General features: G+C 42.3%; 2 protein-coding genes, 1 non-coding gene and 4 pseudogenes across 6 annotated transcripts in view; 4 read left to right on the forward strand and 3 right to left on the reverse strand.

Annotated features, from left to right (window-relative positions):
- On the reverse strand, positions 48,449-49,000 carry Gm18739 (predicted gene, 18739; annotated as a pseudogene).
- Gm19486 (predicted gene, 19486) lies at positions 51,290-51,649 on the reverse strand (annotated as a pseudogene).
- Megf10 (multiple EGF-like-domains 10) lies at positions 64,809-229,186 on the forward strand. Its single transcript, NM_001001979.2, has 25 exons — positions 64,809-65,449; positions 112,188-112,320; positions 121,220-121,321; positions 122,826-122,926; positions 144,041-144,133; positions 172,263-172,509; positions 174,382-174,502; positions 178,253-178,389; positions 184,553-184,765; positions 191,382-191,556; positions 192,830-192,950; positions 193,713-193,876; positions 196,160-196,262; positions 207,400-207,546; positions 208,708-208,842; positions 209,315-209,443; positions 213,343-213,471; positions 215,513-215,641; positions 217,527-217,655; positions 219,502-219,738; positions 221,002-221,129; positions 222,116-222,239; positions 223,490-223,534; positions 224,288-224,494; positions 225,563-229,186. Exons 2-25 carry the CDS (start codon positions 112,205-112,207, stop codon positions 225,772-225,774), a joined length of 3,444 nt encoding a protein of 1,147 aa, NP_001001979.1. The 5' UTR covers positions 64,809-65,449; positions 112,188-112,204; the 3' UTR covers positions 225,775-229,186.
- Positions 80,706-81,510, forward strand: Gm18322 (predicted gene, 18322; annotated as a pseudogene).
- On the forward strand, positions 267,222-269,912 carry Gm18929 (predicted gene, 18929; annotated as a pseudogene).
- Positions 282,708-282,848, reverse strand: LOC115488949. Its single transcript, XR_003952676.1, has one exon. It is a non-coding gene; the product is annotated as a small nucleolar RNA SNORA48 (small nucleolar RNA).
- A 3,603-nt stretch (positions 282,849-286,451) lies between these two features.
- Positions 286,452-288,358, forward strand: part of Prrc1 (proline-rich coiled-coil 1) — a 38,224-nt gene continuing 36,317 nt past the window's right edge. Inside the window, exons 1-2 of one of the 4 annotated variants that reach the window (XM_006526289.2) lie at positions 286,609-286,669; positions 287,315-287,359. The gene's annotated coding sequence lies outside the window, so the exon portion shown is untranslated. Of the gene's footprint in view, positions 286,670-287,314; positions 287,360-288,358 lie in introns of all 4 variants that reach the window. The other 3 variants (XM_030250618.1, NM_028447.3, XM_006526288.3) reach the window with 3 other exon arrangements.

Consider the following 288,358-nt stretch of genomic DNA (forward strand, 5'->3'; position numbering starts at 1 on the left):
CCAGTAACCAAGGGTTATGTCCTTCTATTAAGAGCCCTGTCTATATTCACCGGTCGTTGGGAGAAGTGAGTGACTGTAACTCAGAATCCAGGCTGGTGAGATTGTTTAGAGGATAAAGGTGTTTGCCATGCAAATCCTGACAGTGTGAATTCAAATCCAAACCCCGTGGCAGAAGGAGAAATCCATCTCTTCAGAATTGTCACATGACTTCCATAATGGATCACATGGTGACAAACACACACTCACACATACACACACACACACACACACACACACACACACACACACACACACACACACACGAGAGCATGTGCACTGATAAGTTAAAGAAAGAAAGAAAGAAAGAAAGAAAGAAAGAGAGAGAGAGAGAGAGAGGGAGGGAGGGAGGGAGGGAGGGAGAGAGGAAGGAAGAAAGAAAGAAAGGAAGGAAGGAAGGAAGGAAGGAAGGAAGAAAGAAAGAAAGAAAGAAAGAAAGAAAGAAAGAAAGAAAGAAAGAAAGAAAGAAGCCATCCTTCAACTTTTGAGTTGCTTCTGTTCATTTGAAGTTCTTGGGATATTAAAAAATGAAAATTTGCCCTTCCAAAATGTATTCTAAACAAAGTGACATACTTGATGACATCAGGCAAATGAGTCTTTTTTGTTTGTTTGTTTGTTCCTTCCTTCCTTCCTTCCTTTCTTTTTTTTTTTTTTTTTTTTGAGACAGGGTTTCTCTGTACAGCCCTGACTGTCCTGGAACTCACTTTGTAGACCAGGTTGGCCTCAAACTCAGAAATCCACCTGTCTCTGCCTCCCAAGTGCTGGGATTAAAGGCGTGCGCTACCACCGCCCAGCCAAATGAGTATTTCTAATGTAAGGAGGGCTCAGAGAGAGGACTACTAAATCCTACTGAGAAGGGAAGCAGAGTAGACATCGTGGGTGGATGAGAGAGGGCACTGGGTGTGGGTGGGAATGGGAACAGGAGGGATCAGGTAGGGGGAGGATGGAAGGAGAGAGTTCCGGGAGAGACAACTAGAATGGGGGGGGGGGGTTCATCACATGGATGAGTTAGAAACCTAGGGTAATGGGAACTCTCAGGAATCAAGGAGGGTGACCCTAGAAGACTCCTAGCAATGGGTGATACAGAGACTGAACTGGCCATTTCCTGTAACCAGGTGAGACTTCCAGCGGAAGGACTGGGACACCAACCCAGCCACAAAACCTTTGATCTACAATTTGTCCTGCCTACAAGATGTGCTGGGGTAAAGGTGGTGCAGTAAATGTGGGAGTGGCCAACCAATGACTGGTCCAGCTTTGAGACCCATGATGCCAGAGAGGGAGCTCACACCTGACACTGCCTGTAGGGCCAGGACCCAGAAGCTGGACAGACCAAAGTCCCACAATAGAACCAAACACATATGGAAAAAAGGTCAATGAAATGATTCCTAACGGTATTCTGCTATACTCACAGATCTAGGCAGTTGTCATCAGACTTCACCCAACAACTGATGGAAACAGATGCAGAGGCCCACAGCCAAACATTAGGTGGAACTTTGAGAATCCTGAGAAAGAAGGAAAGGAAGTATTGTAGGAGTCAGAGGGATCAAGACACCACAAGAAAACCCACAGAATCAACTAACCTGAGCCCGTAGGTGCTCACAGAGATTGACTGGCCAACTAGGGATCCTGCATGGGACTGACTTAGGCCCTCCTCCGCATATATGTTAGAGTTGTCTAGTATGATCTTCTTTTTAAAGTCCTTCCTTCCTTCCTTCCTTCCTTCCTTCCTTCCTTCCTTCCTTCCTTCCTCCCTCCCTCCCTCCCTCCCTCCCTCCCTCCCTCCCTCCCTTCCTCTTTTCTTTCTTTCTTTCTTTCTTTCTTTCTTTCTTTCTTTCTTTCTTTCTTTCTTTCTTTCTTTCTTTCTTCCTTTCTTTCTTTCTTTCTTTCTTTCTTTCTTTCTTTCTTTCTTTCGTGAAATTTTAAGGTGTTTCTTTCTTTTGTTTTATTAGATATTTTCTTTATTTACGTTTCAAATGTTATCCCCTTTGCTGGTTTTCCCTCCAAAAACACCCTATCCCCTTCCCCCTTCCCCTGCCCACCAACCTACCCACTTCCTGGCCCTGGCATTGCCCTACACTGGGGCATAGAGCATTCATAGAACCAAGGGCCTTTCCTCCAATTGATGACCTACAAGGCCATCCTCTGCTACATATGCAGCTGGAGCCATGGGTACCTCCATGTGTACTCTTTTGTTGGTGATTTAGTCCCTGGGAGCTCTGGAGGTACTGGTTGATTCATATTGTTGTTCCTTCTATGGGGCTGCAAACTCCATCAGTTCCTTGGGTCCTTTCTCTAATTCCTCCATTGGGGAACCTGTGCTCAGTTCAATGGTTGGCTGAGAGCATGCACCTCTGTATTTGTCAGGCACTGGTAGAGCCCCTCAGGAGACAGCTATATCAGACTCCTGTCAGCAAGCACTTGTTGGCATCCATAATAGTGTCTGGGTTTGGTGACTATATATGGGATGGATCCCCAGGTGGGGCAGTCTCTGGATGGCCTTTCCTTCAGTCTCTGCTTCACACTTTGTCTCTGTAACTCCTTCCAGGGGTATTTTGTTCCCCCTTCTAAGAAGGACCAAAGTATCCACACTTTGGTCTTCCTTCTTCTTGAGCTTCATGTGGTCTGTGAATTGTATCTTGGGTATTCCAAGCTTCTGGGATAATATCCACTTATCAGTGAACACATATCATGTGTGTTCTTTTGTGATTGGGTTACCTCACTCAGGATGATATCCTCCAGCTCCATCCATTTGCCTAAGAATTTCATAAATTCATTGTTTTTAATAGCGGAGTAGTACGCCATTGTGTAAATGTACCACATTTTTTTGTATCTATTCCTCTGTTGAGGGACATCTGGGTTCTTTCCAGCTTCTGGCTATTATAAATAAGGCTGCTATGAACATAGTGGAGCATGTGTCCTTATTACATGTTGGAGCATCTTCTGGGTATATGCCCAGGAGTGGTACTGCTGGATCCTCAGGTAGTACTATGTCCAATTTTCTGAGTAACCACCAAACTGATTTCCAGAATGGTTGTACCAGCTTGCAATTCGACCAGCAATGGAGGCATGTTCCTCTTTCTCCACATCCTCACCAGCATCTGCTGTCACCTGAGTTTTTGATTTTAGCCATTCTGTCTGGTGTGAAGTGCAATCTCGGGGTTCTTTTGATTTGCATTTCCCAGATGACTAAGGATGTTGAACATTTCTTTAGGTGCTTCTCGGCCATTTGGCATTCCTCAGTTGAGAATTCTTTTTTAGGTCTTTACCCCATTTTTTAAATGGGGTAACTTGTTTCTCTGGAGTCTAACTTCTTGAGTTCTTTGTATATATTGAATATTAGCCCTCTATTAGATGTAGGGTTGGTAAAGATCTTTTCCCAATCTGTTGGTTGCTGTTTTGTCTTATTGACAGGATATTAGCCCTCTATTGGATATAGGATTGGTAAAGATCTTTTCCCAATCTGTTGGTTGCTGTTTTGTCTTATTGACAGTGTCCTTTGCCTTACAGAAGCTTTGCAATTTTATGAGTTCCCATTTGTCGATTCTTGATATAGAGTAGAAGCTATTGGTGTTCTGTTCAAGAACTTTTCCCCTGTGCCCATGCCCTCGAGGGGCTTTTCCCCTCACTTTATTTTCTATTAGTTTTATTGTCTCTGGTTTTATGTGGAGGTCCTTGATCCACCTGGACTTGAGTTTTGTACAAGGAGATAAAAATGGATCAATTTGCATTCTTCCACATGCTAACCACTAGTTGAGCCAGCACCATTTGTTGAAAATTGTATCTTTTTACCCTGGATGGTTTTAGCTCCTTTGTCAAAGATCAAGTGACCATAGGTGTGTGGGTTCATTTCTGGGTCTTCTATTCCATTGATCTGCCAGTCGCTGTACCAGGACCATGCAGGTTTTTGTTGTTGTTTTGTTTTGTTTTTTAAATCACAATTGCTCTGTAGCACAGCTTGAGGTCAGGCACCATGATTCTACCAGAAGTTCTTTTATTGTTGAGAATAGTTTTCACTCTCCTAGGTTTTTTGTTATTCCAGATGAATTTGCAAATTGTTCTTTCTAACTCTATGAATAATTGAGTTGGAATTTTGATGGGAATTGCATTGAATCTGTATATTGCTTTTGGCAAGATGGCCATTTTTACTATATTAATCCTGACAATCCATAAGCATGGGAGATCTTTCCATCTTCTGAGATCTTTTTTGATTTCTTTCTTCAGAGACTTGAAGTTCCTATCATACAGATTTTTCACTTTCTTAGTTAGAGTCATACCAAGGTATTTTATATTATTTGTGACTATTGTGAAGGATGTTGTTTCCCTAATTTCTTTCTCAGCCTGTTTATCCTTTGTGTAGAGAAAGGCAACTGATTTGTTTGAGTAAATTTTATACCCAGCCACTTGGCTGAAGTTGTTTATCAGGTTTAGGAGTTCTCTGGTGGAATTTTTGGGGTCACTTAAGTACACTGTCATATCATCTGCAAAGAGTGGTATTTTGACTTCTTTCTTTCCAATTTGTATCCCTTTGACCTCCTTTTGTTGTCTAATTGCTTTGGCTAGGACTTCAGGCACTATATTGTATAGGTAGGGAGAGAGTGGGCAGCCTTGTCTAGTCCCTGATTTTAATGGGATTGCTTCAAGTTTCTCTCTATTTAGCTGTTGGCTTCTGGTTTGCTGTATATTGCTTTTGCTATATTTAGGTATGGGCCTTGAATTCCTGATCTTTCCAAGACTTTTTTCATGAAGGGGTGTTGGATTTTGTCAAATGCTTCTCAGCATCTAATGAAATGATCTTATGATTTTTTTTCTTTGAACTTGATTATATAGTTGATTACATTGATGGATTTCCGTATATTGAACCATCCCTGCATTCCTGGGATGAAGCCTACTTGATCATGATGGATGATAGTTTTGATGTGTTCTTGGAATCCGTTTGTGAGAATTTCATTGAATAATTTTGCATCGATATTCATAAGGGAAATTAGTCTTAATTTCTCTTTCTTTGTTGGGTCTTTGTGTGGTTTAGGTATTGGAATAATTGTGGCTTCACAGAATGAGTTGGGTAGAGTACCTCTGCTTCTATTTTGTGGAACAGTTTGAGTAGTATTGGAATTAGGTTTTCCTTGAAGGTCTGATAGAACTCTGCACAAAACCCATCTGATCTTGGGTTTTTTTTTTTTGTTTGTTTGTTTGTTTTTTGGTTGGGAGACTATTAATGACTGTTTCTATTTCTTTAGGGGATATGGGACTGTCTAGATCATTTATCTGATCCTGATTAAACTTTGGTACCTGGAATTTGTCTAGAAAATTGCCAATTTCATCCAGATTTTCCAGTTTTGTTGAGTATGGGCTTTTGTAGTAGGGTCTGATGATTTTTTAGATTTCCTCGGTTTCTGTTGTTATGTTTCCCTTTTCATTTCTGATTTTTTTTTTAATTTGGATACTATCTCTGTGCTCTCTGGTTAGTCTGGCTAAGGGTTTATCTATCTTGTTGATTTTCTCAAAGAACTAGCTCCTGGTTTTGTTGATTCTTTTTATAGTTCTTTTTGCTTCTACTTGGTTGATTTCAGCCCTGAGTTTGATTATTTCCTGCCATCGACTCCTCTTGGGTGATTTGCTTTTTGTTCTAGAGCTTTCAGGTGTGCTGTCAAGCTGCTAGTGTAAGTTCTCTCCGGTTTCTTTTTGGAGGTACTTAGAGCTATGAGTTTTTCTCTTAGCACTGCTTTCATCGTGTCCCATAAGTTTGGGTATGTTGTATCTTCATTATTATTAAATTTTAAAAAGTTTTTATTTATTTTTCTTTATTTCTTCCTTGACCAAGCTATCATTGAGTAGAGCGTTTTTCAGCTTCCATGTGTATCTGGGCTTTCTGTTGTTTTTCTTGCTATTGAAGACCAGCCTTAATCCAGAATGATCTGATAGGAGGCATGGGATTATTTCAATCTTATATCTGTTGAGGTCTGATTTGTGACTGATTATATAGTCAGTTTTTGAGAAGGTACCTGAGAAGAAGGTATATTCTTTTGGTTAGGGGTAAAATATTCTATAGCTACCTTTTAATTCCATTTGTTCCAAAACTTCGGTGAGTTTCACTGTGTCTCTGTTTAGTTTGTGCTTCCCTGATCTGTCCATTGATGAGAGTGGGGTGTTAAAGTACCCCACAATTATTGTGTGCAGTGCAATATGTGCTTTTAGCTTTAGTAAAGTTTCTTTTATGAATGTGGGTGCCCTTGCATTTGGAGCATAGATGTTCAGAATTGAGAATTATTCTTGGTAGACTTTTCTTTTGATGAGTATGAAGTGTCCTTCCTTATCTCTTATTGATGACTTTTGCTTGAAAGTCGATTTTATCCAATATTAGGATGGTTACTCCAGCTTGTTTCTTGGGACCATTTGCTTGGAAAATTGTTTTCCAGCCCTTTACTCTGAGGTAGTGTTTGTCTTTGACACTTAGGTGCAGTTCCTGTATGCAGGAAAATGCAAGGTCCTGTTTACCTATACAGTCTGTTAGTCTATATCTTTTTATTGGGGAATTGAGTCCATTGATGTTAAGAGATATTAAGGAATAGTGATTGTTGCTCTCTGTTACTATTGATGTTATTTTTATGTTTGTGTGGTTATCTTCTTTTGGGTTTGTTGAAAGAAGGCTACTTTCTTGCTTTTTCTAGGGTGCAGCTTCCCTCCTTGTGTTGGTGTTTTTCATCTATTATCCTTTGTAGGACTGGATTTGTGGAAAGATATAGTGTAAATTTGGTTTTGTCATGGAATATCTTGGTTTCTCCATCTATGGTAATTGAGAGTTTTGCTGGGTGTAGTAGTCTGGGTTGGCATTTGTGTTCTCTTAGGGTCTGCATGAGATCTAGCCAGGATCTTCTGGCTTTCATAGTCTCTGGTGAGAAATTTAGTGTAATTCCGATAAATCTGCCTTTATATGTTGTTTGACCTTTTTCCCTTACTGCTTTTAATATTCTTTCTTTGTTTAGTGTATTTGGTGTTTTGATTATTATGTGACAGGAGGAATTTCTTTTCTGGTCCAGTCTATTTGGAGTTTTGTAAGCTTCTTGTATGTTCATGGGCATCTCTTTCTTTAGGTTAGGAAAGTTTTCTTCTATAATTTTGTTGAAGATATTTACTTGCCCTTTAAGTTGAAAATCTTCACTCTCTTCTATACCTATTATCCTTAGGTTTGGTCTTCTCATTGTATCCTGGATTTCCTGGATGTTTTGGGTTAGGAGCTTTTTGCATTCTGCATTTTCTTTGACTGTCGTGTCAATGTGTTCTATGGTATCTTCTGCACCTGAGATTCTCTCTTCTATGTCTTGTATTCTCTTGGTGATGCTTGCATCTCTGACCCCTTGTCTCTTCCTAGGTTTTCTAACTCCAGTGTTGGCTCCCTTTGTGATTTCTTTATTGTTTTTTATTTCCATTTTTAGATTCTGGATGGTTTTGTTCAGTTCCTTCACCTGTTTGGTTGTATTTTCCTGTAATTCTTTAAGAGATTGTTGTATTTCCTCTTTAAGGTCTTCTACCTCTTTATCTGTGTTCTCTTGTCTCTCTCTCTCTCTCTCTCTCTCTCTCTCTCTCTCTCTCTCTCTCTCTCTCTCTCTCCCCCTTCCTTCCTTCCTTCTTTCCTTTCTTTCTTTCTTTCTTTCTTTCTTTCTTTCTTTCTTTCTTTCTTTCTTTCTTTCTCTTTCTTTCTCCTCCTCCTCCTCCTCCTCCTCCTCCTCCTCCTCCTCCTCCTCTTCTTCTTCTTCTTCTTCTTCTTCTTCTTCTTCTTTTTCGTTTTGATTTTATCGAGACGGGTTTCTCTATATAGCCCTGGCTGTCCTGGAACTCATAAATCTGCCTGCCTCTGTCTCCCAAGTGCTGGCTCTTGTATTTCTTTAAGGGAGTTATTTATGTCCTTTTGAAATTCCTCTATCATCATCATTAGGTGTGATTTGAAATCAGAGTTTTCCTTTTCTGGTGTGTTGAGGTAACCAGGGTTTGCTACAGTGGGAGAATTGGGCTCTGGTGATGCCAAGTAGTCTTGGTTTCTGTTACTTATGTTCTTGTGCTTGCCTTTTGCCATCTGGTTATCTCTGGAGTTAACTGGTCTTGCTGCCTCTGACTTTGGCTTGTCCCTCCTGCAAGCCTGTTTGTCAGTATTCCTGGAAGACCAGTTCTCTACGGGAGGAATTTGGATATGAAGAGCTGTGATATAGCATCAGCTCTGGGGTGCAGAGACTAGAAGGAGTCCATCCCCAGCTGCCCCTTGGTTCCTGTGTCCTGATGGCTCTGTGAGGGTCCCTCTTGGGCCAGGAATGTGAAGATAAGCGGTGGTCTTTCCTGTGCTTACAGGTGGGTAGGCAGTCCTGGAAGACCAGCTCTCTTCCTGGTGGTATTTCTGTATGTAGCTCTGTGGCACAGAATCAGCTCAGGATGCAGACAGAGACCATAAGACTCCTATCCAAGCTACCCCACGGTTCCTGTGTCTTGAGGGTTCTGGGCAGGTTCCTCTGAGCTGCAGTGGTGGTCCTACCTGCAATCAGAGACCTGTCTGCACTCCCCGGAGGCTTGCTCCCTCCTGGAGCTATTTGGATATGAAGTCCTGTGCTAGAGGATCTGCTACAGTCAGAGTTGGAAGATGGAAGTCCTCATAGTAGTTTCTTTAGTGGACAAGAAAAGTTGAGTTATGATTGTGCTTCTATCTGTGCATTTCGAAAAAAACAAAACAAAACAAAACCAAAACAACAACAATAACAACAACAACAACAACAACAAAAAAACAACAAAACTTAACTGTGCTTAACAATGCTGTATAAGCATTATATATAAGCATGGTCTACCAAAAATGTCGAGAATCATGTGAGTGGAGAATTATAGTAATCTTTATTTGATTTAGATAAAAATGTATTTGATCAAGCTTGCTTGTGATTTTCTTGAAGCAGGGGGTAGGATTGTATAACATTTTTGAACTTGATTGAATTTAGCATATCCAATGGGTGCTGATTAGTGAATCAGTGTATCTAATGGGGTCACTCAGCTTGGTCCTTGTCTAATGAAGTATGCTAGTCAAATTTTTAGATGCCACTCAGTTGATAGTGATAGCTAATGGGCTAAAGAACACGTGAGAGGATTGGTGTCTCAGAGCATCTCAGTGATCTGAAGCAAAGAACAGAACCTGATGGCAGGAAGGTTCATGGTGGATAAATGGTGGCTATCTGTGCTGTCAAACAGGCCAGGCAGGTGCTGTAACTGCAGGGATTTAATTACCATTGTTTTCTTTCATTCATTCGTTTAACATCTAGTCTTCAAACTCTCCCTTTGTTCAGCGATGGAGCCTTACAGAAGAGTAAGAAATAATTTCTTTCTTTATGGAAATAATTACAATGTTACAATAAAGGATGACACCAGCAATGGTAGAATAAATTAGTGTCCACAGCAATGAGTCATGTTCACAATTAGGGAAGCTTACCTCGGGAAGCTGACAGAGAGGTTGAAATGTGAAGGGTGGATATGAGTGAGCTTACAATGCAATGGGGAGAGGAAAGCGTTTTTCAGGAAGAGGGAGCAGGCGTAAAGCTCTTCAGGTAACACGGAAGATATGGGAGTAGGTTTGTTAAAATTGTGGTGTAGAGGGCGTGGGGTCAATAATGAGGCTAAAATTGGAGAGGGAGGAGTTGGGTGGTTGTTGCAACATTTCACAATTCACTTGGAACTTGGATATTGTTTTTGTGGGATGGCAAGCCCATATTTGAATGTGGATGCTGGTGGAAGATCCAAAGGGGACAGCTGAGTAGAAAGGAAGCCGTTTTCCGTTTGGAGGAACATACGTTTGGAAAGGAACTAGGTGTGTTCAGTTTTGCATTTGTCAGATTTGAGGCCATCAGAACTTGACTCTGTGACTGATGTCTGGTAGCCAATCAGGTATAAGAATTTAGAATCCAAAAGAGAAGTTTGAAATGAGGATATAGATTTGGGAAGAAGCTGTGAGAGCCAATGCAGGAGCAAACTTGGCTTTTATCCGTGGTCATGAAAGTTAAGCGATGCTTGTTCTAGATTCAGATGCAGGGACTAAAAGCTCTAGCTTTAGCCAGCTTTAACCAGTTCTGGCCTCACACCATTCCTGCCATATGAGCTTAGCTGAAGGCTCTGACTTACGTTTGAGTTTCAAATTCTTCATATTTAAGTTGTGGGTATAATAATATTGTTTTTAATTAAAAAGTTTTATGTGTATGTGTGTCCGTGTCCATTAAGGCTAGAATAAGTTTTTGAATTCCCTGGACCAGGAGTTACAGGTGGCTGTGAACTGCCCAACACAGGTAGGTACTGTGAACTGAACTTGGGTCCTCTGAAAGAGCCACAGGTGCTTTTAGCCACTTAGCATCTCTCCAGCTCCACAGCACTTGTGTAAGATCAAAATAAGATGATGGGTGTAAGAGCTCAAGAAGTACTAAGCACTGCTATTTGGGTTGTGTTTTACTTGTGTTTGTATGGTCTCTCTTTAATAGAGACAGAGACACCGTTTTACTCTGAGGAGGGACGGAAGCTTCATCACACAGCTGAAGCTCTCGGGATCAGTCAGCTTAATATACAAGAGGTTCAGGTAGAACTTTCAAAGGCACAAAGGACTTCCAGAAGAACGAGGGGTTAGAATCACCGTGTGGGAGAAATAGGATGAAATGGCAGCAGCTGCAAAAAGACTGACCTCAGCCCAATATTCTGGAAAGCATCTAAGAAGCAGGGCTCTCTAAGGATAGAAAAGTTTGGCTCCCCTGACCCCTTCTTCAGTAAGTAGCAATTCCATCTCTAAATCAGAGTCCCCATGATGGTGATAGAGTCTTTCTTGTTACTGGAGGATGGAAACAGATGTTGTCTTACAAACAAACTGTCAGAGTCCAGCTGATCTGAACACACTGTATATTTAGGGCCCAGGGTCTTCAGCAGAGCCCATGGATGGGAGTCTATGAACACTACCCTATAACATTTATGTTCATACTAATCCTCTAATAATAAAAGGGATTCTTCTCTTCTCTAGCTTGAGTCAAACATGTTTTAGAGAAAAGCACCTTTTACGTGTAGTGTATTCTACAACTACCTGGCATCTGTGTCTCAAAGGCATGGAGCCCAGGGTCAGGAGTGAAGGGAACACACTTTCAGGGTGCTGTTGTAAGGTCTTCTTTTCCATTGGCCTCTCTGGTCCCCCGAGAAGCATCATTCTCCCCTGCCCCCAACCTCACCAGCTGAGAGGTCCTCTGTCCCCAGCCTTCCCTGCATTGTACAGCTTCAGGAAAGACTTGGTGCTCAGTAATAAATTAAAGGAGAGCAAGATTTTCAAATTCTTCCCAGCCTGGGTTTATTTCCTGGTAGTAAAATGGAAGGAGCGCACCACTGAGATTTACGGGCACCCTTCCCTTCAGAGCTTTTCTAGCTGCATCTCTGGGCTGCGCCTGACATTTATGATGCAGGGTATTAATATCTTGGAAGAGGAGCTGTTGTGCTAATTACTCAGACCTGCTCTGACAGCAAACTGGTGAGCAGCACTCATATGTCAGATCCCATCCCTGCATTAAGCCCTTCAGCTAAAATAGGTGGGAATTACAAGGCGCGATGCGCTTTAGCTGTAGAGATTTCACAGGGTGTCTATGGGATGTATTAGTAAATCAAACTGGATGAGGCTGTCTGAGAAGCAAGTAGTACCTGCCTGGTAAACAGAACACCCGGGAAAGTCTTTGAATCAAGATGTGCCAGGGACTTGTGCACAAAAAGAGAAAACAGAAATCTAAGAACTAGCTTTTCTGAATCTAGAAAGGAAAGCATTTGCATCCCTTTCCAGTTCTTCAGGTGTCAGATGTGCCTTGTTTCCAGTAGCTATTTGTAATATTAATCATTTTAACAGTATCAAACAGACTGGGTTTTTACACTTGATAAATTTTTGATGTTGGACCTTTGAAAAATGCAGTGGTGTAATTTTTTCCCCCTCGAGTTTCTCCCTAGAAGCCAGTGTTAATTTGCAGATGCCAACACATGACTAACGATTTTATCTCAAAAGATTAATACACATTAAATGAACCCGGAATGGAGGACTCATGGCTAGATAGCCTTCCTGTATGAGAGATGCTGGGCTTTGCGAGTCTGATAGACAGGCTCACTGTGGTCTCTTCACAGGGATGGGGTTGGCTGTTAATTGGTCAGCTAGTCAGCCTGTTGAAGCTGTTTGCTCCTTCTTTGCCAAAGGATACTGACTTTGTTCAAAGAGGATTGTGCTCAGCCCCAGTTGATACACTGTGAGTGGCTGTCAGTAATGATAAAATAAATTTCCTTGCCTGTGACTGGTTTAGAGGGAGAAATGTGTCTTAACTCTGGCCCATACAGTGTAGGGAGGAAACTGGAAGGCTGAAGAGAGAACAGTGGGTCTGAAAAAGAAGTACCAGGAGATCACCATCTGGCAATTACTCCTTTTGCTTTCCACCAATTTCCTTCCTCATGTTGGAAAGGGCACCTGAAACCAGCAAACATATTAGCAGCTGAGGGGAGACCATGGCCAGGGCTCACATGGCAGAGCAACAAGGTGGAAAGAGCCTGGGCTCTCAATGACATCATCAAGCCACTGTACCCTAAGTTGAAGTTTTTTTTTTTTTTAAGGTTGGAGTGTGACATCACCAACACCATTGGTTTCTCAATCACAGTATTTGTTGAAGAATTTCCTCAAAGCTATTATTATGTGGTAAGAAAATGTTATGGTATAAATTTTTCAAAAGATAAATACAAAGTGAAAAATTCCCTCAGAAGCAATTTCTAAGTTTTAAATGTCATGCCATTATGGGTAGGACGTGAAATCTTGTGATGACACACTTGGGATGTAGCTTACACCTTTGCCCAGCATAGTTCATGGAAATAGTCATCCAATATGTCCCTTTCTGACTGGATTCTCCACTTGGTGTCTTCAAGTTTGGTGTCAACTACTCCATTCATGTTTGCAGATAGATACTATTTCACATTCATTTTCACTATGTGTATTCTACATGCTTCAATACTCTTAGAAAGCTATATATTTAAAACTATGTATATTTTCATGTCTGTCTGTCTGTGTATGTGAGTACAGTGCCCTTGGGGGCCAGAAGTCGTCATTGGTCACCCTGGAACTAGAGTTACAGGTGGTGAGAGCTGCCTGACACAGATACTGGGAACTGAACTTGGATTCTCTGAAGGGCAGGGCAGAGTTAACCACGGAGTCATCTTTCCAGCCCCCAAATATTAAAAGCAGATGTGTTTTGGGGAGGTGGCCCTTGAGCCATGGTGCTGGTGTGGAGGTCAGAGAAAAACTTGTGAGACTTGCTTCTCTCCTTTCACCTTGTGGGCACTGGGAACTGAACTCAGGCCACCAGACAGCAAACACTCTTACCAGGTGAGCCAGATCCCCCCTTGAAACACACACTGTTCCTGAGACAAGTTTTTACTACGTAGCCCACATTAGGCTTGAACTCAAGAATCTCCCGAGTTAGCCTCCCAAAGACTGCCTGTGTGTCATCTTACCCAGCTATAAACTATTGTATGTTTTTTCCCAAACCCTTTCAACACTTACATTAGATGGATGTAAGACTAGAAAGATTCCCTTTGAACTTTTGTTTCACATTTTTTTTTTGCTCATTTTGGTAGATTTTCTTGATTATTTTTCATTCTTTCTGTTCATCTCAGACCAAAGTGGGTTTTGTTTGCTTGTTTGCAACTATCCTTTCTATTTCTAGCAGTTCTTCCTCATTCCTTTAAAAAAAATAATAAACCTGTTTTTGTTTTACTTTGTTTCTGTGTCATTTGGTTCATATTTAATGAGCACCCATTTCGATGCCCTAGGCTGATGAAAGATGTCTCCAAATGTCCTTCCAAGGAGATACAGGGCGTCTCCTCACGTAGACACATCCACTGTGTTCTGAGTTAGGGAAATCTAGACTCTTAGTGAGTGCTGATGAGTCCGCAAGGTGTGTGTCAGAACTTTTCCAGGCTCTGAGTCAGCCAGATTAACCTGGTGTCTTTGGGGTGGAGTCAGTCTTTCTGTTTAATACTCTGCTCTCAGAAACAGCCTGTTGCATGCTGCACAGCAGGGTGGATGCCAAACTCAGTGAACTTTCCTGGCATGGGTTATACTTCTTTAAGAAGTTCGTGTTTTCTTAATTTACAGACAAGATTTTCCCTGCTAAGGCATTTAGATAGATGATTTTTTAAAAAAATAAACATACACAGTCGTAGTCTAACCTCCATAATCAAGACAGAACAGTTTCATCAACCCCAAAGCTTCCTTGACATCTTTCTACTATCTCCCAGCTTGGCTGTGGATTTCCTTGGAGTATTATCTGGGTGCCCAGCCCATTGCTATAGCCCTGCACATCCCTAGAGCCTCTCACAAGCTTCCTAGGGACTGAGAAGGATGCTTTGAACACTGTGAGAGGGTGGGCCTAAAGGGCTTTAGGGTGATGGGTGTGCAGTAGAAAGGCAGCTTGTTTGGCAGGTCAAATTCCATGGTCTCTGGTCTCTGATTATGTTGACACAAGGGGATAGGAATGCGGTGGGAGGGGCCTACCTGGACCAGGTACTTTATAAGGTATAAGCTGGTTAATTACACCGAGCACTGATCATCATCCCATCGTTCCTGACATGTTTTCTGTCTTCTATAAATGTAGGGTCTCCTGGTACTCTCCTGAGTTAGAGAAATGGTTCCACCTACACAGTAGGCTTTATAAGAACGAGCCCTAGTTGAGCCACTAATCCATCCAATCTTCTTTATCATTGCCAAGAAATTTATCAAAAAGTACTTCTTGTTGATGGCTTTCTTCCTAGCCACAATAGTACTGTGTCTTTATTCCTGCCTTCTTTTTTTTTTTTAATATTTTTTAATTAGGTATTTTCTTCATTTACATTTCAAATGCTATCCCAAAAGTCCCCCATACCCTCCCTCCCACTCCCCTACCCACTCACTCCTACTTCTTGGCCCTGGCATTCCCCTGTACTGGGGCATATAAAGTTTGCAAGAGCAAGGGGCCTCTCTTTCCAGTGATGGCCGACTAGGCCATCTTTTGATACATATGCAGCTAGAGTCAAGAGCTCCGGGGTACTGGTGAGTTCATAATGTTGTTCCACCTATAGGGTTGCAGATCCCTTTAGCTCCTTGGGTACTTTCTCTAGCTCCTCCTTTGGGGGCCCTGTAATCCATCCAATAGCTGACTGTGAGCATCCACTTCTGTGTTTGCCAATGCCTTATTTCTGTATTGCTAATGCCACGGGACTGTGAGAGAGTTGAGGTGAACACATACACTGGGGTGCTGGCTGGAGCATCAGACTTAACATCCAGTTTGTAGAATATGGTCACATTATGTGTTATTTTCACAAGTGAAACATTTCTTCAGGAATCCATGTGTGTGATACCCGTGAACAAGCCCCACGACTCACCCTTCTTATGCCATGTACTTTGATCTCTACACTTGAGTTTCTTGGCTGTTTTAAACTTTAGAGTAAAATAAAGTTCTTATTAAAAGAGAAATCGGACTCCCATGAGGAGCTTCGGGAAGTGCCTCAAAGACATTCAGAGATGGTTTGGGGACATTCAGTGTTGTTTTAGGTACTCTGTAAAAGGGCTGTCCCACAGCTTTGGTTAGCAGTTTGTCATTACATGTGATGCACGTGGAAGAAGCTAAGATTTTAATTTTTGCCAAGGTGAAACCTGGAACAAGATACCTTGATGTGGTTAATAGATAAATTCAAAAGGAGTCAAACATTATAATAACATCTACTAAGCTGGTGAGCTGAGTCACCAACCTGGCCCGACACACCCATGTGTACGCACCTTGCTGCCCTGCTAGTTGCATGTTTGGCTCCTTGGTTCCTACCCACTGGTGGACAGCAGGACGCACTCCAATTTACCATTAAAACACGTGCTTGGGCGTGCCATCTTCCCCGAGAGCTTTCCAAATGATTCCCTGTCTGACATCTGAAGGGGACGGGGCAGACCTAGTATCCTATAGACTAGATCCATAGAGGATGGTCTCAGATTCTTCTCTTTGGATGAGGACTTCCACAAGTTAAATATTTGCATGGGGATTGATATTTAAGTCTTTTTTTCCAAATCTAATGTGCGCGGGCACACACACACACACACATGTCCAGTGAGTATTTCAAAGGTGTCAAACTGTATGCACCTATTATTAGAAGTCCTACTCTGTGCAGCAGCAGAGTAGGGCATCTACAAACAAGGTACTTAGGAGATTTCCTGCAGTCTAATAAAAAAGTAATTCAAGGGAACTCCAATAGCAGCACAGGGACTCTGTCCATAGGGACGGAGGGACAATAGGTATCCCAAGTCCTTCATGAAAGACTGAACCTGGCTGACCTGTGGTGGGTGAGTGTCAACGCTCTCACAGTCCCACCACCCTTAACTTTTTTATTGGCCTTTGGTGGAATCTCTCTCTGCTCCTCCCTCCTATAGCACCTGGGCATGCGCAGAACCAAACAGGTTTATTAAGTAGCTGAGGTGGTAAGTAACTTGACCTCTATCTTGCCGATGGCTGGTTTTATACAGAACTCGTCTTTGGATTATCTTTCCTCTCATACTGGAGTCTAACTCAGGTCTGTCCTTAATGTCTGTGATCAAAAGAGGCTGTCAAACCCTTTTACTAATTCAGCTTTCTTCACTCTTTACAGGCGTGAAAACCCTAACACACCCCCTCTTTACATAAAGAGACAAGCCAGCGGGTTTTTTTTTTTTTTTTCTTTTCATTTTGGAAAGCTCGAAATTATCTGCAATCACAAGATGAGGTCATTGCAGCTTCCCTTACCCTGGCTCAAGTTCCACACCTGACCCTGCCCACCCAAACCAGCTGTTCCTGTTTCTTCTATGACTCATTATCTCATGATGGCACCTTGGACACCCGTGCACTGGCCTCTGTAGTGGGCATACCGCTGGGGACTTGTGAGTGACTCCTCCCTGCCCTTGGTGATGCTTGGCAACCCTCCAGCAGCCACCCTCTCAGGAATTAGGTTCTGCTGGTATGGCCGGCCCTGCGATTGCATGCTAAGCCACCTCATGCAGCCAGGACCGTGAAGTCTCAGATGGAACAGTGGGCAGAGAGTCCAGGAAACTGCTAGTAGGATCTCCAGGGAGGTGCCCAGTGAGTTTGTGAGTAAGACGAAAGGGTGGAACTGACACCAGCTTACAGGTGGAGAATTGTAGAACTGAGGAGAGAGGGGGGGGGGATACCCCCCCTTGCCCCCAGTCAAGGGAAGTTGAGGCTTCTGGAGGCTGCCGTATTAAGGCAGCCACATGCGAGCCAGGAAGAAGTAAGCAATGTAAAAAGGCTGTCGGTGAACTGCAAGGTACTCTCGCCCAAAGTCACTTCCATAGGCTACTGAGACTGTAGCCTATTTGTTTGTTTTCATTTCTCCCACTGTGGCTCCTCCCTTCAGCCCATACCTCCAAGGAATGTGGGCAGCTAAGTGCAAGGAGGGTAGAGAGACCTGCACTGCCCTCTAGCTGCCAAAGCAGAAACTGCGACAAAAACCCAGTGACCTCTTGGGGAGAGCAGATAAACCACTTGGAAAGTTCTGTTATTTGAGGGGGTTCAAACGAAGGTCAGCGATAAATGAAAAGGGACCATTCCCTATCTCGGTTATCTCAACACGTGCTGTAGACAGCAGATGAGTCTACACCATTCCTTGTTTTTCTCATCCCCAAAGTGTCCTGCAGCATGACCAGAAAGAAGCAGCGAAAGGTGAGGAGATCCTCTGCCCCCCCACCCCCCAGCAACCTAACGCTCTCGTTCCCACTTTCCTCTAAAGCCCAGTTCTCTGTCTTAGCATCCTCCTGTTCCCAGCCTCACTCACGGGGCAGGGGCAGCCGCATGGAGCCGGAAGGCGAGGCAAGGTGAATAACTCCAAGCTGAGCTCCAATGTTGAAAGCTGAATACTGACAGCTTTCTTCCTGTCCCTAGGCTCGAAGCCGGCTGCGTTTCCCTCCCAGGGATGCTTCACACCCAGGTGGGAAGGTGTATGAGGAGGTCCAGTGAGTGTGTGTGTGTATGTGTGTGTGTGTGTGTGTGTGTGTGTGTGTGTGTGTGTGTGTGTGTGTGAACAACCACCATGACAACACGAAGGGAAATTCTTCACAGACTCCTGTTTAGTTGGTTCTGACGGAGGGGAAAAGCCATTAAGTCAAGAACAGGAAGCTTACAAAGTGCTGGAGGCCGCCTGCGGAGGAGGCTCAGTGGATAAAGCAGTCGCCATAGAAGTGTGAGGACACTAGTTCAGATTTCCAGAACCCACATAAAGTCAGACTGGATAGCATGTTTACCATTCTAGCATTCCTACACCGAGATGGGAGGTGAGGCAGGAGACCCTGAGGTTCCTGGAACGACTGGACTGCCTTGCCTTTGAATGAAAAATAAATAAATAAATAAATAAATAAATAAATAAATAAAGACAAAGAACATGATTGCTCCTAGGTATGGTGAAGGAGAAAGTTTATTGTAGGTTTGTGGGAGAGCATAGCTAGAGGAGGGACACCTGGGAGAGCCCAGCGTGGATGGACATGACCAGACTGAGCTGCGCCTTGTGAGGAGAACGGAGAGGGAAGGGAGAGAGAGATAGAGGGGAACCAGGTGCAGCAGCCAGGGAGTCCGAAAGAGAGTAGACAAAAGGAACGGGTAACCAAAATGGCTGGACTATACTGGGCTGGAGAGTTCAGGATAAGGAGCTGGGGGTAGGGGGTGCTAGCCACCTTGAAGCTGTCTGGGATGCAGATTTTGAGGTAATACCTGGAGCTGGCTAGCTGCCGAAGCAGTCTGCGGTAGATTTGGAATCTGCTGGGACTGACTAATGGGGAAAGAAGGTAAAGGAAAGGAGTTTAAGGGTAAAATTTTTATCGTGAGTGTACATTAGAAACTTGCAGGCCTATGGACGTTTGGGAAGGGGAGGTCCCAAGACCAGGGAGAGGGGGGGGGGGCGGGGAGGGGGAGGGGAGAGGGGGAGGGGGAGATCCCATCCTCAGGAAGAATCAGTAGGTAGGGAAACTTAGACTGTTGACTGACAGGAGTTCTTATCCTGAAGCTTACAAATTTTTAAAAAAATTTTATAAAGACATAGAAGTTTTACATATTAGCATTACCACTGTTTGTATTCTGTACTAAAATTGTAGAAAAAGTGGTAGGCTCATGACTTTGAATCACAATAACAGCTTTGGGACACAAAAGTGATTCTGGGTTAAAAGCATCAACTTCTCAGAGGGCTGGGTACATACATCAGACAGAGATGCTTTTCGTGCAGTGAGAAGTAAATTTTAAAGTCTATACTTAGAAGACACCCAAAGCAAAGGTAAAAATTTGAGCTTGTGACTATAACAGTCACCAGACATTAACCTAATAGCATTGAACAAGAGACCCTGTCTCAAACAAGGCAGAAGATGACAACCAACACCTGAAGCTGTCTTCTGCTCTCCACACGCACTTGCCATGGCGCTCGTGTGCCCCATTGTCACATGAAAGACGGATGTGCAGACACACACGGAGGTCTTTTAAAACCAAGAAAAATTACAAGGTGGAATGAATAACAGCAGAGAGGAAACAACATCGAACTGGTCAGGAAAGGAAGACTGTGGGGCACTGAGTGAACACTGTTATAGTCTAGGCTCTGCACAGAGTTCCATCCGTCTCCCAACAACCCAACAAGGCATGTCCCTTTTGATTTCTTCCTGCAGATGGAACAGTAGCCAAAGTCATAAGGCTTGTGGAGTGGAGATTTAAATCCTAGCCTCTGCCATTACAAAGTGTGTGTTTTCCCTCCTCAGGGAAAGCAAGAAAACCATCCATTTCCATACCCTGAAGAGAGCCATGCTATTTCACGGCTAAAGAAATGTGTGCAACTCCCATTCGTTTCCTTCCAGTGCCCTTACTTCTCACTAGACAACAAACCTTGTGCTAGGTAGGTTTGGGTTGCTTACCTGTTTCCATAAACATAACACCACCCATGCACGTCCCCAAGTCAGCAACTGGTGCCATGTTAGTGACTCACTCTGCTGGTTACTTTACATCCACTTGACACAGACTAGAGATACCCAGGAAGGAGGAACCTAGGGATCGCCTCCATCAGATTAGACCTGTGCACAAGTCTGGGGGAAGGGTGGTTTACTCATTAGCAATTGATACAGGATGGTCCAGCACATATTCAGTAGTGCCATCCTTAGACAGGAGGTCCTGGATTATATATGTAAACAGGTTGAGTAAGCCACGGGAACAAGGCAGTACACAACACTCCTTCATGGCTACTGCTTTAAGCTCCAGCATTGAGTTCCTGCTTCGGTTTCCCTTCTGGATGAACTACAACCTGTAAGCTAAACAAACCTTTATTCTGAAAGTTGCTTTTGGTCAGTGTTTCATCACAGCCAAGGAAACCAAGGAAGACATATTCACATAGTACAAGTCTGAGATCTGTAAGTTCAGTTTCAAAGAGTTGAGCCCTTCCCCTTCTCTGGTTTGAACTTATGCAGTGGTCTTCTCAGTAGTATTCCTAATTGCACGCTACACACAGCTACTTCATTAAATAAAACAGTCTCATGGGGCTACTTAGCACACATCAAATAGATCCCATGTTTTCAGACTAAAGTCTGAACTTGTGAGTAGGAACCCCAGATCCTCCATGAATGAATCTACTTCTAATGAGCCCACTGGGATCCTGATTTCTTGCTGGCCCCTGCGCTTGGCACGCAGGCCTCCTGTTTGTACTCGTGGATGTACTGAGGGTGAGATGCCTGAGGTGTTACTGTGTGGAATTTACCTCACACCTCCCATTCTGCTTCTGTCTGTAAGATGACTACCATGTTGCTGCACCATGTTGTTGTAGTTGTTCTTCTTCTCTTCCTTACCCTCCTCTTCTTCTTCCTCCTCCTCCTCCCCTTTTTCTCCTCCTCCTCCCTCTTCCTTTCTTCCTCCTCTTCTTCTTTACTGTTTTTTTCAAAACAGGCTTTCTTTTCTGCTTAACAGCCTTGGCTGTCTTGGAACTCACTCTGTAGACCAGGCTGGTCTCGAACTCACAGAGATCTACCTGTCCCTGCTTCTGGAGTGCTGGGATTTATCTTATAGTTCTTAGTAATATAAAATATAAATGCTTGGTGGTGACTCTACAGTCTTGTTCATTACTGTTCCCCAGGGCATAGGTCAATGTAACACTTGCCTATAGCAAGTGTTAGAACTTATTGTTAAATAAATACATGACTCATTTATCTCACAATTCTTGATTCAGTAGCCCACTGTGGCATATATGTGTGTCATTCTTGAGAGATTGAAAATAGAAGGGTTGACCACCAAGGCTTAGAGAGTCAGCATAATGAGGAATTAGGAAGAAGAGAGAGTCAGAACACAGACTGAGAAACATGGGGAGGGGATCAAGGATCATTTCTGGGTCCTGAGCCAAGATCTCCAGGGAATGTTTCTTGATTTATCTACAAACATTTGTGATGGGGTCTTATTACTACACATGGCAGGAAGTTTCAAATCATCAGAAAAGCATAAAAGGCAAAGGAGAAGTGCCCAGGGAGGGGAGAGGAAGCTTTGGGCAAGGGTCATCAGCTCAGCACGTTTCATAGATTTTAAAGAAGTCACAATAACATCCTCACCCTTGACTTTGCTTAGAAAGTAACGGCGATCTTATCGGTTTTCAAGGTGGAAATTATTAAACCAAAATTCCAAGTTTTTCTTGCTATTTGATCTTGCTTGTAGGTATACTATTTCCATCCAAATATATATATATAGTAGATTTTATATTTTTGGTTGTCATCCTGTCCTTTAATGGCTGAGCCATCTCTCCAGCCTCACAGTAGATTTTAAAACAGCCAACCCCTCCCTCCCTGGACACATTGTCTTCTCCATTTTGCTAAAGTTTTATGTAAATAGTTGAATGGAAATTTAAAATCCTAGTGGTTAGCACAGAAAAAATTTCACTAAAAATATACTATATGCAAACATGTGAGCCTTGCACATCATACATGGACTCTGAGCACCTGGAGGTTAGGTTCCGTGTTCTGTGTATTTTATGCTCTAGGATCCAGGATGTGGCAACTTAAAATGTTTCAAACATCATAAAATGTTTGGTGGATAAATGTGCAAATCTATGTTGCTAGGGTAGGGACTTTGGGAATAGTCACTGTCTTGCGGTGTATCAGTAGATATTCAGTGAAGAATTAAAGGCCTAAATAGTGGGGGCGCAGATTAGAGGTGGAAACACTAAGTACTTGAGGGTACGTGGTCTGTGAAACATGTGCCTGTGTTGGCTGGTTCTTTGTCTACTTGACAGGAACTAGAGTCATCTGAGAAGAGAGAACCACAATTGACAAAATTTCCTCATCAAGTTGGCCTGTAGGCAACTCTATGGGCGTTGTCTTCATCAGTAATATGGTGGGATATGGAAGAGCCCAGGACTGCAAGGGATTCCACCCCTGGCCTGCAGTCATAGGCTGTATAAAACAGCAAGCTGAGTATGCGAATAAGCAGGGCCACGGTTCCTGCCTCCGCTCCAGCTTGAGTTCCTTCCCTGGATTCTCTCCGTGACGGACATAGACACCAAATAAAGCCCTTTCTCTCCAGGTTGTCTTTGCTTGAGGTACTCATCAGAGCAACAAAAAGCAAATTAAGACAGTGCCATTTGGAAATGTAGGGAAGGGTTATCAGAAGGAGTGGGGAGGTTTTCTTCATAAATCATTTGTGAACGGAGAAGATGAACAGACATTATTGAATTCATTTTGCCAAAGGACTGAAGTTTTGTGGAGGAGATGGAGGCAAGAAAGCACAGTGAGCATGACTCGTGCTCGTCAAGGGAGCTGCTGGTGAGGCCCGGAATCTCAGGAGGGTTGCAAGACGTTGCTGTTGCTCTGTGTCTTCGCGGTAGCTTACTGAAAGCAAGTTCAATCTGGAATATCTCAGAGAGTTTTCTACTGCCTCTAACCTGTGCTCACAGGAATGCTCTTTACCGTCCAAGTTGTTGAGTGACGGTGGCTTTGCTTCTCAGCTCTTTTGGGGCCCACACACTCTTTCTTCACATTTAGAGTCCTTTGCTGAGGACATAGTTCATTCAGGCCCCTAGGGGCTGTGTCTTCTATCCCAGAAGAGGAAACAGGCCGCTGGTGTCTGTGGAAACAAGTCCTTTCCAATTAGGCGTCACTGGTAGGAATTCACCAGGCCTCCATCTGAAGTGATAGACATGTAGAAAAAGTGAACTAAAAAGTCAGATTCATTTTTCTTACATACACTTGACATCACAAGGTCTAGGGATGATGCTGGGATCTTTTTGATATCCTAGGACCCTCTTACACCCACACTTAAGTCATTTTTATGCTCCTGGACCTCACGACACATTGCTTCACCTCCACCATGAAGTTTCTAGAGAGGCTGACAAGTAAGGGCAGAGGACACAGTCTGCTTTTATGAGCTGTGCCAGAAGTTTCCTCCATTGACATCTGCTTGAACTGCATCAGCAAGAACTGTGTGGCTTGGTCATTCCCAGGGGCACCGGGGGCTGGGGAAAATGTACTTCCACCTGGCCACATGTCTACTATGGGAGAAGTTGAGGTTCTGTCAGCAAAGAAGAGGAAGTGGATATTGAATCGGCAAGTGGTACTGACAGCCACATTCTGTCCTAGTTTGCTCCATTATCTAAGATAATGTGTCAGAGAGCCCAAATCAAATTGGGATAGCAAGAAGGTCTAAAAACCTGTCTCCACACATTTACCAAGATGTGCTTGTGATTTTTCTCTTGGTGTTTATTGGTACATGTGTCACAGTTTTATTCCACTGGAATAGATCTGATTCAGGTTTTCCTGTATTCTTGGATGGCAAACATGTCACTATCATACAGCTGCCTCCAACAAGCAATTCTTTTTTGGAAAAAAAAAACCAATTTTATTTGAGAAAATATTTTACTATCTTTATAGTCCAGGTTGGCCTTAAACTCATAGAGATTTGACTGCCTCTGCCTCTAAAGTTTTAGAAATTAAGGCGTGCTTCTGCATACCCACTAACAGCACACACTTTGTTGAGACAGGGTTTCTCTGTGAATCTCTGGCTGTCCTGGAACTCTCCTTGTAAACCAGGCTAGCCTTAAACTCAGAGATTCACCCACCTCTGCCTCCTGTGTGCTGGGGTTCGAGGCGTGTGCCATCATACCCGAGTTATAGCCATTTTTCATTACAACATTTTCCTAGTCTTTTATCTCCTGTAGATCTCAAGGAACAAACTCAGGTCATCAGACTTCCTGCAAGCACCTTTACCCATGGAGCCGTCTTGGTGGCACACCTCCCATTGCCTTCTTGATGAAGACAGCATTGGATCTGTGTCAAGTAGTTCAACAATCACTTACTTCTAACTCTCAGATCCTTATGTCTGGATCATTCTCCACCTGGCCTGTGTATAGACTCTGGAGATGGGAACTCTGATCCTCTTGTGTGCCAGGGAAGCACTTCAATGGCTAGGCTATCTCTCCAGTGCCCTAGGATCTTATTTCACTCACTCAGTCAGTCGGTCCCTCCATCGTCCTCTGTCTGTCCCTCCATCATCGTCATCGTCGTCATCATCATCATCACAGCACTGAGAGCCTGTCAAGTGCCAGGCACTGCATACTCCTACTCAGGTTCATTCCAACCATTAGTTCCGTGATTACCATGTAACAGGTAGGAAGCACACACAGAGAAGTTAACTGACTCACCCAGACTTACAACAAGAAGCAAGACCGTGATGAATTTCCTGGCTCCTCAAGCCATGCCCTTACCCCCAGGATGCACTTCCTGGCACAATTCTAATTCCCAAGTGTACCCAGTTTCCCCTTAACTTTGTGCAGGCTATGTATCCCCCTTCAGTTTTGGATTTATGACCTGTAGCCCCTCTCTTGAATGAAGCCAGTGAAGCTGTGTCTATACAAATGACCTATGTAAATGTCTCTTGGCATGACAATGGCCGGTGAGGAAATAGAAATTACATTCCGCTGTCCTTGTCTGGTTCTCTCAGTAATGGATTATGTCTACAGGATATGAATTCCATCAGCTGAGAAAGCACAAGAATCATCATTAATAATCATATAACTGACATCATACAGCTACTGGTGTGACACACGCAGAAGGACACAGCATCACCTATGTGATGGTACTGCCAAAAAAAAAAAAAAAAAAAAAAAGGCTTCACCTGAATCTAATCACGAGGAAACAATCAGACAAACATACATTAAAGGACGTTCTACAAAGTAAGTGCCTGGACTCTTCAAAGGCATCATTGTCACCAAAGACAAAGAGGCCGGTGAACCCTCCAAGATCGATGGAGACTAAAGAGACAGCACAAGAGAATGCAATGCATCATTTTTGCTTTGATCCTGAATGAGGTGGAAAATAGCTATAAAGGACATTTTAGGGACAAATGGGAGATTCTGGATGTGGACCGTTGGTTGATGTTAAATGTTGATAACAAATTATATGGAAGAATGTCTTTTCACTTTGGAGATAGATAATGAAATAAATAATACATACATTTGATATATACATTCTAAATAATACAAAGTTAATCAAATAGTAACAATGAATAAATCTAGATAAATGGTATATGAGTAATTGTTATATTATCTCACAAGTTTTCTTAAGGCCTGGGGTGCTCATATTTGTAAAAATGCAAATTAAAGACTGTTGGGATGCCGACTAGCAGGTTATCTGTGTTTAGGGTAATGCTTCTATATTGGCTTTTATGGTAGCAGGAGCTTTGGGATTTCCCACCGGGATTTGTAATTCTCTGTGACTGAATTAACACTTCCATTCTCACTAGGTTGGTTGCTGCCTGATGGCTACATTTTGCTCACTAGTATGTTTACAGTGGTTCTTTGAGATTGACATATATTTCACATATTTCACTACTAATTCACCAATAGTTTTCATTAAGAATGTTTAGAATTTTTGCTCTTCATTGTACCTCTCTTTATTAGGACAAGAGATTGTCCTTTGGAGTTTAATCTCCATCATTAAATTGATGCAATCCATTCCCACAATGTAGAACCACTATTGCCATATTGCTCCTTGAAAAACCAATGAAGTCATCCGGCTTCCGTTTGCCTTCATTATTGATATGATGTCCTGTCAGCCCCATCAAGGAAATATTGTTTTCCAAAATTAAAATTGTGAATCAACTCACAGGAGGATGTTGTCAAATAAACAAAGAATCATCACTTATATTACACTGCCAATTTTTTGATAAACTTAATTCCTTTAAATGCATTTAGCTTTAATGAAGAGTAATACAATTTAATAAGGACATGAAATGGAATCGTTCATCTTCCTGATCCCGGACATTGGGTAGATGTCTTCTGCTTACTGCATTGCTTTAAGGTGCAGAAATTTATTTTATGTTCCTCAGTTTTGTTCTCTCTCTCTCTCTCTCTCTCTCTCTCTCTCTCTCTCTCTCTCTCTGTGTGTGTGTGTGTGTGTGTTTAGGTGCCAGGAGGAGTAACCTACATCTACATGCTTAATTAAATCACTCATCAGACCAGAGTCTTTCTGGTGGAAAGTTTCTGACTTTGTTTCCAGTTCCTGAGGCAATGGTGTGTGTATAACCCAATAAAAGTGGCAATTATTAATATATTAGCCATGGTTATTTCAATGGCTTAATGGCATAAAGTCAAAGTCAAAATGAATGAAGCAAAAAAGAGGAGTTTCCACGAACAAACAATGAGGGAAGTCCAAGGTGCTTATGGGTCAGAGGTTCAGGTGAGTGGGACTGTGTCCTCTCTTGGCCTGAGCTTTATTCCTAGGTAAGTTTTCTCATTTGAGGTAACAAGGAAATGTTCATTGAGCCATACACTAAGTCATTAACAGATTCAGGGTAATCTTTGGACACTTTCAAATGGGCAAGGGGTTCCAGCTGACCCTGAACTTGAATTTAGAATGTGGCCATGTTTCATTTTGGTGATCCACTTGGCTTGGTTTTATAGGTGTGTGTGTGTGTGTGTGTGTGTGTGTGTGTGTGTGTGTGTGTGTGTGTTCACTCATGTATGTGCCTGTGTATATTTCTATAACTGAACATTCAGACCAGAATTGATGCCAGTTTGCCTTCCTCCATCTCTTCTCTGATTTGTATTTTTGTTTTGTTTTGTTTTTGCTTGTTTCAGAGTCTCATTGAAGCTAAAGATTTCATTTCAATGAGGGTGGCTGCCCTATAAGTCCCAGGGACCTGCCTGTATCTTCCTTCCAACCCTGACATATAGATACTCATTGCCTCCCTTGCTTCCTCGATGGGAGCACTGGGATCCTAACTCAAGCAAACTCAAAGTCATGCTCACACAGCAAGCTCTTTACCCGTGGAGCCAATTTAGCCCCTTAGCTTTTTAAAAATAAGAAACTTCTTTCTTATTTTTAAATCTTTAAAAAAGATTTATTTATTTTATGTGTTTGAGTACACTATTGCTCTCTTCAGACACACCAGAAGAGGGCATTGGATCCCATTACAGATGGTTGTGAGCCACCATGTGGTTGCTGGGAATGGAACTCAGGACCTCTGGAAGAGCAGTCAGTGCTCTTAAGCGCTGAGCCACCTCTCTAGCCCCGACTTTTAAAAATTTTAATGGAGAACATTATAATTAATTTTACAGAGGTAAATTACATGACCCTAAAATGTTTCTTACATGGTAAGTGAATGTGATGATACAATGAAATAGGGTAATGTGGCTTGGCTATGATTTCAATCTGATAAAGTAGTGAAATCGGCAAGTCATTCGGAAAGCCAGTGGCATCACCAAAGAATGGTTCTCATTTCCAGCAGCGAGGAAGTCCTATTATTCAACATGAGCTTCCAAAGGCACCTGTGCACTTTGTGAATAACTCAGCAGCATTGAGAACAGTCTTCACACACACACACACACACACACACACACACACACACACACACACACACAGAGTCTTTATATATATATCCATCCATCCGTCCGTCCGTCTGTCCGTCCATCCATCCATCCATCCATCCATCCATCCATCCATCTATCCATCCTCTTCTTTGCATTTGGGGAGTTGAAGAAACACTTAACATAAGATTGCAGGGATGTATGCATTCTAACCAGTTAAGTTGTCTGCAAAAGTTAACTATAAATTTTATCTATGGGGAAAAATACCCTCAATTACTTTTGTTTTTGTAAGCCCAGAGCCTGAATAAAACCACTGCTAGCAGAATGCTCATTAAAGTGGATTTAAATTTCAAATGAAAAGTTATTGACCTCCAAAAAGGTAAACATAGCTAAACATCAAGAACCATTTGAAGTTATTAAATTACTGACTTACCTACTGTTACTTCTTTAATATTTTGTTTGTTAACTAAACTATAAAGTGTAATGCTGAAAATGTAACAGCAAGATACTTGCCAGCAGCAACTTTCCACAGACATTTAAAATTTAATGGTCTGCTGAAAAACGGTGATGGATTTTGGTCTCCTTTGCCCCAAAGTCCTGGCTCTCATAAAAAATGTAGCCTACTTCGTGTCTCTGGGAAAGAAGGATTAGGATGGGAGATCAGATGATAAATTGTTTGCCATCAGTATCTGGCCAGAAGAACTTAGCTTAGCCCTATCACATTTCCATGTTTATTTATGCACTGCACCATTTGGGTATTATAATAAAATTTTTATCTGTCCCTGGAGGCAAAATTGAGTTATATATTAAATGGCTATTTTCTTTGTTTTCTGCTTAGGTATGCATGCAATGTGGTGGTATAGTCTATACTCCACACTTGCTTCATTCCTGCAGGGAGAACATTTTTGCAGCTGACAGAGTAAAGACATCCCAAGCTTCCAGACTAAGAGAGAACATATTGGCAAGATAAAATACAGATGTTTGCTGTGTTTCCTCTACTTCGTGGTTGTTCTCAGCGGAGGTTAACCTTCATGAGTGTGTCTCTCGGACCCTGTTTGGACAGTTGGACATAGGATTTCACAGTAAATTTGAAATTGTAAAAGATAGTTTCAAGGAAAGTATTTCAAAATATTCTTATTGAGGAAAAGCAAAGTAAAAATTCATGCCTCTCCTTAAACTCCCTTTTCATAAGTCCACTGAAATAAAAACTAATTTCCCTACACTTCTGTAGGGAGAAACTGGAAGTATATAATTTCCTTCCAAACACTTTTATTCTTAAGTTAGAAACAGATACGAGATTTTTCTTAACACAGTCTAGGACAAATGGATCCTCTGTGCAACATAAAATATGGTGTTCTAAATGTGTTTATATTTTCCTTTTTCCTATTCATGGAAAAAAATCAGAAAACAAAGAAAACTGAAATATAAAAATGGCCAGCAAATATCAGAACAACATCACAAGGCCATGAGTGAATCCTCAGCAGAAAACCTGCCCCTTATCAGTAAGTGCATATCAAGTGACTTCTTTTGTGATTGGGTTACCTCACTCAGTATGATATGCTCCAGATGCATTCCTTTACCTAAGAATTTCATGAATTCATTGTTTTTAATTGCTGAGTAGTACTCCATTGTGCAAATGTTTCTGTATCCATTCCTCTGTTGAGGGACATCTGGGTTCTTTCCAGCTTCTGGCTGTTATAAATAAGGCTGCTATGAACATAGTGGAGCATGTGTCCTTATGACCAGCTGGAACTGGGTATATGCCCAGGAGAAGAATTGTTGGATCTTCTGGTAGTACTATGTCCAATTTTCTGAGGAACCACTAGACTGATTTCTAGAGTAGTTGTACAAGCTTGCAATCCTATCAACAAAGGAAGAGTGTCCCTCTTTCTCCACATCCTTGACAGCATCTGCTGTCACCTGAATTTTTATCTTAGCCATCCTGACTGGTGTGAGGTGGAATCTCAGGGTTGTTTTTATTTGCATTTCCATGATGTTTAAGGATGTTGAACATTTTTTCAGGTGCTTCTCAGCCCTTCAGTTTTCCTCAGTTGAGAATTCTTTGTTTAGCTCTGTACCCCACTTTTTAATAGGGTTATTTGATTTTCTGGAGTCCATCTTCTTGAGTTCTTAATGTATATTGGATATTAGTCCCCTATCTGATTTAGAATTGGTAAAGATCCTTTCCCAATCTGTTGGTGGTCTTTTTGTCTTATTGACAGTGTCTTTTGCCTTACAGAAGCTTTGCAATTTTATGAGGTCTCATTTGTCAATTCTCATGTGTTTTTTCCCACTTTTTAAAAAAATTTATTACGTATTTTTCTCAATTACATTTCCAATGCTATCCCAAAAGTCCCCCATACCCTCCCCCCCGACTTCCCTACCCACCCATTCCCATTTTTTTGGCCCTGGCATTCCCCTGTACTGGGGCATATAAAGTTTGTGTGTCCAATGGGCCTCTCTTTCCAGTGATGGCCGACTAGGCCATCTTTTGATACATATGTAGCTAGAGTCAAGAGCCCAGAAACTTAGAATATCCAAGATACAATTTGCAAAATACAAGAAAATCAAGAAGAATGAAGATCAAAGCATGGATACTTCATTCCTTCTTAGAACGAAGAACAAAATACTCATGGAAGGAGTTACAGAGACAACGTTTGGAGCTGAGACGAAATGATGGACCATTCCCCACCTGGGGATTCATCCCATAATCAGCCACCAAACAAAAACACTATTGCACATGCCAGCAAGATTTTGCTGAAAGGACCCTGTTATACCTGTCTCTGGTGAGGCTATTCCAGTGCCTGGCAAATACAGAAGTGGATGCTCACAGTCATCTATTGGATGGAACACAGGGCCCCCAATGGAGGAGCTAGAAAAAGTACCCAAGGAATTGAAGGGGTCTGCAACCCTACAGGTGGAACAACAATATGAACTAACCAGTACCCCAAGAGCTTGTGTCTCTATCTGCATATGTAGCAGAAGATGGCCTAGTCAGTCATCATTGGGAAGAGAGGCTCCTTGGTCTTGCAAACTTTATATGCCCCAGTACAGGGGAATGCCAAGGCCAAGAAGTGGGAGTGGGTGGGTAGAGCAGCAGGGTAGGGGGAGGGTATAAGGGAGTTTTGGGATAGCATTTGAAATGTAAATGAGGAAAATATCTAATAAAAATTGAAACAAAAAAAAAAAAAAGAAAGAAAGAAAACCTGCCCCATGCACAAAGCAAAATGGCAGAAGGAAGCACTGTGAGTCGATTCTTGTATTTTGACTATCCTGTTGGAGAAACAGATTCTTCCTAATAGAAGAAATTCTTGATAAATTTAGGGGTTCAAATGAAGTGGATCAAATGTGTGCATTCAGCTTAAACAATGCCTATTAAATAGACATTGTCATGGAATTAGAACGTAGTGAGGGGAAGCTAATTTTCTTGGTTGGATTCAAAGGGATCTAAAGGTAATTTTGAAAGTGTGGACTTCTATAAAAAGTAAAGATCTAGAAGCACACACACACACACACACACACACACACACACACACACACACACACACACGGAGGGGAGTGAGAGGGAGAGAGACACAAAGAAGAAATCTTGGAAGTAAAGAAAAGAATAAACATGAAATCATTCTCCAGAATGCTGAGCCTAAGTTCTAAGGGCTGGACATTTAGAAGCCAAGTAAGGTGGAAAGGTCAGCAGCCATGACACCACCCTAGGCGTCCAGAAAGAGAAAACAACAGACATGGCTGAAAACCCGTGATATAAGAAGTAAAGGATCAACTGAAGCATTCACTCTGTACAACATGTTCAAGAGAGCAGGGGAAAGCCCACGGGGCCTCAACCCTACACAAAGAACTTCAGAAAACTGAGGGATGATGCTGAGAGTGGGAGAGATCAACGCCCAGCCCTGCAAACATACATACAAGAAACATCATACAGAGCGAGCAGTCATGTGTGTGTGTGTGTCTGCCTGCATATCTGCCTGCCTGTCTGTCTGTGTGTATATTAACATATATCTATATTCGTGGCCTCATTATTCATTAACTCCTGTATTTATATTTCTATATGTCTATTGGTGTCATCTTTGTTCAGCTCATATTTAGGCAGTCCTGTTGGTGAGACATTTGGGTGTAGCTTCTAGCTTTACTAGGAGACACACTCTCACAGCACACTCCTTGATCTTCTAGCTCTTACAATCTCTCCTCCCCCCTCCCCCCCTCCTCCTCCTCCTTCTTCGTATCCTGAGCCTTAGATGATTCATAGATGAATTCATTAGGATTGGACTCCACAACTCTGCATTTTGATTGGTTGTGATTTTCTGTAGTGATATCCATGTGTTGCAATGGGAAATTTTCTTGGTGACATGTGAAGAATACACACACACACATATATATGAAATGAATTTTGTAATTATATTATAATCTCAAAACCAAAAAAGGTAAAGAGGAGGAAAAAAGAAAAGAAGTAATATTTAACTAAATTCACATAAAGAGATCAAAAGGAAAGACGTGGAAAATATTTACCACAAAAATATAAAGCCTACCTATGCAAGACACCAAAGCATACATAATCATTTAAATATTTGAAAGCTAAATAGAAAATTTCTGTATTAAAAAGACATCAGACATCACAATAAAATCAGTATACAATCTATAGGCTAGAAAAATATTAGTTTATATTCACAAAGGGTTAATATCACTGTGAGTTAGTAGGAACACAATAAAAAACAGAAAAAGTAGGTTAAGTAATAAAGAACAATTTATAAAAAGGTAAATGTTCAATAAACCCTAGAAAATTATCTGTATCATTGGTAGTCTTAGAAATATACATTAATGTGATCATATTTTAATTAACTTTCACTCATCCAATTAGGAAAATTTTCAAAGCTCAATAGTAGGGTATATTAAGATGCTGTGGGGAGGGGGATAAAGAGTAAAGTTTCGTAATGATTCTCCAAGTTATGGGTTTAAATGTGCGTGCAATGCAAACACAGGTGCATGCAATTTCTACATAGAAATACATGAACACATTTGAGGAATATCAGAGACAGGCACTGAAGTGTTTATTCTGTCTAACTCTGGGTACTTGTCAGAATACAGTAAGAGAGGGAGTTGCTAACATTTTTAGCTTTTACTCTTATGTTATCATTTTAACTTTTTATAATAAAACCCACCCTTGCACATTGTGTATAATAAAGCTCAATTATGCGGAACAGAATATCTGCCTCAAGAGAATCAAAGCCGGACCAGGGGGCAGGTGGTTTCTTTAAAAAGTACTTCTGACTGAAGGGATTTGCAACCCCATAGGAAGAACAACAATATCAATCAACCAGATGCCCCCTAACTCCCAGGGACTAAGTCACCAACGGAGGAGTACATATGGCTCCAGCTGCTTATGTAGCAAAGGATGGCCTTGTCAGGCATCAATGGAAGGAGAGGTCCTTGGTCCTATGAAGGATCGATAGATGCCTCAGTATAGGGAATTGAGAGCAGGGAGGTGGGAGTGGGTGGGTTGGTGGAAGAACACCCTCATAGAAGCACGGGGAGGGGCACGGGGTAGGGAGTTCCTGGGAGGGGGAGACACCAGGAAAGGAGATAACATTTGAAAAATAAATAAATAAAATATCAAAAAAAGAAAGAAAGAAAGAAAAAAGACAAAAAGTACTCCTGAACATCATAGCTGCCTCCTTGGAATGTAAAAGTGTTTTAAAGCCAAGACACAGGCAAATAAACTCTCATTTATTCAGCATGTCTATAGCAATCCCCAAACCAAAACCAGATGAGGGTAACATACAATAAGTCTACAATTCATACCCAGAAGGACAAATGTAAATATTAATACTTTAGTATTAGGAATATAGTTAATAACAAAGTAACACTTATGGCCCCAAAGCAAACACTCTTTTTAAAGTCTATTTTTTATTAGATATTTTCTTTATATACATTTCAAATGCTATCCTGAAAGTTTCCTATACCCTCCCTCCGCCCTGCTCCCCTACCCACCCACTCCCACTTCTTGGCCCTGGAGTTCCCCTGTAGTGGGGCATATAAAGTTTGCAATACCAAAGGGCCTCTCTTTCCAGTGATGGCCGACTAGACCATCTTCTGCTACATATGCAGCTAGAGATATGAGGTCTGGGGTACTGGTTAGTTCATATTGTTGTTCCACCTATAGGGTTGCAGACCCCTTCAGCTCCTTGGGAAAGCAAACACTTTTGACTAACACTGTGACAACGAGTATGCTTTACACAGTCATCTAGAGATGACATCACACACAGAGCCATTCATTTGATGTGCTATTAGTGAGCCAGTGACTATTCTTAATTGTTCTATAAAATGAAGCACTAACAGGAGTGTAAGGAATGTTTAGGTGGGAGAAGTGTTAGCTGATGGGAGAAATACATGGTCAAGTTTCTCTCTGACATTAATAAAAAACAATTGCATGCTTGGGAAAACTAGAGGTATTTTATGCTATTTAGGGACAATACAACAAATTATTTCCATTATTAACATATATTCTGTAAGTACTAATCAATACAATAGGATGAGTTTAAAAGCGAGCAGTAGTATTGGAAAAGAAAGTTCCAATGCACAGTTATAACTCCTTGTATATTTATTTCATTGTCTATGGATGATTGGCTAAAAATTAGAAGATGGCTATTTACAAACACGGGGTTTTCCTAGAGACTAGCAATCTTTGGGTGTGTTACATGGTGGAAATAGATGTCATCCTAACAGCACAAAATACAACACGACTCAACAACAGCAGGTGCATCACAATTACCAAACCCTGTTTGAGGACAGAAAAGTCTCAACCATGTTTCTAAAAGAAATAACCAGTATAAAGGTGCCACTTCTCCATCAATTTTTTTTGTAAACCCAACATACTCTAAATGAAAGCAGAAAGTAATGAGCTTTAGTAGTGATTTTTATCTAAATCTTTTCTTTCAAAAACCATTTTCGTGGGTATAGTGGTGCTTTTGAACAATCAGTGCCCTGAAGACTGAGGCAGGCAGACTGAGCTCAGACCTAGCCTAGCCAAAAACAACTAGTTTTAGGTCAGCCTACATTGCCTAGCAAGACCCTAGTTCTGGCAATAATTGTAAGCTATTATGGGATACAGTTTGTCATTCTGATGGCTCGGCATTCATTGAAACGTTGTTCCTTTCTTGTCATTAGCACCAACGTTGCCAGCTCTAAGTGTGCAGGTTCTGCTGGCCTATGAGCGTCACCTCCAGTTTTGCCCTTTCAGGCTTGTAATTCTCACAGCCAGTCAATGGTTTCTAACAGTGAGCAATTTTATTGATACTAACATTAGTATTTGTAAGCACGTGGACTGCTGGTTACATAAGTTTTTTTATTCTGGGTTTTTGTTTGTTTGTTTTTGAATATTACCTGATTTCTTAATGTGGAAGATAGAATTTGATTTGCTTTTCTTCTGAAACCAGTCTCCTTCCTTGCGTTCAAGTGCACACCTTCTGATGCCCAGACACCTGCTTCTCTTTACCAGGCTAATAATTTTTAGTTCCAGGAATATTCAGTTAAGTTATACTTAGAAGCTTAGGAAAATATTATCCACAGGTGAATGTCACAGGTTCTGTAATTTTCTTTCACACATAATGTACTTCTTTAGGAGTTGATGACTGCTCTTTTTCTTAATGTTCATATTAATTGGATATAGAGTGATCTATCTCTATCTATCTATCTATCTATCTATCTATCTATCTATCTATCTATCTATCTACAGTAATCAAATCAGTGCAACACTATAACTCTCATTTTATACATTTTTTTCTTTGTGGTGAAAGCTATTTTTGAATTTATGTTGTGTGCCACAATATGACTTGCTGGGTTCTAGGAATCTGTATGTGGCTGAAGGGGGATTACAAAAGACAGATACAAGTTAATGTTATAAGTTCACCCTAGGATAGAGTAGACTAGGATGCAGGTAGCTAACCATAGTTGGCATCTCTTTACAGAAACAGAGTGTGTGTGTTTATACAATCATCCAGGACAAGGAGGTTGCAGGATATTTGATCACACCGTGAACCCCAAGATTGTGTTATTTACTGGAAAAACCTGTTCCTAGTTGTGGTGTGGCTCAACAGCTTAGCACATATACACACAAACATACACACAAACACACACACACACACACACACACACACACACACACACACACACACACTCACTCACCTTTAATCCAAGCACTTTCTGTTTATCATAAATGGGATTAAATAAAGTCAACCACAGGTCAAGGGACAAAGCCAGCAACCAGTTGACAGGAAGTGAACACAGGAAAAAAAGCATAGAGAACAAGAGAAATTCAGGGGGATGGCTTGAGAGACACACAGGAAGTAGAAAGAAGGGACATTTGGTTTGAGAGTTTTCTTAGACTGTGAAGAGAGCTTTCTTTTGGGACTTCAGCTGTTGAGGAAGATCCGCTGGGTGTTTTCTCTGCCTCCCTGAGCTAGTAGGCTTTCACCCCATCATCTGGCTTCCAAGTCTTCACTGGTAAAATCGAATGATTGAGATTTTGTTTAAAAACAACACAAGGAAGCTTTTATTGGTACTTTTTACATTTTGCAGTACTTGTTTTAGCTAAAGGCCAACCTGTTCTCATCATCTGAACTCAAACTCACCCAGGAAAGACCTTGCCATTCCCATGGTGCAGTTGGCATGGCCGTGTTCATGTTGACAATACGCAATCACTCAGGACTTCGGCCATTCTCCATACTGTCCACTGTAGTCTCTCCACCAGGCATTAAACAATGGCACTGCTCCATCTGCTTGTTACGGTACCTGCCAATACCTTCTTATGTTTAGAGTTTCTTTGTTGTTGATAATGGAGTAAAGAAGAAGGAGAAGGCAAGATCTTGGTATTTCAAGTAGTTGAGGGAAAACCCAAAATTTCAGCCTGGATTCATGCTTCCATGGGACCTGCTGCTCTTTAGACTTGCCTCCTCCCTGAGCTTTGATGCCTGATTTTTCTGGTCATGCTGAGGTCATAGCTTCTCCCATTTGTCAGTTCCATGGCTTCCTCTTTCATGATTTATATTCTGAGATGGCATGGAGAAGTGCTTTATCTAGAAAGTTCCAAGACTGTGGTATAGAACTGGCCTATGGAAGAGTGCTGCTCCCAGTGCCCACCAGGCGACAGACACAGCTGGGCCATTTCTGCATCTTCCACTTCAAACTCATCATCTGTACCCCGTGGGGAACCTTCGCCCCTATCAGGTCCTGAAGCTCTAACATTGTCTAAACCTGCACATCAGAAGCTCTGCTTGCCACTGTAGTTTATGTTTAACCTGTCTGGCCCTTTTCTTTAAATACATCTTTGCAAGTCTTATTTCTAAATGTTAAGACACACCCCACTTATGAAAGTCAGCTTTTCTTTTTATACAAATTGGAATAGCTAGGGCTCAATCAGGAGATGCCCAACTTTCACTGCACTGGTGGGTAAAGCTAATCTCTTATGACAAACTTAGTTTATAATTCTAACAGAATTATAAAACAGGGCTTCCTTCTTATTCTTGTTTTTTTTTTAAAGTTTCACTACATAGCCCAGGCTAGCCTTAAACCTTATAACTCTCCTCCTGATATATTCTAGGTGCTAGAGTTGTTGGTCTGTTAATACTATAGATGGCCAGCAGGCTTTGATTTTATTTATTCTCAATAATCACTTCAGCAAATGTAATGAAAAGCTCTTTTCTTTTATTAAAATTTAGACATGTTCCTGAATCCTCTGGTGGATTAAGTTTGATCATCAGCTTCTTTTCCCACCCTTGAGGAGTCCATGTTAGGCGAAAGTTCTGTTATTTTAGGGGGGAATTCCTCATACTTTGTATCTGACCTGCCTGCATTTAGCTTTGTCTTCCTCTAGCAATAATCCTGTCAAATCAGTAATTTTGCATCCACAGATGTACTTGCTCCCTGCTTATAAATCCCTACAAGTCCTTATTCGAGTTGGGATGGAGTGAATTCTCTCCCATCACTCCAAGATCCTGGTACAGTAGTTTCCATGGCAACTGTCCTGCCTTCTTCTTTGGTGAAAATCAGCCTCACCATCTATAATAAGTCATGGTGAGTTTTCCTTAGTAATACTAACCTACAACACATTGTCTAATGGTAAAGTTGTAGGTTATAAACATTTTATAAAAGTTTTAAAAATAAAACCTCAAATATTCTTTAAAAAATTGTCCATGGGATTAAAACCAAAGCAGAAATTCAGCTTTTTGGTGACAGGATACAAAATGGTTATAATTTTAACTTCCCTTCTTTTCTTCCTTCTCCTTGTTCCCTTCCTTTCCCTTCCCCCTCTTCTTCTCCTTCCTCTTCTCCTCCCCCTTCCTACTCTTTCTCCTCCTCCCCTTTCCTCCTCTTCCTTATTCATCAAAAGCAGGACCTCACTATGTAGCCCAGGATGCTCTGAGTGTCAGTATGTAGCTCAGGCTAACATCAAACTCTTATGCTCTTGTCTCAAGCCCCTGGAGTGCTGGATTACAGGTGCTTACAATGATATCTAGGGCCTAGCTCTAGGTGCAGCTCTCTCTCTCTCTGCATTTTGTTTCTCTTCATCCCTATCCTTCCTTCCTTCCTTCCTTCCTTCCTTCCTTCCTTCCTTCCTTCCTTCCTTCCTTCCTTCCCTCCTTCCCTCCTTCCCTCCTTCCTTCCACATGGCCATATTCATGCTAGGCAAGTGTACAACCACTGAGCTATCACTAAGTGTAAATTTCTTGGTAGACAGTCAATACATAATTGTGAAGCATTTACAGGTTTAAAAAGTGGTATAAGCTAGCATAGGAAGCAAACGGATTCTAGTTTTCCAAATTTATTAAAAACTGATCTGGTTCTACTACTCCAATAACATTTTCTAGCAACTGTTTAGAAAAAAAAATGTTATCTTTAACGAAGGGATAAAATACAAAGATGATATTGTTTTCTGCATGACAATCTTTTAAAATTTCTGTAGTGGAAGTTTGATGATGGGAGGTAGACTGGAGCCTCCATCACTATGATAGACATCTTTACTTTTTTATTGCATTCTGGAATTTTGCTTTCACAGAAAATTATCCTTTTACTAAGATGAAATTGTGGGAAACCTTTCTTGTCCTTCAAACTGAGATATTTGTGCTAACATCAGTGAGCCTGTCCTTTGGGTAATCTAAAGGAACATGAAGAAATGGGATTTGTTTTAAGATGTTGTCATACATAAATGAGAAAGATAAAAGGCAAGGAAGGAGGGATTGTCTGCTGATAGTACTTGTATCAAGCACCATGGCACTTAAAGTCTACATTAATTAGAGAAGATGATTGTAAGTCCTTTAATGCTCCAATTTGGAGATGAATAACAGCCATCAGCAGTTATTAAAATATATTCTCTGTATCGGGTTTGAAACAGTGACTTGGAAGACATGCAAGGAAAAATAATGGGATTAGAGAATAGAATTTATGGGCACCTACATTTCTCTAACTTATTTCTGTAGTGTGTTGTTCCCAAACTCATGCTGACATTTTACTGCCATTTCAATGGAGTCAGGAGGTGGAGGAGTTTCCCTCATGGAAGGAAGTGCTGTCCTCAGAAATGAACTGACATCATTGAATGAGGGGGGTCACTCCCTTCCCAATCTCTCTTGTCTTCTCTTCATTTGTCTGCCATGTTTTGCTTTCTACCACATAGGACATAAGGAACAAAAGATGCCCAACTCTTGATACTTAACTTCCCAGCCTCAATCTGCAACTGAGAAATCTCTGCTTCTTATAAATTATGCATTGGTATCTGAGAGGGCATCTCAAAATGGACTGAGGTACCACAGTGTGTACACAACTCTATTTTGATCACATAACCTTAGAGGTGAGGGTTACCAGAGAGTGGCAGAGAGGTGACTTCCACAGTAATCATGGCTATACCTCAAGATCCATCACAGTACAACTTACATTAGTAAGGTCATTTGATTTTGAGGTGTGAACAATTCCAGAGGAGAACACGAGGCAGGGGAATTTACAGCAGGTTGGCTGTGACCTTCCAAGAAAGAGTTAGTCAACACAGGATGGTTGGGGCTGCTTCAGATGAGCAAGATAAGCACAGATTCTCAACATTCATTGACCAAAGGAGTTCTGCTTCATTGGGGGCATAACTTTATTGTTCCAGTTTTCTCAATCTGTAACGTCACTCTTTCTACTGCTGACAATCTCTATTTTAGGGCTCCTTTCTGTGTGGTGGAGGGAAATCGGCAGAATACATTCATCATCTTTTATAACTCCAAGGGATGGAGGTAGTTACACTAAAGTGTCAGTTAGGGAGTATGGCCCCAGGATATCATCGGCCCTGTATGCATTTGCTGTGTTGTTACTGTCATCTGGCTTTTGGTCACTATCTTCTGCTGTGGAGTCAGCCATGATGCCAACACTCCCACAAATGGTGCTGTGGAAAACTGTTGGCCTTCTCACAGCTTGCTCTTCTTTTCATTTCAACCTTCATGCATAGGGCTCATAATGTGCAGCTTTTGGTCATGTGCTATATCTTCTCTTCCTTCCTTCCTTCCTTCCTTCCTTCCTTCCTTCCTTCCTTCCTTCCTTCCTTCCTTTCTTTCTTTCTTTCTTTCTTTCTTTCTTTCTTTCCTTCCTTCCTTCCTTCCTTCCTTCCTTCCTTCCTTCCTTCCTTCCTTCCTTCCTTCCTTCTTTCTCTTCTTCTTCTTCTTCTTCTTCTTCTTCTTCTTCTTCTTCTTCTTCTTCTTCTTCTTCTTCTTCTTCTTCTTCTTCATCTTCTTCTTCCTCTTCCCTTTGCAAGAGCCTCAGACTGCCATGTCTTCTTATCAGGGCTTTGAGGTCCCTCTAGGTCTACCAGTATTCCTCAGTGAAATTTCTAAGCCATTAAGGGTAACCTGGGGTGATCTCTTGATCTACTGTGGGGATGTGGGGAATTGTAGAGCTACCTCAAGCACTCTGTAATTACAGAAACTTCCAAACCAAGATGGTCCAAGGCATCAGCTGAGAAAATCGCTTCCAATTTCCTTAAGTTAAGGTATTAACTTGTATAAGAAGATGAAAGGGGAGATGGGCTCTAAGCTATGTTGATCCAATGGGTTTTAATATTGTAGTTACATACTGAAGCTTTCTGGCCTCTCTGCCCTGATTCTGTACTATCATCTCTATTGGTTCGGTTGTATGACAGCTGCCAGCAGAGATCATAGATTTCCTTATTTAATGAGTTGCTCATGACTTTTATTTAATTATGAATTATACACGGAAGTAACGGAAAAAGGTCTCCTTTCATTGGTGTAGCTGGACTGCATTTCAATTCTAAATAACCTTTTATTAAAGGGAATGAGATCACCCTACCTTAGATAGACCAGACTGAGAGGCAGAGCTAAAGGTAGAATAATTGCTTCCTATGGTACTTGGCTGTATGGAGAGAGAGAGTTATCTGAACAAATGCAAGATGCTCAGGCAAAGAATGAGGAAGAGGAGAATGTTCTCTAGGCAACACCCTTCAGAATCTGCTTGAGAAAGCAAGGCACTCAGGGACTGGCAATCTGAGGGAGAATTAGCCCAGAGAATTAAGGCAGAATGCCACTGGAAAAGATGGGATAATGAAAAGGAAGAGCCAGGTGATATTAGTCCACTGTCAGTACCATATCTGTCCAGTCTGAACTACTCCAAGCCTCTCTGCCCCAGCACAGTGCAGTTCCTTTAGGGGCACATTGCTGTCACAACAACTGACTAAGCATGTGGCTCTGCCTCTCTCCTTTCCCTTGGTAAGTTGATGCAGAATCCATCCATGTAAACTGTAATTCAATGCTTCTGGTATATTCACAGGTTGTTATTCATTCTAAAACATTTTCATTACAACTAAGAGGAACCTCTCTGCTTTAATAGCATCCAGAATTTCCATTCCCCACCCTTTAGTCCTCAGCCCCCACTGACTGACATTTTACTTCTATACCTACTTAATAGAAACAGTCTTGAGTCTTTGGGGGAGGTAGTAGTAGCTGATTCAAGGCTCCTCCACATGCTAAGACATTATTTTTGAACTACATCTGATTCCTTTGTTCTATTTTGAGTTAAGGTCTCCCTAAATTATCCTTGCTAATTCACTTGAAATTCACTTGTAACCTGGAAAATCCTCAGATTTGTAATGCTCCCAATCTCAGCTTTTGAAATACCTATGGGTACATTCTTGTGCCACCAGGGCTGGCTTGGATTAATTCAGATGTTTTCAACATTGCAGTTTGTTCATGTTGTAGTATGTGTCAGTACATCAGTTACTTTTATTGCCAAATAATATTCCCTTGCATTGTTATACCATATTTGATTACCCATTCATCAAGCAGTAGTCATTTTGTTTTTCTACTTTTCTGCTACTGTTAATGCTTCTATGACTATGCATAAGCTAGTCTTTGCCAGGTTAACATTACTAGAATCATCTGTGAAGAGACACCCTCAAAGAAGAAATTGCCACTGTCAGACTGGCCTATGGTTATGTCTACAGGCATTTTGCTGATTAATGATGGATGTGGGCAGGCCCAGTCCACTGTGGGCGGTGCCATTCTGAGTCAGTTGGGCCTGAGCTGTGGAAGAAAGGTAACTGAGCAAGCCAAAGGATTCAAGCCAGTAAGCAGCTCTCCTCCACGACCTCCATTCAGTTTCTAACTTCAGGTTCCTGCCTTGACTTTCTGCCTTGACTTTCTACAGTGATGCACTGTGGTGATTGATTAACCATAAGCTGAAATAAACCATTTGCTTTCCTTTTGGTCATAGCGGTTGTTTTGTTTTGTTTTGTTTTGTTTTGTTTTTAATAGCAACAGAAAGCAAATGAGAAGAGCCTATTAACACATTGGTTCTTGTGCTAATGTCTGTGATATCTGAGGGTACCAGTCTCTTCCCATTCTCACTCTAATATTTCTTGATATTTTTAAAAAATTATTTGTGTTATTGTAGCTTTCTTAGAGAGTGTGAAGTGTTCTTCCTGTGTGACTTTGATTTGTATTTACCTGATGGTAACTATGGTGAATAGTTTTTCTTGTATTTATTGACTCTCCGTATATCTTTACAAAATATTTCTAAGATGTTTTGATTACCTCTTAATGGTTCAGCTTATTTTTAAAACATCATTTATTATGATAGTTCTGTGTAGAGTCTAAATACAGGTATTTTATTAGATATGTGATGTAAAAATATGTCTTTCTCCGATGATGTGGTCTTTTACTCTTTTTCTCTAAACACAGATTCTGACTATTGTACCCAGGCTGGCTATGAACTTATGACTCTCCTGCTGCAGCTAGCAAGTTCTGGGACTATAGGAGTGCCACATCCAGTTATCTTTCGTGTTTTGATGGTGCCCTTTGATGGTGCCTAACCGTTTTAAAATTTGTTAAAGAACTTTTTTTTTTTCTTTCAAATTTCTTTTTCTGCTTAAGGTTTGGAGTCCTGTCTATGAATCTGTTGACAAACCCAAGAACATGAAGCTTTACTGGTAAGTTTTCTTCAAAGAACTTTACAGTCTTTGTAGGTGTAATGAGGACTCAGATCCATCTGTGTGTGGTGTGAAGTAGGGGTACAACCTTCTCTCTTCTGTAGGTAGATGTGCTGTTATTCCTAGGTTCCTCTTTAATCTTGAAAGAGTTCTAAACTGAACTGCGTCAAATAAAGAGACTTGGAGTAGAGGTTCAATCTTTCAGCCTCTGTGATATATTAGAGAGCTTTAAAGAGTAGAAACCAGTACACAGAATTGGTGGACAACTAACATAAATACCAGAGTGCCACGGGAATTGGCCTGCCAATGATCACACAGAAAGCAGTCTAGAGAGAAGTTTCCACTTATTCAAAGATCTGAAACCCATCAAAGATCATTTTCTCACTTCCACATTTATTTGAACGAGCAAGGAGGGGCCCAACTTACTATTTCATTTCTCTCACCTCCAGCCCTCCCATCTCAGTCTAGAGACCTCTAAAATTGACTCTGAGGGATTGTGTCATATCTTTCCAGATGTCTCTGATTGACACACCTCTGTTCTCTAGCACTCTTAAAAATCAGATCTTTAAGTGAGAATACTTGGACTAGAAAGTAGAGCCTTGGTAATGATGAAGGAAGGTTTGCATCAATCAATGTTTGAAGTTTTATCCTGCTGTACAGCGGTAAGGGTAAGAGCTAAGATGAGCGGAGAGGGACATAAACTCTTCCAGTAGTTGCTGGCAGTAACAGAAAGAGCCATGCTAAGACACAATGACAACAGCAACAGCAAGAAATTCATATTGGTGACCTGAGTGTGTAGCCCAGGGCTGTAGTGTGTGCTTAGCATGTGCAAGACCCTGGGTTGAAACCCCAGCCCCCTTCCCAACTCAAGTTCCTGCTGCTTGAAGAAGTAAGAAAGCAATGGCCTCTGTCTCAGGATGCACTGCGTTGCTTTTATCAATTTTGGAGCAATTGGAAACGTTAGGATGAACTTTTAAAAGAATGAAAGGAAATCTTACAGACCCAGGAGATCACTGTAGACAGGCAGAAAGCCGCTCTTCGCCTGACATTGGCAAGGTGGTTTCTTGAATGTGAAACCGTGCGTCAGAGTCAAGATGAAACTTTGGAAGAGGAAAATGGATAATTATAGATAAGGAGCTGAAATTAATAGATGGGCAGGACATTTATGCCTTTGCTGGAAATTTCTAGTAGGACCGAGCAGGTATTAGGGGTAATTTGGCAATGATTTTACAACAGTATTTTATAATGAACTGCACCATACTAATATGGACTGAACTGTTTAAACATCTTAGAGGCTTTAATTTATTCAGCTTAAAAGCTTAGTTGAAGGGAAAAAATGAGGGAAAGAAAGCTGTGAGATTGCTTTTCTTGAATTCTAAATGTAGCTTAAACATACGTCTAATCCTTTCTACTCAGGATACATTTTTGGAAATACACTTTGAGTTGTATAACCTGACCACCTTTATTAATACAGGGATTTAGATGGGCAGAAACATGCTTACTTTATTTTACTGTGTCGATTTTTAGCCCAAGTAATCCTGTAAATGATTAGCTAATTATATTCAGTCTTCATATTAAGCTACTTAGCTTAAATCCAGCGTGATCCTAAAATGTGAGTGAATCTTCAGTGCCAGGAAAAAGAGAGTCTAGTCTCTGTCTGCACTGGCAAAGGTCAAAAAAATGAGACCATGTGACCAGAGGTTACACATTAAGGTTCGTACACACTGAAGACAGAAATGAAAAATAAGAGCAGTCTAGGAGAAGAGCAACGTGAATTCCCAGCATCATTTGGAACCCACATGAGCCAAAGTCAAATACTACTGCTCCCCAGACTCCTTCCTTTATAACACAAGGTGGGAGAATCCTATTAGCCTGGCACCCTCTCTTCTATCTTAAAATGTATGGCTACAGGACTAGAGAGATGGCTCAGAGGTTAAGAGCAATGGTTGCTCTTCCAGAGGTCCTGAGTTCAATTTCCAGCAACAGCATAGTGGCTCACAACCATCTGTGATAGGATCCAATGCCCTCTTCTGGTGTATCTGAAGACAGTGACAGTGTACTCATATACATGAAATAAATAAATAAATAAATAAATAAATAAATAAATAAATATTTAAAAATGTATGTTCCAGTGATCTCACATTACATATGGGTATAAACAGAACTTGTTAATGAGCATCAGAGGTAAAAATCGTGTAAAAACTCAAAGTTGTGGGTTCAGTACAGCTCACAAGGGGAATTCAAAACATGTGAATGGTATCTCCAACATAGAGAACACACTTGTCTCAGTTTGTCCTCATGACACGCATCTCCAAGGATAGACAGGGAGAGTTATTTTAGAGTGCATTGGGATCCAGGGCTTCTGATTCTCAATTCAATGCTCTTCTGTTTACTCTATTTTGCAAGTGCTTTTCGGGTACTAAGACCACTGGAACATAACTCAGATTAGCTTAGGAAAACGGAGAACTTTGTCTCATAGAACTGGAAAGCATAAGCCAGGCCTGGTGGCTCATGCCTGTTATCCTATCACCTGGGGAGTCTGAGGCAGGACTATTTATTGCCTGGGGGTTGGCATCAGCTTGGGCTTGAGTGAGTTTCAGGTCAGCCTTGACTGCAGTGTGAGATTCTGTCACAAAACAGACAAGCAAAAGCCCCCCCCCCCCAAACAAAGTTAAACCACTAGGCCACAAAGGGAAAAACTGGCAGGTTTACCCATGATTGTAACAGTTAGCAATACTGGCTGCAGGCATGGCTGGATCAGGCTTGGGACCACAGGGATGCCAATTTTAATCTTCCCAGTTTCGGTTCTATTGGAAACAAGAATCCTCCTTCTACAAAGGACTGAAAACGCCAATATTGAATCTCACTGTACTAGATTGAACCACGGGGTAGTTGAACCACAGGCTCTGAGGCAGTTCCCTTTTTAAAAAAAAAAGTTAAATTCTAACCCCCCCCCCCAGACCACCTGCAGAATCACCGCCACCATTTATGAGATACTTCTTGTGTGCACCATGATTGGTGCTGATCATGGGTATCCCTGAGCAGACAAAGATCTTTCCTTCTCGGCAGCTGAATAGGTCTTAATCATGCAATGAGGTCAAATATACAGCTTCATTTGCATTTATATGGTAATGTCCTTTTCTAGCACATTTTCTTAAGAGCATATTTGGATTGTAAAAGAACTAACATTTATCAAGCATTTATTCACACGCAGAATAGCAGAAGACAGGTCCTTTGTTTCTATTAACATTTTTATTAAAAAAGTGTTAGCATTCAAAGCAATGGGTTTCATTTGGGTATTTTCATACATACTTTACTCATATCTGTCTCCTTCCCTCCTTCTCTCCCTGTCCCTGTCATCTTTTGTTGCTCACTCCCATAGCTTCATTCCTACCCTCTTGTCACACGTATTTCATTTCCCTCTCCTTTTTATCCTCCTTGGTCATGATCCATTCTTCCTCCTTTTTCAGTTCCTATTTTAATTTCATGGCCTTCTGCCTCCATATAACACACATGCATGTGTGAATGTGCACACACACACACACACACACACACACACACACACACACACGTCCAGTTTTTACACATGAAATAGACCCACAATATTTTTGTTTCTGAATATGGTTTATTTCCCTTAACATAGTGATTCCCTGTTTCATCTACTGAGGATGAAGTGGCTTTATTTTTCTTTATGGCTGAATAAAATTCCATTGTATATATGTGCCACTGTGATGAGTTCAACAATAACCATTGATGTGCAAGTGTTTCTGGGTAGAACCTACTAGAATCATTTGAGCGACAGCTGAGCCATGGGATAAATCTCCCTTCACTTCTTTGGGAAGCCTCTTTTGTGGCTGCGTTATGTTCATCACTGCACCCATGGTGTATATGGGCTCTTCTCTCCCCACATCCTTGTCAGCATGTCATTTAGTCTATGGGATGATATGGACTTCCAGGTTAGTTTTAATTTGCATTTCCCCGGTGCCCAAGGATGTTGAACACATTTTCAAGTATTTATTGACCATTTGTGTTTCCTTGGGAAATGTCATTAGCCCGTTTATAGATCAGATAACTTGGTCTTTTGGTATAGTCATCTCCACAGTCTAGATACTGGTCCCTTGTATGATGTATGTAGTTGGCAAGAGTTTTCACCCAATCTGTAAACTCGATGATTGCTTCTTTTGCTGCAAGGAACATTTTAATTTCATGTAATCTCACTGCCCAGTTCTCAAGGCTATTTCTTATGCTGTTGGCATCAGTATTAGGACGTCCTTGCCTATGTCCACATCTTGAAGTGTTTTTGCTCTAGCAGTTTTAACGTTTCAGGCCTTGATTATGCAAGTATTCAATCCATTTTGTGTGGGATAAGACATGGGGATCAAGTTTTATTTTTCTACAGCTACATATACAGTTTTCCCATTCCCATTTGTTGAAGAGGGTGACTTTTTCCCCCCAATGTATAATTTTGACAATTATGTGGCTGAAACTTTGTCAGTTTTTTTCTAGGTCTTTTCTTCTTTTCCTTTGATCAATGTGTCTCTTTTTGTGACAGTACCGCACATGGCACCTGAAGTATCACCATGGCTTTGTATTGTAGTTTAAGGTCAGGTATTGTGTTGTTTCCAGCATTATTTTTTCCGTAAGATTGCTTTGTGTATTTGGTGTCTCTCATGTTTCCATGTGAGCTTCAGAATATTTTTTTTCTAGCTCTGTCAAGAACGCCATTGGAGTCTTGATGGAGATTACATTTGAATCTATAGATAACTTTCCATACTATAGTCATTTTCACACTATTCTTCTAGTCTGTAAGCATGGATGGTTTTTCCATTGTTTAATTTTCTTTTTTTGCTCCTTTTCTTGGTGGTTTATTTTATTTTATTTTATTTTTTGATCCATGACCTATCTGGAAATGTTTAACTCATTGGATATTAAAGCACAATGGTGGTATTCTATGCTTGCCTGTCAGTTGGTACAGTTTACAGTTTAAAGCATACTCACTTCTAGGGCATCATGTTCACAAAGATCCACATTCCATAGTTGGTAACCAATGAAAGCTCTGAACCATACTGTCAGGCTTGTACAATCATGGTGCATCTGGTAAGGATCACCAGGGCACCAGTTGCAGCTCTTCCAGAAAGACATCATCATTTTATCTGGGAGTTTACTCTGGGTCTTGTTGCAGGATACAAATTCCCTCAAGAGCTTCTTTCTTACAGTTGACTTTTTCCATATTTTTTTCTTCTAGCCAGCATTTCTCCTTAGCCAAAAGCCAGGATGAAATCAAAGGAAGCATTTCACGACCACTCTTACTGTCTTTCTCTTGCCTTCCGTGTGTTTCAGGATGTTAGAGTTCTGACTGGTGGCTCCAGGACACTGGGAACCAATACTCTATTAAGGACTGACTGGTGCACTATGCCCATGTGCCAGGTGTTTGACAGGTGTGACAAGTCTTAGAGCAGAGGAAGCAACTGATGTCTGAATATGTCTAAACTGAATGGTACACAGTGAAAAATTAAGACAGGCATTTTTGGCATGGTTCCTATAGGTTGGAGATGATAAGACATTCAGGGGACACAGTATTTCTGAAGCAGCTCTCACTGTACCCATAAAGACAGAGTTTTCATGTGCCACCTAGCAACCTGGTGGTTTAGTATTAATTGTAGAGGTCTTTCTTTTTTTTTGGTTAGGTTTATTAGTCATTTCATTACTCTCTGTGAAGCTATTAGGATTAGGATATTTTCTTAAAATTTTGTGGCATGCTTGCTGTTGTATATAGGAAAGATACTGATTTTTTATATGTTACATTTTGTGTTCTGATATTTTGCTGAAAATGTTTTTCAAATATAAAGGTTTCCTGGCAAAGTCTTCAGAGACTTTGAAATATGGGACCATGCTCTCTCCAAATAGGGATAATGTGACTCTTTCCTTTGCTATTTTATATTCCCCTTTACATTATATGAATGATTCAATTAACACTGCTGCATGCAGCTACTTAAGATTAAAAATTAAAGTAATTAAAACTAAATTAAATTCAGTTCCTCAGTTGCACAAGCCACACTTCAAATACTAATGGACCATGTGCTAAGAAAGGTATAAAACCCTTCCGTCCTTACAGAACACCCCTTGGATTTCTCTGGATGCCCGCCCCAAGTAATTTACTTTCCAAAAGAATTATTCAGAAATCTTAGACCACACAAAATAACAGAACGAAGCAACAACCAATCCAGAATGTAACATTTTCTAAAACATTGGTTCTCTACCTTCCTATAATGCTGCAATCGTTTAATACATTTCCTCATGTTGTGGTCAACCTCAACCATACAATTATTTTGTTGTTACTTCACAACTGTCATTTTGCTACTGTTATTAACTGTAATGTAAGCATCTGATAAACAGGATATCTGATATGATCCCAAAGGGGGTCTTGACCCACAGGTTGAGAACCATGGGCTATGCTGCACTTAGAAAAGCCAATGTCATGGACGAAAAAGGTGGCAGTGTCTGTTCTAAATATTTATGTCTACATGTGTTGGCTTTTATGTCAACCCAACACAAGTTAGAGTTATCTGAAAGGAAAGAACCTCAACTGGGAAATTGTCTCTATAAGATCTTATAAGATCTAGCTACTGGCTTTTTTTTTTTTTTTTTTTTTTTTGGCTTTTTTTAAAATTAGGTATTTTCCTCATTTACATTTTCAATGCTATCCCAAAGGTCCCCCATACCCACCCCCCCAATCCCCTACCCACCCACTCCCCCTTTTTGGCCCTGGCGTTCCCCTGTACTGGGGCATATAAAATTTGCAAGTCCAATGGGCCTCTCTTTGCAGTGATGGCCGACTAGGCCATCTTTTGATACATATGCAGCTAAAGACAAGAGCTCCCGGGTACTGGTTAGTTCATATTGTTGTTCCACATATAGGGTTGCAGTTCCCTATAGCTCCTTGGGTAATTTCTCTAGCTCCTCCATTAGGGGCCGTGTGACCCATCCAATAGCTGACTGTGAGCATCCACTTCTGTATTTGCTAGGCCCCGGCATAGTCTCATAAGAGACAGCTATAACTGGGTCCTTTCAGCGAAATCTTGCTAGTGTATGCAATGGTGTCAGCATTTGGAAGCTGATTATGGGATGGATCCCTGCATATGGCAGTCACTAGATGGTCCATCCTTTCGTCACAGCTCCAAATTTTGTCTCTGTAACTCCTTCTATGGGTGTTTTGTTCCCATTTCTAAGAAAGGGTAAAGTGTCCACACTTTGGTCTTTGTTCTTCTTGAATTTCATGCGTTTACAAAGAATTCTCACCTGAGGAATACCGAATGGCAGAGAAACACCTGAAAAAATGTTCAACATCCTTAATCATCAGGGAAATGCAAATCAAAACAACACTGAGATTCCACTTCACTCCAGTCAGAATGGCTAAGATCAAAAATTCAGGTGACAGCAGATGCTGTCAAGGATGTGGAGAAAGGGGAACACTCCTCCATTGTTGGTGGGATTGCAAGCTTGTACAACCACTCTGGAAATCAGTCTGGCGGTTCCTCAGAAAATTGGACATAGTACTACCGGAGGATCCCGCAATACCTCTCCTGGGCATATATCCAGAAGATGTCCCAACCGGTAAGAAGAACACATGCTCCACTATGTTCATAGCAGCCTTATTTATAATAGCCAGAAGCTGGAAAGAACCCAGATGCCCCTCAACAGAGGAATGGATACAGAAAATGTGGTACATTTACACAATGGAATACTACTCAGCTATTAAAAAAATGAATTTATGAAATTCCTCGGCAAATGGATGGACCTGGAGGGTATCATCCTGAGTGAAGTAACCCAATCACAAAGGAATTCGCACAATATGTACTCACTGATAAGTGGATAATAGCCCAGAAACTTAGGATACCCAAGACATAAGATACAATTGTATTTCTAAATGAAATCATAGGCATACAGTTGTAGTCATTGAGTAAACTAAGTCAAATGCTATACATTAAAGAGAAACGTCAATGAGGCAAATGTATGAATGAAGACACTTCTGAACTCCCCTATTTCATCGAGCGTAAAAAACCACCAATCTTTTAGTCCTTTTCTTGTACATTATTCTGTACCCACATTCTCTGCATCTGATTGAATCCCTGGACTTTATCTCATTTTCGGTGTGACACTCTCCACAAATATATATCATTGGCTGCTGCTTTGGTGGTTGAACATCTTTCTGAGCGTCCATTGTTAGTGCCTCCACAGCTGGAAGAAGCGTTCCTTCTCTTTGCAGAGACAAAGTTTGGAGCTAAGACAAAAGGATGGACCATCCAGAGACTGCCCCACCCGGGAGTCCATCCCATAATCAGCCACCAAACGCAGACACTATTGCATACGCCAGCAAGATTTTGCTGAAAGGAACCTGACATAGCTGTCTCCTGTGAGGCTTTGCCAGTGCCTGGCAAATACAGAAGTGGATGCTCACAGTCATCTATAGGATGGAACACAGGGCCCCCAATGTAGGCGCTAGAGAAAGTACCCAAGAGCTGAAGGGGTCTGCAACCCTACAGGTGGAACAACAATATGAACTTACCAGTACCCCCAGAGCTTGTGTCTCTATCTGCATATGTAGCAGAAGATGGCCTAGTTGGCCATCATTGGGAAGAGAGGCCCCTTGGTCTAGCAAACTTTATATGCCTCAGTACAGGGGAAAGCCAGGGCCAAGAAGTGGGAATGGGTGGGTAGGGAAGCAGGGCGGGGGGAGAGTATAGGGGACTTCTGGGATAGCATTTGAAATGTAAATGAAGAAAATATCTAATAAAAAAAGATCTAGCTATTGGGCATTTTATTAATTAGTGATTGTTGGGGGAGGGCTCAGGCCTTTGTGGGTGGTGTCATCCCTTGGCTGGTAGTCCTGGCTTCTATAAACAAGCAAGCTGAACAAGCCATGAGGAGCAAGCCAGTAAGCAGCACTCCTCCATGGCCTCTGCATCAGCTCCTGCTTCAGACTCTTGCCCTGCTTGAGTTCCTACTTTCACTGCTTTTGATGGTGAACTATTATATAAAATGTGAGCGAAATAGACTCCTTTTCTTCCCCAATTGCTTTTAATCTTGGTGTTTCATCCCAGCAATAGTAAGCCCAATTAAGACACAAAGAGAACTAACACCAAGTGTAATGCTTGACCCCAATCAAAGTAAATGCACCCGTGCTTGCTGGCTAGTGTTTGTTAACTCATTCCAACCTAGAACTGTCAGAGAAAAGAGCCTCAGTTGAAGAATTGTCTGGAACAGACCGGTCTGTGGACATGTCTATTGGGGTTTGTCTTGCTTGTTCATTTTGGGTAGGAAGACTCACCCTAAATGAGGGTGGCACCTTTATAAGTTTACACGTGTTGGCTAGTTTTATGTCAACCTGACACAAGTTATACAGCAGACAGCTAGCCGATTGCTACAACAAGAAGCAGGCAGCGTGAATGCACCCCTTTCTCTGGGTTCTTGATTGTGAATGTAGTACAACCAACGTTCCCAAGGACCTGCCTCTGTGGTTTCTCTGCAATGATGGGCCATAACCAGGAACCTGTTATTAACCCCTGAAATTAACCCTTTCCCTGCTATACTGCTTTTCTTCAGGATACTTTATCACAGCAACAGACACGAAACTAGACCAGATACCTAAATTTGTCTCAGAGAGGAAATCTGCAAATGCACAAGATAACCATATGGTGCCACGGAGTCACCAGTTTACTTAGCTGTGACAAAGATATAGTGGTGGCATTGTAGGAGAATCTTCCAATTTCTGGAGATCGACACTGAAGCATTTAGGAGTGATATGTTTATGATGTTTCGGATTCAATTTGGAAGTATAGAGTAGGAGGTCTAGAGAGAAGTAAAGTGATCGTAGTCCAAGGTAAATGATGGGTAGGTCTAAGTGCTAGCTAGGTCCTGTTGTTTCTAAGTCTAGTGTTGGAACTATTCATCTGAAAGGATATTTTGAAGAACTCGTGTTTTTAAAACATGAGTTTGACTCCACTATCACACTTAGAAAATATTTTCTCAAATAAAGATTTAAAAAAAAAAGTCACCGAGCTTACCTTCAAGTATTTTTGAAAACGATACATTATTGTTTTTTTTTAATTAGGTATTTTCCTTGTTTACATTTCCAATGCTATCCCAAAAGTCCCCCATACCCACCCCCCCAATCCCCTACCCACCCACTCCCACTTTTTGGCCCTGGCGTTCCCCTGTACTGGGGCATATAAAGTTTGCAAGTCCAAAGGGCCTCTCTTTCCAGTGATGGCTGACTAGGCCATCTTTTGATACATATGCAGCTAGAGACAAGAGCTCCGGGGTACTGGTTAGTTCATATTGTTGTTCCACATATAGGGTTGCAGTTCCCTTTAGCTCCTTGGGTACTTTCTCTAGCTCCTCCATTGGGGGCCGTGTGATCCATCCAATAGCTGACTGTGAGCATCCACTTCTGTGTTTGGTAGGCCCCGGCACAGTCTCACAAGAGACAGCTATATCTGGGTCCTTACAGCAAAATCTTGCTAGTGTATGCAATGGTGTCAGCGTTTGGAAGCTGATTATGGGATGGATCCCTGGATATGGCAATCACTAGATGGTCCATCCTTTCGTCACAGCTCCAAATTTTGTCTCTGTAACTCCTTCCGTGGGTGTTTTGTTCCCATTTCTAGGAAGGGGCAAAGTGTCCACACTTTGGTCTTCGTTCTTCTTGAGTTTCATGCGTTTAGCAAATTGTATCTTATATCTTGTGTATCCTAAGTTTCTGGGCTAATATCCACTTATCAGTGTGTGTGTGTTGATGTGCAAGGATGTGCATGTGAATTCAGATGCCCTCGGAGGCCAGATAAAGGCACCAGATCCCTTGGAGCTCTGTGAGCAAGCAGTACAGCGTGAATGCTGAGAGCCAAACTCTGGTCCTCGGCAAGGATTGCAAGTGCTCTTGACCGCTGGCCCATCGCCCATGCCCTTTCTCTTGACCGCTGGCCCATCATCGTCCATGCCCTCTTCCTGTATTTTGAATGGGTTATTGCTTTCACTACGTAAGTCTTCCTTCTGTTTGAACTTTGTTTCGATGTTAATGCATGAGATCATGATCAGTTATATTTTCTTTCTAATTTAACTAACTCTATTTTGAGGCACAGCATCCGGTGTCCTGGGCTGGCAGGGGACTCATGGCCCTCCTGACACAGCCTCCAGTGCTGAGATTGCAGGGTGTACAACCACACCTAGCTTACTCGTCTCTTAAGTGGTTAGGCAGTAGTGGATATTTTCAGTTTGATCCTTTGAATTCACTCACTGTTTCTCTTCTCTTCTCTTCTCTTCTCTTCTCTTCTCTTCTCTTCTCTTCTCTTCTCTTCTCTTCTCTTCTCTTCTCTTCTCTTCTCTTCTCTTCTCCCCTCCCCTCCCCTCCCCTCCCTTCCCCTCCCTTTCTTTTCTTTTCTTTTCTTTTCTTTTCTTTTCTTTTCTTTTCTTTTCTTTTCTTTTCTTTTCTTTTCTTTTCTTTTCTTTCCAGAAATCAGCCCCTGGTTTTCATTGGGAGGCTCAAACCAGGCCTTTTCTGGTTATACTCATGCTGGGGAGATAGGGTATTTGTTTTGTTTCTTTGTAATATGAAAGCAGATAATTAAAAGCTTGATATTCTTTCACGTGTCCCTGGCTAAGAAACACCCGGGTCAGAAGCTATCGCCCTGCAGTCTTGTTAGACAGGTCGGAACTGAGGGTGAGACTCTGCAGAGGCTTGGGCAGGCATCACTATGTGGATCATCAGACGCTACTTAAAGGATGGACATGGGTTGGGAGAACTCAACTCTGGTCATCATATATGTGACCATGACATGGGAGCTAAAGCTATATGTCTAGAATTCTCTTGTAACAGGAATTGAAGCTCCTATGTAAGAACATGTTTCAGTCACAGTTCAAACAAGAACCAGAACCAGGACCAGAGCCAGAACCAAAACCAAACAGAAGCTTTCGTAAAAAGGGGCTGAAGGAAGGTGAGTCACGCCTATCCCTGACTTTTCAGCATGCCGTTTCCAAAAGCTTGAGAGTGTCTGTGACCCAGAGTGGGGACCATGTAGACACTTGACTCCTCTCAGGGAACTTGGTGGCCCCAGGATGGATGGGAAGGTGGAAGACATAGGCCATTGCAGAGACACATCTAAGAGGCTCAGGCTATACCTTCTACTGCTGCCAGAGAAAGCTAGCTGTCCCCTTGACCCTTTCAAAAGCCATGCGAATTTATCTGACGGATATAACCTAACATTCAACCAGGATGTGGTTGGCTAGGGAACCAGAGGGGGAAAACACTTCACAGGCTTTCAGCTTCTGCAATATGGAGAGCAAGAAGAATTTATGAAGCAAGCTCAGCAGACGAATCCAAAGAAAAAGTGTTCAACTGTTTATTTTCAATGTTTTTGTTTGTTTTGTTTTCAGTGTGAGGATCAAATCCAAGACCTTGTATACATTGGTCAAGTGTCACTGTATCGCATCCCTGCCTTCCTGTATAATTTTAAGGACATAACTGTTATCTTGAAGTCTAAAGTGTGGACCATATATTCTGTAGGCAGAGAGAGATATTTGTAAGACTTTGGGTGATGAGAAACAGTTGAGGCTCTGAGCCTTGTCAAAGGATCTGTTCCAGCCACTAGTTGGTAGGGATTAATGGCCTCTGACATCATCTGACCCAGCAGAGCTTCTCTGTTGAAGGGCAGCCAGCCTCAGGGCTGCCCAAGGCTGTAGAGCAGGGCTGGCCAACCAGAGCAGCCTTGCCAAGGCTCCAATCCCCTTGTTTGCCCCAGCATACACATAACAAAACTAATCATTATCTTAGTCTATTACGAAGAAGGCTGCAAAACACTGCCTTTTTTTTTTTTTTTTTTTGGCAAAGTAGCCTTTTGTCATTTTAAATATGAATAGCATTCCAGAGCATGAAGGGTCCAAAGTGAATTAATGCATGGTAAGTGCCAAGAAAGACTTTTCCTGGCAGTCCATCCTCACCTGTGTGGACACATGGTGCCCATAGAAAGCATTCACACTTGTGTGGACACATGGTGCCAACAGAAGGCAGGAACTCACAGGATATAATATTCATATCCCAGAGGATACTGTTAGGTAAATAGCAAAGAGGGTTCGTGTAAATTTCCTTGGATTTTGGGAAAAGTTAGAGCACTGATTAATTAATTCTTTATTTGCAGTTCCACTTCCCTTTCTTTGTGTTTCTAGTAGGAGTGAACTAATGGTTATAGCAGGAGAGATGCTCTTACTTCTGCTGAGAGCCGCATTTGGACAACTTGGTGGTTTGTGCATTAAGTGAATTAAATAAATTCATTCTCTCAAGCCACTGGTGTAAAAGTAGTTTCTTCCTTAGAAAATTTAATTTCCAAATGGAAAATCAAAACATTCTACTGAGCTATAAAACCTTTGCTTAAAATATGTTCATTGTATCTGAGAATTCTCACACATTTCCGAATCTCCGTGGTGCCTGAGATGTATCAGTAAACAAAGGGGACACAGTTCCTCAGTCTTCAGAAACTTAGGTTCTAGCCAGGACCAGACAGAGACCAAACAATGCACATAATGAATAGGTAAATTTTGTAGGATGCCTGAAGATGAAAATGGATACAGAAAGGAAAGAAAGAGAAAAAGAAACAAAAGGAAAGGAAAGGAAGAAAGAAAAAAGTATAGAGTGTAGAAGAGAGTGAGGATGTGCCAGGAAAGGCAGGATTGGCTGTAAATAGGAAGGAGCACTGAGAAAATGGGCATTGTGGTGTGGAACTTAAACGACTCCCCTTAGACAAATGATGAGGATTTGTTCTTTAATGCCACCTTCTTCAGAGATAGGATCTTTGGGAGGTGATTCCATGGGGAGGGCTCTGCTTTTGTGATGGATCAACCCATGGATAACCTGATAGGTTTGTGAGAATGGCTTTGTCAAGAAAGCAAGCTGTCTCTCTCTGCTTCTCCTCTGCCATGGAGCTAAGAACTCTGTTCTATGGGTATCCCTGTCCCCATGTTCTGCATTATCACAGGCCCAGACACAGTAGAACCAACTGACCATAGTCCCAAACCCCAGAAAGCAAAGGCCAAAACAAACCTTGTATTGATCTATTTCAGGTTTCTGTGGAAAACAGTAACAGAAATCCAACACAATAATTAAGATGCGGAGGAAACCAGGCAGCAGGCTTCATGTTCCAGTCAGAGAACAGCAAGGGCTCAAAGGAGGGAATGAACTAGGTGTATATGAACCAAAGCCAAAAATTTACAGAGTTTAAGGCAGAAAGCGAGAAGAGGGCAGGAGGGGACATCAGATACGTCTTGGCAGTGAGTGGACATGACATTACTCTTCAGGGCCAAACCAAGACACCCAATTCTCCTCTACAAAGGATGCTGACCAAAGATGGCTTCTCACTGAAATGCCTCCCTTTATCTGACTACATCTTTCCCCAGGAGCACTCCACATCCAATGAACATCCCATGGGGATGTTTGAAATTGGGTACCTAATGATTCCATTTCTGGCCCACACAGAAGGATCCAGTATTTCTGCGTCAGACGTACCCATACCCTGTCAGCACCATAGATGCAGTAATTCATCGGAAGCCAAACACCACACGTGATTCCAGGGTATACCTACCTCTCGATGAAGGGCCAGTTATACATGTGAAAGTTCAACTTTTGTTCCTGCCTTTCTCTTGTCAGAGAGCCTAAGCTGAATCCAAGTTTATGCACTTCCACCTTTTAAGTGCTCGGATTACAAGCATGTGGCACCAAGCCAGGCTCCTAGTTGTGGTTTCATAATAGCACTTCTCCCCCGGTCTTCATCAAGCTGCATGCTCATCATGTGTGACTCTGGGTTTCCCTCGAAGCCCAAGGTGTTCCTCTGTGATCTATTTGTTATCTCAGCTGCATCATTTATTTGTACTTGAAAAAAAAATAAGAATGCTCACCATATAAACAGGGCCACTGCATACACTGCTCGGTGTGCACTGAGCATGCGATCCCAGCAGAGAGGGACATGAAGCCATACTCCAGGGATGCACTGTCCTTCGAACCTAGGCAGTGGCCCGTAGCCACTGGCAAAAAAAGAAGTCTTGGGGATTGAGTGGACATGATAGTGACTACTGTCTTTGCCAATAGAGACATGTATTTTCCTTGTTTTGCACAGAGTACTGTGTAGCTGAGAGCAACTCTCTTTATGAATCCTGAGAGGAAGACCCTCCTTCTATAAAAGAAGCAACACAGGACAGACACTTGCTTTGCCCTATGGCTTTGGGTATATGACAAGCTGAGCCAGCCAGGCACATCTATCCCAGGCTTTGAATTCAGATCTTGGGCAGTGGAGATTTCCTCTTGATAGTTCAGTGAAGGTTGTGACTGCCTTAGGGTCAGTGTCCAGGACTGGAAATACTGGGAAAAAGAACTCTGGCACCTGCCATTGGGTAAGGGGTTAGGGTTTCCCCAGACTAGATCCAGGGATGGATTTCCTCTCTGCTGCAAACTCTTAGTGTGTTTCTGACCACCTTCCTAACCCGACCGCCAGCCTGGCTGGTATTACTCTACATGCCCTGGAGCCTTTAAATAAATTCCCTTTCATTTATGTCTCTCAAAGTCACTTGTATTTGTTAGGTAGCCAGTTTCACGGACAGTCAGAAGTCAGTGGAATGGCAACATCATGTGTTTTATTCCTTACCATTGCTTGCAGGCATGATTTGTTAGGGAATTATTAATTTTTTTCATCTTTTTATACCATTTTGGGAAGCCCTCTAAACACTTTCTGGGTTGGAAAAGTTAGGACCAGCGAGATAGCTCAGCGGGTAAAATTCACATAGAGGAAAAGGAGAACCGGCTGCCAAGTCTTTTGACTTCCACATGTGTAATGTGGCAAATGTGGCATGGGTGTGTGAGGAACACACACACACACACACACACACACACACACACAGACACAAAAATAATTAAACTATCAAATGAAGGAACTAGGTAAACATGGTTGAAAGACCCAAGCTCCAGACTAGTTGAGCTTGCACCTTGTCTCTTGTCCATTTTCATGTGTCTCTTCCTCTCAGCTGGCCCAAGTTTGACCAGTGGCTGTGCTGTGTATCTCTTAGATTCTCCCGACTTTCTCATCTTGCTTCTGTTGAAGTCCACCTTCCTAGTTTCTTTCAGTGTGCTGTAGCCTGGAGGAAGGACCAAGGGAGGACTGGAATCGGCTGCTTGATCTATACTGGGTGGTGAGTCCCAGGCCCTTCTGCGCCACTATCTTTGCAGGTCTCTTGCTCCTATTTTACCAGGTACTTCTCATAGATAGAGACGATTTCTTTCACTTGGATATCTCCAACGGTGTATTCTTGCCTCTAAGGAAACACAGACGCTTGTCTTATCAAACAGTAGAACTGGAAACATCACCCTGTCTCTTTCCAACAGCTTTCCTCCTGTTCAGATGTGTGGATGGAGGACCTGTTACTCTCTACATGAGCAGCTGTCCCTGGCTGGAGATGCCACATCTTGCTTGCACTCCCCCATTTCTGCCCTGGCTTCTCTCCCCTCCTCCATCATTACCTGTCATAGGAAAAGAAGAAATAGTCACCCTCTTTCTCATACTGGGAAAGAAAAAGTCTTCAAGTGAGTGACAACTTCTACATAGCTGACAACTTTTAGGACTCCTTAGTTTTTTTTTTTTTTCTTGTAGGAGTGCTTGCAGGCACCAAGAGGGCTGGTTTTCCCATGTCTTTTATTAAGCTCTGAAAGGGTTGTGTTTTGAGCTACTCTTTAGTAAAAGGACCACTCGCTGTCCTTGGCTCTGAGATGATAGCTGGAATTCCCAAAGAACGAGAAAGTCCAGTTCCCCAGCCTTCTCTCTCTATGTTGACAGCAAGTGCCCCTGCTGATTCACAGCTCAGCAGTCACAGGTCAGGGCTTTGTTCAGCGTAATTTACAGATGGCTCAATGTTCATTTCCTCTTCTCAAGGGTACTCTTATTTTCTTTGGGAGCCTTTCCTCTCCCTTCTTGCCTGTGCCCTTGAAGGAATCCAATACAGGCATCTGCTGCACTATAGAAGTTTGAAGGACTGAGTTGTTATTGTTTGCCCAGGACATTCAGGATATAACGTGAAACTTAAGTTCAGCCAGATAAATTGTCTCTCGTGTGACTTTGATCTTGAAAGCTTGAAGTGAGGACAGAGGAAAGAAATGGTTCAAGTTCATTAATGTCAGCAGGCGCAGACGGCTCAGACCATTTCTGTTCGGAGACCATGGCTTTGATGGTTCTTTTTAGTCCTCTAGAGGAAACCTTGCTTATTTTCAAACGTTGTCACACAGCTGCCTTCTCTTCTGGAATCCTTCAGTCATCTCCCTTGGTTTTGTTTTCGTTCAGTCAGACAGAGCTGGCCTCTGTTACTGAGAAACAAGAACCCTGACTGTCAAAGGAAGAATTCATATTGCAGACTAAGGGAGACGGCAGGACAGGAATTGTTTGTTTGCTTTCTTTCCCTGCTACACATGTCACCATTGCAGACACCAGCAACCATCTTCTCTATGCCTTTCGAGAGAGTGAGCGCATTACGCAGAATACATAGGTTTATTTGGTTGAAATTGTAATAGATTTGTTATGTCAAACAGTGTGAACAAGAACATCAGTGTGAAGAAGGCCCCTTCTCCATCCCTCTGCCATTGTTATAGTCTTGGTTTACAGGAGACAAAACCCATTTCTTCTTAACTATCTCCAATTATGTTGCTGCTATACAAGAAGTCCACCTTTGCAAGAATATCCCAGACAGGCAGGCTGTCTATGCAGAGATACCTAAAACATGGCGTCACACACAGATACACAGACAGCAGCCAGTTCAGATACACTCAATACTCACCAAAGGAAGAGAGTTTTGAAATAAACTGGAACTTTGCTACTTAATACGCAGTTCTCAGAACAGAGGCATCTATCTAGGAGTTTGATAAATGCAGGCCCCTCCGCAGATACGGAATTGGAATCACATATTCCACAAAGTTGCTAGTTGATTAACAAGCATATTAAAATTCAAGAATCGTTGGCGGAGAGAAATATCACAGAACATTATGATAGAGTAAGTATTGTTTCATGAAATTGGTTCTAATTATATACATGTGGAGTTGCAAATTTGGTTATGATGATAAATGCACTTCTTGCCACGGATCACATTATTATTTGTTAAAGCACTGAGTTAGAAGAAATAGCTACATTTAGGTGGGATCCTATCATCCTTCTTTGTAAAAATACCAGGATTCACTCACCACTGTGGAGATGTGCTACCATGACGGGGACAGAAAGCTCCCTAATAGAACCAGGCCCCATTACACAGATGCGATTTTTCTCATGCGCTGTCTTATCCTTTCTGTTTCTTTCCAATGCCTTTAAAAAGAGATGTCTTAAGAACAAACAAAATGACAAGCTCCATCTTTAGGATGAGAATGGGCAGAACAGCTAGAGCAAGAAGAAAGAGGCTAACAGGAAGTGCTTAAGGGAACACTCATGGGCCAAGCACGCCATGTTACCAGTTCTCCCCATCGATTAAAGATACGACCATCCCTAACACTGCCAGAGTCTGGGTTTGGGGAGAAGAGTCTATCTGTGTTTACCCTGGAGCTTCTAAATTTCCTGAGTAAAGAGTTGAAGAAGACTTAGGCTCTAAAACGTGGATTTTAAATGCTCCTGGGGAAGGATGTTTAAAGGTAGCATATGGGTGAACCTTGGAGAGCCATGGTGGGGATCAGGAGACAAGTAGGTTTGAAAGCCAGGCCTGGGGTCCACCATGTTTCTGCCAGGCATTTGTGATCAGGGCCACGTCAGTTGCTCCCTGAGCCTTTATTTTTCTATCGGTAAAACAGAAATAATAATAAGAGGCACACACCTCTTCCCATGGTTAGGATCCTATCAGGCAAAGCCACGCTAATCTCATGCTGTGTTTCTAAATATAAACTCTCCAATTTCTCTTTCCTATTTTTAATATTTTTAATTGATTTTTTGAAATTATAATATAATTATATAATTTTCTGCTTTCCTTTTTCTCCCTCTAACAACTTCCATGTCTTCCCTTGTTCCTTCTCCAATTCATGACCTCTATCTCTTTAGCTGATATATATGTACACACACACACACACACACAATTGTATATATACATATATATGCAAAAATATGTAAACCCAACCTTCCCTGTGTGTTTAATGTTACTTGTGTGTATATAATTTCAGGGCTGATCAGTTTGTACTGGATAAGCAATTTGGGGCTTATCCCTGGGAAAGACTATTTTTCTTGGCCTTAGCTGCCTGTAGTCTGAAGCAAGAAGATCACCAAGAGTCTGAGGTCAGCCTGGGGCTACACAGTGTCAGGCCAGCCTGAGCTATAGTGTGAGGCTACTAAGAAAGAGGGAAATCAAAGATAAAAGAGGGAAAACTATATGAGCAAGAGGGAAAAAAAATCAGAGACACTAAGGGCTAGTCCTTCTAAAAGAGTTTTTTTTTTTTTTTAAATAAACTTCTAACAACAGTAGGTACAAGGAATAACAACAGAACATTATGTAGTATTATGCTGAATATGGGTAGTAATCTTGAACAAAATTTTAGCAAATATTAAACAACAACAAAAACAAAATAATCAGTTCTGGAGAGATGGCTCAGCAGTTAAGAGCACTGACTGTTCTTCCTGAGTTCAATTCCCAGCAACCACATGGTGGTTCACAATCATCTGTCATGGGATCTGCTGCCCTCTTCTGGTGTGTCTGAAGACAGCTACAGGGTACTCATACTTATATAAGTAAATACATAAATAAATCTTTAATTTACATTGACCAGACAGGCTTTAATGAAAGTGATAGTGGAACTAAAGAGTGAACAGTTAACACTGTCAACTAGTTGAAAAAGAGAAAAATTGTGTAATAATTCTAATTGACTCAGGAAAGTATTTGTCAAAACGCAGAAATCATTCATGGCAAACAAAGGAAGAGCTGTTAGTGAATTATGAACAGAAGGGAACTTCCTCACCTTCCAGCAGGTATTCATGAAGGTTAAAGGTTAAAACTCTGTACTTAGCAGGAAGAGACTGTTTAACCTGTGGCCATTTGAATGAGAATGACGCCTACAGACTCCCAGAGTTTGGATGTTTGTTTCCCTCAAACCCCCCCCCCCCCCCCCCGCCAGTTGGTGGAACTATTTGGGAAGAATTAGGGGGTGTGGCTTTGGTGGAGAAGGTGGGTGTCACTGGGATGGACTTTTGGAGGTTTCAAAAGCTGTCTGGAGCCCGAGGCCCTCTCCCTCCCCCTCCCTCTCCTCCTCCCTCTCTCTGTGGATCAGATATAAGCTTTCACCTACTTCTCCATCATCACAGCATCATGCCTGCCTGCTGCCATCTTCCTACCATGATGGTCATTGGCTCAATCTCTAAAACTAAGGAAGCCCTAGGTTTTATGCTTTCTGTTATAAGTTGCTTTCGCCATGGTGTTGTTTGTTTGTCTTTGTTTTTAAACAGCAGTTGAAAAGCAACGAAACATGTCCTAAGGTATGTGCAGGTCCTGACTATGACTGCTTTTATTCAGTGGTGCCCTGGGTGTCCTATCCAGTATAGTAAGTAAGGAATAAAAGGACAAAACCTTCCCACACGAACTGTATGTAGTGCTTGTGACAAAGGCGGTATCCCCAAGATAAGTAAGGGTAATACCTACTTAACTAGCTAACCATCTAGCTGGATGGACAGACAGACAAAGCAACCAGTCAGCTCACAATAAATTGTCCTCTCTAGTGATTCTAGGGAAGAGCAAAGATAATGAGGGGCAGGTGTGGTTCAAACATGTTCACTTTGCTTCCAGAAATAGTGTTCCTTCGATTCACTATTTATTTACTTACTGTAATTTGGAGGAGTCCAGATTATCTGCCAAGATAATTTGTTATAAGAGTTGGAAACGTGGGGGGGATTTTCTAGAAAGAGGAGAAGCCAGGAAGGAGAGGATTGTCTGGATAATCGGTGTTGAAACTGTTACTCTTGCCTGCTTCCGTGTTTGTTTGGAAGTGAGCAGAATTAAGAAACTACTGTCTGAGAACTAGAAAGTTTTTTATCTTCCCAGGTCGTTAAGACTCAATGTTCAGTCTGGAGGGGCAAAGTAGGTGGAGGAGCTGGCGTGCTCGTTTATCCCCGGGTCTCCCGGGCGTCCTGGGCGGTCGGCAGAGGGAGCTATTCCCCAAGAAATCACTTCGGACGGCCTGGCAGCGACCCGCGGGGAGTTCGGCGACGGGGGAGCTGTCCCCCGTGCCCGCCCCACAAGGCTGGCGGGTCACCCTCCAATCGCCTCCCTCCATCCTTCCCACTTTCCCAGTCACTTAGCTGCCGCTCGGTTCGTGGAGGCCTGGCCTGATCCCCATCCTTTCTCCGTCCCGTCCCACTTTTGCGCTCCCTCACTCCAGGGACGCGCTGTCCTGTCCGCCTGGCTGACGCTGGCCCTGTCCCCCAAATCCTTGTAGAGGGCCTAGACTCTTCTCCTGGGGTACTTTGAGGAGGGGTTAGCACTGGCACTGTGGGGCACAGCACTACTCTATCACTCTCTCAAGCCCCCTGGTGACTCCAAGTTTGCCAACTTCTTGACCCAGTCACTGACGGGGGTCCCAGGAGTCCGGGCCCGGAAGGAGCTTGCAGGTTTGGAGGGATCGCGAGTCAGCAACATCACTTCCCCTCCCCAAACCTCCCCCCCCCCGCCCCCCCACCGGCCACTGTCCTGGAGGCAGCAGCTGCAGCAGCGGCAACTGCTCGCATCCCAGCCGGGCTCGGGTTACCGCCTTCTTCTTCTAGCATCTCCAGCCAGACAGGGAAAAGCTTGTTCAAGTTTGCAGCAGGACTCGGTCCCTGTGCGTGCGAACCTGGGGCTCCGGGACGGGCCTGCTCCCCGGCGTCCCCACCTCCAGTGTTTAAACAAGACCCGCAAACATTGCTTTCTCCCAGGACTCTGCTTGGAAACCAGCAGCCGCTGTTGGGAACAGATTTTGAACAGATTTTGCTGGAGTGGGTGAAGACCAGGGGAAAACAGGTTGCGCTGCCAATCACAGCATTTCAGGACCCGGTAAGAGTTAAACTCAACTCTGGAAGCCCTTGGCTTTGGTGACTTCTAGGGGGGCACTTTGGGGCCAGAGGGAATGTTTCCCCTTAACTGGGATTCCTTGGTCCCACGGAAGTGGTACAAGGATGTGTTGTCCTGGTGGTCTATCTGCTTCCGAAGGGATTTGTTGTCATTGTTTGTGTTTGGTTTTGTTATCTGGAGCTGTGCAGGGAATGCCAGGGAAGATGTCAGTTATGGATGTTTTTGTTTATTTTCTCCCTCCGTGTAACTTTGCCTGCGTTTGTTCAACGTTGATTGGGACATTGGTGGGTGCAGAGATATTTTTTTTGGGGGGGGGGATATCATTATATAGCTTCGCCGGGCCTTCCTCCGAGGTCTGTCTAGTACTCCTCTCGGGTCTAGACTAGTTTCCTAAACTTTTCTTTCTTTAGTTCTTGATACTCAGTTTGTGTTTGCCAGCAGGGGATGCCTCTCTTCCTGCCTTTAGGGGTGCGGGTGGGGGGGCGGTTACAGGCAGGTTCACAAACCATAGGGTCCTTGTCAGAATGCCTCATTCCCTGTGTAATGCTGAAAGGGGCCAATCTTAAAGCTGCATTTACTTGTTTAAGGAAAGTGTACGCTTGTTGGCCTTTTTCTTTTAAACCTCTTCATGCCAGGACTTTTTAAACATCTGATTTGGGAAAACATTTTGTCTCTCTATTTTTTTTTTCTGGAAGTACTTTCCTGAATGGCCCTACTGAATAAAAGAAATATGGGGAACCATGCTCGCAGCTTCTTTCACACATAACCTCACACGAACCCCTACGTTTTTAAAGGAACAATGAAAGCCTGGGATTTTATTGGCCTGAATGAGGCATTATTTCTGCTCTTGGCCAATAATAGCCATGCTGTGCCAAGGCGGAGAATGCCATTCTTGATCCTTTACACCAGGTCTTACTTTGTATACAGTATTCTCAAATGAAAAACCTTCGGTCCTGATGGCTAAATAGATCAGGCCACATGACATTACCCAGAAATCCCACCAGTCTGACTGGCATGTTCTAAGGAGTCAGTGCGCAAGCACAGAGCTTTTGTTTTGTTTACAAGGCCAAGGAATTCCTTTGGTAAACTCCCAGGGTCTGGTGTTCTGGGTTCAGCACTCCACTCTGATACTTTGTAGTTGTGTGGTTTGGTGTGGCTTCACACCTGGATGTATGTCTATAAAATCAGGATGAAATAATCATGCTTATTCTGGAGCCAAAGGAGTTAATGTTTGGGAAGCCCTAACAAGCCCCAAACAGAGGAGTGGTTACTTGTTGTTGTTGTTGTTGTTGTTGTTGTTGTTGTTGTTGTTATCTTTTGCTGAGAAGGGCTCTGAAGTCTGAGTTCACCTTCAGGCTTTCCTACCGCCTAGGACAGGAATGTTTCTCTTTGCAGTGTTTTCTCTGGGGTACTTTCAGTGGTAAGGAAGGTGCGTGTGGCAGAGCTGGGATCTGAGAAGGGCTCAAGATTGGATGCCAATAGCTGTGGGGACTGACAACCTCTGCCCTTCTTAGAAACCTTTTGCATTCGCATGGTTTCTTTATCATACATTTATGAAGGGTCTCTTACATGGCAGTGGGCTTTGTACTAATTTCTTTGGTTTTATTTGCAAGATGAGTATGCGCCGTTGCTTTATGACCGTCTCTGTCTCGCCTCATTTCAGTGGTGCCAGCACTTTCTTCATGTGGCCGGAGCTCTCTATCCCAAATACTTTAGCTACAAAGCTCAGCACCTGATTAAAGATACACAAACCCAGAACACTGAGGATTTCAGTAGAGTATTGAGTGTGATCTCAGACAGGCTTCTCTCTTTTGACATCATTTTGATGATGTGTGAGTGTGTGTGTGTGTGTGTGTGTGTGTGTGTGTGTGTGTGGTAAGGGCATGGGGTAGGGAAGAGCTTTGGGGTGCCTCCTGGTTCTAAAGCCTTTCCATTAATGGCCTTAGTTCACCAGTGACCGTGTTTGGTCCCTTTTCCCGTTTTTAAACACTTGTTTGGGGTGCATTATGGAACTTCTATCTTTGCAGGCCAACTAATGATGGATAAAAATGGAAATACTCTAAGCCTGCTTATCAGCCACTTTCAGGCTTTGGGGTACATAGAAGCAAGGAGGAAAATTTAAAAAAAAATGGTTTTTTTCCATGAGAAATTACCAACACTTGATCATTTTTTAACCTAGACAAATAACAGTTTCCTATGGTTCATCCATGCCCCCTCCTTGATTCAGAGGTAGAAAGTCTTGGGTGAAGTCGAGTTCAATCACAAAGTTCCACAGTGGTCCTGATGCCAAATGAGTCACCTGGTCATTTCACAGTAGTGGGTATGTCTTCAGCACTTTTCCTTCAGTCTGATGAGACATTTCTAAAATACAAATCTGATCATGGGATCTCCTTGCTTAAGCCTTTGGCAGATCACTAGGAAACCATCAACATCTCCCAGGGGCTTGTTGAAAATAGTCTCCAAGTCAGTGTTGGAGGGATACTGGGTCCTATAAGTCCGGTCAGGAATCAGCCTCGGTACTGCCCAGCATGGGGCCACCTTTGCATCATTTCCTCATAGTTCTCTGCGTCCTTGCTTCCCAGCCTTCTAGTCCCAGTAGATCTCATTATGTCCCCGAATCCACAGCACCCTTTCCTTTCCATAGCCTAGCTGTAGATGGCTCGTTCTGTTGGAAATGCCTGTGGCCGGCCTTCTCTTCTTCTGTGTAAGCAGATGCCTGCTATCCATTTATCTTTGAAGATATAGCTCAAATTGGAATGTTCCCTCTGAACTTTCTATTTCTCTCATAGGCAGTGGGTGTCATGTGAGTTGCCATTCTCCTCTGTGGACAGCTGGTTGGTCACATTGTTATCTGAATGTCCCCAGCAGGTTGACAAGCTCATCATTCCTTATTGAAAGACATCACTCAAAACAGCTGGAATAGAAAAGCCATATAATACATGCTCCCCAAAATGTGGGAAAAGAGTGAGTGAATGGAAAGTATCTATTACGAGTGTCTCTATTAAGAGTGGTGGAGAAGTCAGTATAGAAGTTACTACTTACCTAGACATGACCTGTGAAGTTGATAGAGGCAGGAAAGAAGACACTCTAGGCTATCCTCAGGGCCTTACAAAACACCACATAGCACTGAATTCATGCTACATGTTCAACATCACAAGAGGTGTTACACGTGACACAGAGAGGCAATTATACTGTTGCATGCTTCTGCTTGTGAATAACAGTGTCTTGGTGCTGAAGTGGAGATGCCACTATCAATAACAGTAGCCAACATTGCCTTATGTTTTTTAGTGCATTAGGCACTTAGGCACATGTGTGGTAACGGGCTCAGGACCGTCTTTCTTACTTTCCTACAATGGCCGCATTCCTGAAAGCGGGTCTCAACATGGGGCGGAGTTGTGTGATATGAGGACGGTGGCCGCAGAAGGCCAAAGCATCTCTACTTGTACTTCCACTGTGTTGTCTAGACACAGCATCCAGTGTGCTCCCCTTTCTCCATTTCCTTTCTTAAACATCCTTTGCTTTGGTTATTTCCTCCTTGAGTCACCAAACGTTAGCCAAGGTCAACTATCATCTGATTGTGCTGAGAGGTTTGCCATTCTTAGCATCCTTAATAACTTCCGCCTTTGTCCCACATTAAATTTAATGAGATAAAATAGTTATAATCTCCAGTAGTTTTAATTTTTTTCTGTCTCTACTCGTTTTTTTTTTCTTTTCTGAGAAAGAATTATGCAAATGGAGCAAGTGCCACTGCAGCAAAGCTGAGCTATTGGCTCATGACAATTCCACATAAAACAGACATGGGGGCGGTCCATTCACCGGTAGGAGATGGCAGCACCCAGGAGTGAGCCATGGGAACCTGAGGCTGCCGGGCTATGAATAGCCCCCAGAATGTGCTGCAGTACCGCCCAGTTTGCAAGGACGTGGACCCGGGATTTACTTTGAGAACTTATTTTAAGAGTTGATGCAAGACTTATCGAATCCTGTTGATTCATCTTTTATAATTCTTTCCCCCAAATGACTTTTTTTCTTGTCTCGGGACACACCTCATGTTTTGCCTGTGCATCTGAATTGCCTCAATTACACAGTCGTTTGCTCTCGTAATCTGAAATCCAAATTTTCTGTTCATCTCTTATCCGTATTGAACCCTGAAGATGAGCATACTTTTTTTGTGAAGGGCTAATTTAGGCAGCTTAAAGGATGGCTCATGCTATGAATGAAGTGTAGTATTCATACCACTGGTGTTTTATATCATTGAACTTCATCTGCACAACTGCCAGCGGCCATGAGTCTGTCCTTTGATGATAAATGCCATGCCCTGAGCCAGTCTGGAAGTGTGGCTATAACACTACATCCTGTAGTTAACACTATTAATGCCTATTGATTTCTCTCCTATTTCATTTTTTAATGATTTATTCTCCCAGATAAAGAAACTATGTAAAGCATTCTAACCACCTCAATTTCCTACTCAGAGAGCAATAAATCATACGCCCTCCTCCCCCAACCCCTGGCTCCACTTGTAAGACAAGGGAAATAGAATTTCTGTGTGGAACGCCTTGTCTTGCTAGGTGCATGTACGGGATATTAGCATCTGTTAAAACCATCAGATCTGTGGACCAGGGAGGCCTCATTGTGGGGGTGACCAAGTACCGTGTTATTAATATCATGCTCAACCCAGATGAACTGTGCAAACATGGCTAGTTCTAAAATGCAGCTGCCGATGGTACCTTATACAACGGGTCTTTAACAAATCTTCTAAATACTCGGTTTTATTCTGTTGTTTTGTTATCTTGAGACAGACAGAGTCTCATGTAGCTCAGGCTAACCTCAAACACATTATGTAGCTAAAGACAACTTTGAACTTTTGATTCTCCTGTCTGCACCTTCCAAGAGTTGGGATTCCAGGCATGGTCCACCACGACTGGTTCATACTGTGCTGGTAATAAAACTCAAAACCTTTTGCACTCTATCAATCAGAATACTTTCTCATCCTTCAGTTAGTCTTGGAGCTGGGTATCGTGGCACACACCTTAAACCTCACCACTCGAGAAACAGAGAAAAGCAGATCTCTGAGTTTGAGTCCATCCTGGTTTATATAGTGAATTCCAAGGCAGCCAGGGCTACATAGTGAGATCTTGTCTCAGACAAACAGTTGCTTTAGAGGTCCTGGAAACTGAACTCATGGTATTGGGCATGCTAAGCACACACCCTTCCACTACGCTCTATACCTTCAGCCTTAAACAACTTCCTGGTAGAAATTAAAAACAAACAAACAAAATTCATCAATTCTAGTCATTTTCTTCATGGAATAAAATAGAACTACAATATCTTGGTTTCAAATTTAGGAAATGAATCCATCAGCCAAAATGGAAAAAAAAATTAAGTACTCTTCCCCACTGACAATCTTGAGAAGTGTATTTTAAAAAATGTTTTGTTTTGTTTTTTTGTTTTGTTTTGTCCTGAGACTTGGTTTAAGTATGTAGCTCAGACTAGACAAAATCCGAATGGTCTTCCTGCCTCAGTCTACCTAGCACTGGGGTTCCAGGTCATTACCACTCTATTTGGATTTTTTTTTTAAAGATTTATTTATTTATTATATATGAGTACAGTGTAGCTGTCTTCAGACACACCATAAGAGGGCGTCAGATCTCATTGCAGATGGTTGTGAGCCACCATGTGATTGCTGGGATTTGAACTCGGGACCTTTGGAAGAACAGTCAGTGCTCTTAACCGCTGAGCCATCTCTCCAACCCCCCTTATTTGAATTTTTTTAAGAAACACTTTATTTTGGATGAGGAATTGATGACAACACATGACTTTGGCTTTTACAATTAATTGGTTTAAGTTTTTATTCTTTCCTCTATCTATTCATTAGTTATATAATGTGTAAGAGTAAACATTACAATTGCCAAGAAAGAGTTAATATCTTTCAAAAAATCTAGATTAAATATATACATATTCACACATATATACTATATATATGCTATATGTATATATACATGATACTGTCTCTCTCTCCCTCCCTCTCTCTCTCTCTCTCTCTCTCTATATATATATATATATATATATATATACACACACACACACACACACGCACACTAACTACACTATATACTCTGTATATATGTGTATATATACACTCTATCTATCTATCTATCTATCTATCTATCTATCTATCTATCTATCTATCCATCCATCCATCCATCTATCCATCCATCCAGGTGGGTCCTGGGTGTAGTCAGGGTTTAATTGGCAGATCTGAGAGTGGCTTCGGGTTCTTGCCAGGAAGATGGCTGGGTTTACTGATGGGGAGCAGTCTGCTAAGTGAGGATTTGTGTGGGCAGGACGCCTCAGGCAGGGCGACCCCAGCAGGCACACGGCAGTAGGAGCACTGAGGAACCATTTTAAAGGAGTTGAGAATAGTTTTTATGACAGCTATTTATGGAGTCACAGAACTGGTTTCTGTCTGTCCCTCACATCACTATCTGAGTTTTAAAGGAACCCTTCTTCATATGTTACTGCTATTATTTGGTTATAGAGACCAGATGTGGGCACCCTATTGAGATTCAAATAAAATTTGTCTTAGAGGTCCTTCCCCACTCATAAGAAGGCATGACTGGAAAACTTAAGCCTTTTCACCGCAGAGGGTGATCACAGGAAGGGATGGTCAGGGCTGGAGCTTTCTGGAGTCATCAGGGGTGGAGTTTAGATTTTCTCTTGACCTGTTTCAAGATTGTTTTACCACATGATGGTGTCAGCTGTCTCAGCCTGAAGCTACTTACCTAGCATAAATGTCACTCTATGTAGGGAAAGGCTTTAAGTTAATTGACTTTTAAAGTTTGGGATTGTGGGGGAAGTTCATACTTTAATATTTAAAACAAAATATTACATATAATCTTTGTACATTTTTGAAAGGTTGGTGAGATACATTTCCATTAAGCAGATACACAAACCCACACACAAACTAGAAAAAATATCTTTAAATTTGTGTGTGTGTGTGTCTGTGTGTGTGTCTGTGTGTATATGTGTAACTAGAGAGCAAGCCCAATATACGTGTTATGCTAAATGGTCACGGTCACTTCTGCCTCTGAGCTACATCCCAGCCTGACATGCTTGTTTCCTTGCACTGTTGTTGGTGGCAGTGACAGTGGTTTCCTTTGGTTCCTTCTGCCATAGGAAGCTGTCCTGGTCTGTTGCTTTCTGATGTTCTCAGTCTCTGTGGGATGTTGATGCTCTCAGTCTCTGTGGGATGTTCTAGCACCCTCCCTTCTTCTCTTCCTGCCCTGCCCCTTCCACTAACACCCCTGTTGTCTTCTGGAGAGCCATTTCTGTTTTTAAGCACCTCTGTTCTTTTCCCATATCCTTTAGTGCCCTCGTCTTTGCACCCTTTGCTTTCTAGACTAAGGATTATAATCCCAGCATAGCACTCAGTGTAAGGCCCAGTCAGTATCCTTCTTGCCTCTACTTCATCCCTTAAACAGATGTGCAAAGGCCATCAGTGAGGTTGGAAACACTTGTGCTGGACTTGGGAATGTGCATTCTCAGCAAGGCAGGCTGATGCAGATGGTCTAGGGTTGCACTAGAATTCTTGTTTGGGGTTACAGTGCCCCATTCAAATAGCACATTTCATTTCTTTCTTTTGATTTTTAATTTTAGTGGTGGCCGGAGTAGGCATGGAAAATAGCTGGTCTGTGAGAAGCTGTGCCTTTCCTCCTGACTTGGAGGAACAATAGCTGTAATACAACACTGCTCATGTGACAAACAGAGAAAGGCACCCATTGTTTGGGGGTTGGCTGATGTTCCACTTGGCTCTCGCTGGCTGTTCCATTGAGCTTGGTAGCCCCAAGGAAGCAGACACACTTAAATCAAACAGACAAAGAAAGGAGGTCAGGGCCTTTCCCATTAAACTACTTGCAGAAATGTGTAGGAGGAAGGCTTTGGGCATGCAATGTAATTCTGGGGAAGACTCATTCATGTACTGTTTGAAGCTGCAGACATACCTCAGGGAAAACATGAAGATATTGGAATTCCACTGTGTCTTTGACCAATAATAATAATAATAATAACTACTATTATTACTATTTTACCATTGTCTCATTGACTTATCTGACAATAGAATTTTGTTATTTATTTTATAAGCCTAAAATATCTCCATCTATGATAGGTAAAGACAGATTTCTTAGCTTCTTTCTCCAGGTTCATCAGGACAGATATCAAGCCTATGGGTTGGTAGAAAGCTTGCCTTGCACAAACAAAGACCTGGGCTCAGTCCTTGTTAGCATAGGGCATAGGGACACATGTCTGCAATCTCAGCACTCAGGAGGTAGAGTCAGGAGAATCGGGACTTCAAGGGCATCTTTAGTTCCATGGTGAGTTCTAGGCCAGCCTGAGGTTGTTCATCAACTACCACCACCCAAACCTAAGCGTCAGTATGGCTTGATATCTCAGAGGAAGATTTCTTGAGTAATGATCATTAGTTATATCTCCAAGGGTTAATCATTGACATCCAAATCTGGGTTTGAACAGAGATCTTGCATTTGAGAGTTACTTTTTGAGTTCAAAATATAATTAAATCCACCAGAAAGTTACCAACATATTTGGGAAGTTATGATGCTATGTAGATAACCATCCCTCACTCCCAACTCCCAGATAGGATCCCTGGTCTTGATGGAGTTACAAACTTCTAACTATGAGACCAACAACTGGACACATTCTTTGAATCAGAGGAAGTTTCCAAGGTCACATCTTCTGCAAAGGTCACCAGCTTTCCAACAGAATTGTTCTTTTAGCCTGATGACTCCCTTTACGAAAAGTATGTCATTCATTCAGGCTTTGCCTCTGGGTTTCTTTCAAAAGGACACTCTGTTCCTAGTTCCTGGGCATATTTGTGGGTAGCTATTCTTCGTGAGTCTTTCTTAATTTTTCTTTTCAATCAGACAAAGAATACTGACCTGAGGGAAGCAGAGGAGGAAAGCCTTGCTGGGTGTAATGGCTTCCAGAGAACACACTTGAATCAAGTGTTCAGGCAGCTGGTGCCCTGGGCCAGTAGGAATCCTTTCTCCTCTGAGATAAGAGGTTTCGTGGCTGGCAGCATCTGCCTTGAGTACAGTGATACTCTGGAGAGGGCAATACATGGCTTACTTCAGGCCACTTAGGGCTCCTAATTAAGTCTGTTTTTGGACATTGATCATAGATTATCCTTGCAAATCCATTAAAGAAGAAGAGACAAGTGGATTGTGGAGAGGCAAGTATCTTCATTTTCATTAACTTTCCACTCTCATCTCTCCCATAGTTTATCTTTTACTAAATGGGGCTTTGGTGTTGCTAATGATATGTATGCCTTTAAAGCAGGAAACAATGAAGGGGGAGAGCTTCACAGAGCAAAATGATCATGCTAAAAATCTAGCTTTATTAGTTAATCAATCTTCAATTCATTGTCATTGAATGGCTTGCTCATTGGCTCTGTTTGTATGAATGAGATAGAGTCTCTCTCCTTGGGACTCAGGGTGGAGGCCTACTATACTATACTTGAAGTCACATAAAGGTGACGTGTTGGCTGAAAACAATGGAGGAGTTGCATGTTGTCTCTTTGTTGTTGTTCCTTAACCCAGGTCTTTTGTTTTAGTTTTTCATTATCTTAGTGATTCCTTTTGATGCTGTCCATGCCCCAAGTGGCATGTTTAATTCTTATGCTCTCTCAGGCACAGGATGCTTGTGGGACTTAGTTTTCTATCAGAATCTATGTGCTATCCACAGAGGGCTTTGGGTTTAATCAGATGCTACTTACATGGATGTATTCAGCTTGCCAGAAGTCCTTGAGCAGTTACATGTTGATGTGTTTACCCCTGCTTTGGTGTACTTTGCTATATGAGGTGAAAAGTTAAAATACTAAAGCCCCATGTTCACTATGGAATTAATTCCTAGCTAATGATAGGAAGAGGTAAACTCTAGGGGTTCCATTGCCCCATTATGTGGATCTTGCTATGCCGGAAGGATAGAACTTTAATGTGTAGGAGTTAACCCTCTGGCTTCCCCCCTCCTCCAAAGCAGGAAAAGTCAAGGTTCAAATCAATGGGCTTAGCCAGATATTATGTTTGGCTAGGCAGCAAATCCAGTACTGAGAGGTCAACATGTTAGCAGAATACCATTTTTTAGAATCTATACTCAAGATAGCCTAAACAGTAGGCTGTCCTATCTTTACCTTCTAACTCATAGTAATCTGCCATAAAAAATCAAGAAAAGACCATGTGGATCATGGGTAATTTTTTTGACTCATTAGATGACTGTTGTCCTAAATTCTGATATTGGAATATGCGCGCGCGCACACACACACACACACACACACACACACACACACACACACACACACAGAGGCATGCACACACACGTGCACACACACTCACGTGCACACATACCTTACTGTTTTCCACAACAGGACACAGTGATAGGTGTGTTTCTAACTCTTGTCTTTCACCTGTCTCACCTGACTTAGCCAAACTTCTTAGTGTTAGGGGTTGGGATGGGGTGGTGCAGAGTGGCACAGCCGTTAGCACTTCTTATGGCAGTATGTCCTCCTGTTTTCTGTCATCTATCAGTGTAGAGCCATCTTGATCGTACCAGCATGAGTCATTGCCTTTATGGGACACCCAACTCTGTATTTTTAATATGAGATAATAGATTCAACTGGAAAAAGAATATGAGTGATATATTTTCTAAAGGAGAGTTTGGGCCTTTGACTTGAACATGGGTATCCCATCTGTGAGAGATCTGAGTTTTGATTTTGTAGTCTACATTTTGGACATTGATGTTAAAGGTTAAATATTGATTTATGTAAACATGTAATTACAGTTGTGGGATAAAAAGACAACATTTTGATGGTCTTGATCTGCTCCTGGCCTTTACTGTATGAAACGTGACAACCTAGTCCAAGACTCAGTCTCTATTCCTAAAATGTTGTCACTTTGAGCAAACCACAAGCCCTTGAGGTCTGTCGATGATCTGTGGTGTGATCATAGTGTGTAACTCAGTTGCGTGCACTGTAGCGGCAAGCATCCAGTAAGCATCCAGGACCTACTCTCATCGTGATTCAAAGCAGGTCCATTGAAAGCAAGGAAGAATAATGAACCCATCCAGGAATTAGACCTCCTTAATGCGTCAAATGAGGGATGCATTCAAGCGCTTAAATCAGATTCTGCTAATTAGCACAGAGTTTAAAGTGTCTCAATATAAATGCAAACTATAAGGGGTTTTAAAATATTCTGAAGTATAAAAATGATAAAATTTACTAATGAGCATATATGTTTAAGTATAGTATTTTGCTAAAAGAAACATTATCTTGGCTGTAGGACTAGGCAAAGCTGCTAGTACAGTTCCTAGTACACAGCTTAATCTTCTAAGGTAATGGTGAATATAAGGCAGGCACTCTGAGAAAACCTTGTGAGTACATATTCATGGAAGCATTAGTTAAAATAGTCCAAATTATTTTGGTGAATAGAAACAACTCACATGTCCATCAGATGAGGATGAGAGACCATGTAAATATGCACTGGAATTTTATCCAGTCACAGAAAGGAATGAAGCATGCCATATGTTCCAACAGGGATGACTATGCCACGTGAGAGTAGATATGTACACAAGTCTACAAGGTACTTTATTCCATTTACATGAAGAATCTAGACCAAAAAACCTCCAATACTCTCAGAATATAGATTGGTGGTTTGTAGGGCTTAGCAAAGGAATGGTAGAGGAGACTGATAAATATTTGGTGTCTTGTTGGATTGAGGGAACACTCTGGAAGTGGATAGCCACAATGAAGGTGTTTATATAACACGGTTAAAATGATGAATTTTAGATTATCTTAATTTTTCCCACCTTTTAAAATATCCAGATGTTTTATGTTGGGGTAAGATGCACCTATCTGCATGGACTGAACAATCCATGCTCATTTGTGTCTGCTATGAGGTAAGGCTTTCCTGTTTGCTGGAAGGATGATAAAGATAAAAGACACTGCAGTGTTCTTAGGAAGATGAGAGAGGATGAGAGAATGGGTGACAAACTGCAACTAAACCTCCCTAATTTGGGTGACTAGACAGGGCTTTGTGGAAGAGATGGAACTTTGAAAGATAGGTGACTGCTATGCCATAAAAATGTAAGAAGAGAAAATTCCAGCTTGTAGAAATGTATGTGTGTGTGTGTGTGTGTGTGTGTGTGTGTGTGTGTGTCGGGAGTGGGAGGTACAAGGACAGGCAAGGGCAGCAGGCAGAGGCCAACACAGTGGCATGTTTATGATCAAATATTGATGAATAAGGATGGAAGTGTACATTGGAGACAAGGATGGATATCTTAGAAACTATTGCTAATGTTTAACTTTCTGGGCCAGGGAGGTGTGTGTACCTAGGTAGATGGCATGCCTCACATAGGAAAGGGTTGCTTTTGAAGGTAACATGTCAACTGTGCTACAAGAACCCCATGGTGGAAATTAATAGTTAAAATCAGAGCCTTGGGGATTAATGGCAAGTGATTACATGAAACCTATGCTACCAAGAAGAAAGCAGTAGATTGCAAAGGTTTATTGTTGATAACAGGAGTATAAAACAGAATAGGAGGTGACTTTAAGAAGACTAGTGCAGTGATTTCACCAAGTGATTTCACAAATGCATTCATAAATAATTTAATTAAATGATTTTTTTAAATGAAGGATTTGTATGTGCACATGTGTGTGTGTGTGTGTGTGTGTGTGTGTGTGTGTGTTATGTGTTGCTGCATATGTGTGAAAGCCATTGGGCAACATCAGTGTTGTTTCTTGGGGCCAGCCACCTTTTATTGAGACAGTGTCTTTCAGTTGGCTCCTCTAGCTGGCTAGGAGCCTTAAGGTATTTGTCTGTCTCAGTCTTCCCAGTGCTATGATTCCAAGCTGCCAAGAGAAAAATAAATAAATAAATAAATAAATAAATAAATAAATAAATAAATAAATAAATATCCTTATACTCACAGATAAGCACAAGGGAATCTGGAGATGTTAAACACACAGAGTTGTCTATTCAAAGAAAGAGATGTATAACCTGTTTTTCACCTGCAAGGCGGGGAATGGAAATGGCTAATAAGTGTAGGTAGCCCCTGTACTAATTATAGTGCCAGGCCATACATGGCTATCCCAAGCTCCTGCAAGCAGGGCCAGAGGTGGTTAGTAGTCCAGGAGATCCCTGTGCTATCTGTATGGCCAGGGCCCACAACCAGGATTAGATGTGACTGATATCCCCAGTGACAGTGAACTTTCTGTATAGCTTAGACCATACCAGGTCCTCCCTTACGCTCTTAAGATAACGCATGTAGCATATCTACAGAGACCATCTTCATGGAAGAAGTGGCATGCACTTCTTGAAGAGAGTTTCGATGTATTTATGCCTCATTGTGCACATGGAATTGTGTTACACCAAGAACTTTAGTTTTTCAAATTGTACTGTACTTAAATATGCCAAAAATAAACTGCCTATGCAAGACGTTAATACTGTCTTGTCTTAAAATTTGAATCAACACTAGCTACCGAGGCATGTTGAACCAGATTTCCTTCTTACCTCACATGGATTAACACTCTGCTGTCCACGGTCTCTGCAGAGACCTCCTGCACCAAGCCTGTGCCACCATGCCTGGCCTTTTCAGTTCATGGGGTTTGGGGATCAAACCTCTACTTACAACATAAGCACTTTACTGATTAAGTTGTCTCCCCAGTGAGGTATATTTTATCAAGCACCTATTTATTGTCTTGGATGCAACTGTCTATGCTAGGGATAAGGAAATATCAAAGGTAAGTAAGTTCCTACACTAGAGGATTTTCATTCTAACATACATTGTGAGCACTAATTGTTACATCTAGTGGGCAAGTGTAGTTGGAAGCTTCAGGCGTGGGTTGCTATAATGTAGTTTGGCACATGACTCAGAACCAAGCTTCCTGGATGTGGCCCATTCCTTCATTTATTGGGTGTTTATATTTAAGTGAGTTACCCGATGTCTCAGTTCTTTTGTCACTTGGGTGGGGGATAACGATGTTATTTCCCTCACAGAGCTGTTGTGGGCATTGGCTGAGACTATAAGTAGGGGGAGCTGGGCACCGCCGTTCAGCAAATGCTTAGTAACTTTGGTTTGTGTCCTTGTCAGTATCTGGTCTCTATCCAGGGATTTGTCTGGGTCACTTCTGTTTTTCATTCGGCCTATTCCACAATCCTTATGTAAGGATCTCAGGCCTCAGCACTCTTTCATATGCCATACTGTGTTGGGTATGAACTTGCTGAGTTAATCAGCATGCAAACTCAGCTTTTTTGCAGTCCAGGCAAACAGCAGAGTCTTTATTCACGGCCTGCCGTCTAGATCTTGGCTTGGGAAGAACCGTTCAGATAATGACCCTCTTCATTCTGCATGAAGACATTGTGTGACACATCCTGGCTGAGAGGTGTGATCTTCAGTGCTCAGAGTCTGCTTATAGCAAGCATAGTCTGTGCTGCAGGCCTTACCCATATATTCTCTCTCCTGAGAAATCCATAGCTTGAATTTAATGTCTTTGTGTCCCCTTATCACAAGTATCACAGGCCACTGCACTCTCTGTACCTCCTTCCTTTTCTGTGAATAGGGATGAGCAGACAGACATGTCAGAATCTAGAAGGAAGCTTGGAGCTTATGAGAAGAGCTTATAAACTCTGAAGGCCATTCTTTCTTTGGCATTAATTGATTTTAGATTGTACATTCCTAGGACACAGATAATACATTGTACCTTTTTTCTATCCCCAAATGGTTAAGTATGGTGCTATGAACTGAATTATACCATGCCTCACTGCCAATTTTATGTTAAATCCCTAACTTCCATGGGACTGTGCTCAGAGAAAAGACCTGTTACAAGTTGATAATAGTTAGAGGCACGCTAGTGGATCCCCAATTTAATAGGGCTTGTATGCCAACAAGAAAATGAAGAGGGGGCTGAAGAGATGGTTCTAAAGTGCTTGCCACACATACTGGAGGACGTGAGGTCACATGCAAAGCCAACCATCAGGGCATGGCACTTATAACAACTGTACCAAGAAAGGCAGGGACAACTAAATTCCCAAGGCTCATTGGCCAGCCAGTCTAGCCTACTTGTGACTTCCAGGAGGATGAGACATGCTGTCTCAAAAGACAAAAGGGTAGTGTCTGAGGTTGACCTTTGACTTCCACACACATGTGTGCATGTATTCACCCCCCACATATGTACACAGGTACACAGAGACTGCTAGGGAGGGATTAAGGAGGGGAAGGACAAGAACATGCATAACTTTGACAGGTGCTACCAAGGACACTAATTACACTCTAGTTCCTAGGGAGATAACTTGAAAGTGGGTGTGGTTGGAGTGGAATCCTCAAGCTACCTGACCCTGGTATTACATTTTCAACAGTTTAGATGAGCTTTTAAAGGATGAAGGGATGATATTGAATGAATTGATCAGAGCTATGACTACTGGAATGACCCTCTTGACCTCAGTGATGACTGGTCCTTGGGATGTCAGCCCAGTGTCATTGCCCAAGTTAGACAAGGATCCTCAACCTACCCTGCTTACCTGAGGATTGAAAAACTGAAAGTATTCTCTGCCAGGGATCTCCTAGGACCAGGTGAAGAGATCTGTATTTCTCAGATGATGAAGATATGGCAGGTTTCAGATATGAACAAAAGTAGGAGAGGCGTGGCATTGGATATTTGTAGCCTTGAGATACGTAATCCTTGAATTACAGTCACAGAATGCTGGCAGGCTCATAAGACTGAATTTGAGGGTATTGATGGTTCTAACTACTTATCAGCAGGATGACCTTACGTTGTCTGCTGATATTCTGAGGTTGGACAATCTATTCCAGAAACTGGGACAGAATAGAAAAATTGAGAAAGAAGGTATGACTCAGGCTAGCAACGACCAAGTCTTCCCTTGGGAGATCCATAGGATGTTTAAAGATGGTGCGGACCATCAGAGGATGACCCAGTTTCAGGCTTGCTGCACCTACTGAAGTTGACAAAGGATATGGAGGAAGATGTCCTTCAGGCAGGCTGAAGATGGTGCTTTACCTGGCTTGGGAGACAGCAAAAGCATCTGGTCATGAGCATACTGGTAGAACTCACACTCTAATGACTGGCATCAACCAACCCCACACTATGTTGCCAAGTAAGTCAGTGCAGTTTCCAGATAAACTCCTTGTCATGTCTGTGTCTATTGAATGTCTCCCAAATGTGTCACCAACAGTGGGATATGCCACTCTGCACTGATAATTATTTAAATCTATCCCCATGGAGTGTTTGAGACTGCGTAGCCCTGGCTGGCCCAGAATTTGCTAGGTAGACCAGGATAACTTCAAACTCAGAGGTGCACCTGTCTGTGTCTCCCGAGTGTTGGGATTAAAGGCATGCACCACCATATTTAGCACCCCAACCCCATCATAAATTGGTTGCTGTTATTATTTTAAATGAACAAAATTGTACAAAAGTTTTTGTGCTTCATGCACACAGGCTTTCAAAAGAACAGGTGCATGTGCTGCCCAGAGCTCACTGAGGTGTCAGCCAGTTTGGTTTAGATGCAGGTGTAACAGTCACGTGCAAACATATTGTTATAACTTTCTTGGTGTGCATTATCTGCATTGATGGTGAAGACCCTGATTATTTTTATGGAAATTGACTAGTGATTCTATGCAATCCAAACAAAAGGCTGAATTGAACACTGAGGTTGATAACGTGTGCAACAATCGTCTTTGCATTTCTGAAGTATCTGGTTCTGAGTACTAGTTGTATAGTAGGTCTATAATTATCAGTGTATTAAGCATGAACATGTAAAATAACTAAGTGCTAATGAATGAAAACCAGAGGACAATGTAGCCATCTATAAGTAGCTACATCTACAAGGATGAGGACTCTTGCTTGAGACCAAGCTGTCACCTTGACCTTCAGCTTCCAGCCCCTTCAATCCCAAGAGACAGTGTCTTCTGTTTAAGATCCCAAGTTCTGTGGTATTTTCTTGTAGCAGCCCCAGCAAAGCAGCACAAGCAAAAAAAAATGTTAAAACATTTTTTTGTGGGCCTGAATAATTTTAAGAGTATTTGGGATTATGAGGGCATATGAATCAGTTGAAAACCTATAGTCTTAGTACTTATTTGAGCGGTTAATGTTGACCTGTCTCCTATCACACTGGTGAGGGAAAAGGTGGCGCTGATTTTAAAACTGCTCCAGTTCTATCTTGCCTCCACTAATAAGAACCATTGTCTAAGAGTTAGCAGATGAGAAAAGAGTCTGGAAGGTCAAAAAATTGGCTTCATAGTCATTCTTTCATGAGATGGGGCCTGTGGTGAGACAGTGAGCAGGGACAAGCAGACCAAGAGGCAGCATTTGAGGTGGCAGGGGGCAGAGGAAGCTTCTCCAGGTAGGAAGAAGGTATCATTCTCCTGGAAGATTGACACCTATGTTGGGGCTTAGTCATGGATGCAGGCACAGAGAGTCCCTTGGCCTAGATGAGGCAGATGGCCACCTTTTATTTCAGGGAAGACTAACCTGGAAGAGAGGCACTTTTCTCCTGCCATTAAAAAACAAAGTCAAAACAAAAGGCTTGTAATGCAGGCCTCTGCCAAGGCTTGGGCTGGGGAAAAAGTCTGCCTTTCTTTCCTGGCTGTATAATGCTTTGTAGCGTTGTCTGTGCTGTCCATGAGGGATGCTCAAAGGGCCCCTCTGCAGCCTAGTACTGCTGTGCAGTTAAATTTTTATGATAGTGTCATCCCATAGGCTAACCTTCTAAATCCCATTGTCTCCTCCCAGTGCATTGACTTTGGTTGAGGCTGTGATATAAAGTCCAAAGATCTGAAAATGATCATCCATCTTAGCCTTTAGAATATCAAGTAAGTGTTTGTCTAAAGGACATAGCTGTGACTTCTCTGGATTCTTCAGAGATGACAGGCTGAGGTGGTGACTCTCTCCAGCCAAGGAAGATTTCTAGTGGCTTGACCTAAGGAATGGCCTGCCAAGCTGGAGAATTTAGAAGAAAAATTTCTGTTTGTTTGTTTATTGGCCAGATTGTACTGTTTGTGCAAATGAGGTCTCACAATGAAGGCAAACATGGCATGTGCGTTCATTCATTGGCACTAAAAGAGACTTTGGTGTTTCTATGGTGTCTTAGGATTTTACTGCTGTGAATAGACACCATGGCCAAGGCAACTCTTATAAAGGACAACATTAAATTGGGGTTGGCTTACAAGGTCAGAGGTTCAGTCCATTATCATCTAGGCAGGAAGCATGGCAGCATACATGCAGGCATGGCATTGGAGGAGCTGAGGGTTCTACATCTTGTTCCAATGGTAAACAGGAGAAGACTGGCTTCCAGGAAGCTAGGAGGAAGTTTTCCAAGCCCACCCCTACAGTGACACACTTCTTCCAACAGGGTCATACCTCTTATTAGTGCCATTGTCTATGGGCCAAGCATATTCAAACCACCACAACCAATTCTTGCCAGTAGGATTTTTTTTTAAGAACAAAGTGTTAGCAGGTAAAGAAAAGGTTGATGGTGAGTTCTTAGGACTAGCTCTTTAAACAAAAGCAGCTTCACAAAGTCTGTGCAGACACTGGAAACATCCGTGTCTCAACTAGAGGGAAACTCTGGGCAAGTGCTGGAGAAGTTTGCATTCATCCATGATGTGTTCCCTCAAATGGGATGAGGTGGCTGGACTTAACTGTCAGGCACCAGCCATTGTGCCCAAGATGAAATGGCCAGACACAGAGCTACAGCACACATACATTTGGACCCAACAGTTGTTGGCAGCTAAGCTGCTATGGGGAGTGAGGATGCTTGTTACTGGATAGTATGATTCTTATATTCATGGTTGAATGCCAACAGAGAACTAAGAGGAACAAGTCCAGGTTAAGTTAGGCATGTATGAGGGAGTTGCCTTTAGTACATTTTTGCTTCAGTGACCCAGTGCAAGTTTTATCTTAAATAGACTTTAGGCAAATTGTGGGTGTCAAGATTCACTCAGTTTGTGATTGCCAGTGGGACATACTGCACGGCTGCCACTTTAGGATTGCATCAGTTGGAGGTAATGTTTTGGTATTTTAATCTTTGGAAAGCAGTGACTTCCAGCTGCAGTCTCGAAGCTGAGGTCCCTGATCCACTCACATGCGTTTCCTGCTTTACTTGGGTGTGGCCTTGAACAAAACTACAAAATACTTCTTGAGTAAAGGAAGCTCATGTTTTCGTCTACTGCTCTACTGGTTGATCGGAGTGGCAGAATTCTTTGTGTACTGTATGAGGAGCACAGAGAGTTGGCGTTGAGTTCTAGCTCTGCTTGGTATAAAGCACCCGACATTCCTCTGCAATGTTCCTATGATAAGAAGGTAGAGAAGATGCTCTCTGACCTCACGAACTTGCTAGGGAGACCCAGGCGCTGTCTGGATTACAGAGTGCAGCTAGTGGGCTGTGGGAGTTGAGCAGTGAAGGCTCCATCCTGATGGCTGCCTGGAGTGGAGCTTAACCTTACCTAAATAGGACCTTGGTCTGGTGATGAATCTTGACCCTAAACAGAGGAGCCTCAAGCATGTGCCTTGGCAAGCCGCTCTTCCTACCCCTTCCGTGCCCAGAAGCAGCTGAAATGAGTTACAGATGTCTACTTTATGGGGGCTCTTTTTTATGTTGCTTCCTGGTTAACCTGTAGACCATGCTTGTCTGCAGAACCTTTTCCCGTTAAAGTATGTGCTTTCCTGAACCTCAAGAATGAACTAACTGCAGATCAAATGCAAACCTCCTGCCCAAACTACGTCCCCATTTCTTCCACCACACCATGGTGGCTCTAGAGGAAGATATGGAAGTAAGAATCATGCTCTTTCTTCAGTGAACTAGTATACCATTTTCTTTAATGAAAAGAAGTGATCGGCTTTAAAATATTTTTAAGCTTGATCTCTGCTTCTGGTCCCCAAGAGACCTTGAAATGCAAACACCAGCTGATGGCACAGAGCCCCAGTTCCAGGAAGCCATCTGCAATCCTCAGGCTGGTCTCACTAGGTATTAGGGTTCGGGACCTCCCTAATCCGTGCCACTTGCCTTGACCTGAGCAGACCTTGTAGAAAGACAGAGTCTTGCTGTCTCTTCACAAAGCAGTTGCTCCAAATCCCCACTACAGCTGTGCCCTGCTTTGTTGGAAAGTGCAGGGTGACTTAATTTTTAAGCTCCTTTCTCTCTATAGGTATTATAAATAACAACTGGTCTGCAGGAGCGCTGGCCAGAACACTTGCGATCAGCCTTTTAGACACAAACAGCAGTGTTTTGTGTAACCCCGACATCATTGGCAGTTATGGGTGAGGAAGATCTGAGACCTTAAAGCTTTATTGAGCAGATAAATCCAAACTGAGGAGTTAAGAACCTCAAATTCTGTAGAACTGAGAAAAGTACAGAGCGTAGAGGGTGGTGGAGGCCTAGGTTCAACAGTGACGTCAGCAGGGGAACTTAGGCAGGCAGTGGTTTGGGTCTGGAATTCCAGGGCAGCACTCTTGCTCCAAACCTTTGGTGTACATTTGGTTTATCCTCACTTAACGTTAAGGAAAGCTTAAAGTGCTTTCTTTGGGATTCCCCACAAGAGTTCAGGAGAGACTCCTGCAGATTAGAATTCTCTAACAGCCAGGAAGAGATCTTGTGTGTGGAGAGAGGGCTGGGACCCAGTTCACTATGGGGGGCGGGGGCTGCTTTTGCTTTCCTTCTTTGCACTCTCTGGTTGTAGCATCTTGATTACCAGTCCAAGTGTGATCCATGGAGGGATGCAGAGACAGTCTGTCTTAACACAGCTGCCCAGCAAAGAGAAGCAAACAGAAAGCCTCTTTGGGAAGACATCTGTTGCTCCCTTGGACAGGCCTTGATTGTAGGCTTTTTTCCCCCTACTGGAGTAAGATACACACGTGTCATTAAAATGTGCCAGTTTTATTTATTTTCTTAGCATTCTGTTTATGTATCCTCTCTCCCTCTTCTGTTTAAAGTTTGTTTTTAAGAAATTTGAGCATGTTTGGTCATCCTCCCCCCATCCCCCCTTCGCCCGTGTTAAATGTTGGGCTCTGTAGCATTTTAAGAATGCTCACATCGGTATGGAACTGTCAATCCAGCCTATGTCCAGAAGGCTTCCCTGTTTTCCAACGGAAGCTCTGTACCCCTTTAAACATCAGCTCTCCCTTTCCTTCCCACTGACCCCTGAAAAACCACCACTCTACTCTTTGCCTTGATGAATCTGACTTTGGGAGGTGCTCATCCAGACTGGATCATTTGGTGACTGTTGCTTCATATGAACATCTTAAGGTTTACCCACATTTCAGTCTGTGGGACTCTTTTGAAGGCCAACTGTATTCTGTGGGTCAGTCTGTACTGAGCTCTGTTCATCCACTCTCAGATATCTGTGCTGTTTCATCCTCTGAGAGAAATGTGAATGAATCAGCGGGGTGGAAAATTTGTTCAAATCTGATTTCAATTCTTTTGAAGTCGATGCCCAGAGGTGAAGCTATTGCGCAGTAATTCCAAGGTGTTTTGCCATTGTTGTTGTTTGTTTGCTTGCTTTATGAGGCAAGCAGCTTCCCACGGTGGTTGCTCCACGTGACACCTCCACCAGCAATGTGCAAGGGCTCATTTCTCCATCGTCACCAGCATTTATTATTTTCTGATCTTTTGTTTCTTCATTGCAGGGCATGGAGAATTATAGTTATCCCTACGGGATTGAAGGCGCTCTCAGTTGAATCCAACCTGCCAGTGATTTCATGCATATGCATTCTTATAATATATTCTTAAGAAATAAGATAAACACCTTTTTTCTGTAATTGTTGAGGCAGGGTGTTATTGTTGAGCCTGTGATCCTTCTTTGTCGTGTTGGGGATACAGGTCTCTGCCAACACACTCAGACATTGCTTTCTTCTTGAGATGTGTTTTTCTTGGTGGAAGCTCAGGTTGTGCTCAAATATACCTGGGTTCAAGAGATCCTCTCACCGCAGTCTCTGTAGCAGCTAAGATGATGGCACAGGCTGTTACCATGCCTGGTTCAAACATGATAAATATTCATTGATATTCAAAAATAATTCCTTTCTATTTGGCACACACTGGATGTATTTTTCAGCTTTATTGAGATGCAATTGACAAATAGAATTAGATAAATTTGTGGTGTTCAAGATGACTCTCTCTCTTACACACACACACACACACACACACACACACACACACACACACACACACACACACACATGCCCATTATCCTTTTCTTCCTTCTGAGAATGCTTAGAGATGCTCTTTAGCAAGTGTCAAGTTGATTGTACAGTATCTGTCACCTAACATCTTCAGAACTTATTTGTGAGCAAAAGTCCACATTCTGGCCATCAGCTCTCCAGCCCTGACTCAGACCCCGACCCCAGGCAGCCACCCTATGAACCATAACAACCACACTGACTTGAACTTCACTTTATAGAGAACAGGGAGCTATAAAGAGTAGAACTATGTAGTCTTAATGTTGCTGCATTAAAAAATCCTATATGTAATAAGTAAATAAAACACAACACATAAGCAAAATATTATACAATAATCTGCCTTTATATAACATGTCTCAATACAGTAATAATAAAGTCTGGTACTAAAATGCCAATGGAGTTAAAAATTTTTTTTAAAAGTAACTTGTTAGGTCTTAAATTAGGTGGCTCTACTTGATGAGGCTTGGGAGTTCTTTTTATAGTCTGAATACTGTCTCTGCTTCATGTTATATCTACCATGGTTTGGTGTCTCTTCATGTTTCTGATAGTATTTTTAATGCACAAATAAAAATGACAAACTCATATTTATGTTTTTCTTTTATTGTCTGTGTTTTTAGCATCATGTCTGAGAAATCACTGCCAATGTGCTTCCATACTCTAGAGTATAGATAGCCCTTTGCTCTAAATACCACAGACATTGCTTTTGAAAATGCCTTTGAAGGGATTTTGTCTTGAAATCTACCTCCCTCTCTTTTCAAAAAATTATTTGAAGAGAATCATTTATATGATTTAAGAATTAATAGTTTTCATTTCACTATGCTTTACCACCCTTTTCTCTCTGGGGGATAATGAAGGCATAGAAAGTAGAGAGAGAGAGAGAGAGAGAGAGAGAGAGAGAGACAGAGAGAGAGAGACAGAGACAGAGACAGAGAGACAGAGACAGAGAGAGACAGAGAGACAGAGAGACAGAGAGACAGAGACAGAGACAGAGAGAGAAGACAGAGACAGACAGAGAGACAGAAACATACTTATTTGAAAAGCAGCCTCAATCATGTATAATGCGAGGAGAGATAGGATAGGATTCCAGAAGTCCAAGGCATATGGAGGTCCTTCAGCAGTCAGGACAAGCAGGAGGTATAACACCAGGACTTTCAGTTTTCGCCCCCAAGTAGAAAGCGTTCATACATATCAGAATCTTCTCAAAGTGTATAGGCAATCACCTTTAGACATGCAATTTCTTTCTAGATAACCAACCCCACACGTTGCTTTTACTGTAAGCTTTGCGAAGCTCCTCAAGAAGAGCCTTTGCTCTTGCCAGCTTCTTACCCTTTCTGAGCATGTCCTGAATTGTCTTCTGGGTGAGGAGTGACTGTCAACAGCAGCTACTCACTTAAAACACTAGAGATAGTGCTTGTGGTTAAGTTAAACGGTTCGGGGTATACAAGCTCACACAGTCTCCCCTGGAGAGCCAGAATCTAAAAGAATTCACTTACGTAGCACGCACACTTTTGTCTTTCCTTGGAACTCGTTTCATACCAAGAGCTTCTGAATGTCTATTGGCCTTAGATGTGAAGGGCTGAGTTAAGGGAAGATTTGTGTCTTTCTCTACCCAGCACATGCCAGACTGGAAGTGGCTTGCTGTAGCTTTTAGACTGTAGTCTTGTTTGAAAAGTACATCCCTACAACGATAACTGTCCCTGTACTGATGCCTGAGTATGAAGTTCATCTAGGGCTACGGAGAGACATGAATATCTAGATTTCTACATTATTAACAAGCTGAATGATAGCATGTTGTAACTGGCGACCCTTTGCAAAGGAAGTGCAGTTTACTTAGTAAATCTCCCACTTGTCTACATAACAGGCTTGGAGGAATCGTTGACTAGAGTCAAGCATAATGAATGATGGCATTAAGTTTGTGTAGTATGCAGCAAACATTAATTTTCCAAAATCTTTATTTGATTGTTGTTCTTCAGAAACAGTCCTCTTTGTTTGTAGATTCCAAGGCATCTAAATAACCCAGGTTTCATGACATTTTAATGAACATTTTGAAGTCTTCATTTCCTTGGGAACTAAAAATGCTTTAATGTTTTAAAATTTTCGATTTATTTATTTATTATGTGTATATGCATATGTATGTATGTGTGGGGTGAATGTGTGCTGGAACGTGTGCTGAGATCAGAGCTCAGCTTGTGGGGTCTGTTCTCTGCTTCCACCATGTTGGTCCCTGAAACTGAAGACAGGTTATTAGGCTAGGTGGTGAGCACCTTTATCCATTGAGCCATCTAGCTGGCCCTAGGGAATGCTTTTAACGTGTGGCGTTCCCCCTAACATTTATCTTAATGCCCGCAAGGAGGCATCTCACAAATGCACAGTTCAGTCACTCTCACCCTGCCTCTTCTCCTACCTTGTATCTCTTGATTGTGGGCCCCAGAGACCTGTGAGTGAGACTGAGAGAAGGGGAGACACCAGAATAAGAACCCAGGCCAGCTTCCATCTTCGCTGGCACCAGGACAAGACTGCCTTCATTCTGCACACAGGGGCTTGTGGGGACCAGACATGCTGGTGTGCATGTGGATCCTGCTGTAACAGAGTCTGATGGTATTCAGACAGGGAGCAAGAAGCTGCTTTCATGGGGACGTTTTTGGCACTGTGTCTGACACACGCTCCAGTCAATCACAGTAAAGTACTTAATAACAGATGTGGTAATTAAGCCTGAAGAACGCAGTCCTATTTTTCCATTTTATTTCAGAGAATAACAAAGTGCCTCATTAAACCTCTAGCTGTATTCCTTTTTGAACTGGGCACACTGGTATCATCAAAAAAAAATGAGGCCTGTGCAAGACCTTCTTTCTGAAGTCCTCATCAGTCAAGGATGCTGTGGGGGGAGGTTGGAGACCTTGGTCTAGGATGATTTTGCTCTTTCTGGATTCGCCTTATACTTCAAAGCCAAACCCTGTTGTAGATTTCAGACACGGCTGGATTCCTATAAGTCTTGGATATAAGTGGACAATTTCAGTTTTTATGTGCCTTACTCTAGTCGTTTAAATTACACTGCTTATAGCGAGACATTAACATTAGCATTCAGTCTTAGAGAAAGGTTTCAGATAACCTGAAACCACCACAAATTACCATATTTTAATATGATGAATTATCTCTGAAAAATTAATTACATTTGGAAAGGTCTGACTTTGATTGTGGAGGTATGGAAAGGCAAGTGTCTTCATTAAGCTTGTTTTGCTGTCTTTTAAAATGATAAACATGAGTCTCGTCTGTCTAATCATTAAGGGAAATTAATTTAAGAATGTAATTACTTGGGACAGGTAGAAAGAGTGTGTGTCCTTAATAGTAAGAGTATTTGCCTGGGAACATTTGCATGAGCTCTTTCTGGCCATTTCTGATGTCTTTCTATACAGCTTGCTTGCGTAGGGTAGATTTGGGAGCCATTTGTGTATTGTGAAGATGATGTCTTATTTACTCATAGCCCAGCATAGTCATGCATCCAATTCTGTAAAATTATTGTCTCATTATCCTGTTTCTAAATGCAAATTTTCCATTTTTAGGATATCTCCAGGATAATTTCTGGCTAGCTACATTGTGTATTTTATTTCTAATCTGGTTTGAGGAATAAATGCTCAGAATAGAACTAAGATTTACTTTTAATTTTCATGTGAATAAAGCATACCTTTAACCCTTTGATCCAATTAATAGATAGGGATCTTGAGTGTTTTTGTATTTTCATACACTCATGTGCTTGTGCATATAAGAAGTTATGACTGTATTTAATGGCTCTTCTGGCTTGCTCATTCATCCGAAACCTAATTTTTGTAATTACCATTTTACTAACTTTATTTTTGAGACAACATTGATTTCCTTCATGTCAAACATACTTCTTGTTAGACATGAAATCAGTCATGGATACAGTAAGATCTTTCCAATTGAGTCTAGTTTCAAGAAATCATCCTTCTATACAGAAATTAAACCAAACAGTGAAATCTCATAGGTACTATAGGGGAAATGGCAGGGTCAGGCAAAAGCACTGCCCTCACTTTTTAATCAGGTGGTTGAGAAAGCTTTCCTTTAAATCCTATTCAGAATGACGTCTTTATGCTCCTCTGTCTGTGTCTAGCAAGATCTGCACTGGTTCAGGCCATGCTTTAGTTCAACTTCTGTTGCTAAGGAAAGTATTTCTGTAAGTTCCTAGACATGTCTTTAAGATCAAATAGACACAGAGCAAGACCATGTAACTATATGCTCCTCTAACACCTCCTGGCAGAGCTGGTTCCTTCCCAAAGCTATCTTGGCTCCTGGCATACTGTCCTCTCAATCATGGGTCCCATTCAGGCCTCTCAGATTTCCTTGTCCCTGAGCACATATAAACTGTCAAGTGAAGAATGGGCTTCCCTGACATATGTGTTCTGCACAATATGGAAGTGATGCTTCATGACTGTTTTCTTGAGCACGCTATGTTCTTATCCATGATGTGCCAAGTAGAAATGCAGGAGAAGTAGAATGGGAGATGGCAAAACTGTAGACTTTGTTTTCAAGAATGTTGCCATCTTGATGTGGGGAATGGAATTGATTAGGTCAAAGATGACCAGCATAGGCTGGAGAGAGAGAGAGAGATCAGTTAGTAAAGTGCTCTTCTTGCAAGCATGGGGACTTGAGTTGCATCCTCCAAACCCATGTAAAAACTGCCAAACACGAATGATAAGAATGCATAATCCTAGCATGGAGGAGGAGCAGGTGGATTGTTGAGTCCAGTGAGAGTCCTTGACTCAAAATGTAGGGGATGGGACCTGAGGTACAATACCAGAAATTGTCCTTTCATATATACATCCTCGAGCATGCATAGGCACATGCACTTGCACAAGAGAAAATGCACACACATACACATATACACAAACATGGACAAACTGACTAGCAGTCTCAAATAATGTTTAAGTATCAGATAAAGGATGGATGAATTGTCTCCACTAGAGATTTCTTTTGTATATTAACTAATTTTAAACAATTCATTGACAATTTTGTACATGTATGTAATGAATTTTAGTCCTTTCACCCACTCTTTCCCCTGTATTATGATCCATCCTTTCCCTGTTGAAACCCTGTTATCCCAAATGTCTCCTTGCTTTCACTGTGTGTTTATGTGTGTTTACAGCATGACATGAGTGGGAGGTTCTTTACTGCAGCATGGATAACTTATTGGTGCTTATACCACCAAATTAAATGATGCCCCTTTCCTCAGTCACCATTAGCTGTCAATATTCCCTTAGGGAAGGATGGGTCCTCATGGGTCTCTCTCCATCACTTTAAATGACATGTTGATAGGATCAGTCTTGAGTAGATCTTGTACAGATAACCATTGCCGCAAGGACCCCATGAGTGTCTTACCTGTGTCATGTCCTGATGGCACCATTTCAGAGTAGTGCTGCCCATCATCAGGTTCTGACAATCTGTCTTCCCTCTATTGTGTGATGTCCACTGAGCCCTGAATTGTGGAGTGTGGTGTGTGATATAGATGATGTGCTTAGGGCATTATCCCTGCCTCCCATCCATTGCACAAAGAAGCCTCTCAGATGAAGGCTAAGAGCTACACAAATCGATGGATATAAAGATGAAAATTTAAAGGCAGTTTTGAATGTCTATATAGCAAAATAATTGCAATACATTTTCTCTGTTATGATCTCCCTAGCAGGGACTCTTGGCTGAGTTTATAGTAATAAGCACAAATTCATCCAATGGAATGGGCTTAAATTCTGTAGGAAGCAGTTGGTTACTCCCAAAACATTGATGCCACAACTGTATCGGTGGACATATGTCCTCAGGCTCATCCCTATTGTGGCTCACAAGATTCACAGTTGGGTCAAACTGGTGAGGATTTTTCTTTTCCCCCAGTACTTGCAAAGCACCTCTGGTTCCATGAATGCTATCCAACAGGGAAGAAACTGCCAGGTCAGTATTTGCTTCTGATTTCTCCATTCTTATGACCAAAGCATGTGGTGTCATTATTAAAGTATAGTCATTAAGTTCTGGTGGGCAACTAAGAACAGATCAATAGTCTATATTGTTTGGGGGACCTTCTCCAAGAACAACATATTGCTAAGCTAAAGACAGATCCCAGGCTGGGGGAAAGTTAGCAGATGAGCACGTCAGGGTTTCAATGTCTCACTTGTTTAGTACATTGCGAACTGTGTATACTGGTACATGCTTGAGAATTACATGGCACACTTTCAAGGGTGAAATCCCAGAAAACTGCCTATGTTCTAGAGATTTACCAACACCGCTTTTTCCTTTTAAAAAAAATTGAGAAAGTAAAACATAACTAAACTAAACTAAGAAACTAAAACAAAAATTTATGTCTTCTAGGAGAAGGATTACCCCCGCACCCCATGTAGTAGGGTGCGTCTATGCAAACTCTTTCTCTTCTGTATATTTGGTGAGCTTTTAAAATACTAGGTTTTGTAGGGATTGTTAGTTATACCTCCCCTAACCTCTTCTCCACTAGAGATTTCTATGTAGTTTCTTGTAAAAAAAAATCAAGGAATATTTTGACTTCTGCATTATTAACTAAATATGAAAAGAGACAATACATTATCATAGCAAGAACACAAAGTTGGCAGCAGCTTATCTGATGGTTTGAGTTTGAAACAATTAGGGAGCTGTACACACTGACCAGGAGAATCTCAGACTAGACTCCAGACTAGATCACAGGGAAGGAAGACAATATTCCAAGGAAGCCTTCCATCCTCCAGAGGTTTTCTGTGAGGTAGTGTAGTTTTTAATTTATGCTTTTATCTTCCCCTTTTGAATTAAATGATTATAGAGTTTAGAGTCTTATATGAATGGCAGTCATATAGTTTATCAGTATGCTTCTTCCTAATGTGGAAAGGAACGCACAGTGTGGGGGTTGCAGTTTTGGTGACTTCCAGTTTCTAACATGTGTGAAAGAGTGAGTCTCTGCTATGGTGGATTTTACAGTTAAGTAAATTAGGAGAGAATTAATGATGTAGGCAAAGAGAGAAGCAATAGTCGAAGGGGACAAGGGCAGAGGAGATTAAGGAAAATGTCAATGGGTGCAGAGCCAGTAGCCCGTGGAGCTCTGAGCTCAGAGCTACAGCTCACAACCCATTGCTTCCTTCACTCAGATAGATCTCTAGCTACCAGAACCTAACTGAAAGCCAAAGTGCTCTTTTTCTTTCCCTTGAAAATTGTATTCACTTTGTCATTAACCTAACTGGTTTTGCATCATTAATGTTAAATTTATATGTTTGTCTTATTTGGATAATGTACAAGTGTTTATATTTTCTTGGGGACCCATCAAAATATTTCTTTATTCTAGACACCATTTGACTTTCATCAAAGACCAAAGCTTAATGACTTCACAAAATTAAGACTTCATAGGATAATGAATAAAAGCACTTGCTGCTAAGCTTGATGGCTTGAGTTCAATTCCCGGGACTTACAAGGTGGCAGGAAAGACCCAACTCCCACAAGTTGTCCTCTGGCCGCCACATCTGTGCTTTGGCACAACTAAAATTTTTTTTTTGAGGAGGTCACATCTGTCTGTTTTTGTTGTTGTTGTTGAACGCATGCATACAATACATAAATAAATGTAATTTTAAAAGTTAAGACTTCAAATATAAATTCCATAAGGTTTTATGTTTTATTCTTAGTAATGTAAAAAATTACATGTATCTATTATCCATCCATACATATGTGTATATAGCACCATAAAACATACGTATAATTTTTCCCTTTTTTGCCTATATTTTATGTCACTTTGTAACAAATCTTTCCTTTTTATAAAATGGTTCTGAACCTCTTGATAGATGCAGGAAGCAGACAGAGCCACCCTCCAGCTGCTATAGACTAACAGCCTGCTAATTCTTTAGGGTCCCATAAAGGTCTTTTCAGACATTGCTGTCTGGATGAAGTTACTCAAGTGGGGATCTACACCAGCTCAGTCAAGTAGGCACCAGGAATTATGATTCTCAACAATGAGGGTGAAATTGTTTTTAAAACGTTCCTTGTATAAGGTTTTACTTTTCTTTCTTGAGTTAAACCAGTGGTTCTCAATGTGTGGGTTTTAGACCTTTGTGGGTCAAACAACCCTCTCATAGGGGCCACCTAAGACCATCTGCATATCAGGTATCTACATTATGATTCAGAGCAGTAGCAAAATTTCAGTTATGAAGTAGCAACAAAAAATTATTGTTGGAGGGTCACTACAACATTGTATATTATATATTAAAGGGTCTGAGCTTTAGGAAGGTTGAGAACCACCAAGTTTCTTATAAGAAGGAAGTAAACTTACTCAATGTGGTGAGGTCACACTTTCAGCACCAGTAGTTTTCAATATATGCAGTTTCGTGGACATTTACACACAGAGGTAGCCATCATTGATCATCTCTCATTTGTTACTTCCTGAGTGCCTCTATTTCTCCCACCACAAGCCTGTAGATTTTTCCTTTTGTGATTCTAAATGAATACTCTTGATTACTTCATTTCTCCCATAAGATTCATGTCCATGATCGTTATCACAACGGCAGCCACATTTGAGAAGGAACATCTATTGAGAATAAAGGGATGCCAAAGCAAAGAGGAGTTTGGACTCTTCAATGAATTTAAAGAGTGGTTAGCCATGAAGTAAGTTCTTAGAAGTGCCTACATATTCTCTTCAAAGTCTAGCTTGTCTCTAAACAAAAATTTCTTAGGAAAAAATTGTCCTTAAAATATATGTATAATCACCAGTATTATAATAATTTTCTTTCAATTATAGGCTTTTCTGTTGAGGCTGTTAATTTAACTATCAAGTAGGGGGTAATCTTGACCTTTCGCTTTTTGCTTTTTCATATTGAGAGTATTTATGATTCAGAACAACTCACTTGTATATTCTAAGTGGTATTTTTGTACTGTTCATTCATTCATTCATTCTTTCATTCTTTCATTCTTTCATTCTTTCATTCTTTCATTCTTTCATTCCACTGCTCAGTGTTTAGGAAATATGGTGGATATGTGCCAAGAAAATGCAGAGATTGGTGGTGTGTTGCTCAAATATCAAGAGTTTGCAAGCTGGTGGGGTGATGAGCACACAGTATGGAGTAAGAGCTGTGGGAGCAGGGCAGCTGAGGATGCTGATGAGAGATGCTTCATCCTGAATGACTGAAAATTAAGCTGACCCAATAGTTAGGGATACTCCAAGCAGAAGGAACCCTTATGTGAAGACAGAGGTTGAGGCTCTCTACTATGTAGGGAACCCCAAGTGCCTGCAAACTGCTTGTCTTAGTCAGGGTTTCTATTCCTGCACACAATATCATGACCAAGAAGCAAGTTGGGGAGGAAAGGGTTTATTCAGCTTACACGGCCACATTGCTGTTCATCACCAAGGAAGTCAGCACAGGAACTCACACAGGGCAGGAACTTGGAGGCAAGAGCTGATGCAAAGCCCATGGAGGGATGTTACTTACTGGTTTGCTTCCCCTGGCTTGCTCAGCTTGCTTTCTTATAGAACCCAGGTGTACCAGCCCAGGGATGCCACCACCCACAATGGGCACTCCCACTCTTGGTTGATAATTGAGAAAATGCCTTACAGCCGGATCTCATAGAGGCATTTCCTCAAGTGAGGCTACTTTCTCTATGATAACTACAGCTAGTGTCAAGTTGATACACAAAGCCAGCCAGTACACTGCTCAAGGGATAGATATGGCAACGTGAACACCAAAAGACAGTTTGTAGTTAGTCTTTTTTTTCCCCCCTTTTTGGTTCTTCAAAACAGGGTTTCTCTGTGTAGCCTTGGCTTTCCTGGAGCTCACTCTGTAGACCAGGCTGACCTTCAACTCAGAGATCTGCTTGCCTCTGCCCCCCAAATTCTGGGACTAAAAGCGTGCATGTAGGGAACGCATTCATGTGGGGAATGTGGTGCTCTGTTTCTGACGATCTGGTGGCAGGATGCAGGATGGTATGCATCACACTGAAAAACTCGTCAAAGTTGGTGTTTCTAGACTCTGTTGCAAATATGCTATGAGGAAAGGCTCAGCAAGAGCAACTAGGACCCCAGAGAGTTGCATGTCCCTTCCACCACACAGCTAGAAGGCACTTTGTGTGAACCAGGAAACAGGCCTTCACTAGACACTGAATCTGTTGGCACTTTGATATAGATTCCCCAGCTTCAAGAAATCACAAGTAACCAACCAGCCTGCCTCCCTTCCCTCCCTTCTCCTCCCTTCTCTTCTCTTCCCCTCCCCTTTCCCTCCCTCCTCTCCCTTCCTTCCCCCTTCCCTTCCATTTCCTATCCTTCTCCTTCCTTCCCTCCCTTCTCCTTCCTTCCTTTCCTCCCATCCCATCCCCTCCCCTCCCTTCCCCTCCCCTCTCTTCCCTTCCCCTGCTTTCCCTTCCCTTAGCATCCCTCTCCTTCACCTCCCCTCTGCTCCCGCTCTCCTCCTTTCCCTTCCCTTCCCTTCCCTTCCCTTCCCTTCCCTTCCCTTCCCTTCCCTTCCCTTCCCTTCCCTTCCCTTCCCTTCCCTTCCCTTCCCTTGCCTTCTTCTTCCACCCAGTTATCAAGACTACTTTGGGAACTGAAAAGGCTTCAGTGCTCTGAAGAACTGGGAGACATCAGCTCCTCTTCCACAAGTTCCTTCTGGTATTATAAATAGCTCTCCTGCCAGGCCCATGTCTTGTCTGCTACTTTGATCATAAATTGCGTAGAAATAATCCTTTTTGATGGTATCAACTCAGAAATAAAAAGGAACATTCATAAGTTGTCTCATTAAAGATTATTTTAGTCTTAACATTTTTATAAACACCCTTGGGCCTATTATTTCTATATTTGTACTCTTTTAAGGGTAGCATTAGCCATACATAACAAATTAGTCATATCTTCATGATCTCTTTGTGTAGCAATTTGTATTACTAGTTAGGACAAATTGACAGGAACTTGAATTTTGGCTCAGGTTCAGCACAAGGAAGAAATAATTAGAAAACAGGTTTATGGCCTGTTTTTACACTGAACTTCCCTGGACCATGGAGTTACTGCCTAAAAAATCAGACTAGTGGACCAATTCTCTCACTGTGTTCATTCAAAGGTCCATGAATCTTGAGTGGAGAGATGGCTCAGTGGTTAAGAGCACTTGCTGTTCTTTCAGAGGACCCTAGTCTGGTTCCCAGCACCCACATGGGAGCTCACAGTCTTTTATATCTCTAGTTCTCTGGGCACCAGACATATATATAGTACCCATACATGCATACTCATACACATAAAGTAAAAACAAATAATAACAAATACTTTTTAAAACGACGAGAGAAAGATTCAACTTTCACAAATCTGACTACCATCCAAGCTGTGTAGCAGGCTGATGTTTCTGAAAAGTGACTAAAGAAGAAGCTCAGGGCTTGCCAGAGATGAGCTGGATGTTGAACCAGGCTAGAACGTGGTCCATTCCTCTACCCTCCCACCTCTGCCAACCCAGCTTCCATAGCATTCCACAAATACACAGCGGGACAAATTGGGAGTCACAGGGCAACCAGAGTTGAGAATTACAGACAGTGTAAATGAAGGAAGTGCCATGGAAAATGGCTCTTAATTTTCCTGTCAGGATGATATTGTTCCCTGGCTATTACTCAGGGTCAGACAGGGTCGCCTCTTGAATACAGGGTCTGTCTGGACACCACAGGAAGTGGTGTTGATGATTCAGCTTGTGGCACTCTATCTCCTAAGACAAAGCTCTATTTTCAGAGTCATCAAGCTGGGGGTTTGGGCTGTGGCTTTTTATATTTGCATGTATATGTATATGGGGAGGAAGCCAGGGAGAGGAGTCAGCCCAGCATTTTCTCCTCAATCCTGACCAGACACAGCTTTGGATAATGACCTTCTTCCACCCACACTACCCTTCCTCAGACGTCTATCTACGTTTTGCCTAAAATCTTCAAAGTTTTTGAACATGTGGGTTTAAAGCCACCTTGGTTAAATTACCCAGACTCTTTCTGTAATGCCCTTAGCAAGAGATACCTGTGGTCACTCTGCATCCTGGTCTGGGTTAGTGGCTCAGCACTATGTCCTTGGGGAATAATGGTCACTGAGTCACCAATGTCACCGGTTACTTTTGGCATCTGTACAGCATAAATGTGGGGATAATTTGTGTACTTTCTAATTCTCTATCTTAGAGCAGTAAGTGGCTTAGTCATTCGGGGAGGCTGACATTTAACAGATTTGATGGAGCAGTTGATGCTGTGGTACACAGAGGCTGTTAGTTTAGAATGATTGTTTTTCTTAATGGGTGAGTGACAAAACTAAAAGTTGGTAGACCCAGGCTCTGGGTTCCAGGGCACTATACCCACAAATCAGCACTGTGATTTTGACTGATTGTGTTCTCTTGGGGCCTCAGTTATTTCACCCAGATATTAATGGGGTCCCATTCACATAAATGTTTTCTTTTGTTTCCTGTAACTTTTAGGAACATGTCAAAAATAAATAAATCCTTGCTGATTCCAGTGTCCTGAGTGAAGCAATTTCCTGGTGTTTTCTTCTGGTAGTTTCATAGTTTTTGTCTCATGCCGTCTTTCCCCAGGCCTTCCGTCTTGTTGTTTCTTCATCCTTGTTGTTTCTGTTAACTGGTGAGGAGTGGGAGTCTGTTCTCTCTGCTGCACATGACTATACCGTTCTCCCCAACACCTTTACTCACAAAGCATCTTTCCTCCAGTACAGGTCTTAGCACTTTCATTGTAGGAACAGGTGTGTTGTAGGTGTAGGTGATGGGTTACTTCTATGCTCTCTGCTGTATTCGATTGGTCTATGTATACATGAAGAAACCTCCAACCTTTCCCTTTTCAGTATGTTATTAAATATGAACTTGCTGTACCTGGCCTTTGTTATTTTGAAGTTGTGATGGTTTGTATATTCTTGGACCAAGGAGTGACACCATTTGGAGGTGTGGCCTTGCTGGAATAGGTGTGACCTGGTTGGAGTAGGTATGTCACTGTGGGTGTGGGCATAAGATCCTTACCCTAGTTGCCTGGAAGTCAGTCTTCCATTAGCAGCCTTTGGATGAAGATGTAGAACTCTCAGTTCTGCCTGTACCATGCCTGCCTGGATGCTGCCATGCTCCCACCTTGATGGTAATGGACTGAACCTCTGAACCTGTAAGCCAGCCCCAATTAAATGTTGTTTTTATAAGACTTGCCTTGGTCATGGTGTCTGTTCACAGCAGTAAAACCCTAACTAAGACAGAAGTGTACATGTATTAAGTTAGATGCCTAATGTGCTCAGAGATTTTATTATAAAGAGATGCCAGACTTCATTAAATGTTTCTTCTTATCTTTTAAGATGGCCACACAGTTTTAATCCACTCAGGTGATGTGTGTTTCTGTGTTGATGTGCATCTTGCTTGGAAGGCATCATTAAGCAGCCTTACATCTTTGACACAGTTCCATCTTTGCAGGATGCACATCTCTAGGAATCCTGCATCTCTTCTGTCAGGAAACTTGTCGACATGTGACCATTCACTGTCATCTCTAGTGATCCTCTGATTTCTCTGGTGTCGAGTTGTAATTACTCTGTTTAAAAACCATCCTTCCTATTTAAATTGTCTTTTTCTTGGTCTCGCTAAAAGTCTGTGAGTTTTGGATCTTGATAAAAAAAACCATATCTTTGTTTTATTTTTGTTATTAAAACTAATATCAAGTTATTAATATTAAGTTAATATTAATAATACTAAGATATTAAAACTAATATCTTATTTAGCTTCAGCTCTGATTTTTTAATTTTTTTCTTCTTCTACAATTTCCCACTTTTCCTAGTTTCTTAAGGTACAATGGTGACTTGTGCATCTGACATCTTCTTATGTTTTTGTTTTCCTTTTTTTGGGACAGGGTCTCACTATGTAGCTCCAGCTGTCCTGGAACTCACTCTGTAGATCAGGCTGGCCTTGAAGTCACAGGAACCCACCTGTACCTCCCTAGCACTGAGATTAAAAGTGTGTGCTACCATGACCAACTACATTTTTGATGTCTTTATAACTTTCTTCTTAGTTTTTCTGTGTCTCATATATTTTAGTACATTGTATTTCTGTTTGCATTTATTTCTTAAAATTCTAATTTTCATATTAATTTCTTCCTTGATCCATTTGATTCTTCAAGAATGGGCTGAATACTTAAAGAGTTGTTGTTTACTTTTAGTTCTTTTATTGTTGTCAGTGAAGATACTATGAATCGATTTCTTCCTTTTAGTGCTTTCATACTGGACAGGAAAGCACTTTATCCTTGAGCTGTATCCCAAGTCAATGATTTCAGCTTTTAAGAACTTGGAGACTTGTTTTGTGGTCTAGCCTTTGGTCTATCTAGAGAATGTTCCATGTGCTGCTAGGAACAGTGTGTGTTGTACAGTGCTGGGTGGCTGCTTTCAGATACAGGAAACAATGTATATTGTGCAGTGCTGGGTGGATGCTGTACAGATATGGGAAAAGTCCACTTGGTCTAGCATACAATGTAACTCCACAATTACTTCTTTTGTCTGGATGATCTGTTCATTGCTTAAAATGGGGTATTAAAAAATCTCCCACTATTCAGAATTTTATATATTGCTCAACCAAGGAATGTTAATGCTAATAATAACAATAATTACTTCAAATTGAGGAAAATGCAAGCATTATTTTGATCTTAAGACATCAGAATCCATTATTCAGTGTTTTATAAATAATCTGTAGTAGAAAAAAAAAACATGATGAGCTGTCCAAGTTATTATAAGTTGGGTCAGTTTTTGTATCGATACAAATTAAATGGTTAAGGTCCAATGGCTGCTAATTTGGAACAGTGCTGTGTGCGTAAAAAACAGCAGATGTGCCTCAAAACACAGTCATTGGTGAGGTCATCCTTGTAGGCACAAAATAGCAGATCGTAATTAGAAGATGATGGATAGACTTTGGCCAGGAGTTAGAACATAGGGGGAAATTTTCAGAACTATCACAGGTAGTTTCTTCTGTTTACTACTGCTATTTAAGTTGGTGGCAATATGGTGGGCATTGTTGTGGAGTATTTTGGACACAAGGCAATGCATTGTTAGTATAGAAATACTAAATATTGGTTACTTTTACTGCATAACATTACCTCAAACTCAGTGACTTAAAATAACAAACATCTATGACCTCCTAGCTTCTAAGGGCCAGGACTCTCGGGGTAGCTGAGCTGGCAGTTCTGGTTCAGGGTCCCGTGATGTTGTAGTCAGTAAGTTGGCAGAGGCAGTAGTCATGGGAGGGCCCAATGGGGGTTCCACATCCTGAGTGAAGACTCAAGCTGCTCTTTGTAGGAGGCCCCCATTCTGTTGTGGGGTATCCACCATAGAAAACTGCTTAGACATGAGTTCAAGCCAATCAAAAGTCTTGATTAGCTGGTCAGTGAATACAAGGGGTGTTTGGGATCCCAGTGTAGCCATAGGCTATTCTCAGGATGAGTTTTTAAGCACACAAAAAACATGTTTTAGGTTGACATACTTCAGTTAGCAAGAACAGTTAACCAAAAGCAGAACTACAGAAAGCATAAAATAAGGTTAGCATATTGAGAGACTTTTCCAGAGCTTTGATGGACTAGGTCTTTGTTTTCATTTTGGCAGGTGGTGCTGTGTACATGCTGAAGTTTTATGGCCCAAGTGGCATTTCCATTATGAAGTCAGTTGTGCTAAGGTCTTGGGGCCTACTAAGGTCTTGGCACCTGTTTCACATTCTTTATCATGTCACTGTTTCTCCAGGCTACTTGAGTATGCTAAAGATGAGACCACTGGTTTCTCAAGGAACTGAAATCCAGGAAGCAAGGTGAAAGTATAGTGCCTTTATGGCCTACATTTAAAAGTTTTATTCTTTTTTTTTTTTTTAAACAATGGGCTGAGCTGGGTGTGGTGGCACATGCCTTTAATCCCAGCACTCAGGAGGCAGAGGCAGAGGCAGGTGGATTTCTGAGTTCGAGGCCAGCCTGGTCTACAAAGTGAGTTCCAGGACAGCCAGGGCTACACAGAGAAACCCTGTCTCGAAAAAAGAAAAAAGAAAAAACAAAGAAAACAAACAAACAAACAAACAAACAACAATGGACTATTGATTCTCTCTCTCTCTCTCTCTCTCTCTCTCTCTCCCTCCCTCCCTCCCTCCCTCCCTCCCTCCCTCCCTCTCTCTCTCTCTCTCTCTCTCTCTGCGAGTGTGTGTATGTATGTGTGTTGGGGCAAATGTTATTCAAGATAGGTACCACTTACGATATCATAGAGACAAACTATAACAACAGGGTATGATTACAATTAGCAAATCACAGTTGAAAGAAAAAGAGTCAACTTTATGTAGGAACAGGAGAGATTATTCTTTCTTTAGTGTGTGAAAATAACTTTTCGGTGACTCTAGTTGAGAAGAGTGGGTAGGAAGATCACTGAGGTATGTTAGATCATGAGAAGTATGAGAAAATAAGTTTGATTTTGTTTTCTAGATTCTGGAATGAGAAATAGTATCTGAGAATTCCTTTTCTAATATAGAAGAGATTTATTTGTTAGCACAAGGTAGACTGAATGATCCTAAAAAATATGGCCAGGATTTGGAATGGTTAAAAGCTCACTCAAACTATCTCTCTGTGATATGGACTATAACTTCATTATTTCTGCTGGCCAGGCTGATGCTTCACTTCCTTCTCGCCTTCTGTCCTGGAGGCTTATCCCAGGAAGACCGTTTCACCTCACATCGACTTGTAGGAACCTCCGTGCATTCCCTGAGTCTGGAGGATTTGCTCCTGTGGTCAGGTTTGCCCACAGTCTCTATTCATTTCCCAAATGCTTCATCCTTTGACTAATGCTCCTGCTCAAAGACTTTGAGTTAGATCCAAACAGAGTGATGGCAACAGGTAATCTTGAAGCTCCAGACTGTTCACCACCCAGAGTTCTACAGATCCCTTATAAAACCCGTGTTTTCTACCCTATGGATGGACTCGCAACTTTCTCTTTGCCCTGTGACCCATCCTGAACTTTTCATTTATCAAAAGGCTTCATTTGTCAGAGGTGACACTGAGGGCAGGTCATGGATGCTTCGGCAGACTCTGCTCTGCCTTAATTGTCTGACTTCCATGGGAGAATTTTAATCTCAGAGCTCCCCGTAGTAATGTTATAGATCCTCCTCAGAGTCAGCAAGACTGTGTGAGGATTCCTAGTTTCTTTTATTTCCAAAGCCCACGTTCAATTTTACCTCTTTCATGGCTTACATCAATTTCTATTCCTTTTAAAGTCCTGGGAAGCTACTTGTAAATTGATTTGTTTGACAAGTAGCCATATATTTTATATCACTTTCCTCTTTGACGAATCTGAGGTTCTAAGGGTCAACTTGCTTACAGGTCACAAGAAAGGATAAGAAGGAGAGTTTTTATACTTCCCTGCATATGGATATGAAATGAATGTTATGAATTTCCCCCATGCATCGTGAGTGAGGGATTCCTAGGAACACTGAAGCAGGCTTCCTAATGTTGATAGTTGGTGGGACTGCCACCAGGACCTTCTCCAAACTGTTCCTTAATTGTGGGTTTGGCTGGTTAAATAGATGGTGATGTAGCCCTCGGTTCCCATAACAGCCTATTTCTGTCCTAACCACAGCCTGCATCAGGCTGTGTTGTTCAGTTTGTGTCATTTTCTGTGTGGGTTGTTAGCTGCATGCCTGATGTCTTCAGTGCCTTGTCCTCTTAAAGTTCCTAAGGAATATTGAAATCATGATTAAATACTTCCTTTGTACTATATGTAAGGGCTTGAGGGGACATGTTACTGAATTTTGTTTATAATGTAGGATTTGCTAAATAATGGTTTCTTTTGACTAATATTGGTAGTTATAAACATTTAGCTACCCTTCTCACAAACATTTTAGGTATACTGTGTCACTATCACAGAACTCATTAATCTTATGTAGAATATCTGTGTTATGTTACTGGCTTTGATTTTAGCAAGCTAACACAAGTAACCCTCCACCCCCACCCCCCACCCCCCCACACACAAAGAAGAAACAAAAAAAATAGACATAGCAAATATAAAACTTAAGAGCGCTCGTGCTTGGGCAACAGAATATGCTATTAGCCTAATTAGCTTTGTTTAGACCTTAAGTGTTCCTGACGACCCCTGTCTTAAAGCCTTATCCTAAATGTAACATGTTTATGGGATGAAACTTCGTTATTGGGGGTGTGTTCTGAAGAGGGATGTTGGATCCTGACCCTCACTCACTTATACATGCCACTCTGAAGTGAGTAGCCTCCTCCATGTGTCCCAGCCATGACATAAGTCACTGGAGGCCCAGGGGTACAAAGTTAATAGAAGCCTCTAAAACCATGAATCTAGATCATCATCTCCTTCAGTTGTGTTGATTAACCTTGGAGGGTGAAAACAGAGCCCACGATAGTGAGTCATGGTATAAGTTCCTTTATACCTGCTCAGTTGTAGTTCCACGGAGGTCCTCCTGTGCGCTTGTTCTCAGAACAACCAGCAGACATTACTGGCTTGGTATCAACACAGCGATCCTGGTCTGTGGATACTCTGTCCACAGACTCACAGGCCACAAGAGGCACAGCACATCTCCATCTGAGCCACATGAGAGCTCACCGCAGATAATTTGTAAAGAAAACAATAGAAAGGCCAAGGAAAATGGGTGGCTCTTACCATCCAGAAGAGGAAAGAAACTGATGGTGGGGAAATGTGCATACTCAATTGAGAAATTACTTTATGGACAGATAAGAAGCTGGGTGTGCGAGCACCTGAGTTATTTCTATGTGCAAGCTCAATGCTTCTAGGGTGGGAATAGATTTTAGAGCCAGAAAGGCTTATCTAGAATCATTTATTCCTCTGTTGTTACAAAAATAAATTAGTAAGTCAACGCCCCGATACTTATTTCTCCTTAGCACACTGATAAAGGAACACAGCCTATTATTAGAACCTACACTTATTCATTGTACAGATCTCATTCACCCTGATTGTTTACAAGGGGCTTCTGTGTTTGAACAAGCGAAGCGTCAAGGCAGCAAGAGTTAACTCTGCAGTCTGGTTCCTCATCCTGACAGCAGTATCTTAGCAATGCTAATCAGCTGTACTGATTTTCTGTTTTGATTTTTCCAGAATAATTAAGTGAATGATCTGGGATGCAATCAAGTTTGACACCAGGGGGTTCATGCAAATGACTTATTTTTTTCTTCTTCTTCTTCTTCTTCTTCTACATTTAAAAATTTGTTAAATGGAATCCTAAGGAAAGTTATTTGAATGCGGAGGATAAGTGGTGGGGGTAACTTAACCGATGGTGGGAGCTTTAAATATATTCAAAATATCCATTTTAGTGAAGAAACTCAGCACTTTGTTGCCCCTTTCAATGAAGATGATGCTTTCTTAAAAATATACTTTTTTAATTTTGAAAGAAAAAAATATTGGAAAATTTTAGTATAAGACAGGAAGGAAAAAGGTTTTCACACCGATCCCAGATCCATAGAAGAAAATGAATAAAATGCAGAAATGTATTTTAAACAAAATATTTTTGTATCTTAAATAAAATAACAATGTTCTGTTAACATCTTATTCATGTTGAGGATCAGCGCCTTCTGTAAACAAGTTCAAACAAAAGGATAAGCCATGTTTCTGACTACAGTGAAATCTCCTGCTTCAGTAGTAATCTATAGTGAATTAGTACATTACTTATGGAGCTGTCTTCTCTCCTCACTGCATATAAAACACTTGAATGATCTCCAACAGTCTTAACCAGCTACATGCATTTGTGTGATTCCCGAATTGGGATCCAGGAATTGTTTTGTCTTTAGACACTTAACATCTAGGATATAGACTAGCCTAGAAATCAGTCGATGTTCTAATTCTAATTAGGAAAATGCTTTGGAACGAGGATGCCATGTTTTGACAAACATACAGGCACAATACACACCTTTTAAAAATCATATTTCAATTATATATATTTTTGTTCTAATAAACTCACATGTAGTGTCTTTTGTGATAACATTTTTAAAGATTTGTTTTGTTGTTAATCATTTTAGATAATAAATGTGATTTTTCTTTTTGTTGTTGTTGGTTTGTTTTGTCTTTTTTTTTTTGTTTGTTTTTTCTTATTTGTATTTTTTTGAGACAGTTTCTCTGTGTAGCTCTGGCGGTCTTAGAACTCAATTTGTAGCTCAGGCTGGCCTTGAACTCAGAGATCTGCTTTCCCTCTGCCTCCTGAGTGCTGGGACTAAAGTCATGAGTCACCACACTGTGCCAGCATATAAGCCTTTTAATGCACTTATATTTCCTTTGCACAAATGTGCCCTACCACCTGCCCTTTGATAGCTCTGGATGCTAAATGTTAAAAGCAAGGAGAAACCTAGGCAGTGGCTTGATTGGCAAAGTGCTTAATGTCCACAAAGATCCAGGTTAGCAATCCCAGCACCAACGTAAAAACCTGAGATGGTGCTTGCTTATAACCCCAGCTTTCGGGAGGAAGAGGTAGGTGGATCTCTAAGGTTCATGGGCCAGCGGGCCAGCCTAGTCAAATCCTAGTAAGAGACCCAGTCTATAAAAGCAAGGCAGAAGTCTAAGGAAGGACAATTGAAGTTGACCTGTAGCTACACACACACACACACACACGGACACACACGGACACACACACGGACACACATGCATGCACATATGCACACACCAGTGTACCCCTAGTGCACGAGCACGTAAACAACAACAAACTCAAACAAAGTAGACCAAAGCAAGAAGGACATGACCACAATCTCCTTTGCTGGCCAGCCTCTCCCAGAGAGATTATTTGCCTCAGGCGCAAAGGAGAGAATCTGGACCATTTGTGACACAAGTTTCATGTTAAAAGGGAGAACACACAGAGTCTCTCTTTTTCTTGGCAGTTCAGTTAGCATGAAGCAATTTCTAACTTTACAGACTAAACATTCCTAATTGGTAAATGGATGGTTTGATTTGAAATGGTGGCTCAGGAAACAAACTTCCCAATCTGGGGTAACTGTTTCTGAGTCGTTGGCAAATTACCGTTAACCAGCCTTCATTTTGTCTTTGAGGGAAACAGGAAAGCGAGTGTGCGTATTTCACACTTCATTGAAGGGAAAATAACCTGACAAAGAGAAGCTAGAGGGTGCAGAGAGTCTCTGCTGGTTTGTTACAACCAACTAGACTCAAGGTTTTCTTTTTCTGGTAGGCGAGGGAATCTCTAACCACACAGTACATTCCTTCAGCTGTAAAATGGGGACAAACAAAGCCCCTGCTTCCTAGGCAAGTTACTGTGAAGATGAAGTCATTGGCATACAGGCCCAGTGTCGTGTGTAGTGTATTGTGGCTGAGAGGAAATGGTCGCTGTATTGTTTGTCACGAGCCATTTTACCATCCTGTTCTCCACAGCAGAGCCACAGCTTCTATTATGATAGTCAGCTGCAGAGCCCACAGCTTCATAATGGGAAACTGTGAGAAATGTCATTAATTTGCATCAATTCATAAGTCACAGCTTAGCTACTTAATTGTGCTTAATATTGGAATTATTTAATGACTGACTATCCTTTTAAAAGACTTCACAGCCTACCCTGTGTTTTAATTATCCTGTGAATTCATGATGCTTTCCTTCATCCTTAAATACTTCCCCTAGATTTCTCTTTTGTGAGGTCATAGATAGATAACTTGTTACAAAGTATTTAAAACATTTGTCCTTGTAGCCAGTCTTAATCTTGAAGAATTTAATATTTCTTCATTTGATCTGTATGGAACCTGAAGGTTCTATCATCTTAGTTTTTAGGTTTCTTTTTCTGTTATTGTTTATTATTGTTGGTATCTATTATCTATCTATCTATCTATCTATCTATCTATCTATCTATCTATCTATCTATCTATCGATTTTAAAGTACCTTTATCAGCCCCGAAGACTCAAGTCTGTAATTTCAACTACTTGAGAGGCTAAGGCAGGTAGGTTGCAAGTTCAAGGCCTTCATGGGCTTCAGAGTTAGGTCAAGACTGTCTAGGCAAATTAGCAAGAGCCTGTCACAAAAATTTCAAAAGTAAAAGCCATGTTGGGAGTGTAGCTTAGGGACAGAGCCCTTACCTATCATGTGTGAGACCCCAGCGACAACCCCCAGAATCAATAAAACAAACTAAAGATACACAACAACAACATTATGTGATTTTTTTCAAACCACAAGCTTTTTGTGGTATGAAACATTAGTATCATTTCTTCAGATTCCAGTTCTCACCCAGTAAAGGCTGGTTTGCTGAGACAATTTGATCCATTGTTGCTAGTTTTCCACAGGCAAGACAGTGCGTATTTTAGTTGTAATCTGTAAATAGGCCAGATAGTTATAGTTCCACATCCATTCCTATGGTGTATTGATGACAGTGTGCTATTGAAGTAGCAAGTGACGGAGTGTGTGTGTTTTCCTATTGTATATCATTACACCTCTGAAAAATGCTTGCCTGGTGTAGTCTCTGCACATAGTAGGCATTGATAAATGCTCAGTGGTGGCTTTGCTTGAATACCTAATAGGAGCCTCAATATTATGATATCCAAGTCAAATCCCTAGTCTTTTGCTTCAACTATTGCTGCATTCAGTGGCTAGGCCATATTGATCCTGTCAGAAATCAGGTGCTCCACCAGTCTGTTCTTCAGTGACTCAGTGCTGTCAGACACCAGACACATCATCACCCACTGCAGCCAGGGGTGATATTCCCAGGACATATTCCCACTGTCCCTAGGAGTTGGTCCCTTCTGACATCACAGCCTTCTCTTGTTCTCTCTGTCTTCTGGTCTCTCTGTCTATCTGTCTCTATCTCTGTCCCCATTCAGAGATACCTTTTCACCAACCCCTGTCCCCTGACAAACCTCTTATGTGAGATCTGTTGCTTGGTGTGATCTCTTAGGGATACACCTTGGCCCCAGCCTGCCAAGGTTCTCCTGCCACTAAATCCTAACGCTATCTGCTAAAACATTTTCAGAGTCCCTGGTCACCAATGCTGCTGTCTAGTTCACCCCCTGGTGGTCTATTTGCCCTTTTGACAGATGTGGACAGTGTCACTTTTTTCTACACACTTAAGTAGTGTATAGTGGTCGCTCTGAGGTATGGTGGAGGGGCAAGTTTCTACTGTAGATATGAGGGAGGGTATAGCCAGATGCATATGGAAGAGTTTAGAGCAGGGAGGGAAGATAATAGACTAAACATGGCCAGCAGATTGGACTACACAGTGAGAGGAGAGAAAGGTGGGTGAGAGGTAGAGAGGAAGAGAAGTGTGTGCAAAGGAGACCAAGAGAGAAGGGCAAGAGAGAAAGCCAAGAGAGTGCTCCAAGAGAGCACATGGCCAAGATGGCGGGGTTAAATGGCAATGAGAAGCTGGGGAAGGGAAACCCATGGGCTGGAGAAGTTTGGGGTAGGGTGTGGGATGAGAAGAGCCAGGATACCAGTGTGGACTCTGTGACAGGTATTCACAATGCTGTGGGACCTGGAGGTCATGGCAGTTTAGTAGGTTATCACAGCTGACCCCTTTGTCCTGACTTTCCTGTGGACATGAGTAGCTCATTGTACTTGGTCAAAACCCCATGCTTCACTGAAGCTTACAAAAGGACTGTGATATGTGCACAGACACTCCAGCTCTTGCCTATCTCCTACAAGAGTTCGTTGAGCTCTCTGAATACACCCAGAGCTCTTTCACCTCTGGACCCCTTGCTTGGAACTTCAGTCTTCTCTTTCTGCCTCCTGCTAGCTTCACTGGTTTTTCCATACTTTCTAACATGCTGCTACCATAGTCTTGTGCTTCAGTTTCTCCAAACATCTTTAGACTTTCCCCAGGCATCTGTCATTTTGAAACTACTATAAGTGAGTTGATTTGGGTTTTATTCAAAAGATGGAAAAACTGAAGCATTCTGTGAAGAAACGTGTGTCATGTCACTAAAGCGTCTCAATGGGCAGGAAAGGGTACTACTTGTGCATTTTTGGATATCTGTATTTCTGTCGTGCCTAGGGTTGAGTGGCACTCCATGCACGTGGAATAAATTGCTTGATGAATCTCAGCCTGAGCCTGAGGTGCCGTTCTCTGTACTCAAAGGAGCTTCTGTTTCGTTACGTGTTCTTGGGGACAAATGAGGCCAGATTCCTCTGTGGGCCCTCTTCTCCCAGAAGGAAATATGCCTTGCAGGAGAATCTCTCTTGCCCTGGCAGGTTTCTTTAATGTCATCTGGCACGGATCTGAAGGACCTTTGTCACAGTGGCAGTTAGTGATCAGCCGCACATTCTAGACACTTACAAAATGGCAGAACCCCTGCATAGCACGAGGAATCTCTCTCTCTCTCTCTCTCTCTCTCCTGGCATAAGAAAGCTGGTGACCCAGCTGTCTCAGTTGGTGGTGTTTGTGTGTGTGCACGTGCGTGTGCGTTTGAGTCCTAGCAGCAACTGGCGAGTCCTCTTGGTCCACTGGAAACAATTCTGCCTGGTGATTTTAATGCTACTTCGCTGTTTTCCTTCCTGCAGATTGTTCTTCACAGAAAATGGCGATTTCTTCAAGTTCGTGCCTGGGCCTCATCTGCTCACTGCTCTGTCACTGGGTGGGGACAGCATCCTCCCTGAACCTGGAAGACCCCAACGTATGCAGCCACTGGGAAAGGTAACTGTCCCCAAAGCGGCCAGCACAGTCTTTTCCAATGCCACCACAGAGGAGACATTTTGAAATAATTTTCCCGTGAAAAATCAGCTTAATAAATTGAGTTGTGTTACAGACCGTGGAATACATATTTTTCCGGAGAAACTTCTGGTTTCTAACATGGGTACAATTGTAAGAAAGTGGGATAGTAACTCAACTAGAGTTTGGGTGGAAGGCTCTAAGTGTTTTCTCTAATGCAGTGATTTGAGGCGCTGGACCTGTGCTTGGGAATGCTGGGAAAGCAGTGAGAAGCAGCGTGGTACATACTGTACTAAAACATTGAACTACATGGGATTGAAGCAGTTATGTTGTGGGTAGCTTGGGAAGGGAGGCCTGAGCCAGGCCTGGTGTGTCTCAGCTCTGCAGTCCCAGCTACTCAGGGCTGAGGCAGAGGGGTCATGAACTCAAGCAAGGTCTTCCACCCCTACAGAACCAGTTTGAAGTCAGACTTGGAAACTTAACAAGACCTTGTCTCACAAAGAGTGGGGCTCATGTGGACCAGGGCAGCCGTTCAAGGAGCACTTGCCTTAGGTTGAATCCAAAAAGCATTAAAACAAAAATTAGGTGTGATTTTTGGATGAACACAGAAGCCACGAGTAGGCGGTATCCCCTGAGGTGCTCTGGAAGATGTGAGTGGATAGTAGTGTGTGTGTGTGTGTGTGTGTGTGTGTGTCTGTCTGTCTGTCTGTCTGATGTCTGTCTGTCTGTCTCTCTGTGTGTGTGTCTGCTGTCTGTCTGTCTCTCTCTGTGTGTGTCTGTCTGTCTGTCTGCTGTCTGTCTCTCTTTCTCTCGCTCTCTCTCTTTCTCTTTCTCTCTGTGTGTGTGTCTTCTGTCTGTCTGTCTGTCTGTCTGTCTGTCTGTGTCTTCTGTCTGTCTGTCTGTCTCTCTCTCTCTCTCTCTCTCTCTCTCTCTCTCTCTCTCTCTGTGTGTGTGTATGCTGATGGTGGGAGCTGGGGAAGCTTCTCCAGATTGAAGACAGCTTGAAGTCAGTGTCTTGCAGATTACCCAGAATTGGACTCAGAACAGTCACTGGGACATTGAAGAAGGTAAACATAGGGTAGATTATGTGAAGGCAGATGATGGAGTATCCATAAGTCAGCAATTCACAGTAGGAAATATGCAAAACACACAAAAAAGCATCCTTAGGGATCCTCTCGTTCCCTCTGAAGCAGAAAGGCAGCCCTAACCTGCCCTGTGTTGGCTCAGTATCAGCAGACTGCACTGCTCTGAGCTGCTGCCCCTGGGCCCGAAGAAGCGTCTTTATCCCCAAATAGTAGTTCATGCAAAGGTTTAACTGAGAGAATGGTGTTTGGTACTCAGACTGCAGTGTGCATTTGGACTGGCTGTTAGCACAGTTGATCCAGTTCTTGGTGGTAATGTTGGGCCACCTTCAGCACCATGATTAACAAATAGCAGAGTGCACACTCTGGTAGTTTACAGTCCTCTGATAGAGATATGAAGTGGGGACTGGCATGGTAAGATGCTAGGAACGTACAGGTGTCTTCCTCCTATATTACACGGAACCAGGTGATGCCATCTCTGTAGGCAGCAGAGAACCAGGTTAACAAAAACATGATTACTCTATCAATTAAAGAAGTTACATATCATAAAACTTAATGCTGTAGAAAAATAGGTAATAGAAAGTTGTATGAATTTATGATAGCATCAGAGTCATATAGAAAAGTCACTTACTAATTTCCTTTTATGGTCTTTATGGCACCTTCCCTAAGTCATTTCAGTATGGAGGTGTGCAGTACATATTTGCTAAAATAATTCAGATAAGTCTGGAATGCAGGAACGTGAGTACGTGTGCATGAATGAACACTGTATCAACAAAAGTGTCCAACTGGCGATTAAACTTCTTAGTGGTTAGTGGCTTTAGGTAGGAGGTGAGATGATGGGAGGTACCCATCACTGGATCTTGAAAATGTATTGGCTGTGATGTGAAGCTGGTCCACCAGAACTTAGAGCTTGCAATGGGCACCATTGCCGATGTGGACAAACAGTAGGAGGGAACTCCTGGGTTAGTGTAGTTTGATGGAGTTGGGCTTAAGGAATCAGGCAGAAGCATGTGACTAGGAGGGCTGGGAATTTAGCACTGGGATGTTCGGCATGATGAGATAGGTTGCTAAGTGGATGGCCAAAAGGAATGTGGGCTGGTCCAGCCATCACCCATTTGATTTGATTCTACACCCACACTTGAGCAAAGCTGCCAATATACCATTGCCTTGTCTTGCTCACCAGGGATAATCCCCACTGTCTGGGACCTTGCATGTGCCATGGATTCATTAGATGATTACTAAAGCATTACCCACCTTCTGATAGTGAATAAGACAGCCCAATATGTCTATGGGCATGCACAAGAGAGATAGGCCATGGTAATCACTACCATGTAGAGTCTGGTGTAGAAATAATCACCAAGAGGGAAAGACAATGGGAGACATATAGGGGTTTTCCTATATGCTACTAGAAAGAAGGGTTGGCAGCTATGACATTGTTGATAAATATTTTCTTTTAAGCCAGTGATTCCTAGAAAGGGTAGTTTTAAAAAATGTTTGGATAAGAATAAAAAGTTGTAGCAAGATGAATAAAAATGATCACATGAAGGGCTTTTGAGATGGCATAGTGGGTAAAAACACTTGCTGCCAAGCCTGAAGACCCAGATTCAGTCCCTAGAATCCACATGGCAAAGGGAAAAACTGATTTATTCTCTCTCTCTCTCGTTCTCTCTGTCTGTCTGTCTGTCTCTCTGTCTCTCTCTGTCTCTCTCTGTCTCTGTCTCTCTCTGTATACATATATGTAAAAATTGTGAAAGTACATATATTTTCAAAGAATGAAATGAGACTATTTCCAAGGACCTGGTTTTGGCAGCAGGGTTTGAATGGGCTTATGTAGCCTCTTTATCACAGTGAAACCCACTTATACCCTGAGGTTTAGAGCCAGGAAATGGAGCCTAGCTTCCCAGTGTGACTTTGTGGGAGATGCTCTCTTAGGCTCTGTCAGCCCTACAGTGTCAAAATCAGCATTTTATCAAGCCCCTCTGCTCTGTGTGTATGCCTTCCCCTTGGAGCTCTGTCAGGTCTGCTAGCTGATCTCCGAACAGTGACTTTGGAACTCTGTCAGGCCAGCTAGCTGATCTCCGAACAGTGACTTTCAGATAGTGCTGTTCCTTGTTTTATGGCAGAAACTGTGATTCTAGGAGAATGAAAGGAGGGGAGATTAAATCCTGAAAACCCGCACAAAGGGAAGCCTCTGAGTGGAGGGATCCAACGTGGCGTCCTTTTGGAAAGCAAGCAACTCCGAAATGCTCAGCCACCTCCCATTTCCCTGCTTCCCAAGTCCCAGCTTTTTCATCTAGATTCTTACCAAGATGGCTTGAAAGAGGAGAAATGGCTTCCCTCCCAAACCCTCAATTAGTAAGACAGAAGTGGCAGTAATTGAATCAGCAGTCCTGAAGTGAGCTGAGAGAAGAAAACGATGATTATTACCATATCTGATTAAAGTAACAAGATAATTCAGGCAGATAAAATGTAATTAACCACTTTGGAATGTGTCCAAGTGATGATGGCTTGCCCCCCTCCGGTTCCGTGACCTTAAATTAATCTTGCGGGGGTTTCTCTCCTGTATTACTTAATAGGTTAAAATCATGATGCTGTGCTTCTGTGTGTTCGAGGGGATTCAACAAACAAGCCACAGATAGCAGAGTGATCCAGTTCCTTTAGCTGAGAGCCTTTCTGCTCGCTGCTCACGTCTTGATTTTGAGGCTTGATGGCCTCTGGGAGGTGACAGTGTGAGAGGGGATGATTTGTCAAGGCCTCATGTCACTTGCTAGTGCTGAATCCTGACTGGCTCATGAGCATCAGAAGTCTGTGCTACTTGTGGTGGGAGGTAGGTTAGACGGACGTATGCTATACCCTAGACAACGCAGACTCAGCCTTCTTCACATTTAGGCCTCTCAGGAGCAAGTCCTGGTTAGTGTGAACTGCTAGGCAAGGAACTAACACAGTTCCAACAGTAGTCAGACCCTTACCAAGGGACAGTGATGAAGTAGGTTTGGGGAAGGTGGCCCATTTTGTGCACGGCGAAGTGACAGCCCAATCATCCAATGACAGATACGAATCGAGTCAGGTATAGTCGCTGACATAGACTATTTGTGACCATGGGAAGTCGCTTACAATGTGTGCCCAGGTTTCAAAAGTGCATATACTGTGTGATTATAAGAAAATCCACCTCTCCCCAACTAAAGCCCCAAATCATGGAGGCAGTAATGTGCTGGCCCGTGGGTGTGAAGTTGTTACAGAATTTTCTCACTCTTAGTTTAAAGGTTAGTTTTTCAAATCTCCTAATATGAAAGAGGACCGCTGAGTCTGGACTCAGTCAGAGAAGATGCACCTAACCCTCAAGAGACTTGAGGCCCCAGGGAGTGGGAGGCCTGGTGGGGTGGGGGTGGGGGTGGGGACATTCCCTTGGAGCTGGGGGGTGGAGGGGTTGGCTAGGTAGGGGGTGGAGGGGTTGGCTAGGTATGGGATGTGGAACAGTCAGAGGGTGGGACCGAGAACAGAATAAAGTCTGGACTATAAAAAAAGATTGAAGAATAATAAAAAAAAATCTGTAAAGCAAAAATGCTTCTAGCTTGTAAGTCCCATTGGCCCAAGGACAGACAAGGATGCTGAGAGCTGTCGTTTGTGTAAAATAACAAGCCATGTGTTTTCGTGTTTGTCAACAATGTTGATTGTTCCAACAGCACAGGAGGCGCTTGATAACACGGGAGGTGAGTAGGCAGGAAGTATGTCAGGATATCTGCTTGTCCCCTATTGGATGAAGGTGGGAAGGACATAGCCTTGTGGGGTTTGCCTTTATAAGCAGCAGACTAATGTAATTTGTGGCCGTTCTCTGGAATCCTGGCTATGGACCCGGCCAGTGTCCATTGTTCTGGCCAGTATTTAATAAATCTTGCTTCAAATTTAGCTCAAAAGAAAAAAAAACCCTGAAAGAAAAAGGAGATAGGAAGACAGCCCAGTCAGTAAAGGACTTTCTGCACAAGTCCAAGCCAGACCCAAGCTGGATCCCAGCACACATGTAAAAATCTCAGCATGGTGGTCATGCTTGTGTGGACACACAAACACAGCTCTCACCTTGGCGAGAGTAGGAGTTTATTATGGAGCCAAATCTGAGTGACCATGGGCCAGGGACCCACCTGATTTAGGCTCCCAAGTTTTCTTGTCCCAAGGTGGAAACAGTTTCAGAAAGCTCTTACTGTAACAGAATAGTCACAAATCAGGGCATTGAAAAGGTACATATGGTAGAAATATCAGAGAGGCAGGCTGTAGCTGGGTGGAGGGGCCTCAGCTATAGACCTTAGGTGCTATGGAAAGTACTCTTAGCCCTTCCTCTGGGGGAAGAGGGTTTTGGTAAGTTACTAAATCCCAAAGATTTTTACGGGTTTACCAAGATCTTAGGTCTGACAGAGATGGACAATGAATGGTGTGTGGGGCTAGTGATAGCCCAAGAGAAATTGCAATTAGGTTCTGGAACTATAGCCTTTTAACCTCTCTACAGTTGCCAAGGTTTTAATCAGTCATGAGTAAGTCAATCAATGATACAATTTAATCAACCCATGCAGACAACTTCCTTCTGGGAACGCTTGTTTACACTTATAAGCTCAGCACTGGGGAGGCAGAGGCGGAGGCAGGAGGATTCCTGGGCTCTTTAGTCGCCAGCCTAGCCTATTCAGAGATCTCTGAGCCAATGAGAGACCGTATCTTAAAAGACAAGGTCTGTGGATCCTGATAAGTGAGTCCTTGGGTTAACACTTATTCACACACACACACACACACACACATACACACACACACACACACACACACACACACACACACACACTGGAACACAAACACACATATACCCACAAGTGCACAGATGATCACCTTTGCTCTCCAGTGTGTGCAGAACTGAATGCCATAGCATGCCCTTCACAATTGTCTGGAAACCTCGTGTCACATCTAATTCTAGCAAACTAATTTAGTTCAACAAAATCCCTACTGTAGATCCTGTTAGAGCAAAGGTTTGTTTTGTTTCTTTTCATTTCTTCTTCTTCTTCTTTTTCTTTTTTTTCCATTCCAAAGCACATGAGGCAAGTGGTTCCGGCTTCATTTTTCCTGTAGGTGATGCAGGTCCATAGCTATGGCAGAGTTCTGTGCCCAGAGGGATGGAAGAGAGACATAATAACGTGGCCTTAAGATTGAATTATTTATGAGTAGCTGACTAGGAGGGCAGACAGACTGGCAAGGGAGTCTCAGCATTTATACCGTGTGAACCTCACAATGCTGCTGGGGACTGAAGAAAATACTAGTAGCTTAATGTGACATGTTATCCCGAGAGCACTGATGTTCTAGCAGAGGTCTCTCTTTGACTCTGCAAAATGAGTCACCTCACGCCAACAGGGGCTTTGTAGCTGAACCTATGTCTTTGGAGAGTAGCAGGACCTCGCTGATGATTTAGAATAGTGTACAGTGGAGATTCTGGGAGGGTATCACCATGTTAGCTCTGATTATCTGTCTAAGATGTGATAATCAGGACCCAGGGCCATTGGGGTTACCTGAGGCATGTCACCTGTTTCTCGAATTACAATCCTGCCTTCTTCTAACTCACTGATCTTCTCGGAGGGCTTAATATTTCTTGGGGATCCTTAAATATCCCTAGGTACTACACTTCAGCCTGGCAAATATGTGTAAATATGTGTGTGTGTGTGTGTGTGTGTGTGTGTGTGTGTGCGCGCACGCGCGCGCAAATAGTAGGATTATCTCATATACCTCCCATTGACAAATAAGTATAAAACAATCACCAAGACCAGTTTGAGATCTACTGTTTGTGAGGTTACCAAGCCCAACCTGTCAACCAGGTCTCCCTTTGCCTCAGCTGAATTCTTCCTGGTAGAACTTCACGGACACCAAATGAGGGATGGGGTTGTCATCCCACAGTCACATCTCTGACCCATAATTGCTCCGAATTACACAGATAGAAATGGAGTGGAGCCTGAGGAAAAGAAGGTCCAACCACAGGCCCAAAGTGGGATCCAGCTCAAAGGAAGGTCCCAACACCTGATACTATTACTGAAGCTATGAAGCGCTCACAAAAAGAGATCTATTGTGACTGCCCTCCAAAAGACCCAACAAGCATCAGAAAGAGTCAGATGCAGATAGTTGCAACCAATGAACAGAAGCTGCTGACCCCTGTTGTTGAATTAGGGAAGGCTGAAAGGAGCTGAGGAGAAGGGCTATCCTGTAGGAGGACCAACAGTTAAATTAATCTGGACCCCCAAGATCTCTCAAACATTGGACCACCAAACAGAATACACCAGCTGATATGAGGCCCCCAACACACATATAGTAGAGGATTTCCTGGTCTGTGTTCATTCAGAGATGATGCACTTAACCCTCAAGAGGCTGGAGGCCTCAGGAAATTTAGAGATGGGGGGGAGGTCGAGAGTGGGGGCATCCATGTGGAGATGGGGTGAGGAGGAGGTATGGGATGTGGAGCAGTTGGAGGGTGGATGGGGTGGGTAGGGAATGGAATATAGAGTGTAAAAAATAAATTAAAATGAAATAAAATAAAATCAAATAAAAAGAAGTTAGAAGCTGGGTGTGGTGGCACATGCCTTTAATCCCAGCACTTGGGAGGCAGAGTCAGGTGGATTTCTGAGTTTAAGGCCAGCCTCGTCTACAGAGTGAGTTCCAGGACAGCCAGGGCTACACAGAAAAACCCTGTCTCAAAAAACAAAAACAAAAACAAACAAACAAAGAAGTTAGAACTTCTTGTCCATTCTCATGTTGATAATTCTTGTTAATGAACTACTGTATTCCCTGTAGGTGAGCCAATGCTGCAGGTCCATTCTGGTTTTGTATAGATTTTAAGAGAAACTTAAAGCAAATGGGGCAAAACTTTTGAAAAAGAAAACCTTCCCCATTATGTTGGAGACATATTATATACTGGGGTGTGCAAAGGGCTTTCAAATGGAGAAGTATAGAGCCAAGATTCAGGTATTCTTCCTGTCTCCCTTCCCCAGGCTGCAGGTACCCATGTGTTTACTCTACCAGGAAGGCATTAGTGGAATGTAATGGAGAACAGAACATTTACTAGGTAGCAAGCTGCTGGAATGATTGTTTCAGGCTGATTAGCTCAGCCTATCTCTGTATTTATAGTTGAACCTAGAGAACTCTCCGTAGCCTTTACTTCTGTGTAGTGTAGTCTCTCCTGCTGCCTGGAAAGTTGGGCTGGCGCATGAAAGCCAAATGTTCTAATTGTTCTGATTTTTTTCAAAATAACCACTGTCGTATAGTCTGTTCTGAATGCATGGCCTGTCTCTCTGTGGATTAACCTTGTTCGTCTGCTGACTTACGGTGAGAACTTCTTATGAAAGGTCTTTGTTGTGCGTGGAATCTTGGGATGAGAGCAGTGAATTAAGTACAGAGAGACAGCGATGCATTTTGATGTTTGGGAATATTATCGTAGTGTGAACAGGAGAAGGATTTCTGCTGAAATGTGTAGTGCGGACCCTTGCCTTTTACATTGCTTTTAATATCCGTCTTTGGGCTGTGTTAGTTCAATCAAAAACCTAGGAAAACTCAAGTCTTCTCTATTAAAAGCCAGCATGTATGGGAGCTGGACATGTAGGTTCAAGGCATGATTTCAATCCCTAGGATTGCTGAAAGAAAGAAAAAAAAATCTGTGTGAGGTTGCAAATGAAGATAATTTAGCCTCTGGTTTTTGTTTGTTTGTTGTTGGTTTTATATGTGGGGATCACTAGTGTAAGAAATGATGTGGAGGACCGACTGCCGATTCCTGGTTTCCCGTTTCTTTTCAGCTACTCGGTGACTGTGCAGGAGTCGTATCCACATCCCTTCGATCAGATCTACTACACAAGCTGCACCGACATCCTGAACTGGTTTAAATGCACACGGCACAGGTAATGGAAGCTTGGAAGGAGGGGGGTTGTGACCCTGACTGTGTGGAAATGGAGTGTGATACAGTCAGAGATACCAGCTACTTGAGAAAGAACATCCATGTACCCAGTGAGCAGTTGTTGAGGGCTTTGATCCCAAGGCCAGGGGACAATGAACGGTTGACATAATCTATGACCTTTGTGACTTATGGTCTAACTACAGGTGACACGTTGACTGTCTTCCCTGTGCTTAGAAAAACCTTATCCAGCTCTGTTTTAGAAAATGAATGGAAGAGACACTTTTTAAATTTTATCTTTTATTATTATGTTTTTCCCATGCCCCAGTTTCTTTTAGGGTGTGCACGTACCTAGCTTCACATTATTTCTCTCTCTTAAAAAAAGAAACAAACAAAAAGAGGGGAAATTCACTAAAAATCATGGAGTCCAATGAGCATGTCAAAACCCAGCAGGGAGGCTCAAGCCAGACACAATCCCAGCAAAGAGGAGGGGGAAGTGGGCAGAAAGTCCCATCCCCTAAACAAGAAGCTGTTTGAAAAGAATTATCTGCAGAGAGAGGGAAAACAAGTTTTCTTAAATGGAGTGGTGCTGTGGATATCGAGCCCACTCCAGGGCAGGCCCCAGGCTCAGGAGTAGCTTGCCAGCAAAATTTGGAGACATTTTCCCCTATCACCATCACCAGATCCCTAGAAACTCATGCCTCACTCTCTGATTCTAGTTGGATGTCTGACTCAGTTTATGTTGAAATTGAAATAAGATAGGTTATCTATGATCCATGAGAACACAGAGCCAAAAATATTAGTGCACGCAATGAAAGAGACCTCTAATACCTAGATTCTCTTAGTTAAATATTTATAGTATCATGAACTATGGAGTGAGTGTGATACCTGCCATTTTATGACCCAGTTATCTTTTTAGTATGTTTCTTTATTAAACAAACTTTACAAGCTCTATCTTCTCACACTAGATGGGAAAGTTCCTTGAAAAGAAAAGTCTTTACACTGTTTTGCTTGCTGCTGTTCCTCGGTTCCTAAAATAGCGCCTGCAATATGCTAAATGCTTAAGAAATACGTGCATGTGTTGAATCAATAAACGAATGGCACTTCAGTTAAATCAGGTGACAGAATTAGTCTTCTGGTTTATGGTAGGATGACACTATGCTGAATGTTAAAAGAGCATCTATGAGTTCCTCTTTTGAAACATAAGTGAATGATGCATATGAAATTAGTCAACACTTTTCACATTGTCTCAAGGGAGTTAATGTAAAAAATTCACAACATTTTTTTGCGGTCTTGAAATAAAGTTCAGATGGTCTGAATTGAGGAATTCTCTCTAGCAACTGAATAATAAGCTATAATAATTTTGCTCAACCCTATACTCTGTGTTTCTTCTTCTTTTGAAACAGTTGCTTTTCTTACCTTGATAGTTTTTTTTTTTAATTAAAGTAGAAATCATTCCTTGTTAGCTTGTCAATCAGAGCTAATGTCACCATTCTTTTTCCTTCAAACAGAATCAGCTACCGGACAGCCTACCGCCACGGGGAGAAAACCATGTATAGACGCAAATCCCAGTGTTGCCCAGGATTTTATGAAAGCCGAGACATGTGTGTCCGTAAGTAAGGTGTCCACCCTTTAAGCTGTTTGTGTGTGTGCTGGTCTATCTCTGAGGTGGGGACCTTGAAGATGGGGTGGTTGGAACATTCCCCTTTGTTCCTGACTGCTTGTGCCCTGCAGAAAGCATTAACTTTGTCTGCAAGTCCTATCAATCTCCAGATGAATATTGCTTGAGAAAACAGCTGTACAGTAGATGCTGCAAGGCTGGGTGTGGCCATGTCAACGGTCATATTCAGCGGGAAATTGGTTAAGAGTCCCTGAGTTGAGGTCACAGGAGAGAATAGAAACCTTGCTTTCCTGCTACAGCTACCTTCGGGGGGGGGGGGCAGCTTGCTTTTTTTTCCCCTCGGTCATGGAAAGATGAAGGGGTGGACCCGGGGCACAGAGGAGTACAAATACATTTTTATTGGCAGTTTCCTCACCTGCAGCATATCCTCCACTGGATTCTGAGGCATCTCGAGAGAAGCCTGGAGTTTATAACGTACTTCAGAACACTCTAGATCTCATGGGATGCTGTTGCAGTAGAGGTTTCTGCTATTTTGCATAAGACACTTAGATGAGAGATCATCAAAAACAATTGGGTTCAAGCATTGTGGTTCAATGCACAATGCAAGCCCCACTTCTGTGCCGAAGCACTGATGTTGGGGGTAGCACGGAGACAGCGCTCTGATGCCCGGTCTGTCTGGGTTGACAGAACTAGCTCCACCAACCACTCAACTGAGTAGCCTCAGATTCATCGCTTGTACCTCTGTGAGGTTCCTCGTTGGCTCGGAGGATGGGGGTGCGGGGCTAAATCTGTGCCTGCCAATCTCCATGAACATCAACAGCTCCTCAACTCTGGTTCAGAATTAACACTTTATTTGCTGACAGATGCTCACAGAAGACAAAACCGCAGCATAGAATTAACGAGAAGGAAACATAAATGCATAGCACGTGGCTCTTGCAGCCAGTAGATGTTCTCTGAGAGCATATCATACTGTAGCTATTTCTAAACTAAACTCATGTGACTACATACACGATCTCTAAGTTTCTTCTACTGTGAACTGTTCCACCAGCATCCTTGTGGTTAAATAAATCTTCACTTCCTAGATCAATTAAGACTACATTTCTGGAAGTCGAATCGCTAGGCCAGGGGTGTGCATATCTGGAGGGTGTTGGTTTCTAGCTTATAGGCACACTACAAGTGAGAGAACGTCTGTTAGCTTATACCCCGTGACTAGTTTCCTTCCTAATTTGCATGTCCTTGATTAATGAGGGTGGTGGATAAGAAAAATTACATGTTTTGTAATCAAACAGAATCATCAGGAACGGATCTCGGTGGCTTCAGGTGATGAGAAGCTGTCGGGAGAAAGACCAAGAATACAGTGCCGGGGTGGAGTTCTTACTGGCTGGGATGGCCATCTTCCAGGGATGTGGGGGACATGGTTTTGATGCCCCTAGCTAGGGTTTAGCCTAACAAACACAATTGTCAACCCACACCGAGAGAGTATGTCTGTGCCAGATCATAGGACTCACAAAGAAAGCTACAATGCTATCAGTGTGCACAGAGTTTGGGATTGATTGCTCAGGCCTCGCTGTTGGCCGTACCCCCCTGCCCCACCAGGATGCCGGAGTGCAGGAAATGAGCTCCCATAGGCCAGCTCGTGTGGGAAGAGTGGACCCAAGCAAGGCCAGTTAGAGCACTGCTCAGAGTTTCATGGCCACAGCTGCAAATCTACTCGTTCATCTTGCCTGGAAGGATGTTGGCAGAATATCAACCTTTTTCTTCTACGAGACTTGTATAATGTGTTCCCCAGGCTGTGTGAATGACAGTTTTAGTGAATGACAGCTTTAGCAATCACTTTTAAAACTCTTTCTCTAGGCTTTCTTAGCTCACCTGCTATCCCTGTGGGCAGAAAACATTTTTTTTTAAAGATAGGTTAGTACATTTATTCAGCTCACAATATACTCTCACTTGCTTGTGAGCTATTTGGTTTCTGTTGTTGTTGTTGCTGTTTTTGTTTGTTTTGTCTTGTTTTATTTTTTAAGGACAGTTTGCATTTGTCAGCCGTGATGGCTTATTTCATTGCTAAATCCCCATACCCCCAAAGACCTTACTTCTCTCTTGATTGCGATGGAGGATGCCTTTCAGTAATGGTATACACTCTATACTGCTGGGTTAGCTCGGTACCGCTGTGGAGACAGGAGGGAGAAAGAGCTTAGCACTCTGCTTTCATGATCCCTTCCCAACAGCTGTTGCTGCCAACCAGGTAGCATGGCCATCACTTTTAATTATTTCCAGCTATAGAAAGGAGCAGAAACAGGGTTTAGTCCTTAATTCAGGCCAAGCAGCCTTAACTAAGTTAATGAAAGCTTACAGGGAAGGCAGAATAGGAATTTTTCTTCTGCGTTTGCAATCAAATTTCTTTCAGGTAACTGAAAAATCTCCTCCAGGAGAAATAATCTCAGGTTTACCCAGCTAGTCTGGAACTTACCATAAGGCCTCGGATGACCTTGAACTTCTGATCCATCTGACTCTGCTTCCTGAGTGCTCGGAGCACAGGCCTGGGTTACTTTGCCGAGTTGATGTGGTTTATACAGTGTTGGGAATCAAAGCCAGGGCTTCAGGGAGGCTAGATCAGCACTCTGTCAACTGAGCTACATCCAGGGTCCTCAAAGGACATTTTACATTCTACTTTTCCATGTAAAGGAATTCATTGGTTTTTGTTTGCTTGCTTGTTTATCCCAAATATTTTCTCCTCTCCTTTATAGGAAAAAAAAATCAGGTTCAGTAAAGAGGGTTCAGTACATAGATGGTTAAAGTTAACATGCACCGATTGTCTGTGGTATAAAATCCAAAGGCTGGGCTCTGTGATTACATGCTTACATGCTTATCTGAGAGAGCTATGCTCCTGTCCCGCGGGGAGTTTGCCCTAAGTAGTTTTTAATGTCTTCAGAATGACAACAGATTAGTAGTTATCTCGACCGAGTATTTATTCTGTGCCAGGCATATATGGTGTCGTTGTATTAATTCCCCCAGATCTCACTATGAGACAGATATGATCATATGCATTCTGTAGATGAGGAAACCTGTCAGGTGGTGGTTGGCGGTGAGAAATGGTGCTGGATGTATTCTGAATGTGGAATGAGGTACTTCATCCACACCAAGGAAAGCGGCAGGGCAGCTGAGAAGTGGGGGAGTGTGACCTAACTCTCAGACTGGATTTCTCAGGAGTGGCTTAGTAGCATTATGGTTACATGACCTCAGAGATATCAAAGAAGCTGACAGACAACTTTGCCTTTGGAAAACAAAGTTGCTTAATTCCATTCACAAATTAGATTCTGGCTTTATGTTCATCTCTTTTTAAAGTGACTAAAATGGACATTTTTTTTTTCCCCTTTTGAAGTTGGACTTTGAGAAGGTTGTGCAAACAAAGAGCTTTATGGATATTGTTTAGATAGATAACAAATGTGGTGATCCTGTCTGTATCCGATGGGTGGCAGCTTGTGGACACGTAGATATATGTGGGGTAGGATGGGTTTGCAGAAAGCTAGTGAGGGAGCCTTGGCTGGTGCTCTTCCTGTCTCAATATTTTGGCGGTTCGGAGAATAAGATTGGGAGTTCAGAAGACACAGAAACTTTTTAACTTCATATTCATAATGTGGAGGAGTCTGGAGTGCAGCCTTTGTGAGGATTCTCACAAAGGTCTCTCAAGAGTGGCTTTCCTACCATGTTTACCACCAATGGAGGCAGCAGAGGATGCTAAAATACACTTTTTGTTCTGCCCCCGAGGGAAGGGATCCCTGGAAAACAATGCTCTGTTTTCTTTGTGTTTGGCGTACAGTGAGAAGACCTTCTTTTCTTGAGATGGGGAGTGAATGGGTGGATCCTCTGGGAAGGGCGTGAAATGCAGACCCTAAGTCAGTAGGTCTGGGCTCGGCACAGATTTATGTGTTTCTTCGGAGGGTTTGAGGCTGTGCAGAGCCACTGGCCCGTAGAACACACTGAACCGCTAGGCTTCTGCTAGAAGACAGACAGACGAACGTTATTGGGCAAGAAGAGCCAAAACAGAGGAGGGAATGGTGTGAGTGAAGCCTCCTCTGAAAGTCTGGTTGGGAAAAGGAAGAGCTAGAAAAATTTTTACGGAGAAGGTGTTACAGGACATGAAGATATTTGTGACACTGAGAATTTACTCAGTTCATAAATCATGATAGACTCTAAAGTTCATCGCTGGGTTGGAATTACTGTCTGAGCTGATGTCTTTAGATATTTTTTTTGATATGGAAACATCTTCATCTTAGTGAAAAAATGCCCAGGGAACAAAAATAATTCTAATGTATGTGTATATGTAGAAATGTATGTGTCTGTCTTTGTGTATGTATGTATTTGCATGTGTGTTATATATGTATGTAGATACATGGTTTGTAAAATCATGTAACTGATCTCTTATTAAAAAAATGCTATCGATTAAAATATCAGGTTCTTGTACCTAACCTCAATCATATGCCAATACATGTTTATAACACATACCAGCATTTGGGTTGGCTATGTTCTGTGTTTTCTTTTTTAACTTTAGGTTGGTTAATACTCTGGTTTCATCCATTGGTCTTAATGAATACATGGGCATTATAATTATGAACCTGAGGTTCATTCCTGTCACTGCCCATGTCAGGATTGTCTTCTCCTTAAAGCTATATACTTATTTTTCACTGTTTGCTGAAGTTCTTAAACTCCAGAGAGCACAGTCCACATGCTACCTTGATGGAGACTGCCCATCACCTTCACTAGGATCTATGTCAGGTACATTCTACTCTAGACACATCACTTCCTACTAAGTTTCAAATTGTACACATAGGTTATCTCAGTAATTTGAATTTTATAATTCTTTTTAAGAGAGATTTTTTTGTCTAATAACCACGATAAATGACTTAATTATAGATTCTTCTCATTTATCTCTTGTCTTCTGTGCCTACCATTGTCTTATAAGTGCCAAAATATCAGTTCCATTTTGAAAAGTCATGGATATTTTGGAAGGGAAATCTTAAATTTTAAGTAGTTATGTTAGAAACTGAAGAAGCAGCAAACAACTGTTGATATTCTTCAGGTTTTGTCTGTGTTACAAGTTAGTAATGCGGTACAGACTGGAGAGAGGACAGACGATATGGCCCCCTCTTCTTAACTGGGCTACTTTGTTGTCTAGAAATAAAGACTTAAAACTACTTCAGAAGCGATGATAATTTGTTGTATCTTTGCAATTTTTAATAAAATATTTTTCACAGTGAAACAATGTTGTCTTCATGAAACACTAGAGAAAAAGGAAAACCAGTCACTCATCATGTTCCCATTTTTGGTGTAGAACACTATATTTTGCCAGCTCTTTAAATCTAAAACAAATTTATAGATCTATAATATGTAAACACTTTTTTGCACATGGTTTTATTCAATTATATTATAGTATGGATATATTTCCCAAAAGTTAAATCAAATCTAGTAATTTTGTCATTAATTTACACAACTCATAAGTTAGTTGTTTTATGACTGAGTTACTGTATTGATATGTACTAAGGTCAGTTTCGAAAATAATAAGCATCATTTTATAAATCTTTCTGCAGACATGAGTAGTTCATAAGACAAATTATGTTGAGTAGAATTTCTGGGACAAAGACCATGCAGGTCTATTTCATGTATTTGTAATGAAATACCTGAGTTAGGCTGCATTATAAAGAAAAGAGTTTTACTTAGCTCACAGTTCTGTAGGACCAAGAGTATGCCATTGTTTCTGTCCTGGGGAGGAGTCTCTTGGCTTTGCCACATGGTGAGGGGAGAATGAGTGTGGACCGGACGGGTGGTCAGAGATACTGAGCTTTTATAGCAATCAGGTTGGTTTAATTAAGAAATACACGCAGGAGAACGAATCAGGTTCCACAGGAAACTTTGGCCATCCCAAGGACCCCATATTAAGCCCTTTAGCTTGAAGCTCATTATTCAGAACTGACATCTTAAGGACCCAGCTTCCAGCAGGAAAACTCTTTGGGGAAAATACACATCCAAAGCATAGCAAAGGGTATGCCTATTGCATCATCCAGGATTCGATTTGGCTATGAGGTGCCTGATGGAGGCCAAACCAATAGAGGAACTTCCATCTACCATCTCTAAGGGGTGGTCTTTATTTTTATGTACTACAATTGAGCCTCACGTATCAATCTAGTTTCCGAAGAGCTGACGGAAGAGGCATGAGAAGAAAATCACATGGCAGTGCATCTGCCTCCCGAGTCAAGCTGGAAGTGGTCGTATTCCATTTCCTGTTACATACTCACGGCAAGACTTGAGTAGTGTGAGTTTATCAACCTGCGAGGGCCATCTGTGGGAAGAGGATAGTGGGTTTTGAAAGACAAAGACAAGAATGATTTTACTCACATATTAAACACTAATGTGTTTTGATATAAAATGCCATATTGTTGTCTGGATTACAGCAGTTTATATGCCTCCTCCCCCGAATAATACAAGATGGTGTCCATCTTTCCATAACACCAGCACTAAGTTTCTTTTTTTTTTTTAAATTATGTTGGGTTAAAAAAAAATAGAACCTTATTTTACTTTTGCATTTCCAAATTATAAGTGATGCTGATCTCTTTAAAAATTATTTTTATGGTCTGTTTGTTTTCTGACTTAGAGGACTAGAGCAGAATGGGAAATAAAGAGAGGTGTTGTCTTTCACAGAATCCCAGGAAGAGTGGTTAGATCAATGGGGATGTCCAAAAGGCAAGAAGAGGACTAGGATGGTTGGGGGCTGGTAAAAATGACAGCCTGAGGCAACGAACTGACTAACACATGTCCAGAGCTGCAGCCTTCTGGTTCCTTTGAGCTCATCATCTCAATGGACGCTCGTTGTCTGTATACCTCAACCTTGCATAGGGCCATCTCCCAACATCCTTGACTGTTTGATGCTCCCCTAGCCATGGGTAATCAGGGTAGCCATGACAAGAGTCTCCTTCCCATGCTCTTTACCTTGAGCACTGAGGAGCTGGAGGAGCTATAAAGAGTGAGGCAAGGGGAGCTCTTGGTCCAACAGAAACACAAATGTGTTACTCACACCAAGGATTCCAGTGTTGTGGTCCCCAGAGAACTCTAGCTCTTTCAGGAACATTTTGGAATAAAGAAACCTTTGAAGCTATACTAAGGCCCTAATCATTATCTACATTATAATTCTAGGAAGATAGGCTTGTTGCTACTCACAACTGATCTGGAATCACTTCTTTGGAATTTGACCTTTAGTAAACTGGAGATTGTCTATGGGTTTGGTTACACAGGGACTCGGAGAAACTCACAAGTTGGACATTGACAGTGGCAGGAAACTGGTAAATTCAGACATAACATCGCTCATATGTTGTCCTTGGCTTCATTTTTGGCTGATGACAGAATGAAGATCGTTGTAAGCCCAAACGACCTGCTGCAGAATCATGAATAGACAAAGAAGATGGCCAGGCTCCCTTTCCAGTTCGCTTCCCACTCTCTGTGGTCCAGATGCCTTGCATTCCCCTGCTGGGTGCCACTGCAGAGGAAGAGACCCTTTTGAAGACTGTTTCTTTTGGGGGAAACTTAAAGGATGTTACCGCATCCTCCTTAGATGGAAGTCCAATGTTAAGTTGAGTTAAAGCTGTAATACGGAGGCTCTCAGGCTTGCAAGGAGTTCTGAAGGGAAATGTCTGCGATCTGGCTTGTCTCTCCTCCCCCCCACCCCCCTTAGCTCGCGAGCCAGCTCTTGGAGCATCAGTTCCCATGGCTGTGCTTGCTTGTCTCTGGCACTTGTTAAGAGAACCTGGGAACGGTAAATAAAAAGCCTGAACTCCCACACACTGATCTCTATATGATTTCCTGTTCTTCGCAGAGAGGAGTGTGACAATTGATTACCAGAGCAGTGAATAAATATTCACAGTTGATTTTAACTTGGCCAACTTTATGTAAAACTAAACTGGCTGTAGGCAAACGGGGAGCTGGAACTGTTGTTGGTGTTTGTATGAGAAAATAACTCTGAAGATGAACTCTGCTCTGGTTTGAATACTGTGCTTTCGAAAAAGAAAGCATAGAAAAAAATCAAAATATGTATTTTAGAGTGTTTAAGAACTTTCTAGATGTATATATTTAGGATGAACCAGTTTTCTTTATAGAGCTAAATTTTATATTTAGAAACAGCTAAGGAAAAGAAATAGTTCGTACTTTTAATGGAAAAATAAAACCAAGTTTTATATGAAATAAAATAGGCGATGGGCTTTAAACTGAAACACTGGGGTGAGGGGTACAAACACCTGCACCTCACTTGCTCAGGAGTTGTTTCCTTCTGAGAGACAGATGTACTTTGGAGAGCCATAAGTGGCTATTTGTCATGTGACACATAATTCTCTCCCTCTACCCCAGCCTCTTCCTTTGTCCTGGGATATTAAGTTATATTAGACTGGAATCTATAAAAATGTTCCCCTCTGGAGAATAGGTGCCTCTCTTGGAAGCAGCTGTCGGGAACATGGTATTTGGAGAGGGTCTGGGATGAGAGGAAGCACTGGTTGTCAATTGATGCACCAGAGTTACAGCGGGTGGCCCATGTGCTCTGTAGTTTCAGTCTCTGAAATTATCTGGCCTAAGAGATTGTTGATCTATGGCGAGGTGTCATGGAGATATCAGTTGTTCCAGTTAAACATGCTACCTACATCACCTGTTACAAGATCTGGTTTGCCACTTAACTGATGGTCCTATTATCTATTTACCAGACTAGCTCTTGTCTCCAGGACAAACTACCTGCTTCTGAGAAAGCCGTAATATTTACCAATGAATGCAGGATAATATAGTCTACTCTTTTGTCAAGTGGATGGAAACAATATGCCTATCATCCACACTCTGCCACACTGTCACCCTAAGGAGGGCTGCTCCCAGGAACACCTCAACAACAACAAAACAAAAATCCCACTTTCTATGTAAAGTGCAGAGAGAGAGAGAGAGAGAGAGAGAGAGAGAGAGAGAGAGAGAGAGAGAGTGTTTCAGTATGGTGACCAACTGGGTAAGGCTTGGGAAAAGAGCTGGCTGAGAGGCTAGATCACCTCTCAGCTGTTTGGTGACAGTGAATGACACATTTCATCTTTTATCCAGGTTTTGTGTGATTTGGTCTTTTGTTGTTGTTGTTGTTGTTGTTGTTGTTGTTGTTGTTGTTTCGAACCCAGGGTTATTGGACTGAGAGTTGCTGGTGAGAGTTGCTTTGAGGACTCAGCATTTGGCAGTGTTGTGTAGAGAGAGAAGAGCTCCCCTGCTCTGTAGACAAGAACTGAAGGCCTCTTTTTGAAGTTGAAGGCAGCCAGAGCCTTCGACTCTGAGAGTGTCTGGGTCTCACAGGCTCATTTAATTCGTAGTTTCGATCTTGTCCATCATTTCAAAAAAAAATTCTGCTGTCTTCGGACTCTTAAACACACACTTTTGAGGAGACATGAACATGAGGCAATCAGTTTAGGCTGACCCGAGACGACAACGAGATGGTATGTCCCTCAGTGTAACTACCCATCCTGCTCCTCCCACCACATGCAGTAGATTTTTTTCATGTTTCCATAGGGACCCTGTTCTCCGTTGCCATGGAGTCCTACTTGTTTCAGAGGCACCTACCAGAAAATGCGGGAGAAGCCTTTTGTCCATACACTGCACCAGCAGAAATTCCAATTTTCCCACACGCCCACTGGAACCCACTCTTGGATTTTCTAGTTGGGGGACACTGCTCTGCTAGGAGTGAAGACAAGATCTGATCTAATAAATAATGTAAGGGGCCTTTGTGGCTTTCCTGGTTGTCAGTACTTCCCTGGTACTTTGATTGTTGTTATAAATAGAAACTACGAATTTAATCTTAAAGAATTCCACTGTGAATTCAAGATAGACTCAACACCATTCTGATGGAAATCTTGCCTGCTGCTCTCTCTACCAAAGCAGCTTGACTTTAGTGTCCCAAAGAGGCTAATGGAAACAATGGAAACTTACCTCACCTTCAGGGAATGAGTTTCTGAAATTGCAGTCTTTATAGGACAGGTAGAATGTTCACAGGCCTGATAATTTATGCAGCCTCATTGCCGGGACAAATAACCATGATTGTAAAAGTTTGAAACTAAGAGACAATTTTGATTGGACCCCTGCTCAAATCTTTTTAGGAAAAAGTCATTTAAAATGATATAAAAACCATGTTTGATCTAAGCAAACAACCACAGAACATTGACATGGCCAGGTGACAGACTTGCGACCCCCTCCCCTCTCTCCCCTCCCCCAGTCTGGCATTGTGACTGTGAGCATTTATTACAGATAATTCGGTGGTAAACCTAAGGCATTTATCTGAGCCACACACACACTGCACAGACTTTTTTTTCTTCAGTTGTAGCATTACGACTATCTGAAGTTCTAGACTTGTCTGTTTTCAAGCTACACAAATCTACCAAATCTTCGAGAGAACTCAGAGAAATTAAGAAAATCTTTGCTCAGTAAGGGAAATTTCTCTGCCAGGTCCCAGAGGGACCCTGATATGAGTCTACCTGACTAGCTGGGGTAGAGCAGTGGCAAAGATCCTTGTGGACAGTGGAGTGGGGACAGTGGAGTGGGGACACAGGACCTGTGTGGATGCTTATGCTTCAAGACAGCAGTTGAGTTCGTCTGGTATACTTACATGGAACTGTGGGCATAAAGAAAGGGACACTATCAGTGATGGAGCTGTTCCAGAAGGACACTGGCCTCCAGAAATTGACTCATAGGTGATGCTTTCTGTATAGCTACATGTTCCTCAGGTGAACGATAGGCTGTTTCCCCAGTAGAGCTCATTGCAGATAATTTAGGAAATGCCACTGGTTCAATACCCATTTTCTCCCCCATTTCATGTCACTTTTATTAAATGTGTCCTTTGACGATTTTATATATGCATATAGGTCATTCTGAACACTGCTGCCCCACCTCACCTGACCTGCCTTTGAGCTCTTTCAGCCCCTCCCTCTCCCTCAAGTCCCATTCCTACATTCATCTCTTTTAGTTTTGTGACCTGTTCTGTTTGATAAGAGCCTTTTGTGATGTGCTTTAGTTCGAGCCACTGGATCCTAGTGGGTTCATCAGAGGGTACATACAGTTAAGGACAGTGATACTCCTTCTAGAACCCTCCAGGGACCAGTAGTTCAGTAAGAGGTGGTAGGTTTTTATGAACCCCTCCCCCATCCATAATTGACTGTTGACAGGGTGTTTGGGGCCATGTCACGTTAGCCAAGACAACCATAGTAAAATCTCCTGTAGTGTCTAAAACCTCTTTGGTCATAGTGTTTTTGTTTTTGTTTTTAAAAAATCACATTTATACTACCAGACATGAGTTCCTTCTTGTGAAGTGGGCTGACAAATCTATTCAAAGGGCAATCTGTTACCCCTACAACAGTCATACCATGGTTGTACCAGTGGGTACATTTTCCCTGATAGATACCCTTTCTTAAGGACGACTTTAGCCAATTAGATCCTCTGGAATGCTTGTGGTAAAAGGTATGCTTCAACCTTATTTAGCATGGTCCTCCCTCCTCCATCAAACAGCTCAAAAAAGGGGAAGCTATAGCCGAGTCTACAGCTATCGCAGACATAGCGATACTCCTACAGCGCTGGCTTTACCGACGGGAACAGTGTTGCCTGGATCTTTCTTCCAACTTTTGAATTATTATGAATAGAAGTATGTCATGGACAACCACTGCTTACCAAGAAGATGTCAACATGTATGCATATGAAATGTAACAAATCTGAATCAACGTATAAATGACCTCTTTGGTGGGGCTGTATCTAAAATTAAGAGGGAAATAGCAGTTCAGCTTAAAATGTGACCATCAAAGAATGTGAGATCCCCTTGTTATTTGTTTTTTTTTTGTTTGTTTGTTTTTTTTTTCAATTCTTTGGCCTTTCCTGATGTCCTATAAAGATGGCTGACGAGTCCATGGCCAGATGACCTGAATACAATGAAGGTTTATGCTTTCTCCTTTTGTATTTGTTTTTATATCCAGTGGTGTGTGTGTGGGGGGGGGGGGTGTTGCTACAACGTGCACGTGCTACGTGGAGTCCCATGGGGGGTTCAGAGGAGCCTTTGGGGACTGATTCTTTCCTTCCTGCGTGGATTCTGGGGACAAACTTAGATCCTCAGGCTTGTATGGCAAGCAGTTTTCCTGGCTGGTTCCTATTTTATTTTATTTTTTTTTTTATGTTGAGTCTTGATGTATTACCTAGTCTGGTCTTGAACGCATGCTCTCAATGAACCTCCTGCCTCAGCCCCTTGGATTGCTGGGACTGTAAGGATATAACTCTGTACTTAGCTTGTGGTATATAATTGTATCTGGTTACGTTTATACTATGTCTTTGATTTGGGGATTAGTAACTCTGGCCTTTCTTTCCTATGTGACAAAGGATACTGAAGACCACTGCACTTCCCCCAGTTCCCCAGGTCATGCCTAATGTGTAGTATTTCTCTAATATCTATCTGTCTGGTCCTCAAAGGCATTTTAGTTGGTGTTCTATGTAATTGGTTTGTTTCTCTTCTCTTCTCTTCTCTTCTCTTCTCTTCTCTTCTCTTCTCTTCTCTTCTCTTCTCTTCTCTTCTCTTCTCTTCTCTTCTTCTCTTTTCTTTTCTTTTCTCTCCTTTTTTCTTTTCTCTTGTTTCTTTCTTTGTTCCTTCCCTCCTCCTCCTCCTCCTCCTTCCTTCTCTCTCTCTCTCTTTCTTCTTTCTTGTGGGTCATTCTAGTAGCCAAGTTCCTATAGCTTGCTTGATTTCTCCTCTTTAAGTAGATTAAATCACTTAATTTACATGTTTTCCTCAAGATGCCCACACTATGAAGCAAAGGTTCCAGATAAGGAAAGCAATTACAGTTAGTATTGGTCCTTGACTCTTGTGCATGTGGACTTGATTTTTTTTTTTTTTGTCCCAAGTGGGTATGTAGAAGGAGAGTGGGGACCTGGGACTTTGAGACATGGGTCTCAGAGTCAAATAAGGAAGTGTCTACAGATCACCACTCAGCGGGAAGAGGGCAAGGATGGAGAGTGGGAGAAGTGTCAGCCCAGCCATGTCTCACTGCCTTCTTAGCTTTCCCCAGTACTCAATTCAATTATGAATATCTGATTCAGAGGCAGAGGCTGGGAGCGCATTGTAGTCAGGTGAACTAGGGCAAATGCCGCATGGTGGAAAACAGGTCTGAATTGCCCCCCATGTGCCCATTGTGAAGGGTCAGGCCAAGAGAAATGCCTTTCTAAGAACAAGAGAGGCTGGTGTGCACATCCGGTGGCAGCAGCACATTTCTCATTGTTGTAGATGAGACAGAGCTGGCAGGGCTAATCCACCTGGGGTGAGCACAACTTCCTTCTGGTCCCTTCTCTAATTGTGAGGAACTTTTAAATCCTGCTTAGAGTGAGTCAGTGTGGGGTTGTGTCATCAGACATGCCGGAGGCCAAGTTGTTAGGAATTCCAACATAGCAAACTAGAGTTTATTCTGGCGTCTGTTGCCTTTCAGAAACAGTGGCTCATTAGGCTCATATTACTGGAGTCTTTTATTATCAGCCTAAATGGACCAATGTGAGAGTTGTGGCCAAAATCCATAATGCCTGTGTAAGTTCAGAGTTAAATGAAAACTCCACTTTCAAGCAATGAATAGGATTATGTGCTCTGCAGATGGCCCTTTTAATCCTTATACGGGCTTCATGGCAACTGTCTGCTTCACACAAGGTTTTGGCTTGGTTTTCCCACTCTACTATATTTGCTTCATTGAGGAAAAGCTTAGGAGAGCATCACATTGTGACACTTCTCCAGATACATTTCTTGGGAGGGTTCAAAACCAGTGCCTTCATAAGCATTGGCAGAGCCCATGAACCCTTACTGAAATTTCAGGGCGGGAAGGTAGCTCACTGTCAGAGCGCTTGCCAGCTTCTACCCCTGGCATCACAGAAGAAGAAAAATTAAAAAGACTCTCACAAAGTACGTAAAAATTTTAAAGACAGTCCAGATGTTTTATTCTATTCCAACCCCTTGGTAAATAAAGTTCATGGATCCCCATTGGAAAGTTCTCTTCAAGTTGTACTTTAAAAAAAAAAAGCTAGGTTTACATAAAATGAATCGCACATGTTTAAGTACACAAATCGGTAAGTATTGACATAATTGGTACAAAGCCATGAAACCCTCACCCCACTCATAGTAGTGAGCCTAGTCATGAACTCCCTCCGTTTGGTCTTCTTTCCTCTCCTCCTCTGGCAAGCATCACTCTGCCTCTGAGCCTCTAGGTTAGGCTGTGTTTGTAGAGCACTGTGTTCCTTCTAATATCTCACTTCTTCCATCAAGCATACCGAATTTGTGATTCATCCATCGTGTTAGGAACATCATTAACTCAAGTCTATTTATTGATGAATAATATATATATATATATATATATATATATATATATATATATGTGTGTGTGTGTGTGTGTGTGTGTGTGTGTGTGTGTGTGTGTGTGTGTATGCATATATATATTCAACAATTTATTTGCCCTCTCACATATTTATGAATGTGTAGATATGTTCCATCTTACTATTATATTTAAAACAATGCTTGAAAAACCTGTGCACAGGTGTTTGTGTGGCTTTCCCTTCCCTTAGGCAGCAGCTGGAATGAAATCAAAGAATTGTTTGACACTTGGACATAGGTGTTCAAAACTGCTTTGTTTGTGACAGCTCAAAACTGGCAACACCCCAAATGTCCATCAACATTTTGAGAAGTTCTGTCTTATTTTGATGAACACTTTATCATTACTATATGACCTTCATTGCCTCTGAAATGGTCTTTTCTCTAAAATTATCGTTGATATTTGTATAGTTATAGCAGACCTTTTTTTTTAAATCACTGCTAGTATCTTCATTGGTGTCAACTTAACACAAGATAGAGTTAACTGGGAAGAAAAAAATCTAAATCAAGAAAATGTCTCCATGAGATTGCTGATAGGCAAATAAATCTGTAGGGCGTTTTCTTGATTCATGGTTGATGTGGCAAAGCCAAGCCCACAATGAATGTTGCTGTCAGAGGGCAAGTGGTCCCCAGAATTGTTTAAGAAAGTAGGCTGAGCAAGCCATGGAGAGCAAATCAATAGGGGGTGTACCCAATGGCATCGGCCTCAATGCCTGCTTCTAGGTTCCTGCTTTGACTTCTCTCAAAGATGGAGTGTGGCCTGAGAGTAGTAAGCTTAAATAAACCCTTCCCCTCCCCCCCCCCGCCCAAAGCTTCTCTTGGGCGTGGTGGTTTCTATCACAAAAATAGAAACACAACTAAGACAGCATGTTTTTTTTAATGTTTAGTACATTGTTATTATATTTAACATACAATTTTTATAAACATAATATTATATTATTTCTTGCTTTTTTAAAGTCTTAATCTGTGTGAGATGTTTAGAGCATGTCACACAATGGAATTAATTACTCTTGTTATTAGATTTGTTTTCTGTGTTCCATCCCTCCTCTGTTCCCAGCTCTGTTTTGCTTTGTTTTCTGTTGAATACTATCCACCAGTATATCCTTTCTCTTGGTTTATAGCTATAACGGGTTTTCTGTTTTGCTTGTTTTAGGGCTGACAGAACCCATGCTATTTAACCATTCTTAATTCTAAGTTATAGTTATACTTCAGAGAGAGGGCAGGGCATGTGCCCTCATACCGTTTGATTATAGGCTTGTGTGATCCATTTACTTCAAAGTCTAGTAGAAACTGTGCTCTTGTATATCTTTCTATCAGAAATGGGCCTTCTATCCATCCTGTTAACATAGGTGCTTTGTAACACACACCTGGAAGATCTTCCAAAGAGCCAACTCACTAGTTTGGAATCTGGTTGATAAGAAAACACAGATACAGAGTAGACACTCAAGCATCTAGGGTTTGGAAGTGTCCTGCAGATGGCTGACAGCATTCATTCATCTAGGGAAATAATTCAGAGTGAAGAGCTCTAAGGTCCACTTGCTCTTTTTCCTCTCTGGTTGTCAACTACGTTCTGAAAATCCAGCTGTTAGTCACTCAGGCTGTCAGGAAGGAGGGGGAGCTCGAGTGACCACTGAGTCTGTTTGGCTTTTTGTCTCCATGGATACCACATCATTCTGGAAAGAAAACCAAGAAATGTTGTTGATGGTTGGTTATTCTAGTGACCCTGTCATGACAGAGATTCTGTTAATAAAACAGAATAATTAGCAATGTCTATCAAAGACACTGCTAGCAATAACTCTGTATTTGTCCTTAAGACACAGGAAGACAGTATAAGAATGGACAGGAAGGAATTCTGTGTATTAAAGTTTTTCCATAACGTTTATTGCATCCAGAATTCAAGGCACGTAGTGTGCACTTATCTTCTCCATGTTGGCTATCCATCTAGGGCCACTATGCTTAAAGCCTCCTGGTGGCTATGGAGTAGTGTTTCCAAACTCAAGAAATAAGTTATGTGGCTGTGGGGTGGGATACTAGGAAGACGAACTGCAAGGCAACTACTTCAGAACACTTTTGCATGTAGCTGTTCTAAAGGTGTCTACTTTAGTCTGTAACTCTTCTAAAGGTGTCCACTTTAGCATGTAACTCTTCTAAAAGTGTTCATTTTTGCATATAACTGTTCTAAAGGTGTCCATTTTAGCATGTAACTGCTCTAAAGGTATCATCTTTTGCATGTAACTGTTATAAAAGTGCCCACTTTTGCATGTAACTGCTCTCAAGTTGTCCACTCTTACACCTAACTGCTCTAAAAGCAACTACTTCATTAGGTTAGATGCCCTCTCTGTCATGAGATCCTCCCAGTTGGAATTAAGTTAACATCTTCCCCTAACTCACACAGTAGTTTCCATGAGAGCCTTTGGAGAGAGAGTTCACATACTATATAATTTACAGTTCAGTTATGACACTGAGTCTAGTTTTCATATTTTCAGAGCTGTGTGCCATCACAGGACCAAATTTTAAATATTTTCTTCATCTCAAAAAACCTGTATTGTCCCACATTTACCTACCCCACTAATATATTTTTCCTATGGAGTGCCCTATTTGGACATTTCATAGAAATAGAATCATTCAATATCTTCTCACATTCTTCTGCTGCTCCATGCTGTACAACCCAAGAGTTCCTACTTTGCTAACCCCAGTCTGTTTTCAGGATTCTAAACGTTACATGGTGATCCGCTCTTCCGTATCTCCTTATAGAAAGGAAAGGGAAACAGTTCCTAGGCAGTTATTTTCAAGAGACTCTTAGACCAAAGAAGCAGAGTTGATTGTATCATTGCCTCTAGGACAAGGGATGCACCTCCCGTACAGACATATTTGGGCTATGTAGGCATCTCTAATCTGCTCACTCTTCCTTTTGCTCTCTCTCCATCCCTAAGAGTCAATCCAAAGGAAACTATATAGCAGAAGAGAAAACACTTGGTGGTGGCTAACGGGCCTCAGCATTTACAAGTGAAAGGAATGAGGCCCATGGCATTAGTGATGGGATTTAAATGGATTTAGGAACTGAGGTTGAAACAGGAGCCTAATTAGAAGATTCCAGGGTCACGATGTCAGTCCTCACCTGTCCACCAGCAGACAGGCTGTCCACAGCTCTCACTTCAAACACTTGGCCTGTTTGTCTCATCTGTATGACGGAAGGTCTTGGCTGTACAGCCTGATGCACTCCCAGATGGGTGCAGACTGTGGGTTAGAGGTTCAGCTTATCTCTGGCCTCAGAGAAACCTACTAAAAACATAGAGCATGTATTTAATGGTTTCCTTTTAAAGGGATGAGAAAAAAACACACACTCTCTCTGTGTGTCTCTCTGTGTCTCTCTATGTCTCTCTGTCTCTGTCTCTCTCTCTGTCTCTGTCTCTCTCTCTCTCTCTCTCTCTCTCTCTCTCTCTGTGTGTGTGTGTGTGTGTGTGTGTGTGTGTGTGTGTGTGTGTGTGTGTGTACTTTGTGTTTTTGAGACCTGGAGCTCGCTGATTCAGCCAGCCAGGCCTAGGGATTTGCCTTTCTTTATCTCCCCATTGCCAGAATTACAACTGGGTGCTACTACACCTCCTCTCCTTCCTCCTCTTCTTCCTCCTCTTCTTCTTCCTCCTGCTCCTCTTCCTTCCCCGCTTCCTCCTCCTCCCCTGCTCCCCTTCCTCCTCTTCTTCCTCCTATTCCCTTCCTCTTCCTCCTCCCCCTCTTCCCCTGTCTTCATCTTCATCTTCTAACTTGGATTCTGTAGACTGATCCCAGGTCTTCATGCTTACACACACTTTACTAACTGAGACGTTCCACCAGCTCCATGCTATCTTGGGTTTTAACTCCTCTTTAAAAGTAAGAAAAAAGGACATGGGACAAGTAATAACAATAATGAAAGTCTCCCTATTCTTGTGGGTGAGACCTTATGATGATTCTGCCTACGCTTGGAACCCAAGTTGTTAAACACTTGCTAAGCTGAACGCCTTTCCCTTTCTTCTTGGCTAGCGCCCTTTGGAAGGAGATATATGGCTAATCCACATCTTTGACCTCCTTGGTTTCCCATGTAGGGTTAGTCCTGTTTGCCCAGCCCCTGAGTGGGTGGCATGTCGGTGAAAACTGGGGACAGGTTAAGATCTTAAGTCAGTTGAGCAGAGTGAGTTGCTGTCACTGTGTCAAAAGCTGTCATACTTCGTGTCTCTGTAGGTTTCATCATCCTAGGTCACAGAACATTTTGTAGCAGTCCCAGCTTCCCTTTGCCCCTGACCATCTGTGGACACCTGTGCTGGGATATTCCTGGATCTGGAGAGTCAGAGGTGGTGGGAAAGAACACAGGGCAGAAATGGACTTTGCATGACAGTCAGATGCTGTGTGAGGCTTATACATGGAACAGAGCCCTCCACTCTTCCCATCACCTGGACCCTTCTTATAGGAGGCAATACTCAACAATGACTCCATTAGTCTGAGTTTTAATTAGGTTTCTCCCACACATAAACACTCCTAATTAGTTTTCAGATGAACTTGTTGTTTTGCTATGTTTTGTTTTGTCAAAAAACGGACCCATGTTTTGTTTCAGACTTTGCTGAAATGTTAGCTCAAGAAATTTCTTAAAATAATCCAGATTTTAAATTTTCCATCACATCTTTCTCCCTTTATAGCAAAGGAGTTCTGTTTCACTTTAAAGGTATTTAACATCCACTTTCCAAAATGTCTCAAGACATAAGAACATAATTGCAAATAGCTTTAGTACCTTGAGTGAGGATAAATTTAAGTAGTCAGGTGATTCAAGCCTAAATGCCATCAGCCCATGAGGCAAGTAAGACCAAGCCTTCTCATGGAGGCATAATTATGATGGATACCAGCACTCAGAATGTGGAAGTCCTTTGTCACAGTGATACCCTTTGCCACAGTGTGTGCAGTATAGAGCTTGCTCTGTACTGTCACCCCCACCTTCCAGTGCATTTTAACTGGATCTTGTGTGTTTGCAGACAGCAAGTTGTTGGCTTCAAGAGTGTCCATATCTAAATTTAAACAGATAACAGGAGAGAGCTGTACAGCCTTACAAAGGAATGTCACCTACAAGATCACATATGTGCGTAGAGACCGAAGGATGCTGACCCTTGGGTCAGCATGCTCTGACTTAGCTTGACAGTATACAGGACACACTGGGGAGCTGGTATCTTCATAAGCTATGGGCAGCTTCTGCTTTTAATTACAACTAAAGGTGTAAATTCTAAATCAAATATTCCAAGATTACCAAGCGCTTCTGTGGAATTCCTGTGTCAGGAAACTGTACTATAGCTCAAAATCCCATGCTCAGCAGGCCTGATATCCCAATGACTAAGGCACTAATGTGTTAAAACTTATTCTGGCGGCAATAAGTCCTTCTGTGGTCTTCTGTCTGCAGGCTTTTATCTTCTTTTGAACTTTCCAAGGTCTCTCTCTGCCCTGCTGTCCCAGATACTGCACCAAACAAAAGGTCTAACTCTCTTTGTTTGTTTTTGTTTGTTTGTTTGTTTTGTTTTGAACTCTGGCGTTTGATTCATCCCAAATAGCTCTTCCCATGAGTCTTCATGTCTGAGGCCAAAACTTTCCAAGTGACCATCAAGTGAATCTCATATATTCATAGTAGTCATCTATTACACATTCATAATTATTCATATATTTAAATATATACTACATGCATATTATACCAATAATTATAAATAAAGTACATAAAAGAATAGTTAATGACACGTTTCTCATTGTATTGTGTGGAAAAGCAATTTTAAAATTACCATGGTTCTAATTTTTATGAAGAAAAATACATAGTACAAAAAAAAAATAAATACTAAGACTAACCATAAAAAAATGCTCCCAGTGTGCCCAACTGGAGATGAGACTTACTTATGTACTGATAGTTTTTGAGGTTAGTCAGTAAATGTATTTCACTTTTATAGCAAGCACAGATTAATCAAATGTATCCATACTCAGGGTACCATACATTGTCCTTAAGTAAAATGTTGTAAGTGTTAGCTCTTTCAATTAGCTCTCACAATTACTTATATATCTAGGTATTTTAGAAACTATGTAACGTGTGTGTGAGAGAGAGAGGGAGAGAGAGAGAGAGAGAGAGAGAGAGAGAGAGAGAGAGAGAGAGAGAGAGAGAGAGAGAGAGAGATGCACAATGTGTTTTCTGCTCTGCTGTGTCATGTCATTGTGTGAATACAGTCACAAAGGACGGTGACCGTTGTTTCCGGTGAGCATATCATATACAGGAAATGGCTTCTTGACCCATGCTGCCACTGTTAGAGTCCCCATATCTTGCTTCACGGTCTGTTTCTCTACATACCCTCTTGCCAGCATGAGGAGGATATATTTGGGACCCACCGAAACAGTTTTTAAAGTACGGATTAGACAATTTTCCTTGACACAGCTTCCCTAATCTAGTGTGAAGTAGAATTAAACAGTTGAAATGGAGGAATTTCCTTGGAAATATCACAATAAAAGGGGGAATTGTTTGCTTATACGGTAGACTCTAAAGGAACTGAGGGAGGGACTGAAGAAAATCGGGAAGCATGCGTGTTGTTTTTAAGTGATATGTGAGCCTAGGATGTGTAACAGCTGTGTTGTTGTTGTTTTTCTTGTGCCAGCGTCCTTGGTTTGATTGATTTTTTTTTCCTCTTTGACAGCTCACTGTGCTGATAAATGTGTCCATGGTCGCTGCATTGCTCCAAACACCTGTCAGTGTGAGCCTGGCTGGGGTGGGACCAACTGTAGCAGTGGTAAGTTCCCACCTGCCATTGCCTGTCTCCTCATGTTGTTGCCTGGGCCCATTTTCTGTGAGTGACTCTGAGCCAACAAACATTTCTGACTTCATCCCAAGCAGGGGGTGGTGTGGGTTGCAGATCTAACTCATTCATACGGTTTCTCCTGAATCTGTGCATGGGTCACAGAGAGCATCGCTGTTAAGTGAGTAGAAAGAAACATTCCTAGGAAGGAGGAGTGGGAAACCTGTAGCTCACACCTCTGACAGGATCTAAGTAGGCACTGTGGGTTAGTTTCCTCCCTGAAGGAAGGCCATTGTGGGAACACAGATAGCTATGGTAGTCTAACTTCTGTTTGTAACTTGATTTAGGGAAGCTACTTTCTTGGTGATTGAAATGAGCCCCGCCATGTTGAATTTAATTCAGAAATAAAACGATGTGATGCTAACATGCCCATTAGCCTCTGAATTTTGAGATGAGTCCATGCTCAGATGGCTTTCGGAAGATAAATCTGCAATTTAAAAAAAATCATGAACATTTTGAGGCTTCTTTCATGAAACCACAGCATATCATACCACTGTCTTCGTTATGTCAGAGTTACAATTAAAATAATGATATCTAGATTCTAAGAAGCCTGCCTTCAAGGACTCCATCTTCAGGATCATAAAGTTGGGTGATGGAATGTCATAGAATACAGTTACTTTCATAAATTGTGCTGCAAAAATTTCAGTGTTCTGATAACTTGTTGCAGCGTGCATAGTTGCGCCTTTTTCTTTGAGAGGAAATGGAAATCTGATACTATATTGCAATGAATAAATCATTAGACTCATACAAGAGAAATAATTGTTTTCCAAAATTGAGCCTGTATCTCTGACAGCCAAAGGGTCTTCATTGCCACCAACTACATTTTTGAGGCTAGTCTGAAAGAATTCTAACTTTCCCAGATAAGCAGGCTTCTGAGACTTTCACTCACTTTCTTTGGAATTGGGAAGATTCTTTTTTATTTTGCTAAGAAGGCTTTTAGACTTGGCTGACCCCGAAGCCACATCTCTAGGGCAAGCCTTTGTGTTGCCTGTGTATAACCGTCAGTGTGAAGAGCCTCTTTGTTGTAACTTTGATAGGGACTGTGGCGTGTGTGTGTGTGTGTGTGTGTGTGTGTGTGTGTGTGTGTGTGTGTATGTGTGTGTGTGTGTGTGTGTGTGTGTGTGTATGTGTGTGTGTGTGTGTGTATGTGTGTGTGTGTGTGTGTGTGTGTGTGTGTGTGTGTATGTGTGTGTGGATGTGTGGATGTATGTGAGTGTATGTGTGAGAGAGTGTGTGAAGGGCATATGTGAATATTTGTGAGTCTGCTCCTGTTAGGCACCGCTATCCCGGAGGTAACTGTTTCAGAGTTTTGTTTCACTTCTGTTAGAAAGCAGGGAGCAGGCTGAGCATTCTGTGCGCAGGCTATTGAGGCAGAATGTTTGGGATGTGGGATTTGGCTTTTGTCCATTTTCCTGGCTGACTGACCTCAAATATGACACTGCTTTCATTAACTTTTCCAACTTTAAAACCACTTGCACCTAGACATTTTGAAAAAAAAATATTATTGTAAAGTGGGAAACAGGAAAATGGATGGTAGTCTTTATTAAAAAATAGGGTTTTTTGTTCATTTCAGGACAAGAGGCTGTGGAATGATTTCAGGGGTATTCATGCTTTGTCTCCTAGAAATTGCAGACTACCTCAAGTTAAGGGCTCAGACTAAAGGGCATTTGTTCATAAACCAAAAACCTACAAGGATATGAGACTCTTTAGAGCTGATTTGGGCCCTTGAGAAAGTAAACCATTGCTGTCTATGTTAGAGCTTTCTGACTTCAGTGAATACTTCAAAATTCTGAGAATATACACTCTAACAACAATACAAGATGATAATTAAGCAACTTTCACTTTGTTCTCTATGATTCATGTTTGGGTTTTTGTAACAATTAAAAATACAAATAAGGGCTTCCTTGCCAGCAGAGTCTTGCCCAACACCCGCAAGAGCCACACGGGACTCCCCACGGGATCCTAAGACCTCTGGCGAGTGGAACACAGCGCCTGCCCCAATCCAATCGCGCGGAACTTGAGACTGCGGTACATAGGGAAGCAGGCTACCCGGGCCGGATCTGGGGCACAAGTCCCTTCCGATCGACTCGAGCCCCGGGCTACCTTGCCAGCTGAGTCGCAAGGGCCCACACAGGATTCCACACGTGATCCTAAGACCTCTAATGAGTGGAACAAAACTTCTGCCAGGAGTCTGGTTCAAACACCAGATATCTGGGTACCTGCCTTGCAAGAAGAGAGCTTGCCTGCAGAGAATACTCTGCCCACTGAAACTAAGGAGAGTGCTACCCTCCAGGTCTGCTCATAGAGGCTAACAGAGTCACCTGAAGAACAAGCTCTTAACAGTGACAACTAAAACAGCTAGCTTCAGAGATTACCAGATGGCGAAAGGCAAACGTAAGAATCCTACTAACAGAAATCAAGACCACTCACCATCATCAGAACGCAGCACTCCCACCCCACCTAGTCCTGGGCACCCCAACACAACCGAAAATCTAGACCCAGATTTAAAAACATTTTTCATGATGATGATAGAGGACATCAAGAAGGACTTTCATAAGTCACTTAAAGAATTACAGGAGAGCACTGCTAAAGAGTTACAGACCCTTAAAGAAAAGCAGGAAAACACAGCCAAACAGGTGATGGAAATGAACAAAACCATACTAGAACTAAAAGGGGAAGTAGACACAATAAAGAAAACCCAAAGCGAGGCAACGCTGGAGATAGAAACCCTAGGAAAGAGATCTGGAACCATAGATGCGAGCATCAGCAACAGAATACAAGAAATGGAAGAGAGAATCTCAGGTGCAGAAGATTCCATAGAGAACATCGACACAACAGTCAAAGAAAATACAAAAGGCAAAAGGATCCTAACTCAAAACATCCAGGTAATCCAGGACACAATGAGAAGACCAAACCTACGGATAATAGGAATTGATGAGAATGAAGATTTTCAACTTAAAGGGCCAGCTAATATCTTCAACAAAATAATAGAAGAAAACTTCCCAAACATAAAAAAAGAGATGCCCATGATCATACAAGAAGCCTACAGAACTCCAAATAGACTGGACCAGAAAAGAAATTCCTCCCGACACATAATAATCAGAACAACAAATGCACTAAATAAAGATAGAATATTAAAAGCAGTAAGGGAGAAAGGTCAAGTAACATATAAAGGAAGGCCTATCAGAATCACACCAGACTTTTCACCAGAGACTATGAAAGCCAGAAGAGCCTGGACAGATGTTATACAGACACTAAGAGAACACAAATGCCAGCCCAGGCTACTATACCCGGCCAAACTCTCAATTACCATAGATGGAGAAACCAAAGTATTCCACGACAAAACCAAATTCACACAATATCTTTCCATGAATCCAGCCCTTCAAAGGATAATAACAGAAAAGAAGCAATACAAGGACGGAAATCACGCCCTAGAACAACCAAGAAAGTAATCCCTCAACAAACCAAAAAGAAGACAGCCACAAGAACAGAATGCCAACTCTAACAACAAAAATAAAAGGGAGCAACAATTACTTTTCCTTAATATCTCTTAATATCAATGGTCTCAATTCCCCAATAAAAAGACATAGACTAACAGACTGGCTACACAAACAGGACCCAACATTCTGCTGCTTACAGGAAACCCATCTCAGGGAAAAAGACAGACACTACCTCAGAGTGAAAGGCTGGAATACAATTTTCCAAGCAAATGGACTGAAGAAACAAGCTGGAGTAGCCATTTTAATATCGGATAAAATCGACTTCCAACCCAAAGTTATCAAAAAAGACAAGGAGGGAAACTTCATACTCATCAAAGGTAAAATCCTCCAAGAGGAACTCTCAATTCTGAATATCTACGCACCAAATGCAAGGGCAGCCACATTCATTAGAGACACTTTAGTAAAGCTCAAAGCATACATTGCACCTCACACAATAATAGTGGGAGACTTTAACACACCACTTTCTTCAAAGGACAGATCGTGGAAACAGAAACTAAACAGGGACACAGTGAAACTAACAGAAGTTATGAAACAAATGGACCTGACAGATATCTACAGAACATTTTATCCTAAAACAAAAGGATATACCTTCTTCTCAGCACCTCACGGGACCTTCTCCAAAATTGACCATATAATTGGTCACAAAACAGGCCTCAATAGATACAAAAATATTGAAATTGTCCCATGTATCCTATCAGACCACCATGGCCTAAGACTGATCTTCAATAACAACATAAATAATGGAAAGCCAACATTCACGTGGAAACTGAATAACACTCTTCTCAATGATACCTTGGTCAAGGAAGGAGTAAAGAAAGAAATTAAAGACTTTTTAGAGTTTAATGAAAATGAAGCCACAACGTACCCAAACCTATGGGACACAATGAAAGCATTTCTAAGAGGGAAACTCATAGCTCTGAGTGCCTCCAAGAAGAAACGGGAGACAGCACATACTAGCAGCTTGACAACACATCTAAAAGCCCTAGAAAAAAAGGAAGCAAATTCACCCAAGAGGAGTAGACGGCAGGAAATAATCAAACTCAGGGGTGAAATCAACCAAGTGGAAACAAGAAGAACTATTCAAAGAATTAACCAAACGAGGAGTTGGTTCTTTGAGAAAATCAACAAGATAGATAAACCCTTAGCTAGACTCACTAAAGGGCACAGGGACAAAATCCTAATTAACAAAATCAGAAATGAAAAGGGAGACATAACAACAGATCCTGAAGAAATCCAAAACACCATCAGATCCTTCTACAAAAGGCTATACTCAACAAAACTGGAAAACCTGGACGAAATGGACAAATTTCTGGACAGATACCAGGTACCAAAGTTGAATCAGGATCAAGTTGACCATCTAAACAGTCCCATATCACCTAAAGAAATAGAAGTAGTTATTAATAGTCTCCCAACCAAAAAAAGCCCAGGACCAGATGGGTTTAGTGCAGAGTTCTATCAGACCTTCAAAGAAGATCTAATTCCAATTCTGCACAAACTATTTCACAAAATAGAAGTAGAAGGTACTCTACCCAACTCATTTTATGAAGCCACTATTACTCTGATACCTAAACCACAGAAAGATCCAACAAAGATAGAGAACTTCAGACCAATTTCTCTTATGAATATCGATGCAAAAATCCTCAATAAAATTCTCGCTAACCGAATCCAAGAACACATTAAAGCAATCATCCATCCTGACCAAGTAGGTTTTATTCCAGGGATGCAGGGATGGTTTAATATACGAAAATCCATCAATGTAATCCATTATATAAACAAACTCAAAGACAAAAACCACATGATCATCTCGTTAGATGCAGAAAAAGCATTTGACAAGATCCAACACCCATTCATGATAAAAGTTTTGGAAAGATCAGGAATTCAAGGCCCATACCTAAACATGATAAAAGCAATCTACAGCAAACCAGTAGCCAACATCAAAGTAAATGGAGAGAAGCTGGAAGCAATCCCACTAAAATCAGGGACTAGACAAGGCTGCCCACTTTCTCCCTACCTTTTCAACATAGTACTTGAAGTATTAGCCAGAGCAATTCGACAACAAAAGGAGATCAAGGGGATACAAATTGGAAAAGAGGAAGTCAAAATATCACTTTTTGCAGATGATATGATAGTATATATAAGTGACCCTAAAAATTCTACCAGAGAACTCCTAAACCTGATAAACAGCTTCGGTGAAGTAGCTGGATATAAAATAAACTCAAACAAGTCAATGGCCTTTCTCTATACAAAGAATAAACAGGCTGAGAAAGAAATTAGGGAAACAACACCCTTCTCAATAGTCACAAATAATATAAAATATCTTGGCGTGACTCTAACTAAGGAAGTGAAAGATCTGTATGATAAAAACTTCAAATCTCTGAAGAAAGAAATTAAGGAAGATCTCAGAAGATGGAAAGATCTCCCATGCTCATGGATTGGCAGGATCAACATTGTAAAAATGGCTATCTTGCCAAAAGCAATCTACAGATTCAATGCAATCCCCATCAAAATTCCAACTCAATTCTTCAACGAATTGGAAGGAGCAATTTGCAAATTTGTCTGGAATAACAAAAAACCTAGGATAGCAAAAAGTCTTCTCAAGGATAAAAGTACCTCTGGTGGAATCACCATGCCAGACCTAAAGCTTTACTACAGAGCAATTGTGATAAAAACTGCATGGTACTGGTATAGAGACAGACAAGTAGACCAATGGAATAGAATTGAAGACCCAGAAATGAACCCACACACCTATGGTCACTTGATCTTCGACAAGGGAGCTAAAACCATCCAGTGGAAGAAAGACAGCATTTTCAACAATTGGTGCTGGCACAACTGGTTGTTATCATGTAGAAGAATGCGAATCGATCCATACTTATCTCCTTGTACTAAGGTCAAATCTAAGTGGATCAAGGAACTTCACATAAAACCAGAGACACTGAAACTTATAGAGGAGAAAGTGGGGAAAAGCCTTGAAGATATGGGCACAGGGGAAAAATTCCTGAACAGAACAGCAATGGCTTGTGCTGTAAGATCGAGAATTGACAAATGGGACCTAATGAAACTCCAAAGTTTCTGCAAGGCAAAAGACACCGTCAATAAGACAAAAAGACCACCAACAGATTGGGAAAGGATCTTTACCTATCCTAAATCAGATAGGGGACTAATATCCAACATATATAAAGAACTCAAGAAGGTGGACTTCAGAAAATCAAATAACCCCATTAAAAAATGGGGCTCAGAACTGAACAAAGAATTCTCACCAGAGGAATACCGAATGGCAGAGAAGCACTTGAAAAAATGTTCAACATCCTTAATCATCAGGGAAATGCAAATCAAAACAACCCTGAGATTCCACCTCACACCAGTCAGAATGGCTAAGATCAAAAATTCAGGTGACAGCAGATGCTGGCGTGGATGTGGAGAAAGAGGAACACTCCTCCATTGTTGGTGGGAGTGCAGGCTTGTACAACCACTCTGGAAATCAGTCTGGCGGTTCCTCACAAAACTGGACATAGTACTACCGGAGGATCTAGCAATACCTCTCCTGGGCATATATCCAGAAGATGCCCCAACAGGTAAGAAGGACACATGCTCCACTATGTTCATAGCAGCCTTATTTATAATAGCCAGAAGCTGGAAAGAACCTAGATGCCCCTCAACAGAGGAATGGATACAGAAAATGTGGTACATCTATACAATGGAGTACTACTCAGCTATTAAAAAGAATGAATTTATGAAATTCCTAGCCAAATGGATGGACCTGGAGGGCATCATCCTGAGTGAGGTAACACATTCACAAAGAAACTCACACAATATGTATTCACTGATAAGTGGATATTAGCCCCAAACCTAGGATACCCAAGATATAAGATATAATTTGCTAAACACATGAAACTCAAGAAGAATGAAGACTGAAGTGTGGACACTATGCCCCTCCTTAGATTTGGGAACAAAACACCCATGGAAGGAGTTACAGAGACAAAGTTTGGAGCTGAGATGAAAGGATGGACCATGTAGAGACTGCCATATCCAGGGATCTACCCCATAATCAGCATCCAAACGCTGACACCATTGCATACACTAGCAAGATTTTATTGAAAGGACCCAGATGTAGCTGTCTCTTGTGAGACTATGCCGGGGCCTAGCAAACACAGAAGTGGATGCTCACAGTCAGCTAATGGATGGATCATAGGGCTCCCAATGGAGGAGCTAGAGAAAGTACCCAAGGAGCTAAAGGGATCTGCAACCCTATAGGTGGAACAACATTATGAACTAACCAGTACCCCGGAGCTCTTGACTCTAGCTGCATATATATCAAAAGATGGCCTAGTCGGCCATCACTGGAAAGAGAGGCCCATTGGACTTGCAAACTTTATATGCCCCAGTACAGGGGAACACCAGGGCCAAAAAGGGGGAGTGGGTGGGCAGGGGAGTGGGGGTGAGTGGATATGGGGGACTTTTGGTATAGCATGGAAATGTAAATGAGTTAAATACCTAATAAAAAATGGAAAAAAAATACAAATAAGCACAAACAGATACCTGAAGTCTTTAAGCAGATACCTGCAAGAATAACATTCCTGATACGTTTGAAATCCACATCATAAGGAGGCTCCGAGCCTGGCAGGGGGCAGGAGTCTGGTTCTCATCTCACAACTGCCTGAAAGGACAGCTCCAGAGGATCTGACACCCTCGTGTGGCCTCTGTGTACACCTGCACTCAAGTGCACAAACCCTGACATTTGTGCATGTCTGTACTCATAATTAAAAGTTAACCTTTAAAATAAGTTCATAAAAAATGCAGGATAAAATGCTGTTAAACCTGAACTGCGTACAAGGCCAAATCTCCAACCTGAGTTTCATCTTAGGATATTTGTCTAGTCCTGAACACAGATAGATCTGGAAGCAGAATGTGTGTGTGTGTGTGTGTCCCAGAGTTCAAAAAACTTTCCAGAGTTTTCTGTTCCCCTTGACTCTGGCTATTGCTGTGTTTGAGTGCAATGCTGTGTTGGGTCCATACACCGTGATTTCTTGGATGAGTGAGCTGACTTTTTGTACCAGTTAAGGTGCAATCAGAGGGCAGAGACCATCGTAGATATTTTTGGTGGGCCATTGCTTCTGGAACAGTTTGAGATTTAAAGGAAAGTTGCAAAGATGTTCCATAGACTTCTCACTGTGCCATCTCAGAATCCTCTATCGCTAACCTCTTAAATACCGGACAGGTTCGGCAGGAATGAGAAACTAACATTAGCACATTGATATTCAGGGAATCCCATATGTCTCTTTGCCGGTCTCGGCATTTCCCACGTGTCTTAATCAAAATAACAAAGACAGCAGCGTGTGACAGTTCCCTTTCTGTTCTGGATGTCCTTGGGCCACAATGCAAATTGTAGTCATGTTTCCCCATCCTCTTCTATCTGCAGAGTTCTTGGTTTTTCCTTGTTCGCCCAGAGGAGGAGGACAGCAGAATCCCAAAGAGTAGCTGGTCCTCAGTCTATGTGTTTTGTCACTATCCTCCTCTCACGCCATCAGGAATTCACAGCACACCACTCAGGATGCCGTCAGTCACGTGGGTTCTTGGTTTTTCCAAAAAGGCATTATTTTTTGTCCCCTGCATTGCCTTGGAATCAGGTCCCTAATCCTAGCCTCCCCCTCAGGTTAAGGGCAACACTAAGATCCATGAGGGAGCACTTACATCGTTACTTTATTTCGCTACTGATAGTGTAGCCAGGTTTACCTCTTAGATGTGGCCCATCCATATTGATCTCTGAGCATCTCCTTACTTTTCTGGTACGATAAATTACTCCAGATGTATCTCGTGTTCTTCCTTTCTTAGGCCTTGATCTGGATGCTGGGAATGCTCCTTACACTTGGGGCCTAGAGTAAGCTGAAAAGGGAATATTGAATCAAAAATGTAAAGAGAATTAATGAATATAACAGGTGACAGGGATGATGAGAGATGACCATAGGCAAGCTGATCTGTAAAGAATATAGAAAAAGCACATTAGATAATAGCTACTACCCCTCAGACTGAGAAAAAAAAGTCCAAGGAAGTCCTTGGTCCGTGTGCTCTAGACCTTGTAGGATCGGCTCAGCCACACCACACAAAGCATCAGACGGAAAATGATGTGGTACTGTTCTGAGAGAACTCTCTAGAAATCTGCCCTACAGGTCACTCAAGAAACTTGTGCTTTGAGCAGTGTCTTTCCACCCTTACAAAAGAGAGGAAGTTGTCTGCCACTGGCTGTTGTTAGTCAATGTTCTGCAGGCTCTGGAGGCCAGGGAAGCTGTAAGCGCCACAAGAGCTTACTGCTGCTGAAGCCCCGTGGACTCCAAAGGAGCTGCAGGTGCCAGAGCAGCCCCAGAGTTGGGTCAGCTGAGCTAACACCCTGGGACAAGAGCCAAAAACCCTCTTCCTCTCTACAGTGTCTCGCCAGTGCCCTCTACTGAAAATGCTTAACTAACGTTCAGCCAGAGGACAAAGGAAAAGTGGTTAAAGGACTCACACATGCACTGTGTGTGTGTGTGTGTGTGTGTGTGTGTGTGTGTGTGTGTGTGTGTGTAGGCGTCAAGGCATACATTTTAAATGGGGACGCGATACATTGGTGACCCCTTGGCTTACACAGATACCGTATTTCTTCTTCTTCTTCTTCTTCTTCTTCTTCTTCTTCTTCTTCTTCTTCTTCTTCTTCTTCTCCTTCTCCTTCTCCTTCTCCTTCTCCTTCTCCTTCTCCTTCTCCTTCTCCTTCTCCTTCTCCTTCTCCTTCTCCTTCTCCTTCTCCTTCTCCTTCTCCTTCTCCTTCTCCTTCTTCTTCTTCTTCTTCTTCTTCTTCTTCTTCTTCTTCTTCTCACTTGAATTCCTCTGCAGCAATGAAATTATTCTGTCTTCCCTCCTAATTGGATGGAGCCCCATTTCACAAATGAGACTATTCCCCCCACCCCCCCCCCGCTGTCTTCTCCAACTAAGGAGAGGGTTGCATTCACTGTTACTTATTCTATGCCTTTCCAAAGTTAGTTACAGCTCTGCTGGGTGTCCCCTAAATACTACAGTTTGGCCCCTAAATACCAGCACTTTGTGCCTAAAATAAAATAATAATTGATATGACTCTGACATATTGCTTCTTTTAAAACTTGATTCAAATGGTCTTTTTGAAAAATCCCACACGTATTTCTCATTTCTTGGCATCCGAATGTGCATCCCTGTCTCGACGACTGAATGACACGAATCCACTTTACCTGCCTCCGCCTTCCTGCTCCTTTTCCTTTCCCCATCAATCTATCTGTCTAAGCTTCAGTCCTCTGTTCCTCTGCTCCTCCCACTGGGTGATAACTTCTGGAGGGGAGGATTCAGGTACAACTAATACGTTACTCTCCACTGTACTTGGCGTGTGGCTGAAATTATGTGACTGGATGAATTGTATGATTCTGAGAAGGTCACATTCATGGGTTCATTTTTGAGGACTCACTCTGAATGGTTACAGCGTGCAGAACATTGTGCTGGACGCCGAGGAATAGAGGAAAAAGATGAATGGCTACTAATCTCCCAGACATAGCTTCAGAGCAACGTAAGACACCAGACCAAAGAAAGCTGAATGGGGTTGGTATGGTAGAGAGGACTCTGAAAGGACAGAGGCAAGAAGGGCTCCTTGCTGTGCCAGGAACAGAACAGATTGGCATAGGACATGAAAAGATGACTGAGTATAGACTATTCTTCCAGAAAGTTCTCTGAGAAGCCATTAGACGTGAGGCTAAGAAGAGGCTTTGTTGCCCTTCTCAGAGGCTCTGAGGCTGGGGACTCAGTTGAGAAAGGAGATCAGGTAATTGAGGGAAGATGATTCTAGGTGGCACAGGACCCCAGCTCTGATGGGACATTAGTGATGTGCATACACTGTGTTCCCAGGAGAACAGGGAAGGAGGACCCGGAGCAGTACACATAGGTCCATGGGTATTCAGGGTGGACCTGAAGAGATTTATTTTTTATGGTCTTGCTCTCCTGTTTTGTCTGCCCTTTAAAACAGACCGGAGAGGTGATACACTGATAGAAGACGTGATAGTGTGGAGAAAAGTATCATCACACTGGTGATGATGATGATGATGATGGTGGTGGTGGTGACCTAACTCATCTTTGTCTTGCATTTGGTGCTCACCAAACATCATTGTGAAGGCACAGGGATGAACTCACTTAGTGCTATTCTATGCCATGGTTAAAAGTACAGGTCCTGGTGTGTGTGTGTGTGTGTTTGTGTTTACGCACGCACTGTATGCATGTGTAGAAAAATGGACTTGCCTGAGTTTGTGTATCTGCTCATGGTGGACGAAGGTTTGGATCTCATTCGGAGCCAGTACTTTTAAACCACGGTAGCGTGCTGTCTTTTGAAGCTGAAGACGTTAGTAAAAGGCAACAGATTAGTAAGACTTAGAGGAGGAAGAGCAGGAGGCGGGATGGAGCCTCCAGAGAAACATTATGGAGGAAAAAAAAACCTCTGTGCAAGATATTAGTTAGGGTTGATGAACTTTGTTTTTGAGACAGGGTCTCACTGCGTAGCCATGTTTGACAGGACACTTGTGTAAAGCAGGTTGGCCCTGAATTCACTGAGTTACTCCTGCCTCTGCCACCAAAGTGCGGGGATTCATGGTGTTTGCCATCACTCCTGGGCTGAACTGATGACATTTTATTAATGGCACCAGTGTGAGCTTTCCACATGTGTAATATTGAGAATGATAGCCCTCACTGTATCTGTGATCCTTTTAAAGCAGATGATTCTGTGTATGGTTTACTTTAGTGACTTTTAAAAAGATTTACTGTGTGTGTGTGTGTGTGTGTGTGTGTGTGTACGTGTACATACACCTGTGACTACATGTGCCAGCAGAGTCAGAAGAGGGCACTGGCTCCTCTGTACCCAGAGTTACAGGTAGCTGTGAACCACCTGTCACCCTGTCACCCGGGTGCTGAGAACTGAGCTTAGGACCTTGCCAGTGATCTTGATGTGAATCACCCAGCTCTCTCTGTGTGCTTCTGCGGTTCCTGAAGTCTTTCTTTATGTTGTAAATGCTGTGCCTTTCCTATGAGAGGTAGCCACACATTTGTTTCCTGAACCTATGAAATCTTCCTCATGATTTTATTTCTCCATTGTTCACGAGGTACAACTGAAAATCCCAAATAAGCCAATAGCCTGCGAATAGATACAAAAGCTTATCCCTCAAGCTCCTTATATTTTAGATTAAAACTGAACAAAGACAACATTGGAAATTAATTTTGGTTCAGAAAAACCCATAAGGGGTTTTATTTAGTCACTAATGGCATTTCTGGTGTTTGTAAATAGTGAAAATATTGCCTCAGAGGCAAGGCTGACTTCAGCATTTCCAGGTGCAGTGCAAGGAACAGTAAGGACCTTTTGAATTAGGCAGGCGTGCTGTGCAGCAGGGAGCAGTAAGAAGCTGCCTGCAGGGTATTCGAACGGAGGCATTTGTCTGAAAGATATTACAAGCCAGACGTTGTAAGGCACACAAAGCTGACATGCTCTCTAGCAAAGTCTGTGGTATAGATCCATTACCCAGACACAATAGCGGGATCGATGCTGTCTGAGGAGAGGAGGTCCTGTGAGCCCAGTCCCCACAGCCAGCAGTTAACGTGCCCGTCAGCCCTGTCAGAATCACTTTGGCAATCAGTTTGATGGAGCAGCCAAAGCATGAGATCACTAGGTGGGGGCCAATGTGTGTGTGTGTGTGGGATGCTAATGAGAAGTGAGAAGAGAAGAATGGTCCGCCAGATACACCTGAAGGCAGCTTGAGGATGGACCATCTGAGTCACACACAGAAACTGCTAATTCTGTCTTTTTAAAGGAGCCTCTACCTGGACTGAGAATCCCTACCCGAACTCTCCCAGTCCTGGGTCTTATCCTTCCTCTGTGTTCTGGGTGTGACTTCCTTAATGTCTAAACTAAGAATAAGATTACCTAGCTACTCCATAACCAGGTGAGTATTAATCAATGAAAATATGCGTAGCCTTCAGCACTGTGTCCCGCATCGTCATAATGGCAAGTCAGGGATGCGTGCAATACATTCATGGCAGACACCACTTTTACACACACTGAGTCTGAGGACCATCAACAGACAGAAGAGTCCTTTCAGACAGCTCATCGTGTTCTGTAGGTCATGGCCCTTCCTTAGCAAGACTCTCTTCTCCATATGGCTTGCCAGCGCGTTCCCAATACAAAATCCCTAGCGTGGCATTTATTTATTTATTATTTATTTATCTATTTAGTTTATTGCCTTGTTTGTTTTGCACTATTTCCAACCTCTGGGAAAGGTCATCTATACAAGATGCACACACATCTGGTTTGTCCTATTTGGGATAGAGTAAGACCACTACAGATGCTTGCATTTCTTGTGCTAACAGAGTTCATAGGCAGTGGCTGGAAGACAAGGCTGGGCTGTCATGCTGTTTAATTCAGCTCCACGTAATATATTCATTTGTTTGCAAACTTTGTGCAATATCCATTTACCAGCAAATCGGCCGGCTTAGCACTCCAATCGAACGTTTGCTCTCTATTTCTGCCGCCGCTCATCCCCATCCGAGGCGCCATACCCTCCTCACGGGTGACTGCAGTGGTATGTTTGCTGACTTCCTCATTTCCCCCTCGGGCTTATTAAGAATCAATTCTCTGTCTTGAGAGCACAGTGACCTTATAAAAATGTGCTTCTGAGCAGGCTCCTACCATCCCCACACTCTGCGCTTCGCAGAGTAATTCAGACAAGCTCCGGGATCCACCGAGCCTGCATGATCTGTCCTATTCCGCAGCTTCTCATCCATAGAAGCCTTCCAAGGTCTCCCAGTTTCCTCCCAATTCCAGAGCACACTGGTTTACTCTCTGCTTTTGCGTTTGCTATTGCCTCTGTCTGGGAAACTCATCGGAGCCTCTCATGGCTGACCTCCATATTCAAAGAGCGTCTCTTATTATTGTCCCGTTCTCTTTTCATTTTTTTAAGATTTATTTATTTTATGTATATGCGTGCTCTATATGCATGCACACTTCCATGCCAGAATAAGGCATTAAATACCATTACCAAAAGTTGTGAGCCACCATGTGGATGCTGAGATCTGTACTCAGGACCTTTGGAAGAGCAGCCAGCGCTCTTAACCTCTGAGCCATCTCTTAACCTTGAAAAATGGTACTCCCTGACAACATCTGCTATGTTTATTTGTTTGTAGCTCTTTGGTCTGTGTTTCCCTCTAGTATGTAAGCCCGATAAAATGTACACACACACACACACACACACACACACACACACGTGCACACAAACGCACGCACGCACGCACGCGCGCGCTTAGAAAAACAAAAGTACAAGTTTTTGTCCGTTCTGGGCATGCTGTAATGTTCATTAAGTTTTTGTGGATGGTGTGGTGGGGGGATGAAGACATAAATGAGCTGGGGGCAATAATGGATATAAACCTGAGGGATTAGAGGTAGCACTCTGTGTCTCTCACGGTGCTTTCAACTTAGTAGAAGAACCCAAGGCTGTGAACAGACAAGGCATCTTCAGGAGTCAAGAGAGAAATGGCCAAAGGCCTGCCAGAGATAAAGCATGGCCTGGAGTTGTTCATTCTGCTGCCATGGAGAATGTAGGCTCCAGTGGTTTCGGGATTCACTGTGGTTGTATGCAGCAAAGACTGTCTCATCCTCAGAGACTTATAGCAAAGGATCTCTCTTATATACTGATAGCTGAAATAACACTGCACAAGGTATATCAGATGTGTGGACCAGGGAGTGCTTTCTTCTCCAGAGAGAGATAATTACACTGTGATTTGCTGTAAGCACCAGGAATTCCTGGTGTGGAGAGGTGACTTCAGAGTGACGTCACTCTGACTTTTGATGTCACTCTGGCCTTTGACTGAGAAAACTGGTTCAGTCAGCCTCAGTGTGAAGTCAGAATGTCTACTAGTTTGCTCTCTGAAACTTTCACATATTCTTCCTCACGGGGAAGATTCTATAAGGCGATAGAATTTAGCTGCTAATGTGTGCCCGAATGGAGCATAAATAGCAAGAAATTAGGCAAAGGAATTCAGACTACAAATTATTCCAAAGCACATAGCAATGAATAGGATTTCATTAACCTTTTTAGACTCTCCTTTTTTCAAATAAATAGCAGGGAATAACTCAGTCCCGTATTTCTTTCTTTCTTTTTAATATTCAGATAGGGAGCAGAGGTATTAGTGCACCAATCTTTGTAATTTCCTTCCTTTAAATATATAAGAAGCACTTTCTGACCACAGCAATATAACCACATTACTCAAAGCCTGCTCAGCTTTGAGAGAAGTCATGGAATAGGCGAGATAGCCCTTAGCTTTGCTTGCTGTCTCCTCCTATTGTCTAGGTATCTGCGGATTCAGGTAGATCCACATGTAGTCACACATGTATTCTAAGTTGACTGAAATAAGGGGTTATAGATTATTTTACAACACAGTTGATGTCCTGACCAAAGCCAATGTCTTGTTTGTGATTGTGTCAAATACTTCTTGTTTAAATATTCAAAAAGAAAACAAACCCTTGAACCACCAACCAAAGATCATGCAGGGCCTGGACTAGATTCCCTACACATTTGTAGCAGATGTGCAGTTTGGTTTTCATGTGGGTCCCCTAGCAAATGGAGCAGGGGCTGTCTCTGACTCTGTTGCCTGCCATCTCCTTCCTGCTGAATCCCCTCCCCCTAGCCAGACTGCCTGATTGGGCCTCAGTGGGAGAGGATGCACCTAGTTCTGCTGCGACTCAATGTCCAAGGGCCAAGTGGTATGAGGTGGAGGTGGGGCTTCACCTTCTCTGAGCAGAAGGGAAGTAATGGAGGAAAGGGCTTGTGAGGGTGGGACTGGGAGGAGAGGAGGAAGGGGGCTTCCAGTAGGATGTAAAAGGAGTAAATACATTATTAAAGAGAACACAATCACTTCTTTCTTTATGATAGAAAAAAAAGATCTTTTGATTTGTGGAAAACCTTGTTTGCTTTCAGAGTCTGAACATTTGTGACTTTGCATGGAACAAAATAGGGACATTTGACATGTGTGAAACTAATGAAGGTAGGTGATAAGAAAATGAAAATATTTATCTTACTTGAGAGGCTATTCCAGTAGGTTATGTCATAGACGTTATAGGAAAATAGCTCCTGGCTGATGAGCAAATAGTTTTAGCTTAAGATCCTGGAAAAACTTGATGGTCTCCCTATCCATTACTGCCATATTAAGCTAATGAAGGCAACGTCAAAGAAAGCTACATTTTAATGGACTCATAATCTCTCCTGTAGTCAGAAAACCTTTGCTTGAGAAAACCATATTAAAACGTTTAAGTCATTCAGCCAGTATGGGGAGTCTTGGCTTATTTCCCTACTGTAGGGTTTTAGACAAACCATATAAGGCCCCTATGGCTTAGCCTCTAATGTCTATTTTCACAATGGCGGGTCTGCAAACTTAATCCTTCAATCTCACCTCAAGCCTCGCCTCTTCTGGGTAGTCCTCTCTGCCCTTCCTTTTTCTCTTTTGACCAGGGATGCCATGAAAGGAAGTGGAAGGGAAGCAGATCTTCTCTTCAGTGTCCTGTGCTCCTGAGGTGGTCTAGCCTGCTCTACTACATAATGAATTTTAGCTATAGGCTTCTGTCTTAGAAGTAGCCTGTGATCAATAACTAGAACTTGGTAGTCACAGAACAATGGCTAACAACATCTTAATAAGGAGTACGTGAACATAAATAAATAAATAAATAAATAAATAGCCTGAGTTTATAGCACTTGCTATCCTGTAATGGCGCCTATGGTTTTTATTCTCTTGACTCTCGACTTCAGGGAATCCATGTAATCCCCTCTCCCAGTTTTTACACACACACACACACACACACACACACACACACACACACACACCACCCTTTATATTCTTGAGGTTTTCCTGCCATGTGGATATCATCATCAAGATGTTTGCACACCGGCATACTAACATTTGTATTTATGTGCATTAAATTATAAACATCTCATGGCCTTTCCTTCTGGCTTGTGAAGTGAGACAATCGTACAATGAAGGTGTAAAAATTGCAGCCTAACCTTTAGCAAACATCTTTAAGAGCCATGAAGATTCTTTCTCAGCCAGTGAGGAAGATTAATCTGAGAGGCACGGTCCACGCTGATGGCTGGCATTCTGTCAGTGCTTGGAGAGTGAGGGTTTTTTGACGTGTGAAGGGCACAGGGTTTGATACTTTCAGGGGACCCGGAAAATACATTTTCATTGTTCTTTTTCATGGATGGAGACGCTTTACAAAGTTGTTTTATTTTTAAAGCCACTTGCTGTTTTGAATGACGATCTCTTCTTCTCCGTTAACAAAGGGAATGACACAGCTAGCGCAGTTGTGTTAGCCTGAAGCACACAGGACAGAATCACAGGGAGATGAAAGCCCAGATGCAGGAGGCTTAAGAAGAAAGGGTGCGTGTTTCAGCAAGAGCCATGTTGAGTTTTTTTCTGTCCTCGGAGGCAGGGGGAAATTATTGTGCCTTGAAAGTGACTCATTTGTACTTTGCCCCTGCATTAGATGGGGATAGAGGTGAGTTTCCTTCCGTGTTAACTTCTCTTTTGACAACACATTTTCTCACCTTTAAAGGACCCTCAGCCAGTCCTCATGCAAATCCCATTTAAGTCGCGGCACCGATCTCTGCTTTAATAGGCACTTGACATTTCTGAGTTAAGGGTCCTCAGAGCCTCCTTGCTTCAAGCAGCGAGCCTGGTGTGTCTGGTTATGAAGCACAGACTGGCATCTTTCAGCATGGTGAGTGGAAGCACTGAGTGTCAGTATGTGGTAGTCACATCTGCCTGCTCCCTCCTCCACACCATAAGTGCGTGGTAGAAAAATGTCTCCTGGGCTGGTAACCCCTGCAATCCCACAATTTGATTTAGATCCCAGAGGTATTAAGATCATATTTAAAAAATAATTCTAAACCAGTGCTGAAGAGATATGCCAGTTGGTAAAGTGTTCACCTTGCCATGATGAAGAATTGGAGTTGGTGTCCAGGATCCACATGAAGGGAGACAAGTATGAAGGTGTGTGTCTGTAATCCCAGTCCTGGGGGGTTGGAGAGAGCTAGACCCCAGAATTCACTGAGTAGCCAGCTAGCGCACTCAATACATTCCAGGCCAATAAGAAACCTTGTCAGTGATGATGATGATGATGATAATAACAACAACAACAACAGCATGGCACCTGAGAGACAACACCTATAGTTATTCTCTGGCCTCTACACTCATGTACACATGCACACATAGAAATTCAGATTGGTGCAGTTCATTTAGGGTTGTCAGATGTAGCACAAACGCACAGAAATGAACGCTTCTGTCAGAGTATAATTCCCAACCAACGTCCCAAGAAAAGGCCTTTTTAGTTCACAAAGTCATTCAAAGCCTCTTCTGCACTCTTAGATAAATGAGGTAAGCCACGTTGGTGGGATTGTCTAATACCCACTGATTTGATGAGATTGTCTAGATTTTATTTATTTGGCCTATTTCTTTAAGTTGGGATGGAGATTAATATGGAATTTTTCTGTGTCTTATATTTATGACACCCATGTACAATCCTACACTGGTAGACACCCAATAACCAACTAAGAAGTGTCTAAACCTGGGGGCGTTATTTTTCACTTTTCCTTCCTTGTCTGTTTCATACATGTATTTAATGAGTCGAGGTCACTCCGCCCCCATCGGTTCCTCTCATCCTCATCTCTTTAACACTGAAACCCGTCTCCTCCTCCTCCTCCTCCTCCTCCTCCTCCTTCTTCTTTTTGTTTTTTTTTGGTTTTGTTTTGTTTTGTTTTTTGTTTTTCGAGACAGGGTTTCTCTGTATAGCCCTGGCTGTCCTGGAACTCACTTTGTAGACCAGGCTGGCCTCGAACTCAGAAATCCTCCTGCCTCTGCCTCCCGGGTGCTGGGATTAAAGGTGTGCACCACTACACCTGGCTGAAACCCGTCTTCTTAACAGTCCTCCACCTTACACGTCTTCTTTCCGTGTGAGCCACTTTGCTTAACTAGAATTGCCTGTAGGGGTATGTAGGAGGAGCCATTGAAGAATGAGGAATTTATCAATGGCTGACTGCACCATTGAAGAAAATGTACCCTCGCCCAATCACTAGTGTCCAAGTACACGATGTATCTATGGTATGTGTACAAGCTAGGTGTTGTGTAGGTAACCACAGCTATAGTGCATTCCCCATGGATGCAACAAGTATGCCATATCCTGAAAAACATCTTTTTGTTGCATATTTTCCTTCCTTTGGCTTTTACATTCTTTTTTTAATTAATTAATTAATTTAAATCCTAAATGCTGTTCCCCCTCCTGGCCTTCCCTCAAAAAGTTCTTCCCTCCATTCCCCTCCCCCCACTCACCTCTGAGAGGGTGCCACCCAAATCACCCAGGGGCATCACATCTCTACTCTCTTGTGATGGTTTGTATATGCTTGGCCCAGGGAGTGGCACTATTAGGAGTGTGGCCCTGTTGGTGTAGGTGTGGCCTTGTTGGAGTAGGTGTGTCACTATGGGTGTGGGCTTTAAGACCCTCATCCTATCTGCCTGGAAGTGAGTATTGTGCTACAACCTTCAGATGAAGATGTAGAACTCTCTGCTCCTCCTGTACCATGCCTGCCTGGATGCTGCCATGTTCCTGCCTTGATGATACTGGACTGAACCTCTGAACCTGTAAGACAGCCCCAGTTAAATGTTGTCCTTGTAAGAGTTTTCTTGGTCATGGTGTCTGTGCACAGCAATGAAAACCATAATTAAGAATTCCCTCTTGTGAGCCTTTGTGGAGATAAAAAGATGTTTCACTTAGAGACAGGTATCCCATCAGTCTTGAGCCTCTGCATTAACTTTTACCCACTTCAGTAAGACAGAATTAACCTATGGATATAAACATGAGTGTTTGGATGGCAGTCTGACATCACGACCACTGAGCAAAACAATAGTCGTAGATCTCCCACCTATGACCTTTGACACCCCCACCCCCACCCCAGCCATGAGCTCTTGGCTAAGTTTTACAGAACCAGGCCTGAGTTTCCTTCTTTGGAGCGGTAAACCCAGTTTTTAACTAGCAGTTGTAAATAATACATGAGACAGTTCTTTCTTTTCCTTATAGGCCTGTACATATTTCAGGCTTGCTTTTAGAGTTACTAGATAATTTATATTTAAAATTTACATTATGAGAATCAAGTTGGTCATTCCGGTGTGCATGATTTCTGCCAAACAATCAAACAAGTATGGAAGGTATGGTATTCTAGCTTTACAGACAACTGGAGATGCTGTTCTAGCATTCCTTGAGTCAGGTTTTCCAATTTGTGGAACCAAATAGTTGCTGCTAAAATCTGTGCCGTGTCACATATAACAGAAAGTAACTTTTGTGTTATTAACACGTTCTCCCATTCGCATTCTGTAAAAAGAAAATTAGATACAACAAAATCGGAAGACTTGCCCAAGGTCCCGTAGCTATCAGTAGAGGTGGACCAGCTAGGGCCTCAGGCATACTAATATAAAATGTTATAGCCTCTCTGCGTGGCAGATAATGATTGAAGACTTCTGTAATAAGATGAACTTCATAGTAAGCATCACCTAAAGACAGAATGACTTCATCCTGCCCTCCCTCATCCCAGCACAAGAAATTCTGGGATCAGACAATGCTTTAATGTTCTTATTCCTTCTGCAGAGAGAGAGAGAGAGAGAAAGAGCCTCTCAATTTGGCATTTCCATTTGCTCCTAGTTGTCTTCTTTCATTGTCGTTTAGCAACATGGAGATAAGAGATTCAGTATAGCACTTCTATCTGCTCAAAGACAACTACTAATGCCTTTCCCCCTTTTTTAATACACGAGAGATTCTGCACATGGGGGGAGGGCTAGTTCTTATAAAACCCAAACTGATGAAGCTGCTACTCTAAATCCCAAGATCTGTTATTCTAGGCAAAGCCAAGTATTATGTCTCAAGTAAACAGCTGTGAGGTCTTTGCTTTGAGACCTTATTGTGAATACTTACAGAAGCTTTGAATCTGCAGCGGGGCCGGTTTCACAAAAGGTGCCCTGTGCTTGGGTGGCGTGAGGGAGGACTGCAGCTTAGAAGCATTGGCTTGGAGTTTTGAACCCTTGCTTGCAAGTCAGTGTTGAATGATTCTGGGCGGATTTCAGTTTGAGTCCATGTTACACAGCAAAACATTGCAGTAATTCTAGCTGTCTAATTGCGTTATCACAAGGTTTTAATAAAATGCCTCCGTAAAGCCCCTCTAACGCCTAATACCTGTTAAAACTCCTTTCATATCTTTTCTTCCAATGATTGATTTCTTTTCTCCCCCAAACAGTGGCCTCTTGTATTTCCATGGCACACATGTTTGTTACTCACTTACAATGAGCTGTGATGTGGAGAAGACACCATCTTTTGCCTGCCTGGGACCTTGTATGTATGCAGTACTCATACATACAAGCAGGCGAACAGTTACAGACATGAAATAAAAATAAATAAACCTTCAATGCAGAAGCATTTTTCTTTTCTTTCTTCACTTTACATCCTGATCACCCACCCCCATCTTTCCTCTCCTCCCAGTTCCATCTTTACAAATCTCTCTCTCTGCCTCTCTCTTCACAAAAGAAGAAACCCCAACTTGGGTACCACTCCAACTTGGGTACCACTTCACCCTGGGACATCAAGTCTCCATAGGCCTAAGTGCATCTTCTCCAACTGAGGCCCAATCAGGTAGTCCAGTTAGAGGAAGGGGAACCAAGGGCAGGTAACTGAGTCAGAGACAGCCTCCACTCCAATTTGTTAGGGGACCCCATGAAGACCAAGCTGCATATCTGCTACATATGTATGGGGGGGGTCTAGGTCCAGTCTCTGCATGTTCTTTGGTTGGTGGTTCAGTTTCTGTGAGCCCCCATGGCCCAGGTTAGTTGACTCTGTAGGTCTTCTTGTGGTCTTCTTGACACTCCTAGCTCATTCAGTTCTACCCCCCACTCTGCCAGAAGACTCCCCAACTGCCACCTGATGTTTGACTATGGGTCTATGCAGCTGTTTCCATATACTGGTGGATGAAGCCTCTCAGGACACAGTTATGCTAGGCTCCTGACTGCAGGCACAGCACAGTATCAGTGGTAGTATCAGGGATTGCTTATCTTACGTGAGATGTGTTTGGGCCAGTCAGTGGCTGGTCATTCCCTCAGTTCCTGCTCCATCTTTATCCCTGTGTATCTCCTAAGTAGGACAAATTTTGGGTTGAAGGTTTTGTGGGAGGGTTGATGTCCCCCTCCATCCACTGGAAGTCCTACCTAGCTACAGGAGGTGGCCACTTCAGTCACCATATCCCAAGCCGGTAGGAGTCTCAGCTAGGGTCACCCCCATAGACTCCTCAGAACCTCCCCATCCCAGGTCTCCAGTTACTTCCAGAGATGCCCCGTCAGTTGCTGTCCCCTTCCCCACACTCCCTCTCCCCACACCTGATCCCCATTCCCCTCCTCACCCCCTCTCCTACCCAGTTTCCTCCCTCCTTCCACCTCTGATGATTGTTTTGTTTCCTCTTCTGAGCGAGATTCACACATCCTCCCATGCACTTCCTTATTAGTTTCCCAAAATAATTTCTTAAATAGTGGCTATCAGTGTCATACCATAATGGGCCATGTTAAGTAAAATGCAACTGTACATTTTCTATGCACCTAAAAATGCCATTTTAACTTCACAGGCAAAATGGCCTCATGAAAGGTGCTTGTGGTTTGCATGTAGAAATTCCAGGTAGGGTTTGAAAACTGATGTTACATCTTACCATTTGGGTATTTTTAGACATTTTATTTGGGTGCCTTAATCCTTGATGTGCTAAACGCTGTAAGGATACCAAGCTTGCTGTGGTGCAAAGTGTAAAACAAACCAAGTACATCTTAAAACACAGTGTATTGTTGCTTGCTCTTCTCTTACTGCCAAGAACGTATGTATTGGGAAACGGAGGCAACCTTGCTAAACCAAAAGAATACAGGAAAAAAAAAACGTGCATAATCTCAGGCCCTAGGAGTATCTGCTGCTGACATGTTACTGTGGAGTCCAGTGTACCCTCCACCTCTCCTGCCCTCCACTCCGCAGATATTAAACCCAGCCAAATGCTTCCACTGATATTTTGCATTCTAAACTTAAATTAATGGCAGTTCCATCTAGTTCATTGCTAAAATTGGATCACATGATTTATACTGTTTTTAATCTACTTTTTATAATTATGATATTGCCAAGATTCTAGTTCATTAACTATTCTCTATATCATTTTTAATTGTGCACACTGGTCTGAAGTATAATTATTCCCGTTTTTTTTTAACAGTCTCCTGTTACTGGAAAATTAGATTATTTCTATTTTTTATTAGAGAGAGTGCTGCAATAAATAGCATTATAATTTGGGAAGAGCAAAACGGCATAGGTTCTGGAGATGGGTGATCTGCACTTCATGCCCCATGGCCTGTAACTCTAGACAAGCTACCCAGACCTTAGCTCTCTATGAAACAGGGATGAGAGCACTTATTCCTCACAGTCTCTGCATTACTCCATCTCAAGTCTACAGAGACTGTGGACACATTCCAGTGTATTTCTGTTTAGACCTCCCCCAAACTGTGTGATTAAACATGGCACTTGAACTGAAGATAACTGGTCAAATTCTGCATCAACATATGGATCATCTCTGCTTCTGGTCTCCATAATGTCAACTCACCCTGGAAGTAGCAGGAATCAGAGGAGAAAGTTGGCTTTTGTACCGTAGACTGCACAACTCACTGGAAAGTATTTAAGTGCTGACACACACAGATGGTAAAGACAACTTAGGAAGGATATCGTGTTTGAATGCTGCCCGGGCTCCTGGGCTCTGGTGGTTCTCCCATGGTCGTCCCTCCGCAGACTTCTGTGTCTGCAGGTTCTGCCCTCATCCTCAGCTCCTGTTGACACAAGGCTCACACTGTGGGGTCTGTGTATCAGTGGCTTTGTAGGAAAATACAGCCCAAGGCATGGAGGCCGTCACTTCAAAGCATGCCATAGTGCTTAGACACAGCCAGGAAATTAACCATGTCGGCATATGATATTTCTTTGAAAGCCTGCATCTCTCTCTCTTTTTTTGATGGTGACATTAGCAATTTCTATTATAAACTCATTTCTATAAGGGGATGTGTTAAGGTTCCCTCCCCCCACACCCCTCCTTTTTGGTTAAATTCCAGGAAATCAGAGCTAGTGCCGGCCTGCCTGCTCTTCTGAGAAAATGTTGAGTGGGATGTGGAAAGGCTCATGGAGGGCAGAGATGGGCCCTGTTTCCTCAGTACCTACTTCTTCATATTGCCACTCTCGTGGCTTTTTAAACCATATTCTGTATTCTGTGACATGCGTGTGCTTAGCCCAGCTCTTGTTACAGTGTCACAGTGGAAAACAGGCCCTACAATAATTCATCATAGGTTTTAAAAATATTTTAAAACACAACCTTGGTTTCTTATCAAGGTAATTTCATAAGATAGAATTGCCTTTTATACCTGTCAGCTCCGTTTCATTTGCGCCTGAGAGGAGGTGGGTATTTAACCCGAGGCTCCCACAACTTGACAAAGCTATGAAAACTCTGGAGAGAGTCTAGCAAAGGAGAAAATACCAAGTCCTGGAGAACTGAGTCTTTGGTATGAGTATTTGAGCTGCAATGTGTAGTTCTCTAAAGAATGAGGTCAAGAGGTAGCGAGATGGTTCAGTGAGAAAAGGGCTTGCCGTGCAAAGCATGAGGGCCTGAGTTCAAATCCCCAGTCTCATGCAAGAAGACAGATATGGCAGTAAATGCCTAAGGCTAAAGTCAGAGAGAGAGAGAGAGAGAGAGGATCTGAGGGCTCACTGGCCAGTCAGTCTAATCAATCCCCGAGCTTCAGGTTCAGTGAGAGATCCTGTCTCAACAAATCAAAACACAAAACGAAAACAAACTAAGGCATCGCAATAGAGAAAGATACCCACATCAGCCTCTGACTCCCACATAGAGATATATGTGCCATACCCCACAGAACATAGAGCAAGGTAAATGTTACCTTTACGTACCAGAAATAAGACCATTTGTAACAGGATAGGAACCAACTAGAGTATTTTGGAATTAAAGCAGAAGAAACATATTTTTGAAAAGGATGGTGGATTTTTCTTGGGTTGAATTAAGATTTTCCCTCACTACTGATGATTATGAAACAGGGAACAGGTAACGCAGGGCCACATGCCTTTCTTCAGAACACTTTAAAAACAGGATGCTCATCTCCACCTAAAATACAGCACCATGTTTGTACAGTTTTAAAAGAGTGCGTCTTTCTTTTAAGACTAAAACTTAACAGTTTTAAAATTTCAGTGTCCTAAGCTACGAGTGACAAAAGAAAGAACAGATATGAATAATAACTAGGTTTGGATCTCATTTTAGAGTTAGCACCTAATCTTATTTTGCGAAAGAAGATTGTGTGCTTGTAGGTAATTGCTTTCTTCATCTGCCTTAAGTTCAATAATTCTCGCTCATTGTTTTTAATTCTGTTAAAGTGTGTTTATTAAAATACTAATGAGACCAAAGCCGTGCTGATTAAAAAATGGAATTATTCATTTAAACCTTTTGCTGTTATGAAATCCAGGGTAGCTTATACTGTTGGAAGATGGAGCCTAGGCTTCCGGTGGGTGAGTTGTTCGCCATGTGCTCAGAACTGTTGTTTTCAAAAATATTATTCTAGGTCTGTTGATCTTAAGAGGTATTCAGAAAGGCAATTTGCCCTAAGAGTTCTCGCTGGTGTGCGTACTCCCTGGGGACAGTCATAGTATCTAATAATAAATGAAAACTGTTGGGGACATGTGCCAAGCAAGGTGTATTTGTGTTCCTCTTGGGTTTCAGGATGGTTGGGTTGGGGCCGTGTCATGCTCACTAATGTCTACTGAACAGCCACCCTTATTCAAACCTGCACATATAATATACCCTTCAATTTCTACTTCTCCCGTTTGCTTTGTATGGTTGCCTGTGCCTGTTATCTTTTGGTGTGTTGTCTGTTTTCAGTTCTAGGTTGGATGTACTTTTTAACTAGGCCACACCTTTTATTCCACCTTTCTCTTTCGCGCCCCTGAGCTTACCGAGTGACAAAAAATTTCAGTTTGTATCTTTGCAAACCCAGACTGCAGAAGGGCCAGACAGATCTTTAACATCTTTAACATGGCTTCTGGTCCATGCTTCCTTACCCTGTCACATGGTGGGTGCAGGCAGCTCTTTCTAATCTGAGCAGTTGTTCTTCTTCCTGTTCTGTCTCCTTGCTTCTCCTTCTCAGTCTCTTGCTGCCTTTTTCTCACACCAAAGATGGCTCCATCTTTCCTTGCTTAAAATTCTTCAACTGCAGACCCTTGCACAAAAGATGCCGTCCACCTGTACAAACTGCTCATCCTCATTTCACCCACCCCCAGCCTCTTTTTCCTGCCACTCCCTTTGCCGTCTCTCACTGGCCCATTCATTACCATGGCCGCATTAAACACCATACTCTGGGTTTAGGGAACAGGAAGAGCAAAACCTTGGAGCTGGAAAAGAATATGGTAATGCGTAAGCAGTGAGGTGGAGCCAGGTGCCCTAAGCACCAGCTTTGTGTAGTGCAGCTGTTGATGCTGGAGCCTGGATGCTCAGCTCGAGGCTGTAGCAGAGTGGCTGCGTAGCTTTTGGGAAGGTGAGTTCAATCCCCGTCTGTATGGTGGCTCCCACTTGGAATCTCAGCACTCCTGGGGTGGAGGCAGAAGTTCAAGGGCATCCTCTGCTACATAGCTTGAGGCCACCCCGGGAGGCGAGAAACTTTATCTTAAAGAAAGAAAAGAAAGGTGCGCAGATATCTTGTATTACAAAACACCCATGGAAGGAGTTACAGAAACAAAGTTTGGAGCTGAGATGAAAGGATGGACCATGTAGAGACTGCCATATCCAGGGATCCACCCCATAATCAGCATCCAAACGCTGACACCATTGCATATACTAGCAAGATTTTATCGAAAGGACCCAGATGTAGTTGTCTCTTGTGAGACTATGCCGGGGCCTAGCAAACACAGAAGTGGATGCTCACAGTCAGCTAATGGATGGATCACAGGGCTCCCAATGGAGGAGCTAGAGAAAGTACCCAAGGAGCTAAAGGGATCTTCAACCCTATAGGTGGAACAACATTATGAACTAACCAGTACCCCTGAGCTCTTGACTCTAGCTGCATATGTATCAAAAGATGGCCTAGTCGGCCATCACTGGAAAGAGAGGCCCATTGGACACGCAGACTTTGTGTGCCCCGGTACAGGGGAACGCCAGGGCCAAAGGGGGGGAGTGGGTGGGTAGGGGAGTGGGGGTGGGTGGGTAAGGGGGACTTTTGGTATAGCATTGGAAATGTAAATGAGCTAAATACCTAATAAAAAATGGAAAAAAAAAAAAAAAGAAAGAAAAGAAAAGAACAGTGGTAATGTCATGAAGAAGGCTTAACTGTTCTCACCAAGGAGAGCAGAGTGAAGAACCCAGGCTCACACTCGATACCCTTCTTTCTTTTTTTTTTCCTCCTAGCTTGTGATGGTGATCACTGGGGGCCTCACTGCAGCAGCCGATGCCAGTGCAAAAACAGAGCTTTGTGTAACCCCATCACCGGTGCTTGCCACTGCGCTGCGGGCTACCGGGGATGGCGCTGCGAGGACCGTTGTGAACAGGGCACGTACGGTAACGACTGTCACCAAAGATGCCAGTGTCAGAATGGAGCGACCTGTGACCACATCACTGGGGAATGCCGTTGTTCACCTGGGTACACTGGAGCCTTGTAAGTTGGTGCGCTGTGCAGTCGCACCGCAAATACTGTGTGCCTTGACTTGCGCTGCTGCCTCAATTGCTATTGCTGGGTTGAGGGTCCAGGCTCCTCACAGATGGAGGGACCAGCTGAGATGGCCACTAGGGTCCCCTGCTGATTGACTTTCGAATGCTAAAGCTCAGCCAAGATGTGAGGACCAGCCTCAGGTTCATCGGATGGTGTGCGAATGAGGGTATTTGGGGGTTACCGTGGCAGGCGTGGATTTCTGTTGAAAATCTCCCACAATTCCATCACTGTCTAGGAATAGTTAATAGTGGTCCAGGTGGCTCTGCCCTTGTGGTAATTAAGTAGATATATCCGGGTGGATCCAGAGCCCAAGAAAGAAGACTGAAATGTTTGCATGGAATGAAAGTCAAGAACGTGAAAGGTCATTGGAGTCATTGGTGCTCATGGTCACACATATGTCATTATGCTCAGAAAAGTGCACATATCGCATCCACTAGGATGTATTGCACAGGTTTATAATAATAATATTAGTATATAATAAAATAATTATTAGTAGTAACATTATTATTATTATTATTATTATTATTATTATTATTATTATTATTATAGAACACTGAAGTAACTCCTTAATCTCCATGACATTATTTTGGGAAGTGCATTCTTTGGCTTGCTCCCCTTAACAGAGTTTTTAAAATGCAAAGTTTGGCATGAAAAAAAAAGAAGTAAGAGAGAAAAATCTTCTTCCCTTACTGAGAAAATTATTCTCGTAAATCACAGAACTAATAGTTGTGGAAATGTAGCTGATTAGGTAAATATGTCCTGCTGACAGTGCTAATGTCTATAAAGTAGAGCTAAAGGAAAAACAAAACAAAGCAAAACAAAAAACCGCACTAGCCTAGAAAACCCCAGTTTTCAGAAGAATAGATTAGCGTCTCCAACTGCTTAATTGTTAATATCGCTATTGTGGGTTTTCATCAAGGTCAACATTACACAGGGCTGTAGGAAGCTGGGAAGCATTTGATCAGAGCAAAACTCGGGTGGTTTAGTGGGGAAGTTAGAAGCGCAGTGGAGCTAAAGGAGTGGGGGCTTTTCATTCAAAAGAAGAGGGTGCTGAAAACTGTGACCAAGCACACAATGGGAGCATGTGGCCATTTAGACCTAGGCTGTCTTTCAAGTTAGAACAAACTTCCAAAGGAAAACAGCTTGAGCTCCAGCTCAGCTTTGTAAGCCGTCCAGGGAAAGGATGCTCTTCTTCCTGGAAGTCTAGAACAGGGGCGCTTTCCCTCCACTTGGAAGTTCCCTGGATGGATGGTGGGGTTCATGCAATGCAAGTCTAAGGATCTGCGTTTGGATCTCCAGCACCCACGTAAAGAGTCGGTGCAGTCTTTGGTGCCTTTAACCCTGGTGCTGGGAACCAAGGGAGGGAAGAGACAGAGACAGGATCCCTGGGGCTTGCTGGAAACCATCTAAGCTATAGTCAGTAAACTCCAAGCTCAGTGAGAGACCCCAAGGGAATAGGTTGGAAACTGGTACAGGACACCCTACATCCTCCTCTGGCCTCCACATACATACATATGGGTACTACACACACACACACACACACACACACACACACACACACAGAGAGAGAGAGAGAGAGAGAGAGAGAGAGAGAGAGAGAGAGAGAGATATGCAGGGAGAGAGCCCAAACCAAACCAAGGACCCAGTGGTCCATTAGGACATTTCCATCCACTCTGATTAATGTTCTGATTAAATTAGTAATTACTGAAGGAGGCAAGGTTGTATATTTCAGGGTTCTGGATGACATCATGTCTGTGACTCAGAGGATCCTGTACCTGGATAAATAATAGTATCTTTTGTTTCACTTAAATCCCTCAGCTGTGAGGATCTTTGTCCTCCTGGCAAACATGGTCCACATTGTGAGCAGAGGTGTCCCTGCCAAAATGGGGGTGTGTGCCACCATGTCACTGGAGAGTGCTCTTGCCCTTCTGGTTGGATGGTAAGTGTCACTTCCACTCCCAATAATCACACATTCCAGGACACAAATAAGAATATCATGTGGAGACATTAGCACAAAGGCAAGTAGCACTGGTGGCTGTGACTCCCACACTGGGCATACACAGCCATTTAAAAACAAATCTCCCAGTGCAGAGAAGCCAGGAGGTCACTTCATCCTGTACTTGTCTGTAGAGTGTATTAAGAGCCCTCATGGAAGCAATAATGACCATGTACTGTGCGTTTCCCCCAAAGGAGAAGAGAAGCACTTATCTGATCTCACAAATGACAATAACCGATAAACACTGAAATCATTTAATAACTGTCTTCACAATTGTACCCATAGATTACCACTGTCTATAATAATGTCCCTCTTAACAGGATAAGTGTCACATGAAAATATTAGGCTGTCATATAAATCTGAAGAAACACTCAAGTAAACCATGCAGATCCAGGACTGTAGAACTTTCCAGAGAGTTTAAGAATAAGCCACCCTCAGCAAAGCTTCCCTGGAGTTTGAGCATACTGCGTTCTCTCTATGTAGGGATTCTATAGGCCTACTGCTATGTGGGATACACAGTGTGAAAGCATTACTGACTGTACACGTGAAACCAGGAAACAGAATTAATTCTCATCCTTCTGAGTTGGTTTATGCATGTCTGCTTGAAGAAAGTAGTGTCTTACCAGAGCAGCTTACACTGTTATTACCATGTCTGTCCAGGAACTCTTCTTGAATAGCTTCTAGTGACTTCTTGACTGGCAGGTCCACTAGGACTCTCTGTTCTCTCTCTACTTCATTTCTCCAGAGCTTTGACTCTCGTGACTGTCCCCCTCTCTATCTTAGCCTTCTTTTGTCCTCTGCTTCTTCAGTGGCCGACTCTCCCGCTTCTCCCACTGAAGGGCTCTTCCTAAGCTGTATTTTCTACAGAAACTTCTCTCAGGCCCATGGCTTTAGCGGTCATCTGCTGTTCTCCTGGAGCCTTTATCTTACCTTCCCTGAGCCCAGGGATTTGTAACTACACTGTTAGTTGCTCCAACCTTGGTAGACTGTAGTCACAATGTCACCAAATATCCGGGCTTCCTTTCAGCCATACTTTTTACAGACAAATGCAGGCGTTATCTGAAATTATTCTTTATTGTAAACAAAGAATATAGACCCTTAAGATATAAGGGAGAATTTTATCAAGACCACTGGGGCATACATACAATGAATTGATCAGACTCATGAGGAAGATTACAAATTGGCCAAAATCTGATTTTTAAAGCAAAGTGTAGGAGCTAGGTAAGGAATGGAGTTAGAGGGTGTGGCCTTTTGTTGAGGGCTAGTGGGTTGTAGGAGGCTGTGGAAGGATCACTGAGGTTGTTTTAGCAGCCCCTGCAGAGCAAATGTTAGGAAACTAAACCTAATATATATATATATATATATATATATATATATATACACCTCATATACCTCATAATATAATATATAATATATATATACACCTCATATACCTCATATACCTCATATATATATACACCACACACACACACACACACACACACACACATATATATATATATATATATATATATATATATATATATATATATATATATATTTATACCTCAGCCCTTTGGATCTGAGTGCAAGTCAACATCTCTTAGAAGCCCAAGCAGAAGTGTCAGATTAACTTTGTGTCCTTCTCTCAGCTCCTGTATTCAGCCTACTGCTAAATCTAGCCCTTGTTGGCTTCTTGGCAAGGGAACACTCTTGCTACCTTGGCAGTGTCCAGGGAGCTCCAAGATCTCCGGGGGAGGAGCTGCAGGCATTTCACTGCTAGGGCCTTCGAGTTGCCTCATCTTGAGGTGGCAGTGTTTCCTTGATACCTGGAAGTTATGATGTGGGAAAGTCATAGCCGCAGCCTGGAACTATGAGTTCAAAGGCAGACAGATGAGTCTACTCGGTGGGCCCCAGAATCTGCCCTCAGCCACTTCCTCTAGGCCGCAATAGATATTTCTTAATAGAGGCTTCCAGTCTTGCTTTCCCCTGTGAATAACTGAACTCCAAGCTTAAATTTCTCCTTTACGACATATTGTATTGTTGTGTTAGATGTCTCTAAAGGTAAACTGGCCTTCCTATCACACACACACACACACACACACACACACACACATACACACAGGGGCACACACAACATGTATATCAGCCAATAACACCATCGTCATAATTCTGCTGCTTGGTCACAGTAGGCTTCATTCAAACCCAACATCTCAGTAGCATCCCTGGACATTATGAGAGACCATTATGGGTCGTTAAAGTCAGACCCTGAGAAAGTGAATATTTGCACCAGACCCCACCACATACCAAACCTTGCTCAGCCGTTCACTGGTACTTGTTCCATTGCTCCTTCAGCAATGTTATTATATGTCATCAAGTGCAGTGGCATGCACTAGAGCAGAGTTATTAGAGCTATTTTTATATCCGCTCTTCTCATCACCCATGAACAAACTAGGCAAAGGTAAGTTATTTTTGACTCTCAGTGCTCAGCACAATGCCTGGCATGCAAATGATTTTCAGTTAAACCCTAACCTGAACCATCTCTCAAAAGCTTTTATGGTTCCAAGAGCCTGTGGAAGAATCTTTCCTGTTTGTGGATAGCTAGAAACCACCAGAGGGAACTTAATTAGCTCACCAACTGCCTTTGTGGGTAGCCAGTAGTTTAAAAAAATGTACTCCTTACGCTATCCAGAATAAACATTTAGCAAACCATCTGGTGTTCCAGCTAGGCTCCAATTTCAGAGTACACACAGTCTGTCCCCTTTGAAAGAGAGAGGATAATGAAAAAGCATTAGGGAAATCCTACTATGTTATGTTGTTTGCACTAATTATGACTCCAATAAATATTCTATTGATTATAACTCCAATAAATTCGAGTCCATAAGCCCGTTACATAATAAAGTAGAAAAAAGTGGAGTATTTCACTGATAGACTGAGATCTTGGAGTCATGTCTTCCTTTCATAGACACAGAATTGGAATACACATGGCTGTGCTTGCTAAGGATAGGTCCTAGGTTAAGGAGAAATATCCTACTGACTGGTTTGGGTTTTCTCCTCAAGAAATAAGTTTACCTCAGAAATACTTATCGGACCTGCTTGACAATATGTCTTTTCTTCTGAAATAGCAGTTAACCCTGCAGAAGTCTTCCTTAGGTGATGTTATTGCTAATTCAAATACACAAAGTTTTAATCTTATGCCATATTAATATCATATCATAATTATAATATGATGTCGTGTTAAGAAAAGAACCTAGTGATAGCGGTTAGCACCTAGGGAAGCATTCAGATGCTCTGTGTGCTCCAGATGTTGCTGCTTATGCAGGGGGTGCTCCGTGAGCACTGCTGACTTATGTCCATGTAAGGCCCAGAGAAGAACACTTAGGAGGGTTTATAGATCACTAAGGTTGCATTAATAATTCTATGTAACTTTAATGTAAGGTTCCCTTTTTAATAGGAAATTTTCTTAGAATCATTCTTCCGATGTCTTTGAATGTATCTCGAGACACAGTCGAATTGAGTCAATAGGACAGTTTGAGATTTCTCACATTTTAAAGATGGTGAACATTTTTGTGTTCTGAAACGCCCTTCATCTAATTTTCTCACAGCCTTGTCCCCAAATCTCTCCCTCTCTCTCTGCTGTCCCTGTTTTCTTCCTCTGCCTTCCCTGGTGCTGGCTGGTAGCCCATCTAATTTTCTGAGTCTCTTTGAATTCAGGGCACAGTGTGTGGTCAGCCCTGCCCTGAGGGTCGCTTTGGAAAGAACTGTTCCCAAGAATGCCAGTGTCACAATGGAGGAACGTGTGATGCTGCCACAGGCCAGTGTCACTGCAGCCCAGGATACACAGGGGAACGGTAAGGACACACTCGTGTTTCTCTGACTGCTCATAATGAATAAGATTCTAATTATCCTAATTAGAAGGAAAGTTTGGAGAGTCCAGGGAGTGTGCTCAGCATCATGTGTCTATAACTGCTATCTAATACTTCAGAAGCATCCATGAAGTCTAAAAGTGTTTGAAAACCTCTATCCTCATGGAGTGTATAGAAACCGAGTCACAGAACAATAATAATGAATTGGAGGAAATCAGAGAGACGTTAGAAAAAAAGACAATAAAACGTCAGCTGGTCACAACCCATGACAAAGGTGTCATTTGAAATGTTGAGTGTTCAGCAAGATTTTGCTGAAAGGACCCTGATATAGCTGTCTCTTGTGAGGCTATGCCGGTGCCTGGCAAACACAGACATGGATGCTCACAGTTAGCTATTGGATGGAACACAGGGCCCCCAATGGAAGAGCTAGAGAAAGTACCCAAGGAGCTGAAGGGTTCTGCAATCCTATAGGTGGAACAACAATATGAACTAACCAGTACCCCCAGAGCTCGTGTGTCTAGCTGCATATGTAGCAGAAGATGGCCTAGTCGGCCATCATTGGGAAGAGAGGCCTTTTGGTCTTGCAAACTTTATATGCCCCAGTACAGGGGAGCACCAGGGCCAAGAAGTGGGAGTGGGTGGGTAGGGGAGAGGGGGGTAGGGGGGACTTTTGGGATAGCATTTGAAATGTAAAATAAGAAAATACCTAATTAAAAAAACAAAAAGAAAAAAGAAAGAAATGTTGAGTGTTTAGGACAGACACCTGACATTTTCAACATTTTTAGATAGATTTGAGATATGTGGAACTGGCATATGAGGAACGGGGTGATTGACAGGTTGATTTTCAAATGGAACGTGTACTTACGGTCTTATATAAAGTATAGCTTCCTTTTCATTGCCCAGAATATCCTTAAGAATGTTACTCACTGGGGACAGAGAGAGATGGCTCCATGAGTAAATGCATACTGCCTTTGCAGAGGGAGGACTTGAATTCGCTTCCTGGCATCCATGTCAGATGGTTCACAACTACCAGTAACCCTTGTACCTCTGACCTCTGCAGGAACTTATACTCAGGACTACATACCACACACAGGCACATGTGAACACACACACACATCATCATCTAAATAAAAAAAAGAGTCATTATATTTACTCTATTGTGTGGAGGGGACAGCACCAGTTCTGTGGGAGAACTTAGAAGTCTGTGAGCCGTGTGAAGCGAGAAGCAAATGGTTGATTTTGCTCTGTCTGTGCTCCTGCAGCTCTTCCATGCCTGGTTGGCCACTTCTTGTATTAAAGGGCAAACTGTTACCTCAGTGGCTCTTCTTGCCCTGCCTCTTCAACTTTGCTCTAGGTCCTAGGAGACTGGACAGCTGAGTTCATTGCCTATGGCATGGAGTCACAGTACAGTGACCTGAGAGGCCAACGGGCAGGCTGCCTAAGAACGAAGAGCCCATGTCCTTGTAATGCTTAGGATGACACTATTCCTCCAGCGTATGATAAGATTTATTAAACTGAAGGTCTTGGAGCAGTCCTGAAGCTTATCCACAAAGCTTTTGTGACTGGGTAGTGTGCAGGAACCATGCAAACACTAGCAATTGTGCATTTGGCTAATATCTAGGAACATTGTATAATTACATACCACTGTATTTTAATGATGTATGTAAACTAAAAAGGCCTTTTTATCCAAATGGTAAAGTAAGGATTAGATTAAGAAGCAAATATTTGAAAGCAAGTTTTCCTTTATCTAGAAAATGCCCAGTTAGATACTTAAAGATAATTTTTAATTACAAAATACTTAGAAAATGCATTTAATAAGTAAATATAGACACTGCCTAGAGAGGTGGAGAAGCTCATAGTATTTAATTGAAAGCCATAAAATTAAAGTAGAAATTCGGATTAAGATAATTAAAAATTATCTTTAAGTATCTAACTGGGCATTTTCTAGATAAAGGAAAACTTGCTTTCAAATATTTGCTTCTTAATCTAATCCTTACTTTACCAATTTTTAAATTAATTTAAGCGTTTTTAGCAAAGACTGGAATTGTTTAGTTTTGCAAAGATAGTATCCTCCACTAAAGATGGCTGGTTTCAAAATATTGCTAATGATTCGCTCACTTCCTTATTTTATTTATTTGACGCTCTGAATTGCTGCTGACCGATGGGAGGTCAATGTGGGAATTCTTCCATGTTGGAGATTCTGTTGAGTAATTATATGTTTGCTGTTTCCAGTTACTATGTTACCACAGTGTCTCTTTTCCAGTCCTTCATTTTGTTAAGATCTTTTGTTAGAAGTAGCCACTTAATTTAATTAAAAGCCATTTTTTTGTTTATTAATACAATGATATAATTTCCTTTTGCTGTTTTGACTTATGAATTATAGACACCTTGATTATCCATTTTACAGTGTAGGACTGAGCTACTCCATGTGACTTTGTGATTCTCCAGCCTAGCTCTAAGCTGTGCTTAGACATTTATATTACAGAAAACAGGGTCAGGAAAAGGAGAGGAACAAAGCCAAGGTGGATTCAAGCAGTGTTCTATAATAATGTTTTAGGCTCTAGAGATTTTAGAAACCTCACACCTCCAAGGCCAGTGAACACGTGCTTAGCGAAGTCAGAACACGGGGGAAGAGAACAGCTAATTTTCAAGTAAAAATCTGAAACTCAAGGAATGGGGAAAATGAGGTGGGACTGGACAGTTGTTCTACGCAAGCTTTTGTGGAGCATTGGCGATGGATGATGCCCTGTGGTTACGGTTTTCCATTGCTGTTCTTGCCTCTGTTTTGAGTTATTAACATATGCAATCCATGGTATGCAGAATGCACATTTGTCTCTATGAAAGATGACAGGGAGTGGCTGTGGGCAGTTTGTGGCAGGAGGTGGGGAGGAGATGCAAGGGTGGGGATCGTAAGTATCCCTTCACTTGTCTTGAGACGTCTGTGTGCCTGGAGTGGTTAGGAGGGGCTGCTCCACAGAGGCTGCCACCGCAGGCAGCTGCCAGCAAATACACCCAGGATGTGGGGCCGCCACCCCACCACAGGGAAACAAGTGGTGAGCTCTGCAGGCTGACGGGACAGCACAGCAGATGACAAATAAGAGGCTTTGAGGTCTGTGGAAAGACCGAAAAGGACACTGTGGTAAGGAGATACAATCCAGCGAAGTCGTCAAGAGTGAGGGGGAGATGATCTGAGGTCCTCACAAAACTCTGCTTGAAGACGCTTTAGAAGGCGCTAATGGTATCACGGGGTCACTCTGTGGTTCTTTGATGATAAGGCAGGGCCCGTGACTATAAAGTGTGCTCAGTGAGTATTCACAACTCAGTAAAGGAGTCTGCTATAGTGAACCCCAAGACAGCCCTGCCAGACCTGTGTTCTGCACGATTCCGAGAGTGAAGTAAAGCTCAGGGGCACAAAGTCAGGAACTGCAGCCCAGGATTGGAGGAGAACAGCGCTGGTCTTCAATGCCAGGCCACTCTGTCTCTGTGACTGTGGAAAAGGTGGCTCTTTCCCAATTCCTTTGCCCCCCCCCCCCCCCCGCGGCAGCTCCAGATGTTACAAAGGCAGGCTGCTGACCCTGCAGTCCAGGTCTAATGAAGCATATGAGTCTTGCACACTGAATCATGATTCAGCTCGGCTATTCCGGTGACACTGGGACGTGACATGCTCCAAAGGACAAGAAGGAGCTGCCACCGTGACTTCATCCCCAAGCTCACAGAGTGAGACAAAGTAGGAATCAGAATGGTATCGGTGTAAGGATGTTCCCTACTAATTAGTGTTTTGTCAGGTTTTGTCTACTTAATGATCATTCTTTTTCCTTACTCCAAACACTATTAGAAATTTCTTTCTTCTTTTCTTTTTAATAGAAATAGTCTTTTTAAAAAAATAGCAATAGTTTAATAGAAATAGGTTTTTTTTATATATTTCTTTTCTGGTCAATTTTTATTACCCTCTGTTATTTCTCTGCCAACATTTTCTTCTGAAGAAAAATGTATTACTGATTTCCGAGATAGCCCTTCTTAATTTTCTTGTGGTACCATAACAGCAACTTGAACGGTTTGCAGGGGAAATGGTGATCTTAAGCTAGAGACCAAGCAGAGAGTCATAGCCACTCCGTGATGTCTATTTAAATAGAAAATGTTTGGTATGCACAGAGTCATCACACTGCACCTTATGTGTATAACTATGTGTATAGTTATAACAGTGATTTAAAAACCACAGGAAAAGTCTCCTCTAGAAAGCTGCCGTCTGCTTGAGTTTCCCAGGTGTGCACACCTAACCATGATTGACAGGAAGGTGCTGCGGTATTGACGGAGGGAACCTGCTGCCATAGCTACGGCTTAGACGGCAAACCCGAGTGAATTCGTTCTACATTTATATTAGAAACTACTAGATCTTTAATTAGAGGCTAGAAAGATAAATACAGGCCGAGATCGGCTATTATACATTTTGCTTTCCAAGAGAAAGAAAATAGTGTGCCAAGTCACAATGAGACCGACAAATTAGTTCCCTGTGATGGGGCAACGTGACTTTGCTAGACATCCGACATGCACCACTTCCAACAGCCTTTACATCATGCTTAAACCACTTTAAAATCATGCAGATAACCCAAGCTCCAACCTTTTCTTGATTAACACTAATAACACTTATGTATTCACTGTGCGTGCTGGGATGGGGTCGCACAGAACAACTTGAGGAAGTCCGGTTCCTCCATCACGTGACTTCTGGGATCGCATTCAGGCTATTAGGTGTCTTTCCCCACTGAATCATCCCACCAACCAGAAGTTTAACATTTTGTTTTGTTTATAAGTTTATGGAAGAGGGTGAGGAACTGGTAATTTTTTTCCACTGGCGTTGAGTTGTATAAGGGTATCTTGTCCGACAAACTGCGAAGCAATTTGCCTTTAGGAAAAAACAAAAAATCAAAAAAACAAAAACAAAAACAAAAACAAAAAACAATAAAACTAAAACAAAACCGCCTGGATCAGGTAAATCACTGTACCTCACCCAGTCTTTTTCTAAAGTGTACCTTTTAAAGGAACAAATCAGATGACTTGGTGTATAAAAGCATCTTGAAGGTTAAAAAATATTCATGTGCATACAGAAAAAAACACCACAGAACAAAGACACAACCTCAGAGTAAAGGGGTGGAAAAAAGTTGTAAAAAAAAAAAAATCATGGCCTTTATAAAAATACTATGGTCTGAAAAATAGCTATACTTGTTCATGGGTAGCTCTAAAGTCTACAACTGAATTCTTTTGAAGAATTCATTCTGCTACTCCAGAATTTCTCTTGTGGTTAAGCTCTCAGTGGCAGCAGGCTGACAAGTGCAGTGAGAGAGTTCTAGGAGCAGTGAAACTTGATCTTAGGAGCCCCTCTTTGCATTTCTTCATCAAGTGTAGTGCAGACTGGAGCCAGAGTCAACCAGCAAAACGTTAGAAGACTCCCAAGCTTTCCCCTCTATACTTAGCATCCCAATATCGACGCTCGCCACACCCTAGCATTAGAACTGTGCCCAGCCTGGTAGAAAGGCTGTTTCTCTTGGAACTGCTTCTGTGCCATTGCTTCTAAGCAGGTCTTGCTGCTTGCACGGTTCAGATCTGGAAAACACAAGACTGACCTACATTTAAAAAAAAAAAATCAGAGTCTGGCATGGCAGGAAAGCCACATGGGAAGTGTCTGCTGAGACAGTGACCCCTACTGTGCTGTGTGCTCCGCTAGATGAGACTGCATGTCTGTCTTCTTGGCAGAATCCTCCCAATCGCCTCACCTCTCCAAAAGGAGATTTGGCTGGCCCCGTTAACTATTCATGCTTTCTATGAAGTAGCTAGGGATCCTTTCACTCCTCCAGGGACCAGCCTCCCTCCTCAAGCAGCTTACCAAAGTATCCCCCCTCTCTGAGCCATTGCTTCTTCCTTATAAAGACTCTAAGGTGAAACCTATAAACTTTATAACCTATAAACTGGGGTAGAGGGCCTCTGATTTTGGAAGGTTCAGAATTCCTCGAGTCTTTGTATTTAGTTCTCCTGCTACAGATCGATCCATCTCGTTACTTTCCTATGGAATAAATACGAAATACTATGGGTTCACAAAGCATTTCGACCTGTATGCAATTAGGTTGAACCAACTATTGGTCTCTTGTTTGAATAGGTGTCAGGACGAATGTCCTGTTGGGAGCTATGGAGTTCGCTGTGCTGAGGCCTGCAGGTGTGTCAACGGAGGCAAGTGTTACCACGTGAGTGGTACATGCCTGTGCGAAGCAGGCTTTTCGGGTGAACTTTGCGAGGCGCGCCTGTGTCCCGAGGGGCTTTACGGCATCAAATGTGACAAGCGGTGCCCCTGCCACCTGGACAACACTCACAGGTGAGTGTCAGCAGCCTCTGGAAAAATGTTTTCTATTAAAGTTTTCACTTCAGTGACTGAAAGCCCATGTTCAAAGGGCTAAGGTTATTGTTTGTGGGTAGCTATTAGGTTATTTTATCTATCGGTGGGGACTGGTAAAACTGAATTTTTTCTGAGATTAACAGAACTTTTCCCTAAAAGAAGGCTTGTGTGACATTCCCTTAGAAGCAAAGATACTGTGGAGAGAAGGGTTAAGCCAAGCTCCGAATGTGAAAGCATCGTGCTCACTGAAGCATCCTTTGCCTGACAACACGTCTGGGGAAGCAGGAAAGGCTACAGAGAGGAAGTGGGAGGGTTTGTGAAAGTGCTTCACATGTGGCTGTCACATGTGGAATCGCTTTCAGAACTGATCGCTCTGACAAAAATAAAAACCTCACGGGGGTTATTCAGCTCAAAAATCTATCCAAAAATTTGGGAACAGGAAACTATAATCCTGCCCACCCTACAGTGCTTGTCTGTCCCTGAAAAAATATCTTCCCACCTATTCCTTTCTTTGACCTCCTCCAAGGACCAGATACATATGACTTAGAATTCCCAGCCCAGTTGCAGACTTCTGGAAAAGATAAATTTGGCAAAAATCTAGTACAGTATACAATAGCTCAGATGTTAGCAGAAAGGATTTTGTTTGTATTCAGTGCAGATGGTACATTTATACTTAGCCATATCAAATCCACAAGAGCTACAGAGACACAGAGGTATGCGGTTGGTCTATTCTTTAAGTCATTACAAGGACAGAAGAAAACTGTACTTTGTATTGTATTGGGATGTGTGTGTGTGTGTGTGTGTGTGTGTGTGTGTACGTGTGTGTGTGTGTGTGTGTGTGTGTGTGTAAGAAATGTACTCTCCAAGTGATTCAAGTAACTTTGCTATGGTCAACTTTGGGTCTTCTTCATTGGAACATATTATCACCTCTTATATGAAACATTTGAATATTTAGGTAATAAATTCTCTGCACAGATTTATATTTCAACGTTCTAGCATAGTTTACTCACAACAAACAAACGATGCCAAATTTAGTAGCCTTAGGCCATCAGGTATTTACTAGCTAATGACTTCTTACTGTGTGCTTAGGCTCAGGGTGGGAGTCTCTTCTGCTATTTGCCATAGGTTCACCTGGCAGAGCCACTGGAAGCTGATTGGTTCCGGAAATGCTCTCTGTTTGCCATTTGGCTGGATGATAAGAATCACTAGGCCCATAGAGTCTCCAGAAGGGTAGCCTGGGCTCATTTTAGCCATCTGACTTCTAAAGGCAACCATAAACAGGGCAAGCTCTAACATCTAAATACCTTTAAGCCTTTGTTTATGTCATGTTGCCCAATAATCATTTATAAGATGAATCAATCCTTACAAATGGATCAATAGGTTCTACTTCTCTTCTCTTCTCTTCTCTTCTCTTCTCTTATCTTCTCTTCTCTTCTCTTCTCTTCTCTTCCCTTCCCTTCCCTCCCCTCCCCTCCCCTCCCCTCCCCTCCCCTCCCCTCCCCCTCCCCTTCCCCCTCCCCCTCCCCTTCCTTTTCCTTCATTTATTTATTTGGATGAGGTCTTATCGTATATCCCTGGTTGACTTTGAAATGTGTTATGTAGACCAGACTGGCCTTGAACTTGGCCTCTGTTTTGTAATAAGAGAGACCCCCCTCCCAAATTGTAGCAGTTTATTTTTTATATATAGTTGAAATTAATTTAAGAATATTTACAAGTGACATTAATACTTTAAATCATGTTGAACCCAAAGACATTTTTACTGATACAGACTTTCGGGTGCAAACCTAAGTTTCATAGCATCGTTGGAGAGGAAAGGGTTTACTTTAGATTACACTTCCGGCTAATACTCCATCACCGAGGGATTTCAGGATAGAAATTTAATAGGAACCTGGAGCAGAAATGATGAAGAACGGGTGCATATTGGCTCCATCTCTGCTCATGCTTACCTAACTCTGTTATATAGTCCAGACCCATTTACGTAGGGATGGTGCCACCCACAGTGGGCTGGGCCCTCCCACATCAATCATCAGTCAAGGAAATCCCTCACAGACATAACCCTAGGCCAATCTGATTGAGTCAGTTCTTCAGTTGAGGTTCCCTCTTCCAAGGTGACTAAGACTGTGTCAAGTTCACAGTCAAAACTAATCAGGAGGCCACCCAGTTGTCCTTGCATTGAGTGTAGTCCTCCTATAAGGAAATGAATGGAGGGAAATTCAGTGACTCATTCTGTCTTAGTCAGTATTTCTTTCCAGTATTGGGGGTTGAACCCAGGATCTCACACATGCTACCAAGTGCTCTATTACCGGTACCTTCCCAGCTCAGTATTTTTTATTTTGAGGCAGAGTCTCAGTAAGTGCCTAGGCTCACCTTGAATTTACAGTATGCCCAAGCAATCCTTGGACCTGTAATCCTCCTGACTCAGCCTCCTGAGTATCTGGGAATCACAGACCCATGTCACTCACATCAGCCAGCCAATATTATGTACATTTGGATGCCTGTTATAAGCTAGCTGTGAAACTGAAGAACTACTTTTTAAAAGTGGTTGTCTTTATAGGCATGCATAAAATGACAAATATTTCCATATGTGCTCAATTGTATTTTCATGTGTAAAGCAATTTGTTCTTTAGACAGAAAACGGGTATGAAGTATATCACCTGCATGCTCCATTAGGAGGTCGCGTGCTCCATTAACTGACTGTGTGAGAGTCCATTGAGTGGCTCCAAACTGCCTTGATGTCCGACACCTAGTTACACATTGCAGAATGCTAATCCTGGTGTCCTCAGTCTGAGGACCCGTGTGCTGGATCACCACTCACTAGAGGCTGCTGAATATCATTTCTTTGTCTAGCCTGAAGTTTATGTTCACATAGTGATTTCTATTTTGTTTAGTATAAAGACCTAAAGCATAAATAATACTTCTGTTTTTATTGTAAGTCATTTTTCTACCAAAATGTTCTCTTTTAGCAAGTTAAGCTAAAGTAAAACGCTCTATTTTCTTTTACTTTTCTCAGATAAGTTTTGCTCATATAAATTTGTTTTGTTTTTACAATGCTGCTGACTTTGGTGCACAGTGCTATATCCTAAATTTTAGCCGTTCCTTTTCCTGCCGAGTCTCCCCTGAATGCTTCTCACAAATTTCCTTTTCCCACAGTTTCAAAACAAACCAACAAACCAGTGTTGAAGCCTGATTCAGTCACAACTGCACATGTGACCCTCTGAATAAGCCTTACCCTTTCCAGGCCTCAGTTTCTTCATTTATGAAATGGGACTATGACTTTAGGTGGTCCTGGGAACTGAGATAAATGACACATGTAGCTAAGTCAGGAGGGTGCTGTCACTGGCCAGTGCCCTGTAAATACTAGCTGTGAGTGTCTGTGTTCACTTGATTTCACTTCAGATATTACTTATTTCTCTGGGACTAGAGACAGTCTCCTTTGATGTAAGACTAACACTTTTGAAACAAAGCTTAGCTGTAACTCTGACTTTGGACACAGGTACTGTATTAGAGAGCCTTGTATCATGTGTCAGAGAGATGAGAAAGGATCAGGGTTTGCGTGAAAACTGGATCTGGAGTTGGCTATGTCCTTTTCATCTACTTACTCTGCAGTCTTTGCTGTGAGCCTACTGTGTGCTAGGAATGGGTAGCAGAAAAGACTTACTTCTTGTCCTCATAGATCTTGTGGGGACAGGAACGTTGGAGCAAAGTAGACTTTGCAGCCTGAGAGGTGAGTGAGGGAGGGGAGGATGCAGGGAAAGAGAACACAGGGGAGAGGGAGAGACGAATCCTGATGGGTAGAGAAGGCTTCTAGGAAGAAGCTGAGACTGAGGACAAGATGGGGCGGGGTGGGTGGGTGGAGCTCCTTGCAGAAATGGCAATGGCGGGTGTCGAGACTGCATGAGGATAAGCCTGCTGTCCTAGGGTGAGTTTCAGTATTTCCCTCGCCACTCTGTTTTGTTTTCTTTTGTCTTTGTTTTTCCAAATCATGGTTTCTCTGGGGGTATAGCCCTGGCTGTCCTGGAACTCTCTCTGTAGACCAGCCTGGCCTCAAACTCACAGAGATCTGCCTCTGCAATTAAAGGCATACACCACCACGGCATAATAATAATAAAGTAATTTATTATTTTACTTTATGTGTATGGGTAATTGTGCTGCATGTATTTCTATACATGAAGTGTATCCCTGGTAACCATGGAGACCAGAAAAGGGTATTGGATCCCTGGAACTGGAGTTACAGATGCTTATGAGCTGCCAAGTGGATGTTGGGAATCGAATCCTGATCCTCTGGAAGAGAAACCAGTGCCAAGCCACTGAGACATCTCTCCAGCCTCCCTTTCCACTCTGAAAAGATTCTAGTTTAAGTAACTGATTGGACTGTCGTGTGAGTGGAACTAAACACTATGGATTTTATTCCATGCTAAGTGGGGAGCCTTCGACGAGCTTTAAAGAGGAGACACAGTCTAACTGACTCTTTAGGTGGCATGGGTATGTAGATACAGGGAGGAAGGTTGGAAGGCTTTGACAAAGCATAGAACAGTGTGGAGATTTGTATAGTGTCAAATACAGTTTTTGAGTTGAAATCGTTAAGTCCTAGTAACAATTTAGATATGGAGATGAGGCTGAAGGAGTGTTGAACAATTCTCTGCCCTCATCATGGAAGCATCTTCTTGTAGTAGATGGAAGTTACACAGAGACCCATCACTGGACAGTGTGCAGAGAGTGCGAGACCTAGGAGCGTTCAGTCCTAAGTAGGAGGTTTTCATCAGATTCCTCCCCTCATGGCTCAGGACCTATGCGGAAGGAAGGAGAGAGTGTAAGACCCAGAGGTGATGGACGACTCCAAAGGAAACCACGCCTTCCAGACACAAGACTAATGCACACATGAAATCACAGAAACTCTGGCAGTGCACACAAGACTGCACAGGTTCAAACCAGATAGGGACCCAGCACCTAGAGGGGGAAAGTGGACAGGGGATACCACTCCCAACCAAGAAATTATCTGCAACTGGTACCCACTGGCAAAGGAAAAGACAATGAGCTTTCTCCAATGGAGTTTCACTGGGTGTATTACTCACGCTCTGGGGCAGGCCCCATGCCCAGGAGTAAATTAACCAACAACAAAAAAAATTAGCTCAGTGGGTTTTTGTTTTTGTTTTTTGTTTTTTTTTTTTTTAACTTTTTGGCTATGTTTGCTCTGTTCGACAATTTTTTTTGTTGTTGTTTTTGTTTTGTTTTGTTTTGGTTTTTAGTCTTGCTTGCCTTTTGCATGTTCATTTTTATTTTTATTTGTTTGTGTGCATTTCTTTTTTTTTTTGTTTTAAAGAGAGTTAGGGGAAACACAAAGTTGGGTGGGTAGGGAGGTGAGAAGTACCTGAAAATTGGAAGAAGAGGAAAACATGATCAAAATATATTGCACAGAAAATAAATGAATGAAAAGTTAAAATATATTAGTCAATGATAGAAATAGAGAACAAGTCTGTGCACCGCAGTTCATTATTGTAATCTTAGCAAAGGCCGAAGATCTTGATTGTGAAGTCAGCTTGGGCTATGTAGCAAGGTCCTATAGCAATGAGCTAGCAAGCAAACAAACACGCCAGCCAACAAAGCAATCCCCAGGCAGGTGAATAGAGGTACCACATTCAGAAGTGCAGATGACTGAATGGGGTGGGTAGATGTAAAAGAAAGGAAGGAGGGGCCCCAGCAGTGACACAGTAAGCTCCATATGACACCGAGATGCCAGGTGTTTGTCTGAGGATGATAGCAGGGACGATGCATACACATGTAGATCTAAGTGTGTCTGAGACCCTTGTCTTCATCCCTACGCATCTCTCTTTCCTGCCAGGAGTACAGTCCTTTAGGAAGACCATTTAGCAAATATCTAAATGCCAAGTAAATACATTTTGTTTGTTCTGTTTAAGGAGAAGATCTGGGCTCCATGGGGAGGGGAAACCTCTTTACACAGACTTTCTATTGTCAACAGAGTTGGTTTGATTGTCAAGGTTTCCTGTGTCAAGAAGCACACATGCTTTGAGACAGATTGCCACAGAGTGCTTTATTGTGTCCCCTAGCTTCCATGAGCATCTTAGCACAGCTGACATGCCCATTTGCTATGGGGCAACAGCTGGCTGCCTGGCCTGTCAATGTGGTTGCTGTTCCAGCCAGCAGCTGCTGCTTCACTACCAGGTAGATGGACTGGGAGGGGAACATGCTGCAAGGCCGTTGCTTTTGGAATTCCTTGGATATCACACAAGTGCGTTTGGCATTGAATGGAGCTGGTCAGTGTGCCTCATGGTGCTGCCTTCTTATTGAGTTAGTGCTTTCAATGTAAGACATGACTACAAAGAATTTTAGGCAAAAGGATAAAGTTATTGTAGTCACTCGAGTAGGGCATGAATGCTGATTTCATTCATCGTTTCTGCAATTAATAGTCAAGTGTCAGCCAATTAATTAAGTCACACCACCCACAGGAATTAGGTCTAAACCGTGTTTGTGGAATTACCAGCAACATTCGTGCCTATTGAGGAAGCAGCATTTGCACATGCTTCAAGTGTCATGTCTACCCCAGAATGACGTATTCGTTTTCATCTCTGTCTCTCAGCTGTCATCCCATGTCTGGAGAGTGTGGCTGCAAGCCGGGTTGGTCGGGACTGTACTGTAATGAAACATGCTCCCCTGGATTCTACGGGGAGGCTTGCCAACAGATCTGCAGCTGCCAGAACGGGGCGGACTGCGACAGTGTGACTGGAAGGTGTGCCTGCGCTCCAGGATTCAAAGTGAGTAACCTGGGCTCTGGAGGCAGGAGAGGGATACAAGATGGAGAATAGCAACAGCACGTTTTACGTGAGCTATTGTGAACTAGAGTAAATGTGATCAAACCATTCTCAGCATTCATGGGAAGGGAGCTGTTTGAGATAAGTAACTCTAACATTCTACTGATGGCTGAGAACACTGATGAAACTGTCAAGGCATCATTGATGTTCAATATTAGGACACATCAGGAAGTATGACCCATTATAGCTATTCCATATATACTGGTTTTATTCTGACCTGTTGGCAACAAAGAAATAGCTCTTCACATGATTATTAGTTATTATTTTCAACAGTTTCTGTTTGAATTCCACAAAATTTAAAGACACAACATGCGTCAGGTTAGCATTATAAGGTGTTCACACTCTGCGCATGGTTTTGAGGCCCTTTTGGGAGTTTAGATCCTACAAATGTACCTGTACTACAGGAACACCAAACTCTGCCTGTGGTCCCTATGACTTCTTGGCTATTGGGAAGGGGAAATGGTCAACTGTGATTTCTTTCTTTCCATTGTAAAGAAGATAACATTGAACCCTGAAGAGTATTGGTGGCCATTCCAGGGCACATAATGTAGAAAGACTGGGCTGTGGAGTCACAGAGCCAAGAGGACCTTTCCAGAGTTTTCTGACCAGGGTCACAATTCTCAGGCTGATCCCTGAATTAATCTTCTCTTAAGAGTCTTCGTGTTTTTTGAAAAGAGAGGTCTCTAGGTCACCTTTGGTAGCTCAGTTCTATTTAATGCCCACTGCTGAATAAATTGAATCATACCACTGGCTGAGTATTGTTGCTCAACCATTAACAAAATTACATATTATACAAGGCAACCTGTGAAGCATTTAGAAGCATATAAACACTGATGTACAGTGTTGGTATTTTTGTTGACAATGAGTTTACGGCTATAATGTGTATATATATATATATATATATATATATACTTGCATAAGCAATGGAGAAAGGTTTATTTTGGTGTTCTGTTATGAAGACAAATCTAAAGAAGTCATTGGGCTTTTGTGTGGGGAGAGGTCCTATTTGATGTTTTATCATAAACATGAGCCAGCCAGGATTGCACCTGAGTCTCCACAACTTGCATAGAAATGGTATTATAGCAACTTTCAAAAGTATAGAGTGTTAAAAATAGAGAAGAAACATAATTAGCATTGCCAAAGGATATTTGTGTTTTGTGCTGGCATGGATTTACTTGGTAAAAATAGCCCGTGTTCTGCTGTTCTGCTCATCCAGGGGACTGACTGCTCTACTCCGTGTCCTCTGGGACGCTACGGGATAAATTGTTCTTCTCGCTGTGGCTGTAAAAATGATGCTGTCTGTTCTCCTGTGGATGGATCATGTATCTGTAAGGCAGGTAAGAGTGTGCCTGTGAATCTTTTATCTGGTCCTGTTACCTCCTAGAGTCACTGGAAGGGCACCCCGACGGGGGCTCTAGTTCTAAATTTACTAAAATCATAAAATGATGGCCTCAGCATCCCTCATCCTTCCCGAGTCCAGAAAAGAAACGCAAACTCGGTCCTCTCTGAAGTTGTTGCCAGCTTTCAAAGTCTGAGTCCATGATTTTGGGAAGGGTAAACAAGCAGACGTGTCTATGCCCCCAAATGGCCCAAGTTGGAATTGTGACAAGCAATATAGCCAGCACAGATTTTATGTGTGCCACAGAACTTGTCCTCCGTAGATGCAGCCAGGATCTTGTAAACACATTTTTCATACTTAATGGTTATTGCTTCAAAGCTGGGGCTAGTCTTCCAAGAACAAGCCTTCCATTTCCTCTCATATAAACAGGCAAAGCTTATTATTCTACCCTGAGCATCACAGCACATTAAAGTTGACCTCACTCCACATCCTTTCCCAGGAGCCCATGGGATGCTTCTCAGCATTGGCATCCCTGACTGATCACAAGGCACAGTTGGCTGTTTGGTTCCTTGGGGGTTCCTTTTCATTTCTGGTCGGTCAAGGCCTTTTGTGGCAGAGCCAAGGCTGTCTGCTACTGCTGGGACTGGGGCTGTCATGCATCTCCAAGATATCTGGTACAGGGAGACATGGCTTGGAAGGGCTCAGCGAAGCTCCCTGTTGCCTTTGTTTCCTCACACGCTCTATTGTCCTTGTCATGCAGGCTGGCACGGGGTGGACTGTTCCATCCGCTGCCCCAGTGGCACATGGGGCTTTGGCTGTAACCTAACGTGTCAGTGCCTCAATGGCGGTGCCTGCAACACGCTGGATGGGACCTGCACCTGTGCGCCCGGATGGCGAGGCGCGAAGTGTGAATTTCCCTGCCAGGTATGTGTGTTATGCCTGGGTAGCCATGCCTGGAAGACTATGCCGGAGGGATGACTTCTTTGTATAGCTTGCTTTTTTTTTTTTTTTTTTCCTGACTGAAGGTGAATGAGTGTGACTCAGTCTTCAGTAACTATTAACAGGATTCGAAGTAGACAGAGGCTTGGAAAGGGATTGAGGGGAAATCAGCTAGGCAGGCTTTAAAGAATATCTCATTCTCTCCTATTGTCCCTCTGCTGATCTCCCAGCCCCCAATCCAGCATTTTCTTTGGTGGCAGCCAGGCAGCAGCACTGGTCAAACACCCAGTGTCTGCCTGTCAGCTCTCCAAGTATTTTGTTTCCATTATAATGGAAATCTGCAGGCTTTGGGGTGGGGGAGTGACAGGGGCTTGAAAAGGGAGCTGTGGCTGGTGTCACAGAAATGTGCACTGGAATGATGAAAGCAGGTCTGGAAACAGCCTTGGCTAATGTAAATATTTCTGGAGGCACAGGAGTCTCCTCGGTGCACACTCCCTTCCCTCGACCTAATTTGGAGACATGCATCCTTAGAACGCATCCTCCTCCATAGCTGCTGCAGGCTAGCTGATAGTGAATTGGGGAGTTCTGTGGTAACCTGTTGCATGCCTGCCTTCCAAAGCACTCGACTGACTTCCTGTTAGCATGACACTTTCTTCTTGAGCCATCAAGCATCTTAGGAGCAGTTCTTTTACCCCGGGGACATCATCAGATGATAATGTGACCCACACTGAATTGGGCCATTTCAGAGACAGGGCTTTCACCAGACCTCCTTTTCTTCCTCTGGGTCTCCTCTTGTTAAGTACAACCCATTTTCTAAAAGAAAGGATTCCTGCCCTGCATTATTCTGTGCTCCCTAAGCCCCCAGGAGTTAAGCTAGCTTTGCTGTGTCTGTCCAGACCAGTGAACCAATTAGCAATGCCTGGAGCTGGTCGTCTCTTACTTCCTCATTATAGACAGAGTGGAAACCCGTGTACGCTGCCCATTGTTTTGCATTTGATGTATTGGTAAATCCGGGGAGTCTGATGGCTCAGGGGCTTCTGTTATAGCAGAGCTAACTGCTGTGCAATCCTGTCGGACATTAGTGGAGCCTAATAAGTAGTTTAGTTGGTTTCTTTGCTTAATAAATTCTAGGCAAGTGATTACATCATCTAACACCCGCTGCCTGGTACTGCTGTTTCCATGTCCCCACCCCCAGTCGCTGGGCTGTTTTCCTCATTGTTTGGGTGATACACCCTACACCAGTCCCAAGGATCTAGGGTATCAAATAAGATTTCCCTCCAAATAGAAGCATTTCCATTTCTTCCTCATGAGTCTTGCCAGTCACTCCAGAGTCTCCTCTTCATTGGACAACTCAACAGTCGAATGTACTTGGAGGGGTGGATGAGGAGACTGCCAAAGGAATGTGCATTTACAGTTCTGAATCATAATGTTCTACACAGTTCAGCCTCTTTCTGAGAAAAGAAGCTATGTAGTAAAGAAAATAACAATAGATTTTTCAGTTTTCTTTATTATGTCATGTATTCCACTGACAACAGATCAAATCAATATATATATACATATACACATATACATATATATACACATATGTGTATGTTTATGTATACATATATTTATATATGTATATATATACAAACATACACTCAGGCACTAGATAGATTAGACAGATAAGTTCATAGTAAATACTTAGATACATACTATAGTAACACCTATATGTTACTATATTACTATGTTTCTATGTAACTATGTTACTATGTTGCTATAATAACATCTGTGTATCTATGTACTTACCATCTATCTATCTACTGTGTACATGTATGTTTGTGGTGTGTGTGTGTGTGTGTGTGTGTGTGTGTGTGTGTGTGTGTATGTGTATCTTTTTTAGGTGGACAAAAACTTCTTTCTCCTCCAAGGAAGACAATTATAGGGAAGTCTGAACTATGTTGTGAGAATAATTAGAGACAAGTGAACATTTTTTATGAGTTGTGGTAATGATAAGAAAAAGGCTCTCTCAGTCAACTGGCATGCTTATGCTTATTGTATGTATGCATATGTATATGAGTGGTTTAACCATGCAAATCTCCCAACTATTGTATCAGGGCTAAGCTAGAGTTGAAGTGACATTAACATGCTACCTCCTCAGGCTTGCATTTTGCATCATGGGGAAAGGTGGTGTGATGTATGTTCCTAAGAAGCATGTCAGGGCCTTGCTTGTTGTCATGTGAATACCTAGGTTTGTCATTGCTGGCTTTGATGTTCTCTTCCTTGCAGGATGGCACTTATGGGCTGAACTGTGCCGAGCGCTGTGACTGCAGCCATGCAGATGGCTGTCACCCCACTACAGGCCATTGCCGCTGCCTCCCTGGATGGTCAGGTAGGAGCTTCGGGCAGTGTTTGAAAGAGATAACCAACACACTTCAGTATCTAATGGTGCTTGCTCCTTTCAAAGAAATGCAGAAAGCTCAGTTTTTCAGAAAAAAATTCAAAATGCAGTAAAGTCCCCAGCAAGGGGACACATTCTTGCCATGAAATGTTAAGTGTTGGGTGTGAATAATCAGTCACCCAGGGTAGTCACGTCTATTGAGCTGGTTGTTCATGAAAGATGTCGTTGCTAAAATGTAGGCCAGCAAGATTTCTCTGATATTTTTTGATTATTTAGAGAAAAGAAAAAAATAAAATAAATCCCCAAACTATAATTAGAATCACTATAGATATAAAGCTATTAACTACTACTAATATAGTTCATATACAAATATTGAATCTCTTTCCTAGAAATTAAAGTTAAAAACTGTATCTTTGTCAAAAATTTGAGTCATGACAAATTCATGGTATGATTGAACACCACTTTCTAATACAGTAGAAACTCCCTCCTTATTTTATGTGGCTTTATGACTTCAGCTAGGAAGTTTATCAGGAGTGTCATGGTACTGGAAGAAAATGATGTTTTTACTCATGATGCACAAGTTTGCTTAGACATTTAGTGCCATCTTCAAAGCCCACAGTAAATCATGAGCAAGAACATCGCTCTTCTTGCAGGACTACTTTGCATTTCCACCAGCAATATCTGAGCATCCCCACATCCCCACCAACGCATCTGTCTTGCTGGTGACATCCATCTCCATGGGTGTGAAGTGGTACCTCTCTGAGGTTTTGTTCTGTGCTCCTCTGGCTCCATCCTGTGCATTTATTGGCCACCTATAACCATTCTCCGTAGAAATATCTAGTTAAAGCTGTCATTAATTTTTTAACTGAGCTATTTTTCTTTGTGTCATTGAGTTCTAAGACCACATAATATAAATGTTTACCAGACATGATTTGCAAACATTTCATTGTATTTTCTGGTTTTTTTTTCCTTTGTTATTTTTCACAGTGTCATTTGAAGCAGAAGTTTCTATTCTTATAGTCTACTTTGTTTAATTTTAAAATGCTGTTCCCTTGTGCTCTTTGGTATCGATTCTAAGGAATCAAGCCGGAGAGATGGCTCATTAGTTAAGAGCACTAGCTGCTCTTCCAAAGGTCCTGAGCTCAAGCCCCAGAGAGCACATGGTGGCTCACAATCATCTATAATGGTTATCTGTATAAAAGAAGGAAAGAAAGAAAGAAAGAAAGAAAGAAAGAAAGAAAGAAAGAAAGAAAGAAAGAAAGAAAGAAATCTTTTAAAAAAAGGTATCATTGTTTAATACAAGATCACAGAGATTTATTTTTGTGTTATCCTCTAAAGTTTTATCTACATCTGTATCTATATCTATTTAATCTATATCTATCTTTTTATACTTAGGTCTTTGGTTCACTTTGGGTTAATCTTTTACATAGTATGATTAGGGAGGCAAACTTTATTCTGTAACCAGTGATCCCAGAAAAGTTTTTTGAAGACTATTCTATCCCCCTATTGAATGTTTTAACTTATTCCTTGCCGGAAGTCAATTTCCCATAGACGTGAAGCTGATTTCTGGATGTTCTATTCAATCCCATCAGTCTGTATGTTTGTTCTCATACTAGTAAAATTCTCCCTTGATTGCAGTAGCTTTGTGGGAGGTTTTAACTTGGGAGAAGTGTGGACATTCCAACCTTGCTCCCATTTTATGGTTGGCTCAGTCCAACCCTGAAACGCTGGAGCCCTTGAATTTCCACATGGGTTTTAGCTTTAATACATTAATCTCTAAAAATAAGCAAGATGGAAACTTAATGGGGTTTAGCTGATAGATTAATTTGGGGATGTACTAGGAATTCAGCCACATTGAATCTTCACATTAACAAGCATGACCTGTCACCAGCAACCCCTTCAAGGGGACCTTTAGCCCTTCTAGAATTTGCTGAGCCCTTCTTCGGTTATGGAAAGGCAGAAGAAAGCAGTGATGAGCTGTCATGAGTCAGTGTCATGTGTTAGTGTCATGTGTCAGTGCTACCTTATCAGATAGGGTTAGCTTGTACAATGACTTCCTCTGCCATCAGTAGGAGTGACTCATGGACTCAAGGCCTCTATCCCTGTTGTTCCTTCTTGCCTTGTGAACTTGGCTTTATAGTACGAAAGTCCACCTTTCTATGTCCCTTATCACTGACCTTGAAGCTGGCCTTAAATAACATCTGTGATTTCACTAGAGCTTTTGAGTTTTGCAAAATGGACAGACCAGTATTTCATTCTCAGTGACTTTAGTGTGAAAAATAGCACTAATTATCCGGTAAATTCAGAGTGATTCTAACGGAGAGGCCACATTACTTGATTTGGGTCCTACTCTACTAAATCTACTTTTGTCTTATAAATACATAGAGAATTGGAGGTATCCTTGAACATACCGGTCAGAACTCAAGTGTCAACCTGCTCTGATGATTTAAAGCCAGGTTATAAAAGGCATACCCTAGTATACAAGAGGAAAACAAGAGATGAGCTGGCTTAAAGCCAGTCAGAAAATGTGTTCCTGGCATTCCACAGTCTGGGTCATGGGGTAAGACAAATTATCCCCCATCTGGCCTTAGACCTATCAGGCTCCTGTGGGAATGCACTGGCTTTGCCACACAATGTGGTCGTATAATCCTCTCCCCATCTGTGACCAGCCTGCTTCCTGTCTCATGTCATGGATATCTCTCTCTCTCTCTCTCTGTCTGTCTCTTTGCTCTGTAGCTTGTACTTATGTCTCTAATTTTGCTCTCAAGCCAGCCCAGTGGTCCTAGTGACTCATTTCTCTGGGTCTTTTCCATGGGCCTGGGTTTATAAGTAGCTGTCAGTCATTGAGCCTGCTAAAAGGTTATTCCCCACACTCATAGTGCTCACTTGGTACAAGCAAACATATGTGTGTGTGCATGGGGGTACAGCTTCAGAAAGTTTAAACATATGTGTGTGTGCATGGGGGTACAGCTTCAGAAAGTTTAAAACCACATCACAATCGGAATGAGAGTTGGGTTTTTTTTTTTCTAAACAGAAAGAAGAGTTTCTGTATAATATTTACACAGGACATCATTTTGTTGTCGGCCATGACTAGACTCATCTTCTTTTTCTTTTCACTGATAACTTTGTTTTGACTAAGTTCCTTGTTAAGATTCTTTTTACAACAGGAAGGAAGCTCCCCCCCCCCCCCCAGGGGCCAGGTTTAAGCCCAGGAAGGCACAGGAATCAGTCTACTCTTTTCTTTGTTGCTGAGCTTGTTCTAAGTGCCATGCGAGGGATGGCTTGCTGGAGAGGGTCCAGCCTGATGTAATGGGGAGGCGTCCTGCACCTCAGTGAACTGCAATCCAGGGCTTAGGCTCTTCCCCCTGACTGAGGAAATAAAAATGGAACTAAGTGTTCAGCCAGTGAGGACCCCGGCAGGGTTGGCCATGAAGGGGAGATTGGAAGCAGAGGGGAGGACATTAGTATACGTAGACTGCAGAGCGATCACCTCCTCTTCAAAGGAAGTCTGATTTCTTAGCCTGGAGTCATCACCACCCAAAACTTTGCAGTGTTTTCTCAGGTTTGTATCTTCTTAAAGGAACTGAGATTTTAATAACAGGAAGATCATCAGTCATTCTTATTTTATTTTTATTTTTTATTTTTTTGGTTTTTCGAGACAGGGTTTCTCTGTGTAGCCTTGGCTGTCCTGGAGCTCACTCTGTAGACCAGGCTGGCCTCAAACTCAGAAATTCACCTGCCTCTGCCTCTCAAGTGCTGGGATTAAAGGCGTGCGCCACCACGCCCAGCTCATCTGTCGTTGTTATTAGGGGAATGAGGGCCTTGTCAGCTCAAATGGCATAACTTCATTGAAATTATATATGTATAATATTATATATAAATATATTAGCATATATTTATATGTGTAATATATAATAAGTTGATATAAGTTATATGTGTGTATACATAATAATTATTAAATAAAGAAGAGCCTACAAATTTAAAAGGGAGCAAGCAAGGATGGATATAAGGTGGGGTTTGAGAGAGGGAAGGGAAGGAGGAGAAATGACATAATTATATACAATTTCAAATATTCTTTTATATGAAGGAAAATAGATCTACATGTTAGCATGTTTTAGCAAGGTAAAACTGTGAATGTTAACAGAAACTCATTAATATTCTAACTTCTCTTTCTCGAATTAATGCACCACTTTTACAAAGAAAGGAAGTGCCGTTTACCATGCGTAGATATTTAAAACCTCAGTTTGTTGACAATTTGAGTGAATAAATCGTTTTATTGGAAAGAAAGAGACCTCGTTGGAAAGCTGAGGAGATGAAATGCCGCTGGAACTGGAATACACATATTAACTCTTTCGAATCTGAGGGGCACGTGTTACTGTGATCAAGGATATGGAGGCTGTCTTAGGCTTTGTACACAGCAGTATACACACTGCACACACATACACACGTGCACTCACATACTGTATCTGGTGTGTGCAAACACATCCCACACGGTTATAAACTGAAACTAGCTTTTCAGAAATGATTGAGCAATTCCAGATGAGATATAACTAGATAGACAGATTTTCACAGATAGATGTACGTGGGTATGCAGTTTTCAAGAGTAGTAGTGGAGTGACAGGCTTTATGAAGTTTTTCTTAAAAATAAAAAACAAAAAACAAAAAAACGGTAGAAACAGGTTGATGTTTCTTCCTGTCTGCTCTGGGCTCAGCCATCCAGGAACACCTACTCACTGAGCATTATAGCTAATCACCGTTTAATTCCAGCTGTCTGAAAACATGTGCGATCTGTGGCCTGGCTCCCAGCTCTGGCCAAGATCACTGTCACCTGGGAATGCCTTCCATTTGCATGTTCCCAGTTGCCATCTAACACCTACTGAATGGGAGTTTGGAGAGTGGAAGAGAAGGGGGGTGGGGAAGAGTGGAAGAGGAGGAAGCTCTCACCAGTCCATGAAGCATTTTGTGTGTGTGTGTGCAGATTTTGAAAAGATTTGACAGTCTCTCAGGATGCTCTCCTGGGCACACGGGTTGAGCTGTGTGTCTTCCAGAGGCGCTTGTCTAGAATGCTACCTGCCCATTACTTGGTGGTCCTTTCTGTCATTTAAAAAGTTAGCCCAGTCGCCAAGAGAGTGGCATTCTTCAGTCTGTCTAGTGGAATCTGGTACATCTTATCTTCCTGGTTATTGATTACGGGGCCAGGGGACCATTTCTTGACAGAAGCCTCATAGCAATGATAAAAGAAAAGAGGATGCTCAAAGATGCCTTTGTACCTGAACAGGAAAATTGAATACTAAACTGTCAGAAAGGGGGTAAATGTCACAGCAGCCCTTGATACCCTTGGGAAAGTGAGTGAGATCACACAATGTGGTAGGGTAGGGAGACAGGAATGCAGAATGGAATCAGAGGTGGGGCCCTCAGCCAGGAATGGGAGGCCTGAGAGGAGAACCCATGGGCTATCAATAACAAGAAATCAGCTTCTCCATGGCCCCCAGAAGCAGAACTAAGCAGCCTTTCTGTCCTACACACCACTGTGACCACCGAGGCAAATGAAAACTACCTTTGGGGTTCATCTATTCCTATGTAGCTCTCTGCCACCCTAAGACTCTCAGCGATGCCTATATAATTACCACAAGGGGCTTGAGACAGGGCAAGAGGAAGACATCCCAGAGTCATATAAGCGAGAAACCAAGTTAAAGTCAATAGCTACATTAGAGGGTTTAGTCAACATGCAAGTAGCCAAATAACCACAAGTGGACATGACTCACTCCTAGAACCCTCTAGATGTGGACGCGTAGGGTGCCTGTCCAGTCTGTATGTCTCTTCCTCACTTGATGGACAGAGTATCTGAAATGAGAATGGCCCCAGAAAAGCCCCTAGCTTTCCCACTCTGCCCCACAGCCTGCTGTTTGCCTTCACCCAGAGCTGTACTAAGGCAGGCAGTGATTATTAGCAGGCTGGTCTTGCGGCTACAGATGTGAGCCTCCCTGTTATCTATGACTGAGAGAGACTTTTTGTCAACATCCAATAACCAGGTGTCATTCCACAACCACAGTCGAACGTCTCCATGTTCTTTCTACACCAGCGTGGTGGTTGTGCCCTGGGAATAAAGACATAAAATAGCATCAACTCCTTTCCTGTTCTGTCAGGACAAACTATGGACAGAGGTGGTATGCTGGTGGATCACTTGCCTCTGCCGTCTGTGCCATCACTTAGAAGATGTTGGGGATTGGGAAATAAAGAGAAGTTATGACCAGATACCATGGTTCTTCTCCTCCACTCATCTACCCCACGGATTATTAACAAATGTCTGTTTTACTCTAACATGTATTTAATAGTTTGCTGGCCAGGGTCAGGACATTGAATCAAAATAGTTTTCTTTTTTTTTCCCCCAACATGCCAGACATTGTAATAGCGTAAGGAGTATGAGGATTTGGGGCTATGCCTTTGAGAGGGGAAATAATGACGTACGTCCCAGATGATTTATTTACTACATTCATGCAATCACAAGTGCCCAGGGAATGCTGGTTTTCCGGGGAGGTCCCCGGCTTAATGCTTCAGGCATTAAATGCATGAACATCTCTTTAGTGCTGCCTAGCTGAAGTTTATCACGGTCATTCAGCCATTGCCTAGCAACTTGAGAAGCCTATCAATGGGCTCTTTGTCTCCAGTCCTGGCAAAAACACTCCCTCACTCCCTCACAGATCTCCTTATCAGCATTCAAAATTTTATCAGGAAGAAGTGTTTCCATTGAGCAAAACTGCTTACAGCTCTAAACCCACCCTCTTCCCATTTGCCCCCCTCTTCCAAATATTTTAGAAATTATTTTCCGAAGCAACTAGTTTTGAAGTTTTTAATCTGCTCCTTGGTCAACATCCCAAAGAAATTGTCTTAGAGTGTTTCATTATTTTCCTATTCCTCTTTAGTTGGGGATAACGGCTCCCAGGACACAAAAGTTCACCTTCCTGATTCGGGAAGGAAAAGGTGCTAGCACACATAAGGACCCATGTCGTGAGGACCTCCCTGCTCTGGCTTCTGCCCTCCTGAGGCCCCAGGTGCAGGGCAAGTATTTTCCCACTGCTCACTGGTCACATCCTCTCTGCACACACCACCCCAGAGGCAGACACACTGAAAACATCACCTCCTTAATCAAGACACCCTGGTACCCAGGGCCAAGCATTACCCTCCATGTGTGTTAGTTCCTAGATAGTGAGTGCAGCCAGGCTCTCTCGCTCTCACAGCTGACGGGATACATTGTTTTGGGTAGAGTAGGGAACAGAGGAACTTTCCACTTGCATCTTCTCCATCTGTCTCTAGAATTCTTCTTCCCTTGTGGGTGGCTTTGTTCTGTGTCTTCTCATTTTTTTTCCATTTGTCACCTCAATAATCTCAATTTGTCTCCTGACTTTTTGTCTCCAAGACTCATCTCTTCACACCATCATCCACTCTCCTATGAAACACAAATGTATCCATGCCATCATCCCTCATTTGGTCTCTGATAACATGGCATATGAGTGTGGGGGCAGGAGAGGGTCTCCTCCCACAGTAGGATGCTTTTAGCTATTCTCCATGGGTCCATGGTTGTTCACATGCTTCTCTCGGTATTTCTAGTTCCTAAGTTTCACCTGTTCCCAACGTTGGTAAGTTCTGAATACTTCTGAATGATTCTGCAATACTTGTTGGAACTTTGAGTTGTGTACCCACTATTCCCTCAGCCTAGACCTGTCTTTCCTCTTCCTTGATCCAGGTCACTAGACAAAGCTGGGGTTGTGATCTGCGGCTTTATCACCCTGGAGTTAACTTTTTTTTTTTGGAGGATGTCTTACCAACAAGCCAACACTAGCTAGATTCCTAGAAGGCGTACTGACTTAAATTATTTTTCATCTTTGGCAAATAAGGAAACGAAGATACGTTTGATGGGCCCTACCAAAGTTGGCAAATATGAGATCAATAGAAATAACGAAAGGATGGCGGTATTAAAGCAAATTCACAATTCTCTCAGCACCTCTTGATCTTGCAGCATGCCTCACACATCCCTGACCTGATGCCAAAAGGTGATTCAAAGGAACACTTCACCAGGACTTAATTGTGATTCTCACTGCCTGAAGTTTTACACTTTGGTATTTATTTCTTAGATTCTCCAAATGTGGGCCTTCTTGGAATATTAGTAATCTCTAGGAAAAACAGGATCCCAGCAGTAATAGATTTATCATGCCCTTCCTTGAATATATAATAAAAGAGATGGCAAGAAGCATGGAGGATCCGAGGAGAGGTAGGGATGTAGGATAAAGGATGCTGCAGAGGAAAAGCACCATCTTGCTTTTCTGTGGGCTTGTCTCATCTCTAACACTTGTCTTGAAATAGATTAGGTGTCAATATCTACAAAAAGATGACTCCTTTACTACCCAGAATAAAAGAAGAGAGTTGAATTTCCCAGAGAGAACAGAAAAATGGGATGTTTATAGTTTACATTCGACAGAAAGTTTTCTTTTGCAATCCTAAAAAGTAAAGAAACCCAAGCTATTTAAAAAGCATGCTTGGTTCCGTTGAGATATGCTTATACAGCTGCAGGCAGGCAGTCTCCGAAAGAGAATGATGGGTACATCGTGGGAAACATGGGGGGTCCCCCCCCACCCCCAGTTGTTCTCTTTGCTGTTCCATGGTGCTTTTTGCTTATTGGAAAAATTACCTTGATGAAGTTGATCATGACAGATGGGTGTGCTAGCCAGCTGGACAAGTCTCTTGAGGGAAGAGGAATCAAGTACCAAAGGATCACTTAATTTACATCTGGCCTTCAGTCATTTTTCATAACTAACCCTGTGTGCTTATCCACAAATCATGTTAACCTATAATACTCAAAACCAGTGTGGCGGTGTCTCTGGTTGTCAACTTGACTACATTTGGGATTCACTCTAACCCAAGTGGCTGGGTCTACCTGGGAGGGATCCACCTTTAATCTGGACCCCACCTTCTGGTGGCAGCCTATGTAGAAGACACAGAAGAAAGGAGGGCTTCCTCTTTGCCTGCTTGCCCTTCTTACCAGCAAGTTCGTTCCCTTGCTGGCATTAGAACCAACGTCTTTGGTATCCTGTTGTATACTGAGACATTGAGGTTTATGAATTGAACAACTATTGGATTCTTTGACTTTCTGCCAGCAAGCAGCTATTGCTGGAATAGCTGGACCACAGCCTGTAAGCCACTCTAATAAACCAGAGTATACATATCAGAGATTACCCGATCAGTTCTGTTTCCCTAGAGAATCCTGACTAATACAGCTATATATTACAGCTGTATATTATATATTATAGCTGAATTTAGATGTAATGTGATTTGGCCAACAGTTGATAAAGTAAGTCACTTTAAATGGCCAAGTATCAACCCTCAAACCCCATTCTGCATTAAAAAAAAAAAACAGTACTGAGAAGTCAGAAGTAGTTTTCAGGTTGATTATAAGGTTATCTGGGTAATTGTTTGGGCTCCACATCCTCAGGCTTCCCTCTGAGATTAACCTGAATGGCTCTGGGTCAAAATGCCCAAGGACATCTGAATCTGGGAAGCAGGTGGCCCCTTCCCACCTTGGCTGTCAAACAGGAGCCCTGGCTTACAGTAAGGATGGAAAGCCTGAGTTCCAATGGAGAGGGAAGCCCCAGGCAAGTTGATTAGGCTTGCTAGTATTTTCTTTAGACGTGAAGCAAGACTTTCATGTGCAGCCTGCTCCTGAGTTCGAAGCTCCTCTGACTATCTGACGATTCTGTGTGGTAGAGTTATTAGTTTGGTACTTCACATTCAGAGGGTGTAGAATTTACAAGTCTGTCTCAGCTTCCCAAAAGACCTTGAAAAGTAAGATGTGTGTGAACACAAGAAAAACAACAGGCTCCCGCTCCATTTACTTATCCTGTGGGGGAAAACTTAGTCCCCAGTCAGTGTTCTCTCTTCAACTGGTTTCCTCCAGAATAAAAGTCTGTCACTGACCTGAGCTGGACAAAATGGAGCTGGGCTTGATTTGCCAACCTTTCCCATGCTAAGGACTTTTCTAGAAGATGAACATGGAGACAGGAAAAACTAGAAATGAATTATTCTACAGAAATGGCTTTAACCTGGCGACATACTTGTGGTCATTTGCAATGACATCCCATTAGGTTCAGGGCACAATAACCTTTTTCCAGAATGACAGACAAAATGTGGTGTGTCCTGCCTGGTGTCCTCCAGGCAGGGTCACCATGAGCTTTCTGGGATACAAGAGCGAGTATATCCTCCCTGTGTTATCCCATGGTCCGAGGCCAGCAGTCACCAGCGCAGCCCAAGTTAGAACTCTTTCCTTTGCAGGGGAAGGTCTCTGAGAGTTATGATGTAACACAGAGATCCCTGTTGTACTTCAAATATGAATTTATGAGACTTTCCTGTACCTCCAGTAATACCTGGCATTATTCTCCTCCTTCACAGATTGGCTTCCTGTAGGTGTGTTTATTGGGTCATGACTAGTTTAAGGGTTCTTTATCTGCCAAGTAAAAATATTAGCTCCATACAGCTTCATAAGAGTTACTTAGACCAAAGTACTTAAACAGGGTTGGGCTGGGCTATTCTGCCTCTACGTGAAATCCAGCGACACATGTGAGTGTGTCAGCTCACCCAGCACACTAGATCTTTGAAATATTTTAGGACTGTGTGCCCTCCTCCCCAGTAGGGTCTCCTTCATGTGGCATAATTTAATCACTTTGTGCTTTTTAAAATTTCTCTGTAAAAACAAAATGGCGGTGGGGTGGGGTGGCACAAGTAGGAAATCAATAGTATTTTCTTTTTCTGATAAATTTTGCCTTCAATAGACAGGGCCCTGGGGCTCCCTGTTGGTCCTTTCTATTAAAGAAGAAAAGCCAATGTGGTGAAATAAATGTTCTCTCCTTGACTGCGTGGGAGGGAGTTCCGGGTATTAGATGACGTTAGGATGATTCTGTGCGTTTAGTGTGTACACGTGATGCGATGATAACTGGATTTAAGTCTGGTGCCATCTCTACTGCTTATTGTTGTCTGAAATAGTTGCTTGTGCACCATTCCTGACCCCCACTGTTGTATTAGTGACCTCATGTCTCCACACTGCGCCTCCCTCATCCCCACCCCGTGTGTGATGTTTCAGGTGTGCACTGTGACAGTGTGTGCGCTGAGGGACGCTGGGGTCCTAACTGCTCGCTGCCCTGCTACTGTAAAAATGGGGCTTCGTGTTCTCCGGATGATGGCATCTGTGAGTGTGCACCCGGATTCCGAGGCACCACTTGCCAGAGAAGTAAGTGTCTCCTACATGATGCTTTCTGCCCCCACCCCTCGTGTCCCCTTTCCTGGGAATTATGTACAGAATCATCTCTGCCCCACCCCTTAGTTCCTAGTGACATTTTGAGGCAGCTGAGGGAAGAGTCCTTGAAGAACTGTCCTCAAATAACACTTCCCCAAGAATTTTACCCTTTCCAACCTCCAGAACCAACTTAACAGATGGGGGCGTTAACCCTTTCTTCTTAGTGACTATTTCTTTACCTCATTGGCATGATCATCAGGACACGTTTCTCAATTCCTCCTTGGAGTGCCCAAATGGTGTTCCAGAAATCCACTGACCTGTAAATATTTTATTCGGCAATTTGGCATCAGCCTCACCTCAATTACCAGAAGCCAACATCAGCCAAACCTTGAGGCAATCACACACCTCCCTTAGTAAGCTGAAAGTCAGCGCCCTGGGGAAAGCAGAATTGAAAGTTAAAAATGGAGACCACTGATGTTGCTCCGTAGGAACCTCGAACAAAGACATGATCTGCAACAGTTCACTAAATCTTTCAGTGCATGTAACCAAGAAAGAATATGTAACTGGTTATAACATGCACTGTTGTAATTTCTCAAATCAGCTGATTTTTTCCATTAAAGAGTTCTATGCCATCATTCTATATTTAAAACCAAATAAAGCCTTTGGAAGTACCCAGATCCATAGCGTTCTGTTCCTCACCCACTCTAATCTAATCACAGGCATTCACCTGTACTTTTTTTTTAAGAAGAAATATCTTCAAACCTCATGTGTCTATCGTTTTTTGCCAATCTTGATTCTTGAAGAATAATGGATCATTCAACAATAACTCAGCAATGCTTAATTGAGATACTGATATTTAGAGTTTCATTTTCCCCATTTCCTTATTTGTTCTACAAAACGTCTTCGAGCCCCTGGTCTAGGGCTGGCCTTGAGTCAACCGCTGGAAGATAGTGGTATACGGAAGACATCCCCTCACCCCAGGGAAATCTGGACTCTAGTGGCTTCTTCCCTTGTTAAAAGCTGCCTTCTTGTTTCATGCCTGAAAAGTCCCTATTACCGGTTAGAGTTTTCTTATTCCCCCAGTTTCAGTAAACCTCTGTGTGGAGCAGGAGATAAACCCAACTTGGGGAAGTAACTATGAGTTTCTATTTGCAGTCTGCTCCCCCGGTTTTTATGGACATCGCTGTAGCCAGACCTGCCCGCAGTGTGTGCACAGCAGTGGGCCCTGCCACCACATCACGGGCCTGTGTGACTGCTTACCTGGCTTCACCGGTGCCCTGTGCAATGAAGGTAAACACCCGGGCACCCGGGAGAGCCATGGGGAAGGTCAAGCTTCCTTAGGTCTGTACTCAGAATTCTGAAAGGCCACACATGCCCTGCTGTGACCAGCTCTAAGTAATTCTGAAAATAACATAATGTTGGAGGCTCTGCCTCAGCATGACACTCTCAGCTCCCTTGCTTGTGTCTTACGGTTTCATTAGAACCACCCCCTCAGGAAAAGTCAATGCAAGGAAGGAGTTTGACTCCCTCAGTGAGAAACTATAATTCAGATTTCTATAAACGCCACAGTGACTTTCTGCGATGCTGGGATGAAGCCTGTGGTTTCATGTGCTTGTAAAAATGAGCCCATCTGGGATTAGGGGATGTGTCTTCTCAACTGAAGGCAGTGGGCAGCTGGGTGTGACCCTGGAATGGTTTCCGTTTTCAGTGTTCTGTGAGGTGCGTTCCAACTATAGCTGACTGGACTTGTGTTTATTCACAGTGTGTCCCAGTGGCAGATTTGGGAAAAACTGTGCAGGCGTTTGTACTTGCACCAACAATGGCACCTGTAACCCCATCGACAGATCCTGCCAGTGTTACCCAGGCTGGATTGGCAGTGACTGCTCCCAGCGTAAGTCTTGTTAGAAAACAACCAGTCTACTTCTTATGTCTGAATGATGAGACTTTGTATGATCCAGAAAGAATATATGACCATGACCATTTGTTAAATGCATTATAAATTCTAAATTAAGAACTCTTTGCACTGACTTATCAATATCTACTGATACATTGATGTGAGTCTCTGGAAAAAACCTCAGTTTATAAGAAGTTTTCTTATTCACTGCTCAATGACTAAGCATCCACTGTTTATATATCTGTAAATAAATCAATATAGAATATATCAACACATCAAATATCTATGTAATTATACATGTAATATATAATATGTATGTAAATTAATGATATATATGAAAACATAGTTACCTTTATGTGTTGGGTTTATATCCTGTTCCATCAAGAGGTCTAGTTTAAAATGGAGGAATAAAAAAAATAAAAATATAATAATAAGAATATCTGTATATATATATATATATATATATATATGTATATATGTGTGTGTATATTATATGTATATATATTATATGTATATATACATATACATATACATATACATCATATGCATATGCATATGCATATGCATATACATATACATATACATATACATATACATATACATATGTACTGAATGACTATCATAAATATGGCTCTATGTAACCAAAGCTTGCCTCATTATGTAGTCTCGTTCATATATATATATGTATATATACATATGTGTATATATATATCAAATATGTATAATTATACATGAAACATATATGTATATAAAATCAATGGATGGCTAGTCATTGAACATATATATATATATACACATATATATATACACATATATATATACACATATATATACATATACATACACACACATATATATTCCATGTAGCCAAGGCTAGCCTCAAACTCACTATATAGTCTAAGATGACCTTGAACCTCTGATCTTTGCCTCCACTTCCTGAGTGCTGGGATTACAGGCATACACAACCATACTTGCTTTTATGCAGTGCTGGGAACTGAACCCAGGGCTTCAGAGATGCTAGGCAAACACTCTACCAACTGAGCTACATCTCCATCCCTATTCTCTGTTGACCTAAAACACAAATAAATGTCTTTAGAGATCTATCTTCTTGTCATGTACTCATCCAGAAATTTATGGAGCCATGAAGAAGTAGAAGCAAAAGCAAATGACATGAGTCTTAGAAACTTTCTGGGCTCCTGGGAAGACTGACCACATTATTGCACCTCACAGCTGTCCTCTCCCCTGGCTCCCCAGGAACTCTCAAACTGATCTTCGGATGGGTGTAGTATTACCCTAGGAGGAAATATATTGATGACTTTGGACTACCAGTGCCGGGATGAGAGGAAAGTGACCACAAGACAGACTTTGAGAGGCTAGTTTGTACACTTTCACAAAGGATTCAGCCTTTAACCAAAGACAGTGCATGTCTGCCTACCTTCATCACAGCTTTCATGTTCAGTTCATATCGAATCTACTATGGTGCACATGTGATAGGTCAAGGAATGACTCTTGTTCTACATGGTAGTTTGCTGGCCATTGAATTCACTCTAGAGTTATAATCAATCTGTACATATTAATTGGTATGGAATATGTCTTTGTCTGAATTAGTTTTGCTTTCATTTAGGCTGGTTCCCATTGCTGGGATAAGAAAGCCTTTAGAGAGAGGGATGCTTGTTGTTATAGGTGATTTTATAGTGTGTGTTTTAATCCATTGGGAGGGTTCCAAAAGTAATCGCCATATGTTCAGATCTGTGCATTGCAAGCCTCTGATGGATTCAGGCTGGCTCAGGAGCAGGTTGAGGAATAGGTACTCAAAATGAATGACAGGGCTTAGGAAAGAAAACAAAGACCCAACGTCAGTGCTGGAACATGATTGGTCTAATTTGCTCCTTTAAAACCATATTCTTTAGTTTGGAAGTTGGTCACTTCCTCATTTGGAAGAGGAATGTGCTGGAAGGAACAGGAATGAGAACAGCGCTGTGAATGGAGACAATAGCATGGCCTGTCCCCATAATCACTGCAGAGGAAACCCATTTGGCAAGCCTTGCTTCTCCTGGGGACCGTGTTTCACTGATTCCTATGGTCTCTGGGGGCCCATCTTAATATTTCTTCTTGGCTGGTCATCAGCTAATTTAGAAATGGGGAGTTCCTTTGGCGTACAAGCAGAGGCTGTGAAAACTAATGGGGTACATTTAAAGGGGAAAGTGTCCTTGACGAATCGAGTCATCTAAAGCCTTGTCTCTATACTTACCTTTGGAAATTGACGATTTGAATGATCTTTATTTACAACCATTGGTCGCAACCAACTCAGTAATAGAGCCTGCTTGCTTTAAGTGGCCAACTTAGAAACATATCCTCCAGGTATCAAGCATCATTCAGTGTAGTTTGTTTGGAACTGGAGAGATTTCTGCAGGGTTTAAAGCTCTTGCTCCGGAACCAGGAGGGCCAGAGTTTGGATCCCAGCACCCTCGAAACAAGCTGGGGGGGGGGGAGACATCCCATAAACATATTACACATTCACTCACACAGTCACAGAAACACAGCTAAAATATGTAAATATAAAAAGAAAAGAGATACGGTTAAGGATGCCGTGTGAAACAGAACAAGTTGGACTTTTCTTATTGTAGAAGGAGGTTGTTGAGTGCTGTGGCCACATCAGGAAGGGTGGCCGCATTTTAGTTGTCTTCATCTGAGACTCACTGTAGCCTGAAGAGTGAAGCCAGTCATGCTTACGTACCAAATAGTGACTATTGCTGTGAATCTGTATGAGTTTGGATAACATCCTGTTACCCACTATTGACCCAAAACTTCCTCCACTATAATATAAGGGAGAGTACCAAGGAAACCCTTTGTAATACTCCTGAGGACCACACATTGTCCGCTGTTACTTTTCTCTTGTTCTTGGGTGAAGATGGTACATACGTTTCTGGGAAATGCTTTTCATTTTGAAATGACTTCAGACTCATTTATTTTCTTTATTGCTCCATAGTCTCAATCAGGTAATAAAACGGAAATCGTAAGTAGCCATCTCTTTAAATGGCTTCTTGAAGATGAAGTATAAATAAAACTATATATACATTTTTTTAAATAAATGAAGTTATTTTGTTCACACTTACGTTGCTTTCTAAAACCTCTTTGTCCAGCAGTGGATTTAGTGGATGTGTTCTTTTCTATGTCTTCTAATCCAGAGTTCCTATGAATAGACTGATTCTTATAGCTGGGAACCTTAGCACATAAAATGAGATTCTAATGGCAACTCTGGAGCCCAGTGACCAGGACAGGATTGGATAATCAAAGCCCTGAGCCCATGACCTAGGAGCTCCAAGGGAAATAAAAACCCTGAGCCCATGACCTAGGAGCTCCAAGGGAAATCCCACACACACACACACCCAATCTTCACTCAGTCGCTCCTTCCTCGGCAAGCCTGGGTTTGAGGAGAAACTCTCCCCCTTCTCGTCCTCCTTACCTCATCTGATTTTTCCTCCCATCTCTGCCGCTCAGTTGACTAGTAGTTTTGCTTCCTCGCAAAATAGAAGTATTCTGGGAGTGGTTCATACTCCCTTGTTGTCTTTGTGCTTTTCCTTGGGCCTAAAACAGTGCCAGGTACACGGTGGGTGTCATTTGCTTAACAACTGACTTTTTAAAGTAACTCTTGCTCCCTCAAGTAGCCTCGGAAGCCATAAACGTGCGTGTCAGTAATGATGGTAGTTACTGTGACCAGCCTTGTCTTGTGGGTTTGGTGCAGAATTCAGTCTTTGAAGTGAGTTGTGAGTATCTTGACTTTATTAGTGGTATTAACCCAGCACATGGATGGTAGAGAGAAGGTGGGTGGAGTGTTCTGTTTGGTGCTGGCCTGGGGCATCCGACTCATCTCTCCACACTTGCTGTGCTTTCAGCCTGTCCACCTGCGCACTGGGGTCCGAACTGCATCCACACCTGCAACTGCCACAACGGAGCCTTTTGCAGCGCCTATGATGGGGAATGCAAATGCACTCCTGGCTGGACGGGGCTCTACTGCACTCAGAGTAAGCAAGGGGCCTTCTGGTGTTCACCAGGCGGGGGACGGGGGAGTCGGGGAGCCAAGCTACAGAGAAGATAGCTTCCCTGCTTGTATGTATCCTGTTAGGTCAGTGAGGGATCCTTCAAAGCACATGCCACCTACTTAATGACCTCTAGATAGCTACCTTTCTCTGAGTGTTAAGAACCCCACATTCCAGGCATCCTTCGGCTAGCTCATATCAGGACATTGAGATGGAGCAAGCGCTGTGTGTAATTCATTTCCAATGTGTAATGTTCTCTTTTCTATCAGACTGTATTTCTTGTATGAAATGCTTTCACTTCTTCCTACTGTACAAATGGGAAAATAAATGATAGGAGTTTGGAAGTCAGTAGAGTCACACATCTCACTGCTTGGCTGACTGTGTGCTCCAAAAGAAAATGAGGTTTACCTATAAGCACCAACCAACTCCAGATGCCTGGCCCTCACCCCACAGTGTCTGATTTGGTGCATCTGGACCAGGACCTGTGAAATTTGCAGTTCTGTCCATTTCTGTACTATCAGCCCAGCATCGTGTTTTAAAAACCATTTTTTTTCTGGTTTTTACTCCTAACCTGAATCTCATACTGCCCTTTCTATAACCCCACGTGGTGTTTAACTGTTCAGCATCACAACATGAAATGTGCAAACACACGTTGTGGAGAAATGCTATACGGCTTTCAGCGGAACCAAGGAAACAAACCAGGAAGGCATTCATTGAGGATATTATCAATAGTAACATAACTTTAAAGAATAGCCATGTTGAAGAGAAAAGATGAAAGTAGGTAACTCCTATCTAATACTAATTTGTAAATATAATAGAGAACAGTTGGAGTTGCACATATATAAAGATGTTTGAGGTCCTTAGCAGGGAGGGAAACACAATTAGGTCACTTATAATTCTAAACATAGGGGCTGCTTTAAGCAGAGGAACCTTTTAAAGTGGACAAAGCAGGACACAGTGGCACCTGCATGGGTCTGGTCTCCCCTGCCATCCTGCCCTTTACTAGCTGTGTGACTTGGGATACTCAGGACTTAGTTCTTATCTATAGCATAGGAAGGACCCACCTTGGTAATGTTTGGGCATTAAAGAGTAAACGGCAAAACGAAAGGAAAGAATCCGGGACAGAGCGGGTGGTACGGGGGATGTCATTGCCTGCTGGCGTCTGAGATGGGAGGGTGTTACTGTGTGCTGGCATCTGAGACCTGTGTGTGTCATTCCTGCTTCTGAAAATCCGAGCTTTCCTTAAATGGCAAAATAAAGGCATGGACAGTATTTAGAAACAACTGACAAATCTGCCTATATCGAAGCTTTTGTCCTGCCTTAAGCACTCATGCAGAGAGCAGCTGCTGACACATGTAAGCCAAGTGTGTGTGTGTGTGTGTGTGTGTGTGTGTGTGTGTGTGTGTGTGTGTGTGTGTGTGTTCCACCCCAGGCTTCTGGTGATGTAAGCCTTGGAAGCCATGCAGCAATGTGAAGACTTAAAGTACTTTCTAAATCCCCTTTGAAACGATGAAACACAGTTGGGTTTGACTTTAAGGATCCTATCCCATATAGTTGATAATAGGGATAATACAGTTTAAGTTAAAAATGGATACAGTAGATAGGACTAGCACAAGAATTTGAGTCATTTTGTACTAAAGGTTAAAAAAACAAACAAACATGCCAACTCTCTAAATACAAAGAACTCAGTCCAGGGAACTCAAATCCAGGGTTCTAGAAACTGAGTGGAGGATGAGAGGGAATACTGCATCCTCCCAGGGCTCCAAGGAGCTTTGTAGAAGACACCAGCAATGGTTATACTGACAGCTGGGGACTCTCCTGCCTTCAGCTTGTGGATTACAATCTCCTTGAAGGAGCCCAGACTTGAGACGTCCAAGCAGCCCTGTGATAGCTGAGATGCATGGGAACGCCTTTACTCTTGAACAGTACTGGAAGGCCTTCAAGTTCGTCCACTAGTGCCTGCAGGCAGGAGCGGCATTTCTCCAAGGTAGCCCTCTGATTTCCACTGTTCTCCATTCTTACACAGGATGCCCTCTGGGCTTCTATGGTAAGGACTGTGCACTGATATGCCAATGTCAAAACGGAGCTGACTGCGACCATATCTCGGGGCAGTGTACCTGCCGCACGGGATTCATGGGACGGCACTGTGAACAGAGTGAGTACAGGGTATCTGGGTCACCTTCCTCAATCCAGAGATGCTAACGCAGTGTGGCTGCAGCTTGAGTCATGTGACTGACGGTTAATTGCCAGCACAGTTGGTTTCCTGTTCTCAAGACCTCCCCGCTGGAACCCTTGCTGTCTGTCTGTCCTCCGAGTTCTGAGTGGACTTCCACCTGGCACTCTGGGTAGACGGGAGGAGACTGGAAGAATGAAGTCAAACTCAATTTTTCCATTATCTTTTCCTTGGCTTTCCCTCCCTCTCTTATTTTTGGGATATGGTTTCTCAGAGGCTTAACAGACATGACCAGTCTCCCTTGATGGCAACCGTGAGTCCAGACTGACACCAGAGGACAGAAATGGCAAGGGACATGTCCTGGGGCCTGGGGCTAGCCTCAGGAATGGGTGTGGAAGTGAGTCCAAGCCAATGTTGCCACCCTTTTGATAATGATTTTCACTCTTCCCACTAACACATTTTCATCTGAGCCTTAGTCTTCAGTACAACACATAGCCTCTACACTTGCTTTTTAGTCCTAGGGAGACTATGCTGTAGGAATTACCCATCTCTGTTGTGGTTCAGTTTCCACGAGCTATGCATCCACTCACGAGGAAGTATATAAGATGAGCATGCTATTCTTTTCCTCTGTGGCCTTTGTTGAGTACAGAAGATGAAACAGGAAAAGGCCAAAGCTGTGTGTGGCACTCTGTGATGGTAAAAGCCCCAAGGCGAGGCGAAGTGAGAGATCACCATCGACCACGAGTGTATTCTTGGGAAGATGGTTGCAAAGATGGCACAGTAGAGAGGGTATATCCTGGGAAGGTGGGCAGAACCACCATTCTACTTCTCCACTCCAACTCTCCGGGCTCTGTGAAGCTTAGTGGTCTTGGCCTTAGGTGCAGATGCAGTAAAGAGCCACCCAGAGACGGTTCCAGACAAAGGCAACACAATGTGTGCTTTTCACGTGATCATAAAACATATACTGAGTCACAGAGTCTCTGTGTGTATACATGCTATCTATGCCTGTCTGCTAAACCAAGGTCTAGCACTCAGGACAGGCTCTAAACTGACTTGCATTCAACTGCCAAGCAACCAGTTAAAGTCTTAATAAGAAAAACCTCTTAAGTGCTGCCATGATAGCTCTGAATATGAATGTGGAATTAAATGACCCTATTTTTGAAGCTCCCAATGCTCCAAGAATACTAGGTTTGCCAGACTCTGATAGCAATAGCACATCGCCCCCTGCTGTTCACTTTGCAAACAACATCTGTGTTGAAAACGTTCAGATTTAAATTCCATCCCCCTGCAGGATGCTTTTGAATAACAGCATATCATAAGACTTGTACTATGTTAGCCTCTGAAACTTCAGCATGAAAAACCTGTACATGAATCATTCTGTGTCAAACTGTTACCTAGAAAATAATGCAAACTGTCCCAAATTCCTGCTAATCTCAGCGAGAACATGTCTTCACGAAGAATCCCAGAGCCTACATAAAAATGTGTGTGCTCTGAAGGGATTATCTCAAGTTCACCCTGTTGGGTCCAGTTCTCTCTGACCCACAGATTTGACTGATGGGGTCACATCAAATTGCTTTTTGTGTTTGCTTCACGGGGGTCCCACGAACCCTCTCCTTATACCTCAGAGCAGTGGGTATTCAGCAGGCACATGCATCAGGAGCTCGGCCATAATGACTGAAAAGCAGGACTGTGAAGCCTACCATGGCTCCAGGACCATGGTCCAGCTTCCCATACCTTAGGCGGCCCCAGTCTGTCTAAGCAGGAACCCATGGATAAGGCTCACCACCTGATGTGCAGAACACACAGAAGAAGGCAGGCTTAGTCTCCCCCAAACCTGGGAGATACAGTGGCTTCATTTCCTCTCCAGAGTGCCCTGCGGGAACATACGGCTATGGCTGTCGCCAGATCTGTGACTGTCTGAACAACTCCACCTGTGACCACATCACTGGCACGTGTTACTGTAGCCCAGGATGGAAAGGGGCACGATGTGACCAAGGTAAAGTTCTAGTAAATAACGACTGTTTCTTCGTGTGTGGCTGTGCACACTCAGTATTAAGTATTTTCACTTATACTAACATGGGTAGACCTAACTAAGACTCATACAGGCTAGCTGATTATGTGGTTGCCAGATGGATACCTTATTTTCCCTGTTGTTAATAGAGGAAGAGACCAGCTAAAGGTTATAGCAGTTAGATAATGTCCCCCAGGCCACATAGCTGTGACATGAATGTCACGGCTTTTCATATTCTAAAATCCACAAACTTTCTATTTTTTTCTTTTAGATTTATTTAGGCACAACTGGCATATAAAACCATATACATTTACCTTACACAATTTTCTGAAACCTGAAGCCTGTATGTATGATGTATGTATGTACATATATATGTGTGTATATATGTATATATGCATGTATATGTGTCTATATGTATATATGTGTATATATATGTACATATATGTGTATATATCCCTGAAGCACGACCACCACAATAAGGATACTATCTATCACTCGCTGACCTGTTTTTGTATGCCTGTCATCTCTTCTACTTCTTTCGTACATTGCAGGCCACCACTGATCCTTCTGCCACTGTTTGCATTTTTTTTTCTAGAATTTCCTGTGAAGATAATTGTATTGTATTTTTTTGTAGTTTTTCATTAATTTATTCCCTTTACATCCCAATTGAAGCCCCCTTCCCCCAGTCCTCCCTCTCACACAACCCCTCCCAACCCCCTCCTCTTCTTCTCTGAGATATCAACCTCCCCTAGGTACCAACCCAGCCAGGCACCTCAAGTCCCGGCAGAACTAGGTACATTCTGTCCCACTGATGACAGACAAGGCAGCCCAGCTAGGGAAACCACATTGTATTCTTCTTATGCCTAGTTTTGTTTAGTTACCATAAGTATTTTGAAATTAAAATGTGTTTTTGAACAAATCGATAGTTCCAGTGTTTGGCCGTCATTGCTAAGGCTGTGTGAGCAATGAGTGCCAGTCCCCGTGTGACACGTGTGACACGTAATCTCATCTCTTCTGGGCTCAACACTTTCGAAAGAGAGTGATTGAATTGAAAAACAGGCGTATATTTACCTTTTAAAGAAATTTGTGTCTGTGTTGTTTTAACTGGGGTGCATATTGTAATCATCTGGGATTATTTGTCAAATATATTTTTCATGGAAGTACGTGGACAGTTCTAACACTCTGGGGCAGGAGGTCCTTTGAGAATGTTCTCCTGGTGGTTATGAGAGGGACTTCCACTGGGAGTTTTGACGTTGATGGGTAAAGGTGTTATTACCAGGAACTATCAGGAGAAATCTTCCTGCCGCTGAAAAATAGTTTTTCATAGGATAGTGTGTCTAGCAGTAAGAGGCTCATTGACCTAGGTTTGCATCAGAGCTCTGCTTGTTTAGAGGGCTAATTGCTCTTAAAAATACTAAGGGTAAGTGAAAGATCGAGTTAGTCAGGTGGGCGTGGAGGGCTTATTCCTATGTAAGATCAGTACTAGAGAACACATTGAGCAAAACAAAAATTAGAAACATTCTTACCCAAGACTAATTGCCAACCTGGGTTTAATCTGGAATAGATGAGTAGTTCTGAACCCCGTGCCTGACTCTCAGGGTTCATACACTGCCTCCCGAGGGCTTGGAGCCGGGACGTGGCACCAGCGACCTTTGAAAGTGGAGAGTGTCTGCTTTCACCATGCTCTGCTTCCAAAGAAGCGACTCGTGGACTGAAAACACCCAGGCGTTAGGCCAGTGGGCGTGGTTTTGGGGTGGTTTGTTTTAATGGACATAGAACCTGTATCTGGCCCACGGTCATCCACACTCGGTCTGTTTCCACCCTCTCCTAGCTGGGGTTATCATCGTGGGCAATCTGAACAGCTTAAGCCGGACCAGCACCGCCCTTCCTGCCGATTCCTATCAGATCGGGGCCATCGCGGGCATCGTGGTCCTCGTTCTTGTTGTGCTCTTCCTGCTGGCGCTGTTCATCATCTACAGACACAAGCAGAAGAGGAAGGAATCAAGCATGCCGGCCGTGACCTACACCCCCGCCATGAGGGTCATCAATGCAGACTATACCATCGCAGGTAGGGCTGCTATGCAGGGAGACTGACCTGCAGGGAACCGGTTAGGTTCTTTCGGATCTGGTGTGAGTCCATAGCGTCTGACTGTTTTCATTTTTGTTTTTGTTTTGATGTGACCTCACCTTCTGAAGAGGTTTATGTGCTTCGAGAGTTGGTTTATATCTTAGCAGTAGAAAAATCATCACTTTCATTTTTTTTCAGAGGCTTTTGAAAAGATTTATTTGAGCGAGCGCGCGCGTGTGTGTGTGTGTGTGTGTGTGTGTGTGTGTGTGTGTGTATGTATGTATGTATCTATGTATGTAGTGCCTGGTGGGGCCAAAAGAAGTAGTCAGATCCCCAGGAGAGCCAGAGTTACAGACAGTTGTGAGCTGCCCAACATGGGTGCTCGGGATCTTGGAATTGAATCTGGGTCCTCTGAAAAAGCATCAAGTGATCTTAACCATGGAGCCAACTTTTCCAACCCTTCAATGAGGATTTTTAACTTGGGATCAATGAATGGTTGTTTTCTATTTAGGCAGTTTAATTCATGGATAGTCTCTGCTGAACAGCCAGTCCCAAGTTCTGTCATATATGAGTGTTGAGAGAGAGAGAGCATATATGAGTGTTGAGAGAGAGAGAGAGAGAGAGAGAGAGAGAGAGAGCACAGTCTCTGTTGTGTGTGCTTCAGTTGGCACCCTCTGGCCCTGTGCCTGCACACGTAAGTAACTAGAAAGAACCAAGGTATAGAGGAGACAAGCCTGAGGCATTAGCAAGAGCCAATGCAGCCCCTCATGAAACCTCTTCTGAATCTTCCTGGTGCAAGTAGTGCGGGGAGGGAGGGGAGAGAGCACCATCAATGCATTCAGTCAACCATCAAAGGGAGAAACACTCAAGTTTTCTCTTACACTGAGGAAACTGAAAATCTTATTCCGTCTTCAGCAACTACTGAAGGACCTTGGCTATATGTTTATAAATATTATGATTCTGGGAGAACATGCAAAATAGGCAATTTACATAAGAGTATGTTTTCAGCACAGAATTATTGTGTCAAGAAATCAAATGATTTTTAAAAGAAGCCCATGGGTGTAGATGCAGTAGTTTCTTAGGACACCATCTTTGTGTTTACAGGCCCCAAAGCTCAGAGCAGTCTTCTGAGAAAGCATTCATAATTTCCAAGGAGGCAGTAGCCCTGCCTGCTCCTTTAGGGGCTTTGAAGAGTGAACTGGGCAGGAGAAGAAAACGTCTGTACAACCATTTTGATTTAACCATTTCCTCTCTTTTTTGCAGAAACCCTGCCTCACAGCAATGGTGGAAATGCCAACAGCCACTACTTTACCAATCCCAGTTATCACACACTTAGCCAGTGTGCCACATCCCCTCATGTGAACAATAGGGACAGGATGACCATTGCAAAGGTGAGAGAAACGCCTCAGGGATCTGAACAAGGGGAGGGGAGAGAGACGAGGCACACATTCTCACCACTGCTAGATACTTCCTGTTTCTTGCCCACTCGATTCCTCGTAAGCTGTCCTCGCAGTGTGGCTGAGCAACCCCAGAAGACTCACCTCTAAGTAACAATGGCTTCCAGTCTCTTTCAAGGGCACTGTGTGTGTTAAGGTATTGTTGGCAACAATCCGCACTGTTTATATTCCGTCAGGGATAACCTTCCTCATTTTACATGAGATGAAAATGATATCTCATGATGATGTCAATGAAAACGTAAAGATCCATTGGGAAATCACCAAGCTTATCTTCTCTGACCATCTGTGCTTCTGTGTGCTCCCAGGATGCTCTGAGTTCCAAACGTACCTTCCCACTGTGCCCACTCCTGTCCCCAGACTCCATTATCTGGCTCACCACTGTCTAGGTTTCTACTAGGGAAAGAAGGAACAGAACAAGAAAGGGGGAATATCAAGCTAATTAATATCAAGCTTGGCCATCATTAAACTGACAGTGCTGGTTTTTCACTGCGGTACCTCAGAGTTAAATAGCACTTCGCCTTCCCAAATACCATGTTCATCATCCTGCCAGGTCTCATACAGGACCTCACGGTCATGTTGATGCCTACTGGAATGGCCAAGGCACTGGGGACTCACAGTATCATGGAGACTTTCATAGGACTAACACCCACAATTCCTTTCTGCGATTTAAAATTCTTCATTTATAACCTGAAATGAAGTCAGTTGGTAAAAGGTGACAGTATGAAATGAAGACTTCCAGGTCACAGAGGGATCTGGACAGAGGGATGTGCACTCTGCATGTCAGAGATGGGTTACCTCACCTATTCTCAGCCTGAGTTGAGGGGAGGACCTTGCTGTGAACTCTGAACTTACTCTCCTCCAGTGTGTTCTCTTTTTAAATCATCTTCTTTGTTTGTTTGTTTGTTTGTTTGTTTTGATAGTCAAAAAACAATCAGCTGTTTGTGAATCTTAAAAATGTGAATCCAGGGAAGAGAGGGACATTGGTGGACTGCACTGGGACATTGCCAGCTGACTGGAAGCAAGGAGGCTACCTCAATGAGCTTGGTGAGACCCACGAGTGCATGTGCATACTTGACAGTCTAAGTGTTCACTCTTCTGTGTGTGCAGTAGAGCCATCCACTAGAAACAGGCACCCAACCCAAATAATGAAGTATGTCTAATGACTCGGTAGGGCTTACTACTAGCCTTAACATCTACACTGAGTTTCTAGGAAAACAAAATATTTTTATTGGTCAGAGTATTAAAAAATCTTAGAGGTTGTCATTCAAGAGCTAATAGCCAAGGCCAGGCTTCTATTTGGTAGGGTTCATTTCTATTACAAACTTTTTTATCCTGTCCCTCAATAGCAGTGGATCTCAAGCTTTCTAAAGCCACAATCCTGTAATATGATTCCCCAAGTTCTGATGACCTCCAACCATAAATTATTTTCATTGCTACTTCATAACTAATTTTGCTACTGTTGTGAATCATAATATAAATATCTGATGTACATATGTTCTTAGGTGAACCCTGTAAAGGGAGTCTTGACCCACAGGATCAGAACCACTGTTCTGTATAGACTCCTGAGCCTTGGCCAACAATGTAATGTTGAGCTTGACAACTGAGACCCAAGAAAGTGTGCTTTAGAGAAGAAAATATTTCCATATCTTGCCTGACAATGATTGATATGAAACAGCTTCCTTTATGAGAGTCCCTCTTTTATCCTCCTCAAAGATCTTCCTAGGGCATTACCATCTAAACCTGAATCTAAGGACATTAACGGATAAGTGAACAGGACTATTTATTCCAAACCAATACCCACCTCCATTAAGTACAGATATTTGAAAACAAGACAACTATTTATTTTGTCTAGGTAGACTCATCTGCAGATATTCCCCACCTCTATAATAGAAAAGAAAAAAAAATCATGTAAAAATTAATAGGTCCAACATTGGCTTATAAAGTATTAAGTCAACACACTTATAATGAAGGTGAAACTAGTATTCAGACCCTTCAAGGAGCTGTTAGAAAGTGAACTCCCAGGTCTGGTCTTGGCCATGTCCTTCATGTTATTCCTCCTTGACTCCCGGTTGCCCCACTCCTTGTCCCTTTGTTCCTACACGAGCTCATCAGGGATGAACATGTCTGTGCATACAGCATGCTTGGGTCCAGCCCCCACAGCATGACTGATGCGGTATAAAGATTTGAGAGCAGAGCTGCGGTGGCTCACAGCAGCGCAGTCGTCTGCGGTGATTTGCCACGTGGGTCCTTTCTTTTTGCCTTCAGTTCTCACACTTTGTCCTTCTTCATCACAGGTGCTTTCGGGCTGGACAGAAGCTACATGGGAAAGTCCTTAAAAGGTGCGGTGTACATTTGAAGAAGGATCTCAGAGACTGAAATGATTCTTAAAGCAAACAAAAGTGGACTTATCAACATGATCTTGAACCTTCTATGTGATAAGTCACTATACTAAGATACAAACATGCTTGACAGGCAAGGAGAGAATGCCACTGGCGAATCTGTTTGGAAGCAAAGATTCTCGTTTTCTGGGGGAATATACTCAAATTTTCTTTAAATTAAATGGTGTCTAAGGAAAGAGGAATGTGCAGTGGGAGATAGCTGGAAATAAGAAGGGGTCAGGTGGTCATGTAATGACCATCCACAATGACTGAGCAGTATGGTAGCCAGTACTGAAGTGTACTGCTCACTTCTATGGCACAAATGCCCTTCTCTCTGTGATAATAGAACTACCCTGTGTTTCTGGGACCACCAACTCCTGGTTTACTGATTTAAAGGCTTGAATTAGTAAATTTTCTCATAGTATCAAAATAGAATTAATTGTATTCGGATGTGATCATCAAAATGAAATCAGAGCCATGCCATTTTTTTTCAGTAATCCCCTTAGAGGCGAGCTACAATTACTTTATAGATGGACAATTTTATAGCAAATTGTCTTCAGAATGAGTGGTAAGTGCACATTATTTTCAGAAAACACCATTATAGAAAACTTACCCATAAAGAAAAAGAAATAATCTGCCCAAGGAGATTATCACCAAGAAATGATGTCGCCCGTGAAACTACACTTATTCCTTTTGTTTCATTTCTCTTCACAGATCTGGGGAAGAACTCTGAATATAATTCAAGCACTTGCTCCTTAAGCAGCTCTGAAAACCCATATGCCACCATTAAAGACCCGCCTGCACTCCTGCCTAAAAGCTCCGAGTGCGGCTACGTGGAGATGAAGTCGCCGGCGCGGAGAGACTCCCCATATGCAGAGATCAACAACTCAACTCCAGCCAACAGGAATGTCTATGAAGTCGGTGAGTTCTCTATCCATATAAAGAGCGTTGGCACAAGAGTGTGTTCGAAGCAATTCTAAGTAGCCCATGCTTTATAGCCCGTTGGGTTTCACAGAGATCATATCAACTGATGGGAAATGAATGTCTCAGGAAAACAACATTTAGCAAATTTAAAATATATTCTCCTTGTCTTCCACATGGCCATCATCTTCTGTTTTCATAGCCATGGTGAATATTTTAGCGCATATGTGGAGGAGCATATGCCTCATATTAGCTAATACACCAGGTAAGCCCCAACAAATGGCTCACGTGGTGCAAACGTGTGGCTCCATTTCCTGGCTGTAGTCACGATATTAACATAATGCTTTTTATTTTAAATTTGCTTAATATGTCAGATGTATTTTAAATTAAAATTATTCTTATTTTAAGTGGCGTCTATGGATGCAATTTGGGAAAAAAAAATATACCACAGCCAATAATGTTGACTAAATAGTAGATCTGTACAGTTTAGTCTCTCTCTACACACACACACACATACACACACACAGTTATATAGTTATAGTTATACTATATATAGCATAAAACTATCTTGCTAATGGAGAAAATAATTAAGTTAATTAATAATTAATTAATAGGCAGTGATAGCATTCCCCAACTGCTCTTTAAGCCCATCACAGTGAAATGAGAATTCAAAAGCTCTGTGTTTGAGGCCAAAGTTGTGAACACGTTTAATATTTCCATAAATTAAGGTAACCTCTAAAAACACTTTCACCTGTTGAGTCAGGGCCATCAACTTGGCTTTTCTCAAGGTGTCCTGACACAATGATTCCTATCCATAATCTCTGTTCATCCCCTTGATTTCTTCATCCTTTTCTATGGACACCATTTCTCAGTGTTTGTTTGTTCAACATCTGTAGAGTTCTATTCCCTGTGTGATTATAAAAGAATGTTCTTTTTCAAAACTATTTCCCTATATTTTTATAAGGTACTTCTTTTGTGTTTGATATGTACAAGAAGTAGCAGCATCTTTAAAAAAAAAAAAAAACTCTCTTGCTGATATTTTGTTGTTGTTGTTCCTGGTTATTACAGAACCTACAGTGAGCGTTGTGCAAGGAGTATTCAGCAACAGCGGTCACGTCACCCAAGACCCATATGACCTTCCAAAGAACAGTCACATCCCTTGCCATTATGACCTGCTGCCAGTAAGGGACAGTTCATCCTCCCCAAAGAGAGAGGATGGTGGTGGCAGCAACAGCACCAGCAGCAACAGCACCAGCAGCAGCAGCAGCAGCAGTGAATGACATCAAAGGACTACTGGGTGACCATTGGTACTCTTTCCAAGCCTTCAGTTCATCTTCAGTTGGCACTGCAGATGACCGTGAAATACTCTAATAAGCAGTTGTTGGACGTGTACCAGAAAGCCCCAAGCCGAGGCTGACACCCATCGAGGTGTGTTGTGAACACAGGGTTTGGAAGGAGAGAGCTTCATGAGTTCTCATTGCTGTTAGGTTAGGAATGGCACCAATGACTTGTTTTAAGATGTTGGCTGATGAGGTGAACTTCGCAGAACCTTTCGGAGACACAGACTGGTGGAGACATTGTATTGTCACCTGGAACACTAAAGTCTATTTGTTGTCCTTAGCATCACAGAGCCACTCCTAGGATCGTGCAGGTCACCATGTATTTACCTAAGAAAAGTGAAAATTGCTAAATGTGTAGGAGACAGGAATATATTCCTGAGTCTTTCTTGCATAATGTTTTTTTTCCGTTTGGACTCAGGATCAGAAGCATTCTGTCAGATGGTAGGACTGGATAGCAATGGGAGCAAATCTAAATATAAAAACTTTATGTTTGTTTTTAGGGCGAGAAATGTACAATTAGAATTATTTTAGATGTAGTGTAATTATTGCAGAAATCAATACATAAATATGGTACTTCTGTTTGACCTTTGGCCCATGTTAGTTAGATTCACGACATCATTCTAATTGCTGTCCCATCATGCATATTTACCACTTGAGGTACATAACTTATCAGTTATTCATAATACAAAGATGCAATCGTTTTATTTTTTTTTTGATTGAGTGAGTGTCTAGTGAGTGGCAAAGGGTAAACATTTTACATGTATGATGCTTGGGTTAGAGGAACCATTAGTAATACTTGCTGTAATATAGACTTAGAGGGACGTTTTCCTTAATATTTTTCCCTACAAGTGACTGAAATATTTTTGAAAATATTTGGGTAAAGGGCACTTGTCTTATTAACTGTTGATTTAGAGAAACTATGCTTAAGCTGGCCTTTCGCATTGCTAATGTGACCTGCACTCATTACCTTTTAGTTTGCATTTTCATTAAGCCGTGTACTCTGTTGTGTAGTGTTTGGATTGTTAATGCGGAATTATGATGTGTCCATTGTTTCCTGAGTCATTGCCACTCATCTTCTGCTCCATAAGAAGGCATCATTTTTCTTTTGGAGGGAGGAAATGAAAACATACAATTTGATCCTATTAAAATTGGTTGTTGCTAAAATAGTAGCCATAGGTGGGTAGCTGATCACTGGAATGGAACTTTCTCATAGTCCACAGTGGGGCTCTTTTGGGGGGTGTTAGTTCCTTGAGTCTTGGTTAAAGTCAGGAAGAAGGAGCAATGAGTACTACCGGTGGTTTGGCTAAAGACTTTCATCATAATCATCAATAACTGAGCATCTAAACTAGGACACTTTGAATAGTAAATGAGGACATTACTAATAATCATCAGGCATTGGGTTTAAATATAGACTGTTCCCAGCAGACCAGAACAAATGCTTGCCTGGTTTACACTATTGCAGACACAGCTTTACCCCAAGGCTTTTGTCTCCTAAGAATAACAATATGATACAAGAAATCGTTGTTAGGCAGAGGAGAGGAAAGGCTGTGAGCACGTGCAACATCAGAGCAGAATGAAATGAAGACCCACATGACATTCTCTTGGAGCCTATTAATAGCTGACCACTACACTCATCTACTAACTGTAGCTATAAAGTGTTATCCTAGTCTACCCCTGAGGTGAAATGTCTAGTCATTTTGCATTTTGCACCTGTGCCTATCATGATGGGTTAATTTGGTCAGGTGAATAGTTCAGCAAATGTACTTAGGGCAATTGTTCTTATATTATCTGGAATATTTAGAAACAATCGATTTTTCTCCCAGTAGGGAGGCTCTGCCTGATCCCTAGGGAATAAGCATCAAACAGAAACATGGGTTAGCAGCTATAGGCATCCTTCCTACTAAGAGAAGGTTCAATACCTTCCCTTTTTTTTTCTCCTTAAATATCATCTCTTTTAAGTATGCTGGTAAGATTGAGGTCCCTGTGACACTATAGAGATAGGTTTTGTTTGTTTGTTTGTTTAAGCTGTCTTTCCTCATTGTACCATTTGGAAAAAAAATTTATGTGCAACAGTGAGAGGAACTTACAGGAAACCCACAGAGAAGATTCCAAACAGCTGTACTATAAAGTGGGAATGACACGCCCATAAGATACCATGTGGAGTCCTGTTGATACCCATATCCTAACACAAGCTGACCTTCCTGAGCCTGTGTCCGAGGCAGGGTTTACCTAGAAATTTCCTCAAGACTTTGTCAAAGTCAGAACACTTCACTTTTCAGACACTGTAAAAATCCCATGTTGTCTTTGGAGACACAGCATCATTTTCTAGATATTTTGCTGTAATTTCTCTCTGGTATCCTACAGAAGTGTGCACTAGATGAGTTTGGCAATGCCTTGTATGGGACATCCATATGTGAGTTGCCTTAGAAATTGATATTTTAAAATTTTTCACCATTTATTGTCTTTGTACAGCATTATATCAGAACTTGCCAAGATGATAACTCATATACTTGCTTTTATCAGGAGAATATGATATTTGTGGTTAATTCTACAATATGGGAATCTTCATAATTACTCAGAGTGTTAGGCAGTCCCTTCCCATAGAGTACTAGTAATGGACAGAATTCAATGTGTTTAGCAATGTTTTTTGTGGGTATTGGCTGACTACAGAAAAACTGACCTTAGAATTTTACAACAGAGCAGCATAGGGTGTCATAGCCAAATCCATTAGCACAATACCTCCTGATCATGAAAAATTCAGGCAACTTTATGAAAATATGGTTATCTTGATGTCAGTGGGCCATAATAGTGGTCAGTCTTAGGGAACTTTTCAACCAAATATAACTCAAAGTCAAACAAAAGCAGCATAATAGTATCAACTTGATATTAAGTAAGACAAAAATCATTAAAATCAAATCTTAGGATTATGGTTTTAAAATAATGAATTTTCCATCTCTGGGTAACATGTCCATATTATTCCAAGGAAACATTTAAGGGCTATTTTGATTTTAAAGGCTTACTGCCATGGGCATGTACAGAGGCTGGGTAGAATGGTTGCTTATGAAGCAGGGGCTACACACAGCAAACTGCCCCGTAGAGTCCTGGTCACCATTTTTGTCTCAGCTTTGTTTTGATATGACCAAATGGCAGTATTTCTCTCTCTATTTTTTAAGGAGAAAAACTCAGAATGCAGTATGATTTACTTGGTAATTGCAAGCAGAATGAATGCTTTAAGTGTTATGCTCACTCTCTCTTTCCCAAAGACAATAAACCCTCCTCAGAATTAGTCTCGTTGTCATTTGTACTGCCAAATAGTCAATAGATGAATGCAATAAACTTTCCCATTAAGAACAACTGTAAAGTGGTATTTATTTTTTCATGTAACTCCAGTGATCAAATGAGAGAAAAAGAAAAAGGTTCACAATGCTACTAGAAAATGAACACTTGGCCATGTGTGGTTCTGTAGTACTTTACATGTGAATTAAAAGTCATTAGCCCTTTGTTATATGTCATTGGTAATGTGTATGCTTTTGTTTTTTGTTTTTTTAAGGTCAGTGGTTCTCAATCTTCCTGCGACCCTTTAACACAGTACCTCATGTTGTGGTGACCTTCTGTGCTTTTGTGATGTTATAAATAGTAATGTAAACTTTTTGGAGACGGGGTTTACCAAAGGGGTCATGCCCCTCAGGTTGAGAACCACTACTTAGATTATTATGTTTGTTTGTTTTGAGATGCAGCATCATGTAGGGAGGATGTCTGAGGATGACCTGAACTTCTGATGCTCCTGCATCTACCTCCTGAGGTCTGGACTAGAAACATTCACCACCATGGCCACTCTAGGTAGTGCTGGGGATCGAACTCAGGGCTCTGACCATGATAGGCAAGTAGTGTACCATCTGGACTGTATCACCAGCTCTAGATTACGTGTTCTTGAAAAATCAGAAGCCACATTTTACTCACTTGTGAACTTGAATAAAATTTTGGAGGGTGAGTCCATGACCATCATGGTGGGAAGCACATTGGCAGATAGGCATGCATGGCACTGGAGTAGTAGCCGAGAGATTACAGCCTGATCTGCAGGCAGGAGGCAGAAAGACGGAGACTGGCTCTTTTGAAACCTCAAGGTTCACCCCAGTGACACATTTCTTCAAACAAGGCCATACTCTCTCCAACAAGGTCACGCCTCCTAATTCTTCCCAAACAGTTAACAAACACTAAACGGGGACCAAGCATTCAAATATATAGGACTATGGGAGCCATCCTCATTCACACCAACAAAAAAGCCTTTTCCCTGTGGGCCTGCATGCCAGGTGTGGCTGACAATGCAGAGAATCATTACAACCCTCACCACTGTACTCAGTTAAGGGGGGTAAATCAGCACACTAGCTGTATGACATCACTAACCTACTGAACCTTGCAGGGCCTTGTTTTCCATGTTGTAATATATTGGGAATATTACCACCTATTTCATGGGGGTTTGTGGAGGGTTAGAAATTGTCAATACCAAGCATATTTTCAAAGGCTGGCAAATGTTAGGCAACATATGCCATAGGCAATAATATGAAAAGTAGGCAATAATATGAGTGAGTTTGCAATCAATGATGAATGGCCAGACTGAAAGGTCAGAAATGAGCATTCAATGATTATAAAAACCTTCTGTTCACATGATCATCCTGATCTATGTTTTTTGGGGGTCTGTCACATGATTCCACACATATTTTATTTCTAGAGAAGTAATTTTAAAAAAAAACCGTGAGTATGATTTCATCCTGTTATAACTTGTAATCTTCCTGAGAATTTGCAGTGCATGCAGACTTAGACTCACTTAGACTCCAAATAAGTCAAGCTTCCCAATACAGACAAATGTCAAGTCCTTGAAAGATGGTACAGGCCAGCCCCACCACACCCAGAGGAAGCTCCACTCCCAGATCTTCTAACATGCCCAGAATCATAGGATCAGAGGTGAGGAGGACACAACATCTGCCCCAACACCGAAAGTAACTGGAACCAGTAGGACACAGGCACCAGGAACTCCACCTGACCAGTGGCCCAGTGGCACAAGTTCCTTCTGGTCTGGACCAGTGCCCTGAGCAGACCTTGGGTGCAAACTCCGCAGCCAGTACCACAACACTCAAAGAAAGCTCCACTCCCAGGTGCTCTAACACACACAGGATCCCCGGATCCCAAGATCTTGGTCACACCAGGATCTCAGAGTCCCAGAGGTAGCTTGATTCCCAGGAGCAAAAGGAAGCAAATTCACCCAAGAGGAGTAGAAGGCAGGAAATAATCAAACTCAGGGGTGAAATCAACCAAGTGGAAACAAGAAGAACTATTCAAAGAATCAACCAATCGAGGAGCTGGTTCTTTGAGAAAATCAACAAGATAGATAAACCCTTAGCCAGACTCACTAGAGGACACAGGGAAAGCATCCTAATTAACAAAATCAGAAATGAAAAGGGAAACATAACAACAGATCCTGAAGAAATCCATAACACCATCAGATCCGTCTACAAAAAGGCTATACTCAACAAAACTGGAAAACCTGGATGACATCTGCTCAGGATCTTCTAGCTTTCATTGTCTCTGGTGAGAAGTCTGGCAGTTATCAATGATAATTGATCCATTCCTATCTCCTTGTACTAAGGTCAAATCTAAGTGGATTAAGGAACTCCACATAAAACCAGAGACGCTGAAACTTATAGAGGAGAAAGTAGGGAAAAGCCTCGAAGATATGGGTACAGGGGAAAAATTCCTGAATAGAACAGCAATGGCTTGTGCTGTAAGATCGAGAATTGATAAATGGGACCTCATAAAATTGCAAAGCTTCTGCAAGGCAAAGACACTGTCAATAAGACAAAAAGACCACCAACAGATTGGGAAAGGATCTTTACCTATCCCAAATCGGATAGGGGACTATTATCCAATATATATAAAGAACTCAAGAAGGTGGGCTCCAGAAAATAAAATAACCCCATTAAAAAATGGGGCTCAGAGCTGAACAAAGAATTCTCACCTGAGGAATACCGAATGGCAGAGAAGCACCTGAAAAAATGTCCAACATCCTTAATCATCAGGGAAATGCAAATCAAAACAACCCTGAGATTCCACCTCACACCAGTCAGAATGGCTAAGATCAAAAATTCAGGTGACAGCAGATGCTGGCAAGGATGTGGAGAAAGAGGAACGCTCCTCCATTGTTGGTGGGATTGCAAGCTTGTACAACCACTCTGGAAATCAGTCTGGTGGTTCCTCAGAAAATTGGACATAGTACTACCGGAGGATCCCGCAATACCTCTCCTGGGCATATATCCAGAAGATGTCCCAACCGGTAAGAAGGACACATGCTCCACTATGTTCATAGCAGCCTTATTTATAACAGCCAGAAGCTGGAAAGAACCCAGATGCCCCTCAACAGAGGAATGGATACAGAAAATGTGGTACATTTACACAATGGAGTACTACTCAGCTATTAAAAAGAATGAATTTATGAAATTCCTAGGCAAATGGATGGACCTGGAGGGCATCATCCTGAGTGAGGTAACCCAATCACAAAGGAACTAGCACAATATGTACTCACTGATAAGTGGATATTAGCCCAGAAACTTAGGATACCCAAGATATAAGATACAATTTGCTAAACGCATGAAACTCAAGAAGAACGAAGACCAAAGTGTGGACACTTTGCCCCTTCCTAGAAATGGGAACAAAACACCCATGGAAGGAGTTACAGAGACAAAATTTGGAGCTGTGACGAAAGGATGGACCATCTAGTGATTGCCATATCCAGGGATCCATCCCATAATCAGCTTCCAAACGCTGACACCATTGCATACACTAGCAAGATTTTATCGAAAGGACCCAGATGTAGCTGTCTCTTGTGAGACTATGCCGGGGCCTAGCAAACACAGAAGTGGATGCTCAGAGTCAGCTATTGAATGGGTCACACGGCCACCAATGGAGGAGCTAGAGAAAGTACCCAAGGAGCTAAAGGGAACTGCAACCCTATATGTGGAACAACAATATGAACTAACCAGTACCCTGGAGCTCTTGTCTCTAGCTGCATATGTATCAAAAGATGGCCTAGTCGGCCATCACTGGAAAGAGAGACCCTTTGGACTTGCAAACTTTATATGCCCCAGTACAGGGGAACGCCAGGGCCAAAAAGGGGGAGTGGGTGGGTAGGGGATTGGGGGGGGTGGGTATGGGGGACTTTTGGGATAGCATTGGAAATGTAAATGAAAAAAGAAAAGTGAGAGAACAATTAAAAAAAAAAGAAATTCCACCTGTCACATAATAATCAAAACACCAAATGCGCTAAACAAAGAAAGAATATTAAAAGCAGTAAGGGAAAAAGGTTAAGCAACATACAAAGGCAGGCCTAACAGAATTACACCAGATTTCCTACTAGAGACAATGAAAGCTAGAAGATCCTGAGCAGATGTCATATAGACCCTAAGAGAACAAAAAATGCCAACCCAGACTACTATACCCAGCAAAACTCTCAATTACCATAGACAGAGAAACCAAGATATGACAAAACCAAATTTACACAATATCTCTCCATAAATCCAGCCCTACAAAGGATAATAGATGGAAAAGACCAACACAAGGAGAGAAACTACACCCTAGAAAAAGCAAGAAAGTAATCTTTCAACAGACCCAAAAGAAGATAGCCACACAAACATAATTCTACGTCTAACAACAAAGATAACAGGAAGCAACAATTACTTTTCCTTAATATCAATGGACTCATTTCCCCAATAAAAAGATATAGACTAACAGACTGGTTACATATACAAGACCCAGCATTTTGCTGCATACAGGAAACTTACCTCAGTGACAAAGACAGATACTACCTCAGAGTAAAAGGCTGGAAAACAATTTTCCAAGCAAATAGTCCCAAGAAACAAGCTGGAGTAGCCATTCTAATATTGAATAAAATCAACTTTCAACCAAAAGGTATCAAAAAAGATAAGGGAGGATACTTCATACTTGTCAAAGGAAAAATCTACTAAGATGAATTCTCAATTCTGAACATCCATGCTCCAAATGCAAGGGCACCCACATTCATAAAAGAAACCTTACTAAAGCTCAAAACACACATCCCACCTCACACAATAATAGTGGGAGACTTCAACACCCCACTCTCATCAATGGACAGATCATGGAAACAGAAATTAAACAGAGACAGTGAAACTAACAGAAGTTATGAACCAAATCGATCTAACATATATTTATAGAACACTTTATCTTAAAGCAAAAGAATAAACCTTCTTCTCAGCACCTCATGGTACCTTCTCCAAAACTGGCCATAGAATTGGTCACAAAATAGGACTCAGCAGATACAAGAAGACAAATAATCCCAAGCACCCTATCAGATCGCCATGGACTAAGGCTGGTCCTAAACACCAATGAAAACATTGGAAAGCACACATACACATGGAAGCTGAACAGTACTCTACTCAATGATAACTTGGTCAAGGAAGAAATAAAGGAAGAACTTAGAGGCTTTTTAGAATTTAAGGAGAATGAGGACACATCATACCAAACTTATGGGACACAATGAAAGCAGTGGTAAAAGGAAAAGTCATAGCCCTATGTGTCTCCAAAAAGAAACTGAAGAGAGCATACACTAACAGCTTAACAGCACCCCTGAAAGCTCTAGAACAAAAAAAAAAGCAAATACACCCAAAGGAGTAGATGGCAGGAAATAATCAAACTCAGAGCTGAAATCAATCAAATAGAAACAAAAAGAACTATTCAAAGAATCAACCAAACTGGTTCTTTGAGAAAATCAACACGATAGATAAACCCTTAGCGAGACTCACCAGAAGGCACAGGGACAGTATCCAAATTCATAAAATCAGAAATGAAAAGGGTGACATAACAACAAAATATATCTTAAAATAATTATTCTGTTTGTTGAAAATTAACAGTTGAAAATATTAAAATCATGTTCTAGAAACATCATGGAAATATATTGATAATTTTTCTCACTGTGCTTGAAATTAGCACTTTCTTAGTCTTTAACTTCAAAGAGTTTTTGCTATTTTGAAATTCTTAAAATATACTTACTAAGAAAATAATATCTCTCCTAGAAACATTGATAATCTTTTTAAAGTAAAGTGATTGTTAGAGAATGTACACAGATATATAGTGCATTATACTCTCTCACTATGTCAGGTGGTAGCATATAAGGATTTTTGAATATGTTTTTTAATGATTCATTTTAAAATATTTTATGCTCTTTTGCTATGCTTAATTCCCAAAGAATATTTTGTATGTTTTGAAACAATTTAGTATTCAACATTAGATATGGGATCCTCAGTTATGGACAGTGTAAATTATTCATTAACGATATTTTTTAGGATATGAAAGGATATGAATATAAAAGTTGAACAAATTTTTATGTTTTATTTGATTCTCAAGATACCCAATATTATTAATATGTTTGATGTATGAAATGTACTTAAATAATAAAAAAATTTAAAAACAGAAAGATGGTCCAGATAGGGGTAGAAATAGCAATTTAACTGTTTGTTAAGTGGTGAGAGGTGGTTATAGAAAGAGTGGGTACCCAGTGAGAGCCGGAAGACTTGGAAGGATACAAAAAGAGAAAAAGAAAGGAGGAATGTCTCTTCTGTTTCATTCACAGCAGTGACAGAAGCTAGAAGTGTTGAGTTCTCTTAAGAGGATGGATAATTCCCAAGTTAGGTTGAGGACATCTGTATCTACTTGAATTTTTGAACTGAAGGGCCTTCTGCCTATGACATGGTGAAAAAAGACTAGCCTGGCTAGTGACTATCTGCTAAGACCACTTGTTTCACTGTGCCAAGGACCAGAGTGATCCACAGAGGTGCTGGAATTCAATACACTATCCATATGAACAGACAGAAGAAGATTGGTAGGAATGTTGTAGTATAGTTAAAAGGGGAAAAATGAAAGTAGGCAATTAAATTGACCTCTACCATGAAGATGGAGATAATGTGAGTAGGATTGAAGCTCTTAGGAAATATAATCATAACAGCAGAGAGAGTTTCCTGGAACTAAAACTGATTTTTTACTTTACAAATTTATTAATGGAACAGAAAAATTGAGAATATGTTAATTAAGAAGACTGAATTTATGTTTTCAAAGATTAATTAAAGAATCTCTGTCTCTCTCTCTCTCTCTCTCTCTCTCTCTCTCTCTCTCTCTGTGTGTGTGTGTGTGTGTGTGTGTGTGTGTGTGTGTGATATTTGCATCTGTGTGCATGTATAATAAGGAAAGAAGGAGGAAGAGGTCAGTTGTCTTCTTCTATTGCTTTCCACCTTAGTTTTTGAGACAAGGTGTCTCACTGGGCTGGGAGTATATTGTTTTGGCTGGGCTGGTGAGCTGGCATGCTTTGGGGATTCTTGTGTCTCCGTCATCACTGAGGTTATGGACATGCATAGTCATGCCCAAGTCTTTGTTCAAGGGCACAGAGGATTTAAGTACATGTCCTCTTGCATGCATAGTGAGTGCTCTCACCAACCAAGCCATCTATTTTCCTAGCCCAAGAGTAAAATCTTGCATATGGAAATCATAGGTGTGAAGACAGGTTGGTCCAAGGGTCCTGGTATAAAAACAGTTGCTGGCCTAGAAAAAAATTGGAGGACTGTGAGGTAATGAAAGAATAACAGAAGAAAACATTCATCATGTCACCCAGGCTTTCAGATCTTCCATTCGGGTTTGGCCTATTTCTTCTGATGGGTCAATGAAAAGTTGTGGAGGAAACACATCCTGCTGAAATCTTTAAACTACACAAGAAGAGTTAATAAATTGCATAAGGAAAGGAAATTTGAGCAAATAGAGAGAATGTAAGATGGAAGAGGATTGAGGAGGAAGCTGCCGCTGGCAATGGCAGTAACGACTAGACCGATGGGGTGAACTGTGCAGCTGCCTGCTGTTCTCTGGTTGGAACATCAGTGGCACCTCTTGCCAGGACAGGGAGTCCACCTGTCAGCAGGATGTTTAAAATCCCCCATTCAGTTTTGGTTTCAATTTTTGATCCAAACTAATATAGACCAAGAAGAGACAAAATGCCCCGGAAGCACAGAAGGTGCTGGGCTGCGGATGGGCATGGGGAGTAAACTGGAGATACAGGCGCACCTGTTTATCATTAACTTGCCATTAAGGAGGCAGCAAAACTAAAATTCCGAGGTCAGAATGAGTCAAAACTTGCATAGCTCTTGGCGAACGTTATGTTACAGTTCACCCAGTGTTAATGATTTAGAATCCACTCCTGATTATCATGTGGTTAAAAAAAAAAATACCAAAATAGACTACAAAGTGGCCATGTAGCCATAGCACATTTAATAATTTAGCATGCTATGCCCAGAATTATAGAACAAATGATCTTTAAACACCTACAAACAGAAACTTGAAAGCCATTAACCTGTTGTAACCTCCATTTAATGCTCCCCAAAGCAGAGAATATGTTGCTGATATAACAGTGAACTTCTCTGTTTTCTAAATTTCTAGCTAGATGTCGGACTAGTGCTTTCTTTTGTGTGTGTGTGTGGGGGGGTGTATTTGTAAAGGTGTGTGTACATGTGTGTGAGATTTCAAGTACATGTGTATGCAAGTGCAAGTGGAGGCCCAAGGTTGATGTCAGGTGTCTTTTCTTCCTTGACTGCTCTCTACCATTTCTTTTCCTTTTCATTTTTTTTTTTTTAAATCAATGGTGTATCTCAATAAATCTGAAACTAGTCAAGTCAGGTAGACCAGTTGACCAATTGATCTGCACTAGAGATACAGATATGGCTTATCCCACTTAGCTTTTATATCACGTTCTAGAGATTCAAGCTTAGATTCTCAGGCAAATTAAGCCACCATTTTAGCTCCCAGGATAGTTTTTCTTTAGTTACATAATGGTCATTACTACAATTAGGAGAGCAGACAGGGACACAGTCCTCTCTAAATGTCTTGAGACATTGTTTCCAATGTGCTCAGTAGAGAGCCATAGATGCCATGCTAAAACTAAGGCAAGGATATGGTAACCTAGCAACTAAAGCCAAAGCATATTGGCACAGTCATTTAGAAGTTCAACACTGTGTTTGAGTTCTACTGAGCATGATATACCTCAAGGGATAATGAAGTAAAAGGGTTGCATTGACAACAGACTCCAATCCCTGAAGTCCAAAGTATAGAATTAGTGGGATGATAAACATGGCTTGAGGCTTAAGGGTGTAATTCAGACATGAGCATAGGCCTAATATAGCAAATATTCAAAACACACACACACACACACCATAACTTGACAGTAATGGTGTAATCAGTACACCAACATGTAAGTGTAGAAGGAAACAAACAAACAAACAAACATAAAACAACAGCTCAGGACTAGGTGGATTCACTTCTTACACACAAATACATGTTTTGCCTGGATGTATGTCTACGTGTCGTGTGCATGCAGTGCCCATAGAGGCTTGAAGAAGGCATTGGATCTCCCTAGAACTGGACCTACAGACAGTTTTGAGCCAACACATGTGTGTTCCAGTGCACAAGGTGGGAGATAGGGATCTATTTTTCTCCCTTCTACCTGTGAGAATCCAGTTTCCCCAGGACAGTGTTGGGAAAAAAAGGCTTTGTTCTGATGGGGAGATGACTAGGCTGGTAAAATGTTTGCTGTACAGGCATGAAGATGAGTGTTTGAATCTCTAATGATCACATAAAAACAAAAACAAAAACTAAAACAAACAAACAAACAAAAATCCAGAGAGCAGTGGTGCACAGCTGTGGTCCCAGGGCTGAGATGTGCTGCTGTTTATTGGCATGCCAGCACATCTGTATTGATAAGCTCTGAGTTTAATGATAAAGCTGCTTTCGAAAATTAAGTTGGGGAGCAACAGAGGAGGATCTCTGATGTCAGACCCTTTTCTTCACAAACAGAGGCACACAAATGCATGCATCCATATACATAATCTACATGAACACACACATGCACAGACACACAAACACACAAGGCTTTGTCAAAAAGTAGCAGACTCAGGGTGGTAGAGAATAAAACTAGATTATTTCCCACCTTGTATGTAGGAACACACACACACACACACACACACACACACACACACAGTGAGTGTATAAATATATGCTTTTAAAAAAGGTTTATTATTTATTTTGTGTATACGAGTACATTGTGGCTGTCTTCAGACACACCAGAAGAGGGCACTAGATCCCATTGTGAGCCACCTTGTGGTTGCTGGGAATTGAACTCAGGACCACTGGAAGAGCAATCAGTGCTCTTAACCACACTGAGCCATCTCTCCAGCCCCCAAATGTATGCTTTTAAATCCAGGTTCTGCATATAAGAGAAAGCAGGGTACTTTCCTAATCTTGGATTACTTTGCTTAGCATGATTTCATTAGTATCCATTTTCCTACACATGTCATGACTTCATGGCCACATACATTTCCGCTGTATTTGTGAAGCACATTTTCTTACACTGTGTGTATGGAAACACAGTTGCTCATCTGTTGACAGATGTCTATGCTGGGTCAGTTTCCTGGCCATTGACAATAACGAGGCTATAAACAAGGATGTGAAAGTACCTTTGTGGTGTGCTGGTATGTGTCAAAGCATGGTGCAGTGGAGTCATGTGGTAGGTCTACTTTCAGTGTTCTGAGGAATCGCTGTACTGATTTCCATTGAGGCTGCACAAATTCACCCTCCTTATAATAGTGAGTAAGGGTTCATATTTCTTGTTGTCATTTGTATTTCTAACAGCCATTCAGGCTAGGGTGACAGTCTCTAGATTGTTTTAGTTTACATGACTCTGATGGGTACAGATACTGAACACATTTCAAATATTTCTTCTTTTGAGATCTATATCATGAGCTTATTTATCGAAGTTTGTTTGTTTTTATTTGGTGTTCACTCTTTGCAGATTTTTATATATCCTAGGTGCTCACTCTTTTCTAATGTGTAGTAGGCAAAGATATTTTCTCATTTTGGAAGTTGTCTCTTCACTCTGGCAACTGTTTCCTTTGCTATGCAAAACACAAAAACAATAACAAAAACAAAAATCATAAATAAAAACAAAATAAAAAATCAACTACAACAAAAAAACAAAACAAAAAACTCTTTTTATGTTATATTTCATACAATCCATTCTGTCAGTTCATCAGATGGTTTCCTGCACTAGCAGAGTGACTTCAGGAAATCTTTGTTGATGGTGTGTGTGTGCGTGTGTGTGTGTGTGTGTGTGTGTGTGTGTGTTCATGCATGCATGTGTATGAGCTTTTATAGATGTATATATGTAGGTCATGCAACTAGAAAGGGGATGGTGAGAAGGGACAAAGAGAACATAAGAGAGGTGGGAAGCAGAGCCATGGAATCCATATGATGGGAAAGCAGAGGGGGCTCTTTCTGGGAGAAGGATAAAACCAGACAGAGGTGCAAGAAGTGTGGGAGAAGGCAGTCCAGGAGGGCAGTGGATAATAACTAACTATAATGTGTAGTTGTAATAGCTTTTATTGTTAACTTAGATTTTATTGTTAACTTAATGAGTGGAGCAGGAAGAGGCAAGGATAGGACCTGGCAACTCAAACTGTGGTGTTGACCTCATACAGAAGAGAGCAAGATGGTGTCCATCAAACCTTCTTAACCCTACAGAGAGGACTGGTGTGTTTATATAATTCACTTGAAAATGATCCTGGAAAATTTTAAGAGCCAGAGGGATGGAGCATACCAAAGAATCAAGGCTGTCTAGACACAGCAGAGCTGGTGCACATATGAATACACAGAGACTGTGGCAGCATGGAGAGAGCCTGCATGGGTCAGCACCAGATGGGGTCCCTCTGCTGAGAGAACAAATGGGAACACTCCCTCATCCCAAACTCTAAAGTGATCCCCAGTTGACAACCACTTCCAAGTGAACATTTTGTTTTCTCTAAGGAGTCTCTCTGGGGATACAAGCCACACTTAGGGGTAGTCTGCAGTCCCAATGCCTGCTTAGCTTTTCATCGACAAGATGGACTTCTGGGTAGCCTGCTTAGATGACTTCACATGGTGCCTTAGATAGAGGTGACTGTGACATGCCTCGCTGTCAATCACACTACAGGAGCAAGGGTAGAAACGGCATGTGTCTCTGAGAAACTTACAAAACACAAGTGTGTTTTAAAGCAGAGATGATCTTACGCAAGGGAAAAACACTTTACAATAAATTAGTAAACTCTGTTTATAACAGTCATAGGGTCACAGCAAATGACCAGTAGGAAGAGTGAACGCACAATCCTGTCCTCTCTTACGTATGTTTTCCCCATCTGTTGGCATGCCTTATTAATGTCATGTGCCACTGTCAATCAGGGTATGGTCTTGTCTATGGTGAGTTAGTAGTAAGTCTTGAAGTTGGATAACAACAGGCCTCCAACTTTAATCTTCCTTAGTGCAAAGTTGACTATTTTTTTGCATTTCTGTCCATTATTAGCTTCCTAAATCTGATATTTATTCTTCTCTCATATATCACATCCCGACTGCAGTTTTCCCTCCTTCTGTTCGTCCCAGCTCCCCATCCCCTCTTCTCCCCGCCCCCCCCCCCCCCAGATCCACTCCTCCATTTCTCTTCAGAAAACAGCAGGCCTACCTAAACTGGGAGAGATTTTCGCTTTCAGCATTGCTTGATTTTCCGTGGTTCCTGCTGGGCCCACGTAACATGGTCTACAGTCGACTCCGGGGTCCTGACCATTCTACTTTCTTCCTCTTTTCCTTCCTGCTCTTAGAGTCTCGGTTTTGGAAACGTCTATTGTCATATTCTCAGGTTCAGCTGTGACCACCCACCAGAGACAATCACTACTTCCTGATGGAGTTTCGATCCCTGTCTATTTTTGATCCTTTTTCCACATTCCTAACTGTTTTTGTATGTTATCTGCTTTCTATATTAAAACTCTTAGACTGTTTATGGTCTAGGGATTCCTATTATATCTGTATAGTACTATCTCACGTCCCATCGATTCAAGCTGGGTTTTTGCTTTTATTTATTTTATTTTATTTTATTTTATTATTTGCCTTGTACTTTTGTTAGAAAGTAGGAATGGAGGCTTGTTAAAATACGCCTTAGTGACGCAGCAGTAAGATTAAGGGAGAACAATAGTCCCATAGACCTGTGATTAGTCTCCCTCTTTGGGAGAGCCAATGAACTGGGCCGTTACTGAGCTCTCCTTCTCATTGGACGGGACAGGCTACGTCATACAGCAGAGGCTGGAATCAGGCATTTCCTTCTGTGCATGGAAGGCTAGAGGATGCTGGGCTTCTCAAAATACACACTTATGTTCACCAAAAATTATTTGTATCTAATTGCTTTATAGAATAAATATTTTATTTATTCTTTTTAAACATGAGCAAGGTTCTTGCTCCTGAGTTCAATACCAGACCTCAAAGACTCCATCTGCTCTATGTTAGTGGAAATTTACAGTGATTGGCGTTTTAGCTCCCCCACCCTTTGATAAGAATATATGCCGGGCACTCGGGAGGCAGAGGCAGGCGGATTTCTGAGTTCGAGGCCAGCCTGGTCTACAAAGTGAGTTCCAGGACAGCCAGGGCTCTACAGAGAAACCCTGTCTCGAAAAACAAAAACAAAAAAAACCAAAAACCAAATATATATATATATATATATACATTCTTGTCATCTCGTGTAAAAGTGTAAAAGTTTTCATAAATACAATGCTGGGTGGAGCACTGTGTATTAAAATATGCATACCTTTACCCTTCTAAAGCTTCTACTAAAAACCAAACTCTCCTCCTTGGGTGTGGCAGCAAAGGGAAAGAGTAACAAGTGTTACTGTGCCTCATCTTCTTTCAGGACCTGCCAGCTCCAGGGCCCGTTAAATTCTCAAGATGCTAATATTCAACTGAAGTATCCCAAGAATAAGCTCCCCAGGATTAATTCAAACAATCATTAAAATAATTCCTCATATTTCGCTACCTGAGCCAGGCTGCTGGGCTTTGTCCAAGGCATCTAAAGCTTACACACACTGTCCAACTAGAAGCTCGTTTCCCTCTGTTTTTCTTAGCCAAACATGGATAGAGAAATAACTGAATCCTTTTATGTCGAGACGCCACAGGGCAATAAATCACTTCCTGTTTGAAACAATACATGATTTCATTTTATCTCTGATCAAAGCATCCAACAGCTAAGCTGGTAAAACAGACCCAAGAGCAACAAGGGCTGGATACCCTTTGTTAAGCTTTTTTTTTTTCTTTGCAATTATTTTTAATACCTCATTCAGTGGTCTCATTACTTTTTAATCCTTGCCGCCTCGGCTTCTGTTATCCAAGCGTGTTTTGCACGGGTTGAGCATCATGTGCGATCTATTCTGAGTTGGTTCAAAAAACGCATTTCCTCGGCTTAAATTAAAAAGGAACACGGCCATTCATCACTTTTGAAAGGTAGACATTTTTTCACCATCATTTGGCACATAGCGAGAAGGGTCTTTTAAACTGCTTCTCAGTTGAATGTGTATGCTGGTGTGCAATGCATGGCGTGTCTGCTCGGAGACACATGGCTACCTATTTGTTCTCCCTTATCATCTCTAAGTTGTTTGTGAGGCTGCAAAGATGGGGTGCAGAAAATTCAAGCCTGTGGTGGGCTGATGTCTCCCATTTCAGGGCTTTGGATTTTGCTAGTTCAAAGCTACCCTCAGAAACCAAACATGATGTAGAAAAGTTCTGCCTCACAGCAGACTTAGGAAGATAAGAGGCTTCAAGGCTGGAATGAAGAGCCCATGTGCCTGCCATGGATTTATGACCAATCAGAGACTACATTCAGCATGGATTAATAACCCAGATTTTAGAGCTATCCCAACAACATCTGCTGGGAGCTCTCTGACCCAGCAGGGAGTATGTCTGTAGACATCCAAGTGAGAGAAGACTTACAGAGCCAAACAAACTAACACTTGATTTGAGCCGTGGCCGCTTGTATCAGGAGGACACTTTCATTCTGTTATGATAGAGATTTCAGAACTGGGGTGTGCTGCTTAAAAAAAAAAATGTTTGGGCTTGTAAGAAGGCTCAGTGGCTAGCCTGCCTGTCACATGGGTCTGACAACCTGTGTTTGGTCCCTGGAAACAGTAAAAAGCTAGAAGGAGAGAACCCACTTAACAAAGTCACCACCTTCTCCCCACACACGCCGCATGCACGGACATGCGCTTGCACACTCACAGAGCAATAATAAATTAAAAATAGATAAAAACATTAAAAAGAAAAGAAATACTTGAATTAGAAGTTTCTTAGATATCTTTATGATATCTAGAAAATTGTATAAAGGGCAATCAGTTTGAGAGGTTCCAACATCTCCTTTTTTTTTTTTTTTTAAATCGGGGATTAGCGTTTGGATGCCTTAGCAGGTGTCACTGGGAATCTAAAAGTAAACATATGTTTCTGAGATTACTAAAGTAGCATCATTAGAGAGTCAACCCAATCGAACAGAAAAGAAGTTGCAGAACTAGTCTCAGAGGTATTCATTCTACCGACTAGACAAATGATTCAATTCAACTCTTAAGAAGGCAAAATGGTGAATACGGAACCTTAGACCACAGAAAAAGAAGCGACAGCTCTCAAGAGCTCGGAGAACTGCACTCTGTACCATGTAACACTGTGGCTGTACATGTGTCCTGTGAGTTACAGTTTTGAGAATGTGCCCGTAAGTCAACAGTGGTGAGAATGCTGCTCATATGTTGGTGATAATAAACTGATAGAATAGAGAGGATGTAGCACTGATCTCTGCGTGCTTGAACCTTAATAAGAGAGAGTGGATGTTTTTAGTTGAGTCCAGTTCTTGTCAATAAAAAGTGTCTCTTCTTTTTTTATTTAAAATTTATAAGTTTATCGTGAGCTTGAGTACGGTGAGAGCTAGAGGGATGGAGAGACAGAGACAGAGAGGGGATATGCAGGCCCATATGTTCCATGGTGTGCCATGGAGGACAGAGACAGCTTCTGGTGTAGGGTGTAGGTCCTTCCTTTTATCTTGTTCCAGAGAGGGTTTCTTTGCTGTTTTTTTTTTTTTTTTTTCACCAGGCTACATGTCCTTCCAGCTTCCGGGCTTCTCCCGTCTCCACCTCCCATTGCCTCATCGAAGCATCAGGACTGCAGATGCCTACTGCTAAGCAGCCAGGCTTCACTTGCACTCTGGGGACTTGGCGTTTGACCCTCATGCTTGTATCACAAGTGCTTTGTTCACAGAGCCTTCTCTCCAGTCTTGACCAGAACAATTTTAGTGTCGAGTGATACATCTGGTGAAAGGTGTCATGCATTCTCTCTCTCTCTCTCTCTCTCTCTCTCTCTCTCTCTCTCTCTCTCTCTCTCTCTCTCTCTGAAATTAACTGTATCTGTGGATGTCAATTACAAAAAAAAGTAAAACAATATTTAAAAAATGGTAAGAGGGCTCAGGCAGAAAACGGAGAGGGTTGCACATCTGATTGTAGTGAGCATTGAGATGCAGACCTCTGATGAGGCAGAAAGACCAACAGTTCAGACAGGCTTCTGAACACTACTTCCCTTGCTGCTGATTTGATTCTTGTGTTTAATTATCCGTTAATCCTTGTTTTAAACCATAAACAAGATCAGGAACAGCCAAGAAATGAATGGGGAAAGACATCGAATGGGACCATTGAGGAATCGTTCTTCATATTTCTCAGTTGTCCTTATACTCAATGACCCATTTGCCTGCCCAGTGTTGAGAGGCTGTGTGTGGTTAAAGGAATAGATGCATTAAGAAAAAAACCAGAAAAGTAGGTTTCTGTGATGGGGCTTACCTGGGGATAGACTTGTAAGAACGATGGATGTGCAAATTTACAAGGCAAATCACAAGAAAATACACCATTTTCTCTTCCTCATCTTGATACAAAGCAGCCCAGGCTTGCATTGAACTTGTGAACTCTGTGTCCCAAATGCTGAGATTACAGATGTGTGCCAGTGTCTGAATCAACACAACTGTGTTAATGAGCTCTTTCATATGCTACTGCACTCTGACAAGTGGACGTTTACACAATTGTTGGTGTGTAACATGCCATGATAACTGAGGTCACATAGGGAAAACTATATTTTTAAAATACTTTTCTTCTGTTTATTCTTTCTGTCTTTAATCAAGATGTCTCCTCTCTCAAACCCATGTTATTCTACCTGTCGAAAATGTCAGCTCTGACCTAGAAGACATAAGAGATAGAAATTCAGAGTCAACTTGTAAGTCCTTGGGACATGATGATTGGCATTTGCTATCCAAACAAAGAATGTAAGAATTATTTATTTGAGAAGAATGGAGTATAAAGATGCCCTTAGAATTTCTACAAATAGACAGGTCACAGACTAGTGCAAAAAAAGTTGTACAAAATACAAAATTATGCCTTCCCAGTGAGTTCCATTTCTTCAGTGTCAGATGCCTGCTGTTTTAATTAGGGCTTCATTGCTGTGAAGAGACACCATGACCACAGAAACTCCTGTAAAGGACAACATTTAACTGGGGCTTGCTTACAGGTTTAGAGGCTCAGTCCAATATCATTATGGTGGGAAGCATGGCAGTTTCTAGGCAGGCATGGCACTGGAGGAGCTGAGAGTTCTACATCTTGTTCCGAAGGCAATTAGGAGAAGACTGGCTTCCAGGAAGCTAGGAGGAAGGTCTTAAAGCCCACACAAACAGTGACACACTTCCTCCAACAAGGCTAAACCTACTCCAACAAGGCCACACCTAATTGTGCCACTCCCTGGGCCAAGCATTTTCAAACCACCATACTTGCATTCAAGCAACTGTTTGAAACTAGCGGGCCAAAATTATATTTTGACTATGAATGTGCTCATAATTGGAGTTTGCTAAGCAGAATAGGAGTAATGAGGTTAGGTCATAGGCAATTATTTGTATTGTAACTCCTATAAAACTTCATGGGACTTGAATTATAATAGATGTAATGACTTGAGCTATATGACTAACTGGGGAATAAGTAATTAGTGATCTTAAGTCTGTTTGGTGAAGGCAGATTGAGCTTGTTATAATTATGCCTCATAATGAAAGTTGAATTTTTCAGGCATTTTTAAAAGTTTAAAGGTGAACTCTGTTCTAAGTAGCACTATGTCACCCATGATGAATAGTCGGATCACACTCCTGTTGGATACTTAGCAGTCATCTTGATCAGTGTTTGGAAGAAATTCAGATGTAGGGCCAGAACACTGTGCCATGAGACCTACATCATAGACTTCACTTGGCCTTGTCTCATAGAGGTATGTCACCACATCAGGACAAGAAGAGTGATACAATTTGAAAGATAGGGTGCTTTGCACATCATATTTACCTAACTCCTACTGCAGTGTATTGTTATAACTATTCTATTTATTTTCATTATCATTACTTCATTAATCTATGATGTCATGAATTCCTAAGGCACTTTATCATATGTATTCATGTGTTATAACAAACACCATGCACATACATATATATCTATATCTATATTGACTGTGTTTATTTGATATAGATATAGTGATACTATCTGTGTTTATAGCATCCATTGGAGCTCTTAGGGTGTATCCTCAGTAGATAAGGAAGGACTGGTTTATACACACTCATATATGCACAGAAAATTTCATGAACATCACGCTACAAAATCCATAGTAACGACTTCTAATAGAAAAGGTCACTCTGAGTAGGAAGGAAAGGTGTCATTGTAAATACCATTGTACTTATATTTATTAACTGTATCTGCTTACTGGGTTTGCAAATGTTTTACAGATATAAGTAAGGAGTAAGACAGAGATTACATACACGAAGTGCGGACAAGATAGCAAAGCATACTGTGTTCATGCAAGAGGTACAATGCCATGTGAGAAACAGCCAGGTTGAGTTATACAGATGAAACTAGAGGAAGTATCTCAGTCATGCCCATTGGCTTATAAAAGTAGAAGACAGTATGCATGATGATAGCTCTCTTTTTCTTCCTGTTAGCAGCCAAGTTGCTTTTGGAAAATGAAACTCATAAACTTGACCCATCAAACTGAAATTGCCAGATTCGCATGAAAGAACACAGATGGAAGTTTGCGGGGTTTTAACCCCAAAGAGACTGTGCCTTTCCCACTGTGAGGAAGAACAATGCTTTAACATGGTCTCTCTGGGTGATTTCTGTATTTACTCTTTTATTTCTAGAAAGCTCTCATGCGGGGTTAAGAATCAGGTTCATGGCTACCGCCATTAATAGTTAAAGTTCCGTGAGTGAGGTCATAGTTGAGGTTTGCATTTTAAGTGACTTCTCCCATTCAGGGTGATGGGCCTCACTGGATGGCCTGGGCCAGACTTTGGACACTCGGACACAATGGTAACTGTGCTACGGCAGTCAGGCCGAGGGCCATTTGCACAGTGAGACGTGCCTCCACGCTTTGTCTGCTTCCAGTGGCTTTGATGGTGTGATCATCAATTGGTGCATTGTTAGAAACAAAAGACCACTTCATCTTGACACGGACCAAAAGGGGTGAATGTCTGAAAGGCCTGAAGAGTTAAGTTTCTCACCATGGATGGCCAGTCTGGGAAGCGCTGGCTGACATATCCTTTAAAGACACAGATATTCTGACTTTTGTGTTTTGTTTCCTGGAATTTTGTATTCCCCGGTTCTGGGGGAACAGAATAGTGGGATGTTTCCGTGTATAAAACACAAAGGCTCAAGGGTGAAACTATGGTGTCAGTTGGTCTCCATTTGTCAGATTTCCCCCGAAGGTTGCAGAAATCTCATGGTGAATTTTTAATTGGGACACACATCAGATCCAACAACATTGTAGTCCTGCCCTTCAAAGTGATGCCCAGTTGTGATGTTTTGTTCCTGCAGGCATCCTTGCCCTCTCTTTTCTTGAAGTCTGCCGTATTGTATTAATAGAAATATTGAAACAAGAATTTAATTCCTATTATTGTTCCTAAGAAAATAATTATACAAATTAATGTAGTCAGTGTAAATAGAAAAACATCAGCTGTCTTTTGGGCTACCAAATAACTCCTTTAAGGGTTTAGATGTGAAAGTACAAAATATCAATGCAGACGACTCAGTCATGTTTTCGCTCTCAGCTAATAGCCAATAGCAACAAAAGTCAAAGGAAAAGGGGGAGCAAAATTACTAAGACAGAGATTTGCAGTCATTTAACAAAGCCCCAAATAAATCTACATTAAAATGATTTTTCACCTAAAGGGTATGACAATGACAAAGTTTGCATATTTTAATAATGCCACTGATATTTATGCATTCATAATGTTGAAAACTTCTGTTTCTACATGACTCTATTCCTCATTCTGAATTTCATACTAAGCAGTTTAGATGGTACAAAATAAAGAACAAGTTACTATAACATTTTTAAAATTTTCATTTCAACAATCTACTAAAAAGTACCTGCTATAACGATAATGCAAAAATTGTCATCGAACCCATCTTAAAGATGAGCAATTCCTATTAAAGGTGCTTCATTCTCATTAAAGATCCAGTTTCTGGGCTAGGGAGATGGCTCACTGGTTAAGAATGTGTACTGTTATTTCAGAGACCCTGAGTTCAGTTCCCATCACCCATGTCAGGTGACTCACAACTGCCTGTAACTCTAGCTTTAGGGGATCTGATGCCCTCTCTGGCTTCCATGTGAATGTCCACTCTTGCTTGCATAGACACACATAGACACACACACACATAGCACCCTCCCACACACACACACAAATAAAGTATTTTTAAAAAATGAATTATTTCCTACAGTGATAGCATAGGTTTTTAGACATTATCTCCCTCTTCCAAATGGAAAAAAAAATGACTTCACACTGAAGTCAAATGACCGTTCAAGAGACGCTTCTAAGGCTTGTTTTCTTGTCTGCATTATTTACTTGAATATTCTCTGTGTCATAGATTCTCAACCTGTTGGTGATGACCTCTTTGAGGTCTCTTAAGACCATCAGGAACCACATATGTTTATATTATGATCCATAACAGTAGCAAAATTACAGTTATGAAGTAGCAATAAAGATAATCTTATGGTTGGGGTCAGCACAACCCGAGGAACTGCATTAAAGAGCCACTGCCTTTGGAAGGCTGAGAGTCACTACTCTAGAGTTAATTATCCTGATTCGTTTTCCGAGCCATGGGTCATGCCATTCCCTTCTCCCACAGACTGGGGGCTTTGTACACTAAAAATCTATTTTAATACTGTAAGATGGCCTTTCACAATCCATCCGTTGAATGATGTCATAATGCTTCCTAAAGCATTCCTTGAGCGGAAATGAATGTGAGATTATCTTCTTTTGTGATAGAGGAACCCCTGCTCCTTGCATTACTATAGGCAACAAAGACTCATTCTCTTTCCCGTAAATGCATCATGGGTGATTAGATGGCTTACCGTAAGGCTTTCTTTGAGTTAACTTGTTCTCTGCTCCTACCTGGTACATCCTCTTTGACAACTGTTTATCTTACAATCACTTTCCTACCTTCCTGGTGTATGAACCCTGTTCAGTTTAGCATCCCAAATGCCCTACCCTGGGCTGTGTCACTAGGTATAAAGTTGTGTCTCTGTGGTTCCACTTTCAAAGATTCAACTGAATTTTTCTTGTCACTATCCCCCAGGTAATATAAGACAGCAACTACTTCCACAGCACATAGATTGTGTATTCTAAGTAGTCAGAAGATGGTTTCCAGTACTCAGAAGGGAGTGTATAGGTTCTATTGAAATAATATGCTGTTTTTACATAAAGGATACAAACAGAGACATCTGTATCTGCATGAGCCTTGGAGCCCAGCCCCTCTGAATAGAAACCTACAGGGTTAATTATTAATACAGATATTATGGCAGCTGTTTCTATACATGCCACATAAGCTCTGCATATGTCAGTTCATTTGATACTCATAACTAGGAATATTATGCCCATTTTACACTTATAAATCAACTTAAATGTCACGGATATACATGTAAATGTATATGTTCAATGTCATATACTAGTAAGTGAAGGGTCCAAATCATTAGGCTTGTACTGGTTGTTGATTGACAAGATTATTTTTATTATTTTTGAGGGTGTCTGCTTGTGTGTGTGTTTGAGAGAGAGAGAGAGAGAGGCCAGAGAGAGAAAGGATTGGAGCTGGAGTTACAGGTGGTTGTGATCTATCTGATGTGGGTGCTGGGAACTGAACTCTGATCCTCTGCAAGAGCAAAAATGGTCTTAGACATTAGGCTGACTATCTGCTTGGTTTTCATTAAGCTGCCACAATCCATAGCTACTTGGGAAGAGGGACAATCAGTTGAGAAATCACCTACATCAGAATGTAGGGCATTGTCTTGATTGCTGATTGATTTAGGAGGGACCCAGTTCAGCCTATTCTCTCTGTCTCTGTCTCTCTGTCTGTCTCTCTGTCTCTGTCTCTCTGTCTGTCTCTCTGTCTGTCTCTCTCTCTGTCTCTGTCTCTCTCTCTGTCTCTCTGTCTGTCTCTGTCTCTGTCTCTGTCTCTCTGTCTCTCTCTCTCTCTCTCTCTCTCTCTCTCTCTCTCTCTCTCTCTCTCTGTCCTGTTCCTCTGGAGAACCTGAAACTAATATACCTCCTCTAAGTTGTTTTTGGTGAGAGTGCTTTATGACACTAACAGAAAAAAAAAATAGAACAAAATTCAATCAACCTGATTTCAAGTTTCAAATTTCAAAATTTTGTTCTTTGCTACTAAGCTATACATACTCAAAAACATTAACTTCACAGAAGTTACTGATTTTCTTGAATATTGAATATTGAAATTTACAGAAATCTTACAGCCACAATGCTAACAGTTAGAGGTAAGAGAAAAACACTTGGCTAATGAGATCTGATGACTCCGTAGACATGGCAGATGGATTATTTTCTTACTTTCTATGTTCTGTGGTGCCTTATTTAAAACATTTTATTTCATATGTGTGAGTATTTATCTGCACATATGTCTGTGAATCACATACACGTCTAGGGCATGGGGAGTCCAGAAGAGGATGTCAGATCCCTTGGAACTGGAGTTAGAGATAATTGTTAGCTACCATGTGGATGCTGGCAACTGACCTCAGGTCCTCTGGGAGAGCAAGCAGTGCTCTTAACCACAGAGCCATTATTTGAGCCCCAGTTCTGTGGTACTTTAAATGCAATGTGATGAGACTATTTTGTACGCGTAAGAAATACTCTCCATCTACGAGTTCTAGAAATCATTTGCAACTTAATTTGCTACCTCATCACTTAGGCTTACTTCTCCTTACACGAAAGATGCACTTGAATTAACATGCAAGTCACACCTTCTTGGAACAGTCTTCCCCTCATTTCCATGAAGTAGTAAACATCTATCCATTCAAATGTTTTTATGAGCTCAATAAACACTGATGGAATATCAAATAAAAGTATCTTAGGTTTCTGTAATATACTTAATAAAGTTTTTCTGTGTACACAGATTTCAGTTTATTGCAACTCTACAGAGTAAGCCGGGTGAGTATAATAATTCACTGTATAGATAAATAGAGCAACAGACATTAAGTCACTTAACAGGTGCCTTGTGCTCCCATTATCCTGTGTGTTTGTGGTTGATGTCCTGTTATGTGTTTGGCTGTGGATACATGTCCTTTCATTCCAAAACTGCGGACTGCCCAGAGCTATTATGAAAGCCAGACATAGCATATAAAGTGATATTGCTGTTCAGAAAGGGAATGGTTATTTCTGGCTGAGGGATCCTTTGGACAGCTAAGACCAGTCCTGAGCTGGTCACTTAAGGATGGATAGAGCTTGGGCATCTTAAAAAGATGCAAACAGGATACAGGAAGATGGCAAAAGACAGGCATAGACTGCTAGGATCTCCAACTCGGAGTATTTAGATCAATAGCTATAAATAGAAAGGAGTGGTGGCAGAAATCTGTAGCTTCAAGAGCAATAGAAAAGAGTAGTGGCAGAAATCTGTAGTTTCAAGAGCAAAACAAAGTAGGAAAGCTTGGAGAGAAACAGGAAAGTCTAGAGTATGTCTCAGAGGAGCATGAGTGAGAGAGTATAACTGCAGAAGGCCAGGACCACAGCTCCAGGATGAGCTTTGAAATCAGCACTGTAGCTCTGGTTAACACTGGTCTTACAGAATAACTAGAGTGAAGGACACAGCGAGAATGGGGTTGGGAAGGTGGGACAGGGTGGAGTGAGGCGAGGGAGGAATGTAGCAGCAGCTCTGGCAGAGGAAGAGGAGACCCTGGAGCAGAGCAGAGGGAAGAAGAAGAGTTTCTAAAGTTTCCTGGTGAATCATTGGCTTGGTGACAATAGAGGAAAAAGGTGCTATCAGAGCAGGTGTCCTGAGACTTAAGTTCTGAAACCTGGCTTGAAGAACACTGGTAGACAGAAGGAATCTGTGAGTCAAAACTGACCTGAGCTATGGTCTACAGTAGACCCCCCAGAGATTCCCAATGCATACCCTGACATGAGTAGCTTGAGCAAGCCCATCACCAACAAGACCTTCTAAGGGTGTTAATGGCATCTGAAAACCTAGGAAAGAACACTTAGAGGCGATACTAAAGCCAGCACTGAGGTGAGTGCACACAGTCAGACTTTGTACGTTTGGACCTTCTTCCTTCAATGTCTGAGCCAATTTGGCAAAGCAGCTTTCTCCTACTCTGTTGTTCTTTTGCTCCTTTCTTTCCCACTCTCCTTTGGACAGGCTTTCTCAAAGAATTCAGGCTGGCTTGGAGTTAGTTATTCTCCAGTCTCAGGCTCCCTGGAGCTGGGATTAATTGGGTCATCTGATTGCATTTCTTTGCCTCTATCATGTGTGTGAGGTGTGGTGTGTGTGTATATGCATGGTGTGTGTATATGGTGTGTGTTGGATAAAAATATAACTGATAGTGAAAGTAGACTTTACACGAGCATACCATACACACACATACCACACACCACATACACACACAACTTATACAACACACATCACACACACATACCACACATACACACACAACACACACATACACATACACAATATACAAACATACCACACATCACACACTCACACCACACATACCACACACACATACACACCACACCACCACCCCCACACACACACAAGCTAAAACTAGAAAAGCAATCAGTTTTACCTTCCTTTTCATGGCTCAAGTGTCCTTTTCCTGAATTCCTCCTTCCTTGTCACCTAATATCACCTTTTCTTGTTCTCTTTCTTCATGTTATACCGTACACACATACACTTGTTTACACTTATACATGTGTACATTATAGTCTAGGATCTGAATATGAGGGAAAACACTTTGTTCTTTCTTCCTTTCTTCCTTTCTTTCTTTCTTTCTTTCTTTCTTTCTTTCTTTCTTTCTTTCTAAGATTGTGTGTTCTTCCTTAGTATTATACATTATAAATCCATTTTCTTGCAAATTGTGTGACTGAATTTTTCTTTAGAGATAAATAGTATTCCAATTTGTATATATACCATATTTTCATTATTCATTCATCTGTTAGTAGACAACTAAGTTGGTTCCATTTCCTTACTACAGTGAATAGAACACAGGACTCTATTTCAGAAACAGTAAATAAACATAGGGCTCAAATATCTCTCTGGTAGTATACAGAGCTTCTGAGTGTACCCCAGGAGTCACATGGCGGCTGTATAGGAATTTACACCCCCGCCAACTGTGAATAAGGAAAAGAACCCTTTTCTCTACATTCTCTCCAACACTCGTCCGATTCCTTGATGATCGCCATTCTAACTGGGGAGAGGTGAGATTTCAAAGTAGTTTTAATGAGCATTTCCGACATGTCTTGGGATACTGAACATATTTTCTTTTTAAGTTACGGTCATTTGTATTTCTTCCTTTTTTTTGGATTGTTTGTTTGTTCGTATTTTTGAAAACTGTCTGTTTATCTCATTAGCCCATTTATTGATTGGCAGTTTATTTTCTTGGCATTTAATTTCTGCAATTCGTAAGCTCTGGATTCTAGCCGCTTGTCTGAAATACAGCTGGCAAAGATTTTCTCCTGGTTTGTGGGCTGTCTGTTTACCCTACTGATCATTTCCTTTGCTGAATGGAAACTTTTTAATTCCATGTCATCCCATCTGTGGGTGCTCGGGGCTAGTTCCTGTGCTGTTGATGTTCTGTTCAGAAAGTTTTTCCAACCCCAGTATCTTAAAGAGTGTTCCTTGTGCTTCCTCTAGACGTTTCAGCATTCCATACTTTAAATTAAGGCATTTTATCCAATTTGATTTGATTTTTGTACAAGTTGAAACATATGCATATACCGGCTGGAGAGATGGGTCAGCAGTAAGAGCTCCTCCAGAGGTCTTGAGGTCAATGCCCAGCAACCACACAGTGACTCTCAACCATCAGTAAGAGGATCTGATGCCCTCTTCTGCTGGGTGTACATACAGATTGAGCACACATATACGTAAAATAAATAAACAAATCTTGAAAAGAAAAGAAAAGGAAAGGAAAGGAGAGAAGAGAAGAGAAGAGAAGAGAAGAGAAGAGAAGAGAAGAGAAGAGAAGAGAAAAGAAAAGAAAAGAAAAGAAAAGAAAAGAAAAGAAAAGAAAAATATGCATATAATTGTAATCTTCTGAAGGTGGGTATTCAGTTTTGAGAACCATGTTGGCCTGAAGGCTCTCACTAGGTAGCCTCAGCCAGCCTGAAAGTAGCTATGTAGACAAAGCTGGCCACAGAATCGCAGGCATCCTGCTGCCAATACCTCCTGAGCTCTGGGGATCAAAGGTGTGTGCCACCATGCCCCATCTTTAGGGTCCTTTAAATGTAGGGTTATAGCATCTACAAATGGAGATATTTTACTTCCTCCTATCATTTGTAATCCTTTCATTCTCCTTTTCTTGCCTTATTATTATAAAATTTAAAGCAATATTTCCAGATAACTGACAAGAAGAAACAACTTTTTCTGACTCTGAATGGAAAAAAACTAAAAGAAAATTATAATCTATAGCCTCATATATATATATATATATATATATATATATATATATATATATATACACACACACATACACACACACTATAGAAGTGGAGAGTGTGTTACCATGTTACCATCTAGGGGTCTTGATCGGGTTTGTGTTCTCTGCCAGGTAAAGAATTAAAAGGCAGGGTAGGCCCAAGCATGACAGGTAACAGTAGAAAATTCTCAAACACAGCAGACAAATTTTCTTGTAAAGAAAGTCTTTCACTAGGTGTGAGAAAATACATATACAGTAAGCACAGAGAGACTTTCAAAAGCAAAGAGGGGACTCAGGAAATCTAAGCCTGGCCTCTCCTTGAAGACAGGGTTTTAAAGTCTTTGAAGGATCTTCCTTCCTTCATTAGGGTTCATTAATTTGAAGGAAGCTATATTAACCGGTTGGTCCACAACTATTGTATATGTCCTAGTCTGGCTTCATCTGGCCTAGAACTTGTTGAGCTAGTCCATCAACAGGGACCCTTCTGGCTGGAGAAAAAGCCCACAGGCACTTGCTTTAAACATCCAGGCTTTTGTTTGTCTCAGGCCAGGAGGATGAGGAAGAGGCCATCTTGGAAGCTCATCATCTTTACCACCCAGTCATGGCTTCTGCGGCTCAGCCTCCCAGATACTCGAGTGACAGATATTTACCACCATAAGTAGTTTTCAGATTAGCAGGCTCTGCGAGCTTTTATTCTAAGTTCTCCTCACCCAAGAATGGACAGAAGGATGTGATCTCTCAAAGAATCTGGGGGACTAAGAAATGAAAAGTTATGGAGTTAAGGAAGTAGAGTGTCCAAAAATGAAATACCAGAAAATTCTCTCTCTCTCTTTCTCTCTCCCTCTCTCTCCCTCTCTCTCTCTCTCTCTCTCTCTCTCTCTCTCTCTCTCTCTCTCTCTCTCTCACACACACACACACACACACACACACACACCTCCTAAAACAAGGCCACACCTCCCAATCCTTCTCTTCCCAAACAGTTCCACCACTGAGGAGTAAGCATTAAAATCTATGAGCCTATGAGAGCCGTTCTCATTGAAACTACCACACTATGTATCAAAGTTTGTGTCTCTGTGTGTGTGTGCATGCATGCACATGCCCACACTGCATGGGGGGGGGGGGATCCAGAGCACACTAGTATATAGTATTTCACTAGACTAAGGCACAGCCAATAGGCAGTATCTACAATTTTAGAAATTAAACAGCAGCATGAAAACTTTATTTACTAGTACGTATGTTAATTAGAAAAACAAGCTAAAGTCATTTAAAGAAATTGTTTCTGAGCAGTGAGATCTGGGGAAAGGCAAGCCAGGCTTGCTCTTTTCGATCACATGTTTAAACGTGAAAGTCTTGCATGCTTAAGCTTCCAGTGTTGCTTTCACAAAATTACTATTTAAAGTTAAGTAAACCTGTAAGATGCAGAAATCAAATCAGTGTTGACACCAGTCTGTGAAAGGAAGAAAGGGAAATGCAGAAACCCTGGCGAATTAATCACGGTCAATAAAAGGAGAACACAACACAGGAAACGACTGCAGTACAAGCAGAGTGAGATCTTATGAAAATATCTGAACAAATAATTATAATGCACGAGATAAACTTGTCAGATAAAAGACGCCGGGTTCCATAGTATGTGACAACAGAAGACATGTGTCCTGTGTCATCAAAAAAACGTATTTAAAGTACAATGATCAAGAAAGAAGTTCCAAAGATGGAGAAAAACATACTAAGCAAGCCCCATTCAACAGAAGAAACTTGCTGTTATTATGTTAATATCAAGCTCAATGGAGTGGAAAGTGAAAGCTTTATTAGAGACAATTATATGTGGCAAAAAGAAGCAAATTGCCTAGAGATGATAATTCTAGATCCACATGGGATTGACAGCCTCTTCTAAAACTATAGGGGGGATTGAAAATAATTTAAGGAAAGGTAGAAAATAGAAAATGTCAAAAAGTTAGGAAAAGCATAGCATGTTTTTAGAATGTAATTAGCTACTGTGTGGTGTATGGTGTGTGTGTGTGTGTGTGTGTGTGTGTGTGTGTGTGGATATAACATAGATATATTTGTCTGTTCCTCTATATATCTTATTGACTATCGATTTGGTTGTGGTAAATAGCAATGAGAAGGCAACTAATCCTCAAACTTCATTTATGTTTATTAATCATTTTATTCTTTTACATTTCAAATGTTATTCCCCTTCCTGGTCTCCCCTCCATGAGCCCACCCATTTACCCACTCCTGCCTCACCCCTCTAGCATCCCCCTTCTCTGGGGCATCAAGCCTCCCCAGGACCAAGCACCTCCCCTCCCACTGATGCCACAGACCAGCCCATGTATACTCTTTGATTGGTGTTTAGACCCTGGGAGCTCTGAGCGGTCTGGTTCGTTGACACTATTGTTCTTCCAACCCCTTCAGCTCCTTCAGTCCGTTCCCTAACTCTTCCATTGAGGTCCATATGCTCAGTTCAATGGTTGGGTGTGAGTATCTGCACCTGTCTTAGTCAAGTGCTGGCAGAGCCTCTCAGAGGACAGCCATACCAGGCTCCTGTCTGCAAGCACATCTTGGCATCAGCAATAGTGTCCGGGGTTTGATGTCTGCAAATGGAATGGATCGAACTGTGGATCTTTTAGTCTCTGCTCCATTTTTGTCCCTGCATTTCCTTTAGACAGGGACAATTCTGGGCTAAAACTTTGGAGATGGGTGGGTGGCCCCATCCCTCTACTGGGGGTCATGTCTATCTACTGGAGGTGGTATGTTCAGGTTCTATCTCCCAGCTAATGTAATCCCCACTGGGTCCTGAGAGCCTTACATCCCAGGCATCTAAGTTCCCCAAGTTCCCCACCCCACACTGCTACTTATTTCTATTCATTCTCCTGGCTATCTGGTTTGTTCCTGGATGAAATCTTTAGAAGTTTCACAGTTCCCTAGTTGTTTTGGGGTTATAAAAATCTAATCCAGTACAATGCAATCACTTTTCTGTCCTCACCTAACTGTAAACAGATCTCCTTTCCTGATTAGCTAATGGGCTCAAAGCCTACAACAAGGAGGAAGGAATCATTTGTCCAGTGGAAAGAGGGGAAAGGTTGTAAGAAAGGAGAACATGGGAGTGTGGGTGGGGTGTGGGGTGGGGATGGGGTGTGACTTTTCAAGGCTCATAAGTTTACAATATGGTAAGGAGCACTGTTTTATATCCATATCCAATTTCTAGCTCTTTCTTATAAAAGCCACTCTAATTTAAAAATAAAATCTTACTGTCTCTTATAAGTACAGCTTACAACTTCTGAACTCAGCTACTGTCTTTCAACCATCCCCCATTCTACTGCAGTTGCTTTATCCTTTCACAGTAGTGATGTCAGAATGGGTCTCCTGAGAAAGCATCCATACAATCCTGAGAGCTTTATCCAGGCCTTCGAAATGCTGACAAGTCAAATTCCTATTGCTATATCCTTGAGTTCTGGGGTGTACCTGCCTGTCCCTTTGATTGGTTCTTTTCAAATGTCTCCTTGGCCTTGCCTAAACTAATACCTTAGTTACGGTCATTACTGCTGCCTCAAAACATCATTGTTGCAGGGTATTTGATCACATTGTGAACCTCAAGATTGTAAACTGTAAGAACCTGTTTCTAACTGTGGCTCAGCCTTGCACCTAGAGCTTTTTGTTTGCTGAAAAACAACAACAACAACAAAGTAGTTGTGGTGTGGCTCAGCCCTATCACACACCTTTATTCCAAGAGCTAAATAAAGTCAAGTATGGTTCAAGAGGCAGATCAAGTAACCAGCTGACACGGAGTGTACATAAGGAAGGAGAAAGGAGGGACATTGAGTTGGAAGGTATTTAAGACAAGCATGAAGAAGGAGGAGGAGGAGAGTGAAGAGGAGGAGGAGGAGGAGGCAGAGGAGGAGAAGGAGGAGGAGGAGGAGGAGGAGGAGGAGGAGGAGGAGGAGGAGGAGGAGGAAGAAGAAATGGTTGTTTTTTTATTCCTGGATGTTGGTGGAGTGGAATAATAAAGTCAGTCGGGTGCTTTCTCTGCCTCTCTGAGCTAGCAGGCTCTCATCACAGCCTCTGTCTCCTGAGGTTTCTTTGGTAAAATTCAACAGCAGGGATTTTTGTTATAAAACAAAAAGCAAGTTGGGGAGGAAAAAGTTTATTCAACACAAACTCCCACATTCAGAATGATTCTATTGGTTTTATTTTGTATTTTTAAGGAAGTAAAGGGTTTATTTAGCTTACACTTCCAGATCATAGTCCACCATTGAAGGAAGTCAGCACAGGAACTCAATCAGGGCTGGAACCTGGAAGTAGGAGTGGATGCCTTGCTCCTATGGCTTGCTGAACCTGATAGAACCAAGGACCACTATCCCAGGGATGGCACCACCCACCAAGGCTTGAACCTGCCACCACTGATCACTAATTGAGAAAATGCCTTACAGCTGGATCTCATGGAGGCCTTTCCTCAACTGAGGCTCCTTCCTCTCTGATGAGTCTAGCTTGTGTCAAGTTGCCAGACCAAACCAGCCAGTACAACTAAGAATGGCAAGTTCCACATCTGGATGGAGAAGAAAGACTTCCTGGTTCCCTGGGTTTGTATCTTGCATGTCCACTTCATTCTCTCTTATCCAATATCCAGCTTTGAAGTGAATGTTGATTTAAAGGTTAAAAGAAGTCTCACATGATCCTATTGTGTATGTTAGCAACCTATGAGGCTTTGGCTGAAACTTAGATCCAGTCATAAAGTCACTCCAGGCACCTCTATTCACAGTCAAAATATGAATCCATAAACACAAAACAAAACAGTCACAAGTCTCAACACCTACCAAAGAACTGGCATGACTCATAACACGATGTTATATTTCTGTTCAATAAAGCTGCACAGGAGCAAATAAAAAGATAAATAATCTTTACATGGTTAGAAAGTTTAAAATATGTTGAAGTATAGTCTAACTTAGAAAATAATTGGAATTGAATTATAAGAACACGCATGTGTCTTACTGACTTTTCTATTGCTGTAATTAAAAACCATGACTGAGGCAAGTTACAGAAAGAAGCATTTCATTGAGGTTTATAGTTTTAGAGAGTGAGTCCATGGCCATCGTTGGGGAGCACAGCAGCAAACATGCAAGCAGGGTGCTAGAGCAGCTAGTGAGAGCTTATATTCTGACCCACAAGTACAGGCAGAGAGAGCTAACTGGGAATGACTCAAGTATTTGAATACTCAAAGCCCACCTCCAATGACACACCTCCTCCAACGAGGCCACACCTACCAATCCTTCCCAAACAGTTCCACCACTGTGGAACAAGCATTAAAATCTATGAGCCTACAGAAGCCATTCTCATGGAAACTTCCACACTATGTATCAAAGTTTATGTTCCTGTAATTTGATTTAAAGGTAAATATAAGTATATTTTATGCACACGTGTGGTACACAGACAAACATGCAGGAAAAAAAAACTGGAGCAAAACTATCTTGTTTACAATAGTTGGCTTAATGTATATATGTGCTTATACAGAAGCCAGGAGTCTACACTGAAAAACTGTCTACAAAGAACAAACTATTTCTTTTCTTTTCTCTTTTTCTTTCTTTCTGTTTTTTGTTTGTTTGTTTGTTTGTTTTTGTTTTTCAAGACAGGGTTTCTCTGTATAGCCCTGGCTGTCCTGAAACTCAGTTTGTAGACCAGGCTGGCCTCAAACTCAGAAATCCATCTGCCTCTGCTGCTGGGATTAAAGGCGTGTGCCACCACACCCAGCTGAACAAACTATTTCTACTGCAGTTCTTCACCTAACCTTTTGAGACTAAGTCTCTCACTTAACACCCTACTCAATACTGGCTAGCTTGACTGACTCAGATAATCCACCTGCTTCTGCCCTCCAGTCTCAGGGTTACACACGAATATGACCGTGTCTGACTTTTATGTAGGTGCTGGGGAATCACAATTCAAGTCTGCATGCTTATGCGACAGGCATTTTATCAAGTGAGCCATTCTCCCAGACCTTTGTTTTTCTAAAAAAATGTTTGTTTTTTAAAAAGGAAAAACATCTAGGAAAATTACAGTACCAGGCAGGAAAGATGGCTCAGCAGTTATGAGCACTAGCATCTCTCAGTTCCCAGCACCCAGAAGGCAGCTTACAACTGTCTGTGACTCTAAGTTTAGGGGATCTGATACCCTCTCCTGGCCTCTGCAGACACCAGGCACACATGTGGTAAACAGATATACACATAAATAAAATATACACATAGATGCCAACAGTGAAAAATAAAAAGCTAGCCAGGCAGGGATTTAAAATTAAGCTTTGAGCTCCCTCTACTGGCTCAAAGAAAATTCCCAGAAATAATTAAAACACAAACCTCAAACTTGGAATTAAGTAACTGTTATCCAATATAGATAATAAAAAATTATCAGAGTTGGTGTGGTGTTTCAGCACCAATGAGCCTGAGGCAGAAGGATTACCTTAAGTTTAAGGACAGCTTGGGCTATATAGCAGGTTGTAGGCCAGCCTAAACTGTAGAGTGATGATCTCTCAGAAGGAAAAAGTTCTATATCTCTGTAGCCCTGTCCTGTCCCTCTGTCCAAAAACGACTGCTTTGCTACTTGTTCTAGTTGGAGCATCTGTGGTGATGAAAGCAGCATATACCCATGTGGTACAGCATATACCCACATTATGCAGCATATATCCACATGGTGCAGCACTTGCCCACATGATGCAGCATATACCCACATGGTGGAGCATATACCCACATGGTACACCGTATACCAACATGGTGCAGCATATACCCACATAGTGCAGCATATACCCATATGGTGCAGCATATACCCATATGGTGCAGCATATACCCACATGGTGCACCATATACCAACATGGTGCAGCATATGCCCACATGGTGCAGCATATACCCACTGGTGCAGCATATACCCACGTGATACAGCATGTACCTACGTGCTGTAACATATTACCCACATGGTGCAGCATATACCCGCATCATGCAGGATATACCTGCATGGTGCACCATATACAAACATGGTGCAGCATATACCCATTGGTGCAGCGTACCTGGTACAGAGATGTCCAGGACTTTCTGTCTGCATCACTCATGAGAAACACACTGTCCTCCTCTCTGGTGTATGCTTATAATGTAGAATGTGTTTAGACTACCATTACCACAGGCACAGAATGAATACAGCCAAGAATAAGGTTCAGTCCCATTCTGTCATTTTGCACCTGAAATGAAAACAAAACACAAAACCAAACCAAACCAAACCAACATTATTCAGGACAAAATGAACACACCCTCTCAGTTGGTGTGGACTGACATTTAGATTAAAGTCTTTGTCTCAAAATTGATCTAAAGTGCTTATTTTGTCTGATTTGCTTTATCAATATGTTAATGCAGCCTTTCTTTTAATGTATTTTTAAAGGAAGATGGTGATTGGCACACATCCTAATCTCATCATTTTAAGTCAACAAATATTTACCAAGCAGGCCATCACTGAGCTAGGTCCTTCCCCTTGATCACTAATTGAGAAAATGCCTTACAGCCATATCTCATGGAGGCATTTCCTCAAGGGAGGCTCCTTTCTCTGTGATAACTCCCGCTTGTGTCAAGTCAACACACAAAACCAGCCGGTACACATGGTGTGCAAAAACTAGCAACAGCAGCTTCTTCCACCAGGTGATTACAGCCTGATACAACTTCCCTACAGAACCTTTCCAACTAGGAGTATGCTGGACAGCTCTATGTCAACATGACACAAAGTTATTGAAGAGGAGAAAAACCTCAATTAAAAAAAATGTATCCATAAGGGGAGGTGTAGGCTAGAGCCTGTAGAACCGTTTCTTAATTAATGATTGATGGGACAAGGCCCAGACCACCCCTGGGCTAGTAGTCCTGGGTTCTACAAGAGAGCAAGCTGAGCAAGATAAACAAGCCAAAGCAGCCCCCTCCATGGCCTCTGCACCAGCTCCTGCCTCCAGGCTCCTGCCATATTGAGTTCCCATCCTTCCTGCGTTTAATGATGAACTGTAACGTGGAACTGGGGGGGAAATAACCCATTTCTTCTCCAATCTGCTTTTGGTCATGGTGTTTCATCACAGCAATGGAGCCCTTAAGACAAGGAGTTTCTGGGTTTCATAGTAAGTCCTCTCCATGAGACTAAACGCAGCACACAGGATCCCTGCTATTATGTATCTGTGTCTGTAGTTTCTTCACGGTCAGGTTATCTCTTCATTCCCACACAGCTCCAGTCAGGGCAACCCTAAAGCCACGGAGGTCGAGGCAACAGTCTCTTAAGCTAAAATCTAATCCAGAACAAGTCCCTGACTGCCTTTAGCTCTGGGAAAGCAGAGATGTGAGGATGCTTACGAGGAAACATCCGAAGCTAGCAGAGCTGGTTCATGAACTTAAAAGCAAAGAAGCCATCTCTACAACATAAAAGGAAAAACATGGCGGTGAGACCTTATTGCCGAACATACCCATACCTGAGTCATGGACTGTTCGGGGTTGGTCTGGTGTTGCTCTGTATTCCAATGCTAAATATTGGTCCCCAAGATCTGGTTACCCCAGATCCTCACAGATACCAAGTGATGCTTGTAAACTTTTCTCCCCAATTTAAAATTATTGGTTAAATAAAAATGTCTATAGCCAATTACTGGGGAGAATAGAGGGAGGTGAAATTTCGGGTACCAGGCTGGGGATCACAGGTAGAGACCACAAGAAGGAAAAGGGAGACAGAGAGAACAGTCTCCATTAGAGATGATGGGGCAGGCACAAGTGGTCAAATGATATGCCTCCCCCCCTGAAGATGGACTGATGGAGCAGAAATAATGAGAGCAAGACTCAAACAGCAAGTACTTGGGAGTGCAGCTAGGAAGTAGACAGTGTAGTGTACAGAAAAATAGATTAAAAGTTATCCCCCAGTAATTGTGTTAAGCTGATTAAATAAGTCCATGGGACTCTGCCTTGATTACTGGGGGGGGGGGGCTGGCTAGGTCATATTAATAACTAAAATAAAAAATCCATTTAAAATAGACCATTGAGGAAATCAAGCTTGTACTATCCTGGAAGCTTTGTCTGTATTGGATAACTTCCACAAGATACAACTTGCCAAACGCATGAAATTCAAGAAGAACGAAGACCAAAGTGTGGACACTTTACCCTTTCTTAGAAATGGGAACAAAACACCCATGGAAGGAGTTACAGAGACAAAATTTGGAGCTGTGCCGAAAGGATGGACCATCTAGTGATTGCCATATGCAGGGATCCATCCCATAATCAGCTTCCAAATGCTGACACCATTGCATACACTAACAAGATTTTGCTGAAAGGACCCAGATATAGCTCTCTCTTGTGAGACTATGCCGGGGCCTAGCAAACACAGAAGTGGATGCTCACAGTCAGCTATTGGATGGATCACAGGGCTCCCAATGGAGGAGCTAGAGAAAGTACTCAAGGAGCTAAAGGGATCTGCAACCCTATAGGCGGAACACCATAATGAACTAACCAGTATCCCAGAGCTCTTGACTCTAGCTGCATATGTATCAAAAGATGGCCTAGTCGGCCATCACTGGAAAGAGAGGCCCATTGGACACGCAAACTTTATATGCCCCAGTACAGGGGAACGCCAGGGCCAAAAAGGGGGAGTGGGTGGGTAGGGCATTGGGGGGGTGGGTATGGGGGACCTTTGGGATAGCATTGAAAATGTAAACGAGGAAAGTACCTAATAATAATTAAAAAAAAGAAAAAAGAAAAAAAAAAAAGAAATGACATCCAAAAAAAAAAAAAAAAAAAGAGTTAAACCACCAGAAAACCAGCAACTTTCTGACCCCCAGAACAGTAAGAGAGAGTTGTAAGGTCAGAGCGCATCAGCCTTTGGTCTTGTCTAAACTGCATCCTGTCTCAGTACCTGGATGCCAGGGCTACCCCCACCCCACCCTGGCACTTTCCAATTGGATCTGAAGCACTCTGACAGAACTCCTTCCTGGCACTGTTATTAAAGATATAACCTATGGCTCGGTAGGTCATAAACTCCAGGAGAGAATGCACTACTTTCCTTGGCAACATGTGTATAGTGTTGGCTCCCAATGACTTATATCTATAGCTTAGTGCATCTCTTGCACTCATTAGAGAACCTTCTTTTTTCTTTCAGTAGATGGTATCTGCTTTAACGCATACATCCACAACTGGTTAAGGTGTAGAGAATAAGAGACTGCTCAGCCCTAAATGGAACAACACTATCCAGCCCTCCTCTCATGGATCATCCCAAACAAGGGGCAGGGAGATCATAAGAGCCAGAGGTGGTGGATATACAATGGAACAGTTCCAATAACTTCAGGAGAATTGGCCTTCAACACCATTTGCTTTTTTTCCACATATTTACTATTCATTGGGGTTAGAACTTTCTTAAAGATCAGAATAATCAGATGAGGAAAACAATTAAGGTAGCTTTGCTGGCACTGTTAGAGAAGAGGCTGATAGTGATTTGATGGGGAGGCCAAAGTGTGCCCTGTCCTTATAGAGCTGTCCCCCCCAGATAGTAATGATAGCATGAAGACAGAAGCCGAGCCTCCAATGTGCAAGACTCCCTTCCACAGATTACAGACATTACAGAGTGTCTTCTCCTTCCCTTTGTGAGATGTGCTGTAACTGTAGAATGCTTCATGTTTGAAAAGTCTGTACTGCTAATTTTGAACATATTTGAAGGGGAGTTGGTCAGAAAGCTACCAAGAAAATGCTGCTGTCCAAGTTTTTCCAGTTCTGATAACATGTGAGGAGTCCAAAAAGGCCTATGCTGAGTGCTTCATGACTGCTTCATATGTAACATGTCAAGAAATCCAATGAAGGAAGTAATTGAAACTATCGTGGTGATTGAATTCATCATAGGCTCATGTGTATGTGTGTGTGTGTGTGTGTGTGTGTGTGTGTGTGTGTGTGTGTGTGTGTGTGTGTGTGTTGCTGCAGTAGGAACTATTTGGGAAGGATTGGAAGGTATAGCCTTGTTGGAGGAAGTGTGTCACTGGGGATTAGCAAAAGCCAAAGCTATTCCCATTTCCCCTCCCCTGCTCTTCTCTCCTTCTTTCCCTCCTTCCATCTCTCTTCTTCCTTCTCTTCCTCCCTCCTTCACCTTTTCTCACTCCTTCCCTCCCTTTCTCCTTCTTACTTGTTAATCAGATGTAATCTCTTAGCTACTGCTCCAGTGTCCTGCCTGCCTACTTGCTGCTATGCACCCCACGATGATGACCATGTGAGCCCCAATTAAATGATTCCTTCTCAACATTGCCTTGGCTGTAGTGTCTTATCACAAGAACAGAGAAGTAACTAGGGCTGCTATTTATTAACTTGGTCACTGATCCTTCAGCTTGGATTACCCAAGCAGCTTGTTTGTTCATTTGTTTGTCTCTGGGGGCCTTTCATATCTCCGTTTAGTAAAAGTCAAGAGACTTACCAGCAAAGACAAAAATAACATCAAAGATCACAGGTTTTGCAGAAGAACATATTAAACCAGAGGATTCTCCCTCAGACCTCAGTGTCCTTCATTCTAGTGGCAGAATGGAAGGAACTCCATAAGACTGTGCTGCTATGACATCTGGGAACTCTGCAGGGTACATCGATGTTACAATCGATAGCTCCTTACTCTATATGTTGTCCTCCAAGTCTCATCAGGAAGCAGCCACTAGTGAGAATGATTAAAAGGGGGAGGGGGCTGGAGAGGTGGCTCAGCAGTTAAGAGCAGTGACTGTTGTTCCAGAGGTCCTAAGTTCAATTCCCAGCAATCACATGGTGGCTCACAAGCATCTCAGATGAGATCTGAAGCCCTCTTCTTGTGTGTCTGAAAGACAGCTACAGTATACTCACATACATAAAATAAATAAATCTTAAAAAAAAAAAAAAAGCCTGCTAGCACAAGTCTAAATTCTTGCCAGAAATTGGCACTGGCTCTCCAGATTTGATTCTCTTAGATCAGGAATTCAATCTAAGGGCTTTCCTAGATCAATCTCTTCCACTTCTGGAGGGACTTATTTACATGAAATAGATATTGACACAGAGCTCAAACAGGACTCTGAGGAGAGACTCCTCCCATAGAGAACAGGAGAGGCACCTGGGGTCCCCATATGGGGCTCTCCTAAGATCACCATAGCCACCTGGAAGGAACTTGAAGAGATGACAGAGAAGATAGAACCCCACATGGATGAGCCAGACATTAAAGAACAAGTGGGAAGTCCTGCCGACTGAACTGCAGGCTTCCAGCCTGGATGCTCCTAAACAGGCTGGGGGTGTAGAACAATGGAGTGAGGTGTAAGAAGAGCTGGGTATAAATGAGCTACCAGACTGTAATGAGAGACCATACCAACTCCATCTTAGGTTCATACTCCATCTTAGAGAATCGGCCTAAGGTTTAACTCGAATTATCTAGCAAGCCTGTGCCTAGTACCAACTTCCAGGTTATTCCCCAACAAATCTACATCTCCAGGTTACAAATCTGCCCCTGACACTTCTCTTCCTAACAACCACCAAGAGGAAAGCAGAAGTTAAGTTTATAGTTTGGCTCCCAGCACCAGTCAATTATGTAAAAGGCCACAATAGCCCCCCCCCCCCAACCAGATGTGTCTCAGGCTAGATAACCCCTTCTTGCCTCTATAAATGCTTGCCTAAAACTATGCTCAGGGCTCTGCCTTCCCATGTCAAGGTTGGCAGGGGGTCCAAGATCAATCCTGTAATAAAGAGATCCGAATGCATCAGAATCAGCTCCTTGGTGGTCGTTTGGGGTTCACAAACACTTCCTGGCACAACAGTAACAAACCACAAAGAACGGATTTTAACAAATCAAGATGAACTCCATGACTTTAGTCAGTGCTGCTGCTGAGAATATTGATGCTACTCCTCCCTATGTCCATGAGGACATGGATGTAAGTAAGCATCAGTCTTGGTTGCAAACCAATGAAGACAGGAGATTTGACGTACAAGATGTCATACCACAAGCTTTACTAGATCAGTACTTGTTGATGACCAATCCCTTTCGAGCACAGTTGATGCTGAGATTGCTAAGCACTGGGCATACAGCCCACCAGGTATGGCCCTGACACTCAGCAGGAAGAGCCAGCAATAAGAGAATTAAGAGCCTCTGGCATCACATGTGCTGTGGCATGTGCAAAGAATGTTAGCATTCTCCATCCACAAGCCCCCAGTTGTTCTTAGACACCAGTTGAGAGCTGCAGATCTGATTCTTGGTTTTAATGGATTCTAAAAGACTTCAGTGAAGCCTTTTAATAAGGATAGGTATTCTTAAACCTAATTTTAAATCATTCTTAGAGCATGAATTATCTGAATGCAGGTTGGAAATAAAAGTATAGAATGGCTGTCTTGGTTTGTGGCAGAGAAATTTGAAACGTCCGTGGAAGCCAAGCATCCTGGCACACACCTGAAATCTCAGCACTTGAAAGGAGGAGCATGAGTTTAAGGCCAGTCTCAGCTAGGTTAAGTGACTTATAGAATGGGGGAGGTGCTCAACTAGTTAACTGAGCCCAATATAACACAAAGGAAAGGAAAGATTCTGGCTGCCTTAACACCACCACTGAAAATCAAAAAACAAAACAAAGCATTTTAACTAGACATAAAACCTCTCTTGATTGGAACATGATATAATGTCTACCTGGTGTGTGTGTGTGTGTGTGTGTGTGTGTGTGTGTGTGTGTGTGTGTGTGTTTTGGTCTGGGTATTTTTGTTTGAGTTTCCATGTAACTGGAATTCTACCTTACATGTAGAAACTGGAATCCATACCTCCTGAGTTGTTACCCAGGGTTCTGTTTGCTGTCTGACAGTTTGGGTGCTGGCCTGACAGAGCAGCAGCTCTTGTTCTTCACCCCGCCCCCACAGAGCTGTCACTGATGATGATGCGTCCCCCGGGATGAGTTGCTGTGCACCTGACACCATGTTTGCTTACTTTGGCAAGCCACGGGTTCCAAATGCTAAGCTAGTGCTACTCACGAGAAGACTGTGACAGAAGCTACTAGAGGAAGAATACTTAGCATCTGCTAACTGTCATCAGGAGGCCTCTACACAGATCATTGTGAGGTACTCCAGATGGACTGAGACCATGGTGCTAAGTACTTTGCAAGCATTCACCCTTCTGGTATTAAAACCTCTGAAGATGCAATGAGTATTACTTCCTCAACCTATTTGTAGAAAGCATGAATCACGGTGCCCTCTCTGCTTCTGCAAGAGCCGGATTTGTTGGCCCCGTTCTTGTGTGGAACAGACATGGAAGGGCCTTCCTCCTGCCAACAGATAGACAGACAGAGACAAAGACAGACAGAAAGAGAGGCACAGAGATGGAGAGAGACACAGGGAGAATCCAATAACCACTATTATCTTATCTTAGTGTAAGAGAAAGCAATTTTCAGAGGATTATTGTATCCAACGCCTCAACTCATCTTCCTGACTGAATGAAGCCTGACCTGGAAGACCATTTTCCATTTGGAAAGGCTGAGGCTCCCTGAGACCTGCTTTGCTTTCCCCTGGTTTTACTTAATGACTGATAAATGCCGTCCATATGGTCAGAAGGCTTATGTACTAGCTAGGAAAGACACTCATATTAGTTTAAGCATTTGCTGCAGTTGCAGGGTCTGTTCATCATCATTGTTGCCCATCCCAGTCCTAATTGTAAATAGTTCTTGGTGTATATAAATGACAAGAGAGAGCTTTTCTTTAAAATTTTTTTTTCTCCTAAGGTCTTGATGTTAACACTAAAATGGATTCTGATTTTGACTTCCAATATAGCACACAGCTGCATATATTTATACAACATTGGCAAAATCTCCCTCTAACTTTTTAATTCTGGTTATGACCTGAAGGAAATTTCTTATCATGAATTGTGCATTCATGATATTTCAGCAACGCAGCCAAATGATCATGGTCACCTCTGGGGTGCAACTTGTTCTTCTGTGCCACACAGATGTCAGTCTGGGGTGTGCAGTCTTAACTATGCTATTAGAACGGCGGTGGTTCCAGTGCCTGAAGATAGAACTGAATTGCTCAAGCTCAGAAAAAAAAATGATTCAGAGAATGAGGGAAAGTTTCTCATTGATGAAAAAAGAAAGCAGTTACTTGAAATGCACTCTTTAAGGAGATGCAACGGACACTGTTCAAATGACAGCAAGGGAGTTAGACAGTTGCATAAGGCTGACTGAGAAGCACGGCCCCAGTTTTGATATATGCTGTAATGAAGTGGCATGAAGTTGCGGAGACATCTATTGTGAAAGGAAGAATCAACTCATGAAGCAAACTTCATTGCATTTGCACATTGTTTTAAACATAATCCGGTTGCATGTTGTGTACGTAACATTTATACGTGATGAGATACCAAGAAATTCATGTTGTTTGCCCTCTTGTGGCATTTAATTTATTGTAACGTTCTGCACATGAACCTTCAATACCTTTCAGGTACACCTGCAGCAAGATGAAGAAATATACAGCATTCTAATACAAATTATATTGGGGTAGATGTATTAATGCCATACAAAGAAGAATTCAGACATAAAAAAAATCAGAAAAACAGTGGGCTATTGCAAAGTGGTAAAGGCATTGTGTATCCAGAATGACACCGCAGTCCCTAATGTGTATGAGCCAACAACACAGCATTGAAAGCACATGAGCCAAATCAAATACCACTCCAGACAGAAATAAAAGAACTGATCATTCTAATTAGAGGTTTCGGTGTAACGGGCAGATCCAGAAAGGAGGAAATCATTGAACAACACATCTGGACTGAGAGGCAGCATCAGTCAACTGAATCTGACTAACATTTACAGAAGGTTTCAACGGCAGCAGAAGATGGATTCGTCTCGAGCTTGCAGAGAATGTTTGCCAAAATAAAGCACGTGATGAGCCCTACAAAGCACCTTAGCAAACGTCAGAAAAGGAAATCTTAAAAAGCAAACTCTTGGGGTTAGAGAGACGGCTCAACGGTTACCGGTACTTGTGGCTCTTGCAGAGGACACAAATTTGGTTCCTGGCACTTAGGTTGGTGGCTCAAAACTGCTTGTATTTCCAGGTCTCAAAGATATGACACTGTCCTTGTCCTCTGTGTGCACCTCCACACACAGAGCATACGCACACTCTGTCATACGGAGACACTACATAAATATAAAAATCTTTTAAAAGAATTCTCTTATGCCACAATGGAATTAAGCTAGACATGAATAGCAGAAAGTTACATGGAAATTTTAACAAAATGTAAGAAATTGGGATATAAAACTTGTTACAACATGTGGGCACTGGCACAGGCTCTGCTCTAGGAGAAACTTAAAGCTTTGCACATGGATATCAGAGGAGAGCTCCAAAAATCAATAACCTAAGCTTCTGTTTTAAGAAAGTGGAAAAAGAATAGCAGATTAACTTTAAGTGGGAAGATAAATACTAAAAGCCAGAAATCAACAAAATTTAAAATCTCAGTAAAGGAAATCTGTAAATCCAAGCCTCGGTCCTTTAAAAATAACAATAAGGTGATAAATATCTGCTTAAGAACAGAAGAAGATACCAGCAGGTAATATCACAAATGAGAGAGACAGACTACCACTGTTATTTTGTAGATGTTAACAGGTGACTAAAGGGAATTTAGGAGCAACTTTGTGCCCACAAGTCTCATATCTTAGGTGATAAAGGACGACACACATTGAAAGATATGGAGCCTTCGAGAGCCAGAGGGATCTGAGAACGTCACCCTTCAGCCCAACATAAACCCCCCTATGTATTCTTTTTAACCCTTATTTTCTGTTAACAGTCTCCACTCTTGCTGTGCATCTCATGATGGTTTTGTTGGCATCCTCGTTGGTTAGGGTTTAGGTTGTTATGTGTGTCCCTTCTCCTGGCTGACCATTCCAAGGTGTTCTCTCTGTCCTCTTCAGCCACATCCCATGCACTTGCACCTGTGCCCTTTCTATGGCTTCTCTTTTTATTCCCACCTTAGCCCCTCTTCCTCTTGCTTCTTCCACATTAACTTTCCTTAGTGGCAACAATTTTTTAGAATCTGTGGATCCTACTAATATCTCCATTCCCCCAGCTTCCTGGCTACTTCACCATTCTTATTCTGTTTTCTTTTCAGAATCAGTCTGTCTTAGTTAGGGTTTTACTGCTGTGAACAGACACCATGACCAAGGCAAGTCTTATAAAAAACAACATTTAATTAGGGATAGCTTACAGGCTCAGAGGTTCAGTCCATTATCAACAAGGTGGGAGCATGGCAGTATCCAGGCAGGCATGGCACAGGCAGAGCTGAGAGTTCTATGTCTTCATCCAAAGGCTGCTAGTGGAAGACTAACTTCTAGGCAACTAGGGTGAGAGTATTAAGGCCACACCCACAGTGACACACCTACTCCTACCAGGTGACACCTATTCCAACAAGGCCACACCTCCAAATATGTGCAAGAATATACAAACCATCACAGTCTAATATGTCTTACCTCAGCCATCTAACCTCTGCCCCCTCTCTTTCTTTGACGTAGGGTCTCCCTATGTAGCTTTGGCTTGTCTGAGACTCACAGAGAGCTGCCTGCCTCTGTCTCTCCAGTTGTGACATTAAAGGCATCGGAAATCATGCCACCCACACTCCTAATCTTATTAATGACAACTTATCCTCCAACAGATATTGAAGTCAATGTGGGTACTGCATCAAAACATCCTCTGCCCTGCCCCCACCCCCACCCCAGCTCAGGGAGCATCAAGAAAGGGTGGAAAGAATAGAAGAGACAGAGGGTGGGGAGGAGAGCTGCAGTAATGCTGTCTTCTGGACACACCCTGTCCCCTGCACGCATGAACTCACTGCAGCTATTGGTCGCCTGTGTAAGAACTGTACAAGATCCGGCTAACAAGCCCCATCAGCATACCAACCAACAGTCAGTACTAATAGGACCCAGTGGATTACAACAGAGGGGAGAAAGGTGAGGGGAGAGGAGATGTTGGTGGTGCCTCATGAGAGTGGGAAAGGAAGACTGGAGTTAGATATGCTCAAGATGCATTCTTTACACGTATGATACTATCAAGGAAGACTGGAGTTAGATATGCTCAAGATGCATTGTTTACACGTATGATACTATCAAGGAAGATTGGAGTTATATATGCTCAAGATGCATTGTTTACACGTATGATACTATCAAGGAAGACTGGAGTTAGATATGCTCAAGATGCATTGTTTACACGTATGATACTATCAAGGAAGAAGTAGAGGGTATTTTAGTTTGTAAATGGGCATTCATCCTGAGGATACATTGCTGGAAAAGAGTCTGCAGGAGGCAAATATACATATGAAGGGATGTCAACACCAAATGTTATTAGTGACTAATTAAGACAATAATGTGGTAGCTCTACACATCCATAGTTACATGCACAGTAATGAAACACCAGATGCTGATGAGGACAGAGAACCATAGAGGTCCTCAGTAGGAAGGTGAAATGCCTCAGCCACTTTGCTCAATGGCTTACATGGTTTTTCTCTAAACAAAGGTAAACGGGATTTTTCTTTCCAGCCATGAAAACTCCTAAATGTTTTCTCAAAGGAGCTGAAAACCTAAGTTCACACCAAATCATATAAAAGAATGTTTTAGCATCTTTATACATAGTTTCTCAAATATGGAAGAAAATAAACAAGGTGAGGGGTTCCTTGTTTAAAACAGAAATTTTCAAGATGGTAAGAGTGTTATGCCAAGTGGTAGGACTTCAACAGGGGGACCTTGCACCACACACCTTTGAGGCTGATGATAGTCCTTGCAGTGATTCTTTGGAAAAATATAGTGCTGGCCTTCAAAGCCAGTGTTTAAAGCATCATAATGGTGAGTTACCAAGTTGTTACTGATCCACTAGGCCACCCTTTGAAGATCTACTCACAATTTAGGACTCTGCCTAGGGAGTACTCCCTCATGTCTTTCCTCAAATGTGGACCATATGAACTTTTAGATTTAAAAACACCAGATTTAAAAAAAAAAAAAACTTGCTTGCACATAACTCAGTTAATAAGGATCAAGTGGGAGTTTGAGCTCATTTTCCAGGAGTCATTTTTAGTAGTGTGTCTGTTAGGTACAAAATATCATTGTAGATAGTAAAGAAACGTAGGTGAAAATAATCCTGGCTACTATGGAATCCCGATGTTATGTAGAGAGGCAGAGTAACCAGTCTATTGCAAGACATATACCATTCACATACTACTCAAGTGTAGTTAGAAATTCTTGACAGAACCAATGTGCTTGCTAGACAGAGACAAGAAAAAAAGGCTTTCAAGGGGGCAATAAGGAAGTGAGGTTTGAAAGGAGAGAGGCCCCATATACACAGAGTTGTGAGGAACAGAAAATGGTAAAAGCAGATAAGGTTGGTATGGGGCTTTAGGTAAGGGGATGGGATAGCTAAAGTTGCATGTTGGACCTATATGGACCCATGTCGACAACATCACGGTTAGGTCTCTGTAGGTAGTAACGGAAGAGGCTGCATGTTGTGCATAGTGAGAACACTGGCTGCCTTCCACAGAGAGATTAAGGGTTAAGGCAGCAGAGTCCAAAGCATCGGGGAAGATAAAGAGGGCTCATAGCTGCATAAGAGCTAAATAAACTCAACAAATAAGAGGCAGGGCAAGGCTCTGGGCCAGTGACAGCAGGTTGGCTTGTAGCCATGCCTCAACCCTTGAGGGACATATCCAGAGCTCTATCACCCTTGCTGATATTCTTGCTCTCGGTGCCTTGTTTCCAATGCAGATAAAGTTTAAGTAAGGATGGATTCTAGGAGAATGCTATCAGCTAGGATACCACCTCAGACCACCCCAAAGACAAGCAGTTGTATAGGAAGTAACAAAAAGATTTGCAGATCTTGCATATGTGTGTGTGTGTGTGTGTGTGTGTGTGTGTGTGTGTATCACAGTATCTGTGACTGGATTAACTGTCTATCATGGTGAAGCTTGTAGCTGTCACTGGCAATGTGAATGTGAGAAGAGAGTTTAGTATAATTCACAGCACTTGGGGCATCTGCAAGGTTAAGGGTGGGAGCGTCAGCCAGTGACTAACAACTTGCAAACAGTCAAGGCCAAAGCTGGAGTCAGAGATGCACAGATGGGCTTCAACTTCCCCGAACAAGCTGGTCATCTCATGGATAGCACACGACCATCCCCCTGGTTGGGGTTTTACTTCAAATGTTCACATCATTAATCTTCTTTGGTTTGACACTTTGGTGGTTTAAATAAAAATGACCCCAAGAGACCCATAGGGAGTGGCACTCTTAGGAGCTGTGGCTTTGTTGGAGTAGGTACGGTTTTGTTGGAGGAAGTGTGTCACTGGGAGGTGAACTTTGAGGTCTCAAAAGCTCAAGGCAGGCCCTATGGTTCAGTCTTCCTTCCTGCTGCCTCTGGATCCAGATGTAGAGCTCTCTGCTCCTTCTCTAGCACCATGTCTTGCCTGCATGCCACCATATTTCCTGCCATGATGATAACGGACTGAACCTCTGAACTGTAAGCCAGTCCCAATCTAAAAATAAAATTTTTTACAAGAGTTTGCAGTGCTCATGGTGTCTCTTCATAACAATAAAACCCTAACAAAGACAGATACAAAAACCCAAGAGCCACTGTCCTAGTTGGGTCTTTGATATCTGTGAGTTTGTGGCATCTTGGATTCTTGGGTCATGCACATTGCTTTTTAAAACCCTGCATAATTAGGACAGTGGTAAATCAGGGCTAGAGGATTTGAAGTTTATTCTCCTATTAGGGGGGCAGAAGAAAGCAAGGTTCATCTGATTAACCTAGTGTTAGTGTGGAGAAGTTCAAGTCTGTGTCATCATTTCAGCCTTGTACCTTAACCTAGTACCAGAACAGTGCTGAAGCCATGGTGCAAGAGGCAACAGAAATCTCCAGAATGCTCGGAGTTGTGGTGTAATGACTTACAGGTTCAGAGGTTCAGTCCATTATCATCAAGGTGGGAGCATGACAGCATCCAGGCAGGAATGGCACAGTCAGAGCTGAGAGTTCTACATCTTCATCCAAAGGGTGCTAGTGTAAGACTGACTTCCAGGCACCTAGGGTGAGAGTATTAAGCCCACACCCATAGTGACACATCTACTCCAACCAGGACACACCTATTCCAACAAGGCTACACCTCCAAATGGTGCCACTCCCTGGTCCAAGAATATACAAACCATAACATTCCACTCCCTGGCCCCCATAGATTTGTTCAAATACATGAGTATTTGGGGGGCCATACTTAAACATAGCATCATGCAAAATGCATTTAGTCCAACTTTCAAAGTCCTCATAGTCTAAAGTAGTCTCAACAATGTTAAAAGTCCAAAGGTCAAGCAAGGTCTCTTCTGAGATTCATCCAATCACTTAACTGTAATCCCCAAAGAAAGACAGGAAACCAGCTGGACAAACTCCAAACTCTGCCTCTCCATGGCTGATGTCAAAGAGGTCTTCAGATCTCCACTCTTTTTTCTATCTTTGTTGACTGCAACAAACTGCTTTCTCCTGGGCTGGTTCCACTCCCTGTTAGCAGCTTTCCTCAGCATGTATCCCATGACTCTGGCATCTCTAACATCTTTGAGTCTCCAAGGCAATTTCAATGTTAAAGCTTCTTGTTTCAGTGTCTGGGATTCCACTTGAGCTTTTGGGCTCCTTCTAAGGGGGCCAGCTCTGCCCTCTGTAGCACTCTAAGCTCAGGTTGATCCATTCCACTATGGCTGCTGTTCTTGGTGATCATCCCATGGCACTGTCATCTCCAATATATTGGGGTGTTCCATTCCAACTAGACTTCACCAATAGCTTCTCATAGGCTCTCTTCATCGTGCCAAGCCTCAAATCCTATGCATGACCCCTTAAGTCCTGGGTCATCAACTAGAACTGAGGCTGCACCTTCACCAATGGCCTTCCATGACCTCTCACAGTGTTAAGCTTCAATTGTTCTTCATGACACCTTCATGCCTTCAAAACCAGTACCACATGGGTGACTCTTAAACATTACCAAGTCCAGCCACAGTATGAGGTATGACCTTGGCTATCTCTGGAACACAGCTTCTTTCTGCTCCCAGAAAACAATTCCCAGAAGATTTGCCTCAGTGATGCTGGTCTCTTCTTAATCATTGCTAATTTCTTAGCTCCAGCTAACCAGCATCAATTGTCCCAGTAGTTCTTTCCATTCTTAACTAGAGCCAGAGCCACATGGCTGATGCTGCCAAGTTCTGCTGCTTGCAGGAACTAGAACATGACCCGCTTGTACTATTACATTATCACTGGCTTTCTGTTTTCCAAATCCTTCACTGCCTAAGCTTGGCTGTCCTGGATCTTGCTCTGCAGATTGACCTTGAATGCAGAGATCAGCAGCCTGTCTCCTGAGATGTGTGTCCCACCATGCCTGGATCTAAATTTAGCTGGGTAGGATCTTGCCCCAAGGTCCCACTCCCTTAATCTGTTATCTCCTAGAACACAGGATTTTGCTCCATTTCACTTCCTGGTACTCCTTTAATACTCGAAGCATATATTTTATATTTTGCCTTTCTAAGTTTGCTATGCTTGTTCAAACTTCTCTTCATAAGACTTAACCAGAGAACAAAGTCTCTGCTGGGCTTTTTTGAACTTCCATTGTCAATGCAATTAATCTGAGTCTCTTCACCTTAGCCTCAGGCAGACTTTTCAGACAAGGGCAAAAAGTAGCCACATTCTTCACCAAAATACCACAAAAACAGTCTTTGTGCCACATTCTGAAATTCTTCTCCTTTAAAATCTCTTGGGCCAGGTCAACACAGTTCAAATTACTTCCAGCAACAAAGTCTTTCATATTTCTACTAGGATGACCCATTAAGTCCCATTTAAAGCATTCCACTGCGTTCCAAATCTAAAGTCCCCAAATCTATATTCTTTCAAATAAAAGCATGGTCAGGCCTATCATAGCAATACCCCAGTACCTGGTACCAACTTTGGATCACAAGATCCAAAATGTCTTCCAAGAGCCATGTGCTCAAAGTTTGGTTAACGGCCTGTGGTGCTATTGGGAGGTGGGATAATTGTTAAAGAGGAGAGACTTGGAGGAAGCAAGACAAGGCGGAGTGCCTTTGAATGGGATGCCAGAGCCTAACTACCCCCTTCCTCTGCTTCTTGGCTGTCCTGAGTTGAAATTCTAACTGCCATGATATTTTGCCTCAGCGCAGGCTCAGGGGCAATGGAGTCAATGGACCATGAACTGCAATGTTGGAAATCATGGTCCCAAATAAATCTTTTCTCCTCCATGTGAGTTTTCTTGGTTATTTTCTGATAGCCAGAGCTAATGCAGAATCATGGTGTTCTTAAAAGTATGTATTCTATAAACCTAAGTTAGTTCATCTTTAATGGCAGTTAGAATGGAACTGTGATGATGTGTGTGATGACGGCTGTGTGTGATGATGGCTGTGTGTGTGTGTGTGTGTGTGCGCGTGCGTGCGTGCGTGCGCACGCTGAGGAAACAAGTATTGACACTTTCACAGTATATAGCTCATCTGCATAGAACACATAAGTTAACCTCTTTGTAGCTAATAATACAATCTACTGGTGAGGCTGGGGCATGACTCAGTCTGTAAAATGTTTGCCTTGCAATCACAAAGACTGAATTTGATCTCCAGACCTCATGTTTAAAACCCTGCCTGGTGTGGCAGTGAACACTTGTAAGCCTAGTGCTCGGAAGGAGGCTTGGGTAGATCCTTGAAGCTTGCTGGTCAGCCAGCCTAGGTCATTGGTGAATTCCAGTATATTCAGAGAGTATATATCAAGGAAAATGTGTACAACACCCAGGGAATAACATCCAATGTTGTCCCCTGGCTTCTATACACACATGTATACATGTACATATATACACACACGTATACCAGTGCACCCACACAGGGACATACACATACACACTCACACATACCCTCATACACACACATACACACACACATACACACACACACACACACACACACACACACACACACACACACACACACACACCATTTATTGTCAAATTGAAATGTTTTTATACTAAAAGGTAGCTACTCTTAACAATAGCCCTGAAGAATATTTTAGACAAAGGAGGTCACCCCATACCTGAATTTTTAAGTTGAAAATGAATAAACATACAAAAACTTAATTTGAAAATTCCATTTGTGGGAGCTGTATAGATGCTCCAGTGGGGAAGAGCACTTGCTGCTCTTGCAGAGGACCTGGGTTACATTCCCAGCACCCATATAAGGCAGCTCACAAATGCCTGTAACTCCAGTTCTAGGGACTCTGACATTGTCTTCTGGCTTCTGGGAGCACCAGGCACCCACAGGGTGGACAGACATATAAGTAGGAAAAATACCCCGAAACGTAAGATTATGACTTCTTCACCTGAAATTCATATTTAGAAGGCAGGTGAGCCAGGAGTCAAAGCCCTAAATCCAATATATCATAAGACATGCAACTTTGTGACCAAACAGCCTGGATTGAAATCCCAACACTGACACCTGATTAGTCAATAGCTAATCTTTGCCATGCTGCTTAGACATCATGTCCACACTTCTCCGAGTTTTAGATTGCTTAACTATCCACCTAAAACTCAAGCTAGAGATGTAATTTTATTTTTAAGACTTTTTTTCCTTTTGTGTGTATGTGTGAGAGCCTGAGTGTGTACCACATGCGTTTTCAGTGTAAGTGTGTCTCATGTGATATCCATGGCAAGATTTACTCTCTTTCCTAGTTGGCAAACAACTCACACACATATTGGATGTATATGGTTGTATGCGTTCACCTCTATATGTTGATCATACTGCTACAGAGTCTGCTGAAGGGGCCTAGCTGTCTGTGTTGCTCTTGAGCTGTACTCTCAGCAGAGCCCATCATTTGCAAGCAGAATCAACAGTACCTTCCCTCCCAGTTGTGCTGCAGATGCTCAGTCGTCATTGGCTCTAATCCACCTGTAAATGTCTTTTTCAATAGCCATAAGGATACTGAAGACACTAAGAGCGGTCCTGTGAATATTTAAAATTAGATCTATTAACTCTAATTGAGCTAGAATAGAGAGTCCAGTGGGGGTATGGTTTTGTTTATTGAATGGAGATTTCTGGTTTCTTTGGAAACTCAGTTGTGTCATGTGATGTTTTTCTGGCAGCTGTCTTATGAGAGGATGTTTGGCTGAAGCAGACATTGAGAAGGCATGCGATGTTTTGTTGGAGTGGATGCTTGAGAGGGTGTGTGATGTTTGGAAAAAGTATAAACGAAACCCATAAACCCTGAGAGGTCACTTGCACGCAGCGCTTCACTTCTTCATTGATCGTCACTTCATAAAGAGAAACATGCCAACGAGTTTCTCGTGGTATTCCAGCTGATTCTTGATGCTTCCACTGATTCATGCCGATTCAGGGAGCCTTGCTGTTTCTGCTGAATCCAGAGCTGCTGCTACTGGTTTGCGTTTGGTGTTTGCTATTGGACTGGACTGCTTGTATTCTGAAGAGTGGAATCCACCCCTCCCAAGTCCCCTCCCCCCCCATCCCCTCCCTTCCCAAAGAACAACTTCTAAACAGATCCACAACCTCCTTTTCCTATAAACCTTCTTTTCTTTCTACCTCTGATGGGTTGGCTAGAAGGAAGTTTGAAGCTTTCTAGAATCTTAAATAAAGTAGGTTTAGAAAAATCCATGTTTTAGAAAAAAAAGTAAGAAACTCTACTATGAAACTGTCGTAGTTAGGGTTTTACTGCTGTGAACAGACTACATGACCAAGGCATGTATTTCTTATAAGGACAACATTTTATTGGGGCTAGCTTACAGGTTCAGAGGTTCAGTCCATTATCATCAAAGTGGGAACGTGGCAGCATCCAGGCAGGCATGGTGCAGAAGGAGCTGAGAGTTCCACATCTTCATCTGAAGGCTGCTAGCAGAATACTGACTTCCAGGTAGCTAGGATGAGGGTCTTAAAGTCCACATCCACAGTGACACACCTACTCCTTCAAGGCCACACCTCTAATCCTGCTACTCCCTAGGCTGAGCATATATGAACCATCACAGGAACTATGGCGACTTTTCATACAAAGCCCACTGGGCCAGCTCTCCTGACTACCACTGGTGGCAAGGGTTTAGGGGGAAAGGGCATCACCCCCATACCCATGCAACTTCATGGCAGACAAGTGGTGGGGCCAGTTCTCCTGTGCTCTTGCCCTTCAGACTGGCTTACGTGTACCCCTCCAGCAGAGCCAGCTCTACTATGTTGCCCAGGCAAGGTGCAGGGCCCACTCTCCCAAGTGCTGTAGCTGGTGAGGGACAGGGATAGCTCACAGGGCAGATGGCTGGTGGGGTTAGCTCTCCCACACTCATGTCCTTGGGCTGGCTTACCCAAGGTCAGCTTCATTGTGGTGTCTTGATGAGGTGCAGGGCCTGCTCTCCTGAGTGCTACCAGCAGTAAGAGACAGGGCCAGCTCTCCAGAGTATTGAATCCAATGAAAAGCATGGCCAGTTATGCACAGCCCCTGGATAGCCACGTAGTCTTCACTGGCTGCCCCGACCTGGGACATCTCCATATTCTCTAGTCATAATATGAGCCATGGACATCAACACAGTCCCCATCTGCTGGTTGCATAGTCATGGATTCAGACATGGCCCTCAGTGGTAGCTCAGTCTGCGTCTTCAACATGGCCCCAGATGGTGGGGTTGGCCACTCATAACAGGCTACTCCTCTCTACCCTCGGTCTCTAGCTCCATCTCTCTTCCTCATGCTCAAGATGTTTCATATCTCTCTCTCTCCCATTTGACCAACTCATACTGGCACACAGTGTGGCTACAGCTGCAGGCTGGCCACTTTGTTGTGGGGACCCTGGTGGTATCCTCCATTGTGTAGCCAAGTAGGTGTCTATAGCCCACCTGTGCGTGCACTGGGGGTCAGGTCTGTGGGTGACATGGCAGCCTGCAGGTCTTTGTCTTCCTCCTTCTGAGCTGCACTGTCTGCATTTGATTTGATTTGATTTGACTTTTATATGTACTAGGTATAGTACAGCTTTGATCACCAAGCCAGGCACCAGGCTAGGATGAACAAAGAACTGCTGTCTGCTCTGCCCCTGACTGATAAGAGCACACCATCACCAACAAGGTATCTCTGCCCATTGCTGAGGGGGATGTGGGGCGGTTTGCTTGTGGGGCAGTGGACCTTGCCACCAGACAGAAGAACTGGTGAGGTAGTAGCAAAAGTTCAGAACCCCGAACTCTGAATTGAGAATGGCAGGAGATCACTAGCCCCAGACCAGATTCCTGTCCTGGAGCACATGACCTCAACACCCCACTTAGAGGACCATGACAGCTGGTCATGCAACATTGAGCCTAGAGTTCTGCATCCTAATGAGGTATATATAGATAGATAGGCCCCAAGGGTTTAGCCAATAACCTTCCCTTCCCAGGCATTCCTTCCTGCAAAAGGTATTTAATCTCTGGTTGACCCTGAGTAAGTCACATGCGTCCTTTTCCTCCATGAATAAACAGTTTGAACAAGCAAAGGCTGTCCCTCTCATCAAGGGCTGCAGTTGGGGGGAGGCCTAAGTCATACAGAGCCACAACTAAGTCTCCCATAGAAGGCCTCTGCAGTCCTGGCACTTATCCTGAGCTAAAACACCACTCCACACCCCCCCCCCCCCACGCCTTGAGCTCATCTTAGGCTCTCAGCCCCCCACCCCAACCATGTTCTCAACTCTCTGTGGTTCCCAGCAGCAGCTGGTTAACCACAAATTTGAGAACCACAGCCTCCATTCCAACCCACACTGTTGAAACACAGGCTGGGGTCCCTATCTTGGTCTGTGCTCCATCTCCCCTGAGCACCATGGCGTGGGGCACTCTGTGACACCAAAGTGCTGAGGTGCAAACATCGAACCGCATTTGCTTTTCAAGAACTCAAGGCTGGAAACTGGAGATGGAATACAGATATTCCAGGGACCACTGAGAAATGCTGCTTATAGGCTTACTCAGTCAGTTTGATTTCTTACACAACCCACAATGGGCTAGGCTATCCTACACAAATCATTGACCAAGAAAAATGATCCACAGACATCACCACAGGGCAGTCTGATGGAGGTAATTCTTAACTGAGGTTCCCTCTTCCCAGTGACCCTAGGTTGTGTGACATTGACAAGAACTAATCACCACAGTGGTATTTTGTTTTTCCCTTAAGTTGTAATTGTCTGATGATTCCCCTCATTGTCTGCCCATTTAAGAACAAGTTTTATTTCTTTACCATCCTAAAAGTAAGCCAGTAGTTGGGGTAGCATCTGTGAAATCTGGGCTTCTCTGCAGGATCCTGAAAGGCTTGGTTTCTATATTTATAATTCTAGAATAATGGTACCCGCCAGCCAAACATATCAGGAAGTTCACATGGAAAGGGGTTAAAAAAAAAAAAAAGCATACCTTATATCATGATTTGACTGTCAAATGCCCCTCGTAGGCTTATATATGTGAACACATGTTTTTAGCTGGGGGAAGACCTTGAGGTGGCGCCAAGCTAGAGGAAGTGGGTCACCGTGGGGGGCCTTGGGGTTTCATAGCATGGTCCTACTTCCTTTTTTCTCTTGGTTTCCTGACTGGGGCATAATGTGACTGGCTGATGCATTCTCCTGCCACATGCCTTGCCTGACAAGGTAGTCTAAATCCTTTAAACTATAAATCACAATGCACCCTTTCTCCTTTATATTGATTGTCAGGGATTTATGACTAGAGTGATCAAAAAAAGTAATGGTTACATTATGTTATAAATGTCACTCAAGATTGACAACTTCCAAATCTATCTGATAATCCTGTGTATTTCATTCACTTCTGCCTCTTTGTCTATATAGCCGGTCAAATAGTGACCCTCCCCAAAGATTTGCACATCTGTGGCCTTATTTGTAAGCAAGTTCTCAGTAAGACTCCAGAGTGACTTAGGCTGGATCCTCAATGCAATGACAAATATATTTACAAAGAAAGAGTCACAGAGCCATGGAATGAAGGGTAGCCATATAAACACAGGGACAGTGACTGGGGCTAGGTTGGTACAAGCTCAGAAACACCTGGTGACAGCAGAGAGGCTGGAAGGGACATAAAGGATTCTCCCCTAAGTCTTAGAGAGTGCCCCCCCCCCACTGACATATTGGTCTTGGAGCACTGGCTTCTGTATAAAATCTGTTGGTTTTAACCGCTGCCATTTGTTAGGACAGACTCAGGCAATGTATAGGGTCCAAATCGAAGCCAACAGTAAATTAGATGCGGCTCAATTTTCAAGACCTGTCTAGCTTACACACCACCCTCACAGTCCCTCTACTGGTCATCTTTTTACCTCCGTGTGCTACAGGTGTATGGTGATCAGCCTGTGATGTAAAACTGAAATAAAAGCTTGTCATGTCTGTCTATCCCATCCACATGCTGCCCACTTCACTTAGAACTGAACCCATAGGCTTCACCACCAACTACAGGCTGGGTTTGACCTGGCTCTCTCTGTCCTTACTCTTACAGGCCTCTGACTTCCTCCTTCAAAAAGCACAGCCCCCCATCCCCACCCCCCAGCTTTCTTTGTGATTTTCCTTATGTCTAGATAACCACAGCCTGCTATGGGATAAGTTTCTGCTCAAATCTCATGCCTTACACGAAGCCTTGAGTTTTTTCACCCCGCACCCTAAGCGTGAAATTATGGTCCATGTCATATCACTGTGTTGTCTTGCTAATTTTCCAGTTCGTGGGCTTTTTGTTATTTGAAGGAAAACTACCCATTAAGAAAGACCTCGTCTGTCTTGTTCACTGCGTTATCCAAAGTACCAATGCTCGGCACACTGCAGCCATTAATTAATATTTGCTAAACGAATGAAGAAATCAACATACCTTATAACTATTAAGGGTGTGAGCTAAGGGGATGAAGATGGTATCTACTTTCAGCACCACCCCAAACAACACTGAAGAGTAACCCAGAAAGAAGGCCACCCACACACATTCTGAGTGGATAAGGTAACAAAGGGGACAACCCACTGTAGCTACAGAGCCAGAGCTGCAGTCAGGGAACTGCTAAGTAGTATTAGTTTTCAGGAAAGTATTGCAGTGTTTAAAGCTGCCAAGTTCAAGAGTTGCATCAATGTCAAATCTGTGACTAAACCCCCCCCCCCCCCCCCCCCGTAGGAAAAGTTCCAACTACTGCAAAAGCTGCCATCCTTCAAATATTGAACACTAGGAAGCTTAAAGGTCTGCTCGTCTGTCTTATTTTATTGGCGACTCTGTTACCTGAGTTAGTGATGGACAATATAACTCCCATTTTATACGTGGAAATAAGGAGAATAGTTGATTCATACCAGGGAATGCTGCAGAACAAGGGGTCTTTAGATCCAAATTAAGATTTCTGATTGTGAAATTGCGTTGTTTTTTTCTTCTACACTTCATTCATCCGTTTCTTTAATCTATGTGGTTATTGGACAATAATTGTGTCAGGTGCATATATGATAAGCACCCAGACTTTCGCTTTTTTTTTTTATTATAAAATAATGTGCATAACCTGTACTTGAGAAGAAAATCGTCAAGTACCTCGCCGTCCTTCTCGTGCCCAGTAGCTCTCTGGAGGTCACCTCAGCTACGCGGAAAGCTTTGATCACTCTCCTGCTGTGACAGGGGTGGGGACAGAACGACGAGGGCGGCGGTGCACCCGGGCCAGTTGTGGGTGGGTGTGGGGCAGCCCGGTGGAGGCCGGCCGAGGGGCGTGTCGGGGCGTGTCGCCGACGTGGCAGCGGGGCGGCGCGGAGGCCATCTTGGCGCGGGGCACACGCTCCTCTGGTCTTCCTCGTCCACCGTAAGCCGGATCCCCGCGAGGGACCCCCGACCCGGCCCCCGACCCCGATCCGCGTGTGCAGCTTCTGCGCAGGCGCTCGCTCCGACCCAGGTGAGCGTGGACCTGGGCGGTGACCCGCGCGGTGGCGACGGGACGCGGGCGAGCCCCAGGTGGGCGGGCCGGCCGGCCGGCCAGCGGCGGAGTGCGGGGGCTCCGGGCGGCGGAGACACTCGTCGGGACAACGGGGTCCCTCCCAGCATCGCTCCGGCCCCGATCCCGGCTCTCCCGGCCGCACCCTCCGGCGCGTGCACGGGTGGCCAGGCCCGCGGACCTTCGCCCGGCCCTGCCCGGCCTGCAGACGTGGCACAGACTGCCCAGGCCGCCGGCCCCGGTGGGACGCAGCGGCTCCTCCCGGGATCCCCGGGAGTGGCCATCGCCGCCCCGCAGGCTGCCTTTAACCCGATCCATTTCAGAAAGAAATTTAGGACTGCTTATTTCCTAAGTGGCAGGATGTCTTGTCCAAGAGTTTTTGTCAGGACTCGGATCTGAGTGGCAGCTTTGACAGTCTGTGAACCTGGCACTTTTTGGCACTCTGGTGCTGTCTGAGCACTGTTTGAATCACTGACTGTTTAGGGAAGTTTATTTTAGGCTCTGCACCGAGAATGGCGAATGACTGCTGACCTCCGTCCTGAGTCTGCCCAGGGGTATTTGAGGCAGTCTTGGGACATCAGTAATATCAATAGTTTCAGAATAGTTTCAGATGCTGACTTTATCCATTTTCCTATTAAGTAGTCACCTATTTTTTTTTTAAACAGACTAACGTAGGCACAAACAGTTTTGAAGAGCAGTTTGATCAGACCGTGAGTCCTTTTTGTTGTTGTTTTTTGTTTTCCCCGAGACAGGGTTTCTCCATGTAGCCCTGACTGTCCTGGAACTCACTCTGTAGACTAGGCTGGCCTCGAACTCAGAGATCTGCCTGACTCTGTCTCCGGAGTGCTGGGATTAAAGGTGTGCACCAACACTGCCCCAGACCCTGAGTTCTAATCTTCTAAGCTGTTTCCATCCCTTTTTCTGTAGTAATGTTGATGCATTTGGACTACATTTTGTCCCTTTAAAAAAAAAAAAAAAAAAAAAAAAACCTCTATCAACTGTTGCATCATGTTCTTATCCTAGTAGGTTTCTTTTTTTCTTCTTCCTCCTCCTCCTCCTCCTCCTTCTCCTCCTCCTTCTGGTGGTGGTGTTGAAAGTATGTTTATGTCTGTGAAGTTGATCTCAGTACTGTGTTTAAGTCATTGCTCAGACAGTAAAAGGTCATGTTTTTCTGGTGGTCTTTGCTCCTGCTGAGAGATTGGGATTATCTTTAACTAGGATCTAGGCTTTGGAAAAGATACATAGCTTCTTCAGAAGAGCAAAAATCAGAGTGACTGATAAGAGATGAAGGAAAGAGATAACCTCGGTAGCAAGAGACGCAGTCTGCGGAAGGGCCTTTCTCTTTCAGGTTATGTCATTATCCAGGTAGGGAATAGCAGATTCATCCTCTTTAATGTCTGTGTTTCCGTCTTCACAACTAGGCTTGGGGCGGGGGTGGGGGGTGGGGCGGGGGATACATGCTTATCTACTTTCCTACTCCCCAGTCTCCCTTCTTTGGAAACAGTTCTGAGATTGTCTTTAATTTAGCAAACACATGGGAACTTTCAGAGCGTCCCTTCTGGCCTCTCTTCAGTATTTAGTACCTTGAAATGTCGACTTCTCAGAACCACGGTCTCTTCATTTTTTTCCTGCCACTCTGTTGCTCGTATTTCTGCAGGTTAGTCGGCTACATGCCTGGAAGAAGGTTTGGCCTTAAGTAGCCGTCCCTT

This window comes from Mus musculus, chromosome 18 (genome assembly GCF_000001635.26).
Source record: "Mus musculus strain C57BL/6J chromosome 18, GRCm38.p6 C57BL/6J".
Taxonomy (NCBI): Eukaryota; Metazoa; Chordata; class Mammalia; order Rodentia; family Muridae; genus Mus; species Mus musculus.

Bases quoted from the DNA above. Each gene is read 5' to 3' on its own strand.
- Megf10 (NM_001001979.2), top strand. From the start codon at position 112,205: ATGGCGATTTCTTCAAGTTCGTGCCTGGGCCTCATCTGCTCACTGCTC. The intron at 121,322-122,825 runs GTAATGGAAGCT...TCCTTCAAACAG, and splicing joins TTTAAATGCACACGGCACAG to AATCAGCTACCGGACAGCCT. The intron at 221,130-222,115 runs GTGAGAGAAACG...TTGTTTTGATAG, and splicing joins ACAGGATGACCATTGCAAAG to TCAAAAAACAATCAGCTGTT.